The sequence below is a fragment of the Lissotriton helveticus genome, chromosome 1_1 (genome assembly GCF_964261635.1).
Source record: "Lissotriton helveticus chromosome 1_1, aLisHel1.1, whole genome shotgun sequence".
Classification (NCBI taxonomy): Eukaryota; Metazoa; Chordata; class Amphibia; order Caudata; family Salamandridae; genus Lissotriton; species Lissotriton helveticus.
In genome coordinates this window covers 521,833,124-522,121,481 of record NC_136057.1, presented here as the reverse complement: position 1 = coordinate 522,121,481, position 288,358 = coordinate 521,833,124, and positions in this window count along the sequence as shown.

The following is a 288,358-nucleotide window of genomic DNA, read 5'->3' as shown; positions in this document are numbered from 1 at the left end:
GGGACGACTCCTGGTGGCCTTCCGCGCTGGGCGCAGCACCCACACCCACAGACCATGCACGTAACCTTGGCTTCATCCTAGACTCCTCTCTCTCGATGTCCAGACAAGTCAACGCCGTCTCATCCTTCTGCTTCAACGTACTTCGCATTCTCAAAAAGATCTTCCGCTGGATCCCCCTCGAGACAAGAAAGACTGTCACCCACGCACTGGTCACGAGTCGACTTGATTATGGTAACACACTTTACGCCGGAATCACAGCAAAATTACAGAAAAAACTTCAGCGCATCCAAAACGCATCAGCGAGACTCATTCTAGACATCCCGCGCCAAGATCACATCACCGGACATCTAACAGACCTCCACTGGCTTGCCGTTAACAAAAGAATTACTTTCCGCCTTCTCACCCACGCACACAAAGCCCTCTACAATCTAGGACCCGAATGCCTCAACACTCGACTGTCCTTCTACAAACCCACCCGCCAACTTAGATCGTCCAATCACGCCCTCGCCGCAGTCCCGCGCATTCGGAAATCCACCATGGGTGGCAGATCCTTCTCATTCCTGGCTGCCAAGACATGGAACTCACTCCCCACCCGCCTCCGTCTTACTCAGAACCACATCTCCTCCAGAAAAGAACTCAAAACCTGGCTTTTTGACAAATAATGCACTCCTTCCCCTAGCGCCTTGAGACCCTCTGGGTGAGTAGTGCGCTCTACAAATGCTTGAACTTGAACTTAACCAGGGCCTGGCTGTGGCTGACCCTGCCAGGCTGAATTAATAACCTTCCTCCTCAAGCTGTAGCATCAGAGGCACAGAACTGCACAACAAGCATTCCAAAGACGGAGGCCTCCACTCCAAGAAGAGAAGATGGGTGGAGCTACAGGTTCATCCATCAGCAGCTGATACCTGGTGCCGGGCACCAAGCTGCTCTGGAGAGAAGGCAGCACGGGAAGAAGGGCCTCTCTGAGACCATGTGGCATGAGACCCCTGAACAACGCCATTTTCAACAAACCCAGAGGCCTGGGCAGAAAGGAGGGCACACAGGCAGAGAGGTGATGTTTCGCTCTGTGACAGGGCAAACAGAGACTTCCTGCCAGCCCCCAACCCATTATTTAAAAAGAGTCTGCACAGGAAGAGGAGCTCTCGGTGTGTGGTCTGCTGAGGAGGACTGGTGCTGCAGTGCTGGAGCCTGGCACCATGGGCAGCTGAAAGGAAGAACCTCCTGACTGGCCCAGGACCCTGACTTGTGCCAAATGAGGAGACCAGGACAAGTGCCCAGAAGGCTGGGCCTCTGCGCAAGGAGAAGAGAGGCCCAGGCAGAGAGCCAGGTGAAAGGCTGGCGCAGGGAGCCGTAAAGACAGCTCCCTGCTAAATCCAGCTTCTGTGAGACCAGGAGGGTGAAGGACATTGCTCCCAGTGGCTGAGGCTGGCCACCAGGAGCGAAAAGGGGTGAAGATTGGGAAAATCGGCAGCCTGGGGGCCGAGCAATGCCCCCTAAAAGGGAGGCAACCTTTGACCTCTCATGGGAACAATGACGAAGTGCATGGGACTTCGCCGCCGGTCCCAACTATGCCACCAGGATGGGTCAGAAGGCCAGACGGGGCACCCGGGTGGGACCAGGGCCCCCATGGAGGAAAGAGGTGCCAGTGGCCCGGGTGGGACCGGGCCCCCAAAAATTGGCATGAGCAGCCGGGGGTGGGCTTCCCGGCTGCCTAACTCACCCGGGGGTCCGGGTGGGACTGGACCCTCCAACGCAGAAAGACGCGGCTGGAGGCCCACATCGCGGCTCTCCCTGAAGCAATGGGAGAGCCGCTGCTATATTATGCCCGGGCCTGGCAAAACATGCCCCATGATGCCCTGCAGGGCCCAGGAAGGCCTGCAATAGTAACCGGCTTGTTGGTGGAGTGTGGTGGCCCCAGGAGGATGGGGTCATGGCCAAACTCATGAAAAGGTGCAGGGGGAGCTGCAGGAGTAACACAGTCTCCCCCAGCACGAAGATAGCAGTCCCCCCCTAAGTCTCATGGGGACTTAAAAGAAACAACCCCTAAAGGGCTCAGCCAGCAATCAACTTTACCCTGGGCTGGAACCTTTGTTCCACAGCTGGGAAGCTGTGCGGTGCCGTAAGGATTGCCTCAAGGTGTGGAAGGCTATGCTGGGGATGTCTGTAGAAGGGCATCCCCTGGAGGTTACTAGGTGTAACTGCACCAGAAATGCATTTAGTGTTATTTCTTTTAGAGGAACTGAAAGTCACATGTGTCATGTGAAGAGCCTGTGTCAGGTGGAGTCATTAAGCAAAGTGGGGTTATGTTGCCACACATTACTGCTAGGGTGTCTGGCTGTAAATGCTTAATCCTGTGATTTTACCTGTGATGCCTTTTAGAGGCTGTGATTGCAATGCATTACAACGGTTTCAGCTATGAAAAGTACCTCATTTAAAGTGATGCCCAAACATGTATTCTTGCTACTGTGCTAGGGAAGGAACAACCCAGACTGTTAGCTACTAAGATGTAGAGGTGCATGTTGTATGGTCAGTATAAAATGCTCAGTCAGGGTTATGTGTCCTGAGGACAGGATTTCCTATTTTTAATGCTTGTTGAGATGATGGGGTTGGTTGCCAATGGGATGGTGCCAGTTGTCAAGGCCCTCGCTCCAGGTTGTGTCAATCCACGGCATTAGGGGGCAAGATGATGTGCATACATGGGAGTGGTGGTACTAGACCCCACCCCCCGTGGGAGGGGTGGAGAAGTTATGCAATGTCACAAAGTAATTCCAACAGCTTATGTATATTTGGAAATTGGGTTTCATAGTAGTGCGTTTGTTAATAAATTTACTCTTAATTTTATAAAGCAAAGTACAGACTGGACAATTAAACTGGACAATTAATTATTGAGTGTTATTTCTGCACACCTGTAATGGTGATTACTAGCCTACATCACCACCCTTGAGTAAGCCTTAGACTGCTCTGCAACACTACCCTCTAAGAGTCAGGCGCTACACTAGGGTGTTTGGTTCCCAGTGAAGGACAAATGTGACATGTTATTTGTGCAGGCCTCACAGATACTGCCTCATTTTCCAACAATAACAAATTGGTACTTGAAAGGAAAGCCCTTAAAATCCCTCTTCCAAATAGTATTTCTATATTGTTTCCTAAAACCATTTTAAGATTCAGAAAATCTTTTCCAAATCATTAAATGGGCTTAGTATATTTGAAAGAGAGTTTTAACTTTAGCATATCCTCTGATTTACCGAATCAGAGGATTTGCAAATGTTAAACTAGTTTCTACATCTGGTCCTAACTTCTTACCAAACCATTTGCCTCTTTGTGTCCTCAACAAAGTGAAGCGTTTGCAGTTTTTTGATAACAGCAGTGATCTTTTTCCCAATAAAGTGATATAAGCTTTATGCTTTGAAAATAGAGGAACACCCATTCGTTTGAGGCTAATGGAATACACCATAACAAACGTGGTGGATATTCATTACTTGTAAAAGTAATACAGAAGACTTGTTATCCACCACGTTTTGAAAGAGTATTCCATCTGCCAAACTCTAAATAAGACTCCTTATTTTCCCTGTCAATAGTTTACAGAGAAGTAAGCTTAATTTGCCAATACAACTTTCTTCTTTGGATAGTGTTATCAAAACATATGTTGGGTAAATGTACCCACAGTATGGCAGCTTTACTTTCTAGATGTATTAAAGTATTTTAACAACTTCAGGGCAACCCAGAGGCAAATTTTATAGAGGCTCTCTTTCAACTGATATTATCCACCAATGCCCATGCCCTGTTCAGATTTGGAAATAGTTTACGCATGCCCCTGTAGCTAAGTCAGCTTTAAACAGGCTTTTGCAATGCAATAGGATCGCATTTGTGAGAGTTTAAGCTATCAGTATTGTAAATGTCAATGCCTTTTATTTATGTTTTAGAACCCAAAACATAAATAAAAGACCTTATCATTTACAATGCCAGTAGGTCGAACTTGCATAAATGCGAGACCTAATGCATTGCAAATGCATGTTTTCCACGTGTAGAAGTTGTGACAATTGGCACTTAACCATCCTAGTAAGCAGGGCACAAGTCCTAAAAAAAGAAGTGGGGGGACGCTCTAAGTTCGGTATTGTCCCCAGAACTTACGTCACAACAGGAAGTGACGTCATGAAAGTTGCTGGTCTCCGTCTGAAATGCGTGAATACATATAAGATACAAGTAGAGATATAATACTAAAATAAGTGGCAGTCACTCAAAACACAAGAAAACACTATACACAGGACCCATTCCTCGGATTACACAGTTATTACGGACTCGAGCCGTAGGCACTACGGGCATCTAATGGGGTCCCTGAAAGTGACATGCTAGGCATGTAGACAGCACAGCTCCTTGAAGCCTTGGTGCCTCGGCTGTGCTCTGAGAAAGGTTGGCAATGGGAGGGGGCGAGGTGGAAGGGGAGATTTAGTCTGAGCCTCGGATGCATTTGAAAGGCTATCATTCACACACAGGTGCAGACTCGAGTACCGGCACCATTTATTTATTTATTTTTATTTTAGAAGTTTTTTATAGCGCTGGCCAGACCCGCGGGTATTGGAGCGCTTTACAGTGGGGGAGGGTACAACAGGGGTAACACCATATTTTGGGCAGGGGGGACAGCATCCACCCGGTAAAAAACCTGGAAAAATAATTACGGGGACCCCAGCCACCAACGTGATACCCTGACTCGATCCCTGCTACTAAGTTAACAAGGTCTGGCGTTCCACACTAGAGAGCTATTGGCTTTTCCAATCCTTAAATGAATGCAGCCATCTTCCAATGCATTTTTCCATTGTTTATTATTAATTTTATGTGTCCTGTGACAAAGAATCGCTCTTGCAGTGCATGCATACCTGGTGGTTCTCCCGAAACCAGTAATGGTACAGAGAGCATATTGGTGCACAAGATAATTGATTCCAAAAATGCCATGGCCATGCAGATTAGGCTGTTGCAAAAGATCCTCTGTACATGGTTTAAAATTTAACTTAGACAGGAAAAAAACTACTTTGAGCACAGTACTGGATTAAAAACATACAATCAACAGACCAATATTATAGAGTATGTCATTTAAATATAGGGAAAAAGTCAAACACAAACAGTTTCTTTGAATATTAAATACATTTTTGAAAACATGATGGTAAACAAAGTAGATGATTTGCTGCTAGAATAGGCAGTACATCCTCGAACCTTCAAGGAATCCAGCAAAACTATCGACAGTTATTGTACCAGACATATAATTATATCATACGTATATATTATGTACGAATTCTTAATGCAAGAGAAAAAGAGAAAATACCTCAAACTGAAAGCACTCATAACTGTGATAGTTAGAAGTCGTTCATTGTGTGGTCGATACTTTTCAATAACATTTTTAAAAATAGGAATAATCAAGATTGCTGCCTTTTCTCTGAAATAATGTACTTTATTTTGGACTAGGGCCTTTTTGGCAGGTTCACCCCTAAACTTTTTGCCTTTAGCCTCTGGCATAGTGGTAGTGATTTTAGGCCTCTGCGCCTTTTAGCACTGTGGCCCAGTGTGAAGTGTGTGCGCACTCTGAGTGCGTGTGGTGAGAGTGGCCTGCCCCCCTATAGGAATGCATGGGGGATATGTGTGTTCATGGTAATTCCTGATATGTGGGGAGTGCAGGGGCAAGTTTGGTATGTGCGAACTTGTGAGAATAAATGCTGCGCGATGGTGTGCACAGATTTATTGTGTCTAGCGGAGAAATGCAACTTTTAGAAGTTGGCATTTCTGTGTGTTGTGAGATGTGAATTGCCTGTCGGGCTTGTGAGTGACAGGGTCTGACTGGTGTGCTTGGTTCCAAGAGCCAGGGTGAGTCTGCCCGGTGGTGACTAGGGAGATCTGCATGTAGATGGGAGGGTGAAGATGCACCTGGGACCTGAATAGGGCTGTGCCTTCCCTCCACAATGCTGGCTCCACCTCCTGTGGTGCTTCTGATGTCCCTGGTCAGTACTGTGAATATAGAGGGGAGCTGAGCAGAACAAAGTGCTCCAGAACCAGTTGTATCTGGTTCTCCCCTTGCCTGCATCTTTGAGGCAAAGGATTTAGCTGTATATAAGGAGGGGCTGTGACCCCATGAAAATGTTCTTGTTCTTGCTTGACTTGAATCTACCAGGGGCGTGCTGCTGCTGGGGCTCATGGGAAGGTTTGCCTTCCTGGGCTCTGCCCTGTCCCTGGATGCCTGGATGACATTTCTGTTGGGACCCCTTTCTGCTCCAGTTACTCCTTATTCCTGGAGCCCTTTTTCCTTTCTTCCCAGCTTCCAAGGCCTTTGCAACATGGAGCCCATGCGCTCCATGGCACATGATTTGTAGAGCCTAGGTGGCTCCAAAGTTTGGCACATTTGTTCCTGAGGGCCAGCGAGAGCCCATACCGCACTTTTACTTCACAGCTGCCCAGCAAGTAGTGGGCAGCTGCACTGTTTAAGTCTTTTTCATTTTTATGGGACAGGTTGTTGAATCCAGGAGTGAGACGCACTCCTTTGCCCCATCTCTGCCTGCACAGCTGCGCAGCACTTAGTGCCAGCTGCTACGTCTAGGCCCTTTAGTTACGACTCCCAGCTGCCCAGCAAGTAGTGAGCAGCTGCAACGTTAAGGTTTGCGCCAAGTGCCAACCCTTGACTGTCGCTGCATTAGCCAGCGCGCCTTGACTTTGGACAGAGGGCATTTGAGCCCCTTAGAGATGGCCAGTTGGCCCTGGGGACTATTAGATTGATAGGGCGCATGGCCCTAGTGTACTTTTTATAGGTGCTAGGAAATGTCATGTTTGTAATATGTTTTGTGCACCTTGATTTATGCTCATAGATATGCTTTTATACTTATTAGGTTTTACCTACTGTCTTATGTTTTATTTCTCTAATGTGGTCTAGGTTTGATTTATTCCCTACTGCAGGTTATGTTATTAAGTTTCTTTCCTAATGCAAGTTATGTTTAGGAGATTATGATCTACTATATTTAGGCTTATGAGGTTGGCGCAGAATAGAGTTCTCGCCTTATGTGATACTGTGCCTGTTATGATTTATGTTACAGGTTGACACTGAGTATAGTGTCTGCCAGTGATTATTGGCTGTTTTCTAAGTTCCTGATTTATTCTTGCTTTTACTATTCTTTACCAAGTGCTAATTCTGACAGTGGCCCACGTGGCCCTGTCATATGTAAATAATCCCCTGCAAATATTGCCCGTGCCAGTTGGCACACTGTATATTGTGTGATTACTATCTGAAGTATTTTATTATAACACAGAGGCTATTTTTATATATAACATTGTGTGGAGGTCCTTTGTGGTGTGCCTAGTCTGTTGTTACAGTGTGTGTTAATAAGCCTAACAGCTTGTGCCAAGCTACCAAGGGGGTGAGCAGGGGTTATCTTTGGCATGTAACTCCCTTACCCTGACTAGAGTGGTGGTCTCTGCCTGGCTTTGGCTCAAGCCTTAGCCAACCAGAGATCCCCATTTCTAACACTTTACCATATAAGATGTGCAGTAGATCCAAATAAAGAACCTATGTTAGAAGCCGCTTTTGTTGTTTTGTGACTGTATCATCCAGTCTGCACTGGGGCAGTGAGGAGGAGGGGCACTCACACAATTGTGCCTGAAGCAGAAGCGTTATAAAACACATTTTAACACATTGTTGCGTGGTACACCCTTCTTCTTGTTTTCAAGGACTTCAACATCCAGCGTGCAGTGGGGCAGAGAGGAGGAGCGTTCGCACATCGTTACCTGCAGCACTAAATTTATAAAAGGCACTTTGGCACACTGCTACACGGGTTGTGCCAGGGCAAAATATGAGGCAAAAATGGGCCAGCCAGTGCCTGTGACAGCTAGGGACACATCTCTTTCATCCGTGCAAAGTCATAGGACGTACTATGGGTAAGTGTAAATTGACCCCCACTACCTGCACTTCCACTACAAATAAAACCTACAAGAGCTGGTCTATTATTTTGCTGGAGACTTCAGTAGTAGAGGCCTTGACTATGGAAATACCATCTGTAGCAGAGGAACTTGGTATTAGTGCCACCCCCCGAAAGAAAGACATTTGTTTTCAAAAAGAGAATGTAGAAAAAGCAAGTTAGATACAGCACCTCCCGGAGCCACAGACACAAGCATCTTAAATGTAGAGGCAGAGGTGTCCTAAAGAAACCCCGAATTATCACCTGAAACTAAGCCACCGGTGAGCCAAGCGAACTAGAGAGCCAGTGGACGGACGAAAAGTGGTGCTCATCAGTGATATCGGAGGGGGCGTTTCAAGAACCCAACGTGAAAGAAAGGTGATGGAGTACGGTGCTTGCATTTTACTTTCGTTGATACCATCCCATGTGCTCTGGTGTGATGGTTAGCGAAGGATCCGCAAGACCAAGGCAGCTGTGGCATCAGGAATAGGCAGAGGTCAGCGCGTGAAGACATCACCCACAAGACCTTTGAAAGCTCCTAAGATTCGTGGTGTGGCCAATTACAGCACATGCCCGCCTTTCACTGCTATTTCGGGAGCAGGAGTGGGTCAGTACATCCTGTCGGCCATTAAGGGGGAGCTTTTGCTGCTGAGCCTCTCCTGTAACATGGCTAATAACTAGATAGGGGAATGACAACGTCTCTGTACCTTTGACTTAGACGCTACAGCAAAGAATGAAGCAGGTCTGTCTCCTCTCTGGCGTCAAGCAGTCCCCTGCCCGTGCATGCAATTTCAATCAATACAAGAGAACGCTGCAAGTTTGGACCCTGGGATAAAATAAAGTACTTACATTTAATTAGGCAGCTGGAAAAAAGTGGTATCCTACCCGAGACTGGCTGTCTTAGATGTAGCCTTTGTTGACTTTATTACAGGTATAGAATGAAACTTGAGGAACGGAAAGTGAAAGCGCACCATGCGTGCATTCTGCTAATACGCGTGAACCGGATGTGGGCACATCTCCTGTACATACGCGTGCACACCGTATGTGTGCAAATCTCCTGTCCCCCTTCCGCCAAAAAATCGACTACAATAGATCCCGCCAAGGCGGTCAGCGCATGTGCTGCGTCGCTAGGCGAGACCTAAAAAGGAGGTAAAGATCATCTCTCACCATTACTGTTAGGCCTTTCAAATTCTCTGGATGATTATAATTACTGCTCGGCTTTTCACAGCTGTCTGACTTCTGCATCTTTTGATAAATCCACTTATGCTGTGGTGTTTAAGTTTTTTCCTGAATAGTGAGTATCTGATTCCACACAACTAGACGTTTTATGTTTCCACACGATGCTTGGCCTGAGACTGAGAATTCAAATATTGTAAAGATGCTTGCAGAGTCAGTGAACGTTTGCATTGGCTCACCTTCAGTTCAGTTAAACAAATATTGTTTATTTAAAACACGTCATTAAGCAATACATATAATCAGGTCGTAAAATATATTTCAATACATACTTAGGCAACATTTTAAATCATTTAAAATCATTACAAATCTGTCAAGTGCACAAGTAACATCCATATATCAAATGAAAATAAACATTTCACAGATTGAATCTACAGCTTACGTTATAATATTATTTTTTTTTCAAAATTAGAGATGCGAAGCTAAAGAGTAAATACTAATACAATAGGCACTTTGGAGCATTACTCTTGCATACCGCAGCCAAACAACTCAGGGGCATATTATCAAGAGATTTGTCTCCGCTTTTTTGGCTTTAAAAGCCAAGAACGCGGAGATAAAATTATCTCCCTATCAGCAACAGGGTGCTAACACGCAAATTTGCATGTTAGCACCCTTTTTCTCAACGCTTCCCCTTGCATCTCTAATGAGATGCAAGAGGGGTCGTTCCAGAGAAGAATAATAGGAGAAATGTTGTTAAGCGACATTTCTCCTATTATCAAGGATTTCGCTAACCCTGTTAGTGATAAAAAAAGCAGCGCTAACCGCAGTTAGCGCTGCTTTTTTTACACCTGGTATTTTCCTGACTTAGCCATGATATCCTATGGAAGGTGGATATCATGGCTAAGTTTGTGAGCCCCTATCATCAAGCTAACGCCAAACTTTGAGAGATTATCATTGGTTTTCCAGCGATAATCTCTCATTTGCAGTTAGCGCAAGGATTTTTATCACTTCTGAGATAAACTTTGCTAATAGCAAGTTATCTCTGCGATAATTTCCGGCGATGCTTAGCGTTCCCAAATTAGTTGCTAAGCGTCGTTAGCGATAAATATCGCTAACCGTTGGTAATATGCCCCTCAGTTTTTAAGCGAGTGTATACCCAGAGTTGTGTTCATAAATGTGATGTAGCTTTAGTCTAAATTTATAAAAGAATATACATATAAAAATGAAGACTTGTTTTCCCGCGATTCCCATACATCTGAGGATGAGGTATTTATATGTACTAATACAACTATTTTTTCCCGAGACCACCATACCTCAATATACCAATTCTTTCTTCGAAAGAGTTATAGAGAGGACAGTATAAAATGTATTTAGCGATATCCTCTAGTTGATTTCTTAGCTTCTTTTCCTAGCAGAGTTCAATTTTAATGATTTCATCCTTAAATATAATGGTAACTTTAGCTTGTTGTGAAATGTATTCCAAAATTTAACAGTGTGTTACTTGAGTGGTGGAGGAGCAAGATATCAAATCGGTTTTCATTCTTATAGCCGGGGCCATGGCACATTTTAGTATCTGTACCCCATATAAAAATTGAGGAGGTACCATATTCGGTCAAATATACTGCATACTATCTAAAAGTATGCCTACTTATCTGCGGATGATGTCAACTTGAGTTTACTGGACGATAAGTATTTACAATTGTATTGCCTTTTCGTTGTACATGGTATATTCTTAGTGCCATGGCACTTGTTCACGCCCCACTTATGGTTTCTCCCATTATCCATCCTCTGTTCAATAACAACAAACGTGTGTTCCCTGCATGTAAAACGCCACCTCGAGCATGTATCTTGCCCTCCCTTTCGCTCTCATCATTAATTGGTGTTATTGGTGCTTCCTTACTTAGTCATATCAATAAGCCTGTGGTGCTGCATCACTCTTCTTCCTGCCTCACCCATTAGAATAGGCTCCCTCTTCACCATTTTAGAATTCTCTCCTGAGTAACCCCTGTGACCACAGACAAGATATTAAAGGGCTAGTTGTAAGAGCAATGAACGTCTGTTTCAAATATCTACAGCATAGATTGTATTTAACAAACTAACACTGTCGAGCCAAATAGCACACAGCACGCATAGGATTTCAGCTCTTTTGTGGGGGCTGACTCGAATTTCAAGGAGAAATGTCCTGCCTCGGTTAATCTCCTGTCATGAGGCATTGGCACCCGTTCCAGAGGGAATCACACCATGAAGATTAAGAGATAATGTATACTGAACTTCTAGAAGGTATTAAATGGATCTGCTGGCAGCGATCCTAGAATAATAGTAAAAGGGAAGTTCTTTCAAGTGTGTAAGTGTTCTTCATGGAGTACAGAAAAATGCAGCTTACACATTCTGCGTTGCTGAATGTTAATTGAACTCGAGTCAAGGACACTTAAAAAGAACGCTTTATGGCGAAGCGTCTGTACGTATTTCTCCACACCGGTTATCAGTGATGGTCCATGTGCTTGCATATAAAATTACATAGAGATCCTTCCTACTTTAGTCAGAAATAAATTCTGGCAACACGCAGAGAGCAAAAAATGTATTTTCATCATCAAAACAAATCTAATGCTCATGCTTAATTTCACACTGATCCCAAGATTATATGCACCAAACATAATTAACACTTTAAAATATAGTTGAAATGTAGAGGGCAATTTCAGCAGTGTAAAAACATTAAAAGTTGCGGGATAAAGATTTCTCCAGAGGCATGCCCCTCGGCGTTATAAAAACAAACACAGAAAGTCACAGTTAAATTCACATACAACACGAGCAAACAATATTTTTGCATTCCAATTTATTCAGTCAATACCATAAAATAATTTGTATCTTGGGACTAACATAGTTGATTTTATTACCCATTTTAATGACCCACATTTTATTAACATCATGAGAATAAATAGTTGAGTTGGGAACGGTTTGTGATTAGTCTTGGTTCATTAGAACATTCTAATGTGCGAGGCCGGATGTATATATATCCTCTGTATATATTCTCTCTGTCTAGACGGTGGTTGCAGTTGATCCCTGCATAGTCCCTGCTTGGTCCCTGATAATCCGCTCTCTATTTATTAAATACTTTCTTCATCAGTGTTTGCCGCCATTCATTTGGCGACGAGGACCCATTGATTCCAGATTGTGGAACACTTTATGTTTGATGCCCACTTTGAAAGCTGTGCTAATCCATTTAGTTTCAAGCATAAATTAGTGTTCCATACCATGTCCATGTTGAGTGTGATCATCAGTGGATGGTTAAAAGCAGAGCAGTTTCACTCAGTGCTGTTGGCACTGATTCCTAATGGTGTACCGTGCTAAGGAGAGTCTCTGAGCATGTGCAGGTTTGATCATTGTAGGAAAATGCGTTCTCACCCATTTAATCTACTGCATTTGTTTTGTTAGGACTGCTCGGTTTTGAACTTTTTCTGCTAGTGAGTCTCATTAACTCTGTCTCACCCACTATAACCTCTCTTCAAATGGATTGAGAGTGATCGCCATCCGTGTCCACCTTGGAAACAAGGTCTGCTGCTGCGCCACTGGAGTACGAGGCTCTTTTGTTCCTCTTTACACCCTCTAAGGGATAGCAGAGAGATGAACCTGCTGTGGTATCCTAGAACGAGATTGGTTCCCCTGTGATATCTGAAAAAAGGAAGGGCCTCTGGAAGTGTACTATTAGGCCAAACTTTTGGGCTCTCTTTATACATTTTACCGGACTTATGTTTGGTGACTCTGTGCACTTTTTCACTGCTAACTAGAGCTAAAGTGCTTGTTCTCACTCCCCGAAAGCATGGTTATATTGGCTAATACCCAATTAGCTAATTTCATTTACTTATAAATCCCTTGTAGAGTGGTATACCATATACACAGGGCTTGTAGATTAAACTCTACCAGTGGGCCTGCAGCACCTATTGTGATACCCACTTAAGTAGAATCTTAAAACATGTCCCAGGCCAGCCACTACAGCCTGAATGCAGTTTTTAACTGCCATGTAGATTTGGCAATAAAAACCCATTGCCAAGCCATAAATCTCCCTTTTATGCCATGAAAGTCACCCATAAGGTAGGCCCTAGGTAGCCCATCGGGCAGGGTGCCTTGCAATTAAAAGGGTGGGCATGTAGATTTTAGTGTGATATGTCCTTGTAGTGAAAGACTCCTACATTTGCTTTTCACTACTGTGAGGCCAAACCCTCTGTTGGAACTGGCACTTTCTGGTTGGCTGGGGTAGTACCCCAGCCAAGAAGAACCTACCTCTCCCATTGGGGGCGGGTTAATACACACACATTATAACCTGAACGCACCCTTGGATAGCTTGGCACTGAGACGTCTTACCAAAGAGGCAATGTGTAACGCATTAGCACAGCACTCAATCACGGTAAATACCTTGCACGTCACAGAAGAGACATCACACGTGTTGAATGTAAATAATGTTTGTATTCAATACACGTAATCAAGCAAACATGAACATCATGTATTTCTGGGCTTAAAACATATTTGGTGCAGTTTGACAAATCTTTACCAATGTTTTAAAACTACCGTGCCAGTCAAAATTTCTTTTTTAAATGCCTCCATGAATTTGTAGAGTATCCGTGCATACACAGTCTCTTGGCTTCCCCCCGGTGGGTGAGGTCCCGGGGGGGGGGGTAATTTATGATAATAATATGGGGGACAGAGCTGCATGCGGTCCCTGTCCCGCTTTCAGCCCTGGAGACACCATCTCTAGGGCGTGGCTGATAAATAGAAAGGGGAGAGGGCCATGCAGCCCCTTCTCCAGGCCGAATTTGGCCTCAGGGATCCCATCACTTGGAGCCTGACCTTACTAAAAGGGGGAGGGGGCACATGGCCCCTCGATCAATTTCAGCTCTAGAGACACCATCCCCCAGGGTCCAGCCAAAGGTAATCAGGGGTAGGGAGCATGCAGCCCCGATTTTTACCCCAGAGACTTAATCCCCAGGGTCAGGCTGTAATAAGATAAGGGCGGGGGCCATAGGTCCATTAATGGCACTGGCGAACCCATCCCTCAGGGCCTGCTCCTGCTTTGTCCAGGGGTGGCATGGGCAAGAAATCTGTGCTTGCTCTTGCTTGGCAGGAGCAATTTCAAAGCACCCGCCAAACGAAGGCGAACAAGAAGTCCGCTCTCAGCTGGCAGACACTTTAGAAATGCTCCTAACATCTGGGAGTGGACTTTATTGTGATGAGGCAGAGACTCAGATCTAAATATTGCTTCTGCTCGCAGGGAGCAGAATATTTAGCCGCTACTTGAGGGCGGGAGCAAGGACAGCTTTTGCTTGAGGAGGGGAGCAAGCTGGGCCCACAGGGGCCTTAGGACTCCCCCAGTGGCCCCCAACATGGATATAGTGGGTGCCCTGGCTGGGTACCAGGGCAACCACACTTTGTTAGTTGGGGCCCGAGGAATGGCGTCCCCGGGCCAAAATCAGCCCAGGGAATGGGGCCTGGTGGCCCCTCTCCCCGTTTAGAAATTGGTCAGACCTCGGGGAAGGGGTAACAGGGCAAATAGAGGCCTGGGGAGGGGGGCCACAGACCCCACTCTCCCTTTGGAGGGGGGCCATGTACCCCCTCCCACATTTTATTAAGCTGGGTACTGAGGATGGATTCCCGGGGCCAAAATCTAGCCTGGGAGGAAGGCTGCATGCCCCCATCTCTCATAAATATAACAGGAGGCACCGGGGGATGGGGTCCCTGGGCCCAAAAATGGCTGGGAGAGGCCCAAGGTGTCCCTGAAGTCGAAATTGGCCTGGTGAGGGGGGCTATGTTCCCCCTCTTGTTTTTAAATATGTCCAGACCCTGGGAGAAGGGGTTCCCGGGACTGAAATTGACCCAGCGAGAGGGCTGTGTGCCCCCTCCCCGATAAATATAATGGTGGGTCCAAGCGAATGGGGTCGCTGGGCCAAAATCTTGTCTGGACAGTGGCCCCATGCCCCCCTCCCCCTGAAAAATGCACTGGGAATGGGGTCCATAGGGCCACAAGTAGCCATGGGAGTGGTCCAACGGGTTGGTTGCCTTCAGGGGGTTGGCCACAGGGATTGGCCACCGTGCATGCCCGAAGGCCATGCACAAAGGCAGTTAGATAAACGTATGATAATTGAATATTCCTTTACCTTAAAAAAACTAGAAATTCAAGTGAAGCAACCAAAGATTATAGGAATGTTATAGTTGAGAAATAACTTTAAAAAAGTGGAAATTCACTGGAAAAAACAAAGGTTACAATAACTATGGGCCAGATGTAGGTGGCCCAATACCGGTCGTTAACGGCCGAAATTCGGTAATTTTGGCCATTACCGACCGGTATTGGGCATTCGGGATGTAGGGGACCAAAAAGTAGCTGAATCGGTAAAGTCTCTGAATCAGTAAATTTACCGAATCGGTAAATTTACAGAATCGGTAAAGTTACCGAATCGGAAACTTTACCGATTCTGTATATGTACCGAATCGGTAAAGTTTCCGAATCGGAAAATTTACCGATTCTGTATATTTACCGAATCGGTAAAGTTTCCGAATCGGAAAATTTACCGATTTGGAAAATTTACCGAATCGGTAAATAAGAAATTGTAAAAATGAATTTCGAGATGTAGGTCCCCTTTTAAATACCGAATTTGCATGAAATTCGGTATTTAAGAGTCGGTATTTACCATGGATTGAAAGCAGGTGGTAACCAGGTTCAGGCTATAAAAAAGGACCCAAAATGCACCACTTACACCAGAATGGCGGCATTCTATGTCATTGCGAGGCGGCTACGGCTCCAGGCAGAAGGAGAGAGGGTCTGGAGGAGGGAGGAGCAGGTGTATAGGCAGAGGATCACAATATTCCAGCTCACTGAGCCTGAGATCCTACAGAGGTACAGGCTGGCCCCACAAACAATCCTGGACCTCATCAGGGACCTACACCCACTTTTGAACCATCCTACCCCAAGGGCGCACGCCATCCCACCCCATGTGCAGGTGTTGTGCAGCCTACACCTGCTTGCATCTGGAAGCTACCAGAGTGTGGTTGCTGCGGTAGGTGGGGTGCCTTCTAGCATTCAGAACTGCTAAGGACAAAGACAGACTTCTATCAGATGGCGCAGTTCCCTAACATCATTGGCTGCATTGATGGTACCCACATACCAATATGCCCACCTGCTGCCACAGAGTACATTTATCGGAACCGTAAATCCACCCACACCATAAATGTACAGGTGATCTGTGATGCGAAATACGTGATCACTGACATAGTAGCCAAATTCCCAGGGAGTACCCACGACTCCTACATCTTCCAAAAGAGTGGGATCTACGCACGCATGACTGCGGGGGAATTCGGCGAAGGATACTTGCTAGGTGAGACACTGTGTGGAAATCACTTGAATCGTATTACAGGTGGATGTGTGTGAGCATGTTATTATTGTCAATTCCTTTTTACTAATGGGGGACAGTGCATATGCCCTCTGGTCCTTCATCCTCACACCCTACCTCAAACCAAAAACACCAAGTCAGAGGAGATACAACAGGGCACACAAAACAACTAGAAACATTGTGGAGCGCACCTTTGGCATGTGGAAGTGCAGGTTTCGCTGCCTCCATAAAAGTGGAGGGGCCCGCCAGTACACACCAATCACCTGCTGCAAAATGATTGCAGCCTGTGCAATGCTGCACAACCTGGCGTCAAGAAGGGCACAGATGTGGAAATGTCAGATTATGAGGACCATGACGACGAGGAAGCAGTCCCTGAACCACACACATCTGGAGGAGCAACATCAACTGATGGCAGACACAGACGGGATGAGGTCACACGCAACAATTTTTAAGTAACTAAGGAGACAATGACAGGCGTAGTATGCTACAACACTAGTTTAATTTTGTAATGACGTTGGTTATTTAAAGCACAAAAGTGCAACACAAAGCATTTAACTGCAATGCTCTCAGTTCTGGTTATCTTCACCATGAACTGTGAAAGTTATTTCCTAGCTCGCTTCCCAGTAACAATAGTAGGTTGTTCAACCTGCTCACTGTCTTGCTGGCCTGTGGCCTCAGTATGGCGCCTGCTCCTCCTAGTTTCAGTTACAGGGCTGCTTCCAATGCTGCTCCTGCTCGAGCTCTCCTCACTTATAGGCACATCCAGAGCAGCTGTGTGTGCAGTTTGTGCATTCAACAGCGCCTCAAGAGCACTGGTCATCCTGCCCATTCCCCTAGTGACCTCATTTGTGTTTTGTGTCATGGCCTCCTGCATGTTGGAGCTTCTCCTGCATAACAGGGATGTGGCAGTGGCCAGGCGGTTGATGGCTGTACTTTGGACATGTGCACGACGCCTATCCCTGTGCCTTGCAGCAAAATCATTGTCTAGTTTGGTGCATAGTAGCTGCACCGAGTTGTTGATTCCCCGCATCCCTGCTGCCATCTCCTTGTTGACCTGTACCATCTCCTTGTTGACCTGTACCATCTCACTGATGCCCTTTCCTATCTCCCCAATGTTACTATTTAGGGACCTCAGCTGTCGTTGGCATGTCTGGATGGCTCTTCCCTGCATCCTTTGTATCCGCACCATGCTCCCCTCAAGACCAAGGAACACACTTCGACCCTCAACTGGTGCATCTGCTGGCCTTTCTTGCACTCTGCGGCGTCTTGCAGTACTATGGCCCATCCCTGCACTGGAGTGTGTTGTGCCAGGGCTCACTACTACAGGAAAGTTCTGTTGTCCGTCACCCTCCATGTCAGCTGCTACGGACTCCAAATGGGGGAGTGGAGCCACAACATGCCTCCTGCCTGGTTGTGATGGGGGTATCACATCATGCTGTGATGCTGGCATATCTGGTGATGACAGCAGGAGGGGGGACTGAGATCTGCTAGGGGACGCCAGCAACTCTTGGGCCATTTCTGTGTCTTGGGCAGGTGGATGGCTACTTGATGCAGCTTTCTCCTGTGGTACGTTGGGGGTACTTTGTCCTGCATCCTGGCTCTCCTCCCTCTCAGGTGATGTCCCTTCAGCCTCCTGCGAGCGCCTGCGAGACGTTTCATCTGTGGACATATGAGCGTACATTAGCTAAGCGCTACTGTCTCACAGTCACTACAATTAAATAATTATCACATTGGCCATGTTCTGTATGCAGTCATTACATGAACTAGTTGGTTGGTGTGCTGCATGACATGTCCTTACATTTCCTGTCTACATATCGCATCATGCATTGGCCCTGTATATTGCTAGCAGTGCTGGACTTGGGTTCACTTGCCCACTAAGGGTACAGGTAAGGGTGTTGCTATTGGGGGGAATGCAGTGCATTTGTCTTACCTTTTTTGCTTGCAGCTCTGGCCGAGCTGTCTACTTCTCACAGTCCGCAGACGCTGTCTGGTTCTAGGGTTGAGGCCACCATCTCCTCCAGGTCAGTCAGGGGGGGTGCTGGGTTCTTGCCTCCGCCTGTTATTGATGCCTGCTTGTGTTGTTCTGCCATTTTCTTTTTTGTTTGGCTCCTCAGGTCATAAAAACATTTTTTAAGGTCCTCTATGTCCCTGGTGGTCACCCCCACGGCATTTACTTTCTCCATAATGTCCAGCCAGATTTTTCTTTTGGCTGATTCAGCCACAGTGAGGGACTGCCTGCCAAACATTTTGTGGTGCACCTTGACCACCTCCCCCACAAGGACCTGCAGCTCCATGCTGCTGAATTTCAGTTTCTTCCTCCTCTCAGGCTGCTCTTTTTCTTGGCTGCTTGTCATTTTTCACTTTTAAAAGTTCTCCAAACCCATTCTGATGCTCCTGCACTCTGCTCAGCTCCATCTGCCTTTACAGAAGCTTCTAATTAGTTGCAGCTGCCTGTGTAGCCACTTCCTGGTAGGGAGGGGGAGGGTGGTGGCACCTGATTGGCTGCCTACTTAAGTTTCACTTTTGTTAGATGTTTTAGAATCGGAAAATGGGATTTAGGTAAAAAATCGGAAAAAAATACCGATTCGGTAAAATTCGGTATCGGACAATCGGAATTTACCGAATCGGTATTTACCGAATCGGTATTCCCCATTCATTCCTAAGGCCCATAGGAATGAATGGGGAATACCGATTCGGTATTTACCGAATCGGTAAATACCGATTCGGTGAATACCGAATCGGTATGGGGAATGGGGAATACCGATTCGGTAAATACCGATTCGGTAAATTCCAATTGTCCGATACCGAATTTTACCGAATCTGTATTTTTTTCCGATTTTTTACCTAAATCCCATTTTCCGATTCTAAAATACCGATTCGGTAAAAATCGGTATTTTAGAATCGGTAAAATCGATTTACCTACATCTGGCCCTATATCTTGTGCACCTAAGGTAACTCGCACCTTCGCCATGCACTGTTAATTACCCTACATATTTCATCACAAATGACATCCTGTATGACATCATTGATAATATCAGTGCAACATTTGCTATAACATTAATAATGAGAAAACTGTGCATGGCGGGGGCTCGAGTTACAGTTACCTTAAGGCACATGATTTTCTGTGTGCAAAATCTGAACCTCACTATAAAGTCCCTGTAACCTTTGGATTTTAGTGAATTTGTACATTTTTTAAAAATCTATTTCCTAACTATACTGTCCCTAGAGCCTTTGGTTTTTTCATTGATATACACTCAATGTGCATATGTGTGTATATATATATAAATATTTGTATATGATACACGGATCCTGCTCTTTCCCTCCACAATAAACTCTGCAAATTCAAAAGGGCAAACACAGGAAGATGGCACCGGACAGCAAGGAAATAATCTGAGGTTAGGGACTTTTTATTTTATTTATTTTTCTTCATCGATCATTCAATCCACAGACTGTTGAAGTTGAGGAGGAAGACACACCATCTCACAGAAAAGAAAGTGATGCGTCAAAATATTTTTCTCTCTACCTCATGAGAAAAAAGAAGGTAACAGCAAAATATGTGCAGTGCAATATTTGCGGTAAGCTGTTATCCATAGACACTGCAAAGAAGTATTCACATGGTACAAGTAAAATGTGGAAGCACCTGAAAACAATTCATGAATAGTTCTACAACTGGATAATGCATGAGAAATAACCCTGGGCAAAGCACTACGCTACAATCGGGTAGTTTGCGAAGTTTGCGCAACTTCGCACTACGCGAGCTGCACGTAGCACAGTGCGAACATGCATAGTGCAGCGTAGCGTAGTGCAGCGGTCATTTTTTGCTCAACGTCATGTTCGCGACCGCGAGCAAGCAAGATGACATCCCGGCGAGATTCTCAATGCGGGGAGGTCAGGTTTCTCATTGCGAGTGGTTGCGCATGCTCGCGACCGCTCGCGATGAGAAACTACCAGTTCGCGTTGAGAAAGCTGCCGCTCGAGTAAAAATCTACTCGAGCAGCAGAAAACTACAGCTCGCACTATGCAAGATGCCGTTTTCAATGATTACACAGTGCCGGATGCTTGTCCGCACTGTGCAATCATTGAAAACTCATCTTGCACAGTATGAACATGCTACTACGCAGCTCGCGTAGTGCTACGTGAAGTTTGCGTAGTGCAAAGTGTACTTCGCGTAGCGCTACTTCGCGAACTATGCCCACCCTTAATGAGAAAGCAGGTGGAGAAGGACAGTCATCTTCTACAGCAGCATTGGAAAAACAATCATCAGTGGTCATCATTTCAATGCTAGCTGCCTGCGAAGAACTGAGTGACATGGTTATATCTGCATGAAATGCCACATGCTTGTCGCTGTGAAAATGTCTCCTGTGGGAGTATTCTAGGATACAGTGAAGAAGCATTGCTGTTAGTTTTTTTTTTTTGCTTTCAGTGACCACATAATGTTTTTTGAAGACTGAGGCCAGTTGCATCTTTGCATTTACCCATCCTTACCCTGTTTACCACCATGTTCATATTTTGTGCAAAATATAAAAAAGAAAAACAATAAAAAACTTCAAAAAATACTTTCGAGAAAAAAACTGCCGCTTAGTAGAACCACAGTCTGGTCAAACAAAGAGTTGACTCTGTGTTTTTCATGTGTCAGGTGACTGTATCAGTGTAAGAGTGTGGTTGTTAGTGTATTCCTGGATGTGTTATTGGATGCATTAGAGTTAGGCTGGGTGTGTCAGTTTCTGCTTTGGTGTCTGCCTGGATGTGTCACTGTCTGCACTGGTATATTACTGGGTGTTAGTGCATGCATCAGTATGTACCTGGGTGTGTTATAGCATGTATTAGTTTATGGCTAGGTGTGTCAGTTTCTGATTTATTGTAAGCCTGGGTTTGTCAATGTTTGCATTGGTGTGAGAGTGGGTGTGTCAGTGTGTGTATCAGTATATCCCTGGGTGTTTTATTGGATGCATTAGCATTAGGCTGGGTGTACCAGTGTCTGCTTTGGTGTTTGCCTGGGTATGTCACTGTCTGCCTTGGTATGTCCCTGGGTGTGTCAGTGTGTGTCTGGGTGTACTATTGCATGCAGTAGTTTATGGCTAGGTGTGTCAGGTTCTGTGTTGCTGTATGCCTGAGTTTGTCAGTGTCTGCCTCAGTGTATGCATCGATGTGTCAGTTTATTCAACACTGTGTACCTACGTTTATTATTGCATGCATTAGTGTTTGACTGGGTGTGTCAGAGTCCACATTGCTGTATGCCTTGGTGTGTCAGTTTGTGCATCAGTGTGTGCCTGGCTGTGTTATCAGATGCATAAGTGTTTCCAACATCTGTATTGTTGTATGCATGGGTTTGTCTGTGACTGCAATCGTGTGTTCCTGGGTGTGTCAGTGTATGTGTTAGTGAGTTACTGAATATGTCGATATATGCATTAGTGTGTGCCCGGGTGTGTTAGTACATGCATTAGTGGGTGCCTGGCTGTGTCAGTATATGCTTCAGTGTCTGCCTGGGTGTGTTAACATATGCATTAGTGTGTGACTGAATGTGATAGTGTATGGACGAGTGTGTGCCTTAGTGTATTATTGGATGCATTAATGTTTGGCTAGGTGTGTCAGTGTCTGCGTTGGTGTATGCCGGGTGTGTCAGTGCGTGCATCAGTGTGTGCCTGAGTGTATTATTGGATGCATTAGTGTTTGGCTTGCTGTGTTAGTGTCTGAATTAGAGTATAGCTGGATGTGTACCTGACTGTATCAGTGTGTATGTGGGTGTTTGAGGTGTTGCCACATGCTTCTCACCGTATTTATTTATTTATTTATTTATATAGCGCTGCTAATACCCAGGGGCGTCTAAGCGCTTGTCAACCAACATCAGGCCATCAATGAGATTAATTTAAAGGCTTGAGCTTGTCAATTCCAAAATTAAGCAGTAAATAATCAGGTCTTCAGGCTCTTCCTAAAGGGCAAGTCCGATGAGTTTTTAAGTTTGTAAGGCAGACGATTCCAAAGTCTGGTTGTGATGTTTAGGAAGCTTTTACCACCCCAGCTTAATAAACAAGGTTTGGGAACCTCCAATAACATATGTGAGGAGGATCTTAAATTTCTTCTTTGGTGTATACAAGCAGAAATGGTCAATCAGGTAAGCGGGTCCCTGATTATGCAGTGCCTTAAAGGCGATGCAGAGGGCCTTAAAATGAATCCGCTTTTTCAGTAGAAACCAATGTAGAGCTTTAAGGGCCATCTTGACTGAGGAATATTTTGGAATGCCAAAGAGCAAACGGGCAGCAGAATTCTGTAAAAACTGCAATTTCACAAGAAGTGCTTTATTTATACCGATCAGAAGGCCGTCAAGCCTTGACAAGACTAATACAGAAAACATCGTTTTCTGAAGGTATGTCGGTATGTATGGAAAAACGTACTCAGAATCTTCAATGTATAGCAGGTGGATGAATGGGAGAAGGACAGGGTGGTGTCAAAAATGACTCCCAGATTCTTTACCTTAGTGACAGGAGTAGGAAGGGGGCCCAATCCAAGTACCAAATGGAAAGCGTTATGCCTAAAAGGAGAACCTCAGTCTTATTGGAGTTCAACTTAAGGCAGTTCTCCAACAGCCAGCTGCTCACCTGTCACATGCAGGCGTGAAAGTTCTGACCAGTGTCCCCAGTTTTGTTTGAGATGGAAACTATGATCTGGGTGTCATTTGCATATGACACCATAGCTAAGCCATGGGATTTGATCAGTCTAGACAGGGGAACCACATATACATTAAAGAGTGTTGGGCTCAGGGATGAGACCTGGGGGACCTCACATGGAAGTTTAAAACTCTGGGACCTAAGACCATCCACTGCCACGAATTGTTCCTGGTCCATAAGGAAGGATTTTAAAAGAGATAGAGCAGGCCCTGCTATACCTATTACTTGGAGGCGATTTAGTAGAAAGTTATGGTCTACCGTATCAAACGCTGTCGAAAGATCCAGTAATATCAAGGATGCCATACCCCCGTTATCCACAGAGCGGCTGATTTCTTCTGATGCAGTGACCAGAGCAAGCTCAGTGCTATGACCACTCCAGAAACCATGTTGTGAAGGGTACAGAATGTGATTATGAGTGAGGAAAGATGGCAATGTCTTCTCTGTGTGCATTTTCCATGTTTTACTATTCTCAGGTTTCATACTCATACACCAAAAGAGATGTACTGTTGAAAGAATCAGCAATGAACAGTGGGGGAAAAACAGTCCCAAAGATTTACAACAGCTTGTTTTGTAACTCTGAGCTGTGCAGAATATCCTTATGATGACCTACATGACATGATGACAGAAACAAATTGTAACAATAAAGGCATTACATTCAAGACACCAGGAGTACTTTGCTGTTTGGATCCGGCAAATGTTTGCAGGTACTTTAAGCACAAATTTGAAATTATGCTGTCCTTCATATGCAACAAAACATTTCTACTTCTTTGCAAAAAAGAGTACCAAGCAAGAGGTACTCATCATACCCATATGCTGCTGTGGGTAAAAGATGCCCAGATGAGTCTGTATTTGATTTTATAGAACAGTGTATTACATGTACCATTCCAAAAGACACTTAAGAAAAAAAGCAGAAAGTAGTGCGTTTCCAGAAGAAATATTTAATCACTTTATTAGCTTGCCGTTGAACCTTAATGTTTTTACAGTCTGAAGCTAGTTTCTTCTTCCCAGTTCTATTTGAAAAAAATATAAAACTGTTTGATAAAGCTTCTTAAAAAAACAACAGTACTTTTAACAAACATTTCAAAAGTACACAACAAAATCCTCAGAGGAATGGTGACACACTTTCTGAATGCCTCTGTATTACTACCTTTACTCCATTTGTGTGAATTCATACTTACTGACAAGGACATCCTTCATAAAGGGATACCTCAAACTCTTCCTCTTCTCTAGGGCCACGAGGAAATACTTTCCATCATCAGGAATGTGACTCTAAAGACAGGGACCCAAATCCTCCACAGAGATCCTCTGTAGCTTTAGAGCTACGTCATATGCCTGAAACAACCTGTCTATAGCACCCCACTCTTTATTGTCAGGCATCACATCTCTGGGTATAACAGCTCTTTGTTTTGCACTGAACACAGCAGTTATGCTTCCACCATTATTGCTTGACTCTAACAGCTATTTGGCCTTCAAGTTCACCTCTTTGATAGTCACTTCATGAGGTTACAAGACCCTTTTCTCCTCCAAGGCAATCTCAGTCTCCCTATTTCTCTCCTCTGCAGCCACCTGGGCCAGCTGCAGCCTCAGGTCCCTCTCAGCCTGTCTGTCCTTGAGCTCCTCAAGGGACTGAGTTTAGGAGGAGGCACTACTTCCTGCATCAAATGCAGTAGGGAACTCTCTCTCCGTAGCGAATCCCCTCTTTCCTCTGGAACACTTGCCCAGTCATTTTTATTTTCATTTCCCTCCTTCTCAGAGCCAGTACCCTTAGGGGTTCTGATTCTAAGGTAAACTGCAATCAGGGTTTTCCCTTCTCGAGAGTGCTGAAATAGTCTTCTTGCATTTTGCAGATTTCCTCTCAGACTATAAGGGCAAACTAGTACTCTAGTACTCTAACTTGGATGTACAGGTGAGTAAATGGGAGTGAAACTGGGTCTATAAATGCCTGCATGATTGTATGAACCTATGCAAATTGCATAATATTAAATTACATACTATAAGAAAGCACCCACATCTAATTTCAAACACATTCATTTATACTGGCATAATAAAATGAATATTCATTCAGTATACCAACTCCTTTTTCTCCTTTCATGCTCACTCTGCTTTTAGTCAATGTTCTCATCTAAGGACCCCTCTAGATTCCCTTCTAGCCTAATTAACATAAGTGTAAAAGCTCTTTGTTGCTCTCTCAGTTTTATTTTTGTATGTTTTGATTTGAAATCTCCAGTCAGAACTCCTGTAAACCCCCTCCTCACTCAGTAGAAAAAGCTACCCCTCACCATGTGTGCTTACCTATGCTCTTCACTGAGACCAGGGTCAGTCAACCCCACATCTACCCCAGACATTGCCACAGCAAATCCCCATGGATATAAAATCACTCACCAGGACTGTACCAACAAGCCGAGAGGAGGAACAGCCATCCTCCAAAAATAGACCACAGAGTGTACCACCACCTCCACCAGCCCCATGGAACATCTCAACTTCAAGCTCCACACGGATGACAAGACATCCATCAGACGCACCCTCACATGCCAACCCCCACAGGCCTACACTCCAGCTTGTGCAATACTATCGCAGATTTTATTGCGCCCCTAGCCTTAGACTCCTAGAACTACCCCTTCACTGACTACCGCAATTTCTACATTGATGACCCAATGACAAAATCACTGTATACCTCCTTGACAGTATTAGCAGCCTCAGATTGATCCAGATCATTCATGACCCTACACACACCGCAGGACACATGCTGGATCCAATTTTCATCTTCAGGTATCGTGTTAAATACAGCCTTGTCATAGAACTCACATGAATCGATCACTCCATCATTCACTTCAGCATCTCCAAGATGACCAATGTTCGCACTCAGATGTGGAACAAAATCTCAGAGACCAGCTTGGCGAACACCCTCAACACCTCCAACCCTGCTACCTCCACCAACCACCAACAGGGAGTTACATACTTCAAAGACTGGATCACCAATTGTGCAGACAGCATCATCCCCATCAAGAGCAACACCTAGGGAAAATCCTCCAAAAAGTCCATCTGGTACAATAAATAAAGAACAGAAACACGAGACAACAAACAGTTGGAGAGGAGATGGCACACTTGCAAGGACACCTCCAAAATGGAAGCCTTCAACACCTCCCTCAAGCCCTACCACTGCCTTCTGAGGGCAACAAAGAAGACAGTACTTCCTGCATGCATTGAAAACAGTACCGACAACACCAAGGAATGTTTCAACATTGTTAAGGAATTCTCCAAACTGGTTTGCCAGTGAAAATAACATCACACTCTCACAGGGAACTGTGCGACAACCTCGCCTACTTCGTCCATGACAAGGTCGCAACCATATACAGAAACTTTGAACCCCAACCCACACTGATGGACATCTTCAACAGATACGCCACTACCGTAACCAATATGAACCACACACTGACCACCTGGTACTGCCTCTTCACCCAGGACACCACCTCCAACATAAAATCCATTTTCTCTGGAGCTCTCTCAGACTCATGCCCGCACCCCATCTTCAACCTCAGAAATCTAAGGTTCAGCAAATAACTCACCACCCTACTAAGCACCTCTATCACCACAGCAACATTTCCTGATGCCTGGAAACACGCTAAATTCAGAAAACTATTCAAAAACCCTCAGTCGATCCCAGAAAACTTAAAAACTACAGACTAATCTCCCTGCTCCCATTTCCAAGAAATGTACTGGAAAACAAACATCGCCGGCTGGATGAAGAACAACTGCCTGCATCTGAACAGGGACAAGACGCAAGTACTGATCTTTGTCAAAAGCACCAACCCATGGAATGACTGCCAGTGGCAGTCAGAAACAGAATCCACTCCAACTCCCTCCAACCACACCAGAATCCTGAGAATCATCATTGGAAACAATCTCATGATGAAACCACAGATCAACGGCATCTCCTCTGCCTGCTTCCTCACTCTGTGCATGCTAGTTAAGATTTTATGTGGCTACCTATAGACATGAGATGCACCATGACACAAGACCTCATCACCAGCGGACTGAACTATTGCAATGCCCTCTACGTAGGAATCGCTGCACATCTTCAACAGAGACTTCAGAACCTACAGAATGCACAGCAAGACTCAAATCAAATCATCTTTATTCAGTTTCCATAATTCATAGAAAAACCATAAAAGTACAATTAAAACAATGTTTTCGAGAAGTTATAGTACAAAAACCATAGAGATGTATTTCTGAAGTTGCAATCACCAAAAGTCATACAACAATCCATTCATAAAAGTGTTAATTAATTCAGCATTTTCTTTTAAAAATATTTTTTGAGATCATGATTCAAAATATAAATACATAAGTATCAACGCTTAACCAAGATTGGGGCGGTGATTAACACAAAATTTCAGAAAACAGGCTATCGATTTAGCACATAGTTCATTTTCCAAAAATTGGAGTGCTAGAAAGGCTGAGCGACAGGCTTGAAGCCCCATAAATCTTAGTATGGGGACAATCCAGCGTCTACGTGGGATTTCGTAGAATCTCCAGAACAACAATATATGGATTAAGGATTGTGCAGAGATGGTATCGCACAGGCATAATGATAAGTTCCTTGACCAATCATTCTGTTGAGGAAAGGAAATTAGACGATGGAAAATGTCCAATTTAAAACGAGTCAACAACATTTTTTCGCACCTATTTAGATTAAATATTAGATACGGTTGCATGGAAAAGGTAGTTTGAACAGCTAATGAGTGTTGAACTGAGCTTTTCTCCATCTCATGTGTAAGTCGTAACTGGCCTAGATGCAAAAGACACAGTTTTTTTAGCTCCTTCCTTGGCATCTCGGAGATAGTCAATGGATGATTAAAATATCTCTGGAGGCCTAGGTCATCAAAAATGTACTTCAAATGGGCTAACCATCTAATCTTATGCATATTGTCAAGCGTCATGCATTCCTGAACAAGTCGTCTTCTTAGTTTGCACTGGTCAGTAGTCCAGATGCGACACCATAGCATGATAGGTTGGATCTTTAAAATGTCCGATATGTAGTCCAACCCTAATTCTAAGTGGCATCTGTATGTCGAGGTGCTTTGGGGGACTGCTAATAGGTAACGCAGGAAGTCTATTTTATATTTAAAAAAGTCCACTGGAACCCCATCAGGCCCAGGTGCTTTTCCTGATTTCGATGTTTTTAGGGTGTTTATTACCTCTTTATGGGTGAAACTTAGCTGTATGGGGTAACATGATCAAATTAAATAGGGCTCCCTCTCTGTATCCTCAACTTGGTCTAGGGTTGTATCTTCAGTCTGAGTAAAAATGTTTGAAAAGAGTTGGACCCAAGTATTCGCGTCTACCGCTACGTCTAGCTTTGGGGAGTCACTTGCTTCAGAAAGGAAGGGAGATTTAACTATTCTCCAAAAAGTGGCGCTATCCTTCACGGAGCAACTCCCGTGGAGTTGCTTCCATAGACCATTTTTAATCTGAGATTTACGATTTTTTTAGCGCCATGTTATAAGCCTTTCTCAGTCTAATAATTTCTTCCTTATCCCTATTACTTTTGCTCAGTGCGACTGTTAGTGTTGAGTACGTTTTTGTGCACTCTGAGTTAAACCATCCCTTCCTGACAGTCCCTTTTCCTTTTTTTTTTTACAAAATAACTCTTCTTCAATAATTTTGGTAATGGTGGTGTAGCTAAGCAATATTTGTTCAGGTGTGGAATTAAGATCAAGACAGATTACAAAAGAAAGCAGGGCTCGCTTAACTACTTTGGCCGTTACCAGCTCTTGATCTACTTTACCCCATTTTAGGGAGAAGCCATTGAGTCTATCTAAATTCAGGGATTGTTGGTCCAAGAGACTCCAATAATCTATCTCCGCCAAATTGGTAGGAACACACATTGACACACTATTGGGAAAGTGATCGCTTATTGCATTAGTGATTGTATCAAACTTTTGCATGGTTGGTGCAGTGCAATGAGAAGCAAGTATAAAATCAATTGTGCTAGTAAGCCCTCTCTCATTAAAAGTAGAGGAAAAAGGGACGGGGGACTGACCAGTTCATTTGCAAACCCTAAGTCCATAGTAACCATTATCTCGTTCATACGATTACCCACGTTCGTATGCGTAAAATGCGTTGAATTGTTCCCACCCTTCTCCTGAATGCCACAGTTGTTAGTGCTATTCTTTTTACATAGTGACAAATTAAAATTATCCCCCCAAATCAGTGCAAACGATTTAATTATATACTTCGAACGCAAATCTTGCAATAAAAAGGAAACCTTATTTAAAACATCAATCAAAGAATCTAATCTGCTGTCCTTTCGGAAGAGGTTGAAGACTGTTCTTTTCCAGAAGGCCTGGGGAGGGCTATAAATTTCTGGGAAGTATCTTTCTTTTGGCTTCCTGTGGTGCTTACTGGACAAGCGCTTAGAGACCCCTGGGTTATATAGCGCTATACAAATCGAAATAAATAAATAAATAAAATTAAATCAATTTGATTCAGATTGTTATGAAAATTTACCACAAAATAGATGGACGCCTTATTTAAAAATATCAAAAGTACCTGATAGTTACTTTCTAGACTCAAAGCTTCTATTTTATTAACTGGTAGGACATTTGATATATACAGTATTAGGCCCCCTTTCGCCCTCCCCGAGGAAGATTGAATTGCATCAGAGAAATACGTTTTATATCCCACCAAGTGGACAGGGATATCATTTGTAATTTTGGAGAGTAGGCCGGCAGCGTTCAAAAAGACAATGTCCAACTTTAGACCTTTCATTTTGGGATGGGAACTCATTTCCTGGGATGAACGCTCTCTGTTTAGCATTGGGGCTGACGAGCCTCTTACCAATCCCCCCTTTTTGGGAGAAAGGACCACATATTCACACGATCTGGTCTGATCCCCACTATTTATACAATGAGTAAGGAGAATAGCTGGCTCTAATCCAGCGTGTGAGAGCTCAAGAGTTGGTATTTCCCGATGACTTAAGGGAACCATGGGACTTGCTGCCGTTGATTCTGCAACTACCACGTCCAGTCACTCATTGTCATTTAGGCCTGACAGGGCAGTAAATCTATTATAAGTTGGAATGGGTTGTAATGGACATTGAACCATATGAGGCTTTCGCAAGTTTACAGGGTGATAGTTGATTCTTTTTGGAGGAAAAAAAAAGCCCAATGGCAATATATTAGTCACAACATCATCGACAGTATTGCTTGTCCCTAGGCTCAGAATTTCATTTACCAACCGGGGAGAGCCGAATGTCATGACTATGCAGTCCCCCAGCAAAACCTTTTCCCACGCTCCCACTCATTGGACACGTCTAACCATCTTAAAGTCTCAAAATAATTGACTATGCAGCCCTAACCTATTACTCAACCAATGTAACGATTTATTCTTAAGGGATATCCATGTTTCCTCATTGGAAGCTTGGTTAGATGGTACATTACCCAAGATGATAACATAAGGGTGGCTTCTGGTGGAGGGTCCAAATGGGCATCAGTGGCCGATTGATCAGCGGGAAAAAAGGTGGAAGGATGGTTTTGTTTACATTGCTGGCGGAAAGGGGCGTTTGTACTTGAGGTAGTATTACCTGTGAAATCATGTTAGTGTTTGAGTCAATCTGCCTTTTGGTCGTGTGCTGCGTCCTTTTTTCTACTGCCTTTTTGTGTGTCTGCTCAATCGGAGCCGTGGGAATTGCTAGTGAAACTATCCTCTTCGTTGTACCCCCCTCCCTTGTTGGGGAATATGAGTTCCCTACTTGAGTATTTAAATTCATGTTTGGACCCAGATCAGTTATTGGGGTTACAATTTTTTATTTAAATTTGCTATGTAAAAGATTTTCCATATTAGTCATTCTAGTTGACATCTGATCTAACCTAACCCTTATGTACGAGTCCAGTCTCACCGCTAAGGCAATTAAATTCTGTGTCTCAGAATGAGACTCAGTCTGGACTGTTATGCTACCAGATGAACTAGCTTTTTGTTTTGGTTGAACTTTGGACTGGTCTGCTTGTTTATTCTTCGGGGGAGCACTTTTCTGTTGTTTTGGAGAGTGAGAAGAGGAGTGGACAACAGCTAGACCCAAGTCTTTGTGGGAATTTTGGCCACCACTAGCTCTTGGTCTTGTTTTTTTTAACTTTTTTTGGGGGGGTTGTGTAGGGGACTCACTGGCAATGGACTGTATATCGTGAGTACTGGGTTGAATACAGCCGTTTACTATACTAGAGGCTTTTTTCCCCTAAGCTTGGTTGGGTAGAATTTTCATTGTAGGGAAGCTCCTGGCTTAACCCAGAAGATGACCCCACAATGGACTCCTCCACTGATAGGATCTGTTTATCCAACACATCAACCGCTCCGGTTAAATAATTCAATAAGGTTTGTTGGGTATCAGAGCTCGGCCTGCTTCCCCTTGGGCTCAATAATTTCCTTTTGCCCATGATTCAGTATAAAATTGCCCAACTATCTAGTGGGATTCAAATAGAACTGTTAATACCAATAATTAATATAACTGCCCCAACAATGTAACCAAAGAACCAAGAGACCGGGCCCAGCCCAGCCTCTTCTGGCCGATGACGGCCAAGGACGGGCCCGCCCATGGCACGGGCTTTGCCCGTACAAGCCCGCGCGTGTCCCGTGCCGCGATCATCGGTGCCTGATTTTGTATGCCCGGGGGCGGGGGCAGAGTCACTGGCCTCTCGCGAGACCGCGCTGCCCGCTGGGATGGGAAGTCCTGGGCACCGCGCGGTCCACGGGGCAAGGAAGACAAGCCACAGAGCCACGAACAGCAATCCCCGGTCTCAGGCCCCCAGCGCTCGCCAACAGAGTTCCTGGCAGAAAGGGTATGGCAACAATGTAGTTCCTTCGAAACTGCGTACAGCCAGACTCATCCTCTGCCTTCCCTGACAAACCCAAATCACACCCCACCTCAGGAAACTCCACTGACTCCCCATACAGAAGAGACGCCAATTGAAGCTTCTGAACCATGCACATAAGGCTCTACACAGTCAAAGGACCTGTCTACATTGACCCCTGCCTGAACTTCCACCAACCATAGAGAAGAATGCGCTCTGCCTCTCTTTCACTTTTCCATGCCCTCCGCATCTACCGAAACAGAAGTGGAGGGTGCTCCTTCTCCCACATCGCAGCAAAGACTTGGAACAGCTTGCCCACACGTCTCTGGACCATAATCTCACTTCCAGAATTCAGAATTGCCCTTAAGACCTGGCTGTTTGAATAAGCCTCTGGGGCCTGTAAGTGCCTGGATACCATTTCGGGTGATGAGCCACGCTTTATAAATCCTGAGTGAGCAAATCACAGGCTTCCATTCATCTGTATTTTTAGTTATACCACTTCTAAATGGTCAGTATTTCCTAGACCCTTTTAATGTTTCCTGTGAAGAAGCCCAATTTGGTAGTTTTTTTCCATGAATCCCCAAATCCTCAGGAATGTTCAGCATGGCCCCCCAGTGAAATTTTGAAGTGGATTCGCGAATCTATGCGGTAGTCTGTTAAACCATTTAATTATACAATTATTAACTTTGCACCTACATTTAACTTTATAAAATAGAACTGATTAGAAAATAACTCCTCCATAATAAGAAATGTTTCTAAACCACTCTACTTTTATGTTTAAAAGTACAATCTCTTCAGAGCCCCATTCCCCCATGCTGCTTTAGCTCATTTTCCATAGCAACTACCTTTGAAACACTCTCTTGTACCAGTAGGTCAAACACTTTTTTTGAGCATCATACTAGCTTCACATTCAACTAAAGCAGGAGTGGTTGATGTTTGGAAATATAAGCATATCCCAAAGAGTATGACATTTTTGTAATTTTTCTGGAGTCAATCCCAAATCTGGTTACTTTTTTCTCAAGATTACTATTTAATTTAGCTACCTGCATATTTACACCATTAGGTCAAATCCTTTTTCTATTAAATTAGGTGCTGTCCTCCATTTTAACTGCCTTTCATTCATATTTTGTGCTAATAAACTAATACCCAGATTAAGTAAAGCTTTGGACTGATGCAAAGTACCACAGGAATATTTATTACCTAGCTCACAAGTGGTTTTGTACTCAAAAGGTGTGCTTTTCTCAATACAAAAAACGCCCTGGTGCTGCTTTGAATTTCTATGTGCCAATTTGCCTGAAGGGGTGCTACTGAGTGAGATCAATTTAAATACCCAGAGGTCCTGACAGTTTCCCAATCAACCAAATTAGCCATACTGTGCTTTGTGTAAAAAATGAATGCCACCTTGAAGCAGGGATTAACAAGAGGAAACTTTCTTATTTCTCTAAAAACATGCATTGCATGTGTGCCGCAGTGCAGAGGTTACATTCCATGAGTGGGATTCTTCCAAGTTTATCTATTTATAGAAATTTGCGTAGGACACGAGCACTTGAAATGAAGGCTATACATCTAGTGGCTGAATTGAGCAATGTCAAACCAGAAAATATGGGATTAATCCCGGCTAGCTCTGCTTTATCATATTTAGGCCTGGGTGGAAAAATTCCCTGTGCTCCCATACTTTGCTGAATTTGGGAGCTCTTTGCTATGTGTGTAACATGGAGTTCTTGCAAAGAAAATATTCTGTTGGTGCACAGGGGCTTATTTTGGCAAGCCCTAGAAAATGTGATGAAACTTGCCGGCTGCTCGCGAGCACGCACTTAATTTTCCACCTGCTATCTTAGCTTCCAACCCAAATGGTACGTTCCATCTCCTTTTTCGTGAGATTGACAAGCGCGAGTGCCCACAGCTGCACCTTGAGCAGGTCCGCTACTCGAGAAGCAGCTAAACCTACTCAAAAAATGTTTTCAAGTTAGTTTTCTTCTCGACCAGACTTGGACCGTTGATTTTTGATGCAAGAAGCCTTTTTTTATTTTACTTTTTTTTTTCAACAAGAAGGAAGTGCCCCAGAGAGTCCAACTTCCTGTTCTTCTCCAGCAGGCTCCTCTTGGTGATTTGTCCATCTGCTGGTCAGTTTTCATTTGTATTTTGAGCTGGAAGGAAAACTCTCTTTGCCTGCTGCATATATACTATTGGATTTAAGGACTTTGTTTTTGTGATATCAAACTCTTATAAAAGGGTGTTGTTTTTTTGATAGAGCGCATGCACCAGAATTTATTTGTACTCTTATTTGATTTTTCATCTTTATTGTGGTATATAACCTGCAGTTTCAGTAGGGGCCACATAATGTTTTTTGTAATTGATTTTTCACCTTTTGTGAAGGAAAAATGTTGCACATTTTCTTTGTGTTTGTTGATAGTTTGCAATATTAATTTATTTTACTATGTGTCCTAGTCTGCCAATTGGTCATCATATCCATCTGTTAAGGAAGGGATGGCATTGGATTAATATAAAACATTTGCTTTTTTTGGTCTCTCACTTTTTTGCTGCAAAAAGTGAATAGGTGGGGTAATAATTGATGCCTCGGGGAGATGTGTGATGTTGTAATATTTGTATAGCTCAGTTAATTTTAGTTTTTTGCATTGCTGAATTATTGGTAGTGTCTTCTTCAATGTTACTATGCCTGTTTTGCCTGACCAGTGTGAATGTAAGTGTGTTTTCCAAAGATCACCATTTGTCTCTTTACTCCATGCCATGCAGACAGGGACCATTTGGTGTGGTCAGTGTGTTTCCATGCCTCCTTGATTGTTGTTTGACCATGTGGCCAGTGACCGTTTTGTGTAGTCTAACCAGCCAGTGTGCTTTTGCCATAGGCCTGCATGTGTTCTTTGTTGTGATCATGCTTCTCTGCTTGCTGTGGTTGGTTGACCATTTGGACAGTGGCCATTTTGGGTAGCCAGCCAGTGTGCTTTTGCCATAGGCCTGAATGTGTTCTTTGTTATGGCCGTGCCTCGTTGCTTGCTGTTGTGGGTTGACCATGTGGCCAGTGGCCGGTTTGTGTAGCTTGGCCAGCCAGTGTGCTTTTACCAGCGGCCTGCATGTGTTGTTTGTTGTGGCCATGCCTCCTTGCTTGCTGGTGTTGGTTGACCATGTGGCCGGTGGCCATTTTGTTTAGCCTCGCCAGCCAGTGTGCTTTTAGTACTGGTATGCATGTGTTCTTTGTTGTGGCCATGAAACTTTGCTTGTTGTTGTTTGATCATTTGGCTGGTGACAATTTTTGGTAGACAGCCAGTATGCTTTTGCCATAGGCCTGCATGAGTTCTTTGTTGTGGTCACGTCTCTTTCCTTACTATTGTTGATTGACCATATGCTGGCTGCAATTTTGTGCAGCCACCCTTTTTTCCAGTTTTCAAAGCCATTTTCTAGGGAGATTGTTAGGTGAGGGCTATGCCTTTTTCTTTTGTTCATTTTGTTACTTTTCCCTGATATCAGTTTAATAATATGCTTGTGGATCATTGTAGTATATACATTTTATGATTATGATGAACAGGGTTTTATATTGTATGCATATTTTTGCATTTTTTACCTGCACTTCCTTGCATCCTAATGGGTTTCTCATAGTCCAAAGAACACCAGCAATAAATAAATAAAGTATTTATTTTTTGTATATAATTCTTTTGTTAATGTTAATATTTTTTGTATTTCGTTATTAATTTACATTTTCCATCATCTATCTATCCACCACCTGCCTGCCAAAGGTACACAACCACAAAACAGCATTTATGTTTGAAGTATTATTCAATTTCCCCCAAATCCTCTGCCTGTCATAGGTGCACACACAAGCATTTATGTTTTAAGTATTATTCTATTTGCCCCCATGCCCCACTTGCCCGCCATAGATACACACCAGCATTCATTTTTTTAAGTATTATTTAATGTTTCTCTGCACCTCCTTGGCAGCCACATGTGTCTCCCTTAGAAGTACACAAAGCAAACAGTTACATCTGTATGTTCTTGTGTGTACTAATTCGGACTACAACACTGCTACATTTCATTAAATGTTTTTCTTGCTTATTTGCTTTTATGTGCACAAGAGGGATCACCCACAGTACTGTCAGACAGAAGGCTTGTACTAAGTGACGTGGCCTCAAAACATGTGACGTTCTGTAATCTCTCCCTCATGTGCAACTAACTGCCACTGCAGATTGACAGCTTTAAGATGGCCCTAAAGAAAGGTGTTGTCAAGAAAGTGGCCAATGAGAAGAAGCAGCTTTCCGCCCACTGATGTGCTGACGACAACCTTTTTATGGCAACTTATGCCACCTGAACAGGCACAGAGAAAGCTGGGAGCCGCACTTCCAGATCAATGGCACCACCCTAGCCTAAGCCATAGCCCACGTCTGTCAGCAAGGCAGCAACTTCAATCACGGCGATGCCGATGAGCAGTGACATTGCATTGGATGTCTCTTTCACAAAGTAGTACCAATTGTTGCAGGAAACTGAGCAAAGTGGACAAAAGCCACAGCCAGCATTGGTAGATCTTTCTGAAGTAGGAGCGGAAGAGGAGGTTGAGCATTCTGCTGAGCAAGTGCCTCCAAGTTGAAAACCGTAGGCTTCCAGAGCAACATCAAGAAAAAGGAAGTGTACTCCACCATCTTCTCCAAGCCCCCCTTTTGATGATCTGGACATGAATTGGACTCCGGCTGAGTCCAAGATATGCCCAGAGAGGCAAAAGAAGAGGAAAGTTCCTGAAAGCCATACAATCTTGGAAGGCGGTGAGGATGATGAGCAGTCATTGTCATGGATACTGGCCCAGAGGAGACCAACATTACCTCTCCTTTTCAACCTGCTCTAAGGGATGTGGCACTGATACCACTAGCAGTGCCCACTCTTTTATTTGTAATGCCCCTACTGAGACCTACATCCCCTACTGCCTCAGTAGAAGTACTCACTGCAGAGAGACAATCACTGACACATCGCCCTACCTCCAGTTCTTCAGGCATTGAAAGTGGTGCCAGTGGCCCACTAAAAAAGTTCACCACCCCAGTTCAGGAATTCTTTAAGATTAGGAGGAAGGAGGATAACATGGGTTGATACTAGAAGCATAGAACACTTTCCTGAGGCGGAAGCCGGGAAAGACAGCTAGATTGTTTAATTTTTAATAACTTTTTAACTGTTATTTGCACTATCTCATACTTGCTTATTTGCACTCTGTTCCCATCGCCTACTCACCGGGCTCGAACCCAGGTCCCCTGCAGACGATTAGGTGCTGCCGTGGGACGCTTTAGGGGTAAGCTGCCATATTGGAAGGATTTTTGGGTGCGGACTAGTTGTTCTTCAAACCCCGCCCTCGCTGCTACATAATCCGCGCTTCCCTACCCACACTGGTTGATACTAGAAGCATAGACTGGTTGTTCCCTAAACCCCGCCTTTATTGGGTATAAATGACGACAATCACTCAACCGTGCAGCGGACGAGCGCAGCGGGCGCGCCGGCGGCACCCCGAAGGCGCGCCAAAGGCAAGCCCGTCTGCGCCCGTGCGCGCCGGACCGCTGCCAGGTGCCAGTCATTATGCCAAATTACCCAGAGGTAAGGCTTTTACCTCAGCGGTCTCTGGGAAGACCACTTATTCCAGGCAGGAGTTATTAAATCTATGTAACCACCTAGACAGTCAGGACTGCTCTGCTTCCTTAACCCATTGATGTAAACATCAGTTCCCCCCTTGCCTGGAAGGCCCCATTTCTTGCCGTAATTGTAGGTTTCACAGCCTCCCTTTAAATGATAATACTCTCCATCAAAGCAATCAAGTCGTGGAGGAAATCCTAGCTAATCACATCAGTTCCCCGCTTGCCTGGAAGGCCCCATTTCTTGCCGTAATTGTAGGTTTCACAGCCTCCATTTAAATAATAATACTCTCCATCAGAGCAATCAAGTCGTGGAGGAAATCCTAGCTAATCACAACTGGAATGCGTTTCTAGCTAATGTACGTTCTCTCCCCATGCACGCGACTCACATATGGGACTTCCTCTCCACTTCAAACCCTGATCTCGGGTTTCTTACAGAAACATGGCTTAAGACCACCTCCGCCCCTGCTATTGCAACAGCTTTGCCTGATGGATATTGGACCTCAAAATTAGATAGACCCAGGAAAGCAGAGGGAGGGACTGCCATTGTTTATAAGGACCCCATAAAAGCCATTGTGTTGGATCAGCACCTGAGCAGCAATTTAGAAGTGATTATATTTAGAATTGATCTCCATTCGCAACTAATCTGGAAAGGTGCACTTGTATATCGCCCTCCTGGCCCCATTACTGATTCGATCTCACTTCTTTTAGAGATGATTGCTCCCCACGTCATCTCCACTAATAGATTCATCCTGTTGGGCGATTTCAATATTCATAGTGAAAACCTCCTAGACCCTGAGACTCTGTATTTATTTCCTTAGTGAAATATCCCCTCTAGGCCTGATTAAGAAAAATAACAAACCCTCAGACAGTGCAGGCCACACTTTAGACCAAGTGCTCTTGAACTCCCAGGATTTAATCTATAAACAAATGCTCCCTCTAACCTGGTCGGATCATTATATGATCACATTTGATCTAGTGGGACCTAGTGCGAACGTACCCAACAAAAAGCCAGGTACACGGAATTTTAGACAATGGCACAAACTTTCGCCTTTGTCCTTTTCAGAAGCTTTTCATGCCCTCCCACAGTCTTCTGACAGCACAGTTGAGGAGTACCTTAACTCTTTTCACGACACCATTAATTTCACTCTAGATGCTACAATACCAATAAAAAAGGCCACCACCTTGGCACGTCGCCCCCAGGTTCCCTGGAACTCACAAGAACTGAAGACAGAGATAAGTAGATGTAAGGTATTGGAACGTATTTGTCGCCTCTCCAAAGCTCAACCAGATAGGGACAATTTCAAAGAGATGCTGGGAAAATACCATAAGAATCTTAGAAACACCCGTAAAAAGCACATAGCACTGAAACTGGAGCAATGCGACAATATATAGCTATCCCACGCATTAGTCCCTACTCCTATACCCAGCCTTCCCTAAATGTTTTTCCCCTTCTCACCACAGAAGAAACTGAAATTCTTCCCGAATCGGCCAAGTCAGGATCCCCTAAAGACCTCATTCCGGCGAAAATTGTAAAAACTCTTGCGACGGAACTGGCAGGACCCCTTGGAGCTGTCCTTAACAGTTCGATCGCTGAGGGAAAACTTCCGAAAGAATGGAAAGATGCACAAGTTATACCAATCAGGAAAAATCCCAAACTTCCACCTGATGTCATCACGACTTATCGGCCCATCTCCCTGCTCCCGCTATATAGCAAGTTGTTGGAAAAACATATTAATAAACATCTCTCCTCTTTTGTTGAGATATCTAACTTCTTAGATCATTCCCAGTCGGGCTTTCGCCCCCGTCATAGTACGGAATCTGCCTTGGTCAATGTCCTGGATGATATTAGAATGGAGGCGGATGAGGGTCGAGCAGTTATTCTTATACTGCTCGACCTATCCGCCGCCTTTGATACCATATCACATCAGATCCTCCTAGACAGATTACACACCATAGGTATACAAGACATGGCCTTGGAATGGCTGACAGACTTCCTTAAGGACCGTACCCACCGGTTAATTTGGGCCCTTTCAAGGCTAAGACTACCTCTGTCAACAAAGGAGTCCCACAGGGCTCATGCCTCAGCCCACCCTTTTTAATATTTACATTGCCCCTTTGGCCGCTCTGCTTAGGAAGATTGGTTTTATCCCTGTCTCCTATGCAGACGACACACAGTTGCTCTTGGCCTACGATACTGATGCACCCAACATTCAAGAAATTTTTTCTGAGGGTATGTTAAAGATCACTGAGTGGATGAGTCAGAATTTCCTTCAGCTTAACAGTAGTAAGACGGAAATTATGCTATTCACGGAGGCAGTTACTAGCTGGTCCCCGAGCTGGTGGCCGGAAGAACTAGGGTAGGCTCCCACCCCGAAACCTGTGGTAAAAAACCTAGGGGTACTGGTAGACAATAAGCTAAACATGGATGAGCATATAGCATACACCAAACGATCTTGCTTCCATGCCCTTAGTCTTCTGTGGAAAGTTTTCCATTTTCTCCCCCTTTCTACCCGCACGACTCTTATACATGCTTTAGTACTGAGTCGTTTGGACTTTAGTAATGCCCTCCTCATCTCCGCCAAAGATTCTGCCCTACAGACCCTGCAGGTAGTCCAGAATACAGCAGCCCACTTGGTCACCAATGCCCCTCATCGTACCCCCTCCCTTCCCCTCCTACACAAACTTCACTGGCTCCCCATTCGTAGACGTATTCACTTTAAAATCTGCTGCATAGTTTTCAAGGGCCTACATCAGCTTGGCCCAACATACCTATCCAAGAAACTTGCCACATATAATCCCCGCAAGCCCCGTTCGGAAGGCAAAGGCCTCCTGGTCGTTCCCCACTTTAAGAAAACCAAGTGGGGAGGAAAAGCTTTCTATCACCTGGTGCCCAAAATGTGGAATCAGCTGCCGGTGGCACTCCGCCTGACTCACAACTATCTCAGGTTTAGGAAGAATCTGAAGACATTCCTGTTCTAAATGCTATGGTCTCATGCTTCTGTTGTTTCCTCAGCGCGGAGATACCCCATGTGGGGTGATTCAGGCACTTTATAAGATATCTAAATAAATAGATAAATAAAATAAATAAAATAAACATTGCAACAAGCTCCTTTTGCCTTTTAAGTATTCGGCCAGGTAAGCCTGGTTCACACTATGGTACTGGAGGTCAAATGACCCAAATGAAAAAACATCATTCAATCCGTTGGGAGGCACACCTTAAAAAAGTTGAAGGTGATGCCAGAGGGGATTCAGCTCCAATCATCGTGGGAGGTGAAGGTGCTGAGGATAAAGAGGGTGATATCTTTATGAAAAGCAGCCCTGTCCCAATCAGTGCGCTAATATCAGCTGCCTCAGCAACCTCGCAATGGCACAAGAATCAGATGGAGACACCACAGCAGCATACATTGAATGTCTCAACAAAATGCACATTGAGTCTACCACCTGCTGGTAAATCTTCTCTCCGAAAATTGCCTGCGTCAGTGGCACAAGAAAAGAAAAAAATCCAGGCTACTATTACTGGCATGTTTAGGAAGGAGGGGCCGTGAAAAACGCAACCAACCAACAGCACATTTGTACAACAGGAAGCTGGCTAAAATGTTAGCTCTGGACATCTTCCCCTTTTCTTTTGTCGAAGGTGTGATATTTTAGAATTTGTGGTGACCCTCCATTGAAAAGGGAAGGATCCCAGTAGTACCTCTTTTGAATAGTTGCTGTTCTAGCACTCCATCACGATGTGCTGCAATTGATTCAGCAAGCTTTGCAACAGAGTGCTAGTCACACTGTCCCCTTATGATAGACATGTGGACCAGTTGTCAAGTTGTTGATTACATGTGTATCACTAAACACTGGATCTCTTTTGTAGGGGTTAGGCAACAGCTATGACTGGTCTCAGAGCTGAATATATTTTTTAAGGGCATTCGGCGGCAACCAACAGTAGCCATGTTCGCCATGGAGAAATCCCATACAGGTGTTTGAATGGATGTGACCCAGAGGTCTCTGAATTCAGTTTTTTGTCACAGTCAATGGCACTAATATAGCTAAGGTCATGGAAGATTGTGGCTATTTCAGGGTCCTATGTTTAGTGCATCACTGTGCATGATTTTCTCAAAACTTACTGACCATCCGCAGAAGGATCTGCACTCATTTCAGCCATTATTTTAAAGCCCAGAAGTAGCTGAGTATTATTCAGTGCGCCAGTAGAGTACCAGTTTTAGGCCTCTTAGTGGAGGTGCCAACATGTTTCAATGTCTGTTTAATCAGTACACACTGATCAATGAGTATGTCATTCAAAGAGGAGAGGATGCAACTGGGAAAGGAATGACTAGTGGGATGGACAAATGGGGCACCGTCAGTTGTCTAACAGAGTTGCTACTTCTTTTTTAAATTTTCACATGGGAAGTCAGCAAGGAGGACAAAATGATGGGCCAAGTTATCTTGTTGCACCTGCAGAGGCTGAACCGAGGGACGGACCAAGCAGGTTGCGCCTCACTTAGCAAGTGCAATTTGGTATTGAAGTTTGTGCACAATTCATCCGGCACATGTCACCCTTTAGTGTCACTATAAACAGATTTCCAAATATGATCAAAGCAAGGATTGAAAGTTTGCGCTAATTCAATGAACAACCAGCCAACGCGTTTCGTACTCAAGAATCATTCATGGAACTTCATCAGGGTTGATCAACATGAAACGATGATGAGAAGTATTAGCAAGGTGTCAATCTTTCTGCCTGGACCTTTCCCTTTATTATTATTTCACAACAGATTCATGACGGGGCATTAGCGTTTTTCATTATAGAGCCCTGACAAAGTTCCATGAATGTTTCTTGGGAACAAAACGCATTGGCTGGTTGTTCGTTTGATTTGCACTAACCTTTGAATAAAGAATTTTTTCTTCAACAATGGACTGAATCTGCAATTTTTGTACCCCTCCTTGCTTTGACCTTGTTGTTGCATCTGCTACAGGACAGTTAAAAAGGGTGTCTGAAAGGTTTGCAGGGGTGAACAGAAATGAAGATGCACATGATTTGGTTCAAAACGTAATCCTTTGCTTGGCTGATAATACAAGGCTGCAAAGAGACATTGTGTTGTCCAAAAAGTACATCTGTGCCACAATTCTTGATCCACAGTACCAAAAAATACAGGCCACATCCATTCCTTTTTCAGAAGGGGATGTTTCACAATACAAGACGTGGATTGTTGATTATGCCAGAGAAGAATAATAATAGAGGGAAAGCTCCTGTTTCTCTCCATTTGCCTCTCCCAAGGTCTGGAAAAGGATGGCATGGATTGATTGGAGGAATCCCATCAAGAGTTTTTGGCAGTATGAGGACAAAAAAAATATATATAAAAAAAAAGAGAATACTGGCTGGAAATGAAATCCGGGGTGTCACCAATAACTTCCAGAGAGGGCGGTGCTGTTGTCTCAGATCAGCCAACACCAGCAACAAGAACACCAGCAAATACAACAACTACATGATCCGAAGAATCAGCCCCAACCTCTGCATTGGCTTGGTTTCAAGTGACAAGGCCGAAGTCCAGTGCAGAGGTGAAGGCAAAAGAAATCGAGCAAGTGGCAGCACCACTTACCACTCAGAGGATGTTCCAGGACTATCTGGATGACCCAAGAGAGGTCTATGTAGATCAAAACCCATTTGGTGTATTGGTATGGGAAGATGCATCAATGGCCGGAGCTCAGCAGGCTGGCAACAATGTATCTGCCTTGTTCGGTAGCCAGTGGGTCTGCAGAGCGTTTGTTCAGTGCAGCTGGTGCAGTTGTCACAATGAGAAGGACCAGTCTCTCACCTCAAAATGTGGATATATTGACCATAGTAAAAAAAACAACACTTCATGCCACACAATTACACTGTTCCTGAAATATCACAGGAGGAGGATAAGGGTGATTGGCCAGCCTCAAGTGTATTATCTGATCAACTTCTGGGCAAACCACCAGTTTAAGGATGAACTTTCCTTCTTTGACTGAGTAGGCCACCATAGTACTTTTAATTATGTATTGTAAAACTGCTTTGCCAAAGGAATAAAAAGGATATAGCAAATGGAACATTATGTGTGTGTTTGACTTCTGCAGCCCCACCATTTTTAGGCACATGTATTGCAGGATTGGATTTGGACCAATGTGCAGTGAAGAAGCCTACCTATTCCCTTAAGGACATTGCATGTCTGCCTCCTTCCCATGCCTATCCTTCTTTTTTCATCCCATAGTAATACTACCCCAGAAAAGATTATTTGATTTACCAGACTGCCAAATTCCAATGTGTTTATTGCATGAGAGATGAGATGCAATTGTGGCCCACACCACCTACCTTCCACTGTGCTTGGATTGGAACAGGTAACAAACTATTTCACCAACGAGTAAAATATTATTGAGTGATTGTGAGTGATGAGTGATGATTCATGTGGTGGTAGACAGCAAGGGATTGTGTTTAACTAATTTGTAAACTTGATTTCGATGATAATGTTTGGGGCCTAATGGGTGATCATTTTTCCTGAAGGTGATTGTCACTTTCACACTAATCAAGATTTACTTGCAGGGTCCACTCTTTATTTCTGATACTTCAGAGACCAGACTAGTCACTTTAGTAAACAAACGCAAATCTACACAAAATACTCAAATTCTGTTTCTCTTCTTGTTCATGAACAGCAGTGCACTACAAGCCTATCTCGCTCAGGCCTGGAGTTTGGGACTGAGTTGGACTGATTTGATACTTGGAGTCAGGAGGAAGGTGAAATGACTTAGGGCGGGACTACGTCAACATCCAGAGTAATGAAGGTATCAAGTCTGTTGACTTGAAAGGGAAACCAATATGATTATCATGCTTTTGAGGCCCCCTCAGCTCGGAGGACTGGAGAGAAGTGGATTGATTTGAGAGATTCTGGTGAGTGTTTGTGCTGGCTCAAATATGAAACTCCTCTTATGTGGTTGTGTTTGGGGGGCTGTTTCTTGTGAGACAGACTTGTGTTGTGATACCACATCATCATTACATGATGCATGCACTCGGCTACATTTTATACTGACATTTGTTAAAGTGATCAGCCCGATACATACAGCTACTTGTCTGTGATTGGTTGCTAATTGATCTCACTTCTCAGTTATTCAATATGCCATGAGTGATAACATGAATGATTGCAGGAGCCTATGCACTTGCTCTGCTTACCTTTTGTCCTTCTTCTTAAATCTACATTATCATTTCTGTTTTACAATCTACAGGCCTCTTCTTCTCCTGCATGAAATGTGAAGGCTCCATATCACTCCTGATGACCTTACCATACGAGTTTAGCCTCGCACCGAAGATAGACATTCCAAGAAGAATGCAGATGCACTGCCCAATTTGACATTATGAATACAGTATACTTTTTATTTTAACAATCATAATTTGTAAAACTGTGTGGGATTCACTAATTACAGAGGGAGCCAGTCTGCACAAAACCTGGTCAGGGTTGTACAGTGAATTTTAGCAGGGACTATTTGACCCCCTCACACTGGGACAAGTATCGCCATACCCCGATGCCTCTGAAACTTTGACCTCTCAGTACCCCCATCTCATTGCCCCTCAAATGTTCCCTCCGGTTACCTCAACTTTGGAAATGCACCAACCCATTTTCAAGATTTTGAGTGACCACAAACAAACACCATTCCTATTTGCCCACCATTTGCATTCTCCCAGTAACCCAGGTGCTTCTGTCACTGTTCAGTTTGAGGTAGCCAGGTGGATACATATTGTTCGGGTATCCTATCCATGCCAGACACTTACCACTTTATACAGCCCCTTTCAGCACAGCAGAATCCACTTCTTGTCACTCCTCCATGATTTGTATTTTTCAAAACCAGATGACAGAACATTTTTTGATGTATAATAACCTGGGTCTCTGGTGTTTGCAAAGTATTTAACTGAACTGTGTCATTCTTATTCCTTCATTTCCGTCTGCAACAGACTATTATCATGATGATGTGCTACTCATCACCCTGATGAATATTGTTGTTGTGTAGTGTTTGTCTTTTTAGCATTTATCCCCAAATCCCATTTCCAACCCATTCATCAAACCCTTCCCCCAGGCTCTGTGATTTATTGAGGTGTGACTTAAGTAACACCATAAATGGATCACACACTTGGTGGGGCGGATGTGGTCAAACCAAAACCAACTCACTGTGGGATCTATTATTACCTGAGCAATAGCCAACACCAGACCCAATTACCCACTCACACATAAAAGGTATCCATATTTTAGATATAGAACATCATTCGTCAACATCATCATTCAAGCCTTGTGTTATGTAAACGCTCACGCTTGCCAACTTCTCCTGACTCGAGGATTTCGTAACTTTAGTTTTAATTAAATAATAGCTCCCCATCGCTCAGAAGAAGTTACTATTTTTAGCTTTTGTTATATTATTAGGTATTTTTTTCTTTGTCGTGTCATGGTGTTAGTAGTCTGGTCCGAATCTTTGTAAAGCTTAGTAAAGCTTAGTAAAGCTAAAGTTTATAAATATATAACCCACTAACTCTGTGATTTTCTGTCAAGTTAGTTGTCTGTTATGGATAATCCTTTTGATTCATCCTTGAGTTAGAATTCACCTCTGTGGGAGTGGAACCTTGCTTGTTGTGGATGTGATGCCTTCCCTGTTAGCGCACTAGCCTGCTACACCACCATAAGGAAGACACTTTGGAAAATCCTGGAGTAAGTTTTGGAAGATTGAGTTTGATAGCAGCCATTACATCGTCTATTCAGGTAAGAGAACTATGGAGTGAAGTGAACTGATTTAGTTAGTAAGTAATTAATATTGTTGTAGGCAATGTAGACAATAGCAGCATCCCCTACCCCAGAATGGTCAATAATTTAGTTACAGAGGGTATAGGACATGGGTATAACTAACTGGTATACATACACTTTGATAAGCGGATTTAAAAAACAGGCTATGTGAAAAGGCAGTAGAGCAAAGTGAAAGTAAAACACATAAATAAGGACTTCAGGCATAAAGTATCAGAGGAATATTTTTCCCTGTACTTTCAACAATATAAATAAAAGTTTTAAAAACCATCCTCTCCATCCATGACAGGTCCACCCCTTCCCTAAGCAAATCACCCTGTCCCCAAAGAATGTCTGAAAAATGTTTAAGAAAAAACTAGTACAGCAAAGTCTAAACTTCGGGTCCCTTCCCAATTCCCACCCTCTCCACCCACAACAAAAGTCCCTCCCACCAAAACAAAATATAAAAAAAGGGCTTATAAGTGGGTGTTCTCTACATGGGTCCATAGCTCGTCCTGGTTTTCCTCTAGTCATGCCATCAGATGGCTCAGCTGCGCCTGCTGGTGCGGAACACAATGTTGAAGTTGAAGGTCTGAGTGGGAGGGGGGCAGCAGTGGTGGTTGTATGGGTGGCTGTCGGTATCGCTGGTGATGTGGTTTCAGGGAAGCTGGAAGCACTGGCAGCTTGGTGGAGGGTCCTAGGGTCCAGGGCAGTGGCAGCTGCCTCAGCTACCGCCTCCTCCCTAGTCCCCAGTCATTGGCACTCAGCCTGGATGGCCTTCAACCTCTGCCGCAGGGCTGATTTCTTTGGCTGTGTAGGTGGTGGACCAGTAGGAGCAGCTGTATCAAGAAAGAAAAAAGCAATTTATAAACAATGCCATGTCCAAACGCTTGTTTAAAATAATATAGTGGCAGAGTAGCAGTACCTTCCTGTCCCCTAGGGCTATTGGAACCTGATGTGATTACAAGTCACAGGGTCACTTTTTTACCTACACATGCCTCACATAAAAATGCTTACTGGCTGAAAGGAGTTGAGGCAGAATAACAGCACACCATATTAAAAAAAAAAATATTTTTGCTATTAAAGAACATCCTAGTTAAAAACTAAACAGACACTTTGTATGGGAAAATACAAATAAATTAACCCTCACTAATCAGTAGCACATTATGCACTATGGAGTACAAGTATTCTTGTTGTGCTAAGTTAATGGAGGCATGCTAACTAGTTCATTAGGTAATTTGCTACTCTCTGCTATCTGCATCCGAGGCAGCTAGAATGGACAATTATTTTATTTTAATTCCAATGGCCCTGCTCTTCTCCAAAAGCTTTTGAATTCACCCTGACTCCAAAGTAGCAGATGAATAAAAATGATACTACATGACACATGTCAAGTATAAAATGCAGATATCCTGTGTGCTGTGAGTAGACAGTAGGAAAAATGATGCACTGCAGTACAGGGAAATATTGATTGTATTTGGCACATTCGCCACAGAGTATCTCATCCAGAAAACTCAAAATCAGGCACTGATTATGATCTCGGCAGATGGGTTACTCCATCACAATCAGTAGGGACAAATATCTTGTCCCCTGAAATATAAATTCCATAAATCCTATGGGATTTAGATCTCGGTGGACAGGGTATCTGTTACCATTGTTATGGAGTAACCCATCTGCTGGGATCGTGATCAGGCTCTTAGTCCCACTTTACTCCATGGTCTCACTCCCCACCACAAATTATTTCTAACAAATACATTAGCTTGGCAGTAAGGAAAGGAAACTTAACTTACTCTACTGAAGGATAAGTTAGAGGGATTAGGCTATCTAGGTAGCGGATTTGCTAAAGAATAGTTGGGCATCACTGATCATTTTCATGTGCCTAAGTTTTGACCTAGTTATTCACTGTAGTTGACAAATGTCGAAACTGAAAAATTTGAACAGGTGTAAATCCATTATGGAAGCCATTAAATATATGAATCACTTGGCCAGGTAAATGTGGCACATGCCAAGATTGGATTTTTCTATTTTTGAGGTAGGCTGGGACAGAACTTAGGAAAGAATAAAGGAGTGAAGTGTTATGAGGTGCCTGAGTAGGCACTGAGAGGAAACACACCTTATTTTTGGTTTGCATTGCAGCGCTGAATTAAACCATGCTGCAGTTAGGTCATGGTTGGTAAAATGCCATGGGCAGGGAGATGATGAGTGATGATGGGTGGGATACATATCTTTCTCGCTTAACAAATACAGTGAGCCAAGGGAGTTGACAGAACATTTTAATACCCCCACTTTGAACCAAAGCTTTGAAAAATACAAGCAAGCAAAGTAAGTCCATCCATCAATTCATGCACCTATTGACACTTTTAACCATAATTTCACCCGTCCATTACCCACACACGCATTCTTTCATCCATCCACCCTTTCACCCATCGTTCAATCCACCCAAGCATCCTTTCACCCACCCCCCTTCACCCACCCATGCATCCTATCATCCACCTACGCATCCTTTCACTCACCCATGTCACCCATTCTTCTTTTTAACCTTTGATCTTTCTTTCCCTTTTCCATCAACTCATGATTTTTAGCATTCATAATGAGCTTTTGTCTGCTGAGTTGAAAATAGAAAAGGACATTAGAAACTCAACTCCTGCTGTATCTACTAAAGCTCATGATGCCCTTGGAACAGATGTACTAGTAAAAGTCAATAAACAAGCAAAGTGACTTACCACCGCCCTTCCCTGCCACTGCTGGGAATACCCATCCAACCGCCACCGCATCTGCTGCACTGGCACTGCCACTGGGCATGTCATTGGTGGTCTGTGCAGCTTGAAAAAGCAATTACACATTTTAGATGCCAGATACGCCTCCCCATATTATTATTTTTTGTCTATTTTTTAGCAAAATGCTACCGCAATAAGGGACATATGTATCATGCCTTTTCCCATTCGCAAACGGGACGATTCTCAGAATCAGCCCATTTGCTTTCTACATCGCATTTAAGGAATCGCAAATTGCGATTTCTTAAATGCGATGTAGAAAGCACCTAAGTTGTGTTAATTTGGCATAAGAATTTGCAAATTACCACCAACTGGCTGGGAATTCTTTGAAAAAATCACTTTTTTGCTTTTTTCAAAGTGCGATGTGCCACACACAAATGCCCTTTGGGCATGTATGTGTGCCACATGTGCACACATACATATTTCAGGGGTGCAACAGGGTGTCGTTTTGACATCCTGGCACCCTTGAAATTGCATTCTCAATTTGCGATTCTCTAATTGCGAATCGCACATTGAGAATGTCTTCCCATTCATTCCTGTGGGCCTCCTAGCCCATAGGAATGAATGGGAAGGTATTCCTTAATTGTGATTCGCAATTTGCTAATCGCAATTAAGGAATATTAGGGAATCACAATTATTATTTTGATTCCTACATACATAGAATTTTGCGATTCGCTAAAAATCGCTATTAAGGAATCGCAAAAGGGCTTGTTCATACATATGCCCCTATATCACTGCAGTTTGGTTAGCAGTATGTTCTTTCAAAAATTTATCTTTGGGCATTTTTATTGTTGCCAATGTTAGAAAAGCCAGGTAGCCAAGTCAACCAAAACCTTTCCTAATGGAGGGGCAAAGCTATAATGATTCTGAGTCATTGAAGCACAATGATGGGGTGGAATAATTGGTTAAGGAAGGACATATGGTCTTGGTTGGAAAATAAAATGGGTCTATCCTCATACTACTTTCCAGCAGTGGCGGTCGGCACAGGTAAGCGTGGTGAGCGGGGCAGGGCGCGGCAGGGGGAGGAAGCCGACAGATAACGGAATAGTTATTATTTATTTATTTAATTATATCCACTGCATTGTCTGTCGACTTCCACCTTCCCACCCTGCCCGACCGCCCTACACTTGGGGGTCAACCATGACTATTGGAACTCTCTTGTTTTACTGTTTCAGCATGAGCAACAAACAGAAAGCCTTCTCAACAAACATGTGCAGAATCACTTACTTGGGCACGCAATATTCACAGTAGAGCACCTGTCATGAAATCTGTTCTCTCAGTCTTACAGGCCAGTCCACAAAATATATAAGGGGAGAGTGAAAGCTGACTAACCAAGCAATTAATTTCAAAGATCTTTATTTGGTTACCATGAAAGTAACCATAAAAGCAAAGTACAAATGACAGATGATAAAAACTGCTCATGTTGAATACTTAGATAAAATCACATAATAATAGATTTGCGATAATTAAAAACATTTTTTTAAAAGGCAGTGACTGCAGGAATGACATATACTTCATCCAAAAGTTGCAAGGCCAGTATTGCTGGGCGACATTGTCTCAGTCCAAGTTTCTGTAGTATCGGGCTAATCCATCTCCTTCTTGGTCTAAAATAGTATTTACAGAGGAACAATATGTGTATAGTTGCCTATATGGAGACATCGTCACACAGGCATTTACATACGTTTTTAGACCAATCATTTGTTTCTGAAAAACGTAAAGATCTAAATAAGATATTCAGTCTGAAGCGTGTCAGCAAAAATCGGTCATAATCGCCCATACTCAAAGAAATATATGGCTGCATACTAAGGGTAAACAAAGTGAGTTGATGGGCTTGAACCGTTGTTTTTTTCATTTCAATTGTGGCTCTAGTTTCACTTGTATAACAGATACAGCTAGCTTTAATATCTTTCCCAGACACATTGCACATGCTGTATGACTCATTAAAATATTCTCTGTGTCCAAGTTTAATTAAAAACATTTTAACATATTCTAACCATCTTATGTGTTTGACCCCATCCAATCCTAGAGCATAAGTTAAAATATGACGGTTAAAAGCAGTTTCACCTGTGCTCCAAATTGTGTGCCACGGCAAAACAGGCGGAATCTTAATCATGTCCTCCAAATAAGGCATGCCCCGTTCCGAATGGCAAATGAAATTTGAAGTACTGTCCAGGACTGCCTCAAGAAACTTAAAAAACAAATTTCCTGCAATCTGCAGAGCATTTACCTCAGCATAGCCCCAAATGCAAGCTCCATACGTGGCTATTGCCACACACTTTGCCTTATAAATGCGCAGCAATTCCACAGAGGGTCATCTACCTAATTTCCGACTAAAATTAGAAAGTGCCATCAGTGATTTAGTAAACAACAGCCATCTAGTTTTTAATGCCTGGGTCCAGGTTCATGACCTATCAAATAGGATCCCCAGATAGGAAAATGTTTTAGTACACTAGATGGGCCTTGAGTCTATAAAAACAGTATTAATCTTCTTATTAGAATCCACCCCACAGTTCATTGTGAACGTTTTGGAGCAATTATTCCTAAGCCCCAGATTTGACATAAAATTAGAGAAGGAGGTGACAACCCTTTGCAGACCAAGAGGCGTGCGGGCCATTAAAACCACGTCATCCGTATATAGGGGTGCAGGGATAGAGCACTTAGCAAGGCAGAAGGAAGTTACAGATTAGTACAGACAGGAGGAAGTCAGCTACAGCAAAATTAAATACAAAAAAGAACCTGGATAATGCCAGGATAACAAGAATTTAACAAACATTAGATAGAACGAAGAGGAGTTGAAAAAAAGGAGACAGGCATGGTAAAGGATTTGGAAACATTATTCTAAATGGGGGAAAGGTACACTTTAGGGAAATAATAATAATGATAACAGGAGGACTTACTGGGTCCTGCAGATCCGTCAGCTGCAGCCATGGCACTAGTGGTGGTGGTGGTACTTTCACCCACCACGGCACTGGTGGTGGCACCCCCGGCTCCCTGGCCAACCTCTGAAGCCCTCTTCTTGCCCTAGGGTACTGATGTATGAAATAAATAAAATAACACATTTGCTTAGAAGTATGTTAATCTCCTAAAAAGCATTAGTGTCAGGGCAGTGGGAAGAATGACTATTTCCAAATTCATGTTTAAAAAACATCATTTTTAAAATCAATACCTCTCAATGAGCTGGTAAATCAATTGTACTAAGGTGAAAAGATTCTGCTTATTGATTAAATACACTTTTTTCACTTTTGCTGCAATGTGTCTTTAAGGTGTTTCTAAAGATAAGGGCAGGACTCCCTCCTTACTTTCTTTCTTTAACACCAATTAACCTTGAAATACATGCTTGCCTATCTATTTAACAACTTCTTATTGTTGTTAGTGCTTGTTAGATCTGGGGGTCTCTAGTTGGCAGAGGTAGGTACCACTGTCCAAATAGGGACCCTTGCTTCTAGTCAGGGCAAGGAGATAACCCTCTGAGATAACCCCTGCTCACCCTCTAGGTAGCTTGGCACGAGCAGTCTAGGCTAACCAGAGGCAATGCGTAAAGTATTTGTACCAACACTCACAGTAACACAGTGAAAACACCACAAACTGACTCCACAACAGTTTAGAAAAATAAAGGTATTTTAATCTAAACTACACAAGACCAAAACAACAAAAACCCAACATACACAGTTCAAGAATATGGTTTCAAAAAGAGTTCTTAAGGTTGCGTTAAAATTCTTAGGTTGCGATAGAATTCTCTACTGATGCGTGAAAAGTTCACAGTTGCGTCACGTTTACTCACAGTACCTTTTAGTTGCAACAAAGTGGCAGGCCTGAGACACCATTTTAGAGCTACTCCTGTGGGTGGCACAATCAGTGCTGCAGGCCCACTAGTAGCATTTGTCATCACCAGCCCCGGCACACCCAGTGCACTTTACTAGGGACTTCATGGTGATACAAACATGCCAAACATGTATATCCAATTAGAATAACACTTTACATAGAGAGCATATGCACTTTAGCACTGATCAGCAGTGGTAAAGTGCGCAGAGTCCTATTGCCAACAGCCACGGGTCAGGAAAAATAAGGGAGGAAGAAGCAAAAAAGTTTGAGGATGACCCTGCAAGAAGGGCCAGTTCCAACAGTGCTGAGTTGAGTAGACTGCAGCTCAGTTCTCCTGTTGACCTTGGGGCTGCATCTAAAGGTCAAGTGGGTCACATGCGGCCCAGGACGATACTTTGGGTATCAGTGCAGTGGAAGAGTAATGAGCATCTGCTTGTACGTCAGTGAATGGGGAGTACACCGGCAACAGTTCTATCTTAGTGGATATGGCTCTGTGCTGTGTTTCGACCCTGGGCAACAAAGAAAAAATTTGATTTCTGGCCAGAGTTGCATGAACAATTAGACAATCTGGCCTTAGGCATGTTATACCGGGCTTCTTTAACCCGCTGACCGCGGCGGTAATTCCGCTGCGGCGCTAGGGAGGAGGGGTGCCGCGCGGCACCACCATGCTCGTGACAGAACCACTCCGTCATGAGCCGCGGTGACACTGTGCTTGTGACGGAATGGTTCCATCACGGCCCCGCCCGCTTAATGGAACGTCCAGCGCAGGCGCAGAATCAGCGCCACACAGGCGCGGGGGCCGGGCCGTGACGGAACCATTCCGTCACCAGCACAGCCTCACCGTGGCTCATGACGGAATGATTCCGTCACGAGCACGCAGGGGGTTAAGCAGTGCTACTAAAAATTGTGGGCCTCATTTATGAGGTTTTGCCGTAGGGAAGCGCAGCAGGCCTTCCTGCTGCGCTTCCCTACGGCAAAAGAAAAGGGCAGGATTGCACCGTATTAATAAGATACGGCGCATTCCTTTCCTTTTCCCCTGCGCCAGCGCACAATGGGCTGCCTTCGCAACGCAGGCACCTTTGCACAATGGAGCAAGGGTGCCTACATTGCGGGGATGATTATTTTTTTACAGAAAGGGAAACCTTCCTGTACAAAAATGATCACAAGAGGCTTTTCCCCTTTCTATGTGTGCTGCAGAATGCAGCACACGTAGAAAAAGAAAAAACGAGGCAAAATAAAGATATTTCTCCCCGTTGCGCTACCCTTAAGCTCAACTGGGGAGGCGTAAGCTTTCGGCACTGCCTCAGATTTAAAATTTCTCGTTAATCTGAGGCAGTGTCAAAAGGCCATGGATGTTGCAGGAACGCCCCAGCAACACCCATCGCAAACCTCTTTAACAGAGAACACTACGTTAAAGGGACTGATATTTATTGGGCAACATGAGGCCAAAAAAAGTGGCTTAGTGCTGCCTGATAAATATGACACAGGATTCTGCGCCATGGAACGTCACAAAAAGCGACGTTCCGGTGGCTCAAGTGGCCTCATAAATGAGGCCCTGTATGTTTATGTAATAATTAACAGACAAATTGTATGTTTTCTCTGCAGGGCTCTAATATTGCTGCTCGCTCAGTTTGTTTTTATTGTACCAACCGATTGGCTCAATTTGTTTTTGACAAAGAAGTGCATATGCTATTGTGAAAGCTGTCAGTTTTGTCTGCAAACGTTTAGTTGCTGCTGCATTCGCAGCTGTTATTTAACAATAGTGGGAAGCTCTAAACCGCTGGAAGACTGGAAGGCGTCCAGTTACCTTTCAACAGTCGAAAATTGCCTCTGTCTACAGTTGCTAACATCATTCAATACACTTCTTTTGTTATACTCAGTATAAGGCATAAATAGGAGAGGGGACATAAGTACGTGTAGATATCTTGCAAGTTCAGTCAGCTGCAATTTGTGTTTCAGTTTGCAACATCAATAGGTGTCTGCTGTTTGCCCCATTCCAGTTGTCTATGCATTGTATAACTATTTATAAACATGGGACCCGATTATTTAAGAGCTTCAACTGTGCAGGGGTTTTGAAAGCAGCATGGTGGCTGGAGAGAATGTGTTTAATTCAGGAACATTTCGATTTGACTTACTCTTTTCGGGCATATTATCAAGGGCGGCGTTAAAAATGATTGCCACTTTAGCAGCAGAAAACTGCCACTAAAGCGGCGATAATGGGCTTGATAATATGCCCTTGAGAAGTCCATGTTCTGGTGTGAACATGGGCTTCTATTGGAATTCTCCAGGGTATATTATCAAGCCCATTATCACCGCTTTAGCGGACGTTTTCTGGCGCTAAAGAGGCGATAATTTTATCTCCATTCTTGATAATATGCCCCTTAGTACTCCTAGCTTACTCCTCAACTCAACAAAACGTAATTCCTGTCTTTCTCCTGGAATCCAGAAATAAACTAGAAGTACTACAAGAGTAAATTACACATACACATTGCAAAATCTGTATGAATCCCATCTATTACACGTTTCGGGAGACTTCAGACACCTTTAAGTAATACATCTACTTTCAAATGAAGGCTATGCATAAAAAGCATGCTTTACTGAAAGAGTGAAAGGGCTATGCATAACAGAACAGAAAGACTTTACAGGAAGAACCTGGACACGGATGATTGAGTTGATAGCTGAGGCGGAAGAGGGGAACTCCTGAAAACAGGTCGCCTTGGAGTTAGCTCACCTCTAGACTCATTATTACCCATATGATAAAAAGCCTGTTAGACTTCATTTGCAACCAAAAGAGGCCACGATAAATGTTGATTAGGCTGGAGTAATCTGAGCAATTTCAGTAAATACGCATTACTCTTGGGATACGAAATTCCAAAATTACCTGATTACGCCAGCTTGAGTAATTACTAAGAGTAATTTGAAAAAGAAATCTTACTGCAGGAGCACATAAACAATGAGATCAGCTGCTGGGTACTGCTGTACATGTCCTTTATCATTTAGTGCTTTTTTCATAGTGTACAATGCACCCTCAGATCCTCCATGGATGCTAGAAAATAGTGCTAAATGCAGGAATATGCTTTTCACACAGTTAAGCAAAATTACGAGTAATTTTGCAGTAATTACCAGTAATTACGCACGAAAGAATTACACTAGTTATGCCCATCCAACCATGCATAAAGTAGTAGCCCTTGCAACACTGGATTGAGAGACTTTGTCCAGTGAAGGAGGCAGGTGTTCTGAATTGTGCACTTGGGAATTTGCCCATTGTTTTCAGTAAGTGCCCACCAGTTACTACAAAATGTGCTTTTATCATTAGACACTGACAAACGGGTTAGAACAAGGTTCACAAAATAAGGTGTAATTACGTTTAAGAATAGTGCTGTGCATGGTGTATGACACAGGTGTATTTGACACTTCTTTTCAGTGTTTACTTCAGAGATTTGCAGAAAGGAATTTGAGAATAGGATGCTGTTTCCACCAAAGCTGAGTTGGTCATACATCACTCTCTGTTCTATACTTTCATCGAGACAATCCTTCTAAAACCAACATCATGCTTTTAGTAAAACATCTGCAAAAAGAACAGATAATGGATGGAATGCTGAAACATTTATTTGCTCGCCATGCCATTCAAGTTTTGACCCAGGCATATTCAAATCAGTCTGCACCCTGCACCCCATGGGAATAGTCCAACCCGAACTGCCAGGCCAGGTCCTCCCTGTACCAGAAACAAGCATCCTGGGACTCGTTTCGGTGTATCACCCCTCATCAGCCAGGCTAGCTTGAATCCGCTGGCATGTCAAGCATGGGACCCCATCTGGGCAAACCCTTCCTACTTAGGGCGACAGATGCAAGGAGAACATATAATAAACGGATTGTTGAACAAATCCAACATTCACCCCCAGTCACAGATCTGGGTTAAGTCCATTGTTTCTTTGCTCTTCATGCCATTCAAGTTTGAACCCAGCCACATGCACATCAGTTTTGACCTTGCTCCCCATGGGAAAAGTACAGCCCCAACTTCCAGGCCTGGTCCTCCCTGGAACAGAAACAAGCATCCTGGGACCAGCTGGGATGGTGTGGTGAGCAAAAAAACGATGGATGAATACCAGATCCTTGCCGGCCAGCATGCCCATCCTGCTTCTTATGAATATGTCCAGAAAAAAGGTTAAAGTTCTGTGGAACATCCTAGACTCTGAATAATCTATACAAAGCTGTTTTCTGGAAAGTCTATTTATGGTAGGAATGAAGTCTGCACATTCTTCATTCCTAAAATGTATTAGTATTTCATTTAGGATATGTTGTATACCTAGTCATTAGTGCCTTTACTACAGGCTACAATGTTGAGAAACAGTCACCTCGTTATTTAGTTTGTTTCATGACTTCAGGCCCAATGTACATGTTGGTGGTAAACATACTCTGTTGCAATGGCGATGGAGTATGCTTACTGCCAAGATAATGGTAGACCCACCCAATTTCGATGCAGGTATATCAGATGTTTAATCACGGTGGAGACTACTCTGTCTCAGCTATGATTAAACCCTTTGGACATCACTATGGAGTGAGGGCCATTAGAGGCAGACCTATAAGTCCACCTACCTGATTAGAGGTCAGTTTAAATTGCCCGTCACTGTGAGGGAAACCCTGGCAATAAGGGGCGGTGAAAACTGCAAAATGCTCCAGTCGCAATGGGAGATGCCTCCAATGGCGAGGGGAAAATTACCTTTTTTATTTTCAAAAAGACATTTCCATTTTGGTATTTTGTTTTATAAAATAAAAAAAGAAAATTGTTTGGTGCAGGAATCCTTCATGTTGACGGAGCCCTGCACCAAATAGCGAAATAAATTGACAGGAATTGCCGTGACAGCAGTTCCTGGCAATGCTTTTTACATGACTTCCAGCTTGGCAGTCATAAAAGTAGCATCTGGCAGGGAGCTGGGGTGGCAGGGTGGGGGAATATAAAATAAAACACTTATCTCCTACAGCTGCCATGACCGTCTCTCCACTGTTGTTGCAATTTGCAATGCAGTGATGTGATTGGTCTAAGCACCGCGGTTTGGCGCTCACACAGGGACAGGGAGCCTGTGCATGTTCCCCACCAGGCTCTGCATTACAACCTGGTGGGGAACATGGAAAGGGCAGATGACTGTTTGGAAGGCCCAAGACGACCGGCCAAAACGTAATGTGCACTTGGAGTGTGCAAACTACTCCTCCTTCTGTGCCATTAGCCCCTCCCCTCCCGCCCTAACCCAGTCCCGAATATTACAAACTTTATCAGTTTATGTTTCCTGCTTTAACGAGGAGCCGCCCCTGGCAATCATTTATAAAACTGGCGACCGGGTCCCTCCACCAGGGCGAGGGAGTAATTTCCTCAATCCCCATGGTGGAACAAGGGGCCATCCATCAGATAATCGGGCCCTTAGGATGGTGGAAGCAAGTATATTTTAATATTCTGAATTATAATCTGTCCTGCCAATGTGAGGAATGACTTGCCCAGGGGCATAACACAGAACCCTCCAGCACCTGCGGCACTGGGGGATTGTCAACCTTTCAAGGGGCCCCCTAACCCTTAAGAGACTCCCCATTCAGCCCATGAGCCAAAGGATGTCTGTAAGATATGGGCTATTGCACAACTCATTTTCAGGGTGTTCCAATGATTTTGCATTACTCCACTGGACTTACCTGCCAGTCATGCGATGGGCTTAGTAAAGAAATCGAAAAGATTACTTAAAAAAAAGCAATAATCTTCTGATATTGAATGCTCACAGCCCTAGAGAGCCATTAGGGTGCAGTATGTGATATACCAGTGCTCAAACTTTAACAAACTGTGATTTGGAAGGGCTGTTAAAATCTGCCATTTTTGGATAAATGGATAAATACTGAATGAATTCAAGAATGGATGTATATTTATATATTATCCAGCAGGATCCATACACGGCATCTAAGATGGTACAACCAGAAAGTTCAAATTGTAATGTCAATGCCCTGGATGATTCATGTGCATTCTGACGTAAACCGATTTGTCACTCTAAACTGAAAATGTCTACATAACTGACAAAAATTGAAATGTAATCCCATGGTTGTTCCCTCTTCCAGTCTGTCTCACAATTGCAGTCCCTTACACCCCACCCAGGTGTTCCATAGCTCGTTCTTCTGCACAGAGATCTATTGCTTCTCCACCCTGGTTTCACACATGAAAAATACTCCACATTCAGAGATAGTGCCTGGCTGTAATAAATAGTAGACCTACTCAAAGCTGCAGTTAGGCAAATACCAGATCATGGCTTGTTAAAGTAAGCACAACATATATTTATGCATTGCCTGCCCGCAAACAAACACATAATCTCTGGTTAAACAATCACATAATGTTTTCCTAAGTGTAAATATTCACCAATGAGTATTCTAATCTTTTCGAGAAACACAGCTACAAGCCTCTCGCCAAACAACAAGGGGGCTTGGAATGTGCTTATAATGTGTCCTGCTGACTCTGATTTAAATAGGTGTTGTTTTTTATTTACTTTTTAGCTACCACTGTGAACTGTCAGGGCTCCCTACATACATAGGTGAGGCTAGAAAGGGGGAAAGCAAAAAAAACATTAAGTGCAGCAATTCAAAGAGGTAGAGGCATTGTTATATCAATACTTACTTGTAATCAGCCGCGGTCGGTAGGGGAGTACCTGCCGGGGCGGTGACGTGGGGAGGGCGAGGGGCAGGGTGGGGGTTAGTAATGTATGGATAATGGAGGTTTGCAGGTAAGCAAACAAATAAATAAATCAAACGAATTTCGTTGGGTGCACTGCATCACCAAATGCTATGCAGTGCGCGCAGCGAAATTAGTTTGATTCATTTAAATTTTTACTTACCTGCAAACCTCCATTATCCATACATTACTAACCCCCACCCTGCCCCTCCCCCTCCCCATGTCACCGCCCCGGCAGGTACTCCCCTACCTACCGCTGCTGCTTGTAATAAGTTACCAAAAGTTAGTGGGGCATTATGTTCTTGTTACAGACAGGTTAATAAGAAAGTAAAGTATATCACTGTTTGACTTGGCCTTTCTTTAGGCTCATTCCCTAACTTTTTGTCATCCTCCTATTTTTGCTCAGTTTGTTTTTGTTGGCCTTAGGACTCTGTGCACTTTGCCACTGATAACCATTGCTAAAATGCCGGTACTTTCTACTTAAAACATGGTGGAATTGGTTTATACCCAATTGGCATATTTTATTTTAATTGTAAGTCCTTAGTACAGTAGCACTATCCATGCCCAGGGCCTATAAATTAAATACTTCTAGTGCGCTTGCAGAAATGGTTGTGCCACCAACGTAAGTAGCACTTTAAACATGTCTGCGGCCTGCCATTGCATAGCCTGTGTGTGCAGTTTATAAACTGCCATTTCGACCTGGCAAAATAAACGGTTTGCCAGGCCCAAATCTTCCTTTTTGATACATATAAGTCACCACTAGGGTACGCCCTGGTAAGCCTTAAGGCTAGATGCAATTTATGTAAAATTAATACATGTACTTTTAAGTTTTACAAGTTCTAGTAGTGAAAAACTCTCACATTCGTTTTTCACTATTGCAAGGCTTATCTCTCCTATAGAATAACATTGGAGTTGTATTATTACATTTATACGTGTAATTTTCAAATGGGAAGATATGACAAGTTCATATTTGGTGACTCTGGAATTCTAACTTACGGTGAAGTCTAATTTTAAATTGCAATTCTGAAAATGCCACTTTTAGAAATATTGGCGTTACCTTGCCTTAGCCATTTGGTGCCTGTAGCTTGCCTCTGGGTCACATGACTGGGTGTGGGTGACAGTTGGGCTTTGTCTATTCCTCCTAGGCAGTCACACACAATGGGGAGCTTAGGTGTGATGGGCCACCACTGGCAATGATGGGATGGAGGAGCTGGGCAAAGCCCTACTAACACTTGAATAGGCTGTGTCCTGCCTCCACACAAGCGCGGCATACCCTATGTAGTTAGTCTGGAGCTAGGGCAGGAAAAGCATGGCCTCTGTACCCTTCAAAGGCATGCCTCTAAAAGCTTCTCCACACTTCAAAGGAAAAACTGTGTATAAAAGAAGGACGTCCGTGCTGATTGAACGATCTTTCCATGCTTCTTTTCATGTTAGAAAACAAAACGTTTTCTTAATAAAAACCTCACCCACCATTATTTACCTTGGTGGTATGTTTTATCATAGGGTATTCCCATTCTGCATTGGAACGGGGCGTGCTGAGACCTATTGAAATGTGGGAGCACTGTTTGTCAAATACAGTGAAGAGTTGGGTGGTATAAGAGTGGAAGGGTCTTATCTAGAGTTAAAAACACCTGGCTAAGCAGGAACAAATATGTTATTCAGACTTCTTGCTGGTATGGTTAAAAAAGGGGAAGATAGAATGGCATATGTGTATGTGTCTGTATCTCAAGGTCTCCATATTTCAAGCCATTTCCCCAAGGCTTTTCATCAAGACCATGAAATGATCCCTCCTACTAGTGAGCGACTCAAAATAGGTCTCATTAATAAATGTCAAGGAACAATATACATACAAACAATACACCACCCAATCAGTAGTGTTTTCTTTTTAGATCTGGAAAGATATGGGAGAACGGTTAATCTCCAAATTGTGGGGCTGCGTTTAAGCCCCACTCCAGTGGCGACAGCCTCTTTATTCAGTTGCATTTGCATCCATTTCTTTAACTATAATTTCTTTCTTTCTCTTTTGAACCCGTCCATTTTACTCAGTTTTACTCCTTCGTCTCATTTAAATAATCCTTCTTAGTTCATTCAAGCAAGGGGTTGCTATTTTACAAAGTTTCACATGCTTTGGTGGGCCAAAAGAACCTCTCTCCCCAAAACACGTACTGGAGCATGGTTCACTTAATATGGCAGTTTATTTCGTGTCCAATGCATTTCGGACCTTTACATAGGTCCTTCGTCAGGGAAAACTGTCAACAAATAACAAAACAAACAATTTACTTTCATTTACATCTTATTATCTTTTTATACAAAATTTGTGTTTTTGAAAAATACATACGATCTACTTGCTAGAAAAAATGCTACTCCTCTCTCAAAATTAACTGTCAACTCTCCAGTTCTTCTCAATTAGATTACAACACCCCGTTGTTTAACAACTAATTTACCCCCCCCGGCAGGTCAAACCACCCTTCTGTCTCCTCTTCCTCCACTCTTACCCCTCGTCCTATCCTCCTACCACCTACTGCTTCCTAATACTTTCCACCCCGATCTCAACTTTCCTCACTATATTCCATTTCTAAAACCCTCGTATCCTTCTTTGTTTCCCTCGTCCTCCTGGTCATTCGCTTTACGCGTACCTGCCAAACATGATGTCTGCCTTCGTTCTCGTGATACCGGAAACGTTACCTACTGTTCTTCTCACCGTTATTTAAAGGGAACGTTCCCTAACTTGTTTACTATGACCCGCCCCCTCTTTTGCCAGTCAAACAACCACTAACTGTGGAGGTAGCCTACAACTCCCATAACCTTCCAAAAATGCCGTGAAAGTTCATACCACGGCTGTCGCTAACTAAACAAGTATGTGCTTCATGCAAAATAAAACTATATTGAAAAAAACACGAACACATTTTTGATCATATATTCATCAATGCATTTTCAAAGAACGTTTTCACTCGACTCTTTCATGAAATAAACTAAGTCGTTGAACTGGATGTTTCCACCTTGCTTGAAGAGTCCGGTGCGTTCTCAGTCATATAATGCTCTTTTATTAAGTGAACCATGCTCCAGTACGTGTTTTGGGGAGAGAGGTTCTTTTGGCCCACCAAAGCATGAGAAACTTTGTAAAATAGCAACCCCTTGCTTGAATGTACTAAGAAGGATTATTTAAATGAGACGAAGGAGTAAAACTGAGTAAAATGGACGGGTTCAAAAGAGAAAGAAAGAAATTATAGTTAAAGAAATGGATGCAAATGCAACTGAATAAAGAGGCTGTCGCCACTGGAGTGGGGCTTAAACGCAGCCCCACAATTTGGATGTTCTTGTTCGTCACATGTGGAGTGGGCTTGGCATGTCTAACAGTGAGCACGCCGAAAAAAGAAACTGTGGTCTAAAAGAGTTAAAACATTTGGTGGAAGAGGGTGTGCAACCCGTAACTAAGTTAATACGTCTATTCTCAGCCCCATGAGGTTAGTACCCAACACAAGCAAAGCAATGAAAGAGCATTATATGATTGAGAACGCACCGGACTCTTCAAGCAAGGTGGAAACATCCAGTTCAACGACTTAGTTTATTTCATGAAAGAGTCGAGTGAAAACGTTCTTTGAAAATGCAATGATGAATATATGATCAAAAATGTGTTTGTGTTTTTTTCAATAATGTTTTATTTTGCATGAAGCACATACTTGTTTAGTTAGCGACAGCCGTGGTATGAACTTTCACGGCATTTTTGGAAGGTTATGGGAGTTGTAGGCTACCTCCACAGTTAGTGGTTGTTTGACTGGCAAAAGAGGGGGCGGGTCATAGTAAACAAGTTAGGGAACGTTCCCTTTAAATAACGGTGAGAAGAACAGTAGATTATTTAAATGAGACGAAGGAGTAAAACTGAGTAAAATGGACAGGTTCAAAAGAGAAAGAAAGAAATTATAGTTAAAGAAATGGATGCAAATGCAACTGAATAAAGAGGCTGTCGCCACTGGAGTGGGGCTTAAACGCAGCCCCACAATTTGGATGTTCTTGTTCATCACATGTGGAGTGGGCTTGGCATGTCTAACAGTGAGCACGCCGAAAAAAAGAAAAAAGAAACTGTGGTCTAAAAGGGTTAAAACATTTGGTGGAAGAGGGTGTGCAACCCGTAACTAAGTTAATAAGAAAGGTTAATCTGTCATAAAAAGTTTTTTAAAGCACATCACCAATTGTGGAAATTCATGATATTTCTTTTTCTTACTACTGTGCATTTCATCCTTAGCAGTATCGTATTTGAAGAGTCTTTGTTTGTGCTATCCAAGATCAGGGGAGTGAATTTTGACAAACAGAACAATACGCAACATTAAACATGGAACACACTTAGTCGCATCCAGTTTCATTATGCCTGCAGCGAAGTGCTATGGTACAGATTAGTGTTTTCCTTGCCTTCAGTTGTGATGAGCTTGAAATAAAACACTCATCCACACACGGACAAAGTTTTGCTCGATGTTGGATTTTGCATTCATGGTGGTATTAAATAACAATTGTACAATTGTCAGCCATCAATCCAAATTGTTTGGTGAAATCAGGGCAGTGCAGTGAAGAAAAAAAAAATGAACATACATGTGTTAAGCCATAGAGGGCCTCATGAGCTCAGACGGGGGATGGGAGGCTTGTATTCAGCCACTTGAAGGTAAAAGAGAACAGACATCAGCGGTAAAAAAGGTTAATGCCTGGATCAAACTCGAGAGGGTATCAGCTGTGCCATATTCGCGTCCTCAAAGCGACTCCCTTGTCAGTGGAAAATAGCCTGCCTGCGGCTCCGACGATGTCGGCGAGTATGCAGGGAAAACCTGTACTTGACAGAGAGGTGGATCATGGCATGGGTGTCCTTGTGCTGGAAAAAAGCTAGAGCGCTCATTTGCCAAAATGGCCACCTGAAACAGAACTATTTTCCTACAGTTAGTCTGGAGATAGGGCAGGGAAGGCAGGGCATCTGTGCACTTCGAAGGCATGCCTCTAAAAGCTTCTCCCCACTTCAAAAGCACAACTGTGTATAAAAGAAGGACTGGGAGAAGAGGGTATGTAGTTCCTCGGGTAAGACAAAGAGAGAACAGAGCCGGCTTGTCACAAGATTAGTCAGACTAACAAAAGAAGAGGAAGGGAACTCCTCTTATCGGAACTAGGGTCCTCACACACCCAGCCAGCTAGGTGTCATGCTTCATCATATGGACCTGCTCCTCATCGAGTCGGCGCTGCAATCGCTGACGGGCACCCATAAAGGGGCCCTTCAGTGGAGATCTTTTGCTCCTGGCCGTATGGTGCAGTGCGTGTGAGGGCCCCTAGTGGTGAACATGTAGGATAGTAAAGGTGGTTAAAACAGATTGAATAGTCCAAAAAAGGCTTTTATTCAGGCTGGTTATCCATCTGATTAAAGACAGAATAAGAGTGGCATCTTGCTGATGTAAGGGTTCAGTTCAGCTATGCACAACTCTGACGGTCAACATGTTTCATGCCTCTTGGTCATTGTGATCCTTGGCAAGTCTTCAGGACCAAGTGCAACAACTATCTACACAATGTGGTGGGTGCAGGTGCTATTTACCACGTCTAGTACTATGGAAAACATTCTCACCACGAACGCTGGGTGACCTAACTCAGTACTAAAACATACTCCAATCCGTGTCCGATGCTGTACCGGGACACCAAGAGTCTGGTGTCAATTATGGTCGCCGGAGTGGGCTGGATGACCTACCCCTCGCCGCCTGGCCTCTCACTGCCTGGACTGCGCTGCTCGCACTGAAATCCATCATGAGCAACAGTCAGCCCATTTCATTACACAGCACCATTGACAGCCAGCGTGGGACTTCTAATGCGAAGCTCCAGCCCATCCGTCCGTGACACCCAAACTGCTCCATACCAACTACCACCAAAGATGCTCTCCTTGCTCCTGGTGACCCTTTCCAACATGAACAGATTTCTTGGCATAACAGTTGAGAAGGTCAAACTTTTGCAGGACTTATCTAGGACTGTATCTTACACGTGCTCCCTTAGGGTCAGCCTGAAATGTTTACTTTGTCTCAGTTCAGCACAGCCAGATAGTTGCGGTTGGCACTTTCTACTTGTAGGTTCTATTTTACAGTGCTTAATTTGTACAAAAATGAAGGGCCAGGGCTCTCATCTGTAAGCCACTGCAGCTTACACCACCCATTGCCCCTGCTAGCACCACCAATAACAGTACCACACCAGCTACTAACCATCATACTCGTACAAGTATGTGAATTCAGACTATTCCAGGCCCCCAAAGCTGTAAGAATAGTTTGGGTGGCAGGTATTAGTCATTTTTAACATTTATTTAATTAATAAACTATTGTTGTTGTTCTCACTCCACATCAGACAATCATCCCACCATGTGGCAGACTGTAATAAGCGTCGGTGCTGCCTACTAAGTGCCAGTGTCAAGCGCTGGAACCCACCGGCTAAAATTAAGCACTGCTATTTTATAGTGTGCTCTTTAAAAATTCATAACTCCGATTCTACTGATTGGGATCTTTTTGTGTTGTGTTTTCCCAGTTTTACTATTTAAAATGTTGCACAACTATTTAAACATTGCCTCTAAGTAAAACCTGACTGCTCTGAGGCAAGCCACAAGGGGATTGAGCACAGGTTAATTTGGGGTTTGCTTGTGCCTTACCCTGTCATGGATTGTGATTATTGCTTGACCAGGGCTCACACCCCAATCAAGTAGTAACCCAAATGCTCACAATCACCACATATTGGGATAACAGTCTCAAACCTCATATAATTGCTTAGTCACAACCTAATCAGATTGTGTATCACTATTCATAGCTTTGTAGATAGCAATTGTGGAAATGGCATCTCAGGTCTGACCTATTTAGAAATCGTCTTCAAATGCTGTGTGTGCCAGGTTATTTTTTGCCAAGTACAGGGCCTGAAAATTAACAATGTCCTCTTGGTGCTGTTATAATACTAGCATATAATGAACATTTAAATTAATTTTCCATCACAGATCACTTCTATGGAAACACAGCCCCAGGTAAATCTGTACATTATCTGCAGAAATAGGTCTTACATTGAGATTATGCTGCTTTGCTTCTCACGATCCAGCACCCCTGAAACTAGCTAGTTTACCTTGCAATTGCAGGGTAGATGCGCTTTGCATACAGGTACTCATTTGTAGCATAGACTAACAACCAGTCCCAAAATATGTGCTTTTTGTTTAGAAAAGTCCCTCTGACTTTGAATCCCTATTGACCTTTTAAGTGGCAGATTCCAGGATTGTTCTTTCTATGGTTCCCTGTAGGACTCCTAACTAAAGTTATATTAACTTTCCAAAGCCACGTGGCATGCCTCACAGAAATAAAATAACAAGTGGCATCACATTGGCAATATCTCTCCATTTGATACTGTCACACTGAGGATCTAAATAAAAACATATGCCTTCTCCACAAAGCTTTGTTCAGCCACTTTCCTGATCCCTATACAGTTGATGGTCCATAGTACCAACACCTAACCTCATCTTTCCAAACTCAAAGCTTGCACTGCATGGAAAGAATTCAATGGTTTGATAAGAGGTCCATGCATTCACACGGTTCCACCCATTGATGATCCTCCTCTGTGCTTCTTCACCTCGAAGGATGTAAGTGTACAACTAGGGCAGATGGTCCTTCCTCCTCTAGCTTCTCGTCTTCTTTCAACATAATTACTTTATTTGCCATCCTTATTTATCTGTTTAAAGGATTTATAAAGCGCACAGAGTCAGCAAAAAAATCACACTAACACAGAAAAAGTGACATTCTGCCAATTAGCAGCCAGAAAATAGATGCTAGCTGTCCTGGTGTCGCTTTTGTGCACATATTGGGAAACCCCTAACCCCTAAATGCTGGTATACTTACCTGAAAGCAGCAATGGAGCAGCCAGGACTGGGCACAGGCCAAGACAATAACCCCAGCAACCCCAATACCAGCCGCGATGTCCAGTAAGAGTGCCAGGGAAAGAGGAACTGCAAGTTCAGTGAGTTGGAGAATCAGAACTTGATCATGGATGTGACGGAGCACCAACACCAGCTTTTTGTTAGCACCAAAATGCCATTAGAAAGGAAGAATACCACATGGCAGACTACAGTAGACAAGGTGAACAGCGTTGTGATGTTAAGAGGACAGTGACTAACTAGAAGAAGCGCTAGCATGATTGTAAGTGCAAGACCAAGGAGAAATTGGCAACCAATCTCAAGGCAGCATTGCAGACCAGAGGCTGTGGTGCAGAGCCCCAGGAGGAGCTGGATCTCTTGGAAGAGCAGGTGTCCACTATCATCAATGAGAAGTCGGTGGTTGGAATTGCGCAACAGGACAGTGCTGGCTATGATGAACTGCAACACCATATAAGTAAGTTGCAACAAAGGGCAATGTGGGGAACTACGTAATGTCATGCAATCCAGGCAGTTATGTCCAAGCGATCTGCAGCCCTGTCAGGCCAATGGTTGGCTGCTGTCTCATCTATGGGTAAACATGACATCAATGGAAGGCTCATGGGCATTTTGATAATATGGTGGCATAGGTCAGGCTGCAAGCCTTCTAGCTGTGCTATTCAACTTTAAAAGAGAGGAAAGGAAAGGTAGATTGTGCCTTATCTACAAGATATGGCACATTCCTGTCTTTTCTGCCAGCGCCGGTGCACAAGCAGCAGATGTCTGCCAAAGCAGGCACCTTACACCATGCTTCAAGGGTACCTGCGTTGGTGCCAGGTCACTGCATGTGCACTAGCATAGAGGAAAGCACATGAATGCATTGCATCTTTGTCACCACAGTGCAACCCTGCACTTTTATGATCACACAACTTGGCACAGCAAGGTGGTTTGTGGCGCTGCGCTGCAACACATGTCTATGAAATATGCCCCTCTGTCTAACCTGGGCGTATGCACATTAATCTAGCCTGCAAATCCGTAGCCTACAATGGGTATCTCAGAGAAGAAACAACACAACTGAGGGGTGGAGGATATGTGGGCCATGTGTAGTACCTACACGTAGTGTCATTTCAAGAGCCACGCCCATAGTTCCCTAGATTAAACTAAATTGAACATAGCTGTCCTGGCATGCAGGCTTAGAGCACACAAGCTGTGCCTGCCATGGTAGGGACCACATGAACTCCTCTACTACTAAGTATGACTGGGTGTCAGAGGATCATGGACCATATTTACAGTGAAATGCCACACCATATAGATGCAAACAAATCAGCTGCGCTGAGCTGCGTTGTTACAGAAATGCATGGATCATCTGTATTTACAGAGATATGTGCCACTCGTGTGCACATCTCTGTGTTGGTGCAAAACGGGCAGCCATGTGCCAATGCAGGCAAGGGTGTCAGTGTTAGCTGTTTTTTACAATGCCAGTGGAAGGGGAAATATATGGGGTACAGCATATTCTTGTGAATACAGTGTATACCTGTGTTTTTGAATTGACGCCGGGAGATGCTGATAAATTTCTTTCACTGCTGTGTATTGCCATTTCTATGTGAATATGCCCCTTTGTAGATACATGTCACCATTCACAGCACTACTACGGGGGGTGCTGTCTGACACAAATCACTCTATATCAGCCTACCATGCCAGTCCATTTGATATGATCACGCATGGTATAGGTGTCGTAGGCACATGAGAGTCAATGTATGATCAGAGTGCCATCACTCTGTGGCAGTGGGCTGGCTGCCAGGACCAAAAGCGCAACTGCCAGAGGAGGCACTTACAAATGCAAGTGTATGGAACTGATTAAAACGATGTATGACACCTGCAGATAACCAACTCGGGTCCTGATGAAATGAGTTGAATGTCAGTGATCATATTTTGACTACTATGACAGAGTCCATCCACTCAGAGTAGGGAAAGACTGGTAGTGAGAACAATGCTGAGATCCAGTGTAGTGAAGTAGGATGGCTGCTTGAACACATTGCTATGTTGGCATAACCGCATTAGAGGTTTAAACTTCATTTTGCAACTTTTGCCGCTTTTGCGCACAACAATACATATATCTGTTATTGTATGTTAACTTGCTTGCTTTGCTTCAGGTGAGAACGGTCTGCTTTACATAATCCCTAGAATTACACGGCAGCTACTGTCTGTGCAGCTTGTGCTCACAGCGTCAAGGTCAAATAACAATGTATGCTGTTGATTCAATGTGATCGGTCGATGCTCCAGACATAATATGCATCAAGCTGCAGAAAGTTGGAATTCGAGTGCCTTTAATATTACACTGCATGCAGTTTGCAGGCACTTGAAAGAAAAACCTTTCCTTCTACTAGAGAGCTGGCTAAACCTTTGATGTGATGAATCTAAGCTGATCTTTGAGGTATGGGGTTCCCCGTTGAAACTTAGAAATCTTCTATTATTATAAAACTTAGCTTAGAGCAAGGGGAGGATGGTACACAAGGAGTAATAAGACCTGTTTCCACTATCAGTATAATATAATTTCTCCCTTTGTGTTTTATGAAACTGTAACACTGCTGATTGTATTATTTCTAATCATATGCCTGCTTATGTTATCCAAGATACTGCATCTTAGAGCATGTCATTGAAATAAATATTTTAAACTTTACCATGTCTCTGATGTTGTGGACATCTATGAGAAATACAAACAAAAGAGTGTTCTTGTTTCCCACCATTCCTGAAAGTATTCTAAGTTGCTTGTTCTGGTTTGTCTAATCATTGGTGGCTTCGCTGAGGAGGAGAACGAATGAGACACTGATGCTAGTCAGATAGGGGTTCTGGGTACTGAGGTGAGTTTCTGGTACACCACAAGTCACTTAGGTCCTGGTTTCCTATGCACAGTTCTGTGCACACACAGAATACCCGTAACAGGGCGCCCACAGTTTGGTCTTATATACGAGACTCTTTAGTGTTTGGTGCTTCTCTTAGTCCACGAAACCCTCACTTCTGTTTCCTGGTAGACGGTTGTGATGATTTAACCTCCCTATATGTATTAAATATAGGTTCATTCAAGCTGTGAAATTTAAATAGGTTCACGTTTATTGAGTTACTACCCTTTTTGTGCTACGGTTCATATAGATTGTTTTCTTGTCTGTGTCCTTATGGGTGATATTGACATAGCCCAACATAGTCGCGTTCCACTCAGGCGCCATCTCACACTGTTTGGAGTACCTGCAGAGGGTATGGCAGTTGTCTTTGTCATGAGTGCTGATTCGGCGTACCCTTTTGAGCTTTTTTACTCTTGGGTAACATTTCCTGCGGTGAATGCGGATGACGATACTTGCCATACCTACACTCCCACCACTGTGCCAGTGAATTATGTTCCGTATAGGACACTAGAGAGTCCGATTTCTGCATGGCAGCATCGTATTTGGTTTAATGGCGCCCTTCTCCACACTGTGACACCGGCTCTGTTGGGTCCCTTGTCGATTCCTGGGGCCAGTTTTGGGCGGTTTCACACCTCATCCTCGATATCTGAATGTCCCTATAGCCGATTTATGGCAACATTTTACCTCTGTGGTCGAAGTACATAGGCCTCTGGTTCAGTATGTCACACGCAACCTCCAAGTGGGGGCACCTGGCGTTGCGGCGCATCTAGTTGGACTGGCCGGGATGAAGATTAGTCCCGTCATGCTTAATTTGGTTATGGGCAAGCGCCCCCTTGATAAGGACATTTGCCTATTGTTTTGCCAAGAAGTTTGACCAGCTGAAGGCAGTATTTCTGAATACAACTCCTGTGGCGAGACACAGGATTCTTACCACTAGTTTGCAGAAATACTTGGTGCCTGAGGTGACTGATTGTGATAAATGGGGTAAAATATTTGCAGCGGTGTATTCGAAGTGCTTCGGCACACCGTCTATGACTGTTCTGCCCTCTGTGATCAAGCGTGTTCAGGATCAACACGGACAAGAGTCAGCTGTTGAGTTGGGTATGAGGCTTGTTGAAGTGTTTCTGATTTAATCCTTGCCTATTGCAGAGGCTTATAAAACCGTTGGCCGCAATAGTTTGGGTGCCAAGCCTTTTCCTAAGTCAGCAGCACAACCGCAAACTCAGACAGCTAAGTCTACTGAAGACGACCGTCCTAACTTTCCAAAGCAAAGTTGGAAGGGTAAAAAACAGGGTAAGCAGCAACCGAAACAGGCATTGCGTCCTGCCTCATCAGTTGCAGCGACTGTTGAACGCACATATGATTTGCGCGACCGCACACAAATTGGGTCTCCTAATAGTGCTTCACAGGAAACATCAGGCTCACCGGCCTGTGGATGAGAATGTGGCAGAGGTTGGGGCACCCCACAAGGACGTGAGAAGCCCCGCCCTTTTGAGAGTAAAGGCAAGCAGGACGACTTTCCATGTCCCAGACCTCCGTTTCAGAAAAAGAAGGTTGCGGCATTAACAGCGAGGTATGCCACAGATAGTGAGAAGACAGTTTCAGAACCTGACATGGGCACTCATGCTGCTGGACAGCGCAGTGGAGGTTACAATAGTGCGGCAAGCACTGCGTCCATATCTGAAGGCCACAGCAACTAACACTTTTGTTACAGTGGAAATAGCTGACACTAAGAGTGGCTCCCCCTGACAGACTACATGACATAGTTCTTTTAATTGAAGGTGACATACAACGTGTGATAAAAGGTATTTTTTTTACAAAATCTGACTTCTACTTATGACATTTTGTTAGCAGAGACAGACTGGCCCGCCTTTCATTTTGGCCGCTCCGAGAGGGAAGGAGGTGATCCTCCCTAGTTTTGCACACACTCTGCCCAAGGAGTGGAGGCAGAACTTTGCAGAATAGTGGGCTCAGGTCCTTGCACGGGCGTTGTACCATGCTCAGTTGGGGTGGGATAAAATGTCGCCCCATCATGAGATTCCATTGCGGTCTATGCTACAGCCACAACCCCAATATCCCATGCGGCGGGAAGCGAAAGCTCCCGTGTCTGAAATCCTTGAACAATTAGAGTATCAAGGTGTGTTTGAAACATGTGTGTCTCTGATAAATAATCCTCTTTTCACTGTGACCAAGCCTGATGGGTCGTACCGCCTAGTATTGATTTTCGGCATTTGAACTCTCATTGTCGTACATAAGCAGATCAGAATACCCACAGTTCAGCTCTGGTCTATAGTCTCGTGAGAAAACGGTTTAAAACCACACTTGACATTTCCAATGGCTTTTTCGGTCATAACCTGTCCCCTCTTAGTAGTCAGTGGACAGCTTTTACTTCTGGCGATGAACAAAAACAGTTCAAAAGATTAGCCATGGGCTACAAGTATAGTCCAGGTGTCTTTGCCGCCCGTGTCGTCTCTTTATTGGACGGCATTGACCCGGATGCATACTCGTATGTGGATGACATTTATCCCACAGACGACTAATTATGGCCGCATCTGTGTCGCGTTGACAGGATCATTGTCATGTTTGCGCACTTCAGTTGCAAATTTAACTTTGCAAAATCACACATTGCAGAGTACACAGTGTTGTTTCTGGGCTACGAGCTCAACAACGAAGGTAAAGGTTTCGCACCTCACTTCTTGGAAAAGTGTGCACAATTGCGCGCTCCGACAACTCTGAAGAAATTGCAGTCTTTACTGGGCTTTTTAAACTTTGGGCTTACTTACATTCCTGATTATGCCCAGCACATCAAGCACCATTATGCCTTGATACAACCTACTTTTACCAAATCATGCTGGCTTCCTGAACATTCAGCTATCCTGCACTCTTTCAGTCTGATCTTCTAGAATCTAAATACTTACTGGCACGTGATAATGACAACCACACAAACCTGGTAATAAGAATTGTGCTGAGTGCGGTGGGTTTCACATACTTGACGTTTATTAGGGGGACATGGTCCCCATTGCTTACAAGTCACACTTGTACAATTCAGCTGAAATGCGATTTTCTACTGTCGAAAAAGTTTTAACAGTGGTTCAAATGGCAATTCTGAAAGAGCGAGCGCTGTCACAGGGAAATCGCATGTTGATTGTTACACCATATCCTGCCCTTGTGGCAGTGACAAGAACCAATGTACTTAATTCAAAAGCTTTACATCCGCGTTGGATACAATGGGCCACATCACTGACTTCTCCGGATGTCACGTTTATCTTTGACCCCACATTGCAGACTCAGGAGTATTTACAGTATGAGTTTGTTCATCCTGCTCCTTTGTCCTTGCGGCCACTTGACGATTACCATTGTATCATTTACACTGACGGTTCAGCGCAACTGGCGACTGTTTCTAAGCACACCTATTCCGCAGCCTGTGCAATAGTGGTGGGTATCATTGTGAAAGGAGAATTCAATTCCGATGTCGTGCATACGCAGTCATTAGGGGACTGTACCGCCCAGTTAGCAGAACTACGGGCTCTGGTGCTTGCACTAGAGTTTGCTGACCCTCGTGTGGATACTTTAATTGTAAGTGACTCTTACAACTGTGTTCAGTCTTACAACAACAATTTATTCTTTTGGACTAATAACAACTATCGTGATTCAAAAGGTGGCACAATCAAACACAAAATGCTTTGGGTTCGAGTGGTGGAACTAAATGAACATCTGCCTCTTGTGAATATAATTCATACTCTCGGTCATCAGTGAGTAGATGTACACGCTGTTGGCAACAGTCTTGCTGACAAAGCAACAAAGACAGCAGTGGCAACTTATGTAGTAGCAGGAGTTACCCGTTCCAAAAGTAAGATTAATGATGACATCTTAGCAGCCATAGCTGCTACAGAGAAGGGAAGTGATTACCCTAGAGGTTTCCCTTCTAAATACTCTGGTCATTTAAGTCCTGATAAAGTTCCCTATGTGAGAATTAACGACGTTGGTGACAGATTGATTCCCAACGCGGACCGCAAACAAGCATTGATAACAGCCGCTCATGAAGGCATGGCTTCGGCGCATGCCGGCATTTCAGCGACTGTCACCACCTTGCAACAACGTTACTGATGGCACGGACTGCACAAACAGACGTGTGATTATGTCCTTACGTGTGACATATGCCAGCAAATTAGGCCTTCTAATGCTTCGCGCCCACCTCAAACTCAGTTGCACATATCTAATACATCACTTGGGTGTGTTTATTTAGATCACTGCGGTCCTTTCTCCTCAGATACTGTGTATAAGTTTATCTTAGTTGCAGTGGATTTGTGCACTCGCTTTCTATGGGTCTGGCCAAAACATAGCGCTGATGCTTGAACTGTCATCATGGATTTGCGTGTCTTTGTGGGAATTTTTGCATGTGGTAACATACATTCTGACCAGGGTCCGACAATTGCCTCTAAGGCGTACAAAGAAGCCCTGGGATCTTTGGGGGTCCAAGTCAAATTTTCATCCCCATACCGTGACTTAAAGCAATTCTTGACAGGTAGGGTTTTAGGCACTGGCAGCAACTAGCTGGCCCATTTGTATGGCGTCCAACATGCACTTAATAATTCGAAGGTCTCTGGGTGGGCGGACCCCATACAAAATGCTATTTGGCATAAAGATGTTTCTCCCGGATGTTGATGGTCTAGACATGGCGGCGTTGACCGCACCCTTTGACATAGATAATCATTCTGCTGTGTTACAGAACCTACAAGAGACTCGAGACAGTCTCGCAAAGGAACATTTGCCCTCTTCATCTGATGCAGCACTGCAGATTGCAGTAGCCGGCTGGGTACCTCGAGTTGGAGACCTGGTCCGTGAGAAGGTGGAAAACAAGAAAGAATTTGGCTCCTCTTATCGAGCTTCAGTTCCAGTGCTTGACGTGCAGAGCACAAGAACACTCATTTTACCTCCACTTCCTGGTCTCAAGGATAACAGGTACATCTCCATTGACAATGTCAAATTACAGCTAATGGCCGATTCTCCTTAGTATAACTCCTGCGGTCTCTTGTCCAGCGTTGCTGAGAAATTCTGTTTTGGCCCCTGCGAATACGAACATGCCTGACATTGCCATTGAGATTCAAACAGTTACAAATCCCTTAATGAATCCACCTACTGTTGATCCAAATGAAGATACTGAGTATACCTTCCCCTCTGATGTGTCATTGCCTGGTGAGTAAACAAGTCAAGCTGAGCAGTTACGCTTTTCATTTGACTCTAGCTCTACAAGTTCAGGAGCACACTCAAAAATGTAAATGTTTTCTGTTTGGTTTAAACAAAACCTTTTGATACACCCTTGGACTTACATCAGGTTGGGGCTTTTCTCTTTTTTTTTATTCATGTCGATTGGATTTGTGGTTTTCTTTTTTTTGTTTTATTAAAGGACATTATCTAACCGAAAGATCTACAATCACTTTCATAAATGGAACTTTGGCATCACACTATTCATGGCACAGGATGGAAAGGGAACTGACTTTTGTTAATATAACTGCTTGGCCGGTTTTAGATGGGATTGTGTGGGATGCTGTCCAATTTCAGATTCATGGCCCTACAGAAGTGATAAATGTCCCCAATGTACTTCGTGTCTCTATGGGGGATATTGTTAAACCAAACATACTCTCTGATGATTGGGATGTCCAAGCCGTAGAGGCTCTTTTTTCAGATTTGAAATATTATGCTGCAGATTTGTACTTAGATTCTGCTATTATGCAGACCTATTCTGCTATCAGCACTATGGCAACCATTTCCTGCATAAAGCAAAGACATTTAGGAATATAGTTAATTATACGCAATGGGAACATTGCCCAACTCCCATGGAAGGCAGTTCAAATACTCTGTTGAAGAAATTTACATATTTCACTGATTTTAGTCAAACCAATCCAGAAGCCTTTTATTTTAGAACTGCTACCAAATCGTCTTCTAAAGTTAGACTAACACAATCGAAATTATTGTACTCTAAAACATTTATTGATCAGTTTACTATAGGTGGTTATGAGCTGTGGAAAGATACCATTGATCTTAAATCTGTTCGGGGTACTAAAGCCTGGCAGGTACAGGGTACTGAGGCCTTGCATTGTGCTTGTCTTATTCCAGCACATATGTTGTTTCTAAATTCGACTATTTTTCAAACCACATGTTTCGGATTGGCTACTTCTAAAAAACTGAATGCCCCTTCTATTCCTGATCTGGGTATTTACCCTACCTGGGACAATCACACGGATATGTCGATTGATAAAATACAGTCCCTGGTTACTAATTCCTCCTTTAATATTTCCGGCTTAGATCCCCAAGGCTGGTTGCTTTGGCAAAGAGGTTCTGATTCATGCCACCATCATTTTCTGCATCTGGCCCCAGGCTACACATAGGTTAAAGTGGACCCCCATTTTGATAATTCCCATTCTGTTACTTCTTATTTGGTGGGTAAATTAGGTAAAAATTGGCTGAAACATTCCACCTTAGCATCAGTTAAACAACACTTATCACAATTGACTGACGATGTTGATTTGAATGACTTTGTAAAAGGCCCTGTGGGAGGCAGGTCCACAAGATGGATTTAAGCTATTTACAACGAAGTCTGGAAATTAACACAAATTGAAGCTGCTTCTAGGTTAAGAGTTATTGATCAAGCTAACTTAGAAAAAGTACTTGCTGTGGTTGACAATAGTATTAATACTCTTTCTTCCAGAATTTACACTTTAGATAATATTGTTTCATCTGTTGTGGATATTGTGCAAGATGATGTTTCTGTTTTGTTCCATGGTCAAAATCAATTGCGATTGATAATGCAATTTGCTTGGACTTTGCAAACGTTAAAATCTGCAAAAGTTCCATGGGACTACATGAATACCTCATCTTTATTTTTGCCTTTAAATTTAACTGAAAAACAAAAATTCATGCCCATGAAGGATGCAACATATTCACTGTTACATATTGAAAAGTTGGAACCTTTACCGTTTTCTGACGCTGAAGCTAATTCTGCTGTATGGCTCATTCATGGGTTAATCACACTGCCATTCCCCCTATTTAAGATCCATTCATGCATGAAACATTATACGTTGGGTACTGCTTTTCTCCTTGAAGTTTGGTCTCTGCCATTCACAAATATATGCATGTGTGATGGTAGGGAAGTGTATTTGAAAGGTGAGAAGTGTGTTTCCACTCCAGATCACTCTCTGGTGAGCACTAACGTCCAATTGCATGGGGCGTGCAACATGGTGGCCCTCAATTTAGCCTGCATTTTACAAGGTGCACCTGTACCGGCTATAACACCAGCATTTACCTTATTGGCTAACGGTAGCTATCTACTTTTGAATAATGAGGCATGCTGTGGGATGCAACCCGGTATTCCGTACATTGTGACTGTTTCCCAGCATGTGGTTTGTTGCAAAAATTTGCTTTTCCTGCCCCCGCATGAGAGACTAGAAGTTTCAATCTGCCCTTCCATTCTGACCTTGAAAGCAGAGTTCAATAAGATGAGCAGAATAAGGGCCATTTTAAATACTGATCTCCCACTTCATTTCGGTGCCTTGATGCACACGATATTCAATGCATCTTCCACAAGTGGCTTGGCACGCTTTTTTAAATGTGTGAGCTTGTAACCTCTTTTCAAACTATATTTGGTGTGATACAGCATTTGTTCATTCTATTTTTTCAAGCTGCTCCACCTTCGCAACTGGATGCTTGAACTCTATGGAACGCTACCTCTGGCGACTTTGAGTGTGGCATATGGATTATCCGTCCTGTTTGCGTACTTTACCGGCGTCCAGCCTTTGTTTCATTGCCTGGATTGTTTATTTCAATGGTCTTTGGAATTTTGTCTGTCGAATACGGTGTCTCCTGCCCCAGATTTTGATCAACTGATGAGTCCCTTAGTGGCTCATCGACCCTCTGGGCCGGTCACCCCACGCACCGCGCACACTCCCCGTGAGTGAGCCCAGGCTGCCCCCAATCCAGCCGAGTGCCGCCGCTGCCCGCAGCTGTGCTCCTGGTCCTTAAGCGTTTGTATCTGTATCTGCCTCTGTTGCGTTTAATTTGTATTTGCCTCTGTTGCGTTTATTTGTATTTTGCCTCTTTTTTTCTCGTCGATTGCCTCTGTTTCCCAGCGTACTGTGTGTTTCTGACCCACTTGTTGTGCCCAGCCCCTGCCGCGTTTCCCGCCCTCTACCCGCTCCCCGCCGCTGCTCCCCTTCGGCCCCGCCCCTTTATTTTCTGTATCCCTTCCTATTCGCAGCCCCGCTCCCGCCTCCTAGCTGCTCCTCCCTCCCACTTTGCCATTTATGGTGGAGTGCACGCGTACGCGCAGCGGTCACGCGCAGCGGGTGTGCCAATTGTGCGCCGAAGGCGTGCCAAAGGCAAGCCCGTCTGCGCCCGTCCGCGCCCGTCCGCGCCTGGACCGCGCTCAGTGCCAGAACCCCTGGATGCCAGCCCACCCGCCGGACTTATGACGCCGCCACCCTCAACGCACTCAACACCGGCCAGATCCCCGGTTGCTACCGAGCCACCCCGAGACGCACCCAATGACCCTTCACCTGCCAAGCCTGCAAGTTCACCTGCCTCCGGACCTGCACTGCACCCGCTAAGCCGACCCCCATCAGCAACCACCTCAAGTGCATCCTGCTCAACACCCGTTCTGTCCACAGACACGCCGTGGAACTCTGGAACCTGCTCGACACCACATCTCCAGACGTCGCCTTCCTCACAGAAACCTGGATGAACGCCTCCTCAGCGCCCGACATCGCCATCGCCATCCCGGACGGATACACGATCACCCGGAGGGACCGCGCCAACCAGACTGGAGGAGGCATCGCCATCGTACACAAGAACACCTTCCGCATCACGACCAACTCCGACGACACCCTCACAACCGCCGAACACCTGCACTTCCAGATACACACCGACCCCAAGACCACACTCAGAGGCACCCTCATCTACAGACCCCCGGGACCTCGCACACAATTCAGCGAAGACATCGCAGACTTCATCAGCCTGCACGCCCTCCCCTCCACTGACTACATCCTCCTAGGGGACCTCAACTTCCACCTGGAGAACAACAATGACAACACCACCACCCTGCTGGACAACCTCGCCAACCTCGCCACCCCCACCCACTACGCCGGACACATGCTTGACCCTGTCTTCTCCTCCAGCAAGTACATCTCCTTCAGCCACTCCACCGGACTTCACTGGACAGACCACAGCTGCGTCCACTTCAGCTTCAGAAGGATCACGACACACCACCACCCACAACAGGTTCCCCGCAGGAGCTGGAACAAGATCACCACCGACCAGCTCACCACATCCCTGAGCCAGAACCCTCCCTCCAGCTCAACGGACCCCTGCCAAGCAGCCAACAACCTCACACAGTGGATCGCTAACTGCGCCAACAACCTCGCACCACTGAAGACCCCTCCCAGCAGACCCGGCAGCCAGAAAGCCTCTTGGTTCACCGACGAACTCAAGAACTCCAAGAAGAACTGCCGTACCCTCGAGAAAGCTTGGCGCAAGGACCCGACTACAGACAACATGACAGCCCTCAAGCACGCCACCCGCAAACACCACCAGCTGATCCACACCACCAAGAAGACAGCATTCAAGGAACAACTAGACAACAATGCCCACAACAGCAAGGAACTCTTCAGCATCGTCAAAGAGCTCTCCAACCCCAGCACCTGGAACAACCACATCACTCCCTCGCAAGACCTCTGCGACTCACTCGCCTCGTTCTTCCACAGCAAGATCGCAGACATACACAACAGCTTCGGCGCACAGACCACGCACCCTACCACCGAACCAACGCCCCCCACCACCACCCTCCGCGCCTGGACCCCGGTCAGCACCGAAGACACCATCCACATGATGAACACGATCCACTCCGGATCACCAACCGACCCATGCCCCCACCACGTCTTCAACAAGGCCGACTCCGTCATCGCACCCCAACTCCGGGACATCATCAACTTCTCCTTCAACACCGCCACCTTCACAGAGAGCTGGAAGCATGCCGAACTCAGCGCCCTCCTGAAGAAACCATCAGCGGACCCCACCGACCTCAAGAACTACCGCCCCATCTCGCTCCTCCCTTTTCTTGCCAAAGTCATCAAGAAGACCGTCAACAGACAGCTTGCCGCCTTCCTCGAGACAAACATATCCCTCCACCACTCGCAGTCCGGCTTCCGAGCCAACCACAGCACCGAGACCGCCCTCATCGCAGCCACTGACGACATCCTAGCCCTGCTGGACAACGGGGAAACAGCGGGCCTCATCCTCCTGGACCTTTCAGCAGCATTCGACACTGTCTGCCACCTCACCCTAGTGCAGCGCCTCAACAACATCGGAATCCAAGAGAAGGCACTCGAGTGGATCATCTCCTTCCTCGCCGGAAGAACCCAGAGAGTCCGCCTCCCCCCATTCAGATCCGAGGCCACCAAAGTCATCTGCGGAGTACCACAAGGATCATCTCTCAGCCTCACCCTCTTCAACGTCTACATGAGCCCCCTCGCGGCCATCGCACGCCAACAAAACCTCAACATCATCTCCTACACCGACGACACCCAGCTGATCCTCTCCATCACCAACGACCCCGCCACCGCCAGAGCCAACCTACATGAAGGGATGAAAGACGTAGCCGAGTGGATGATGAACAGCCGCCTGAAACTGAATTCAGACAAGACGGAAGTCCTCATCCTGGGATCATCACCCTCTGCCTGGGATGACTCCTGGTGGCCCCCTGCCCTGGGCAGCGCACCCATACCAACGGACCACGCACATAACCTGGGCTTCATCCTGGACTCCTCCCTCTTGATGACCAGACAAGTCAACGCCGTCTCATCATCATGTTTCAACATCCTACGCATGCTCCGAAAGATCTTCCGATGGATCCCCACAGAAACCAGGAAGACGGTCACCCAGGCACTCGTCACCAGCCAACTGGACTACGGAAACACCCTCTATGCCGGAACCACATCCAAACTACAGAAAAGACTCCAACGCATCCAGAACACCTCCGCTCGACTCATCCTGGACATCCCCCGACACAGCCACATCTCCGGACACCTGAGAGACCTGCACTGGCTCTTCGTCAGCAAGAGAATCACGTTCCGACTCCTCACCCACGTACAAAGTACAAAGTTATCTCGAAGAACATTTTGGTTGTCCTCTGATGGTGCTAGAAGCTCGAGAAGCTGAAGAACATGTATGTTCATTTACTTGCCTATACTTTGATGGACTAGGGCTGCCAACCAGCTAGGAGCACATACTCGATTCCGATTTATAAAAAAAAATGTATTCGTACTTCTGGGCTGAAGGCCCTCTTGCATCTTTTTTCTCCTCTTCTTTCTTTTTCTTTTTTCTTTTGTTTTTTCTTTCTCTTCATTCGTTCTTTTCCTTTCACATTCCTCTATTACCCTACTACTTCGTCATTCTGACTTCACTTTGTGCGGTTTGACAAAATTTGAACTTGGTTCTGTCTCCATCGAACTTGAACTCTGCGTTCCAAATTTTCCCTTATTTTCTTTGTTCGTGTTCCGATCAGGGGAGGGTGTAGTGAAGAAGGATGGCTGCTTGTACACATTGCTATGTTGGCATAACCGCATTAGAGGTTTAAACACCATTTTGCAACTTATGCCACTTTGCGCACAACACTACATATATCTGTTATTGTAAGTTAACTTGCTTGGTTTGCTTCACGTGAGAACTGTCTGCTTTATACAATCCCTAGACTTACACGGCACCTACTGTCTGTACAGCTTGTGCTCACAGCGTCAAGGTCAAATAACAATGTATGCTGTTGATTCAATGTGATCGGCCGATGCTCCAGACATAATATGCATCAAGCTGCAGAAAGTTGGAATTCGAGTGCCTTTAATATTACACTGCATGCAGTTTGCAGGCACTTGAAGAAAAACCTTTCCTTCTACAAGAGAGCTGGCTGAACCTTTGATGTGATAAACCTAAAGTGATCTTTGAGGTATGGGGTTCCCCGTTGAAACTTAGAAATCTTCTATTATTATAAAACTTAGCTTTGAGCAAGGGGAGGGTGGTACACAAGGAGTAATAAGACCTGTTTCCACTATCAGTATAATATAATTTCTCCCTTTGAGTTTTATGGAATTGTAACAATGCTGATTGTATTATTTCTAATCATATGCCTGCTTATGTTAGCCAAGATACTGCATCTTAGAGCATGTCATTGATATAAATATTTTAACCCCTTCGCTGCTAGGCATTTCCCCCCCTGTGCTAAGCCTTTTTTGGGCTATTTGGGGTAGTCCGTGCTTAGGCCCCTGTAACTTTTTGACCACATAAAGTATCCATGCCAAATTTGCCTCCTTGTCTTCCAACATCATGGGGATTCTAAAGGTACCTAGGATTTGTGGATTCCCCTGGAGGGGCCCTAGAAATGAGCCAAAATACAGAAAAATTTCTTTTTTTTTTAAATGGGAAAAACGGGCTGCAAATGAAAGCGTCTGGGTTTTTCCCTGCAAATGTTATCAAAAAGGGGTTGTGGGGCTGAAATCACCATTTTCCCAGAATTTAAGGAAATTCCAGACTTTTGTCAGAAAACCAACATTTTTTACACAGTTTTGGCATTTTTCTGGGACATAGCCTATTGTTGCTATTTTTTGTGCTTTCAACCTCCTTCCAGTTAATGGTAGAAATGGGTGTGAAAGCAATAATGGATCCTGGAAACCTATACAGTTTCGAAACGTAGATACATTTTTAAATTCGGCAAGGGGTCATTAGTGTAGATCCACCAGGGTTTCTTTATTAGAACTAACAGTTAAAAATAGGAAAAATGTAAAATTAGTTGGAAAAAAAAGCTTTTTGTGTCAATGTTTTCACCTGTAACTTCTTGTAATTATGACAACTCTTTGATAGCAATATACCGTTACATCCGATGGACCTTCCTGGTTGTGGGGATATATAAGACTTGTAGGTTCACCAAGAACCAGATGAACCCAGAGTCAAAAACTGAGCAGCAGTTTGAAATGGCGTTTTATTATGTACCAGGTATACAGCAATTATTGTGGGAAAATGTACACATGAAAAAATTAGTGAGGTATTTCTGAAATGGGAACAAATTATAGAGTTTAGAAACAGTACATATTTGCACATTTTCGAAACTGGGAATACTCATACTAGCATGAGAATTATCGGTCATATTTCAAAATACCTTCTTTTTTATGCAATGTCTTTCATTTGGAAGGCAGAAATGCATCAAAAATCCATAGGTAATAACAGTTGCCTTACAAATCTGAATTACCCTAAGTCTCCCGATAAAAATGGCACCTCACTTGTGTGGGTAGGCATAGTGTCCAAGACAGGAAATGGCTCAAAACCCAACGTGAACACACCACATTTTCAAAATGAAAAAAAAAGTGTATAGCTGTAGCACTAGCTCTACCGGCACCTAGGGAAACCTAGCAAACCTATAAATTTTTAAAAACTAGACACCCTCGGGAATCCAGGATGTGGTGACTTGGCTGCTTTCACCAGGTTCTGTTACCGAGAATCCCTTGCAAACCTAAAAAATTGTCCAAAAAAAACACATTTTCCCCACATTTCTGTGGTAGAAAGTTGTGGAATCTGCGTGGGTCCACAAATTTCCACCCAGCCCGCGTTCCCCAAAGCCTTACAAGAAAAATGGTACCTCAATTGTGTGGGTCGGCCTAGTGCCTGCGACAGGAAACGGCGCAAAACGCAACGTGGTCACACCTCAATTTTGCAGTGAAAAATTACCCTTTTTTGGCAAAATACCTAGCTGTAGTTTTTTAACCTTAGCTCTGCCGGCACCTAGGGAAACCTAACAAACCTATACATTTATGAAAACTAGACACCCAGTGGAATCCAGGATGGGGTGACATGACTGCCTCCCACCAGGTTCTGTTACCCAGAATCCCATACAAACCTAAAAAATTGTCAAACAAACCAGATTTTCCTCACATTTTTGTGGTGGAAAGTTCTGGAATCTGTGTGGATCCACAAATTTCTACACACACTGCGTTCCCCAAAGTCTTCTGAGAATTTTTTTTACCGCCCTTGTGTGGGTCGGCCTAGTGCCCATGACAGGAAACGGCACAAAACACAACGTGGTCATACCTCAATTTCGCAGTGAAAAATGACCCTTTTTTGGCAAAGTGCCTAACTGTAGTTTTTTAACCCTAGCTCTGCCGGCACCTACGGAAACCTAGCAAACCTATACATTTTTTGAAAACTAGATACCCAGGGAAAACCAGGATGGGGAAAATTGACTGCCTCCCACCATGTTCTGTTACCCAGAATCCCTTGCAAACCTAACAAATTGTCAAAAAACACATTTTCCCCACATTTCAGTGGTGGAAAGTTCTGAAATCTGCATGGATCCACCCACCCCGTGTTCCCCAAAGTCTTACAAGAAGAATGATACCTCACTTGTGTGGGTTAGCCTAGTGCCTGCAACAGGAAATGGCACAAAACGCAACATGGTCACATCTCAATTTCGCAGTGAAAAATGACCCTTTTTTGGCAAAGTGCCTAGCTTTAGTTTGTGGACCCTAGCTCTGCCGGCACCTAGGGAAACCTATCAAACACACACATTTCTGAAAAATAGATACCCGGGGGCTTCTAGGGAGGTATAGCTTGTGTGGACCCCCCAAAGTTTCCTTACCCAGAATCCCCTGCAAACCTCAATTTTAGCTGAAAATTATTGCTTTTTTCAGACATTTGTGTGGGAAAATGTGGCATCCCTGGGCTCACACAAATTTCATACCACACAGTGTTCCCCCAGGTCTCCGGATAAAAATGGTGCCTCACACTGTGGGAGGCCCAAGTACTTGCGACAAGCAAAGGCCCAAAACAAAGTGAGGCAACATCAAAATTGCCTATCTCAAAACCACCTGGTTTTGCAAAGGGGGTCACCTGGGTTTTTTTGCCCCGGGCTTGGCGGCCCGCTAGGGAAACCTACCAACCCTACACATTTCTGAAAACTAGACACCCGGGGGCTTCCAAGGAGGTATGGCTTGTGTGGATCCCCCAACGTTTCCTTACCCAGAATCACTTGCAAACCTAAATTTTAGCTGAAAAGTTTTTTCACACATTTTTGTGTGGGAATCTGTGACATCACCGGGCTCACACAAATTTCCTACCTCCCAGCGTACCCCCAGGTCTCCTGATAAAAATGGTGCATCACTTGTGTGGGAGGGCCAGGTACCCGCAAGGATACAAAACGTTTAGAGGCAACATCAACATTGCCTATCAAAAAATGTTTTGGGCCCTTGCCTGTCGCGGGTACTTGGGCCTCCCACACAAGTGAGGCACCATTTTTATTGGGAGACCTGGGGAAATGCTGGGTGGTAGAAAATTTGTGTGATCCCGGTGATGCCACACTTACACGCCAGTCCGAGCACCAGTCCACGCACACTGCCAGCCAAGCGCCAGTACACACAGACCGCCAGCCAAGCACCAGTCCACGCACACTGCCAGCCAAGCACCAGTCCACGCACACCACCAGCCAAGCACCAGTCAACGCACACCGCCAGTCAAGCGCCAGTCCACGCATATCGCCAGCCAAGCAACAATCCACGCACACCGCCAGCCAAGCGCCAGTCCACGCACACTGCCAACTAAGCGCCAGTCCACACACAACGCCAGCCAAGCGCCAGTACACGCACATCGCCAGCCAAGCGCCAGCCTACACACACCGCCATCACATTTAGGATTTTTTATACAAAAGAAACCCAAACAAATTGCAAATCGATACAAATCAACTAACAAAAAATCTGAAACTAACTACATTGCACTAATGCCAACCTTGAAACAGAATACACATTTTAAAACAATACAGACCAGGCAGTTCACTCTACCACTCATGGATGCTCCCAAAAATTATTTTGCATGTGGTACGCTTTAAAACAAGCAGGCACACACAGCCCAGTATTAGAAGACACCCGGGGCAGAAAAGACGAGTCTCCTTCCGCAAACCTCTTCGCCAACAGACTCTACATCTCCTAGTGGGAAAGTCTTTTGAAGATGTGGGAGGGATGTAATCTGGAAAGTGGTGATCTTTCAATCGAGCCACATCCTCAACCACTCCAAATTTAGGTACACTTCCCTGCTCCACTACAACAAGGCTAACTATCACAGTGTGCTGAAACTGAAGAAATGTCAACTTTGATGCAGGAGAACACTCCTTGAGCACAATAAAAGCATTGAAAGTTCCTAAGTTGAAAAAATGGATGGCTAACTTCTTATACCAAACGTAAGCCTTCCAAATAGCAGTGTAAGGTTTCAACCTCTGATCTACTCTGTCAACACCACCCATGTGCTTATTGTAGTCCAGAATGCACACAGGTTTGCGCACTTCAGCATCCTGACCCCAAACAGGCACAGGTGAAGTACTCTCATCATGGATGGTAGACAGCATGTACACATTCATCCTGTCCTTAAATTTCCAGCTAGTAGTTCATCACTACGCAAGGAACTGCACCGACCCCTTTTAAGTTTTTTGAAAACAAGCTCTTTCAGATAACCTTTGCGGTTAGAGCAGATTGGGCCACATGCAAAAGTGTCCACTTTAAACAATTCCTTAAATATTTGCACAGCAGTGTAGTAGTTATCAAGGTACAAATGGTGGCCTCTGTTAAACAGTCTTCTAGCAAGATCCCACACAATTTTCTATGAAACTCCAAAAGTGGACGGACAACCTAGGGGGTCAATAGTGGAATCTCTACCAGTGTACACACAAAATTAAAAACATATCCTGTCCTACTCTCAGACAACATATACAGCTTAATTCCATAGTGTGCCCTTTTGCTAGGGATGTACTGCCTAAAAACCAAACGACCCTTGAACAAAACCAAAGACTCATCAATAGATATTTAGTTCCCTGGAGTATAAATCTCTGAAAATGAATCTACAAAGTGATCAAGAACAGGCCAAATCTTAAAAAGACGGTCACAGTCAGGGTGAACACGTGGCAATGCCAAATAATTATCAACAAAATGCAGCATACGTAGCAAAAGTAAAAACCGATCATGAGTCATAACTGCAGTAAATATGGCTGTTGCCATCAAGGGGCTGGTAGACCAATTTGAAGCCAGGTTTGACTTCCTTATCAAACCCAAAAACTTCTTAATCTCTTCCAGATTTGTGGGAGTCCACCGGGTAGCTCTAGAGTGGGGCCTAAGTTTGTCACTGTTGTCCCTCAAAAACTGTTCAGTATACAAATTAGTCTGCTCAACAATCTCACCCAAAAATACATCATCCATAAACAACTGAAAAAACGTACAAAAAGTGTTCACAATTCACTCTACACCCTGCATCACCGCTAAAGGCAGGCAACAAAGGCTGCACCATGTTTGGATCAACCCAGATTCCATCACTTCCAGTAGGAAGCCTAGCAACCTCAGGTTGCAATCCGGATGCCTTTTGCACCATCGGCACAGCAGTATCCTCCTCTAAAACAGGCACTTCATCTGCACTGAGAGTATCTTTATCATCCGATGATTCCATGTGGAGAGAAAACTCACCTCCAGAATCTTCCCCTCCCTCCACTCCCTCAGACGCACTGTCAGTATCATAATCCGGCTCAGAGGAAGATTCAAGAAGCATACCAACCACCTGCTGAGTAGTCATTCTACAGCTAGCCATAATGATTACTAATAAAAGTAACTTGTCAAACCAGTCAACAACAAACACTTCGTAAAATAAGTAATAAACAAAATGCACCTTTATCAGAAATACATATACACTCCAAAACGATACCACTGACTTGCCAGAAGCAGCTAAATTCACCACCACCTACTCTGCACAGACACAGTATGGATCAACAAAATCCCACTAAAAAAATGAGAAAAGAAAATTACACATAAGACAATGCAAAACACATCGCAAAGATTTTCATGCTCAAAACACTAACTAAATATGCTGCCATTATGACACCACTTACAAAAAAAATCATTCATACATTACAATATTACTCATTTGGAGTAAATACAACAAAAATGTTTTTCTTACCAAAAAATGCAACAACGCAATACTGCAAAACAACCACTGTTGAAACCGCAAACAGGTATCAAAAGCTTTACACTAGATTAAAAAGGAGAAAAAAACATTACAATCACATATGCAAATAATGCACCAGTCCACCAGCCAAGCTAAGGGGTAGGTGGGCCTAAGAGTGTAAATTAAATATTCACCCCCGTAAAAGGGGAGCAACCCTTGACCTTGAGGCGACCCCCAAAACAACATTTTGAAAAACTCTGGTGTCTAGTGGCTTCTGCCCCAAACATACTGCTACTCTGCCACCCAAAGAGGGCAGAAATGGCCACAATCATCCTCCATAAAGGGGAGCGACCCATGTCCAAGGGGCCGCTCCCTAACATAAAAAAAACCCTAGTGGCCCTACAAAAAAAAAAGAAGAAATCTGCCGATCTGCCCCTTAGGGTGATTCCAAAGGGAATGATGGACGGAGCGCTTGATCAAATCTAACACTTAACCCCAGTCAACTGAACTGGGTTTAATCCATCAACATTCTTTAGCTCACTCCACCACCCCAGTTCAGACATTGCCATATGCAAATCAGTCTGACCCTGTGCGCTTTGACCGCCCTAAGTTGGCAGGGTATGCCCAGACATGCCACTGGACTCAAGCTAGCCAGGCTGATGACGGCTGATTAGCCAGAAACCGGTCCCAGGATGGTTGTTTCCGGACCAGGGAAGACATGGCTTGGCAGTTCGGGCTGGACTGTTCCCATGAGGCACTGGGTCAGACTGATCTGCATATGGCCATGTCTGAATTGGTGTAGTGGAGTGAGCTAAAGCATGATGATGGATTAAACCTAGATCAGTTGACTGGGGGTGAGTGTACATTTATTCCTTTGGCCCAGTGGGCCGATTTTATTTTAAACATTTAAATCTGCCCCCCAGGGGGCAGACAAAGCCAAAATCTATGCCCCCTAAAAAGAGAGCAACCCTTGCCTAAGGGGCTGCTCCCCCAAACAAAACTTACCTACATAGGCTTTCTAAAATGGCCTCCAAAGGGGAGTGACCCACGTGGCCACTCCCCAGTACATTATTACATTGGCCCAGGGGGCAGACAAAGCCAAAATGTATGCCCCCGAAAGAGGAGCGACCCTTGGCCAAGGGGCCACTCCCCTCTATATTTATTCTATTGGCCCAGTGGGCCGAATACATTTTCTAAATTTTAAATCTGCCCTCCCCAGGGGGGCAAACAAAGCAAAACTGTAGGCCCCCAAAAGGGGAGAGACCCTTGCCTAAGGGGCTGCTCCCCCAAGCAAAACCTGACACCATGGGCGTACTAAAATGGTCCCCAAAGGGGAGTGACCCTTGCCCAAGGGGCCACTCCCCAACACATTTATTTCATTGGCCCAGTGGGCCAATTAAAAAAAAATTATATTCTGCCCCCCCAGTGGGGCAGACAAAGCCAAAAGTGATGCCCCCAAAGAGGGAGCGACCTTTGCCCAAGGGGCCGCTCCCCCAACCAACAAAACACTAGCCAATACAAAAAAAACCTCCCTGGCGCTAGTGGACATTCCTGCTGCAAGATCGCACGATCGTGCAGCAGGAATGCACAAAAGAGTCATCGAGGGAAAGGAAAACCCTTTCCTTTCCCCGATGCCTCTTTCGTTTAATTCCTCCCTCCCCAGCCCCAAAACGTACCGGTTTGTTCCACGACACGCTGGAAACAAATGGCTTCCTGCGCATCGCGGAACAAAGGGAAACCTCCCTTGATGACGCAGAGTGGGGGTTGAGGGAGGCAGGGGAAGGTCTTCCCCTGCCTTCCACAGTACAAACACCCGAATCGACCGCCCGTGGGTGGGTGTCATGACGAGCTGGACTCGTCATGAGCACAAGGCGACTGTGTGCCATGACGAGTCCAGCTCGTCATGAGCACACATGGGGTTAAACTTTACCGTGTCTCTGATTACGCATGTTGTGGACTTCTATGAGAAATACAAATGAAAGAGTGTTCTTGTTTCTCACCATTCCTGAGAGTATTCTAAGTCGCTTGTTGTGGTTTGTCTAATCATTGGTCGCTTTGCTGAGGACGGAGAACAAATGAGGCACTGATGCTACTCGGATAGGGGTTCTGGGTACTGAGGTGAGTTTCTGGTACACCACAAGTCACCGAGGTCCTGGTTTCCTAAGCACAGTTCTGTGCCCGCAACACCAGTCATCTTAAAGGAAAATACAGTTTGATTTGCAATCCATACCCTTGTGTAACAGGTGTCCTACGCATCAACGAGGAATTGAGAGTCATATTTACAAGGGGATTGTGTCACCTGAATATCACTTTTCCCAACGTTCTAGTGGTACAGTACCATGCACCATATTTATAAAGTCGCATTAAGTCATTTGGTGTAGCTTAATGCCACTTTGCAAATATGGTGCCCTTTCATGCAGTTTTCTGCATCAAAGGGGCGTACACTGGGTGAGACTGTGGATGTTCTACCGCAACACCCTTTGCTTTTTGACACTGTCACAGGCTTACCAGGATGTGTAAATATGAGGCAGCGCCAAAAACTAATGCCATGCAAAAACAAGCATTAGCATAATGCAAGTAGGAGAAATATTTTAATTTCTCCTCAGTTTTGCAGTGCACAGTAAAGTAGAAAAATTTACATTATTAATTGTTTATGTGCAGGGAGGGACACCTTCCTGCACAAACACATTCAGTAATGACATTTTGCTCTTTCGATGTGTGCTGCAGAATGAACTTTCCAGTACATAAACAAACATAGCTGTAATACAGGCACTCTTGCACTATGGCGCAAGGGTGTCTGTGCAGGCGCCAGGCAGCTAATTTTAGCTCCAGTGCAAGGGAAAATGCGGGGGTGCACCATATTCTTGGAAGTAAGCTGTATCACTGTGTTTTTTAAATACAGCAGCAAAGTGCTGCAAAATGTGCCGCAGCACCATGCTGCGCCATGCTGTGCCATTTCCTTGTAAATATGACCCTGAAAGTGAAATGTATTGCACCTTGATTGTCAACTGAATTGCGCATGTCAACATTTAAGAGAGATCAGCAATAGCAATTCTCCATCTCATTGCAGAATATGATCCCTCATCTCCTGGCCAGCAGAAATTTCACATTATTAATTGTTTATGTGCAGGGGCGGGGGCACCTTCCTGCACAAAAACATTCAGTAATGACATTTTGCTCTTTCTATGTGTTCTGCAAAATGTCTTTTCTTGCACACAAACAACCATAGCTGTAATGCAGGCACCCTTACACTATGGCACAAGGGTGTCTGTGCTGGTGCTAGGCAGCTAATTTTTGCTCCAGGGCAAGGGAAAACGCAGAAGTGCACCATTTTCTTGTAAATACGCTGTATCATTGTGTTTTTTTAAATGCCACAGCACAGTGCTGCAAAATGTGCCGCAGCGCCATGCTGCACCATTTCCTCGTAAATATGACCCTGAAAGTGAAGCTTGTCCTGGACTTTAGCAATGAATGGGATGATGACAACATGCAAACCATCAACCCGGACACCCTCTAAGTACTGCTGGAATCCATTGGGGCACCATTTCCAGACATGGGGAGGGTCAACAGCGTTTTGGGGTCTCCACATCCCCTGCCTACCAACCAAAAAGCACCAACTGCCACCCCACCCAGACCCCTGACTCCGAGGACTCACAGTTTACTTTCCAATGTACTGCAGTAGGAGTCCAGCTGGAGTTGGTAGAGCAGATGCGGGTGAAAATGGAAACTGTGGCAGCTTCCCTAGAGGGAGTCTATGGGTGCCTCACTCCCAATAGAGACACCTACTCTCTACCCCGTGGCCTCCAGCAGTGCCTGGATGACATCGCTGGTGTCATGCGACATGACTAAATGTCCTGCCAAAGTGTCACCAGCAAGGTGGCCAACCAACTGAGAGCAATAAAAACTATCTTGGAGTCCATGGAGCAGACACATGACTCAAACTTTGCTGCCATGGCTTCCTGCCACCAAACCGTTGCTACTGTGTTGCAAAACCAGCACATCCTTCTTGCTGTTGTGCTGCCTCATGTGTTGGCACAGATGAATGCTCCTGCAGGCACAGGATCAACACTTTCTACCACTGATATGTGTATAACTCCCCTGGCTGCCACACCAACAACACCACCCTCATGCTAGACACCGCACACATCTGAGGAAGAAGATGTGGACTGCACCTCTTTCCAAAGAAAAAATGTCCTGTAGCAGTCATCTATGTCACATACCCAATTTCTTTTTTGCCTTGTGCTTATGAATATGCCAGGGATCATCTGCTGCCACTGTCCTTATTTTGATTTCACCCTGTTTATCTTGACCATTGTGGACTATCAATGTGGCCTTTCCTCCCTAATGACATTGTGGTCATCCTCCTCAGTAAAGCACTCCTCTCCTCCACATGTCCCATGACATGCTCCCTACATGGACTTTGTCTCGACATTCACTGACTCTAAACATCTTTTGTGGTTGTTGTCCAATGTACTTTACCTGTGAGCCACTTCAACATTTGCACATGTAAATTAATGCACCATCAACCATTCTATGAGGCAAATACACTAACTACTTGCCAAAGAGACAAGTTTTTTGTGGAGTCAGAGACAATGCTAGACACTGAAGTGTAACAGATTTGGTGAACACTAGTTGTGTGTTGACTGGCAAGTGCTCACTCAAGGTTGCAGGCATGAAGTTCAATGTTAATGGTGAATTAAGTCACCTCACAAGGGCTGGGTCCACCCATGGTTACTAGCACGCATAGAACATTGGGCAGACGAGTAAACACTGGAATTGTGAGTGGATATGGGGCAGCAATCAGTGTGTGAGTCCAAAAACCTACTAGTTTGAAATTGCTTTTGACCACAACATTCCTGCAAGGCATGTTGCATGATGTACCCAGACAGAGATGTTGCATATGAACACATGATTTGCTCTCTGCACAATTTCCATCATGATTGCCACGTCCACTGCTCAATAGTGTCTGGTAGTTAGATAATGAAAAGTCATGGCCAACCAGACAGATCCTCGTCCTTAGGTAAGACACCTACTCACACATGTTGCTAAACTCTACTAGCTTTTTTGCAGAATCTGCAGTATTGATGCAACGTCTCCTGGATAGGGGATGTCCCAAAAGTCTCCTCAAAAGGGCAAGGAAGAGGGAGTGGTTCTGTCATAGGGACTTCCTTTTAGAGCCCAGACAGGAGAAACCAGAGGAAAAGGAACGAATCACCTGTGTCACGACATTCAATACACGTAGCACTGAGATTAAGAACATAATCAATGAACATTGGCACCTAGTGGCCGATGAAATAGGAATAGTGGACCCGCCTATGCATGCCTTTCGGAAAGGTAGAAGTGTTAAGGATTTTGTGGTTCAATCCTTACTGCCTAAGAAAAACATAGAGAATCAGGCAACTCTATGGAACATGCCCCCAGTATTGGGTCATCATAAGTGTGGGGCATGTAAGGCCTGTGACATGACGATGGAATTGAAAACATTCACATATAATGACTATAAACATGTCCTCCAGCATCATTGCAATTGTAACTCCATGGGGGTTATTTATGCAATACTCTGCCCCTGTGGTTTTATGTATATCGGACAAACAGTACAGAGAGTCAAAGTACGTATCCTACAGCACTGTAGCAGAGTACGGTGTAAAGTACAGGGTGCTCCTTTGGTGGACCATTTTGTTAAATTTAACCATCCCCCGGAAAGTTTGAAATGGTGCGTGGTGGAGAAAGTCACTAGGAACCCACGGGGTGGAATCTTTACTAATACCCTGAGTATACGGGAATGCAAGTGGATACACTATTTTGATACAGTCAGCAGGGGCCTTAATGAATATGAAGAGGTGAATAAACAAATGGCTGCCCTCCAGAGCATGTAATACCATTCTACGCCCATGTTTGTAATTTTGTTGCGAGTCCTTTCTGTTTTGTGACATTGTGTTTCATAATGTTTGATTTTTGCGACACTGTGTTCCTTAAAACATTGTTGTAATCTACCACTGCTTTGGCGGATTGTCCTTAATTTGTCATTACCATTGTGACCTCCTATGCCTTATGTCTTCAGCTGAAAATCTAATGCCTTATTATATTCACCGTTTTGGGCTCCCTGTACTCAATAACACCATGTGATCAGTCTGGGACACGCTAACTTCATTCGGTCCAATTTTGAACTAGGGGACTCTTATTGTGAACCAGCAGGATGCTTCTATTTTGAACAACAGTAGAGCTCTTGTTGCCTTTCGTTATAACGCGGAAGTCGGCATTCTCTTGCGTTCGGTGTTGTATCCGGATGCTGCTGGACTTACACAGCGTTTACGAAGAATTTAACTGAGAAATACATTATATTAAGGTAGGCTCAATGGAGGCATGGATATTTGTACGAATGTTCGTACAGACATTATGATTTTGCCCGCGAACGCCATTTTAAACTAATGAGGCGTTTCATTATTATTTTTTCAGAGCCTAATGAGAGACAGCATAAAGAATATATATATCTTTGTTCTACTGGATATTACCATGTTTGTGTGAAGATCCTCTACAGGTATGCACAAACAATGACATGCTCCTTTGGGCAATAATGTACACCTTAAACCATATTAATAGGGTGCTATGTGTATAATTTTTTTATAGAATTGACGGGGAAATCTGGCTTTTCCTGATGCACAATCGTTTTGAGTGTCTCCAAATAATACACTCATGCGGTGAGTTTGGCACACCAAGGCCTATTTATATATTCATCACCTATGTGGGGTGTACATAAGACTGATAATTCACCCCTCTTATGTTGTAGCTTTTGGAAAGTGATTCCTATCTAACCTCGTCATTGACAGACTTGAGGTGATCTACTTTATAACTTGTCGCTGGTGGAGCACATCATTGACTGGTGAGTGCGTGTTCCCTTTCTTCTTTTTAATGAGTACCCCACAGAGCTGTGTAGTGCCAATATTTGATGCTTGGCATTTAGCCTACTGTTCTTGTCTATTCTTAGGTGGCCCATCGTTTTGAAGTGCTGCCTCTTACATCTTAGGTAATGTACTCTACTGATTGGCGGCTTCTTGAACTTTACATCCGTATGATATTATAGAACTGATGATTTATTCATCTTCACCCCAGGTCCCCTTGTCCGTCCCAGTCCTGATGAAGACCCGTAGCTGAGGTGCTAACCCACCCACCAATGCGCCAGGGTCGAAACGTTGACATCCCTTCTTTTGGAAACCTGAATCCTTTCCCCTCCTGCCCCCATTCGCGTCAAATGTCTTTGAATTAGGTTTTGTTGAGTCAGGTTTCTGTTATAAGGAATTGTACCTTATTTCTTTAATATGAATTATCTAACCTGTTTCATCAATCTTTTCTTTCACACGAGCACTTTTCCTTGCACTTTACAACTGCACCTGGCAGTGTTTTTTCTTGTTGTAAAAAAGTTTTTATGCAATTGTAAATATTTAAATAAATGTAGATGTTCAACATGAACATCTTTTGAAACATTTGATGGGTAGATTGTATATATATGCATAGACAAGAACATTTCGTTTTCATTTGCTCAGGATTAATTCCAATGTATTAATATCTGTCAAATAATTGATTTATTTTGAGTATCAATTATAGGTCTAGGACTATTTTCATGTTTATCATTTGATACCCAGGTCCTTTGACTATTTTGGGTGATACCCCATTTTCTTAATGGCCACTGCACGTACAGCAGAGCACTTAATGACAAATAAACCAATAGGTTACAATAGTGCACTGCTTGTTATATCCAAATTCTCTGAGAGTAAACCTAAAGGTCCTCTATCTCAACATAATGTTTTGCATGCTACACAGTATCTGGAGGCTGCCAGCCCTCCGTATTCAACTGAAAGTAAGTATACAAGTAACTGTTTACCTGATTAACTGTTTGCACAGCTGTGTATGTCAAAATGTTATCTAATACTTTTACATTTTCATAAATCACAAACAAATATTCATTATTCCATTTGTATTTCATTCTTTTTTTATTCTTTTCAAATTGCATTATATGTACATAAAGGATCTCATAAAATGTGTTCCAGTAACATACTTCTTAAAAGTGTACAGTCAAAAAATAACAAAACAAAATAATTGTACAAATAAAAGTTGTTTTAACGTGACTCCACCTTTATCCGTGTTGCCCTATGTATTTCAGGACACAATGGTCCCTTCCTCTGGGGCCGCTATAGAAATAAATAACAAAAGCCTTCATTATTAAAAAAAAACAACATAATTTACAGTGCTACCAATCTCTAACTACACCATCGTGGTTCATTGTGTCGCATTACTGCAATCTCAATCAAATTAGTTCTCAAAAAACGGACTCATACAAGTGCATTACATGCCATCAATTCCCAGCTCTCATGTGCAAGTGTTCCTGCTGAATCCCAAGGCATACATTCCCAGGCCTGTTGACCATTATGAGCCTCTAAAGGGCTGATAGGGTTAAAATTATAAGCCACTAGTGGTTTAAACATGCTCACTTTCAAGACAGAGTGTCAAGTTAACTGCTGTCAATCCAACAGCTTCAACGATCGAAGATCTCGAGTGACCTCATACAGCGTTTACTTCTATAAAAACGCCCCTTAGATCACAAATTTGCAAAGTGCATGAGCAAAATAAATACCCAAACACTCTAGCGATGCCCGTCACCTCACACCTGGTGTAATCCTATGTGATACTTTGTAAATCGTGGAGAGAACCCAGCGTCTGTATCTCTAAATGTGCCTGCAATCAAAACATAAGCCGAATAGTGAAATCGCGCGCCTTTAACGTGTTTCATCTATACTCTTCCATTTGCCTCCGCAATAATCGGTTTCCGAGTTCAATCCAAATGCACCCGACATCTGCAGCTCGCCCCTTTCTTTTCCCATGGAATGAGTAAAATGAAAACATGAAAAATATAGTCCTTTTACGATGAATACAACCCCGCCCCCGGTCTTCTAAAAACCTTGTAACAATTCCAACTCACTATGGCAGACATCATAGAGTTACCAGTTCAGGAAAAAACCCAAAAAATAAAAGTAAAGAAAAACCTTTTCTGTTTTTTCCTATGAAGAAATGACTCGACTGTTTGCGAAAACGGAATTCGTAAGCCTCATCCTACCAAGGTCAAATCTAAAAAAGTTAATAAATCTAAATATATAAAAACGAAAGTATGTCTGTCTGTCTGTTTGTCCTGATGCATTACTACACCATTCATCCGATCGCCATTAAACTTTGGGAAGTTGTTGAGTACACTCCTGCGAAGGTTTCTGGCATAATTGTTTTTTAAATATCGGCCCCCCAGGGCCCTCATAATCTTTCGAATACTGATGTACGCACCAGACGGAAAAACAACAAATCGTGTATCTACAAGCACACGAATAAATAAATACAATTAAAACACATTCATCCGATCGCCATGAAACTTTTGAGAAGTTGTTGAGTACACTCCCGCGAAGGTTTCTGGCATAAACATTTTTAAATATCACTCTCCCAGAGCCCTCATAATCTTTCGAATACTGATGCACACACAAGACGGAAAAAAAAAATCTTGTATCCACAAGCACTCAAATAAATACATTGAAATGAAACAGCATTCAGCCGATCGCCAGGAAACTTTGGAAAGCTGTTGAGTTCACTCCCGCGAAGGTTTCTGGCATCATTTTTTTTTAAATATCGGCCCCCCAGGGCCCTCATAATCTTTCGAATACGGATGTACACACATGACAGAAAAACAAAACATCTTGTATCCACAAGCACTCGAATAAATAAATAGAATTAAAACAGCATTCAGCCGATCGCCAGGAAACTTTAGAAAGTTGTTGAGTTCACTCCCGCGAAGGTTTCTGGCATAATTTGTTTTAAAATATCGGCCCCCCAGGGCCCTCATTAATCTTTCGAATACTGATGTACGCACCAGACGGAAAAACAAAAAATCGTGTATCCACAAGCACTCGAATAAATAAATAGAATTAAAATGACACTTTGAAATGTTTTCCATATTAAAATGAATACGTTTCAATAAAAATGACACAATGTAAATTGAATGTTATCATGACGAGTTTCCTTGAATTTCCTTTCTAAGGAGATCGCAGCAAAGCGCGACGGGTAAGCTAGTCATAAATAAATCCTACATGAAATCTCATGGCTTCATGACTAACTATCTCTGATGGTCATCTTAGATGGAATGTAGATATGATTAAATTCAACTGGTATGACGAAATTGTTGATTGTCACAAACAAACAAACACATTGTTATGCATATGTATACATCATACATTTTAATATGCTATTAATGCATCTTATCTAATGCTCATGGAATAGTAATTGTGAACATTACAAAAACAGCTCATATAAAACGTAATAGCAAACTGAAATGAAACAACTTAATTCATATTGGTAAGTGTTCACAATGCTTCTGCATAGCACACTCATGTCCTTCGTGTAATGTTTAAGGTATGAAGTACTAGTGAGTGTAATTGGCTGTATTCTAACGGTCAGTATACATTCAATTCCCTTACACATCTCCACCGGTGTCAGTAATAGCTGGTAAACCTGAACCATATTTACTCACAAGTAGCAACTCATGTCCAGTTTATCATTTAACCTTAAGGGCATCATGGTGTCAAGTTTTTTCAATCCATTGAATTTCTTTTTGTAGAAGTGTTTTGCACGGGTCTATGCCCTTCTTTGGTTTCAAGTCTTCTAAAATCAAAAAACAATTGTGTAATATTGTGGCACTGCTCCAACCAGGGCACCACTAAACCAGAGTTTTTGTTCCTATTCCTTAACATGCTCTTATGTTCTCCCGTCCATCCAGATTTTTACCTTCCTCGCAGTTTTCCCGATATATAGGAGTCCGCAGCCACCTACTATCTAAAACGACCTTGACTAAACCTAGCTTACTCTACACATTTAGCACAATATGACAAAATCAATCCCTCACCCCCTTTAAGACACGTCTTTGCACAAAGACAACTGAAACTACACTTAAACATTGGCTTCCTACACATACAATCCTAAGCAATCATATCTTTTTAGTATTTTTGTAAAATATTATATTTTGTTGTTTGTTTTTTATAAATATGAAACACATCAATCCCTACCCCAAAAACAACAAAAAGTAACCCTACCCACTGAAAATCTAACCCATCCCTAAAAAACCTCTAGAACCTCTACCCCTAAACTGTAACTATACTAGTCTAAACTAAGCTATAAAATATGATGACCCACATTGAAACTATTTACAGTGGTGTTGGAAAGTAGGCTATTAGTAGTGGTAAATAGGCATCTACCACCGACAATAAGACTACTAACACAATGTAGGGCTCAGAATAGGCCTTAGAAAATGATTCGCATGCTCAACACTTGGATAGCTTGGCTGCGAGCAGGCAGGTTTAACTTCAAAGACAGGTATGTAAAGCATTTAAAAACACAGCACATTATAAAAATCAACCACCAATTTATGAAAATAGAAAATATTTTTATCTTTAAAATGACACAAAAACCAAAAATCCAATGTAGGGAACCGGAAACATCATTTTAGCAAGATTTTGCACTATATAGTGCATAGAAACCTATACCGCCTATTGGGACATCTGGCTAGATCGCTAGAATGGGTCAAAGTTTCAGGCCGACCACGATGGAGCTCTGTGCATCTACCCCTTGTGGCATTTCTCCATCAAAGTTTTTACCTTCTGACTTAAAAAATGTACTGGGTCCCTCAAAGGTCTCAGACAGTCCGGATTCGGTGAGGGTTCGCTGGCTTGCTTTGCGACAATCTCCAAGTCAAACTCTGGAAGTCTGACCTTTGGAACTTTTCAGCTGGAAAAACCTGAATGGCTTTCCAGCTCGAAGTTAAGGGTCGCGGCTTGACTGGCCAGGTCGAGTCGGTCCATTTATGGAGCTTTTTTCTTACCCTGCTCCAAACTTCTTCTAACTTCTGGAACTTGGGTTCTAAAGTGTCCAAAATTTACTCCACAAGTCTGGAGGCTCCACGATTGTCCTTGAAAGTATGGGGCTTCAATTCCCACAATCCCCTTGGGCAAAGCCCTTACAAATCTACTGGTAGTACTCCAGGCTGGGGATTCTTGGTGGTGATGGTCCAGGTGAGCTCTGTTAACTTGTAGGGAGTCCACTCTTTAGTCCTTTCGAAGCAGGTTTGATCCACAGGGCTATAGTTCCAGATTGTGCAGCAGGCGCAGTAAATCAGAGTGCAGAGCCTGGTTTGTGCAAATCAAACTTCCAGCATGGACCCTTCTTCCTTAAGTTTCAAGAAGTAGATCTGAGAGGCACTGCCACTCTCAGATACTTATTTAGTGTTCTCTGGGGTCACACAGGAGGGCACTCCTGTCCAATGAGGTGCTGAATGACACCCCAGAGCATGACCATTTTCTCCAAAGTGTGCACTATTTGTCCAATTTTCAACATGGCTGATTTTTCAGCAGAGAGACAAGAGCTGGCTAAGCCATCCTTCCGGATGTTTTACCCCCATATGGTCCCTCCCCCTAGCATCTGCTCATTCCTTTCTTAATCCTGCCATCTGGCTGGGTTCAAGGGGTAGGGGTGTAAATGAAACTGACTTCTCCTGCCTGTCTCCTCTATTGAAGATTATTGTTAACAATTCCTCCCCCCTGCTCTGCCACCGATATAGCAAATCCTTGCCCTCCCAGAATGGCTCTCTAACCCCAGGGGCAACTTATCACTTCATTAAAGCAGCCTGGCTAATCCCCTTAACTCTGGCAATCAGGACAGACCACCGGTATGCTGAATTGTGGCTTACAAATAAGAAAGTCGTATAACTTGTTGTCTGTGCATTTTAGGGTAAAGTCAACAATAGCATATTGTTGGACTTATCAATTCCATTCTAGTAAGTCCTTGAATGATATTTTTATGACACCCTTGACATTAGTTATTATTTAATAACATCTTGCCATGTTAACAAATGGGGCTGGGGATCTGCAATGGGGAGAATGACGGGGCAATTTCTCCAACATCAGGGCTTATAAAACATCTTTTATGTGGCCCGGCCTATATCTACAGGATCCCACACCCCTGGGATACCTAGGGGACACCTTAGGGGTTCTGAATATGAAAATATATTGCAGATCCTGACTCCACAGTGCTCCTAGTGCAAAAGTAGAGTTTGGGAAGCACTTTACTACAATGTGGGGAGTGAAATGTGCAATTTCACTAAACACAAAGCATATGAAACTTATTTTATAATTGTCCTCCTTAGAAATGCCTGACCCCTACAACTGGGACACCTAGTGGAGACCCTTGGGGTACCAAATATGCCAAAACATTGTAGTTTTTAAGTGCCCCAAACTACAAAGTCAGGCTTGGGCACAATTTGCATTTTAAAAGCAGTCCTGCAACACAGGCCGCTTTTCAACTCACCTCAGACCTCAGCAGTGCACACCTGCAAGTGCAGAAAGGGCTGCTGGCCCCTAAACTTCCATGCCCTATTATATACTAGAGACTAAAGGTACTTTTAATCCCCCTGCCCTATTATGTATTAGGGCCTTATAGGGGAGGTCATGCCAATCATAGGGGACCCTAACCCATATTGCACCCTAGTGTATGTAGGTGTTGCCGCTGTTTTCTAAGTGTCTTTTCAGCATAGCACTAGCCCTGGGCCTGCTTAGGAAGAGCCCAGGGACAGTCAGAGTCAGTTACTACCAGTACCAGTCAGCAAAGATTGGTGGGGCCCAGAGCGCAAGGATGACTTTGCAACAAGGGGGAAGGGCAGAAAGGCTCCCAATAGCTAACGTGGCCTGGGTTTTCCCACTGCCTGCTTAAGTTCTTGGAGGAGTGTCAATGCCTGGTCCATTTTATTTTCCAGGACTGCCACCCACAATTTGAAGCCTGAAAGGTCCTTTTTCAGTTCCAGCTCAAATGAGCTAGGCTCTCCTGTGACCTGAGGTGTGGGGTCAGGTGGTAGGGATGGTCTACTGGTGAATGGCCTGGGCACAGCGGCTTTGGAGGAACCTTGCCCTGGTTGTCCATTCCTGCCTGAGGCCCTCTCCACCGGGGTTGAAGGTCCTGAGGAAAGCTTTTCCACTTCCCCTGAGCCTTCTCCTCCTTGTACTGTTTCTTCATGGCCCTGTGTGCCTTCGCAACTCGTCTGAGATGTGGTAGCGATTCCTTCAATTGCTATGCTGCCTCAGCTGCTCTGGGGTCATGTTGTATGTTGACCCGATAACGATAACTGTCAGTAAAAGGGTGACTAGGAACAGGCACAAATATGAAAGAATATTATTTACACAACATCTAAGGAAGCAACCCCACAGCCTAAATTCATCTTGCAGCATAGAGTGGCCATGCACATGCCTATTATGTAAATGTAAATGTAAATGCCTATTATGTATCAAATCAGATGTACTAAGCCCTAATTACAAAGGCAAGGCAATTGTTGCACAATGCTATTGCAATACCATGACATATCTAGGTATGATTATGTCAGTACTTAGCATGCTTGGGAAAAATGCTCTTTAGGACCCATGGAATGATACACAAGTCACCTTTACTGTGCATTAGTGAGCAGTCTGAATCCTACAATGATCTTCAACCCATAGGCATTTGCCAAATTAAGATGTGCAATGTCTGTAAAGTGCATGTATTGTTTCACAACATAGTGTAAATGATATGGCAAAGACACATTGCTAATTGTACTGAACACTTGGCAGGTATAACATGTAACAAGTACCGCACATCAGGCAGAGGCTTATGAAACCTCTGCTATCTGAATTGTTGTAAGTCCATGGTGGACCATGTCAACGCTCATTAAATGCTCCCAATATCATAGCATGTGGGACTGACATGCTCTCTAAATACTTAACAACCATGGGAATGTTCAGTTGTGGATCAACTCACACATATATTTGCTTTGTCTGCCACTGTGATCATGGCTCCCTTGGAAAGCCTTTATCATGTGGTCCATCCCAGATGGACAATGTGTCCTCCTGGATGGTAGTCAGAAGCTGATAGACATGCAACACTTAACATCCACTTTTCCTGACCTATTTATCTTCATACAAAAGTTTTTTTGTGCTAGGGATGCATATTGAATCTGGCAAATCACACAGCATCTGACATCACACTCAATCCTTGCACTACACAATTAGCATTGATGAAGGCACTAAACAGTGAAGTTGGGGTCCTTGAAGTTATCCCTCTCACCACGTGTGAATGATAGGGGTTCAGCTACAAGACATATCAATCAAAACGCAACAGTAAACTTAAAACACATACTTGATATGCAATAGAAGCACAGTGAATAAGCATAACTATTGACTATGTAACCCTTCAGTTTGTAACTAATAAAATGACACAATACACATGATTGAATGATACCATAAAGGCTGGCTGAAGTGTACATTCATATGAAGAGCCAACACATGCACCAGTTCGCCAACTTTGAGGAACAAGGTCATGAACCTCATCACTACCAAATTTCACATGGTAGCTGACTTTGATGATTCTCTGCACGTACATAAATCACTTACCATACTCAGCAAGGTATTGCATTATTCGAGCCCTCTTACATTCTGACACCAGGAAACGAGTAAGCTAAGTACACATTACATAAAGCATACTTGTTCTGTAAGTTAGATGAGTTCAGTTCCTGTCAGTACTGCTGAGTACAAGATATTGTTCACAGATGTTCCATGCATCCCTAAGTTTGTAATAGCATAATTTAACAATAGCACGCATGGGATAGTTTGAGATGTGGTATATTCAGACTAGCATGCTCTTGGATACAGTACCATGTGAGTGGGTTCTCATCTGACAAACATTGGGTTTCTCATGCTAAAGGCTTGTACTATGTGAGTCTCATATGTAAGGACAGATCCTTTGGCTCCTCTACGAGGCCATGCAAAGGCAGTATGTGGGTTTTGCTTTGCATTCAGAGGTAGTCAGGCAAGCCAGTGCAAAGCACAGTGTGGCTATAGTGGACATCAAGGAGCCATACATTTTACATAGGAAATTCTGTTCAAGGCCAGAGATATGTGTTTTGTCACATACAGAGTTTAGCTAAGTAGTGTAAGCCATGGCAGGCCTCATTAATGCTTGACGACCCAGGAGAGGTATGCCAAGGAGTATGTATGGCACATCAGTATGGGGCTTATTTACAAGGCCCTTGTGTGACCGGTGCATATCTTTTGACAATGTAAGAAGTGACATCCCAGCAGCGCAAGGGACTTGTAAATAAGCCTCTTTATGTGTAACCTATGTTCTGTAATGGCCCATCACAACTGTACCTGACAAATGGTTGTTTTGAAATAAGCAGCTCTGGAGCTGATCTGCCCTACCTGGTCTGTCATAACATGGCCTGGATGGGCTATGGGCATGCACTTCAGCTCACTGCATCCCTGGTACTCATCTGTGTCACATATAGGAACACGAATACTTGTGTGGACCGCTCAGGGTCACATATAGCACAGGTGCACAGATAGTGCCAGCATATAGCCATGGCATTTTCTGCTTTTGCGTGGGGACATAGCTATTTTGTGGCAAAAGTCATGTGAACCATACTTAAAAGTTGTTTTAAACAAGAGGAACCGGGAGCTATATTTAAACAGGTCTTGCACATGTGCTACAAGGCAGTAATAGGGAATAAAAGAGTATGCAATTCCTATGGGAAGGGAAGAAAGGTCCTTTCTAAAAAGTGCCCTCACATACCCCAAGGTATGTCATGCTTCATCATAGGGCCTTGCTCCTCATCGGGCCGGCGCTGCAATGCCCGACGGGCACCCATGAAGGTGCTCTTTGGCGGAGGTCTTTTGGATGAAGCCGTAGAGTCAGTGCATGGGTAGGACAGCCACTAGTCGCACTCCCTTCCTGCCTGCAGAGCAACGAGGTGCTCTGACATCCCGGTCGGCACAAGCCCCCATACCCAGGGATCTTTCACCTCGAGAGCACTCAACCAGGGGCACTTTATCTGGTTGCCAGCTTGGAATTCACAGAACCAGACTTGCTGTAGTGCAGAAAATACCCTATATATATTGCTTTGGGTCCTTATGAAGTGCCGCCAGACCCCTTAGGGGCTATCTGACATGAAACATGTTGGCTCCACGCACCACACTAGCCCTAGAGAAACATTATATCCAGTTGGGGCATATTACTTTTAATTAGGCCAGTGCCCCCTGAGTATAAATACATTTAGCTAGGATGGCTCTAGACTTTTTTAAACCCACCCACTCTGCACTACTATGTCCACACACCCGCACTCACCCTACGGCTTCATCCAAAAGATCTCCACCAAAGAGCCCCTTTGCGGGTACCCATTGGGCATTGCAGTGCCAGCCCAACAAAGAACAAGACCCTATGATGAAGCATGACATCCCTCGAGGTGTGGGAGGGCACTTTTTAGAAAAGGCCTTCCTTCCCTTCCCATAGGAACTGCATACCCTTGTATTCCCCATACTTAATGTTACCACAAATCATCAATGGGTACATGAGACACATAGGATAGCAGACAAATCATGTGTACTTTCTAACTGCTCCACCTACATCTATGCCAACCTATTAGCGAAGGTGGGTAGGAACGCCTTGCTTGCATGTAATAGCACCATTACTCCTATAGCATCTTGGTTGTAGTAGTTTAGTTTTTCACACAAAGTTCATATTATTTTTCAGCTAATGCAGTCTTTTGAAATTGTATCTCTAGATACCAGTGTTTTGGGATTCGTCCCTCATCAGTAGAGAATATTTGAAGGTTGCTGGACATGCTGCCAATTTTTGTAGGTATAATCCCACTCATAGGGTGCAGGCTTTCCAAAGCTCACATCATCAGCTTGGGGGCGGCTCAAGACAGCCATTTATCAGTGAAGTGGGTAGGAATGCATTGCTTGCATGTAACATCGCCATTACCCCATAGCGTCTTGATAGTTGTAGTTCAGTTTTTCACACAAAGTTCATAATATTTTTCAGCTAATGCAGTCTTTCGAAATCGTATCTCTAAACACCAGTGTTTCAGGATTCCTCCCTCATCAGCAGAGAATATTTGCGGGTTGCTGGACATGCTGCCAACTTTTTCAGGTATAGTCCAACTCATAGTGTGCAGGCGTTCCAAAGCTTGTCAGCTTGGGGGTGGCTCATGAGAGCCTTTAAACAGTGAAGGTGGGTAGGAACGCATTGCTTGCATGTAACAGCACCATTACCCCATACCGTCTTGGTAGTTGTAGTTCAGTTTTTCACTCAAAGTTCGCATTATTTTTTAGCTAATGCAGTCTTTTGAAATCACATCTCTAGACACCAGTGTTTCGGGATTCCTCCCTCATCAGTAGAAAATATTTGCAGGTTGATGGACATGTTGCCAATTTTCTCAGGTATTATCCCACTCATAGCGTGCAGGCATTCCAAAGCTTGTCAGTTTGGGGGCGGATCATGAGAGTCTTTTATCAGTGAAGACGGGTAGTAACGTATTGCTTGCATGTAACAGCACCATTACTCCATAGCGTCTTGGTAGTTGTTTCACAAGAATTTCATATTATTTTTCAACTGATGCAGTCTTTCGAAACCGTATCTCTAGATATCAGTATTTCGGGATTCCTCCCTCATCAGTAAAGAATATTTGCTTGTTCTTTGGACATGCTGCCAATTTTCTCAGGTATAATCCCACTCATAGCGTACAGAAGTTCCAAAGCTCGTCAGCTTTGGGGTGGCTCATGAGAGTCGTTTATCAGTGAAGGTGGGTAGAAACACATTGCTTGCATGTAACAGCATCATTACTCCTTAACATCTTGGTAGTTGTTTCACATATTATTTTTCAACTAATGCAGTCTTTCAAAATCGTATCTCTATGTCAATATAGTCCAGGAGGTCAGACTCCCAGCCAACCACATCAGCCAGTGATGTTTTTGCTGCTGGGTGTCGTGATCCACTCCAAACCTCCTCTGCATCTTTAGCCGTATACTCTCCTCCGTTGTTTGTGGACCTTCACGAGGTAGCCCTGGATGACATGCCCCCCCACTCGATACCATAGCAGGCAGGTAATGTGCGAACAGCCATAGGAAGTTCACAAACTCCTGCTCAGTCATGGGGAGAAACCGACTCTTCCCCGGCATGATCCAAACCAAATTATAACACCCAAACACAACTGAACCCCCCAAAATCCCACTACTACCCCTATTACAAATATAACCCAAATGATGAACACCCAAATTCACACAGGACAATACACAATAGGGCAAATGTGGTTTTTTGTTGTATTGGGATGTGCAATGCATATAATAATGTACAGGGATTGCAGTGTAGGGTATGAATAGTGGAGTCACCCTGCTTACAGTCTTTGCATGTGTTTACTATATGTGTTACAGTGAACAAATGTGTGAGTTAATGCTGTTCAGGGATCATACACTGTAGTAGCACTAGGTCACTCCCTACTAGAGGTGCCCTGTGTGCGAAATTAGTCTGAGCACCCATTGACATTGCATCAGCTTACCCCAGGGTTGCGACAAACTAGCACTGCCATGGGGTCAGTGCACCGAGATCTACAACAGTAAAAACTACTGCCAAACAGCACCACAGTGGAGGCGTCAGGAAATGGAGAACGATTGGCGGCACTCACCAGAAAGGGGATGCATGGCTGATGAACCATTTGATAATTTCTGTTTTTGCCATTCATGTCCAAGGGTCAAATGTGAATACTTAGGTTTTTACTGTGACTATGGAATTAAAATGCATACACAGTGGTGGTGCTTACATATAGATTAACAAAGTTAGATCTGTCATCATTGTGTGATATCATGTACATCACTCTTGCTTCTGTGATGAAATTGTTGATGATGTGGTCCCTCCGACATGTTGCGGCAACCAATTGCACAGTTTGAGGAAGCTCATCAGGTTTCTCCTCTTCATTGTCTGGCAGTTACTGCCCCTCATTGTCTGTCATCAGCCCATGGCACATTTGTCCTTACACATATGTTTTGCAGTATGCAGCACACCATATGTAGCGAGTATAGCAATCGGCTCCCAGATATGTAACGGCTCCTGAAGTGGGATTTTAGAACTCCAAATATCTGCTCAATGATGGACTTAGTGCTTCACAGGGCATGAATGTAGCTCCGCTGGTCTTCTGTTTGTGGGTTTTTCAGAGGAGTCATGACCCACAGAAGCAGATCGTATCCTTGGTCTACTGCAAAGACAGGAGGTGTACAATTAGTTTTTTTTTTTTTAAATCTGTTTATTAGTTTCTTCTTACAGTACAAAAGCAATAGAAAGTACAAAAGAAACATACCTTAAGACCAGTACAATCCAAAGCTGATATCAGTGAAACATGCCCAACCTCCAGAATTCCTGCGCTGACAGCGCCATAGGGTTAACATATACGATGCAGAGGATTAATACAGTACAATTCTTCCCGTGGCTCACAAACCCGCCCCACCTTCCAGTGAATTCATATATTCCATAAAATAAGACCCGTAGTCTTTTGGCTTGGACCTCGTTGGAAGTTCCTCCTCATACGTGAGAAGTTTATCTCTGCAGCTTGCCATATCTCGCAGCCATTGAAGGGTTGTGGGTATCTTTTTGCCATTCCAGCATTGTGCAATTTGTCTTTTTGTAAGTAGTAGTGATACAGCACTAAATTTGCGTTTAGTGGCCTTTATGTGTGGTGTGATACCTAGTACACAGGACCGTATCTCACAGTTCAGCTTAACTCCAATCATGACAGACAGTTTAGTCGCAACCTCCCTCCAAAAGTCGTGGATTTTCAGGCAGAACCAAGCCAGATGTGCAAAGTCTGCGCCCTCCCCACCACATCTTTTGCATCTGTCTTCATCTTGTAAACCATATTTATACATTTTGGCAGGTGCATAATATGCCTGATGGAGGAACTTGTAGTGGATGATACGCAGATTTCCGTTGGGTGTAAGTATCTGTACTAAGGCGCAAGACTGTTGCCATTCGCGCTCTATCAGCGGGTTGGATAGTGCCGCATCCCATCGTGTCTTAGCCTTGTCTGTAGTGTATGATATTTCTGCTTGTGCCGTGGTATACAGCTGTGACACTAAATGTGATAAATCTTGAGTTTTGATTATGAGTTGCAGCGTTTTGAGACAGTATGGTTCATTAGGGAATATAGGAAAGAGTTCCTTCAAGGCCCTCTTCAGTCTGTAGTGTGTGAAGCAAAATAGTTGTGTTTTGTTTTGTACATAGTCTAAATCATTAATGTCCCTAAATCTTCCTTCGGTGAATAGTCCCCCATCGTTTCTATGCCTACGCTGCGCAGTAGTGACATTCCTACGCTTTCGCTTGTGACAGATAGCGCCTGGTGGTGGTGTAGTGGCATTTCTGGTGCGTATAGCGGGACTTTATTCGCTAATTGCCCTAGTTTACGCCATGCTTTCACTGTGGTGTCGATCGTGTTTATGTCGCGTGCCTGTAGGGGTTGTCTCACATGCGTCAAGATGGCTGATAATGGGATCGGTGTCGCATCCCCTTCTTCTACGGCAGCGTGGGTGAGATACGGAATCTTATGGTACCAGTAGGCTGCGTAGTGCGCCTGAGCACATAAGTAGTACATTAGCAAGTCTGGCACCGCTTAACCTCCTCTGGCATATGGGAGAGTCATTGTACTGAGATCTATGCGAGCCTGTTTACCCGCCCATATGAGCTGCAAGACCAGTGATTTTATGCGCCGGAATACCTCTCCAGGAGGAGGAATAGGTATGTTAATAAATAGATAAAGGAATTTGGGTAAGATGTTCATTTTAACTATCGCTACGCGATCCGCCAACGATAATGGTAGTTGCGTCCATCTTTTCACTTTGTCCTCTAATTTGGAGATTGTGCACCCGTAATTAAAGCGGATTACTACCTCTGGATCCCTGTGATACCAGACTCCTAGATAGCGTATGGGATCTGTTTGCCATTCTAAGGGGAAGTCAGAGTCATGTGGGGTAGTCGTGTCGGTAAGTGGAATGATGGATGATTTGGACCAATTTATGGTTAAACCGGAGTGCCCTCCAAATGTAATAAATTCTCTCAACAATGGGTTCAGATGCTCCGTGGGGTCCCGAACATACAATACATATCATCTGCATATGAGGAGATATGGAGTGGTCTAGACAGGAACTACAGTGCGGATGACTTGTACTTCTGTCGGATCCGGCAAGCTAGCGGTTCCAGGGCAAGAGCGAATAGCAGGGGTGATAGTGGGCATCCCCGCCTGGTGCCACGTTCAATGCCGAAAGCGACCGAAACGTACCCATTGACTCTGACCCTGGCGCGCAGTTTTGTGTATATCAGGGATACCCATTGTACAAATCGTTTGGGAAAGCCCATTCTATGCAGTATAGTGATTAGGAAGCGACATTCAATAGAATCGAACGCCTTGGCGGCGGGTAGCATCACCGCTACGGCCTTTGTAGTAGGTGTGAGATAGTGGGAGAGGGCAAATAGTGTCCTAGTGTTATGCGATGTGGATCGTGTTGGGATGAAGCCTGCCTGATCGGGGAGTACCAGATTCGTCATTAATGGAATCAGCCTAACCGGCAGTATTTTTGCTAAAACTTTGGAGTCTACATTAATAAGCGAAAGCGGCCAGTAAGAGTCGCATGCCTCCGGGTCCTTGGTGGGTTTTAAGAGGGTTATTATTACTGATTCCCTAAGCGTTGGGGGTAGTTCTGCCTGCTCAAAGGCTGCACCATACATTGCAACTAAATAAGGGGCTAGAATGTCGACGTATTGTTTATAAAATTCGTTGGTGAACCCGTCAGGGCCAGGTGCTTTACCGTTTGGCAAGGACTTTATTAAATCAGTGATTTCCTCTACTGTTATAGGGGATGCTAGGTATTCCCTGACCATCCGACAACCATGCAATCGCTACGTCCTCTAGATAGGCTAAAGTTTCTTCCGCCGATGCCATCTTATGCGACCTGTATAGGGCGCTGTATTTGTCTTTAAAGCATTTTAAAATATCCGTCGCTTGCGTGTGTAATGTGCCATCAGCGGATTTGACGCGTAAGATTGCTATGTGGCTCTTACCCTCGCATATTTTAGCTGCAAGCACTCTACCAGGTCTGCCTCCCTCCCCAAAAGATCTGGCCATGTGTGTTTTGTTAAGGTATTTATCTCATCTTAGACAAATGTTTGATGTTCTGTATGTATTTGTCGTAATTCACCCAGTAAGGAGAGGTCGTGAGTGTTGACAAAGGTTGACTCTAGCTCCTTCATGCATTCTTCACGTTTTTTTATTTGCTGTCTTATGTCCCTCAAGACACCTATTGTGACTCCCATGCACACTCTCCGTATCGTGGCTTTGAACGCTTCCCACAGAGTGCACGGGTCATCCGTCACCGGCGCATTGATCTGAAAATATTCTTTGATCGCTTTAAGAAGGGTGTCAGCATAGACTGAGTCTGTCAGGGAACTCGAATTGAATCGCCAGTGGAAAGGGGGTGGTGTGTAATTCGGAATTGTGAGTTTCAAAAGAGCCGGGTTGTGGTCTGAGAGCGTCCTGGGAAGGGCAGTTATATCCGATAGCCATAGTGCAATGTTATTTGTGCCCAGCCAGTAATCAATACGTGACCAACTATTATGTAGGACGTTAACATGTGTTGCTCCCGGCATGTCTGGATAAGTGTGTCTCCACAGATCTGGTAGTGATAAATCATTCAGTATATGTGTAAGTTTTGTCCTAGCACGTTTGTGTGGTTCGGTGGAGTGATAGGATCGGTAAGTTTTATCCACCAATGTTACGTTCCAGTCACCACCCCATATGATCTGCGTGTCTAGTAGTGTGTGCATGTGTTCCCCCATCCCCTGAAAAAATTCTGGGGCATCCACATTTGGTCCGTAAACATTAGCCAGTGTCACTTTTTGGCCACGCAATATGCCTGTTACTATGACGTACCTTCCATTAGAATCCGTTATCACTTGTTGTGATGTAAAATTTGTGCCCTTTCGAATGAGCGTCATCATCCCTCTCGAGTAAGACGAGTAGTTGGCTGTGTATGTTGATTCTGCCCAGCGTTTGCCCGTAGCCTGGTGTGTTCCAGGAGCAATATGAGTTTCTTGTAAGAATGCTATGTCTATGTCCCACCTGTTCAGATAGGCAAACACTTGTCTGATTTTATTTGGCTGTGTGAAGCCTCTAACATTCCACGTGAGGAGGTTAACATGAGATCTACCGGTGTTGCATGTCTTATGCGTCATGGAAAAGGAAAATGTTCAGAAAGGTTAGTGCGGTGCATATCAGGAACAGAACCACAGGAATTACAGTAGCATGTCGTTACATGTTATATCAGTACATTCTTTGGCGTCAGGGGAGGTTGGATCACGTATTGCAATTGACTTGGTCTATAAACTCGAACATCCCTGTGCCCCCACCCATTCCCACCCACTTCAGCAACCCAATCTTGCTGAAGCTTATTACCCATCAAAACAACTCCCAGTAACATAACTAGGTTGGGGATCACCCTTGTGGAGGTCCGCTTGTGGCGCATCTCGCCATCCAACTTAATGGATGTGGGCAGCTCTAAATATCAGCATCATTGAACATACCTTGTAGGAATAATCGAAATGGCATATAATCTCGTAATATTCCTATTTAACCACCTCCGAGTCATGCCTCCCAAATGTCTCTCAGCATTAACAGTCACCGATAATAATATAAGCATTACACTCAAACAGGGTCTAACATGCCATGGAAGCAAACAGAGACTGTAAGGTAGGAGCTTATTCATCGCAGCTGAGGGCGCCCTGATGTGTCATGTCCTTAGAACACGGCGAACATGTACTATTCCAACAAATATAGTCTCAGTCATCACTGTATAGTTCATGTTGGGGACAGGTTGCGGTCAACAGCGCACGAGGCCTATCCTGCAGCAATAAAGCATGAGCATGTCAAATCCACACAAAGTTCGGGTGTGAGTTCCGCTGCTTCATAGCGCACCCATGTCCTTAACTGGCATGCGGGTGCATGACAAAAGATAAGGGACATCGTGTTTATATAAGAACGTTCCTTTGCCAGCATTACAGGGCGCGACCAGTCAGAGTGGCGCCAACGCAGGAGGTTACTATGCCTTAACACCTTGTCCAAGCAATAAAAATAAGAAGACCTTGCCGCTGTGTTAGGCAATACCCTGGCCAGGTCAGCATCATATGTTCATTCAGAGTCTTGTTGTTGCTCTCTGCGTGAAGTTTCTTTGTTCTGCTTCGCTATTCTTTTGGCAAACTCTTACACACTCTTCGGATTCGACAGTATAACCGCTTTTCCATCCCACATCACCCGCAGTCTAGCCGGGTACAACATGGAATAAGTTATGTGTAGATCACGAAGCTTCACCTTCACAGCCGAGAATTCCTTCCATGCTTGTTGGATGGCTACGGTGTGGTCAGGGTAGAACTCCAGGTTGTTCGCTTGATGAGTGATCGTGCCTTTTTCACGTGCTAGTCGTAGCAGAGTGTCCCGATCTCGATAATTCAATATTCTGGCGACTATGGGTCGTGGTGGGCCTCCTGTTGGTGGTTGGGGCGCAAGCGAGCGATGGGCTCTTTCCACGACGAATATGGACGACAGTGCCTCTGCTCCAATTATTTCTTTACACAATTGTTCCACGTACAGTTCCATACGGCCGGTGTTCGTCGTTTGCCGGCAAACCTGCAATGCGCACGTTGTTGCGCCTGGAGCGCGCTTCCAACTCCTCCGCTTTCGGTTTAATGACATCTAGTATGCGCTCCATGCCAGCACACCGCGACGTAGTAGTATGGGACTCATCCTCGACTGCAGAGATGCGCGCCTTGGCTGTTTCCAATCGTTCGCCATGTTTCTCCAACTTGGCCGCCATGTTGTCCACGCGGCATGTCAGGTGGTCTAGTTTGCCATTTATGTCCTGTAAATTCGATTGTATTGCTAGCAGTATCTTTTCCATGTTGTTGGTTGGTGTTTGTTCTGCCCCTGTGGCCGTGTCCACCATTTCTTCGGTGTTTTTTGGTGCCTTTTTGTTTTCGAAATTTAATTTCGGTTGCTGTCTGTCCGGGCGCACCATTGCTGCCAAAAGTTCCGACACTGGACCGGTGATTATGATCGTGATCTTGGTCTTGTGTGTGTGCGTCGCAATCTGTACAATGGTATTATGTCTGAAAATGACCACTTAGTGATCAGGCATATGTCAATGAGGCACCGCGCCCCTCACAGCCGCAGCGTAGTAAAGGTTCTGAGTGCCAACTTTAAGCAGTCCTGTTCAATCGCACTGGCGGTATGCTGTCGTAGCTCACTCAATGGGTATTCCTGAAGCGAGGTCTGTGCGTAGCCGCAGTGTATACATCGGGTGCACTTTAAGTTGATTCGAGGCGATGATCTGCTCAGAGTTTAGCCAAAATAGGTTTACGTGGATTGAGAGCCGTGAGGACACCCTCCGGTAGCAATCCGACCCACCGTGCGGTGGGGAAGGGCGGCAGTACAGTGGTCCTCTTCCCGCCTAGCGTGCGCCAGTGAATGCTGTAGGTGTTATTCGCGACTTAGCGCCAGTGCAACACGATTAACTGTTGGTGCCACAAGGATTCGTTCAGATACGTGGTGGAAATCCCGCATCAAGCTTAGTGATATGAGCGCTAAAGAATGATGTTACATGTTAAATTCCGGAGTTGGAACTGGTGTCGGTGACTCTTGGCGATTCCTGCATTTCTGACAATTTGGGCGCCGCCATTTTGCGGGAGTATATCGGAGTAAGTCTAGGTGCCTCTCTGCGCTTCGTCTTGTGTTGAGGTTCTGTACTGGCGAGTGATGCAGTGCCGGGATTTCAGCTATGGGCGCGTGTTGAGTCGTTCAGCACATAACGATTACGCTAGCGCACCCACCGTTTGTTTCCCGGTATAGTAGGTGTCAGTGCCCCGGCCGGGCGGCACCATCTTGAATGCCTGCAGGCTCCGGTAGAGGCTCTCTGCTGCAATCTTGCGAAAACGGCTGTCCCGTCATCTGAAAAGTGTTGCATCGGTTCCGTGAAGCATTCCGATTCGATTTGTTATGCTCCGATGCTCATCTGGAGGGCATTCAATAGGCGGTATCCCTTATTGCTTATGGCTGCCCGGCGGAGCTGCGAAGCTAACCAGCCATTCCGCTGTGCGCCCCCTAGCGCCTCCAGGTGTACAATTAGTTAAGAGTCATGACAAGGGATGTTCCGACATTTATGTCCATTCTGTTATTTGTCCTGATTGACTCATACACCTTGCTTACTGTAAAACACATGCTATGACATAATGTGGCATATACGTAAGTAGGGATTGGAAATGACTGACACTGTGCTATACATATAGGTGTGCCTTCCTCTGTAATGCACTTACTATTTGTCATGCTGGTTAGTGTCAATGTCATCAGGTGATGAATTGTCACCAGTAAGAAGAGTCAATTTGCCTTTGAGTAGACACATGTTTCACATTCATCTATTGTGTCTATTATTGGCTACTATTGCCATTCCTTACCTGATATCTGTTTAATTTGACAACATGTAAGTGAAGCAGGTGGTGTGTCACACTTCAGTTACACATATTTGGCATTGAGAGTTGGAGTACATATTGCTTAGTGTGCCTGCCACAGGGTGCATGGACGTTTAGGAGGCACTAAAGGTGCCCCACAGGCCCCAGAGGAAAGGGCCAGGGTAGTAGGGGGCCCTGCTAGGACCCACCAAAGACACTTCCCGACAGCCTTTCCATGTTGGAAAGGCGGACATGAAAATGCTGTCGGAAAGTGCCATCATAATTCCGATGGCCGAGCCGAGCCTGGCTCCACAATTATTGGGGGATTATGGTGGCATCAGACGCTCCGATGGACTCCTTGAGCCCATCAGAAGCACATGGGAATCCCCCCACAGGTTTCACTCCAACCACCATCATCCTAATACGGTGGTTAGACTGAAACCTGTGATATCAAGTGGAAAGCATCCGACAGCTGGTTGAAGGCTTTCCGCCTGACATCGTAATCGGGCCAATAGTGGTTTGTGCACAACAAAATGGTGTGCACATAGGATGTGATGTGTGTATATGATGAGTGATTATAATGTAGCATGGTAGACATGATCTTTTGAGGTTCATATATGAAAATATTTCTCAGTTTCACAGGTCCGGAATGTATATCATGCCTCATGACCACAAGATTTATATATGGACACACAGACTAGAGACAGGGATTGCCTGTCTTCAACAGGGTGTTAGGACGCATCATTTTACAAGGTGTTGCATTTGTGAGGGTCTTTGACACTATTGAATACACACACATGGCCTCCTTTAGCAGTTTTTGCCACTGGGCAGCAATGGATGTAATATGGCTGCGCTGACCTGCATCCAAAGTGAAGATGTGACATGTGCTTATTTCCTAACATATAGCACATTTCCTAACATATGCAATATCACATGTAGTGACTAATGCCAACACCCCGTCCTTGGACTAAGTTGTACGTGTGTCAGCTTAGTGTCCTCACATGACGTCATGCTTTAAGGGACACATTCCAGCACCCAAAACACACAATGTATGCAATTCCCTCCTTCTATGTGTCCTGGGTAATGCAAGACACACATTAATTGGATATGACAAAGAGACATGTAATTATGTATCCTCATTTCACCTCTCCTTGGGAGGCACACTATTTGCACCCAGTCCCAGGATGTGGGACAATGTTTGAGATCTTCATTGGTGTTGAATGGGAAAGGCCTTTGAAAGGACCATAGTACACATCCTTAATTTAGAGTGAATGATTGCAGCACATTGCTGTTGCTTTCCTTACTGTACACCTATGAGGCCATGCAATGTCGTGCAGACAGAATTTGCATTGCAACATTTATAAGAGTTAGGGAATTGCTCCACCAGAGCCTCATGAAAAGTGATACTCCATCAGCACAGTTCCTTTGTACATGTAACCCACAGTGGCCTAGACATGTGTGATTTGTAGAATTGTGTTGCGCATTTGCCATACATGGCGCAAGCACGTAGACTATCACCAACTAAGTATGCACTGTCTCATTTAATCCAAGTCTGATATGTCAGTGTATTCCTACATAGTTTATTGCCATGTTGTCTGTCATGTGCTTGAGAAGTAATTACCAACCTGGGGCTGTCTTACAGACGACTGCACCAGTGCTTATTGTCACTGTGCGCCCCAGTATGCACCTGACGGCATTACAAAGAATCGGTCTGTAATGCGCTGTGATCTTGGCACAGACTTTGAATTCTATGTTTATGTGCGTTTGAGTCTGTGTGCATATTTATTAGCGCACAGATGCATACCCACATAAACACAGACATACTCGGGTGCACAGTGATAATTAGAGCTGGTGCAGTCATCTGTATTAGAGCCCCAGTAGGCCATTCCCATAGGTCCCATTCTGTTAGCGCTCATTGATGATGGAATACCAAAAGAGAAATTCAGCTGACATCTCTCCGCTAAAATGTGGAGTGCCTCAGGGCTCAGTTTTGAGCCCCACTCTTTTTAATATTTATATGGCACCTCTGGTTGCTGCAGTGGAGAATTTTGGGGCCAAGGTTCTGACCTACGCGGACGATACACAATTGTTGTTTACTTACGAAAAAGAGGTGCCGTTTAATGAAGGCCAGATATATTTGTGTCTGAGGACTGTGTTTGACTGGTTTCGGCAGAATCAATTATCTTGCAACTCCGCCAAGACCGAAATTATGTTTTTCGGACATAGCCTGGATGATGAATGGCGGAAGTGGTGGCCTCAGGACCAACCGGCCCCTTCCAGCCCTGTCACTACTGTTAAAAATATTGGAGTTATGCTGGATTCTGATCTTTCTATGAAGTCACAGGTGCAGGCTGTGGCTGCTACATGCTTCAGGCTGTTAAAAATGATGAGAAATTTCCTCCCATTACTGCCACTGGCCCATAGAAAGACGGTGGTCCAAGCCTTGATAATGTCGAGGCTGGACTATGGGAATGTGCTTTATTTAGGAATCCCAAAGAACTTATTGAACCGACTTCAGGTTGTCCAGAATTCGGCCGCCAGAGCAATTTCTATGGTCGGTCCTAGAACAAACATGACGAGCCACTTGAGATCACTTCACTGGCTATCAGTAAAACACAGAGTTGAGTTCAAATCTCGGGTGTTAGCTTTTAAGGTGTTGCACAACAGTGGGGCACAGTACATCAGAAAAAGAATTATTCCTTACATTCCAGCTAGGATCTTGAGGTCATCTTCCCAACATTTGTTGTTAATACCTAAATTCTGTAGGGTAAGGAAGGGGGGGCGCTCCTTCCAGGTGGTAGTGAGAAGCCTATGGAACTCACTACCTTTACCCTTGAGATAAGAAACTGAGCTCTTGAGCTTCAGACACCAACTTAAGACCTGGCTGTTTCAGCAATAATGGGATCTAGGTAGGAGTGGTGAATTATCGGTGGTGCTCTTTCCAGGGTCTCTTTTCTTTTTTCCTTAGCGCCGGGACACTCCTTGGAGTAGCCGCGCGCTTGTACAAATGCCCCATAACATTAACATTAACAAAGCAGTCTTATGCACTGCCAGTGTACTTGGAAAGTTCCAGACGCCAGCATGTGCAGGACAGCCAGTATCTTGGACTGCAGAGGTATGTTGGTGCAGTGATGTGATGTTGTCTGCAGCCTTGGTACAACCTGGTAGAGGAGGCGGACAATGGACTCCGTCCTGAGCCTGTAATGGGCAATTAACTACTCCTCCCTGAGGTTGACGAGGGTTATTCTCTGGTGGTATGGCCGCTCCCTTCTCCTATGCTGCCTGTGGTGTGATGGTGGTGGTGGTCGTCTCCTTCATGCACCGAGCTCCAACAGTAGTTGATCCATGGTGTGGTTGAGGTGCCAAATTGATTTGGGTATGTTCTGCTTTTATACCAGTGTGCATGTGTCATTTATACACCTGCTTTTCTGTAGCTGTAAAAACTGCGGCCAATGGGGCTCAGCGCATGTTTTTCAAAAGTAGTGCTCTTTCTGAAAATCCTTGTAAATACGTCTCAGTCAGTTTTGCTGTGCATTTGTCCCGGGGGAAAGCCTACCTTGCATGTCTTTACCGAAGACTAGTGGATCTGGCGCTAAAAAAAAGAGGCGCCAGCAGTGAAAAAGTGATGCTAAAGGGCTCTAGTGTCACTTTTGGTGCCAAGAAAAAGCCATCAAAAAAATGATGCTCCTGTGGCGTTATCTGCTTGTAAATATGCGCGCATGTCTCTCCATTTTCTATTGCACTCTGCATGACAACACTCATGACAACACTCTTAGCAACTTCATAATGAAGTTACTAAGAGATAAGAGCGTTCTTACGTTATTGTTATGATTTATTAAAACAGGACCATCTTGCTCCAGACGTTTAATAATTCATGCGTTTTAATGTTGAGCGTGATTGAGAACTCAGGAACTCTTTTATTTAAGGTGTCAAGGTCACATAACAATGACCATTCCATTGGGTTATCATACTACAGTTAACCTTTCGCTTGAAGCATTTAAATTGAATTGTTGGCATTGCTCTAAAAATATGTGCACAGAAGAGCATTTTACAAAAAATTTGATTCTGAGTTTAAAAAAACATTTGATGAAGGAAGGAGTGCTTACAAGCTTATAGAAATGTTCACTTTCTATTCAGTATTTCAGTAAGCCCCATTTTACATTGTTTTCAAAAAGTGATATATTTAGCAAGGTTTCCACCAATTTACATATGTCAGTTTTATCTAACATATATGTTGTGTTTAAAGATTAATGTCTTCAGCAATGTCTTTGGACTATCATTGGAAAAGCAAGAAAAGCAGGAAAAGCAGGAAAGCACAGATATCCCTTCCCCACCCTGACCGATGAAATAGCTTACGTAATGTAGCTGAACACTGTAGGAAAGACGTGTTGCAGATTTCTGGTTTTCTGGCACTTGTCGTCTAACACTATTTCTAAATTACAAAAATGAGTCCCATGTCCATGTTTGATCTAGTGCCACTTTCCAGGTTAATAGCATTTTCTTTATTTTTGGAGTGCTTGTGGTATTTTTTCTTATGCAACATCATGTGGGATCGCTTTATCCTGTTTGGGAAAATAGGATATTTGTTCTTGGTTTGGACACTTGTAGTTTTACACTAGAGCTGACTATTTTTCTTAATGTGTGCCAGATCATGTAAATGTTTGCAGATGGGTTCTAACTCTTAAATCGAAATTGACATTAAATCACTTTCGTTTAACATGAACATGTATGTAACCAAACGTTTTGAAAATGACATAACATATCCACAAATTGTGCACTTTGAAAGAATAAGATCCTTGGTTAATTTGAGTAATAATTACATAAACGTTGACTTAAAAAGAAAGCCTAGGGTGCCTCAAATTGTGTTACTTGAAAATAAAAATGTGTTCCCCTGTTCTGAGGGAAACATCTGTCAGGTAATAAATACTTCACAGGTCATCTGCTCAGTTTAGTGACAGTCTACAGAAACCTTGAGCTCATATACTTTCGTTTACAGAAACTTTCAGCTATTCAAGTTGTGTTGTGACTTGGTGAAGGCAGGCATACTTATCAAGGAGTATAGGAGTGTGAGTTACTATTTTAAAAATACCATGTGTGATGCAAGGAACACACTTTAATCACCCAATTTTGTACCTCTTTAGGGTCCACATACAAGAAAGTCACTCCACCATTGTAACATAGGGGTGATTATGATGGCGGGGGACTTGGTCCGCCCGTCATCACAGTGGTGTTTGGGACCGCCGACCAGACATGCATCGGTCCCACCAGTGCAATGAGGATGCACCCGCCATACTGGTGGGCGCATCCTGGGCTTTTGACATTGCAGGTGGTGCTGCTGGCTGCAGTACCGCACACAATGGCAAAAGTGCGTGCACAGAATTTCCCTGCAATATGTGGCAGGCACCACGCTGTGCCTGCCACTTGGTGCATGGAAATGAGGGGGGGTAACATGGGTTCCCCCCCAGTGCTGCAGCACCCCACCAAGGGGGGCCTGCAACGGGCCCTCAAAACCAATCCCCGCCAGCCTTTCCACGGTGAAGATAGGCCTTTTTGGACCCACATCCTAATGTGGTGGATGGTGCCTGCTAGGCACCGCCACCATATTACTGGCCCTGCTCCGTCCGCCAGGCAATCGGTGCGACTGCCTTTGGCGGTGAAGAGGGGGACGGACTTTGAGTCTGCCACGGTACCCACCGTCATTCTAATTTGGTGGTGGGTAAATCGATATGTGATGGCAGAAGGACCGCCACCACTGGCCCGGCGGTGGCGGTCCTTCTGCCATCATAATGACACCCTATGTTAGAAAGGCACTATAGAAAACAGGGGAGGGCAAAATTACCAGATCCTATTTCTTGGATCTGTGAATGACTTTGTTAGGGATTGATGAAATTGTTAAAAGTGTTCCTTTCATGTTGTGTTGCAATAATTACATGTTACATTAAATAAATTTCGAAGGTCATCTTTGGGAAAACTGGATGTGAGGGCATGTCTCATACACCAAAGTCACCTGAGTCACATGTTCTAAAGTTATCTACTAATATAGGGTTGCAAGTATTCTAAGATATTATTAAGGAAGTACCACATAAGTATCACTACAGATAAAAGTGTTAAATTCCATATAAAGTGTGTGGCAAATTCACCTTTTCTGCACGATCACCCCAGATTTTTCACCTTTTTCTGGACCCTATTTTGCTGGTATTAGGATTCTGTGCACTGTGACACTGCTAATCAGTGCCACAGGGCCTGTGCTCTGGAGTCCACTGGCAGTAACATATGGCAAAGAAAGGTCAAGCCTGGCTGCATTTAGAAGGACTGCAGTAACACATGGCAAGGAAAAGTGCCTTTACCAACTATGATAATCTATTTGATATAACAAAATTAGCCCAAGGTGTATCGTGTAAGCCCATAAATCAGGAGGCCTAATATTTAAAGGTGGCACATTATGGGCCTGATTCACCATGGTAAACATACACTGTTGTGTAAGTTTATGATTGTTCGCTATCCACAAAGTTATTTTACAAGTAGTATCTTTATGACTGCGGAGTGTTCGAACATAAAAAGATAGAACTTTCCTATCTTTTTATGTACGGTGACTCTGCACTCATAAAATATACTACATTTTTCACAATTCAGGCTTAGGTGAGATTAAAATATTTACTTCTACATCCATTTCTGGGAAAATGTGGCAAAAGTAGTTCTAAGTTATTTCCCATTTCCCAATGGACAGCATTTTCACTACCTGCTCTGACTTCGAGGTGCCAGGGAAGGCTTCTCCTATTCATTACTAGGAACCTCCTAGACAGCCACTCAACAATCATCATCAGAGAGAGAACCAGTTTGGACTCTGTCAAGTGACAGAAGAGCTTATCAAAAGAGAGCATTGACTAAATATGAATAGACAAACCTTCATGGCTGTAGAAGGATTATGCTACCTTGAAAAAGGTGTGTTTTGGTAATTTTCTGTAGATCAATGAGAAAGTGCTCAAAAGAAGGCAGGTAATTGCAATAAATTAGTTAAGATTGGTTGGAAGTCTCTTCCTAATCACTGCCTAGTGCAGAGGATGTATTTGGCACCTCAACCACCAATTACTCAGAGCATTCCTGGAGCTATGAAGACTACATCTGAAGCAGAACTCCCTGGTGAAAGAAACAGGAATTTTGGAAGAGGTTGACTCACTCTAGCACTCAAAATCTCTTGATTCCTGCTAGCATCCCCGTACAGGATCTAATATCCAAAGGCCAAGTGGTTGGCTCCCTGTTTACCTACTTTAACAATAGAAAAAGTAGAAATGTCCCTGAATAAAAGAGTTCCCAGCTGACGACAAAGGACTGGACCCCCCAAGAGACGTGGCCAGAGAGTTACAGAGTTTGGTGGAAAGGACACAATTTCACAAATATGATGGATGTCTCATCTGACTTTTATACTTTAGGACACTTGTAATACAGTGGATGTTATATCTATCACATTTTGATCAATATTGCATCCACCAAACTCTAAATAAGGCCCTTAGTCTGCAGGTAAAACTTGGACTAAGGAGATGCTCATATCTATCTAACCATTGAAGTGCCATTAGAGGCCTATCCACAAACTGATTTTTGTAGTACCTAAACTAGTAACACACTACTACTACGCACATACTACAAAATGATATTTATAGACCTACAGGGGAAAACCTCAGCCTCAACTTTTCCTATCTTTTTGATAATATGCATATAGTTATAGTTACCATAAATTATAACTCCCTTGGCCTCCCCCTCAGGACAAATGTTGGCAATCCAGGATTTTCATGGTATCAAGTTTAATTACTTACACATTTATCCTGAAGAGGAGGAACACACACACACACACACACATACACACAAGACAGACAGTCAGACAGACAGACATACACATGCACACCTCAAAACAGTACAATTTTATGCTTATCAAAAATCAAAGCAGGAAACTATGGGTAGTTCCCAAATTTAGGTGAAGAGCAGCTCCTTCATGTGGTGCACCCTACAACACCATCCACATTTTGAATTTACTCTACTAAAATGTCCATTACTCTAGCAGAATATGTAAGCATTGGATTGGCACAGGGCAATCTATGCCAAGCTAGAAAGTGATAAAGTCTTTTGACATTTTTACAGTAATGTTTTTAAGCATAGAAGGCCGGATTCACAGAAGTAATCTGAGACAAAATCCTAACGTTACGACTCCTAAAAAGTTAGGATTCCTAACTTTACTACTCCTAAATGCCCTTTGTGAATACCAACACTTGTAAAGTTAGGATTCTGGCTCATTTAAACTTAAGTTTTGGTCTTAAGTTGAATCCTAACTTTTTAGCAGTCATAAAGTTAGGATTCCTAACTTTACTAATCCTAAATACCCTTTGTGAATAGCCATTCACACAGAGCTGAAAAATAACCTAAGCCTTTTACCACTCAAGGCACAGTATTACAACTTTGGATTGGTACAATAGGGGAAACAGCCTTTACCAAAATTCCAAGGAGGGGCAGAGGGCTACATAAAGGTCCAGCACACACAGCCCCAAAGAGAACTGAAAATCAAGTAAGTGTGCTGTTCATATTGGAAGATAGGTCAGTGAGTTCCTCAATGGTCAGGTCCGAGGGATTTGATCCTTCAGGAGCAAGAGCCCTCGCACACCCCAGGGGGTGTCATGCTTCATCATCGGGCAGCTCCTTGTTGGGCTGGTGCTGCAATGACCAACGGGTCCTGTGAGGGGGCTCTTTGCAGAAGTTCTTTTGTTCTGCCGTTTGTGAGTGCGTGTATTGTGGTGAGGTAGTAGAGTGTGAGTAGAGTGCTAAGGATTAAAAATAACTCTTAGGGTACTGAAGATTAAGTTTAATGTGTTAAACCCTAGGTTATGTTTAAAACAGGTATAGGCCAAGGTGGGTATAATGGTCCACTTTAGCTCAAGGTGTAGGTAGTGGTCAACATGTTTCTTACCATTTAAGTTATGAAAGATCAAGGCAATTTGTCAGGACCTGAAAAAACAAAAACTAAACTACTCTTACTGAAACAGTCTGAGGCACATGTTTTGTCTAGTGCTGTGCTGTTCCACACACAAAATGATATAGAGTATGCCTTATTTTGCAATCAATAAATGTACCAACCTAGATGGGGTAGAAGAGGGGATGAGAGGAGAAGTAATGAGAGGCACAACAACAGTACATACATTTATGTAGTGACAGTAACTGTGCCTGATGGTGTGCGCATGTTAAGTGCTAAGGGCTCAGTGATTTCATGCTTGAATTTAGTGCCTCAATGGTCTGACAGTGCTTCAGGATCACATTCAAAAGTTAACCGGTCAAAATGAATGATCGCGGTAGATGAGTCTAAGGGCTGAATAACTGGGGGTTTTGATCCTATGTGTGACCCACTTACAATGCAAGCCCCATAAGGCACATGGATATCAAAAAGGTGTGTGCCGCCATGGGCGAAATTTGCGAATTCACGCAAAATCGAGATCCGCATAATCCGAGCAAATTTTTGTTTCGTGTTTGGGTTTTTTTTGCGTATTCGCGGACCGCTTGCATCGCACCGACCGCAAAGTTGCCCATGCGGTCGTACATGAGCGCGGCCATCTTGTGCGTGTTGCGTATTTCCGTTTCCGGGCGCTATTGGCAATCTCGCGTTGTGTGCGGCGCGCTATTACGTGTTTGCGCGTGTTTTTGCGTGCTTGCGGGTAAAATATCGCGCAAACTTACCCACGCGGTCCTCTATGGGCGCGGCCATCTTGTTTTTCATTCATTGCTATGGTTCTGGGCCTGGCTTTTCTATCCTCTTTTAATCTTTGCAATCCTTTGTTTCTTTGAACTTTTTTTTGCTCATTATCTATCTCTTTATTTGTCTAGATCTATATTTTGTGTTTTTTCCAACTTTTTGTTTCTTTAATAACTACTTTTTTTGTTAAGCTCTCTATTTTTTTTTTTCCCCCTATTCTTTTCTTCTTTCGGCCAGGACCATGGCAAAGGGGAAGGGTCCCGCACCCCGTAGCCGGCTCCCTTGCGGGCGATTGAGGGGAGTGGATGTAGTGGCCAGGGAGGTTTCTACCGCGGTGGAGGTGGCCATCCTGATATTTTTTGTTCAGCGCCACCTCCCTAAGACCGTGGCAGCAGGGGGCAGGCCTGGTCAAGGGTATGGCCTCCGGGAGCATCAGCAGCGGTGGGATAAGGTGTGCCGGGCCATGCAGAGGGAGTCGGGGGTCCGGCGCACCAACGACCAAGCGACACACCGGTGGGCCGACGTCCTCAACCGGGAGCAGGACCTGCTAGGTGTGGAGATCCCTGGCGTTGGTGAGTAGCTATTTAATAAATACTTTGTATTCTTCTGCTCTGTGTTATATTGCTAATGTATGTTTTTCCCGAAGAACAAGAATGCTGCCTATTCGATTACATTGCAGGTAAAATAGTGTTTAAATAGCTTCTGTGATTGCAGGTGCTCGCCTCCTCAGTGGCGTTGCTACTATGCTTACTTGTTTGCAACTTTGTGCTCATTTGGCCTGAGAATATGTATGAGTGTAGTACTTTACAGAACTGCGTAATGCTAGAGAGACTAGCGACTCAAGTCTAGTCCTTCCTTTGTACTCCTGCTGCCACTAAGAAGAAGAGATAGTGATGAATTGATAGGTTGAGTATATTATGACTTGTTATTAGTAGTAGGACATTTTTTTAGTGCTCTGCAATCATGATGACGGACTGTGTCTGTCACTTCGCGTGCTGCTGAGTGCTGACAGTCGTAGTAGAACCTTTTTGTTGTTGGTTTAGTTAGTGATTTACATAACTTTCCAAGTAGACGGTCTGCGAATCCAGCAACACCTTACTAGTATCCTCCTAGTTGAGTCGATCAGATAGGTCAATACATGTAGTGTAATTGTTGCTTATTTGTTTCCCCGAGATAACTTTAGATTGTGGTCAAAGAAATCAAATATTTCCAAAAAACAATCATCCATGTTTGTGTTTATTTCATGATCATCACCACCTCCCAGGGGCAAGAAGACAGCAACACCCCAGACTCCGGTGGAACAGAGTGGGCAGGAACGGTACTCTGCAGGCTCTTCTGCTGGCCCCAGTAGGTTCTTCTGTTGTTAATATTAATAATTATACATCCCTAACTTTTACAGGTCCTATTCATTCAAAATTGTTTCCTAATTCTATTTTTTACAAAATAGTCTTTGATCTTCTTGTAGACTGTTTCTACATTCTTATCCTGCCTCTACCATCACTCTCTGTGCTGCCACTATTATTTACTATTATTATGAGTCGGTCTGTGTAGGTAGCTAAGCTTGCCCAGTCGGCAAACGGTGTTAAACAAAACTCTGATCCAGGCACTGAGTGCAGTCCTCTGGGTTGCCCTTCCAGTCTTCTTAATGTAAGTGCTTTGACAATTTCCAACAACAAAATGTCAATGTGTCCAACAAGAATAAGCTAGTAGTTGGCTTTTTTGATTTGATAGGAGCACATACCATACCGCTAGTGTTTCAGGGACTATTCTGCACATACAGAACTATGGACAAGAGAAATAGGACAATGTTGATGATATGTGCGGTTCGCCTTTCCACATACCTCAATCCGAACAGAAGTTGAACCCCCAATCCCCTGACCGACTATCTAGTATGTCTGACCAATGATTACGTTACGACCCAGAAGAACAGAAGAAGACTACCGCCGAGTCCCGACCTATCAGAGTCACGGAAACATGCCTGCACAGTGCAGCAGTTCAAAGTTCAAACCCTTCCGCTCTCTCAGTCGTGAACAAAAACCACACAGTGTTTGTTAGTTTTAAAGTTTTATTTTCAAATGAGAAATAAAAAAAATATTTCTACATTTTTAATAGCGCAGTATTGCGAGCGAGCACTAGTGATGAGATAGATGATGTTAAAGTTTAAACAACATTCCCTTGAATCAATATAACTTAACACATCAAATTATTAGAATAACTGTGCGTGAGCCCCCACCTTGTTTAAAGTACTTAAAGTACTGCTGGTGATGAGGAGTAGGTGGTGAATTGTCCTGTTGGCAGAAGGGCAATGGAATCTTCTGTCTGTAATTATAAAAATGGTACACGTTAAAAAGCAAGCATTCATCAGTTGTTCCAAAAAGTGTAGCATTTAATGGCTAACCATATAAAAGGTTATCACCGTCCCCAAAACCTTCACTTTTTTTCATTCCCAATAATTAAAAATTGGTTATGTATTAACATTTTCTTTCATTACGAGACGACATAGGGGGTGGTGTAGGGCATCTGAAAATATGACATGTTTTTTCTAGACGTCACAACATCGCATGCGGCACCTAACACCAGTGCCGGGGCCAGCTGTGCGAAAGGGGTCCACTCCAGCTGATGCGGTGGCGCCACAACAAGTCCCACCAGGAGGAGTTGGGGGGAAGGCTCAGCGGTGGCGGACGGTGGTAAGTTATTAAACTCCTTACTTATTGACATTTTTGAGTAGGCTCGCAAAGGAGTGTATATGATGTACTGTACAGTAGACAGTACACCAGTACAAGTACACTGTACTGTTAAGAACAGTTACTAATTTAGAAGTACATTTTTGCCAATCACGTAGAAGACAGTCAACCTTGACTAAGCCATAGCATTAGCGGCGGTAGTTCTCGGGTAAGCAATGGCCCCCTCTATGACTTCAACTCAGCTGGGAAACTTTTATCGTGAAGCCAAGTCATATCAGATGAACTTGAGGGATGTGAAGAACGAAAAGGAAAAGAAGGGCGAAAGGAAGGACGAGCAAGTCATAAGATTTATGACTGTAAAGAACGATACGTGTTTTTGAATGCAGGCAGAGGTGGCTGATAGGATGGAATCACATGCGTGGCTGCTTGAAGGAAGGATGGTTGTAGGCAGCCGCGGCCGTAGTGGGAGTACCGGCAGGGCGTTGAGCTGGGGAGGGGAGGGGCAGGGTGGGGGGTAGTACTGTATGGATTCCGGACCTTAACAGGTAAGTAAACATATAAATAAATAAAACTAATTTCGTTGGGTGCACTGCATCACCAAATGCGTTGCAGTGCACGCAACGAAATTCGTTTTATTTATTTAAATGTTTACTTACCTGTTAAGGTCCGTAATCCATACATTACTACCCCCCACCCTGCCCCTCCCCCTCCCCACATCACCGCTCGGCCGGTACTCCCACTACCGGCCGCGGCTGGTTGTAGGAGAAAGAAAAGATGACTGCATGTGTGGGTGAATCAGAGAAAATGCATGTGTGGTGTGCATTGCAATATATCATTTGGGTCAAACTCAATTGCAAGTCAAGACGGTGGTTTACCAAATAAAATGAAAAGGCTGTTAGTTGGTTGTTGAGAAAAAGTAAACTTGGTACAGTTGAGACATTAAGAAGAATGATAGATGTTTACTTTGGGAGCCTGGATGGTATCTTCTTCTTCCTCATAGATAGCAGAGGTGTATGTAGTAGAGCAGACGCTCAGTGGATGAAGAGGGTTACTTTGAACAACATGTCCGTGCCAGAGTAGCAAAGCTGAGGAAATCCAAATACTAGAAGTTGTGATTGTTCAGAAATATTCCCTTGACTAACAGTACAGTAGTTTACTTTGCAAGCATAGCATATGTTATCAATGTATTGTATAGTTGACATTATATCAAGTAAACTCCCTATGTTAATAATTTTCTTTCAGCTGTGTCAGGGTGGACTATCGCTGTTGTTCACTCAATCTATCAAAACAAAGCACCTAAAGCCATCCATCATATAAGCAAAGATCATGTGATCGGCAGGATATAGCAAACAATTCAAATATTCGGGATGCACACCGTGTTTTTTATGTCTTTCCAAAACTTGTCCAATCATTTTAAAGAATGCGTGCAACTTGGCAAAGTGCCTTGCCCTATTAGCACTTATTCGGCAGGATATAGCATCAGAAATGAATAATCTTAATTTTCCTTTTGTAGTAGTCAAGGCCCGGGGGGCAGTGCGAAATATAAAATACATTGAGCAGTAGCCCTTGATGTAACCGAGTATGGCCATTGCCACCCCTATAGAGAAGTAAGAGCTTCCCTATCACCACCTGCATGTACTGCTTAAAGTAATGCGAATCTGCGTCATCATGGCTTGTGTCTGTTTTTCTTGGGTGCAAGCTGAGTGAGCTGGCATTATGCCGGCTACCACAAGTTCATGTGCAAGTAATTTCTTTTGCAAAACAAGAGAAAAAGAAGACTTGTGTAGTCTCTGACTCTCTGACTATGTAGTAGTGAGTCCATAGTGCTGCTAGTAGAATTCCTGAAACTCCCACCAATGTCACAGGGCTATAAAGATGGCGGAAAGATACATGCCAAAATGTTATACTGTGCTTGCAAGATGCTAGTGTTACTGTCTGTGAGACATCTTTCTGATGAATTATTTTGAGTTAATGTTAAAGACTATTGGCTACAGTATTTTTCTTTCTTTCTTCATATAGATGCTCCGCAACAAAAGTTCACCCAGAAGGAGATGGCTGTCCGGGCCAGGGCCCGTAAGCTGGAGACCATTTGCGCTGAATATCGGCGGCTGTGGGCTCGGGAGCAGGACGAGGAGACGGCAACTACTGCATCCTCCTCCAGTGCCCCCGGGTCCACCAGCCAGCAGCCTCCAGCTAAATGGCGCCGTGGCCCGACAGCATCCCCCCGCCACCGCACAGCAGCAAAAACAACTGCTGCCCAGCCCAGAGCCTGGATGACACATGTGCGCCATCTCAGAAAAAGAGTGGACTTCATGTAGCGCTTGGCTGAGAATCAACAGCGCCAGATGCGGTACCTCCGCAAAGAGCTGTGAGACCACCTGTCTACAGGACACTGCCGGAGGAAGTGACTGTCCCTTGCCCCTTTTTTAAAGACTGTGGGGGGGGGTGGGGATTTGGGATTTTTCAGAGGACTAGTTGCTATTTGAAATGGACAATTGTTTGGGTTAGGGAGGGATGGGACTAGTTTATTTTTGTTAGGGTTAATACAATTATTTATTTTACATACTTCAACATAGTGTACGCGTTGATGTTATTTTGTGGGGTGGTGGGCGGGGGTTACGGCACGTTTGGTTTCCTCAAACTTACCAGCATGAATTATCTAAAACGTCCAAAAATGTTCAAAAGTGCCACTAACAGAGTTAGTGAATTCAATTGGCCTACTGGTACTTTACTAGTACTACTGTCAGTCTCTCGTCCGAGTCCTAGCCCATTATTCTACCTCCCCGAAATGCGTATCTTACCTGTGATTCGTCTTTGAGAATAGAGCTAGGCACAGCGCTGGCTGCATGGCAAATGGTGATTACGCCATCCCGGACCGAAATTCCGTTGTTGTGGTGTTAGTAGGAGTGGAACCACACTAGCAGTAGCAGCATATGAAAAACAAAGTAAAAAAATGAGACATTGAGTGGCCTGAGACTAGTATAAGAAGGAACATTAGAAGGAACAGTAGCCTAAGCAATGCCGAAGATAATTATGGGGAAAAAAGAATTGCATGGATGATTATGGCTACAACAAGAACAGTGACACAGCAGCATAACAACAAGTCTTCTTGACATTTCGGAGGATGATGTTGACGATGGATCCAAACGATGGTGGGCATGAAATTCAGAATTTATTTTAAAATACTCATTGTTGTTTTTTTCACCAGAATTACAATATCCTAGGATTCATCTAGCTGCCTTAAAAATGATTTGAGGATGTTGCTTGCACCTTATCCTCCCCAGCAAGTGTGTGGAATTATTGTTGTAATTTACTCACATCTCAATGAAAACCACACAGCCCGGGGGAAGAGGGTTAGGGTTTAAAACTTGGATGGGAAAGGGGTTTGTGGGGAAAGTTTTGTGGAGAGAGGAAAAAAAAACACAGCATGGACAAACAACAAATGAAGATAAACAGATCTTTGGATACGAAGCTATCCACAAATCTTTTAAGGGACATAAAGGAAGTGCGTGCACTACGGCATGCATGAAGTTGTTTGCTAAATGGATAGGTTACTGAAAAGTAAGTAGTATTTTCTACAATGTACTAACTATGAAGAAACAATGTGACAGACAGTACAGGGCTGCAGTAATTACGCAATTTGACTTGCCTATCTGCCCTCAGAGAGTAGAACCACTTAGTACATTAAATTAGTTTAAAAAATAACAAAGACAAAAGTATCCAATGGTTGGAGGGATGAATTGAAGCAGAGAGCAAACAAATGCAGAGAGTCACACTTATAGAAGTTCAGAGCAATAACATTACTTAAAAGATAAGTAGAAATGAAGATGGATACTGTAACTGTATGTTGTTGTAGTTGTCCCGTTGAATTTGGGAAGTTGCATGCATCCAGCCATTCCTCTTTTCGCGGTACTCCTCCATTCCATCTGGCGCTCCGTTGATCGATGTTGGGGACCAGAAGACACCTTGTCCACTGCCTGCCTGGCGGATGCTGAATTGCGGGTCGTTAATTGTAAGCCTGAGTTCATCCTTTTTGCAGTTGCACAGGGTAAAAGCCGGCCTGTAATTGTTGATGGAAAAACAGGAAGTGATATTAAAACACCACGGAGAAAAAAATATAAGGTATGCTGTGTAGTGCAAAAATAACACTTTCAGTTCTAGATTCAACAGTAATACAAATTTACAGTACATACAAGCATCATTTCGAAAGTGCATACTCTGAGTTTCCATTTCAAGGATAAATAAGTGTGGGCGAAATTTGCGGATCTTTCCCCTCAAGCTAGGTGTAAAGTGCAAACTGCGATTTTAGAACAAAATTAGACCTTCCCAGCAGTGCTCCCAGACCCCTCAACCCACCCCCAAACATCTATAACCCCCCCAAGCAGCCCCCCAAAAACATGAGATACTACTAGGCCTAAATTTCAACCGTGCCAAAACGCTCTCTGCAACTAGGGCTAGGCCCAAACCCCCTTTTCCACCATGAATTTTCTCCAAACCACTTGCATCCGATATTAGATCTTCCCAGCATTGCCCCCAGACCCCTCAACCCACCCGCAAAAAAGTAGAACACCCCCAAACAGCCCAAAAGCAAAAATGGAAAATGTGACACTTCGAAAATTTGCGGCCTACCTTTTAAATGACTCCAAAACCGCTCTGCAGCGAGGCCCTAACTCCCCTTTCCCACCATGGATTTTCTGCAAACCACTTGCAATCAAAATTAGACTATCCCAGCAGTGCTTCCAGACCACCAAACCCACCCCCAAAAACCTAGTACCCCCCCAAACAGCCCCCTAAAAACAAGCAAGTGAGCAAAAACTGAAACACTTTTTCACCATGGTTTTTCTCCAACCCACTTGCATCTGATATTAGACCTTCCCAGCATTGCCCCCAGAACCCTCAACCCGCCCGCAAAAAAGTACAACACCCCCAAACAGCCCAAAAGCAAACATGGAAAATGTGACACAGAAAATTTTCGGCCTACCTGTTAAATCACTCCAAAAGCGCTCTGCAGCTAGGCCCTAACTCCCCTTTCCCACCATGGATTTTCTTCAAACCACTTGCAATCAAAATTATACTATCCCAGCAGTGCTCCCAGATCCCCAATCCCACTCACAAAAACCTAGAATCCCCCAAACAGCCCCCCAAAAACAAGCAAGTGAGCAAAAACTGAAAAACTTTTTCACCATGGATTTTCTCCAACCCACTTGCATCCAATATTAGACATTCCCAGCATTGCCCCCAGAACCCTCAACCCACCCGCAAAAAAGTAGAACACCCCCAAACAGCCCAAAAGAAAAAATGGAAAATGTGACGGCCTATCTGTTAAATCACTCCAAAAGCGCTCTGCAGCTAGGTCCTAACTCCCCTTTCCCACCATGGATTTTCTTCAAACCACTTGCAATCAATCAAAATTAGACTATCCCAGCAGTACTCCCAGACCCACAAACCCACCCCAAAAAACCTAGAACCCCCCCAAACAGCCCCCCAAAAACATGCAATACTGCTAGGCCTCAGTTTAAATTGTGCCAAAACGCTGTCTGCAACCAGGCCCAAACCCCCCTTTTCCACCATGGATTTTCTTGAAACCACTTGCAATCAAACTTAGACCTTCCCAGCAGTGCTCCAAGACCCCCCGACCCACCCCCACAAATTTAGAACACCCCAAACAGCTCCCCAAAAACATGCAATACTGGTATATTCAAAACACGGCGAATTGCACTGTTCACAAAAGATTGCTGTTTTCAGCACTTCCACTACTTCGATCCTCTTGAACCTTACCTGGACACTTGTTCCAGTGATTCCCAAGAATCTCAGCAAGGCAGAACAAAATCGAACCACTGCACTCTTTGAAGAAGCAGAAAAAGAAGAAGAAGAAGGTCTACGTCTAGTTTTCACTTTTCACCCAAACACACGCGCCCGCAAAATACCAAAAAAGGCCACAATTCTGCCAATTCTAGACCAAAGAATGCCAAACCCCCCTAAAACCTTGCCAACATCATTATGAACAAGCCTGCATCGGACCCTGAGCCCTAGACTCAGCGGGAACCCTATCAACTTAAACCCAAAAACCCTAGTAAATCGCACTGAACCCTAAACCCTAGATATGCTTTGTCTGTCTGTGTCAAAGAGCCTAGGTATGCTACATCAGGATGCTTCACTCAGTGGTGCCTCCCTTGACCGGCTGCATGGCCCTGCCGCAAGCATGGGCCAAAAATCTGTTCCGCTCAAGAATTTGCGATTTTTCGGTAATTTCGCGAGATTCGCGAAAAACCAGAAAACAGCAAATTTTGCCAAAGCTTGAGGCAGTGCCATGCAGACGGTCAAGGCAGGCACCACTGAGTGAAGCAACCTGATGTAGCATACCTAGGCTCTTTGTCAGACAGACAAAGCATATCTAATTGTATGCAGCAAGCCACACAGCCCCAGTTTTACATGAACTGCTGGAGTGGACACTGCCTGGCATAACAACAACCGTACACTTCCTCGCCCTCAGCCACTACATACCAAGAATAGACCGACATGTAGTTCTGCTGTAGTAGTTGTTGTAGACTGGTTTACCTGTTTGCCACTCACGAATTGGCCATAGTTCTTCCATAAACCGACGCTGATGATCCATCCATCCATCCCAGTGAGTGACTGGAAAGAAAAAAGATATATTATTTAATCAATCATCATGGTATATTGGCAAGTGAGTCCACTCCAAGGACATTTTGCATATTGTAAAATGAAACGTAGTGGCCCCTGAATTTGAAGTACAATTTGAATTAAACAAGTTAAAAAAAAAACAGAGTAGTAGACATGAGTTACAATTACTGTGTAAAAGATTAAATAATAACTAAGACAAGACATATCATTCATTTCATGCACAAAAAACAAACAGCTATTGTTTTCATCAGAGCCAGACAGCCATTGCTGTCCACTGCATGCCATCTTCTCAATTATTCATTATCTGTTCTACTTTTTGTCCGCATCTTCTTCGGAAAGTGAGGGCCCACAGGGCAGCCTCTCCTGTCAATTTCAGAAGTAACTCTGTCAGCAATCAGCAAGCATGTAGTCAGTCAGTAATTTCAGTCCCACTTGAGGGGACTCGTCTATGAAAACAAAGTTTCTTTATTCTTCGTAATCCATCCATCTGCCTTGAGGGAAATTGATAGGTGGAGTCTGGAGGAGGAGGATAGAGGAGCATGATTGAGTTGTGAACTTGTAAACCTCAGGAATGCAGACTGCGGCACCTTCAAATCAATAAGGAAAAAGGGATGAAGACAGTGCTGCTGATGGACTTGTGAGAGTTTTGTTGTGGTAAAAGTTGCAAAACAAAGAAAGACACACAGGAATAAAAGTGAATAAGGACGAAAAAAAAGGAAGTCATTTTCAGGCCTCGGTGTCAGGGAAGTAGAGCTCGTCCTCAAACTCTATGAATTGAGACCGGAGTAGGTCAGCTAACAGAGAAGAACTTCCGTCACCTAAGTCGGTGTCCTCTTCTTCCTCCGTGCATTCACGTATTTTGTAATCTGGTGGTATGAAGTGCTGATTCATCTTGATCAGTGTTAACCTCTCCAGATTTTTGGGTGAGAGGCGGGTCCTTTTTGAAGTTACAATGGCACCAGCAGCACAGAAAACACGTTCAGAAGACACGCTTGCGAGTGGGCAAGACAAATCATTTAGAGCCAGGTTGGTGATCAGTGGCCATAGAGGCCTTTTCCTATACCAATACAGCAATGGGTTCTGATTAACAAAGACCTCTGTTGGGTCATCCTGATAGGCCTGCACCATCGACTCAAGGTTCTCCACGGTTGCTCCACTTTGCGTACCATCTGTGGCCTTTGCAGCACTGGAACGAGCAAACCCTTGATGAGTTAGCCAATCCGCTTCAGACAATATTATTGCTGGGCCTGGTGCAGGTGAGGATGATGATACGGTTGCTGCTGGTGTCGTTAAAAGCTGTGAGGGAAAGTGACTCCCTTCGGCCACAGATTCAGAAGTGGAACTTGACGCCGGATGGCCTGCTGATTCAGTTGTACTTCTGCCGGCTCCTTGAATTTTCTGCCACTCTTTTTTATAACCGAGTGGCTGACACAGCTAGCCAATGTTTGTACTTTGAAACGTCTGCTTCATCAAAAGGAATGAATGCTTTGCTGGCCACTGCCTTGTTGTACCATGGATCCAGAATATTGGCACAAATGTAATGTTGTTCTGTATGTATGTTTTTAAGCGTTTCATTGTCAACTAGGCGGCTTAATAACCTCTCCGCCAACTGATATGCGTCTTGCTTTTCAGCATCATCTCGGAACGTTGAAGACATCGCCTTCAGTTGGTGCTGTAGCATGACCAACAATGGGATAGCTTTGCCCAAAGAACAGTCCTCCCTGCTGACTTCACGCGGGAAGACCACAAAAGGACAAAGCATGTCTGTCAGGCTTGCAACTAGCTTCCATTCCTCCATTCTAGCCTCATGTCTTTCATAGTAGAACCCAGTTTATAGAAATAATCATTTATTACCCCCCACTTCTCAGACAGACGCTCAAGCATGTAAAAGGTTGAGTTCCAACGTGTTGCCACCTCCTGGATGAGTCCTTTGACTGGCAGTCTACGTTCATGTTGAATGCTCCTCAGCTCCTTCCGGGCCCTAAAAGAATGGCTGAAATGTGTGCAGATACTTCGGCAGGTGGTCAGGAACTTGCTGACTGTGTTTTCTTTTTTCAAGCAATCTTGCACCACGATGTTAATACTGTGCGCCAAACACGGCACTCTGAAACAGCCACATTGCTGCATGGCCCTAACTATATTACTGCCATTATCCGTGGAACCATAACCAACTATGCGATTTCTTGAATGCAGCCATTCAGAGACCTTCCTATCAAACTCGTACAAAAGGTTAGGTGCAGTATGAGTTTTCTCCATGGCAAACATGGCTAATGTTGCATGTTTCCGAGTAGCTTGAAAAACTATGTCCGGGTCAACACCTGCATTTATCTTGTCTCTAACCCCTGCAAAAGAGACCCAGTGTGCAGTGATGCACATGTAATCAAGGGCATGGCAACTGGTCCACATGTCTGTTGTCAAGTGGATAGTGTGAACAGCACTCTTCTGCAAAGCTGCCCCAATCACCTCCAGCACATCTTGATGTAGTGCTGGAACCGCACCTCTGGCAAAATAGGACCGGTTAGGAACCTTCCATTTAGGGCAGACTGTTGCCACAAATTCTAGAAAACCCACCCCTTCCATGAAAGAAAAAGGGAGAAGATCCAGCGCTAGCATTTTAGCCAGCTTTACGTTATACAGACGTGCCGTTGGGTGGTTGCGTACAAATGGCGCATCCGACCAAAACATGCTTCTAATGGTGCGCTGGACCATTTTACGTGATGATGATGCAGACTTTTTCAAACCAGTTAGGCTCATTTTAAGTGCTTTTTCGCATTGGTGTCTCTCCCAGACTCTTAGTGTGCCTCATACATGTTGCAGGGGTAGAGGGTGTGGGCGCTACCACTGCAGTGCTGCTGCCAGGGGCACTGGGTGTACCAGAAAAAATGTTGGTCGGTTCTTGACTTCCCCCCTGCACAATCAGCCCCTCGTCAGCATCAGATGCAATGTGAATGGATACATTTGGATCAGTTCTACTTTGGGCTTCCCGGATTTTCCTTAGGTGCGCATCCCACTGGATAGTGTGGTGTTTTTTGAGATGACCTCTCTGGCCTCCTGTACCATAGTTGGTACCAAGCTTACCCCGACTAACTAATACTTTACAAATCGAACAAACGACCATGTTTTCCGCCTTTTCGCTAACAGTAAAGAAGTCCCAAACTGGGGACTGGAGATGTCTACTGGTGGTGGAGCAGCTACATTGACTTTCAATGCCAGATGAAGTGGAGGATGGGCGTGGCTGAATTAGTTTCTGTTGTTCACTTACAGCACCACTATTTGAGGTAATGGAGGTCGAGCTGGATGGATATCCCTGCAGGCCCTTCTGACTAAAAAATATGGAAGCTGTAGGTCGTGTTGGTGTTGTAGTTAACTGCATTGGTGGTGGTGCCAGTGCCACGCCGCCCCCATCCCGCTCAGCAGCCACTCGGGATAGGGTGAAAATGTCTGTCTGCTGCAAGCCCGCTGGGGCTGGAGTGACGACTGTGATGACTGGGTCATCGTCAGACTGTTCATCAGTAGCAGAAGACACCACTTCTTGTTCGTCGTCATCACCCATAAGTCAAAGCCTTGCGGGAACCTTCCTTTTAGGCTTAGCTACCTTTGTCGGCTCATGGCGTGCCTCTCTCTCAGACTGCATTTGTGGGTTCCAATCAAGATCAAGGTCATCAGAATGAAGGGGGCTTGAAGAAGAACTTGCAGTAGTAGTAGTAGCCCTCCTTGACCTTTTTCTTGCTGGGGATCTGGAAGACAATGGATCATCATCAGGAGGAGTGGCTTCCTCGGATGATACCTCCGCTTGAATATCAATTTCCTGATGTGCCCCTACTTCTGGAGGAACAAGCGTTGTAGGCAGTTGTGCCGCTCCATGGACCTCTAGTTGCACCTCTCCATGCGCCTCTCCTTGCGCCTCTCCTTGCGCCTCTCCTTGCCCATGTACTTGCACTTGTACTAGTTGCACCTGTGGTTGTCGTTGCGGCTGTGCAGCTGAGTTACACTTGGCATTGATTGGATGGTACTTTCTTGTGATGAGCCAACATCACTGGTCGATGGTGATTGAGAAAGTAAAGTGACTGCCTCAGCAGCACTCATGGTCTTGGACCTAACTTGGCGTGGTGGCACTGAGCCCAATGAAGCGGAGGTGCTGCCTCCAGCTTGGTCCCCGGCGGACACCGCTGATGCTGCAGGCATAGTTTTTTTTTCCAAAAAAGGTGTCGGTGGGCACACCAGTCTCCTTGGTAGGTGGTGCCACTTGCTTCTTCTGCTCCTTCTTACTGGCAGTGGCACTGGCAACTTTTTTCGCTGAGGCGCTACGGCCACCTTTCTTTGGGCCCATCTTCTTCAAATGTCAGGACAGCAGGCCGCAGTTGCACGAGTTGCAGAGTTGTCTTGTCTGTGGCCACACGTGACGTCACGTGATGTTGTGCTGCACACACCGCTGCAGGACTTCTTCCTGGCACTGGTGGCTCTCTTGTGCACCTAAAAGCAATGGAAGCCAGAGGAACATCAGTTAAACACCCCAAAAAGTAAAAAAAAACACACAAAAATCACCACAATCCAATGCCATTCATCCCCTCAATGATGTTTAAATTCAAGACACCCCACAGAAAGACTTGTTCCATGCACCACTCACCACCCCTGGGCCTAATGGAAGAAAGCAAGGCAAACTGGGTGCAGGACTGAGCACACTGCCTGGCTTCGAAATGGACCCTTGACCCCCAGCCACATGGCCAGGCCCTGCCTGGACCAGCCCTCAAAATGGCCCCCACCCACATGACAAGGCCCCAACAACACCCCAAAAAGTCGAAAAACACATAACAATCACCGCAATCCAATGCCATACATGCCCTCAATGATGTTTAAATTCAAGACACCCCACAGAAATACTTGGTCCATGCACCACTCACTACCCCTGAGCCTAATGTAAGAAAGCAAGGCAAACTGGGTCCAGGCCTGAGCACACTGCCTGGCTTCAAAATGGGCCCTTGGCCCCCAGCCACATGGCCAGCCCCTGCCTGGACCAGGCCTCAAACTGGTCCCCACCCATATGGTCAGGCCCTAACAACAACCCAAAAAGTCGAAAAACACACAAAAATCACCACAATCCAATGCCATCCATGCCCTCAATGATGTTTAAATTCAAGACACCCCACAGAAAGACTTGGTCAATGCACCACTCACTACCCCTGGGCCTAATGGAAGAATACAAGGCAAACTGGGTGCAGGCCTGAGCACACTGCCTGGCTTTAAAATGGGCCCTTGACCCCCAGCCACATGGCCAGGCCCTGCCTGGACCAGGCCTCAAAATGGCCCCCACCCACATGGCCAGGCCCCAACAACACCCCAAAATGTCACAAAACACACAGAAATCACCACAATCCAATGCCATCCATGCCCACAATGATGTTTAAATGCAAGACACCCCACAGAAAGACTTGGTCCATGCACCACTCACTAGCCCTGGGCCTAATGGAAGGAAGCAAGGCAAACTGGGTGCAGGCCTGAGCACCGTGCCTGGCTTCAAAATGGGCCCTTGACCCCCAGCCACATGGCCAGGCCCTGCCTGGACCAGGCCTCAAAATGGCCCCCACCCACATGGCCAGGCCCCAACACCCCAAAAAGTCAGAAAAAACACAAAAATCACCACAATCCAATGCCATCAATGCCCTCAATGATGTTTAAATTCAAGACACCCCACAGAAAGACTTGTTCCATGCACCACTCACTACTGCTGGGCATAATGGAAGAAAGCAAGGCAAACTGGGTGCAGGCCTGAGCACACTGCCTAGCTTCAAAATGGGCCCTTGACCCCCAGCCACATGCCCAGGCCCTGCCTGGACCAGGCCTCAAAATGCCCCCCACCCACATGGCCAGGCCCCAACAACACCCCAAAAAGTCGAAAAACACACAAAAATCACCACAATATAATGCCATCCATGCCCTCAATGATGTTTAAATTCAAGACACCCCACAGAAAGACTTGGTCCATGCACCGCTCACTACCCCTGGGCCTAATGGAAGAAAGCAAGGCAAACTGGGTGCAGGCCTGAGCACACTGCCTGGCTTCAAAATGGGCCCTTGACCCCCAGCCACATGGCCAGGCCCTGCCTGGACCAGGCCTCAAAATGCCCCCCATCCACATGGTCAGGCCCCAACAACACCCCAAAAAGTTGAAAAACACATAAAAATCACCACAATCCAATGCCATCCATGCCCTCAATGATGTTTAAATTCAAGACACCCCACAGAAAGACTTGGTCCATGCACCACTCACTACCCCTGGGCCTACTGGCTAGTGAGGCTTTACAGGCACCCCAAAATTAAAAAAAAAATCAACATATAACAGTGAGCTAAAATCCCATGACATAAATGAGAATTAAATTAAAATAAATCACAGAAACAGTTGTATCATGCACCCATGACTAACCCTGGGCCTACTGGATACTGTGGCTACCCACAATATATATATTTTTAAAGTTGTGAAAAAAGTTTTAAAACTGTAGTTGCAGCAACTGCATTGCCCCAAACAAACAACACCAACTTACTTGTAAAATCTCAAGTCCAAAAGTGATCCAAACTCCAAAGTCCAAAAAGTCATCAAATACAAATATTCAGCAGCAGCCACAAAAAGTAATCCTTCCAGCTCCAGATCCAAATCAAAAGTAACCAGGACATGGACAAAGCACTGGGAGGAGCCTGCTGGACAGGAACAGGAAGTTGGAGACTCTGGGGTACTTCCTTCCTCCCACCCCCCAAAATGGACTCCTTGCACCAAAAAGTGCAGCCAAATGTCAATATGAGGAGTTATTGTGATCAAAATCATCATTTTCAGAAGGTTTATGCTGCCTGCGGTGGATTTCTTGTGCAGAATTGCAATTTTTGGCAATTTCGGGAAAGCGAGCTGTTCAAATCTCCCACCGGAAGTCAACTGCGTGCCGCATCTACGTGTTCGGCATTGTTTACTCCCCCAATGCATGATCGCGGGCCCTTATGACGTACTCACGTTGTCAAACCCTCGCTGTGCAAGATGGCGAGCCACGATGACGTAATTGCGTTGGAAAAACTCTCGCGCGATCACGCAGCAAAATCCAAAATGGCACAGCACACGCAAACCGGGAGAAAAACAACTCGGCGGACTCAGAATCACGGTAAGTCAACGCCGTGCGCGCAATATTGTATTTTTCAAGCACGGCCAAGCAAAAAAATCTGCAGCCTGCGAATTTGCAGATTTTGGGGCAAATTCGCGCGATTTGCGGACCGCGAATTTGCCAAAAATCTGCAAATTCCGCAAACGAAATAGATTTTATGCCCACACCGCCACATTGAGGTTGGCTACTATGACAGGGATTTAGTGAAAGGCATAGCATCAAGCATACATACACACCAAAGTGATCAGTGTTTGAAAATGGCAAGTAGCTTAAACTCTCATGCACTTTGAAAGATGATTTTAGGACGAAAGGTAATCCATTGTGTCATACCGCTAGATACAAGGGGCAATGCTCCAATGAGTAGTGGCAGTTCAGTAGCGACTAGACTCAAACTTGGATACTGCGTACAGAGCAAATTAGGAGCCATCTTGTGACTGATGGTGTTTCGAAAGTGGAGTAGGTGCCTCAATGAGATTAAAGAAAGGTGGGTGCCATCTTCAGATGGTGAAACAGTCTGTGCTGCGGTAAAAACCCCAAGGTAGTAACAAAGATACATACAGGCATACATACCTCACAGGGTGCAGGAGAGGCTGCTCCTTCTCATATGTACGTTCAAAAGACCTGTCTATTATGGCCATGTCGTCATGATAAGTGGTGTGCAGATAGTGTCAATCAGTATGGTATGTGCCATAGTTCACATAGGGTTATTGGAATGGAGATGGTATTTGTCAGTGTGGTTGGTATTAAACTCCATACAGGTTCTGTGTAAGCTGATTATGCCCCAGATGAATATTTTGGGGGTGGAACAGAGCAAATCAGATATCAGTTGTGGATATCACCCCAGGGGATGTTGTCTTTTAGTCCAGTTATTTGGGTGGATGGACGGAAAATCCATTGTTGTTCTTTCTAGAACAGGTAGTGTTTGTTTGCATGTGAATGCATTTCTAGAACTGTCCAGGAGAGTTGATCTAAGTGTGTGCTTTCTCAATAAAATGTGTACTTAATTTGGTTGACAACATCCTTTGGCTTCGTATGTTACTGCGATATTTCATTATTCTTGTTTTTAACATGTGTGTAGTCATACCAATGTAACGCATGTTGCATGGGCATGTGAACATGTAAATGCAGTGGGCAAAATTGCAGTTAAAGTGTGATCTTTGTGTCCATATCTGTTGTTCACTCAGTTGTATGGTTTTAGAGGGTTTGGTCATAGCACAGACCCCACATGACCCACACGGGAAATGTCCTGTCACAGGTGGCAGACCGCACAGAGATAGTTGTGTTTGTTTTTGTACAGTTTTGCGTCTAGTATGGACTTTGGTGTCCTTTAGATTGCAGCTACGTTTGAATGAAAACCTAGAAAGAGCATACTTCTCCCCGTCTGTAGGATACCCCAATGTTTTTTGATTACTCTTACTATCTGATTGGATTGGGGTGTGATTGATGTTACATATGTAAGTATGGAAGGACAATTAAGACCGCTGCACTCTGTGTTAATCCTTTCAAGAAAAAGTTGAAAAATGTTACTCGTGGTAAGGGTGCTCGAGGTGTTCACCTCCTAGTCCATGAGGTGCAGGTTTAGGATATCTGAAAGACCTTACCCAGTGTAAGGTAAACCTTGTGCCTTCCTGAGGGATCAAAGGCCCTGAAGATACTTGATAAATAAAGTTAACAAAAACCTTCTCAAGGTAGAAGTCAAATTTTTATTAGATTGATAGTAGATATCATATTACATCATATGATCAAATGTACATGGTAGATCAAATTCAATTATGATAGCATATAAAATAATTGTATTCCATTGGTCATCGTAGTCATGTAGGTTACGTAAGTAGACTGTATCCCCTATAGTAGACCGTGGGTAGTGAAAAAAGAGTCTAGGGTTGTTGAACAACTAGATACATTTTTTGCTTCTGTCTCCCCTATGGCTGAGGTAATTGTGGGTGGGGACTTCAACTGTAAATTTAAACCAGTGTCAGGATTAAGAAATATCTTCGAAGATGAAGATGCAGCAAATAATATTCCCCTGCTATACAGTAGTCTGGTAGTATCTTGTACTAGGGCCGTGGCGCAGTTGATTAAATTGATTTCAGGGCATGGCCTTCGATCTTGTAAGGGTAGATTGCCCTCTGATAGCCCGAACGCCCCCACATTTAAAAGAGGAAATTCCAAGAGCTATGTAGATTATATTTTGGTATCTACGCACTATGGTCTATTCTCTATGATTTTAAAATCGATGATAGATCTGAGAGTGACCACCTCCCGTTGTGTTTAACACTCAAGGCCGACCTTTTTAATCTAACTAGCTTGAAGGCTGATGATGATGCTGATGATGATCTGATAGAACCACTACTAACTAATAATCGTAGAGCGCTAAAATGGCCTTCAATAGGGGGAAATGAGATGGCTATGAAGCAGATCTATGATAGCTTTGTAGATATTATCTCACCACACTAATGTTTACCGGTTACAGAGATGCCAGCCATGAACATACAAGGTTTGGTAGAGTCCCTTGCACCAATTTTAAGTAAGATACCAAAGAAACAGGAACAACAGGGGTGAGCGACTCATGTAACCCGTGGTATAATAAAGAATGCCGCGAAGTAAAAAAAGAGCTTATTCTGGCAGCTAAAGGAAAAAACGCCATGGTTTTAAGGGACAAAAGGGATACATATAAGAAGAAATTGGGATGATAATATATGGACAGAGCTAATCAGTGCAGCAAAAGCGAAAGACCAACAAAGTTTTTGGTGCTTAATATCGAAAGGTAGTAAAAAGGAAGCATGCCCTAAAGATTTATATTTGGACGCAAATACATGGGTAAACCATTTTACGACCCTCTACTCTGCAGCTGAATTTGATATAGAGCCCAGTCCAATAGCACATGTCAATTCCACAGTCTTAGCCCCATTACATTTTAGCTTGGAAGAAACCCTAGTAGCAGCAATAGATGCAATTAAAGCTGGGAAGGCTCCAGGCCCAGATAAGATACCAGGTGATTTATGGAAACATGATAAGGAGGTCTGGGGCCCTTATATTAATTTTATATGTAACCCAGTGGCTGCAGGTGCAGCGATACCTGAGTCATGGAAAGGGGCTGAGATTACAACTATTTTTAAAAAAGGTGACCAATATGATCCCTCAAACTATCGACCGATTAGCTTAATAGATGTTTTACAGAAAATATATGCTCGCCAAATTTTAAGTAAATTGAACAAATGGATTGAGGAGAACAGTATTTTATCAAGGTGCCAGGCAGGCTTTAGAGCTAAAATGAGTACGATCGACCAGGTTTCTAGATTCCTTTGTATTAACTGGAAATATAAAATATTTAAAAAGGTACATTTGTACATTGCCTTTATCGATTTAAAGGTCGCCTTTGACCTCATCCCCAGAAATCTCCTGTGGAATTCTTTAAATAAACAAGGGGTACCGGGAGAATTACTCACACAGATAATAGGACTGCATGAGGAGAACTTTGCAAGGGTTAGATTGGGACCGGGGGATGAACTTACAGATCCCATTAAGATCAGCAGGGGCATAAGGCAGGGATGTGTACTGACACCCACCTTATGCTCACTGTATGTTGATGATATTCCAGAATTTTTGTTGGGCTGCGAACACGATTCTCCCAAACTGTGTGGTGTGCCAGTACCGGCTCTTTTATTTGCTGACAACACCATTTTAATTTCACAAACTCCCAAAGGTGAAACCTTTGGGATTTATTGTGATTCTAAAGGCCTGGAGATCATTTCGAACAAAACTAAATATATTGCAATAAATCCGCACAAAACTTTTAAAAAGAATTTAACTGTTAAGAATCAGACATTGAAATATGTTCATAATTTTAGCTACTTAGGCGTCACCCTGGATACTAAAATGAATTGGAAAACACAGCTGGAGAAGAGTAGGGCAATTTTACACCAAAATGCTATACCAATTGCTGAGAAGCATCAGAGCTCTATATCCAAAGCAGTCTTCCCGGCCCATGAGGTGTACAAGTACAGGGCACAATCGGCATACCTATATGGAGCAGAATTATGGGGCCCTTTGAACAATGATGTCCTTAGGGTCGAGGAGAATATGTTTTTTAGAAAGCTACTGAGCCTTCCAATGCGTACACTGGTAATTACCATAGCAGTAGATCTAAACATACGCAGTATAGACCACCAGGCGATCTTTTGTCCCTTATTGTTTTGGGTTCGCCTGTTGTCCACATTTGAACTTGCCCACTACAGAGAAGGTCTAACGGAAACTTTTAAGTTTAAAAACACCAAAGTATTAGTGTGGCTGAAGCACTATCAATATCAAAAAAGTCTTTATTATCGATACACATATCATGAAAGACAATACATTAAAAAACAATAGTCACTTCTTTCTCATAATAATATCAAAACCACACAGTAAGAAAGTGAATCCGCAAGTCACTTCATCCATATACACAATCATTTTTTAAGTGAAAATACAAAGATAAGAACTATTAAAAAGGCTAAAAAAAAACAAACCCGTGAAACCAGTTGTACCACTGAATTAATATGACTAGGTTTATGATTACGTTAAAAAAGCCTTTATATCAACATAGCTTAGGTGCACGGATTGCCCACATCCAGTGTAAAAAGTTGGCAACAGCAATAGCTATCGGTTCTGTAGAATCAGTTTTCAAAATCCTTACGCCTCTTTGCCTGTTTTGATACCCTTCAATAGGCAGATGGGCTTCAGCCATGTGACTCGGGATTTTATACACTGGACAAATAAATAAAATGTGTCCTATAGTCTCCGGCTTTGATGGACAAAATGGACAACTCGTGCTAGCCATGGCACGTCATTTCCTTGTAAATGAATTTACTGGGAGCATACCCACCCTAAATTGGTGGTACAGTTTCCTATCACCAGGACTCGTAATAAAATCCCAGTATACTTCATAAACATTATCATGTTTTATCTCCAGGAAATCTCTTGATAGTGATGGACTGGTTAAGATCCTAAAACGTTTCATGGAGACCATGTTTCAGTATAACTCCTTGAAGATCTTCCTCGGCGGAAAGACATTGGCTGCGGGATTTTACCAGAGGGAAATTAGACCCATTGCATTAAAGGTAGCCTTAACCTCTTTAAGCCATGGAATTTTACACGCAGTATCGGCATCTCTAACCTCAAGAAAGGCCTGGGCATACTGGGAGAGCTCGGGGGTAACCCACAGTCTCCTCCAGTAAGCCACAGGTCTAAACCGTGCCACATCCTCAATACGTTGGCATCCCAAATCATAGTAGAGGGGCAATAATGGCGTAGATTGAGGGAGGCCAATTAATCCCCTCATAAACTTGTTTTGGGAACTCGTCAGTGCCTCTAAATTACTAAACCCCCAAAGTTCGGACCCATACAGGACCGAAGCACTAATTTTTGTGTTGTAGATTTTAAGCACGGGGGCAATTGGTTTTGTGAGTGAGTGGCGCTGTTCCTTTAGTAAGGCACCAGCTAGTTGTGCAGGCTTGAGGGACAGGTAGTCTGTGTGAGGTTTTCAGTCTATTTTGGAACTAAGGTCATGCCGAGGTAGGAAAAACTTGGATCTGCTCTAACGTGGTTTCATTCATAACCACCCTCCCTCTTACAGACTTATGTTTATGTAACACCATGAACTTTGTCCTGTTCACATTGACAATAAGACCATGGTCCTTGCAGAACACCTCAAATCTCACGATCGCCCTCTGGTGACCTTGTTGCATTTTAGAGATTAACAGGGTGTCATCTGCAAACATTAGCAGAGGGATCTTCCTACCATCAAGTGTGGGGACGTCAGTCGGGTGAGTCACAAAATACTGCATCACCCTGTTAATGTACAAAGAGAAGAGTGTTGGTGTGAGTACAAACCCTTGACGTACCCCTCTGGCTATTGGTAATCTATCATTTACTCTCCCTTGCTGACCCCAGCGCACTTGTGCAAAGTTCGCCTCATAAAATTTAATTAAACAGGCCAATAGGTCAAGTGGCATGCTCTGTTCCGCAAAAACACCCCACATCTTGGCACGCGGCACTAAGTCAAATGCCTACTTAAGATCTACAAAAGCGGCATACAATGTCCCACCTCTGAGGATTACCACACGGCGGTAAATTAAAACAAATCTAAAAACCTGATCAATAGTGCTCGTGTGAGAGCAGAACCCGGCCTGTAAGGGAGACAAAATATCGAACTCGTCGATCCAGCCTTGGATTCTGCTCAACACGAGTCTAGCAGTCACCTTCTGGATACAATCAATTAAACTTATGGGCCTGTAGTTACCGGGATCTGAGCGATCCCCCTTTTTAAAAATTGGGATAATCTCGGCACCCTTCCATGAATTGGGTAAAGGGGAACCTTTTGCGATGGCATTCGCCAGGGACTAGATAAAAGTCACCAATACTTCCTTATCGTATAAGAACAGGTTGGCTGGTACACAGTCTAACCAGGGAACGATACCCCGCGGGACTCTGTTTAGTGCAATTTCAACCTCCTGCTTAGTGAAGTGTAAGGGTGAAATGTCTACAGGAATATTAGGACAGCTCAAAATCTCGAGCGGGGGAGTCAAATTGAGTCGAAAAATATGACACCCACGACTCGGGTACTACATGATTGGAGGGTGGTTCATTTGGCGTCCCCTTACCCCATTTAACCAAATTCCAGACTCCAACCATATTCCTGTCTTTACTGGCATGGTAGAACTCAGTCCAATACTGCTCATCCCATGCCCTTTTTGCCTTGTGTTGCACCTTCTTGTATTTCCCCCTCGCCTCGTTAATCCTATCCCTATTTTTAGTTCTTATCGCCCTAGCTAGTTCTTTGTATGCTTCCCTACAGGATTTCACATACCATGTTTCCACCCCTGGTTTGACCTTGTTCTTAGAATTATGTACATTAGTTGTAGAATAGCCATTGAGCTTATTAAAAAGTTTAGTATGGATAGGAGTGGCTTTAGACACCATTTCCTGCTGCGTGAAACAATTTAGAAGATCAACTGTTGCCTTGGAGACAAGCTTTGCTTATGGCAACTAGTTGGGCCTCCTTATTAAGGCAGTTCGACCATTTTGCTCTCCTGGTATCCTTGGTAAACTGTATTTTGGTACCCACTGAACAAACTTCTGAGGCATAACTTCCTAACAGATGAAGAGACGATGCCAGAGGATTATGGTCACTTTCCACCCTTTCCATGACAACCATGTCCTTGAGAAAGGACCAGTGTTCCTTATTTAAAAGTATATAGTCTATACAACTACTACATATTCCATTGTCAAAAGTGGGAGCACCCTGCTTATCAGATTTCGTCCTCCCTTTCACAGCCCTGAATCCATGTTTTAGGCATGGTACTTTGAGCTGCAAAGCAGCTTCAGTCCACTTTTTAATAGGAGGTAGGGATAATTGGGGAATATCCCAAGAAAGATCTTCCTCTAGAGCAAGTTCTACGTCATTGCTATCTAGAAGTTCAAAGCAGCAACTAAAATCTCCCGCTACTAATATATTCCCTAGTCCACTGTAATGAGCGAGGTAAGAATCAAGCTGGGTGACAATGTCTGATGCTTTGCCCCAGGCTTCCCTCTTGCATAGATGTTAAATATAAAGACGTCCTTGATTCCCGGGATTTGCATTTTGAGTATTGTAATATCACTGCTCTCAGAATCCATCTATCAGCCTGTCTCACCCAGATGGCTAAGCCCCCCACTGGTCTACCCCGCTTGCCAGGAGTGACAGGCTTTGAGAAGTTTGGATAGCCTTGCCTAAACACCGGGTCTTGATTCCTGAAAGAATAAAACATCATTTTTATCAATAAAGGATAGCCAATCAAGTGATGACAATTTACTTTTTAGTCCAGCGATGTTCCATGAGACCAAAGACAATTGTAGGGGACCTGGGCTATAATTGCTACTCTGATGAAGCCGGTAATCCCCGGGTATTACACTGGAAACAGTTTTAACCGGCATTACACACATAGCATTAGTTGCGGCCTCACTTAAACTGTCATTCCCCCCTATTCGATCTTCCCAGTTGTTTGAGCCCTCTCGTACCTCAGTTGTTATTATAAGCGGGACCTCTTGGCTCTGGTTCTCTATTGTGGTTCTGTGGTCTCCTGCGCACTTAGTTACAAGTTCCCCATGGATGGTAAAACCAGTTTTTGGGTACAGTCAATCATTTTCCTCCAGTGTGCTAAGTGCCTCAAATCTGTTAGAGGTCAAAACAACATGGTTACTAACCCCATGCACATTCGAGGTGGGCCTCTGCATTGCTACCCTGAAGTTTGTACCGGGATGGTAAAAATAACCCAACGGGAGAACACTATTGGCCTCTGGGCTAACTCTAAGAGGGGCTGCCCAATCTAATATACACTGGACCATGTTAGGAGATCTGAAGCTTAAGACTACGCAGTCACCATCCAAACCTTTGTCACAGTGACCTACCCATGCCACCCTTCTCACCATCTTGAATTCTGCAAAAAGATGATTCCCCAGCCCTGTCTTGGTGTTCAGAAAATGCTGGGCCTTGTTTTTTAATTAGGACCAATGTTCCTCTTCTCAAGGTTGGAGTTTCAGGACATTTCTTAGTACTATGGTGTGTGGTGTTGCCTCAGGTGGAAGGTGTAAAGAAACCCCCGCCGGCAAGACCCTTCCCAAGCCCTGTAATGTCCCTACTGGTCCCTTTGGCCCTTCCCTGGCAAGCAGTGCGTGCGGTGTAGGTCGGTTTCAGGGAGTTACATTAGAAGTGGATGGGCGGGACATGTCATGACTTAAAGATCTAGATGTGTTCCTCACCTGACCAATAATTGTATCCTCAGTTTGTCTGCTCCCAGGACAGGCAGATTGATCCTAAAATATATGCTGCTCGATCTTAATCAACCTCTGGTCGATAGCTTCAAGTTTGGACATAATGGGCGTGATTAGTGCTAAAAGCTTTCCTTCCAGTCATTTTAGGAGATCATCATCATCAGCCTTCAGGGGATCAGGGTGACCGATTACCAATGTGGGTCGTACAGAACTAGCGGCACCCCCCTTAGTGTGATCAGTTTCAGTCAATGGAACTTTGGACCCTCTCGTACCAGATGTTACAGTTTTACTACTCTTTGCCTGCTTTGAAACTTGATGGCTAGCTTTAGGGGCGCTTCGAGCTTTCCTTTTCTTGGTTTGGTCACTTCCTTTGGGGGCTTGTGACGACTTTTGCTGCCTAGTGCGCATATTAGAAGAGGAAGGTGAGGTCAAGCAAGACGTATCGACCACTGGGGAAGGGTGGAGCGTACCCACCTGTGGGCTAGCTGCTAACCCTGTAGTAAGCTGGGGACTCAAGGGTGAAACACATTCAAGACTGGTTTTAAAAATTAGGACTTAAACACTTTTGGGAATGTCCGGCAGATCTGACTATGGTCTCCAAAAAAGTGTTGAAACAGGCATTTTGGGCGTTCGTTCAAGATGACCAATCACATAGTTCAGCGATAGGCACCTTGACAATGCAGTTTCTTTTAATTAATCCATCTTGGAGTTTTGAGCAATTTCTAGACGAAGTTCAGCCACAGTTGGCAAAATCTCTATATCTTACATTTCGATATGGTGTGTTACAGTTAAATGCCAATACATTAAAATGGGCTCAAAAAAATGGAAAGGCAAGTTCTGATTGTTGTGATCTGTGTACTATGAGAGTAAAAGAAAACAAACTACATTTATTATTCCTCTGCCCAGCTTACCAAAAATGTAGAAGGAAATGAATCAGACTCATCTGCCGATTATTGGGCACACAATCCTGTATTGTGGCAGAGAGAATATTGAGATCAGATACATCTCAACCTGTAGTTTTTAGTATGAGTAGGTATCTGTTCGGTGTGAATTTAATAAGGAAGAAGGAAGGCATGACATTTTAATGGAAAATGTATTAATCACCTCTAGCCTTGCCCTGCACTTTAATATGTCCATATGGAATTTATTGTTACTACCGTATAGACTGATTTTTGTTTTCTTCTCATAGAAAAATGAATTAATTGTATATTTGACTTTGGATATATCACTACTAGCTCTCCTTTCCAATTCAAATGCGTATCCCATTTACTGTAACTCCTCTACATTTTAAACCATTTTAACATACTTATTTATCATTTTTAATCACCAAGGTCTTCCTTGGTAATGTATTACCATTGGCAAAGTTTGTGGACAATCGGCACCTTTTGAAATGTTTTTATTAATGTGTCTATTATAATGTGTGTATGTATCTTTTATGGTTTTTTAAACCGAAATAAAGATTACTGAACGGAACTAGCTAAGTTATTACTTGAGCCCGGATCTCCCAGACACTATCCATGTGGAGATTGTCCATTGAGAAATGTAAGAACATAGGAAACGAAAAATTATTTGGTGTAATTGGCTGGGTGAATACCAGCTTGCATTTTGCCTTACAGGCCTGATGTAGTAAGCTGATTAAAAAGATACTCCACCACTTGTGGTTCCATGATTTTGGCCCCAAAAAGGAGCAAGGATATGCTAGAACATTTTTCAGAATCCACAGTATCTGCCCTTGGCATCTTTAACCCCTTGCGCGCTTGAGACGGAACCATTCCGTCACGAGCCACGGTGGGGCTGTGCTGCTTACGGAATGGTACCATCAGGGCCCGGCCGCCGCGCCTGCGCTGTGCTGTTTTCGTGCCTGCGCTGCGCGTTCTATTGAGCGGGCGGGGCCGTGACGGAACCATTCCGTCACAAGCACAGCGCCACCGCGGCTCGTGACGGAGTGGTTCCATCACGAGCATGGTGGCGCCGCGCTGCCCCCCCCCTAGCGCCGCGGCGGAATTACCGCCGTGGCCAAGGGGTTAAAAGAGGAGTTTCTGTAGCATCTGCAAAAGCTCTAGGTAGCAAACCTTGTTCGAGAGACAGATAAAGCCAAGCTAACAGTAAATTGGCTATATTATCAGCAAGCTGCATGAAATTTTTAGGATGACAAGTGTCCCGTAAAACGTCAGAGTTTACGTGGTCCAGCTATTTTCCTCCCTATGCATCAGGAAAGGAGGAAACTGCATTTTAATTTGAGATTTTCTCTGTGCAAAAATCACTAAGATTATTGTGAAGCTGCTGCACTGAAGTCAAACTAGAGCTAACCTGAGAAAAATAATAGAATTATTTATCAATCAAGAATATCTCTTCCATTTCTTAGAGGCATGGCGAGGCCAGCCTCTAAATAAGGTTGCCAGGCTGAGTTTATTAGCTTTGTATAATCATCCAGTGTTTTTTAACTTAAGGATGCTAAGTCCATGCTTTTAACCATGCCCGTTCAAGCCTCCTACATTTTATATGAGCCTGGGAGGACTCCAGAGAAAACCAGGCTTCTGGTTTTGACATTATGATTGATGATTAGTCATTGTGGACAAACCACGTATGCTATAAATATATTGTTAAATCAACAAGGTTGACTGTACTCCAAATCTGGTAATGTGCAAAAGATTTGCAAGATTTCCGTGTGGGTGAACTTGGTGTATGTGCAAGAAAAAATGTGATTAAATTGTAAGAAAATGCCTCTTTTTGCATGATCACCGCTATTTGTTTTGGACTAATGCTGTTGGGTTTTCGACTCTGTACACTGAGGCTCCACTAAACAGGCCCCATTGCATGAGCTCTGAACACTAAAAATGTGTTGAATTGGTTAAAAATACTAACTGGAACATTTAACCTTCCTATAAGTCCATAGTAAATGGTACCCGTTGAATCTAAAGTAAAGTAAAAGTCCACATTTGTAAAGCGCACAATCACCCGTAAGGGTCTCTAGGCGCTGGGGGCCGTCGGGAAGATTAAGCGAGCTATTGCCCAGAGTCACATGGTGCTGGGCTAACCTGCCGCCGGAGCCGGGGCTCGAACCGTGGTCCCCAGATTCCAGCGTCAGTCGCCCTGGCCGCGGCGCCACACCTCTTCCCTAGGGCCTATAGGTTAAATGCCACTCGTGAACTGCTGCACCTCTTGTGCCATTAGAATAGTGCTTATAGGCCTGCCTCTGCATTTGCAAATTAACCTATTTGCCAGTCCTAAATGTTTTTTTAATACCTATGAAGCACTCCTAATGTAGGCCCTAAACACCCATAGGGCAGGGTACATGATATTAAAAAAGCCAGATATCCATTGACTTACTGACACAGCGCAGGGGCATCGGCTCCTGTTACTGCAACGAGCGCCGTGAGGGGAACGGATTGCTACTTTGGAAACTCCCTGGGCAGACCGGGAGCGCCGGGAGACTCCCGGACCACATTTCCCAGCAGCCCCGGGGGGGCGTCGCGCCTTCCACACGCCACCAGAGCGCCCGGAGGCGCTTCAAAGGGGAGAGCGTCCTCTCGTCCCACGAGTCGCGCGCGGGAGAAGCCCGGGACAAGGGCGGGGCCGCCTGTGGCGGTCCGGGGCAGGAGGAGGCTGGGCTGGGCCACCCCCCTAAGTCTGCAAAATGGGCAAAAGGAAAAGTATGCCGCACACTGATCAGGGAGGTAAGAAAGCGAAAATTACTAATCACTCCGAATCCATATTATCGTACCTCTCTTCAGCGGTGGGGGTCCTCTCTAAAGAAATTGCGCATGCCGAATCCGAACTGGGCCTGCCATCTACCCCACTATCGCCACAGACATTTTCACCAGCCACGGCGCCACCGGTCCCTCTGGACCCAGAGGTGCTGATTGTAAGGCCCACCACAGTTGCAACATCAGTGGGGCCCACCTTACCCACCAGTACTCAGGTCCCTTCTGCACCAGAGCCCTCCCGGCCACAAGCAAAAGGCCAAAATCACATTGCGAAAAACAGGAAGAAAACGGGGGGCAAACTTTCTACACCTTCATTGTCTGAAAGCCCACTTGGTGATCAACTAGAAACTCTGTTTACCTCACGCATCGAACCATTAGTTCTGGGTATCGCTAAGGACATTGTGGAGACTCTTAACACCTGCCTTTCTGGCCTTTTGGCTAAATGTTCCCTAGTCGATAAGTTGGTCAAAGACCTTGCTGCTATATCCTCACAGTTAACTGGGGGAACTGGTTTAAGGGACTTGGGATCATCTGACGCTATGGACACGGCGAACCCCTTACCATCTAGCAGCGGGAGCACCAAAGACTCGAATGGGGCTTGCCGACAAACAGTCAATAGAACTCTCTTAATCTCAGCCAACCCTAAGCAAGCACCTCAGTCAAACGAAAGCAAAACCAAAGTGACAGATGTTCATCGGGAGCAAAAGACTGGTTACCCAACTACTGAACTACCCCCAGAAGCAGCCCCGCTAGTAGCGGTTTTTGTGGGTGTTCCTCCGCTGATAGAAGGGGCGGTTGAATCTTCATCTGCCCTTGTGAATAAGGCAAAATCATGGTGTGATGGGGCATGCAGTGGTGGGTCTGACATAGCTAACAATGTGATTTTTGCTCGCAGGGTAAGATGGATTGGGAAAAGGCATAAACATATCAAGGGCGATTGTGTCATTGTAAACTTTAACATCCCCAATGTGGCCCATAGATTGTTCTGGGACGGTTCCAATATTACCAGCAAGGATTATCTGAGACCTATCCCCTTAGGGTACTTCTACCCGCCCTCACCACCGGTTCTGGGACCGAGGTATTTCCGCCCTGCCAACCGCAGGGAGAATAGTCGCCCTATGGTAGGCGGGCTTAGGCCCATGACACAGTCACACCTCATCCCTGGGAGCATCCCGTCCCCTACTACCACGCCGTTTGAGGCGCTACAGCCCATGGGGAAGGAGGCATCACCAGTGACCCAGACCAACCGTTTTGCCCCCTCTCGAATATAGAGGAAATTGACTGACAACCAGCCCACATACAAAATACATGCCCTATGCCCAACACATTTATAGAAGCAGAGGCCTGCAAACTTATTAGTTGGAACATCGCAGGCTCAAGAGCTAAGGGGACAGATATATCCTGGATGGAGTTTATTAAGGCATACGATATTATTGCAAGCCAGGAAACGTGGGATAGCTCCCCTGAATTCTGGGTTGATGGATTCATTACCTTTACCACACCTGCAGTCCCAAGTCGGTCAGGTAGAGCTAAGGGGGGTTTAATGTTCCTGTTTTCCCTTAAACTGAAGGGTAGTTTTAGGCAGATTCATTGCGATTCGCCAAACCTTTTAGTTGTAGAATGGTCAGTTTCACCAGTTTGTTCTATCCTTGTTATAAATTTTTAAAACGCTTGGGAGAGAATTAACGAAAGAGAATATCTGGTTGGGCTGGATAATTTCCTCTCACTGTTTAGTCTGAATAAATACACCAATTTCGAGTTGGTTTTATTAGGTGATTTTAATGTACATCCTTGTAATGAATTGTGTATAAGAGATGATATGGAAGATTTGCAGATCAATCAGGTGCCACATTTTGAACATTCTAAAGGGGGGGGGGCTCTCGAGGAGTTATTGGCATCTTATAATTTGTTTGAAGCCAATGTTACGGAGAGGGGCGACAGGACAGTTACCTTTAAGGGTACATCCCCTGGTTCCATAGTAGATTACATTTTTGTGTCGTCGGGCATATTAGCCAGAGTTAAGATATATAATGCACTCTTTGCAGTCTATAGTGATCATAACCCTGTTCTGCTTGTGGTACAGGGGGAGGATTGGCTGTATACAAAGCAACGGGGGAACGTCCCGGGTCCAGCAGTACGCCCCACAGATCAAGGATGCAGACTAAAATGGGCGAACGTGGTACCCGAGAACTTTATGCAGGAAATTTTACCAAAGATTGGGCCCCAAATAGCGACCTGCCAGGAGTTAGGCACACCTGTACAATCCATCATGAGAAGCTTTGAATTAATTTGCTCAGAGGTTTCAACTGCCCTAACTGTTAAATACACCTAAGGTTCCCCTAAACTCCATAGGTGGTTCGACGATAGGTGCTCAAAAGCACACAGGTTATTAATGAGGGCACTTGAAAAGCAGCCTGAGAGATAGGGGTAAAATCTTGGAAGCCAGAAGGGTGTACAAGGCAACCATTATGGGGAGAAAGAAAGCGCTCAAAGAAGCAGCTTGGGATAATTTAACTTCCTCAGCAGTAGTACGGGATAGCTCACAGTTCTGGGCCACTGTGAATCAACCTTTTCTTTCAGAATCAGATAACTGCATCATGGACTGCGTGATACCTGTTGACAAGTGGTTAATCCACTTTGGCACAATTTACGGTCTCTGCGAGATGGCCAACCAAATCGAACCCTGGGAACCTTTAGTGTGTGCACTATTGGTCTTTACTGCAGACGAGGTGGAAAGGGCTATCCTAGAAACATCTAAAAGGAAAGCCCCTGGCCCGGACGGGGTGCCTGGCGATTTTTATTTGTTCGCACCAAAACTTTGGGCTGGGGTCTTAAGTCAGGTCTTCACAGCGGCCAATAGCAATATTTTCCCTAGAAATTGGGCAACCGCGGTCATCGTGCCAATTTTTAAAAAGGGCCAGCGCGATGACCCAGGCTGCTACAGGCCCATTTCCCTTCTGGACTCTGCCATCAAGATCTTAGGCAGAGTCCTACTGTCCCAACTGAGAGAAAACATCAAGAAGGGGGAGGGGCTGTCAATCTTACAGTACGGGTTCAGGGACAAGAGGGGAACTGTGGACCAATGTCTCAACCTGCAACTGCTAATCTCCAAGTATACAGTCGCCAAGGAGGGGTCCCTGTTTCTTGCATTCAGGAGAAGTGTGGCTCACTGGTTAGAGGCGGCAGACCCGTAAGCAGAGAACGGCCCGGGACCAGGGTTCGATTCCCGACGCGGCAGGGTCGTGGACCAGGGTCAGCGGACTCGATAATTCTCGCCTCGGTGCCTACTCTAGTCAGAAACCACACTCGGCAACTCTGGGCATCAGCTTGCCTCATCTTCACAACGGCCCCCCCAGACCGCCGGGGATGCTTGGTCGCACCTTAGAGATACCCATCAGGGACCATCTCTCAGGGTGAGCCAGGACGGGTTCCCCAGCGGTCGAAGCGTGGAGATACTCCTCCGGGAGTCGATTCCTAGCGCTATATAAACCCGCAATTAATTAATTAATTAATTAATTCATGGACCTCTCCTCGGCCTTTGACATGGTTAACAGGGCCAAATTGTGGCCAGCCATGCTGGAGATGGGGGTGGATGGCTCTCTGGTGAATTTCATAGCCTCATTACACCAGGATCTGTTTGCCAAAGTGAGAGTGACAAAAGAGGGCAGGTGTACTAGTTGTTTCAGATCGGAGAGAGGGGTGCGGCAGGGCTGCATCTTGGCCCCCCTCCTTTTTACGATCTATATAAATGGGCTTGAAAAACACCTGGTGGCCGTGTAGGGGGATGTTCCGCTTGTAGGAGAGAGAAAAATACCAGCTCTCCTATACGCGGACGATGCTGTCCTGATAGCTCGCACTGGGGTGGGCCTTCAACGCCTGTTAGACTCATTTGGCACCTTCATGGACCAGTTAGATCTTAAAATCAACACCAAGAAGTCCCAGACCATGGTGGTGGCCCGAAAGAAGTATAAAACTATTTCATTGTACTGTAAAGGAGAGGTTGTGTCCCGAGTAACATCGTTCCCTTACTTGGGCGTTACTTTCGATGAGAAGGGCACCTGGGGTCCACAAATCAAGCTAAAAAAGCTGGCCATGACTAGAGCCGCTTCAGCTCTTGTGGGGTTCGCGAACAGGCCGGGATCAAGACCCATGGAGGCTCTTCTAAAAATATATAACGCAAAATGCGTTGCAATAGCTACATATGGCGCACCTTTATGGGGGTACTTGTCCCACGATCTTCTACAAAGGGCAGAAAACAAATTTCTTCGACAACTTCTCTCTGTCCCTCAATCCACCCCTACTTTTTTGATGCACGCAGAGTTGGGTCTAGATTACATCACAGACAAGTTGAGACTGGCTCCCCTAACGTGTTGGTTGAAGTTATGGCTTAACGAGGAACTCTCTCTTAATCATGTCATCCTGGAGGACGTCATGTCTCTTGATCACAGGAAGAAAATCCCCTGGTTAGAATACGTACGACTAACTTTTGAAAAACTAGGTCGCCCAGTATTATTTAATTCGCCATCTTCTATCAGGGTTGAGGATATCAAATGGGTCAAAAAACATTTCATGGAGAATGTAAGGCTGGTTCGGGAGGAACTCGAGCTGACAAAAACATATGTAAGATCACACTACATGCTGTTATCCTCCCCATCTTTAGAGCCCTACCTCACCTTTGTAACTAAACCCTTACACAGACACCTCCTAATTAAATTTAGATGTAATCAAATTCCTTATGTGTTGGGCTGCTTCCAGCAACGGAGCACGCCTGAATCAGGAGATCCATGTAAATGTGACGATTTTTCTACTCAGGACACGTTGCACTTTATGATGTTTTGCAGTGCATTTAGGGAGCCAAGAATTAAATATTTATTCCCCTTTTTAAAAGAAGCTGGATTTATACAAGTCAGGCCTGCCCTGTTATACTTACAGTCTTTAGGCAATATTTTTACTACATATTCTGTGGCTAGCTTTTTAGTTGCAGCATTTAGAACAAAATCAAGGCTCAATAAGGGTAATGCTGTAACATGATTGTTGATATATATGTCCTGTTATTTATGACTGTTTAATGCGTCGCTAAAACTGAAGATCTGTATGTATTCTTTTTAACCTGTATATATTATCGTGTTTTTATTGGCTTTTATGATTTTAATCAAATCGAATAAAGTGTATTTTGACTTGACTTTGATATTAAAAAAGTAGGACATGTGTTCTTAAGCTTTACATGTCTTGAAAATGAAAAATTGCCAAAGTCATTTTTCACTGTGGCAAGCATGGCTGTCCCACAGAAAAGCACTGGGTTACATTATATTTTTTTTGTTGCAGAGTTTTATATAGCGCAAACTTGACCCGAATCGGGTATCAGAGCGCTTTACAGAGCACCAGTTATGTTACATGGGGACACACATTTTTTTTTTTGTTAGGCACAGGGAGATTAAGTGATTTGCCCAGAATCACAGGATGTTTGGCGTCGTTACCGAGACTCAAACCCAGATCCCCAGGTCTGAGGTCGAGCACCCTAGCCGTTAGGCCAACTCCTCTCCCCTTATTATGCATTACTTTGGTTTGGGAGTAGCTAGAACCATGATTCAATGGCTAAAAATTAATATTAATTTAAAACACAATCTAATGAGCAAGTCAGAATTTACAACACCATCTTTAAAATGGCAAAAGCTTGCATCTTTCTGCCTAAAGACATTTGAAAGTTAACCCTGAACTATCACATGGCAGCCTGTTGAGAGAAGTGAATTGCTCCAAGGAAAACAAACAAAAGGGCCTTGGCTAGACAGGGTGGCCACAGGGATGTGCCCAACAAATGCACAAGCTTCAAAAGTGCATTCACTGTCACAGACAGATCAAATTCACACCTAGGCCTGCCCTAGTCATTGTCCAAGAAGCCACAGTGGCACCAAACTGGGCAGGAGGAAAGCCGGTTTCAGAACTTGTTTGCAGGGGGCTTTCTTATTTTCCTAGGACACACCTCAAAGGTGTGAGCACAGTTCTGCACAAGGGAAGAAAGATTCTGCTAAATTGGTTTCAGATAAAGAGAGGCACTATGGGATAGTTTACAGTAAAATAGAAGTGCTGCAAAGGTGAGTAAGGGCACCCCTGGGAACATTTCCCCCATCGGTTAGGGAGTGGCCGGAGGTTCCTCCACCCTAGGTTGGCACTGGGCATAAAAGTGGCACCTTCAGTAACCTTCAAAGAAAACCTCTGGACTTGTGGAACAGAGAAAAGGGTTGCACCTGCAGTTCAACCTGAAGAAGCAAACCCCAAGGGCTGGACCTGCTGCCAACCTGCAAACAGAACTAAAGAGTGAACTTCAATGGCTAGTTGGCTAGCCTCCTGTTAAGCTCCAGGAACATAAAATTGCTGGATGCTCAAGGCTCTGCTGAGTTCAGCTGACCAGTTCCAATGAGATTTGCTTGTGGCTTCTGGGAGAATGAGTCCAAGTGGTGTTCAAAAGGTACTGAACCCTTAGTTCATGTTATAATGCATTCCGTTTCCCTCCAACAATGCAAGACTGGACACTTAGAAATGTTTACTGAACTTTCCACAAAAAAAACCAGAAGCTATGACCAGACTACAGCCGAGCCGAACCTGCAGCCAACAAACTGCTAGTTGAATTCAACTTGCTAGTTCATCGCACTAACAGGATCCCAACTTCCAGAAAAATTTCTAAATCCTAACTTAGAGGACTTCACTTGGACCAATGCCAAGCAGCCCTCCACTCACCACTGATGATACCTTCCTGTGGCTGATCTTTGGAGTTCACCTGCTCTGAGATTTTCAGCCTTTGACATTTAGAGACTCAAACTTCCTGCCAATGTCTAGACTCCCACTGAAGTCATGCACTGCAGCCAGCCGTTGTTGCAGAGTTCCTCTTTGAATCCAGCAGGTACACCAACCCTCTGAGAACCTCGTTGATGAGGATCTTCTCCAGAAAAAAGACTAAGGAAGAAGGTAAACTTTCTACCAGGATGAACCTGGTTCCTCTGTCCAACCATGTTTTATTGTTTTCAGCCATACCTTAATTTGAATATGGTTGCATCCAAACTGAAGTGGCATTGTCGTAAACATATTATTGATTGGGATGTAGTGCTGAGCAATAGCCAATGGCTGAGATCAATTTATGCATTCCATCCATCATCTTGTTTTTGTTGCAGTTAAAGTGCTAAGTGCTCAATAAAACAAAAGGAGGAGTATCCCCAACAGAGAGTTTGAAAAAATTCTCTGGAGGGTGAACTTTCTGGCAGAAAAGGAAAAATTCAACCTTTTGTTTAAAACCCCTCACTCACCAGCCTGGTGGTGACATGCTTCATCATCGGGGTCCACCCTGGTGACCTAGCGTCACCAGGATGTGCTTCAACACCTGTACTACAGTGGAGCGGGTTGTGACTGTAGGTGCAAAAAAATGTTAAAAATTGTCCTGGTTTAACTCAAGCATAAGTTAAAGGGGTACAGGGGGATGGGGATGTGCGAGGCAGCCCCCCACTCAAAAAGTCTTCAAACAATTAGTGCCTCGCCCATGTAAACATCCTTATTCTGCGTAGACCGGGTAGGGATATAAATTATCACTCTTACCTTGGATATGTCCAATAACATAAACAGAAAGGTCTGGATGTATTCTTTACACTTATAAAAATAAATCACACAGGACCAGATCATTCACCAACAGAAAAGTTGTGAGAAATAGAGAGAGTACCTCACGGTAGAACAACCCGAGGGGGTTCCCGGTCAATAATTCCCGGTATACCCACTTCTCATCATCGGCGACTCTCTCTATTTGTGAAAAGAAAAACATGCACTTAACAGGAAAGTAGTGCGGACGTGACAATAGTGAGAAAATGAAGAAAAAGCACAAATAGTGATCAACATAAAAAAGTGTACAGATACACGTAACGAAAGCAAAGCACTACCAATTAAAATTGGTTACTTATATACCAACACAGATATAATCTGTGTTGGTATATAAGTAACCAATTTTAATTGGTAGTGCTTTGCTGCATCAGAATAAAACGGTATCAGTAAGCAAAGCACCACTACCCATTTTTTTCGTTTTTGGTGTGGTTTGTTTGGGGTTTCGTTACGTGTATCTGTACACTTTTTTATGTTGATCACTATTTGTTCTACCGTGAGGTACTCTCTCTATTTCTCACAACTTTTCTGTTGGTGAATGATCTGGTCCTGTGTGATTTATTTTTATAAGTGTAAAGAATACATCCAGACCTTTCTGTTTATGTTATTGGACATATCCAAGGTAGGACTGGTTTAACTCAAAACATAATTTTTATTTTAGAGCAACTGAACAATGTTTAAAAAATATTACTGGCGAGACCCTGGTAGGTGAGTTACGACCAGAGAGTCTCTATATGTGTTGGTGTGAGTTGGTCAACATGTTTCTACCAAATGGGCGATTGCCCGGTATTCTTCAGGACCAAAAACAAGTGTACGGAAGGTGTGGGCCCCCTAAAAGGCGCACCCTATCCAGTACCCCTGTGTACCCAGTGGCAAAATGGCCAGTGGTATATATGCTCAATCAATTCGATGAGCTGGAAAATGAAAAAGAGACCTGTAGGGAAAGAAATGTAAACATAATTCAGTTATGATCATGCTTACTCTCCTGTAACGTCGTGACGTGTCTCCATGCTGTGATATTTCATGCCAAAGAGGTACAAGCCCTCCGTGTGATAAAATAACTGGGTGATTGAGTGTCCGTGGGGGGTTTTGTGGACACTTACACTTATCAATAGGTGCGTGCATTACTTCATGCATTATAGTTTATAGCTCTCGTATATATTTCTTGAAAGCGCTCTTATCACTCAGTGCATGCATTCCATCATGCATTGTTGTTTGTTGCATTCGTATATATTATGAGGGCGCGCAGAAATTATCGTCGTGATCCGCAATCATTGCAGGAGTCGGCGCTGCATATTGTGCACATCGTCATTGAATAACGTGAATTGGCGTATATTACCGAACAAGACTAACACACATGTAAACATATAGGAGTACATACAAGTTTCATGGTATGAGTGGGGGAGTACTTAGTTATTGGCTCTAAAGTGCTTCAACGGGCAGGGTGTAGGCTCTTCACGCCAAGGAAACATATTCTGTAATGACGGAATACGAAATGGTAAGTGGCGTATCTGACAGTCGAGCAAATTGAAGTTTACCCGGCTTCGTAGAGCGATCTGCGCCATAATACCCAATAGAGTGTTGGGTTCTCTGTGGGGAAAGAAGTAGTCTACTTACAGTTGATGGGCGAAGGGATTGGCCATTAACCTACTGCTACCGTCCTCTGCTCGGCTAGTGTAGCCGTGCGGAGCGGGGACGGTAAAGAGGAGTCTCCCGCTTCCGGGGGGGTGTGGCTGCACTGCAGAAGTGGGAGGGGCTACTGACGTCACGTGATGACGCGGCATGTAGGGAAGGACTCTGACCTTTAACAGGGAGCGTGGCAAAACGAAATGAGCAGATAATAAACGGATCTAGGTAGGGACCATACGTTGCCAGAGGTATCTTGTAATCTGACATCTGACACAATGATACGGGACGCTGTGTCCTAGGCTGGTGATGGGGCATTTGTGCCCGAAATCATGCCGGTTTGAGGGGGATGAAAGAACACACATACTACATGGGTGTTCTATATCAGGAGTGTAGGCAATTTCTGGCGAATGGCAGTAGGTAACAGGATCACCCTCTTAGTTTATTGTCTATAGAGACATGGAGCACAGGTGGCTAAGGGGGGTTGATATTTACTTTTCAGGGGCTGAGGGTTTATTTGAGTACAGTGGCCCATGGGATATTATCATTAAGTCCTGTCTTATGGGTGGAAAGTCTATAAATCCACTGTTGTTCCTTTTCGAACAGACGTGTCTGTACATTAGGACCCGGTTGGATTTGCTCGATCACGGTCCACCTCACGTCATTGGGGGTGTGATGCATTGTGAGAAAGTGATCTGTAAGTCTCGTATTGTTCTTTCTGCATCTAATTGTGCTGCGGTTTTCTTATATACGTTGCTTTACTTTGCGTGTGGTCATTCCTACATAGGATTTTCCGCAGGGGCATTTGGTCAAGTATACAACGTTATGACTGTTGCAGTTGGTATGTGCGCTCTGTTCCCAGACTTTTCCTTTTTCAATGTTCAGGGTCTTGGTGTTAGTAGTGAGGTGGCAGACACTGCAGTCCCCACATCTTGAGTGTCCAGTTACTGGAGGGAGTCCCCATATTGCTGTGATGGTTGGATTGACGTTGGTCGCTGCTGTCTTTGGTCTGGTGTTAACCAGGGTGTCTTTTAGACTGCGTGCTTTTTTGTAAGAGAACACAGGTTTGTCCCATTTGTAGTTGCCAGTGTGAAGTATCGACCAATGTTTTTTGATGCATTTGCTCACCTGGTTGGACACCGCATTATATGTCGTAACACATGTGAGTGGGATGTCTTCATTACTTTTAGGTGTGTCTTCGAGTAGGGCTTGTCGGGGTTGATTCCTTGCTCTTTTCTGACATTTTCTGGTGATTTTTTGAGGGTAGCCTCGATTGGTTAGTTTCCTCGTAAGGTCTTCTGCCTGGTTTTTGTAGTCAGACAATTTGGTACAATTTTATCTACATCGAAGGTACTGACCATAGGGTAGGTTTTCCCTGAGGGGGTGCGGATGAAAACATTCATACCTCAACAAGTTGTTTTTCGCTGTTGGCTTGAAGTGTGTCTTGGTTATCAAGCTGTTATTTTCTCTCTGAATTTCAATGTCCAAGAAGACCATCTTGTTAAAGTCTGAGGAGTGTGTGAAACGTAAATTGGGGTCACAGTTGTTGAGCCAGGTTATAAATGACATCAATGTCTCTTGTGGCCCTTGCCAGATGGCAAAGACGTCGTCTATGTATCGTCGCCAAAACTTGATATGATTACCATAGGGATTGTCAGTGGCCAAAATGTATTTTTGTTCAAAATCATATACGTAGAGACCCGCTACCCTCGGGGCAAAAACACTGCCCATAGATGTACCCCCTACCTGGAGGTACAGAGAACCCTCATATTAAAAAAAAATTCTTTTGAGAGCGAGGGTCGCACATTCTATGATGAATTCCTTTGGTGTGTGATAATCCCATGTGGAATTGTCTAGTGTTTTCTTCAGTACATTTATGGTAGCATCCTGCGGTATGTTGGTATAAAAGCTTTCTATGTCGAAGCTTAGGAGAATGGAGTTTTCTTCCATATTGATGTTTTCCAGAAGTGTTAGTAGGCTCTTTGTATCTCTCAGATAGGTCGATGTGCCTTGGACGATGGTTTTCAGGAAAAAGTCACAAAATCTTGACAGAGGTTCTAGAAGTGAGCCTATGCCTGATACGATCGGTCTACCAGGGGGGGGAAGCTTTCCTTTGTGCATCTTAGGGACCACATAGAAGTACGGAATCTTTCCTTCTGTTTTGCTCAGGTAGTCTGCTTCCTGTTTAGAGATGTGACCTGTGGCTTCTGCTGTTTCCACCATGTTTGTGATTTCAATGCGTAGGTCTTCAGTTGGGTCCGTTAGTAGTGCTCGGTAATTCTTGGTATCCCCTAACAGACGTCTGCATTCTGCATCATAGTCGGTTTTATTCATTACAACCAGACCGCCGCCTTTGTCCGCTGGTTTGATTATTATCGTTTCGTCGGTTTTCAGGTCGGACATTGCTTTGTTCTCAGCTCTGCTGTTATTGTGATACTGTGTGGTGACTGTCAAGGCTTCTATATCATTGAATACTGCTTGTTCAAAGGTATTAATTTCTACCGGAACAGAGTGCGGTGGGGGTATGAAGGTTGACCGCAGCTTGAGACCTGTTTCGTTGGGGGTCTCAATAGAGGTATCAGTGGTGTTTTTTTCAAAGAATGCTTTCAGCTTGAGCTTGTGGAAGAAAGATGCTAATTCGCAATGTAATTTGAATTTATCAAGTGCCGCAGTGGGCACGAAGCCTAGTCCTTTGTTAAGTACCTTGGATTCTGTGGTCGTAAGTGTTCGTGAAGATAAGTTCGTGACTAACTCCTCGCATTGCTGGGGCCGGCTTTGCTCGCTCCCGATTTGCTCCTGGTGATGCTGCCCATTGTGTCTTCCTCTTCCCAATGGACGTTGTTCCCTCGTCTGTTGCGTCCTCTTCCGCGCCTGCCTCTGTTGTGAAAAGGAGGACGGAATTGGTTTTGTGGAAAGGGAAATTGTTGGAAGGGTGGCTGCCATCCGTATATTGGGAATTGCGGTGGTTGTTGGAATGGGTTTAGCGGTGGTTGTTGAAATGGGTTTTGGTGGGGGTAATTGTGTTGTGGCCACTGGTAATTGCCTCTGTATGCACCTTGCTGTCTTTGTCTTGGGGTCCCATTATTGGATCCTCCACTTTCATTCGAGCTGTTGGAGGTATTGCTAGAGACATCAGAATCCTGATCTGGTGCTCCAGTTGCTTTATAGTCCGGGTCAGAATAAGGGTACACCTTCACGAATGAGAATTTCTTCAGATCTTTTTGGAACTTTTGGGCTTTTTGTTGTGTGAGGTTGTCTTTATATTCATTTATTTCTTTATTTAAGTCATCCAGCTTTTTCTTGTAGCCGGTGATGCTAGTTTTTATTTGAGATTCTGTGACTTGGATCTCTATCTGGATCTTTTCTGATAGACGCACAGCTGTCTTTAGGATCAATATAATCCAATCATGCGTGCAGTGCCACGCAATGAGGGCCCAATCCTTTCTGAATTCTGGGTCATCCAGAAAGATGTGTGGAGTGTTTGTAACTAACAATCCCTTCGGGGCTATGTTGTTGGTGACATATTCCTTTAGTATTGTTCCATGCAATATGGTCCTGATTCGATTTCGCTTCATTTCTGTCAGTTTTTCCCACTCAGATGTTTATGAGATGGTGTTGCTGATATTGGCATCAGCAAAGATGTTTAGGTCACTCATAATAGAGTCCATTTCTTCCGTGAAAAAAGTTAGGCCAGGGTTCTCAGCCATGTTGGCTATGTATGTACTCTGTGGTATTTACAGTGTAGAATGAACTCTCGCAGCTGTGCGCTGCCAGGAATTTGAAAACAAGAGAGAGAGCAAGGGCATGTACTAAAGGAATATGTCACCAACAACATAGCCAAAAAAGATCTGAAGAAATTCTCATTCGTGAAGGTGTACCCTTATTCTGACCCGGACTATAAAGCAACTGGAGTACCAGATCAAGATTCTGATGTCTCTAGCAATACCTCCAACAGCTCAAATGAAAGTGGAGGATCCAATAATGGGACCCCAAGACAAAGACAGCAAGGTGCATACAGAGGCAATTACCAGGGGCCACAACACAATTACCCCCACCAAAACCCATTCCAACAACCACCGCTAAACCCATTCCAACAACCACCGCAATTCCCAATATACGGATGGCAGCCACCCTTCCAACAATTTCCCTTTCCACAAAACCAATTCCGTCCTCCTTTTCACAACAGAGGCAGGCGCGGAAGAGGACGCAACAGATGAGGGAACAACGTCCATTGGGAAGAGGAAGACACAATGGGCAGCATCACCAGGAGCAAATCGGGAGCAAGCAAAGCCGGCCCCAGCAATGCGAGGAGTTAGTCACGAACTTATCTTCACGAACACTTACGACCACAGAATCCAAGGTACTCAACAAAGGACTAGGCTTGGTGCCCACTGCGGCACTTGATAAATTCAAATTACATTGCGAATTAGCATTTTTCTTCCGCAAGCTCAAGCTGAAAGCATTCTTTGAAAAAAACACCACTGATACCTCTATTGAGACCCCCAACGAAACAGGTCTCAAGCTGCGGTCAACCTTCATACCCCCACCGCACTCTGTTCCGGTAGAAATTAATACCTTTGAACAAGCAGTGTTCAATGATATAGAAGCCTTGACAGTCACCACACAGTATCACAATAACAGCAGAGCTGAGAACAAAGCAATGTCCGACCTGAAAACCGACGAAACGATAATAATCAAACCAGCGGACAAAGGCGGCGGTCTGGTTGTAATGAATAAAACCGACTCTGATGCAGAATGCAGACGTCTGTTAGGGGATACCAAGAATTAACGAGCACTACTAACGGACCCAACTGAAGACCTACGCATTGAAATCACAAGCATGGTGGAAACAGCAGAAGCCACAGGTCACATCTCTAAACAGGAAGCAGACTACCTGAGCAAAACAGAAGGAAAGATTCCGTACTTCTATGTGGTCCCTAAGATGCACAAAGGAAAGCTTCCCCCCCCTGGTAGACCGATAGTATCAGGCATAGGCTCACTTCTAGAACCTCTGTCAAGATTTTGTGACCTTTTTCTTGAAAACCATCGTCCAAGCCACATCGACCTATCAGAGAGATACAAAGAGCCTACTAACACTTCTGGAAAACATCAATATGGAAGAAAACTCCATTCTCCTAAGCTTCGACATAGAAAGCCTTTATACCAACATACCGCAGGATGCTACCATAAATGTACTGAAGAAAACACTAGACAATTCCACATGGGATTATCACACACCAAAGGAATTCATCATAGAATGTGCGACCCTCGCTCTCAAAAGAATTTTTTTTGAATATGAGGGTTCTCTGTACCTCCAGGTAGGGGGTACATCTATGGGCAGTGTTTTTGCCCCGAGCGTAGCGGGTCTCTACGTATATGATTTTGAACAAAAATACATTTTGGCCACTGACAATCCCTATGGTAATCATATCAAGTTTTGGCGACGATACATAGACGACGTCTTTGCCATCTGGCAAGGGCCACAAGAGACATTGATGTCATTTATAACCTGGCTCAACAACTGTGACCCCAATTTACGTTTCACACACTCCTCAGACTTGAACAAGATGGTCTTCTTGGACATTGAAATTCAGAGAGAAAATAACAGCTTGATAACCAAGACACACTTCAAGCCAACAGCGAAAAACAACTTGCTGAGGTATGACAGTTTTCATCCGCGCCCCCTCAGGGAAAACCTACCCTATGGTCAGTACCTTCGATTGAGAAGAAATTGTAGCAAATTGTCTGACTACAAAAACCAGGCAGAAGACCTTACGAGGAAACTAACCAATCGAGGCTACCCTAAAAAAATCACCAGAAAATGTCAGAAAAGAGCAAGGAATCAACCCCGACAAGCCCTACTCGAAGACACACCTAAAAGTAATGAAGACATCCCACTCACATGTGTTACGACATATAATGCGGTGTCCAACCAGGTGAGCAAATGCATCAAAAAACATTGGTCGATACTTCACACTGGCAACTACAAATGGGACAAACCTTTGTTCTCTTACAAAAAAGCACGCAGTCTAAAAGACACCCTGGTTAACACCAGACCAAAGACAGCAGCGACCAATGTCAATCCAACCATCACAGCAATATGGGGACTCCCTCCAGTAACTGAACACTCAAGATGTGGGGACTGCAGTGTCTGCCACCTCACTACTAACACCAAGACCCTGAACATTGATGAAGGAAAAGTCTGGGAACAGAGAGCACATACCAACTGCAACAGTCATAACGTTGTATACTTGACCAAATGCCCCTGCGGAAAATCCTATGTAGGAATGACCACACGCAAAGTGAAGCAACGTATATCAGAACACCGCAGCACAATTAAATGCAGAAAGAACAATACGAAACTTACAGATCACTTTCTCACAATGCATCACACCCCCAATGACGTGAGGTGGACCGTGATCGAGCAAATCCAACCGGGTCCTAATGTACAGACACGTCTGTTCGAAAAGGAACAACGGTGGATTTATAGACTTTCCACCCATAAGACAGGACTTAATGATAATATCCCATGGGCCACTGTACTCAAATAAACCCTCAGCCCCTGAAAAGTAAATATCAACCTCCCTTAGCCACTTGTGCTCCATGTCTCTATAGACAATAAACTAAGAGGGTGATCCTGTTACCTACTGTCATTCGCCAGAAATTGCTTACACTCCTGATACAGAACACCCATTGAGTATGTGTGTTCTTTCATCCCCCTCAAACCGGCATGATTTTGGGCACAAATGCCCCATCACCAGCCTAGGACACAGCGTCCCATATCATTGTGTCAGATGTCAGATTACAAGATACCTCTGGCAACGTATGGTCCCTACCTAGATCCGTTTATTATCTGCTCATTTCGTTTTGCCACGCTCCCTGTTAAAGGTCAGAGTCCTTCCCTACATGCCGCGTCATCACGTGACGTCAGTAGCCCCTCCCACTTCCGCAGTGCAGCCACACCCACCCCGGAAGCGGGAGACTCCTCTTTACCGTCCCCGCTCCGCATGGCTACACTAGCCGAGCAGAGGACGGTAGCAGTAGGTTAATGGCCATTCCCTTCGCCCATCAACTGTAAGTAGACAACTTCTTTCCCCACAGAGAACCCGACACTCTATCGGGTATTATGGCGCAGATCGCTCTACGAAGCCGGGTAAACTTCTATTTGCTCGACTGTCAGATACGCCACTTACCATTTCGTATTCCGTCATTACAGAATATGTTTCCTTGGCGTGAAGAGCCTACCCCCTGCCCGTTGAAGCACTTTAGAGCCAATAACTAAGTAAGCCCCCACTCATACCATGAAACTTGTATGTACTCCTATATATTTACATGTGTGTTAGTCTTGTACGTTAATATACGCCAATTCACGTTATTCAATGACGATGTGCACAATATGCAGCGCCGACTCCTGGTAATCACCAAGCAATGATTGCGGATCACGACGATAATTTCTGCGCGCCCTCATAATATATACGAATGCAACAAACAACAATGCATGATGGAATGCATGCACTGAGTGATAAGTGCGCTTTCAAGAAATATATACAAGAGCTATAAACTATAATGCATGAAGTAATGCACTCACCTATTGATAAGTGTAAATGTCCACAAAACCCCCCACAGACACTCAATCACTCCGTTATTTTTTTCACACTGAGGGCTTGTACCTCTTTGGCATGAAATATCACAGCATGGAGACACGTCACGACGTTACAGGAGAGTAAGCATGATCATAACTGAATTATGTTTACATTTCTTTCCCTACAGGTCTATTTTTCATTTTCCAGCTCATCCAATTGATTGAGCATATATACCACTGGCCATTTTGCCACTAGGTACACAGGGGTACTGGATAGGGTGCGCCTTTTAGGGGGCCCACACCTTCCGTACACTTGTTTTTGGTCCTGAAGAATACCGGGCAATCGCCCATTTGGTAGAAACCTGTTGACCAACTCACACCAACATATATAGAGACTCTCTGGTCGTAACTCACCTACCAGGGTCTCGCCAGTAATATTTTTTAAACATTGTTCAGTTGCTCTAAAATAAAAATTATGTTTTGAGTTAAACCAGGACAATTTTTAACATTTTTTTGCACCTACAGTCACAACCCGCTCCACTGTAGTACAGGTGTTGAAGCACATCCTGGTGACGCTAGGTCACCAGGGTGGACCCTGATGATGAAGCATGTCACCACCAGGCTGGTGAGTGAGGGGTTTTAAACAAAAGGTTGAATTTTTCCTTTTCTGCCAGAAAGTTCACCCTCCAGAGAATTTTTTCAAACTCTCCGTTGGGGATACTCCTCCTTTTGTTTTATTGAGTTACTTCCAGGGGAAAAGGAGTAATCTCGCTTTCACTCTCAGTGAAAAAATATCCCTTGCTCTCTCTCTTGTTTTCAAAGTGCTAAGTGCCACAGGTATACCCAAACATGGGTTCTGTGATCACTGTACCACTGGAATCAGTTATACCTGCCTGAAGATCCCATAATAGGAGTGAAACTGGTCCGACAATGCTTATATTCCAGTTCAGAGATGACCAGACATGTCAGTAAAGGCTGAACTGTTCCCATTGAAGCAGGGTAATGACTGATTTGCATATGTCTGGGTTCAAACTAAGGTGGCATGATGGGGAAAAAACAATGGATTGGAAAGTGCCCAGGGCGATTGCCAGTGTCTCAGATTAATTCAAGCATTCAATTTATCATCTTATTGTTGTTGCAGTTGAGGCTCTAAGTGAGATGGGTATGCCTAATTGTGGGTCCCGGCATACAGTGTCGCTGGAATCAAGCCATACCTGGCTAAAGAACCCATAATAAGGGAAAAACCGGTTCTAGGTTGCTTGTGTTCTGGTTCAGGAAGGACCTGCCTTGAAAGTTCGAGCTGCACTGTCAAGAATGATTTTCATATAGCTGATTTGCAAACCGAGGTGGCATGGTGTGCAAAATAACGATGGATTGGGATGTAGCCTGAGTAATTACCAGTGGCTGAGATTAATTCCAACATTCCATCCATCACTTTTTTGTATACTAGTCCATTATGAGTCACTGAATATTTTGCACTTTCACAAGAATTGATAACAGTAGGTGACCTGGCATGTTCATTCTGAGTAACCGTTTCTTTTAAACCAGCTAGGTAGCTATACAAACTAAAGAAGATTGTTGCACGAATCCCTACACGTATTTGCGAATAAGCTGCTTTCCTTAAAAAGAAATGGAAATTGTTATGGAGAGCACTTTGTGAAAAAAATAGATGTGGACTACAGTTTTCATCTGGGAGGTCAGAAGCTGAGTTTTCCACCAGGTAAATACACTTGCTGAAAGGTCATGGTCCTGGCATTCTAAGGAGCAGGTCCACTCTTCTTGAAAGGGACAAATTAATAACTGCTTTTGTTTATGCAAGCCTATATTTTTGTATATTAGGAACATTACAAGTGCAAAGCGCGCAATTATTCCAAACTTGGAGTGCACTTCCCAAATGACACAAGGCAATTGTACACCTACATTGCTGTCATACATAGGGCCTGATTTCGAATTTGGCGGTAGCCATACTCCATCAACATGTTTCAAATATCTCTACTGCTGCATTACAAGTGCCATAGGCGGACAAGATATCTGCCATGTTTGTGATGGAGGAAAACCTGGCATTACACTTGAAATAAGGCTCTGAGGGCCTGATCTAGAGTTTGTCGGATGGAGTACAGTCTGTCAGAGTGACACTGGACATTATGTTCACTACCTTGAAGGACTACTATCCGCCAAATTTAGAGATCATCGCCAGCCCAGCTGTGATATCCGTACCCTGAAGTACAAAAAGGTTGGTTGACAGCTCCCAACAGTTTCACAAGGTCCACTCTAAATCGTGTGGGAGACCTAAAGCCCTTCTTCCGATCATGGCTATTCGTTAGGCCTGTTGGAGGTAGCTCTGCATCCATGGAGTCAGCTGTGGCTACGTTGACGGAAAGCTGACGGTATTTCCAATGTTAAATAGAGCAGGAGGACCATTGGCTTGGCGGACATGCAATTCTGTCACATTTGTGATTGAGTAACCTGGCCGCCAATCCCTAAATATTTTGTCAGACTGAAAGCCACTAGCCACCAAAGTTCTTCCCTCATAATGTCAAGGTTGTAGTGACAGGTTTTATTATTGAATAATTGGCAAGCAAAAGTAACTTTTAACCTCAAAGTGATACCCGAAGAACTGAACTGCAAATAGGGTTCAGTAGATTTACAGAGTCCTAGAGACACAATTATAACAAGTAATGGAGAAGTAAAGTCACTTGTTCTTGATATCAACACGAAACAGCATATGAATCAGGAGACAGCAGTCAGTTTTTGTGATGTCTCTATACAAGCTTATATGATGTCAACATGGGCTACAGGCAAAACCTTGGGTGATGAGAATGAAACTGGCTCCCTCAACCTATGACTTTATAGAGGCGTTGTTCCAAGTTCAGTGCCTAATTTGTACAATTATAAGTGCCAGGGCCCAAACTTTTCTTCAAAAGCTGCTGCCAGCACTGCAGAAGGTCATGGTGTCAGTATAGTCTTGATTCCACCTCAATCATGTTTAATCCATCACGTGATACTTCCTGCCTCTCTGTCCGTCTCTCTCTCGCACGTTCTTTTTCGACCCTGTTTTCTTCTTTTGGGACTGTTTTCCCATCTTTCTTCTCCCCCCTAATTTGCCAGTTTATAATTATATCTCTCTTGTTCTGAGTTGAAGTCTGAAGAGGGACACAAAGTGCTGGTACCCTAAAATAAGTGCAGGTGGCCCTGCGTGCAAACCCCGCAGGCACCACTGCAAACGCCAGCTAACATTTAGCACTGCACCTACTAAAGACAACGAATTACCTCTATATTATTAATTCACACACTAAGATCTCACTTCACCAGGAGGTTATTCATAACCCTAACAGAATTGTAAAGTTGACATAGTTATTTAAGTTAGCAGTGGGATTTCTCAAGAAGAGAAAGTCGCCTAAATGTGATTGCTTGTTGGCTAATTTTATTAACTTTTGTTGGTGTGCTCAAACCTCTGCTCCTACAAATGTACCGGGAGCATAAATGAGATAGATAAATATGAGATGCAAGCTTCATTTTATAATGCAATGGTTGTAATATTGCTTTAATACCCTAAAATTCCGAAGAATTATATTCTGGTTTATTAAATAATCTAGATGGCTAAATCCTCTCATGACAGACTGATCCTTGCCCTCCCACGAGTACAAAAAGTTGAAACCGATTGTACCTGATAATTAAGATCATTATTTTATGTCACTAGTAAATAAGTGAACTCCCTTTCTTCCATGGAAATTATGTCTTTATTAGATTTCTACTGCACAGTAATCACCTCAAAGTAGCTAGTGTCTTAAATATTACCTCTTAATTATTATAACTATGGAACCCCTATTCCGTATCCATCATTTTGGAAATGACAAGAACTATCCATAGACCCCTTCACATACTGATCACAGCAAAGGGTCTAACATTACAGGAGTATTTACCTCCACGATAGACCAGTGTCCTTGTAAACCAGTATTTATTCGCTATTAAATGTTGGTCAACAGCGAATTATAAAAGTGACCAATAAATAGCTCGGCTGATTGGTTAACCATATTTGTTGCAGAGAAATTAATAACATGACGGTAATAATTTCTATCTCTACTTGATTAAAAATTATTTGTAAATTATTTTCATATCACATATGCACCTTAGATGTATATCTTGAAGTCTCACTGTGTCATAGTTGGGTTATTGTCAATTTATGTTGTGTCTGACATTTTTAATTTGGTTGTTCAATACTTTTTCATTATATTTGTACACATAGAGCCGATAATGGGAGGTCTGTGAAGTTGTTTTTTAGATCTTTATCTAGGCTAAATATTGTTTCTAGAGATTTAACGATTATGGCCAGTGTTATCAGTGGTGGATGATGGATTGCATATTATAAAAACGTGTTCTGAGGTTCTCCTGTTCCTGCAATACTGGTTTTCATTGCAAACTGTTGACACATGATCATCTACTGTGCAAGTCGAACTACCTTTTCAGTAAATTGATGTAAATGTGTGGCATATAGCTTGTCTTACATATCACACGCAAAGGTATTGGTGGGCTAGCTCACTTCCTGAATGAGTATGAAAAATCTGCTTGCGGTAACTTAGAAGCAATTTTCACAAAGTGGATAATTTTTGGGAAGTGAGTACCTTTACGAGCTTAATGAACACCTTCTGGTTAGGTCACAAAACAGTTCTAATTCATTATCTTCTTAACATCTGTCTGCTGAGGCACAAGAAAAAGGTGATTCTCCAGAGAAATATACACCAAGTTCAAGCAGTACCAAACAACAATGCCGTTAAGAACAGAACATCCTGAAATTCCCACACACCAAATGAATCAAAAATTGATCAGTACAACTGGAGATATTGGGCCAGATGTATCAAGGGTGTTACCGTTTGAGAACTGTAAAAAGCCTTTTGGGATGTATTAACCCAAAAGACATTCCCAAAATAGGTTATCACAATTTTAGCGATTACCTATTTTGTGAATGCAGTTAGGGAATCGCAATTTGCGATTCCCTAAATGCAATGCAAGGTGCATTCCGAGAATGCGACTTTGTATTAAGGAACAGCAAATTACCACCAATTTCAAGCTGGTGGTAATTTGCAATTCCTTCGAAAAATTCACAAAATTGCATTTTTCTAAGTGCCATGTGGTGCATACACATATCCTTAGGGCATGTGTGTGTGCCACATGTGCACACTTGCCTTTTTTGGAGTGCATCATGGGGACCTATGTCCCCCTGGCACCCTTGCAATTGCATTAGCAATTTGCGATTACCTATTTGGTAATCCCAAATTGTGAATGACTGCCCTTTCATTCCTATGGGCAATTTGAGATTCCGTAATAGGGAACGTTAAGGATTCCTAAAAAAATTGCAAATTCTACATACATTGCATTTTGTGATTCTGAAATAGCGAATCGGTAAAATTTGCTATTTAAGAATCTCAAAAGCAATTCTTGATACAACTGGCTCATAGATTTCTGAGGTTTTACAGCGAAATCCACCATGAAATCACAAAGCGGCAATTCAAATTCACGTTTTGTGATTTACAGGGACCTCTGAATGATTTTAGGTAGGAGCAAATGTGAGGTAAACCTAGCTGGTCAAAAACCTCTACATTTTTATCTCTGGACTATCATATTTGTTCGTGGTTCTGAATAGCCTGCAGCAAAGCAAGGCAAGATGTTGATCTAGAGAGGGTATGCCAATTTAGATGTTAAATTGATGAGCTCTCGCTGAAGACTTTCATTATGGCACTAAAAGCTCTGAGAGGGAAAAAGCTGGATTCCACAGTCACTGAGGCTTCTTTGGGATAGATTGTCCACTTCACCCTAGTTCTTTTTGGTTCTTCAAATCTTCCAGTGGTGCAACGCTTTATGTTGTATCCAGGCAGGGCTCCAGGAGACCAGAATTCTTCACTACAAGATGCTTCTAAAGCATGTTTTTTCACAGAAACAAAACAAGCCTACCTGTCTTTCCCCTTCAAATATGGACACTCACTGCAGAATCCTCATATTGTCCTACCAAGTACCTGCTTTGGAAAAAAGTGCATTGTGGTCCCTCCTATACCTCACAACCAGGGCTCTCCAAAGCCAGGAATTTTTCAGGATCAAATCCCAAGTGGTCGGTTGTATGTTTCAACAACGATTTCCCAAACCACGACTTCCCTATCAACGAGGTCGCAACCACGACCTTGTCTAAACCATGTTTTTTTTACCATGCATTCCTTTGCCAGGATTTTTCGTGGTAATGTAATGCGTTGTAGAAAAAATGCTTTTCAACTAGTACCCCGATCTTCCACTCCTTAACCCCTTCGACGCTCATGACGAGCTGGGCTCGTCATGCAGTAGCCTCCTGCTACGCTCATGACGAGCCCAGCTCGTCATGTAAAGTGCATCTGCTGCTTTTCCAGCACAGGGGAAAAATCCCCATAGCGTTCAAGGTGTTAAAATCGAATCCCCCGTATCTAAAATACGATCTACACTCCCTTACATCTAATTCCCCTCTCTCTTTTAATATTCACGGAACCCCCACCTCCTGAATTCGATCTCAACACTCATAAATCTAATTTCCCTTTTCCTTTTTAATAATCACGAACGCCCCCCACCTCCTAAATACGTTCTCTACCTCTACAAAACAAACTCTCCTCTTCCTGTAAATAATTACGTAAAACCCTCCACTACCATAAATAAATACTATGCTAATCCCAAACCCCTTTAAACTAACCCCTAAACCCTTCCCCATAAAATGTAACCCCTTTTACCTACTTCTCCATGACTGCGACGCTCCTCCTAACTCCGCCCTGTTCGAACACTAGACTGATTCTGTCTTAACCACGCACATGCGTGGTTAAGACAGAGTCGTTGTTCGGGCAAGTCGTTGTTCCGCTTTCGTGACTCCGGAACTCGTTGTTGTCAGGATGTTTCCCCTTTTCCCCAGTACTCAGACAAAGTCTTCTTTCTTTTTAATGTTATTTTCAGGCTCTGGATTTTTTAAGGAGTTTGGGCCGAGGCACCAGCCCTATCCGGTGACCTAGCCAGTAATTGGAAAATTCCTTACACCGAATACTAGCAAATTTCCAGTAGAAAACACACATTCTTTTTCAGGATTTCCGTTCTCAATGTATTGCAAACCTTTTCAGAATCATTCAAGATGGCCGTAGCCATCCTTTACCTGCAGGAGACTTGTTATCCTGCCATATTGTGGACAGTCACAGGACTGGAGCTGGTTGTCCTTCCTGCTGGGAGTTTCTGAGACCTCCATTTAAGATTTTAACTTTAAAACAAATAGCTGTAAAATCTGTAATTTGCCATTAGTTCCCGCTCAGACGTATTCCCATTAAGTTACCTTCCCCCATGGTTGCATTCATGCAACCAGGCAAGTTCCATAGCCCTTTAAGAGACTAATCATTACAGACCAGTCTGGAATGTGTGTTTCTGTCTCTTTTGCATGGCTATTGGCAAACTAGTTCTAAATTAGTTAGTCTCAGCAGCGCAAAGTGCAGTTTTCAAAAGCTGATTTTCTACCTAACATGTCCGAAAACAACTTTCCGTATTTAGTTGTTTTTCAATACTATGAAGTGGAAAATAATTTTGAATGAGTTTAGCTTTACCTACAAAGTGACAAACAGGTATTTGCAACTGTTCACTGTGGGGAAATAATGTACCTTAATGTTAGCATACCCATCATTTTTATATTAAGAATCCACTTTTGTAGGCTTGCATAGCAGGCCCAGATGTATACCTAGCTTATATATAGAAGTTGATTTCGACATGTTAAATCACTTATGCTTGACACTGTTGGGCTTATTTACTTGGTAGGTGGCGAGGCGTGTTGTTAAGCCTAGAAGGCTAACGATATGCTCCGTCACTTTAGAAACGCAGGGCTGCACCATTGTCACAAGAATATGGTGCAGTCCTGCGTTTCCCCCTGCGCTGGTGCTAACTTTAGCTGCCCAGCACCAACGCAGGCACCCTTGTACCATAGTACAAGGGTGCCTGTGGGGAGCGGACTGATTGTTTTGCTGCACATTTCTCCTCATTGCGCTGGGGGAGGCCAGGTTTTCCCTAAACTTAATTATGACGCTGCCTCCTATTTACGCCACGCTTGTAAATAGGGAGAGGGAGCAGCATCAAAATCAATGGGTGTTGCGGTGGAAAGCCCACCACAACACCCATTGCCCTCCCCTTTCGCGCTAAGTATAGCTTGAAAGGGTGCCTTATTTACAATGCAGCGGCCCGGGCGGCACCACCGGTTGGGGTCCAGAATTCTGTCATCTCCTTCTTTCCAGACTACACTGCAGCGGTTACGGCATGGCGCAGGAGCTTCTTGAAGGTAAAGAAAGTGCTGAGGGCCCGTGAACTGCCGTACTCAATGCTATTTCCGGCTAAATTGCGTGTCGTGGCAGACGGCAAGACATGGTTCTTCGAATCACTAGATGAGGCCCATGACTGGTTAGAAGGGTGGAGAGTGGCTGGAAAGGAAGGCAAAGCACCAAAAGGTAGACGACCTCGTGGACGACATGAAGACCTGGAGAAGGATGAGCACATTCAAGACGACAACAACGAGTCACAGGCGAGGCTGGATGACGCTGTGAGCTGAAAAGGACTCGGGCACTTCTTGGCGATATACCGGCAATGGAACTATAGCTGAAGCAGACTCTGGAGCGTGGGGAGCTTTTATCCTCCTGGACTTCCCGCTCCCAAACGTGCAAGTACTGTTTACAGGGTTGGGTATCAAGCACTCTGCTCAGTTGGGGTGGCGGGCAGTTTTGAGTCCGCAAGGCAGGGAGGCAGGGAGGGGTTCGGGGAGGGTGGGATTGTTATATGTTTGTTCTAAAACGAGTTCTCTTAGGAATCAGCACATGGTCAGTAATGCAGTAACACAACACATGGAGCGCGACTCTCACTTTATCCTACCTGATAGCGTTAGTCACGGTGGATGTGGCGGGAATGTCATCGGAAGGTACGGTGAGGACTGAACCCCTGGGTCCCTGATGCCATGCGGCCTACTCTCTCCCTGCTAACATGGAATGTGAGGGGTCTAGGTGACAAAATAAAGCGAGGAATAGTTTTACAGAGCATGAAGAGAACGGGTTCGGCGTTGGTACTACGACCCCTTAATGTTGTATCAGTCTATGTTCCCCCGGTACTGCATACTGTGGCTTTGCCGGACCTCAGTGAATTCCTACTTGACCTTCCAGAGGGAGAACTCCTTATTGGTGGGGATTTTAATGCAACTGTACATGACACCCTGGACAGACTCCCGGTGAGAGTGGGTACATCTGGAGGGTCATGCCTGCAGAGTTTTCTGGAGGCTATGGGCCTTATAGATCTTTGGAGGAGAAACCATCCTACAGATTGCCAATTTATGTATCATTCGGGGGTACATAAAGCCTGACCAGGATTGCTTACTTCCTAGGCTCATTGGGTAGTCTTCAAAATATTGACACTATAGAAATCAGACCCCGGGGCATTTCCGATCATTCTCCACTCTTACTTCAGTACACATATCACCAACGGACACGACGTAGGGTATATCCAATTCGCCCTGGATATTTGCATATACCACAAATCAGGAGGGAGCTTAAAAAAGGGATTGAACACTACTTTAACGAGAACGTGGGCTCAGTGGCCTCCCCTACCACCCTTTGGGAGGCCTTTAAAACGATGATCAGGGGTCGGGCCATCTCTTCCATAGCGACACATAAAAAGGAGGGACAGGCAGAATTACAAAACTTAGAATCTGAACTATATGCAGCAGAAGCCTCCCATGCCAGAAGTCCCACACCTGATACGGCTGCTGACCTCCGCCGCCAGCAGCTCAGACATAAGGAACTTCTCACCACATTGACTAAGCAACAGATACAGAATGCGCCACAAAATATATGAGGTTTTTCAGAATTCCGTTGGAGCCAGGACCTCCTGCCAGTCTACCCCTTGTTATTTGTTTCCTTATCTGTGGTGCTACGGGGCTGTTGAGCTCCTCTATTGTACTAAGTGAGCAGCTTTGGCCTAATCTCGGTTCCGTCTCCCGTTGCTGTTGGAATGTCACTGGGTACCCACTTTCCTCTGTAGGGGCAGGGTTTTGACATGTTGCTTCCTTTGTGGGCCTGCTGGTACTTTCAATTCCCAAGTAAGCGGGGGAAGCTTCTTTTTGCTCTGCATTGTTAAAGTGGTTACAAAGAAAATAAACCCAGGCAGCTTCGGTAATATTGCAGTTCATGCCCGGATGGTTAGGCCGCTGTAATCTATTAACAGATTGCCAAAACTTGGGGCGATTATACTGATTTGCGTCGTGGATACGTTTAGCCCATAATTCATTGTTCTTGGTTCTTTTGTTGTCCAATTTCCTTTGCTTTAAAAATGCCTTCAAATCGCGGAGGGAGTGCTGCAAACTCTGGTTTTGTGGTGATTTGCAGAGTTGCCTTAGTGTATGATTTATGGTTTGCTTCAGTTTTTCAGAGACTGGGCTCCTTGCCATCGGTATTGGGATGACTGCTCTGTTCCTCTGTTTCGGATCTGTCTTAGTTGTAAAATTATCTCTGAGGGACTTAACAAATTTATCCCAACTTTCCAGTGGCTGGATTAAGTTGTCCTTTACGTGATTAAATAAATCTTTTGCAGTAATTGATACTACTTCCATGTTTGCTGAATTACATCTTATTCGTTTGAGGTTTATTGTTTCAGCAGAAATGATGGTTTTGTTGGCCTCTGGTGACAAGATTGGATTTGCTTTAAATTTCAGTTCTTATGGCATATGGTCACTAAATTTGTTATTACCTATTTCAAAAAAGTCTATTTTATTAAACAGAATTAAAGTTGTAAAAGTAAAGTCTAAGAGCCCCATTACGATGGCGGGCGGACTTTGTCTACCTGCCACCGTCACGGAAAATAGAACCAACCGCCAAAGCTGCGGCAGTCCCATTGGCGCAATCAGGATGCGACCGCCACCCTGGCGGTCGCACCCCGCATCTTTTGCATTGCGGCAGGCAGTGCTACAAGTAGCTCCCACGCAATGTAAAAGTGGCATGTTGTGCATTGACATGTAGGGGGTACCGTGGATACCCCTTAAGTGCAGCCCCCCAACACACCTGGGGCCCGCAACCGGCCCCAATGCAAAAGACTGCATGCCCGATGCCACCATGGTAAGGCCCTAATCCGCCCACATCATAATACGGCGGGCGGTGTCTGCTAGGCACCGCCACCATATTATGGGCCAGGACCACATGGCAGGCATTTGCAATGATTGCGGGTGGGTTGTGTCCCTTGAAACAACCATTGACTGCTCTCAAGTTTAGGAGCCCTAGTTCTATGAGGAGGTACTTCGAGCATCTCACTAGTTTGACTTTTTTTGAGGGACCTTGTGCCGGAATTCCCCAAGCACCTGTAAGATCTTGTGTAGAGTCATCGTCCTGGTCATGCCCTAGGAGGTGCATATTAAAATCACCAGCCAAGATGATGTGGTCTGTGTCCTCTTCTTCCATTACTCTTTTTAGTTCCATAATCAGCTCCTTAGCTACTTTTAATTTTTGTTTCGGGTGTACATAGATATTTATTATTATTACCTTTTGAGCAGTCTGATTAAGGTTGAGCTTTACTATTGAGGCCTGGATGCACCTTGGAAGTGCAATGTGAATCTTTAGAGGAACAATTTCGCCAATTTGTATTATTGAACTAGGTGTAGCCTTGTAATTCAAAGGTTTGTCTTTCCAAGTCTCCTGAAGCAGGATCATGTCAAAAGATTTTAAATAGTTTAAGACCTCTTTATCACTGGATTTGGAGACAAAGCCGTTAGTATTCCAAATACATATGTTGATTTAATTGTGAGCCGGTAGGGGATCCGGTGAATTGGGCATCCGTTGTCAATTTGGTTGCACTGATGTTATTGTACGCTGTATGCACGCCAGTTATTCGTTAATGGAGAATGCGTCAAGTGGGATTGGCCTTGCGTTGGAGTGTAGCCCCTTGCTCCCCTTAGCACTGAGATGGACTTTCTATTTTGACTGTTAATTTCTGTGCTTAAAACAGGTGCTGATATGGGGGTTTTGGCACTGGTTTCAAAATAATCCCCCAGCTTTGGAATCTATTTTTTTTCTTGTATGATTCTGCTTGCTGCCTCAGGCATTTTCTATCTAAATTTGGACACTTCGGAGCTTGGCAGACTGTTATTTGACAAGAATTCTATAGAAAGTAGATCAGAGGTATTAATATTAGCTAGGTTTGGGATGGATTGCAGGAGCTGTAGCAGGTTCCCTCTGTTTAAAATATCTACTTGACCTCGTGATTTGTAGTGAGGGAAAAAAATGATTGTGTCTGTCTGCTCTTCCTTTGAAGTTTCCTGATTCGAAGGCTGAAAGCAATCACTATTGATGGCTATGTGTGCAAAAGACCTGCAGTTGTTATAGTTATTTGATCTACAATCCTGTCAATCCCTGAAGTGAAGTCTGCTAAGGTTTGAAGCACTGTCGGCTGAAGATCCAATTTGTGGGATTGATATTGTAACGCCGCAGTTGAATATTGCATCATATATAATATTGTTGCCCAGATCGAGTCTTTAATCGTATTTCTTTTGTCACTGCACTCTGAGAACGCACTGTTAGAAGTTTTTTTAGGGTCATGACTATACGAGGCAACTAGTTCCTCCCAATCATGGGATGCTGAAAAAGACATATTGCCATCAGAAGTATGATGATCTTCTTGGGGATCACCTGACTATGCCTTGACGATGTGTTTTCTGGGGATTTGCCGGGCCGTCAAGGCTGGTGAGTCTTTCAGTTGGGTGGTTGGTGAATGTTGAGGGGAATAGTTTGTAGATTGTGATTTTTGATCCTTTGGTTTTTGTTCTGCCAGCTGAACTGTTTTATTAAGGGTAACTTGGTGGAGCCTGGAGTCAAGCACTGTAGTTGAACCCAATTGTTGTGGTGAAATTTGAGTATCAATGACAGGATGAGTCTTCGCTGCCTGAGACAAAAACTGATAAGGCTTAGGGTCTGATCCAGTTTTTAGCACCCCTTGCTGGTGTGATTTTGGAGTGATTGGCTCTAATTTTCTCTCAGCAACAGCCTTGGGGGATTGAGAAGATTGTTGGGAGTTCTATGTGGTGATCGAGCTGACCACTGGGCCATCCTGTAGTTCCTGTATTTGCTCATTTTCAGTGACCCTTAATTGGACTTCGTGACAGACACTGCCATGCTCCACATTTGTGTTTGAGCCTCTAATTGCTTCAACATTTATCATTACTTCATGGTTTTGATGAGTAGTATTCAGGTTCCTGCTAAAATTTGCCTTCGTTTTGTGGTGAGAAAGTTCATTTGAATGAATTAATACAACGGTTTGGCTTGTTTGAGGTGTTGTTAAGAGCTGTAAGGTTAGATTGAAACTTCTTGGTTGCAGAGGTTTCCAGCCCTTTAATTTTGAGGGTTTGGAGAATATTGCTGTGCCAGGATCTTTCAGAAAGGAAACTTTTGTATATATTATGGACTGGAAGGAGCAGGGGTTTCTCCGTTGGTGTGACCCCTCCATACTTATTAGATCATGAGAATTCAGGCCTAGCCTCGAGTAAACTGTAGGCTCTGTTTCAGATTCTTTTGGTGATATCCTATCCTGGTTAAAAGAGCTTTTGTGAGTTGAGATGCTAATGGGGAGACTATTAGGGAGGTTGAAGATCTTGCTAATCGTTGGTATGTTGTTTGTTCCTTTGAGCTTTTCACATTTTATTTTTTGAGTGTCTAGGTCAAAGCCAAGAGGGCCATTGTCCTTGCTCCGGCTCTCACTCTTGTTTTTTCTTTTTGTTGTTTTTGTAGTTTTTGACTGTGGTCTTGAAATTATTATTTCTCACTCTGCCGGACGTCATGGTTTTTTGTAGCTGTACGGTTGTGCTTGTGGTTGTGGTAGTGGTTGTGGATGTGGTTATGTCATTATGGGTAAACAGTCTAAGTATCAACTTTTTTATTTTCGACCTACAAAAAATATCGGAGGAAAGAATATCGAAATCAAGAATATCGACCTGAAGGTAAGAAATCTAGTTTATGTTAATATCAAAGTTTTATTAGAAGTCAGTAAATTATGTGTTAGTACAGTAGCGGGTTGTGGGTTTATAGGGGAATAGGGTGGGAAGCAATTTAAATACAGTAAATTAATTAAATATGTTTTAGGAATGATTAGATATTTGTAAATACATTTTGCGTTTTAGTACTGTAGTGTAATGTGGTGTTATAGGGAATAGAGTGGGAAGTAATTTAATTGTAATTAAGTCATTATTTAATTTTTATTTTTTGGTATTGATAAATATTTGTATGTTAAATAATTATTTATTGGTAATTATTTCTATTTGGTAATTATTTTTTATTAATTGATTAATTGGTAATTATATTAAGTGTATTAATTTATTATTGAAGTGTGTTGTGAGGTTATAGGGTAACAGGGTGGGAAGTAATTTAATTGTCATTAAGTCATTATTTATTTTAGTGCTGAGTATTGATAATTAAATTATTGTTAATTAATTATTACTTGGTAATACCTTATTTACAAATTAATATATTTTTATAAATTAATTTATAGTTCATTAATTATTAATTGGTAACTAAGTTTGATTATTTATAATTTATTTGTATTCATCAATAATTCATTGTTAATTAATTGTTTTTTGCTAAATGTTTTTTTAATAATTATTGTTTTTTGGTATTGAAAATTAAAAAAATGTTATTTTCATTTGGTAATACATTCTTAATAATTATTATTTAATTGTCTTTAATTTAATTGCTAATTAGTTATTAATTGCCAATTATTTTTAAATACATATTTATTGGTATTGTTAATTCATGTGTTGTTATTTAATAATTAATTTTTTTTTTTTTAGAAAAACATTATTTTGATCATTAGTAAGTTATTTTGACCCCTACGCTATCCAACACTCTCCCTACTGTTGCACCCGCTGGAGTTGGAATAGTAATTTTAACCCCACGCTATCTAACACTTTCCCTACTGTTGCAACCTCTGGAGTTGGAATGGTAACTTTAATCCCTAAGCTATCCAACACTTTCCCTGCTGTTGCACTCTCTGGAGTGGGAATAGCAATTTTAACCCCTACGCTACCCAACATTTTCCCTACTGTTGCACTCTCTGAAGTTGGAATGATAATTTTAACCCCTACGCTATCCAACACTTTCCCTACTGTTGCACCCTCTGGAGCTGTAATAGTAATTTTAATCCCTACGCTATCCAACACTTTCCCACCTGTTGCAAGCTCTGGAGTTGGAAGAGTAATTTTAACCCCTACGCTATCCAATATTAACTGTTTTAGTTAATGTAGTGTATAATTTATTTACAATTGTTTTGTATAATTTGTTATTTATAGTTTTGATATTTTTTATTTATATGATGTTGTATGTTTCTGTAGGTATTTATAATTTATAAAATGTTTTTAATAATTTATAAGCTATTAGAGTAATTAATTGGAGATATTATTATGTAAGTATAATTATTATATTTTTTATGTATATGTTTAATTATATTTACATTAAGGGGTCGATTCCGATCCTGGAAAAAAAATGTCCGTACGATTCGTATCCGAAGCCCTCTCCGTACGAATCGTAAACATGCCGTATGACCCGACGAGTATGATCTGGACCGGGGTATGAGGACGCGATTCGTACGGTCCACGTCAGGTAAGGGTGATTTGTACAGAAAAGCAGACAATCACATCCACACCGTACGGTCCGTACACCCCATGATCGCAGAGGTACGGTGCGTACCCCTACAATCATGGGGTGTACGCACCGCACCCCGCGATAGCAGGGTGTAGGCACCGTACACCCAACGAACATGGGGTATGGTGCATACATCACATGATCGCAGGGTATGGTGTGTACACCCCATGATCGCAGGGGTACGCACCGTATCCCTGCGATCATGGGGTGTATGCACCGTACCGGGGGGGGGGGATTGCATACCTGTTTCAAGGCGAAATCTGCTTCTCCGGATGTTTTCGGCTTCTGTAGAAAATGTGTCGTACGGTGCGTACCCGACACAAATCGTAGTTGCTGGATCGGAAAAACCAGCCGCGAACCAAAGGGATGTCGCGTACAGCGGGTTCTGAGGTCGCTTCGTACGGGGATTTGATTTGTACGGTCTCTGTATGATTCGTACGGAGCTAGCTCACTTCCTGAATGAGTATGAAAAATCTGCTTGCGGTAACTTAGAAGCAATTTTCACAAAGTGGATAATTTTTGGGAAGTGAGTACCTTTACGAGCTTAATGAACACCTTCTGGTTAGGTCACAAAACAGTTCTAATTCATTATCTTCTTAACATCTGTCTGCTGAGGCACAAGAAAAAGGTGATTCTCCAGAGAAATATACACCAAGTTCAAGCAGTACCAAACAACAATTCCGTTAAGAACAGAACATCCTGAAATTCCCACACACCAAATGAATCAAAAATTGATTAGTACAACTGGAGATATTGGGCCAGATGTATCAAGGGTGTTACCGTTTGAGAACTGTAAAAAGCCTTTTGGGATGTATTAACCCAAAAGACATTCCCAAAATAGGTTATCACAATTTTAGCGATTACCTATTTTGTGAATGCAGTTAGGGAATCGCAATTTGCGATTCCCTAAATGCAATGCAAGGTGCATTCCGAGAATGCGACTTTGTATTAAGGAACAGCAAATTACCACCAATTTCAAGCTGGTGGTAATTTGCAATTCCTTCGAAAAATTCACAAAATTGCATTTTTCTAAGTGCCATGTGGTGCATACACATATCCTTAGGGCATGTGTGTGTGCCACATGTGCACACTTGCCTTTTTTGGAGGGCATCATGGGGGCCTATGTCCCCCTGGCACCCTTGCAATTGCATTAGCAATTTGCGATTACCTATTTGGTAATCCCAAATTGTGAATGACTGCCCTTTCATTCCTATGGGCAATTTGAGATTCCGTAATAGGGAACGTTAAGGATTCCTAAAAAAATTGCAAATTCTACATACATTGCATTTTGTGATTCTGAAATAGCGAATCGGTAAAATTTGCTATTTAAGAATCTCAAAAGCAATTCTTGATACAACTGGCTCATAGATTTCTGAGGTTTTACAGCGAAATCCACCATGAAATCACAAAGCGGCAATTCAAATTCACGTTTTGTGATTTACAGGGACCTCTGAATGATTTTAGGTAGGAGCAAATGTGAGGTAAACCTAGCTGGTCAAAAACCTCTACATTTTTATCTCTGGACTATCATATTTTTTCGTGGTTCTGAATAGCCTGCAGCAAAGCAAGGCAAGATGTTGATCTAGAGAGGGTATGCCAATTTAGATGTTAAATTGATGAGCTCTCGCTGAAGACTTTCATTATGGCACTAAAAGCTCTTAGAGGGAAAAAGCTGGATTCCACAGTCACTGAGGCTTCTTTGGGATAGATTGTCCACTTCACCCTCGTTCTTTTTGGTTCTTCAAATCTTCCAGTGGTGCAACTCTTTATGTTGTATCCAGGCAGGGCTCCAGGAGACCAGAATTCTTCACTACAAGATGCTTCTAAAGCATGTTTTTTCACAGAAACAAAACAAGCCTACCTGTCTTTCCCCTTCAAATATGGACACTCACTGCAGAATCCTCATATTGTCCTACCAAGTACCTGCTTTGGAAAAAAGTGCATTGTGGTCCCTCCTATACCTCACAACCAGGGCTCTCCAAAGCCAGGAATTTTTCAGGATCAAATCCCAAGTGGTCGGTTGTATGTTTCAACAACGATTTCCCAAACCACGACTTCCCTATCAACGAGGTCGCAACCACGACCTTGTCTAAACCATGTTTTTTTTACCATGCATTCCTTTACCACGATTTTTCGTGGTAATGTAATGCGTTGTAGAAAAAATGCTTTTCAACTAGTACCCCGATCTTCCACTCCTTAAAATCGAATCCCCCATATCTAAAATACGATCTCCACTCCCTTACATCTAATTCCCCTCTCCCTTTTAATATTCACGGAACCCCCACCTCCTGAATTCGATCTCAACACTCATAAATCTAATTTCCCTTTTCCTTTTTAATAATCACGAACGCCCCCCACCTCCTAAATACGTTCTCTACCTCTACAAAACAAACTCTCCTCTTCCTGTAAATAATTACGTAAAACCCTCCACTACCATAAATAAATACTATGCTAATCCCAAACCCCTTTAAACTAACCCCTAAACCCTTCCCCATAAAATGTAACCCCTCTTACCTTTTTCTCCATGACTGCGACGCTCCTCCTAACTCCGCCCTGTTCGAACACTAGACTGATTCTGTCTTAACCACGCACATGCGGAACTCGTTGTTGTCAGGATGTTTCCCCTTTTCCCCAGTACTCAGACAAAGTCTTCTTTCTTTTTAATGTTATTTTCAGGCTCTGGATTTTTTAAGGAGTTTGGGCTGAGGCACCAGCCCTATCCGGTGACCTAGCCAGTAATTGGAAAATTCCTTACACCGAATCCTAGCAAATTTCCAGTAGAAAACACACATTCTTTTTCAGGATTTCCGTTCTCAATGTATTGCAAACCTTTTCAGAATCATTCAAGATGGCCATAGCCATCCTTTACCTGCAGGAGACTTGTTATCCTGCCATATTGTGGACAGTCACAGGACTGGAGCTGGTTGTCCTTCCTGCTGGGAGTTTCTGAGACCTCCATTTAAGATTTTAACTTTAAAACAAATAGCTGTAAAATCTGTAATTTGCCATTAGTTCCCGCTCAGACGTATTCCCATTAAGTTACCTTCCCCCATGGTTGCATTCATGCAACCAGGCAAGTTCCATAGCCCTTTAAGAGAATAATCATTACAGACCAGTCTGGAATGTGTGTTTCTGTCTCTTTTGCATGGCTATTGGCAAACTAGTTCTAAATTAGTTAGTCTCAGCAGCGCAAAGTGCAGTTTTCAAAAGCTGATTTTCTACCTAACATGTCCGAAAACAACTTTCCGTATTTAGTTGTTTTTCAATACTATGAAGTGGAAAATAATTTTGAATGAGTTTAGCTTTACCTACAAAGTGACAAACAGGTATTTGCAACTGTTCACTGTGGGGAAATAATGTACCTTAATGTTAGCATACCCATCATTTTTATATTAAGAATCCACTTTTGTAGGCTTGCATAGCAGGCCCAGATGTATACCTAGCTTATATATAGAAGTTGATTTCGACATGTTAAATCACTTATGCTTGACACTGTTGGGCTTATTTACTTGGTAGGTGGCGAGGCGTGTTGTTAAGCCTAGAAGGCTAACGATATGCTCCGTCACTTTAGAAACGCAGGGCTGCACCATTGTCACAAGAATATGGTGCAGTCCTGCATTTCCCCCTGCGCTGGTGCTAACTTTAGCTGCCCAGCACCAACGCAGGCACCCTTGTACCATAGTACAAGGGTGCCTGTGGGGAGCGAACTGATTGTTTTGCTGCACATTTCTCCTCATTGCGCCTGGGTGAGGCCAGGTTTTCCCTAAACTTAATTATGACGCTGCCTCCTATTTACGCCACGCTTGTAAATAGGGAGAAGGAGCAGCATCAAAATCATTGGGTGTTGCGGTGGAAAGCCCACCACAACACCCATTGCCCTCCCTTTCGCGCTAAGTATAGCTTGAAAGGGTGCCTTATTTACAATGCAGCGGCCCGGGCGGCACCACCGGTTGGGGTCCAGAATTCTGTCATCTCCTTCTTTCCAGACTACACTGCAGCAGTTACGGCATGGCGCAGGAGCTTCTTGAAGGTAAAGAAAGCGCTGAGGGCCCGTGAACTGCCGTACTCAATGCTATTTCCGGCTAAATTGCGTGTCGTGGCAGACGGTAAGACATGGTTCTTCGAATCACTAGAGGAGGCCCATGACTGGTTAGAAGGGTGGAGAGTGGCTGGAAAGGAAGGCAAAGCACCAAAAGGTAGACGACCTCGTGGACGACATGAAGACCTGGAGAAGGATGAGCACATTCAAGACGACAACAACGAGTCACAGGCGAGGCTGGATGACGCTGTGAGCTGAAAAGGACTCGGGCACTTCTTGGCGATATACCGGCAATGGAACTATAGCTGAAGCAGACTCTGGAGCGTGGGGAGCTTTTATCCTCCTGGACTTCCCGCTCCCAAACGTGCAAGTACTGTTTACAGGGTTGGGTATCAAGCACTCTGCTCAGTTGGGGTGGCGGGCAGTTTTGAGTCCGCAAGGCAGGGAGGCAGGGAGGGGTTCGGGGAGGGTGGGATTGTTATATGTTTGTTCTAAAACGAGTTCTCTTAGGAATCAGCACATGGTCAGTAATGCAGTAACACAACACATGGAGCGCGACTCTCACTTTATCCTACCTGATAGCGTTAGTCACGGTGGATGTGGCGGGAATGTCATCGGAAGGTACGGTGAGGACTGAACCCCTGGGTGTCCCTGATGCCATGCGGCCTACTCTCTCCCTGCTAACATGGAATGTGAGGGGTCTAGGTGACAAAATAAAGCGAGGAATAGTTTTACAGAGCATGAAAAGAACGGGTTCGGCGTTGGTACTACGACCCCTTAATGTTGTATCAGTCTATGTTCCCCCGGTACTGCATACTGTGGCTTTGCCGGACCTCAGTGAATTCCTACTTGACCTTCCAGAGGGAGAACTCCTTATTGGTGGGGATTTTAATGCAACTATACATGACACCCTGGACAGACTCCCGGTGAGAGTGGGTACATCTGGAGGGTCATGCCTGCAGAGTTTTCTGGAGGCTATGGGCCTTATAGATCTTTGGAGGAGAAACCATCCTACAGATTGCCAATTTATGTATCATTCGGGGGTACATAAAGCCTGACCAGGATTGCTTACTTCCTAGGATCATTGGGTAGTCTTCAAAATATTGACACTATAGAAATCAGACCCCGGGGCATTTCCGATCATTCTCCACTCTTACGTCAGTACACATATCACCAACAGACACGACGTAGGGTATATCCAATTCGCCCTGGATATTTGCATATACCACAAATCAGGAGGGAGCTTAAAAAAGGGATTGAACACTACTTTAACGAGAACGTGGGCTCAGTGGCCTCCCCTACCACCCTTTGGGAGGCCTTTAAAACGATGATCAGGGGTCGGGCCATCTCTTCCATAGCGACACATAAAAAGGAGGGACAGGCAGAATTACAAAACTTAGAATCTGAACTATATGCAGTAGAAGCCTCCCATGCCAGAAGTCCCACACCTGATACGGCTGCTGACCTCCGCCGCCAGCAGCTCAGACATAAGGAACTTCTCACCACATTGACTAAGCAACAGATACAGAATGCGCCACAAAATATATGAGGTTTTTCAGAATTCCGTTGGAGCCAGGACCTCCTGCCAGTCTACCCCTTGTTATTTGTTTCCTTATCTGTGGTGCTACGGGGCTGTTGAGCTCCTCTATTGTACTAAGTGAGCAGCTTTGGCCTAATCTCGGTTCCGTCTCCCGTTGCTGTTGGAATGTCACTAGGTACCCACTTTCCTCTGTAGGGGCAGGGTTTTGACATGTTGCTTCCTTTGTGGGCCTGCTGGTACTTTCAATTCCCAAGTAAGCGGGGGAAGCTTCTTTTTTGCTCTGCATTGTTAACGTGGTTACAAAGAAAATCAACCCAGGCAGCTTCGGTAATATTGCAGTTCATGCCCGGATGGTTAGGCCGCTGTAATCTATTAACAGATTGCCAAAACTTGGGGCGATTATACTGATTTGCGTCGTGGATACGTTTAGCCCATAATTCATTGTTCTTGGTTCTTTTGTTGTCCAATTTCCTTTGCTTTAAAAATGCCTTCAAATCGCGGAGGGAGTGCTGCAAACTCTGGTTTTGTGGTGATTTGCAGAGTTGCCTTAGTGTATGATTTATGGTTTGCTTCAGTTTTTCAGAGACTGGGCTCCTTGCCATCGGTATTGGGATGACTGCTCTGTTCCTCTGTTTCGGATCTGTCTTAGTTGTAAAATTATCTCTGAGGGACTTAACAAATTTATCCCAACTTTCCAGTGGCTGGATTAAGTTGTCCTTTACGTGATTAAATAAATCTTTTGCAGTAATTGATACTACTTCCATGTTTGCTGAATTACATCTTATTCGTTTGAGGTTTATTGTTTCAGCAGAAATTATGGTTTTGTTGGTCTCTGGTGACAAGATTGGATTTGCTTTAAATTTCAGTTCTTATGGCATATGGTCACTAAATTTGTTATTACCTATTTCAAAAAAGTCTATTTTATTAAACAGAATTAAAGTTGTAAAAGTAAAGTCTAAGAGCCCCATTACGATGGCGGGCGGACTTTGTCTACCTGCCACCGTCACGGAAAATAGAACCAACCGCCAAAGCTGCGGCAGTCCCATTGGCGCAACCCCGCATCTTTTGCATTGCGGCAGGCAGTGCTACAAGTAGCTCCCACGCAATGTAAAAGTGGCATGTTGTGCATTGACATGTAGGGGGTACCGTGGATACCCCTTAAGTGCAGCCCCCCAACACACCTGGGGCCCGCAACCGGCCCCAATGCAAAAGACTGCATGCCTGATGCCACCATGGTAAGGCCCTAATCCGCCCACATCATAATACGGCGGGCGGTGTCTGCTAGGCACCGCCACCATATTATGGGCCAGGACCACATGGCAGGCATTTGCAATGATTGCGGGTGGGTTGTGTCCCTTGAAACAACCATTGACTGCTCTCAAGTTTAGGAGCTCTAGTTCTATGAGGAGGTACTTCGAGCATCTCACTAGTTTGACTTTTTTTGAGGGACCTTGTGCCGGAATTCCCCAAGCACCTGTAAGATCTTGTGTAGAGTCATCGTCCTGGTCATGCCCTAGGAGGTGCATATTAAAATCACCGGCCAAGATGATGTGGTCTGTGTCCTCTTCTTCCATTACTCTTTTTAGTTCCATAATCAGCTCCTTAGCTGCTTTTAATTTTTGTTTCGGGTGTACATAGATATTTATTATTATTACCTTTTGAGCAGTCTGATTAAGGTTGAGCTTTACTATTGAGGCCTGGATGCAACTTGGAAGTGCAATGTGGATCTTTAGAGGAACAATTTCGCCAATTTGTATTATTGAACTAGGTGTAGCCTTGTATTTCAAAGGTTTGTCTTTCCAGGTCTCCTGAAGCAGGATCATGTCAAAAGATTTTAAATAGTTTAAGACCTCTTTATCGCTGGATTTGGAGACAAAGCCGTTAGTATTCCAAATACATATGTTGATTTAATTGTGAGCCGGTAGGGGATCCGGTGAATTGGGCATCCGTTGTCAATTTGGTTGCACTGATGTTATTGTACGCTGTATGCACGCCAGTTATTCGTTAATGGAGAATGCGTCAAGTGGGATTGGCCTTGCGTTGGAGTGTAGCCCCTTGCTCCCCTTAGCACTGAGATGGACTTTCTATTTTGACTGTTAATTTCTGTGCTTAAAACAGGTGCTGATATGGGGGTTTTGGCACTGGTTTCAAAATAATCCCCCAGCTTTGGAATCTATTTTTTTTCTTGTATGATTCTGCTTGCTGCCTCAGGCATTTTCTATCTAAATTTGGACACTTCGGAGCTTGGCAGACTGTTATTTGACAAGAATTCTATAGAAAGTAGATCAGAGGTATTATTATTAGCTAGGTTTGGGATGGATTGCAGGAGCTGTAGCAGGTTCCCTCTGTTTAAAATATCTACTTGACCTCGTGATTTGTAGTGAGGGAAAAAAATGATTGTGTCTGTCTGCTCTTCCTTTGAAGTTTCCTGATTCGAAGGCTGAAAGCAATCACTATTGATGGCTATGTGTGCAAAAGACCTGGAGTTGTTAGAGTTATTTGATCTACAATCCTGTCAATCCCTGAAGTGAAGTCTGCTAAGGTTTGAAGCACTGTCGGCTGAAGATCCAATTTGTGGGATTGATATTGTAACGCCGCAGTTGAATATTGCATCATACATAATATTGTTGCCCAGATCGAGTCTTTAATCGTATTTCTTTTGTCACTGCACTCTGAGAACGCACTGTTAGAAGTTTTTTTAGGGTCATGACTATACGAGGCAACTAGTTCCTCCCAATCATGGGATGCTGAAAAAGACATATTGCCATCAGAAGTATGATGATCTTCTTGGGGATCACCTGACTATGCCTTGACGATGTGTTTTCTGGGGATTTGCCGGGCCGTCAAGGCTGGTGAGTCTTTCAGTTGGGTGGTTGGTGAATGTTGAGGGGAAGAGTTTGTAGATTGTGATTTTTGATCCTTTGGTTTTTGTTCTGCCAGCTGAACTGTTTTATTAGGGTAACTTGGTGGAGCCTGGAGTCAAGCACTGTAGTTGAACCCAATTGTTGTGGTGAAATTTGAGTATCAATGACAGGATGAGTCTTCGCTGCCTGAGACAAAAACTGATAAGGCTTAGGGTCTGATCCAGTTTTTAGCACCCCTTGCTGGTGTGATTTTGGAGTGATTGGCTCTAATTTTCTCTCAGCAACAGCCTTGGGGGATTGAGAAGATTGTTGGGAGTTGTATGTGGTGATCGAGCTGACCACTGGGCCATCCTGTAGTTCCTGTATTTGTTCATTTTCAGTGACCCTTAATTGGACTTCGTGACAGACACTGCCATGCTCCACATTTGTGTTTGAGCCTCTAATTGCTTCAACATTTATCATTACTTCATGGTTTTGATGAGTAGTATTCAGGTTCCTGCTAAAATTTGCCTTCGTTTTGTGGTGAGAAAGTTCATTTGAATGAATTAATACAACGGTTTGGCTTGTTTGAGGTGTTGTTAAGAGCTGTAAGGTTAGATTGAAACTTCTTGGTTGCAGAGGTTTCCAGCCCTTTAATTTTGAGGGTTTGGAGAATATTGCTGTGCCAGGATCTTTCAGAAAGGAAACTTTTGTATATATTATGGACTGGAAGGAGCAGGGGTTTCTCCGTTGGTGTGACCCCTCCATACTTATTAGATCATGAGAATTCAGGCCTAGCCTCGAGTAAACTGTAGGCTCTGTTTCAGATTCTTTTGGTGATATCCTATCCTGGTTAAAAGAGCTTTTGTGAGTTGAGATGCTAATGGGGAGACTATTAGGGAGGTTGAAGATCTTGCTAATCGTTGGTATGTTGTTTGTTCCTTTGAGCTTTTCACATTTTATTTTTTGAGTGTCTAGGTCAAAGCCAAGAGGGCCATTGTCCTTGCTCCGGCTCTCACTCTTGTTTTTTCTTTTTGTTGTTTTTGTAGTTTTTGACTGTGGTCTTGAAATTATTATTTCTCACTCTGCCGGACGTCATGGTTTTTTGTAGCTGTACGGTTGTGCTTGTGGTTGTGGTAGTGGTTGTGGATGTGGTTATGTCATTATGGGTAAACAGTCTAAGTATCAACTTTTTTATTTTCGACCTACAAAAAATATCGGAGGAAAGAATATCGAAATCAAGAATATCGACCTGAAGGTAAGAAATCTAGTTTATGTTAATATCAAAGTTTTATTAGAAGTCAGTAAATTATGTGTTAGTACAGTAGCGGGTTGTGGGTTTATAGGGGAATAGGGTGGGAAGCAATTTAAATACAGTAAATTAATTAAATATGTTTTAGGAATGATTAGATATTTGTAAATACATTTTGCGTTTTAGTACTGTAGTGTAATGTGGTGTTATAGGGAATAGAGTGGGAAGTAATTTAATTGTAATTAAGTCATTATTTAATTTTTATTTTTTGGTATTGATAAATATTTGTATGTTAAATAATTATTTATTGGTAATTATTTCTATTAATTGGTAATTATTTTTTATTAATTGATTAATTGGTAATTATATTAAGTGTATTAATTTATTATTGAAGTGTGTTGTGAGGTTATAGGGTAACAGGATGGGAAGTAATTTAATTGTCATTAAGTCATTATTTATTTTAGTGCTGAGTATTGATAATTAAATTATTGTTAATTAATTATTACTTGGTAATACCTTATTTACAAATTAATATATTTTTATAAATTAATTTATAGTTCATTAATTAATAATTGGTAACTAAGTTTGATTATTTATAATTTATTTGTATTCATCAATAATTCATTGTTAATTAATTGTTTTTTTGCTAAATGTTTTTTAATAAGTATTGTTTTTTGGTATTGAAAATTAAAAAAAATGTTATTTTCATTTGGTAATACATTCTTAATAATTATTATTTAATTGTCTTTAATTTAATTGCTTATTAGTTATTAATTGGCAATTATTTTTAAATACATATTTATTGGTATTGTTAATTCATTTGTTGTTATTTAATAATTAAATTATTATTTTTTAGAAAAACATTATTTTGATCATTAGTAAGTTATTTTGACCCCTACGCTATCCAACACTTTCCCTACTGTTGCACCCGCTGGAGTTGGAATAGTAATTTTAACCCCACGCTATCTAACACTTTCCCTACAGTTGCAACCTCTGGAGTTGGAATGGTAACTTTAACCCCTAAGCTATCCAACACTTTCCCTGCTGTTGCACTCTCTGGAGTGGGAATAGCAATTTTAACCCCTACGCTACCCAACATTTTCCCTACTGTTGCACACTCTGAAGTTGGAATGATAATTTTAACCCCTACGCTATCCAACACTTTCCCTACTGTTGCACCCTCTGGAGCTGTAATAGTAATTTTAACCCCTACGCTATCCAATATTTACTGTTTTAGTTAATGTAGTGTATAATTTATTTACAATTGTTTTGTATAATTTGTTATTTATAGTTTTGATATTTTTTATTTATATGATGTTGTATGTTTCTGTAGGTATTTATAATTTATAAAATGTTTTTAATAATGTATAAGCTATTAGAGTAATTAATTGGAGATATTATTATGTAAGTATAATTATTATATTTTTTATGTATATGTTTAATTATATTTACATTAAGGGGTCGATTCCGATCCTGGAAAAAAAACGTCCGTACGATTCGTATCCGAAGCCCTCTCCGTACGAATCGTAAACATGCCGTATGACCCGACGAGTACGATATGGACCGGGGTATGAGGACGCGATTCGTACAGTCCACGTCAGGTAAGGGCGATTCGTACAGAAAAGCAGACAATCACATACACACCGTACGGTCCGTACACCCCATGATCGCAGAGGTACGGTGCATACCCCTACAATCATGGGGTGTACGCACCGCACCCCGCGATCGCAGGGTGTAGGCACCGTACACCCAACGAACATGGGGTACGGTGCATACACCACATGAACGCAGGGTATGGTGTGTACACCCCATGATCGAAGGGGTACGCACCGTATCCCTGCGATCATGGGGTGTATGCACCGTACCGGGGGGGGGGATTGCATACCTGTTTCAAGGCGAAATCTGCTTCTCCGGATGTTTTCGGCTTCTGTAGAAAATGTGTCGTACGGTGCGTACCCGACACAAATCGTAGTTGCTGGATCGGAAAAACCAGCCGCGAACCAAAGGGATGTCGCGTACAGCGGGTTCTGAGGTCGCTTCGTACGGGGATTTGATTTGTACGGTCTCTGTATGATTCGTACGGAGTCCAGCTCCTGGTACGAATCGTACGTCGTCGTACGTACGGGGGACGTTGTAGGGTACGATTCATACAGGAAAAACGCTCCATACGGCTATTCGGAGCGGTAGTTCCCAAATCGGAATCGACCCCTATATATATTACTTATAATTTTAAACATATTTTTAACTAAGTTTATTGTGATTATATGTATTAATTATTTGATTTTATAATATTTTTAAACATTAAAAAAATGATATTTTTACAACAATATTTTTGGGGGGATATTTTTGTACTTACTTTAATGTAGATAGGACTTCGATATTTTTAACGTCGATAATCCGCCTCCGATATATTTGACGTCTAACTTTTCGACGTCGATAATATGTCGGACATTCGTCATTATGTCAGCCCCAGTTTCCAACCACTTTGCAACCGATGATTAACTTATGAAAAGCTGCACTGCCTCGGTGTGGACCTCAAGGTGCTCTTAGCAGGATTTTGCTGACTAGGGCTATCCAGTTATGATGCTGGCAGAGTGATTGCAGAGTGATTGCCAAGTGAAGCTTGTAGGTGCTTAGCCTATAGCAAGCAATAGCAGAAAAAGGCTATGAACGAGTTGCGGAGATGAGGGATGTGAAAGGTTTTATGAATTAAGGGTTGAGGGTCAGGCAAGCAGGGCGAAAAGGGGAGCAGGACTGTCAAGCAACCAGCAACCCACTCCCGGCCCTAGCCGGGCCGCCTCTGCGTAGTCGCCGAGCTCTTATTTGGAAGTCTCCCTAATGGAGATCTGAACTCATACTTTCTCCCACAACCGCAAGCTCACCTGTCACTCTCTGTGTTGCTGGATATGCTGATATGTTGCTGGATAGGAGAAAACAGTTCTTCTGGCTGTATCAGCGCCTCTGCTCCTGAAAGTCCTGAGGGTCCAGTGGTCCGGACCGGTGGTCCAGTGGAGAAACAGCAGACTGTTACAGAATCCACACGGTCGCACTCTGCCTACTTGCTTGCTTGCTGCTGGCTGGAGAGGGATCAGAGCCAACCCAAAACCAGGAAGGACCCGGCAGGGCTATGCAAGTTTTGCAGGTTTTGCTGGCTTGCAAGGAGCAGGAAGATGGGGATAAGAACAGGGGCCAACCCAGTCCGCAACTCAGCAGTTTTTCTCGGCTGCTGTGGCATTCTCAGCCTGTTCTCAATCCGCTTGGCCCGTTCCTCCCTGCTCCTCATTGCACTCGGACTCGGAATCAGCAAATTGGGAAACGTGGGATGGATCGTGCGAAATGTTTGCGATGCAGTATCCCATTCACAGATATTTAAATCAAATACTTTTCCTTTTTTAAATCATACTTTTCAGCTAGCCTATGGATAAACATATTAGTACACATTTTAATTTGAAAGCATGTTAATCATTTGCTGATTTACAAGTGCATTTTATCCTATGTAATACAGAGGTCAGTATTGATTCATGTTTGTGACACAGTATTGTATCCATCAAGGGTCATAAGCTTAATCAATGTTTTAAAAAGGTCAATAAACCTTGCTGCTCCATGGCCTTCAACTCCAAATCTAAGTCAGGAAAAACTACTGCAAGAATGTGGCATATCATAGGTTGTGTGACAGTAGCACATTCTTTTCCTGCTGGAAAGACCTACCTAGCTGGTTTAAGATGAAGAGGTGTGTCAAACGCCATATGTTCTCCAATTATTTTCTATGGTGGATGCTGCCACGCCGAAAGATCCCTTGATGGTACTTTCCCCTTGCAAAACCCACAAGATCTTTTTGTTATGGGAGCTCATGTACACAGAGGGAGATAAGACAACAAATAAAATGCTATTGATCATCACATAATGGCAAACATCACAAAGTGCAAAAAACATTATTGAGATTTTATGTGAATATTACTTAAATTACATTGGTCCCATTTCAATTTATTGGCCAATGATTATTACCTTATTATGAAGGACTCTACTCAATTGTATGTGACGGCATTTACTACCATACCCTCAATGTTTTATTGTATTTAAACAGTAGTAACATTTCTCTGTTTCCTAAAGTACACCTATGTGACTACGGTACTTCTTAATATGTTTTTGGAAGTGATATTCCATCATAATTGTAGCAGATATTCTGCGTGCTGTATTACAAGTGCCACAAGATATCATGCACTTTTAATACAGTGAACAGGTTATCCTTTCTGCTAAATTCTAAATGACCCCCTATATGTTTCTGAACACACATTTGTCTGATGAGGAGTCCCTGCTAAAGCATTGTTATATATGGGCTGATTTTAGGCCTGATTTGCAATTTGACTGATGGAATACAAGTGCCATAGGATATGACAGGATATAACAGACGTGTAATATGGCAGACAAGTATCTATTTGCAGCAGAGTATCCCATCCCTGTACTCTAAATCAGACCCTTTGTTTTTTATAGAGGGATTACTACACCACAAACTTGATTGATCACACTGGCCAACACAATGATAGTATGCATCTTCTCCTTAGAGTCAGATGGACTGATATTTCCAACACCAGCACCCTCACTGGCTTGGTTGTGGGAAAAGTCCTTCTTTGGCTAAGATATTGAGGGTTCTATTAGGATGGCGGTCGGAAAATCACCCCTACCGCCATGGAAGCGTAAAACAGCTGCCCGCTGGTACAGCGGGAAAACTGGCTGTACAATTACGATCAATCACCCAAAAAATCAGACCGCATCGGAACGGGGCCAAGAAAAAATGCCCGTAGCGGGCAGAGATGGCCAAAACCCGTCCATGGCGGTCGGAATAGTGGCGTAAAAACACCAACCCGCCGTGAGTATAGTGGAGACACCGCAAGGGAAATTAGGATATCCCCGGCGGTCCCGTGGTACGTTCCGCTGAAACCGACCGCTGCGGTCGCTTACAGCGACGAATGGGCGTGTCGACAGAAGAGCTGCAGCATAGCCACTGCTGCGGACGCTCCGTGACAAATATTACGGCAGAATGAAAAAAGCCACAATAAGCCATAGAGTGCACACAGCAAACTAGATATGCCCCCCTAAAACACAAAACACACCACAATGATACAACCACATGGTAAAAAGAGAAATATAAATCCGAGGATAACCCACACAACACACCTAACAGCATACTCCCATTTGGACACACCCACATAGCTGAGTATAAAACCAGCCCCTTCCCTGACCACAATCCCTTGCAACACTCCCGCCCTGAAGGAACAAAACCCTGCAGCACCAAGGAGAGGCAAACAACAAACCATCACTACCCACACCACACACAGCACCACCACCACTTCCACACCTGCACACCTAACCCCACTGCACATTACACACCATACACATCACTACCACACCTACCACAACATCCATGCACCCACAGCCACTTTGCACACAACACACCATGGCATCACATAAAATGCCCAAATTCACAGAGAGTGAGTTGACAGTCATGGTAGATGAGATAGTCAGAGTGAAACCACAACTGTTTGAAAGCCTGGTCCAACAGACACCATTAGCCACAGGAACACAAATGTGGGCAAGGATAGTCGAGAAGGTCAAAGCAGTAAGGACCCGCCGTGATCCAAAAAGGAAATCATGAAGCGGTGGCATGACCTCAAGAGGGTTGTCAAAGAGAAGAGGAGCAAGAACCATGAGCTGGCTGACAGGACTGGCGGTGGCCCTCCCATTCCACCCAGAACATTCACTGCATGGGAGGAGAAGGTGCTTGCCATACTGCATCCAGAGAGTCTCACAGGAGTACCCGCGGGAGTGGAGGCTGGTAAGTACCAACAAATGACTACCACCACAATGCAATGTACTGTCTTGCACAATTACAAAGCTACACCTCCTAGGAAAATCCCATTCATCTGTACCACACACTCTCAAAAACATGTCTCACAGATCCAACATTCACTCCCTCCTATTCACCCCAAACATAGTTAGCAACATTACCATGGGGGCATGTGCACAGGCAGCCAGCACTACTACTCCCAACATGCCCCTTGTCCCATACCCCAGCAAGATGAAGCAATCCCCCACCCCACCCAGAAGCATGTGTCAGCCATTACATTACTCACAGCAAACTAACAGGTAGGTAACAATCTTCCCTGGGAGGGCTGTTTGGTGGAGGGAGGCCTGTACCACTACTCCCACCATGCCCCCTGTCCCACATCCCAGCAGAATGGAGCCCACCCACACCCCACCCAGAAGCATGTGTCAGCCGTTACACTACCCACATCAAACTAACAGGTATGTAGCCATCTTCCCTGAGAGGGCTGTTTTGGAGCAGGAGGCCTGCACTACTACTCCCACCATGCCCCCTTGTTCCCCAGCTCATTAAGATGGAGCAATACCCTCCCACCCAGATGCATGCGTCAGCCATTGCATTGTACATTTACAAACTTACAGGTAGGTAGCCATCATCACAGGGAGGGGGCTTTGGGGGTGGGAAGATTGCACTACTACTCCCACCATATACCCTGTCCCACACCTGAGCAGGATGGAGAACTCCACACCCACCCAGAAGCAGTTGGAAGCCATTGTATCACTGCAAATAAACTTACAGGTAGGTAGCCATTTTCCCTGGGAGGGCTGTTTGGGGGAGGGAGGCCTGTACCACAACTCCCACCATGCCCCCTGTCCCACACCCCAGCAGGATGGAGCCCTCCCCCACCCCACCCAGATGCATGTTTCAGCTATTACACTACCCACATCAAACTAACAGGTAGGTGGCCATCTTCCCTTGGGGGGCTGTTTGGGGGTGGGAGGCCTGTACAACTACTCCCACCATGTCCCCTGTCCCACACCCCAGCAGGATGGAGCCCTCCCCCCACCCAGAAGCATGTGTCAGCCATTAAATCACCCACAGCAAACTAACATGTAGATAGCCATCTTCCCTGTGAGGGCTGTTTGGGGGGAGGCCTGTACCACTACTCCCACCATGCCCCCTGTCCCACACCCTACAGGATGGAGCCCTCCCCCCACCCAGAAGCATGTGTCAGCCATTACATCACCCACAGCAAACTAACATGTAGGTAGCCATCTTCCCTGGGAGGGGTGTTTGGGGGAGGGAGGTCTGTACCACTACTCCCACCATGCACCCTTGTCCCCCAGCAACGCAAGACGGAGCTCTTGAAACCACCCAGATGCATGTGGCATCCAATGGATCACTACAAACAAACTAACAGGTAGGTAGACATATTATTCTGTCTTGTGCCACTACTGAGCAGGATGTAAGTCTCCAACACGCACAAACAGATGTGTCACATTACAAAGCCAAATGTGAAAACACAGCAGGTAAGTAGCCAGTACGTGCACCTAGCCATTCGTATAACAAAATGGGGTCATATGACAACACCAGCCTTCTCATTGCACACATATGCACACCAATCCTATTGCCATGCACAGTGTGCACACAGCTGGGCATAGGAAACTGTCACAGCAACCAAAGTGTGGCACACCAATGCACATGTAGAAGAAAGTCTGTGCACAAACACACACAGCACCGATTTACATGTGCAGTGCCATGGGGCACAGCAACAAGGAACGTTAGAAAAATAAGAAAGCATAGTTGGAGGTACAAACCCAGATATGCACATCACAAGGCAAAGGTATGCAGGAGATGAAAATGGCCAGTTCATGCCCATACGTGATGTCTGCCAGGTCAGACAAATCAAAAAATAGTCCTCACTGAAATAATATGTTGCGCTAGTCCCTAGATGTCAACATGTCCCTGTAATCACTAATTACGCATGTGGCGCATGGTTTGTATTGACAACTCACACCTTGGTCAAGTAATGCATGTACAACAGCATCATGTCAGGAGACACAGTAGTGCACATACAATCCAATGTGATCATCAGTCAACTGTGTAGTGTACAAACATTGAATGACACACAGCTAACACAAAGCTTGCGGGGTGCACCACAATAACCATTTCCCATCTGACCCACAGGTGACCAACAACCGACTGCAGAGGATAACACCAGCAACCTGCAGAGCCTGTCTCCCTCCCCCCTCCCCTGGAACTTTGACTTTCGGATGGTGACTCCCCGGATGCCTTGGAAGAGGAGCCCGAAGCCGGCCCAGGGTGCAACAGGTCCCAGGACCTCATCGTCACCCCCACCACATCTGCAGCAATAACAATGTCTCTGCATACCCCTGCTGTTACGGCTGGTGCCTCCTCCACCACCACCATTACTACCGGAGCTGCCTGCAACACTCTCCCTGTGCCACAGGATGACCGCCCCACCCCACCAACTGAGGAGGGCAGGGAGAGGATGTGTGTGCCGACAGTGGAGAGGCATGAGGTCCGTGGCAGCAGGGCAGGTGGGAGGGGCAGGGTCACACACACATGAGCAGAGCCTGGTAACGAATCCCTGGAGCACATAAACAGAGTCCTTGGGGCATATGAACAGGTACAGGGATGAACGGGCCGGTCAGAAGAAGATTCCCGCGAGCTCCTCCTGCTGATGAGGTCCATTGACACCCGCATGGGACAAATCGTGGATCTCTTGGGCCAGCTAGTGGCCGTTCTGAGGGACAGACATGCCCCCAAGCAACACCTCTCCCTCCCACTGGTGGTCTACAGGATGACAGCTCACCATCCTCCCCTGCGGCCACAGAGAAGGGTGCAATCAAGCCACTCACCTGACCTCCTTATTCTTCTTTACGATGAACGAACCTCAATCCCTCTAAAAAGTTCCCAAAAGACAGAGAGAAATTAACACTCTGAGCTCTAGGCAGTCTCCGGGAGGAAAGGGGAATGGGAACAGAAAGGACAAGAGAGATAATGTCTTCTGTATCTCTTCTTCTACGTTGTTTGATGGGTGGACACTGAAACCGTCTCTGGGCTTGATAGAGTCTTGCGTTATATCTAAATAAACACATCGTAAATGTAGTCAAATACTAGGTTGCAACTGTACTGAAGTTTCATCAAGTCAAACTATCCTGCATCAGTAATGACTTTTATCTAAAAACAACATCTGTTCTTCACCAATACTCCTATCGACTTTGATATAAACTCTTGTCCTGTAACGAGAACACCAATATTGCTTATTGATACCTTAATGTCCAAATAGCTCTTTTGCCTTTTGATTAATATTCCCACTTCTTTTAAAATGTTACCTTACTCGTTGTAATCACGTCTTACCACAAAATCAACAATTAGAATGTTCATAAAGTCTTAATAATGTCTCTGTATATTATTTCTAGAATGATAATTAGCAATGTCTTTCTCTTTTTCTCCAAATTATTGTTTAAAGCTCTCCCTTAATATCTTTTCATCCTTTGAAATCTTGAAACTGTCCAGGGTTTTTATTCACCAAATCCTGAAGACTTTTACATCAAAGTAATGTACCATTTTTAAATAATAAAGAAACTCACAGAGTGTTTTGTTATATTAATAATTGGACGTCTTGCCAGCAAGCGTTACTTATCTCTCTTTGTTTATCCTTTTTCAGGGTCGAGGAACTGGAAGAAGTTTGATGGTACACTGATGTCACCGGAATGGAGAGGACTGTATCGGACGTCTCGTCGACGTCACCGGAATGAAGGGGACCACATCAGAGTCAAGGAGGGAGAGGGCAGCCGCCGCAATCACAAGGAAGGGAGTACAACGCAGGGAAATGCCAACAAGAGACAGAGATGCAGGATGGAGTTCTTCCACAACAAGACCAAGCAGTGAAGGTGAGGTACGAGCAGCTTAAATAAATGTTGCCGCTCGCGAGTGCCGTATACACTTCAGCGCATTGTAGTGGCATCTGAATGCAAATGTTCTTCCTGGCAGAATGCTTCACGTGTTCACCGAAGCGTTCTGTCTTTAGTGTTGAAGCATGTGAAAGTAATCTTGACATTGTCATTTATTCAAAAGTATACTTCCTGAATAATTTGAATGGTTAAATGACATGTGTCTAAACACATTTAGTTCCTTACATAATCATTTTGGTGAATATGATTGTGATACTGCATTAAGGTAATCATAACTGTCAAACTATTAAATGTTGCACCCAATGAATCATTGTAGCAAGCGATACATGCACAGAAATCACATCCCAATGTTATATAGCAATAAATACATGACATTAAAGAATCATGGTATCCAAGCATGGTTGAGAGTCTGAACATTCATGACAAGGGGTGAGTCCTCAGACACCACAAGCCCCCCAGCCGAGGCCCCACCTGCCAAGCGGCGAAGGGGTCGTCCAAGGAAAACCCTGGGAGTATCTGTTGGCAAAGCACCTGCCAAACACCAGTCACATAGCCAGCCATGATGGCAACCCTCTTCCCCACTGCATTGACTTTTTGGACTGTCTTTGCCCACACTTCCTTGCAAATGGCATCTGTCTGTTGGACTTGGGCACCACATCCATGTGGTTACAACTCGATTATCTCATGTACCACAACTGTCAACTCGTTGCCTCACCAACCATCTCATTGTAAATATTCATCCCCTGTCACATGTCCCCTTTGGAAATAAACACACCTTCCATACACAAGTTGTTGTGTCAGCTCTGTGTTTATTCCAGGATGTACAGTCTCCACCATGATTACAATGTACCAGGAGCTTGGAGTGCATGTAGGGAAGGACAGGTTAAAGGCATCTAGGAAAACACAACAGAACAACATTCACTAGTCTGGGTGTGGCACCACAGACACCACACAATACTTCACAACAAGAGAATAACACATGCGCACACCACAATGGGCAACAAGTGTCAACATACACAACCTGTAGATGCTCCTAAATGAGCTGTCCCAGAAACATTGTCACCGACCACTGAGTCCACAAATGGCTGCTGTCACAAATCCTACATACACCTTCACCACAACAGCAACACCAGCAGACAATGGATATGTTGTATATTGTCACGCACTTTCAAGTGAAGTAGCGGGTGATGAGCTGTTGACGCAGGTCAACACCTTCCTCCACTGTCCTCATCACTGGACATGGGTTGATTTGCAGGTGGGGGCCTTGGGTCCTCATCATCATCCAGGATCAGGGGAATCTCCTTGAGAATGGCTAGGTTGTGGAGCATGCAGCATGCCACTACAATCTGACACCATCCTGGGCAAGTACATCAGTGCACCCGGCAGCGGAAACGTGAATACAGCAGACCAAAAGTACGCTCCACCACACAACGTGCCCTCACATGGGCATTATTGTAGTGGACATCAGCTGGTGTCCTGGGATTCCGCAGTGGGCTCAGCAACCAAGGACGGTTGGGATATGCAGAGTCACCTAGGCGTGACAAACACAAATAAACATTGCTATGTTGCAGAGGCACAGGACAGCAGGTCACACACCCAGCACGCCATATGACTGGTCATACTCACCTACAAACCATGCATGCTCAGGAAGCAGATTAGCCATCAGCTGGGGTACAATGCTGTTACGCAGGATGTAGGAATCATGGGCCAAGCCTGGGAATTTGGCACACATGTGTGAGATGATCATATCTGCCTGGCACACCACTTGCACATTTATGGAGTGGTAATGTTTATGATTTCTGTAGATGTGCTCACGTGCCTGTGGTGGCACAAGCTCAACATGGGTGCGATCAATGGCACCAACTACATGGGGGATGTATCCGAGGGGATAGAAATCGCCCTTCACAGCTGCCATTTCAGGCCTCCTGGGGAAATGGATATTTCTGTCCTTGTAGATCATCATGGCTGACAGTACATCACGCAGCACCATGCTAAACATATGTTGTGACATCCCACCTGCGCTGGACACTGTGTGCTGGAAAGATCCAGTGGCAAAGAAATGCAGGGCTGCCATCACCTTATATGTTGGGGTGAAAGCTGTTAGATATGTCCTGCAAGGCTGCAGGTGGGGCTCCAACATATCACTAAGTGTTTTTAGTGTGGCAGTATTCAGATAGCATTTCCACATGATTGCCCGATCCTCCATGTCTTCCAGCACTGTCAAGTGATGAAGCAGATTTGGTCTCATCCTAGCTGAGATGAAAGTGGACACATGTCGATGCAACACATAATGAGATGGGCACAGCGTCTCACGTTCTGGATGACACAACGCCAACAATGACTAACATAAAAATTGAGTTACAGACCAGCTTACATGTAGGGACACCTTTAGCTACACAAATGGCACACTTGACAACTTACACTAAGCAAGTACCTTAAACACCACCTCGGTCAATGTGATTGCACATAGGGAGATGGCCACATTTACCATGGGCACGCCTGGGAGTATAGCATCCAGCGTATGTGTAACAAATCCACCACTGTCTCATACCTAGCTGCTGTACCTGACACACATCAACAACACAATGACCACAGTCTGAGCAGACATGACGATTGTGTGCATGAGCAGACCTAAGAGGACATGCAAATAATAACATAATTCTTTGAGACAGACATTGCTGTGATTAACACTGCACCTCAACACATTGACATGGGTACACATTGTATAGTCCACAACAACACTGTCCTCTGGACCGGACCATCAATATCACAAGTGACATGTGAGGGAGTACATGCCAATCTACAAAATCATATATCACATACATGGCATGTGTAGTCACCATTAGAGTAAATGGAACATTGGCATTGTGTGCACAGTGATGTGCCATTGACCAAGTGGCCACTGTGCACTGTTTATGTCTACTACTTTTTTTATCATAGGACACTATTCCTCTCCTGGTCCAACAGAACTGATAGACATGCTACAGAATTACCTTCTATTGGTATTTTTCCTGCATTGAGGTAACTTTCCCTTTGGAGGTTTAGCTTCATTCATATACAATTTCAATCGTTTTGATTATGGTCTGAAACTCAACATGTTCTTCATTTTATGTTCTATGGCTGCTAATTCTTCAGTAGCAATTCGAACTAGCACGGCATCCCTCTGCAGCCCCTGTACCAATCTTATACCATCTACTTACCGTTTTGAAAAGAATGCTATGCTCTATTAAGGTACACCTATACATATTCTTTTGAGATTTCTGAACTCTATGATTGTGGGACACAAATTTCATCGTGGACCGCATATTATAAACTCATTTAGTATATATATGAGTTATAATCCTATGATATTCCTGTTTGTACTAAATATGGCAATTAAATTATTACTCTTGAGGCAGTAGCCATTTGTATGTAGTGCAGCTCCAATTAAGTTATTTTGCCTATGTCAGGTATACTACCCTCGGGCATTGTATGCTTCAATGCCCAATGACTATAAGGTGTCTCAAATCATTGTAGGTGTATGATATCTGATTGTATATATATTTTTCTCTTATTCTATACCTCTTCATTTGTAGGAATTATTTCGTCCCCTGCCAACACATTAGAATATTTTCTACTGATCAGCTACATATTTTATCAGGTAAATCTAATTCTCGTATTCACTATAGAGTATGTACCATCATCTGTCTGTTCAGACTGATTAGCTACATATGGTATCAGGTAAATTTAACTTTTAACTTTGATATTGACTACAGAGTTTGCATAATCATTTGATTGTTCAGAATTGTCTATCCAAACATAGAGGCCGATTATGATAGCGGTTTTCCCGCATCCTCCGGGCCGGCGGAAGCCACCGCCGGTCCGGAGGATGCGCGAAAACCGCTGCGGAGCCTCAAAAGACCCACCGCCATATTAGGATGGCGGTGGGTCTTGAATTCCGCAGCTTTTCCGCCGCGGTCACCTTCGGACCGCGGCGGAAAAGCTCTAACATGGCTGGCGGTGTCTATCAGACACCGCCAGCCATATTAGGATGGAGGAAATCATATGCTTTTCCATGGCGGCTTTTCTGCCATGGAAAAGCATACGGACATTCACTTCGGGGGCCCGTTGCGGGCCCCCTTGGTGAAGGGAGAGTGAGGGGTGCACATGGGTGGTACCTATGGTACCCCCTTGCATTTGCGTGCACAAAGCAGCAGGCACCGCGCGGTGCCTGCGGCTTTGTGCACGCCAATGCGATGCATGCATTTTTAACATTGCGGCGGGTGCAGCTTGAAGCTGCACCCGCCGCAATGTTAAAGGTAGAGGATGTGACCGCCACCCTGGCGGTCACATCCTAATCTGCACGGAGGGAACGCCGCAGCCCATGCGGACGTTCCCTCCTCCTCTGGGTTTGCGGACGGACTCAAGTCCGTCCGCGATCCTAATCGACCCCATAGTGCCCAGTATCCGAGGATTTTTTGGTCTATTTGTTAATATACTATTTTGGACCATTTCTCTATTTTCACTCTCTTTTTTTGTTTTTAGACCTGCCTACTTGAATTTAGTGCTCAATATCCTAATACTTATGGTCTGCTCTTTAATAAACTATTTAGGACCAATCTTTTAGTCCCTCCTTTTTTCTTTCTTTCTCTCTCTCTGTTTTATTTAATAGTATCTTATTTAGCTATTATACGTACCTATTTGGGAGATATATGAAACAAAATGAATACATAAGATACTGCTATTATGTTGTACTATCACAAACCTGTTCTCCTTATAAGTATTTTTTGGAAAAACTGCAACATTGGGTCTATATTACAAACAAAATTGTGTGTAACTGGAGGTAACACTATTATGTTTTTTGTCATAAGTAAGAGAATGTGGTCATTATAATTGTTTTTGATTTAGTACTATTAAGTTGTTCTTGGATCTTAGAAATGTAAAATTTCATAAACGTCTCCACCCGTGTATAATAATAGATATTTTGTATGTTTCGTTTAGTTTTATTGCAAAAGACGGTGACCTGATGAAGGCCATAACGCCGAAACGCACGTAGTCTTATCTACCGCTTCGCCTCCATCATCTCTTGTCCTTGTTTGTTTGTTTATGCTTTAGTTTTTATGAAAAATATCCTTTTGTATATATGAATATTTATGAATGACAATTTTTGATATCAAATCTTTATTATAAAATATATTTTGTGTCTGAAACATAGATAAAAAACAAAAAACAGACATTGAAATTTTGATACTTAAATAAAATGAAATGTAACTTGAACACTCTTGTGTGACAATTTTGGTCTATAAGAATATAGTTTTCATACACTATGTGGAGTGTTAAATACTATTGATAGACCTAGAACTGCTTATGTTAATAATTGACTGACTTAGCTATAGACCTTTACTTACAGTATGTCTGCTAGAAGGCCATTGTGATTGTATGGCACCCAAATTGCAGTAGCTACCACCTGGCCCCAGCGGTGTGTCACCAGCAATCCCCAATACACCAGTGAAATTGAAATTGAAATTGAAATTAAAAACATTTATAGAGCGCACTAACACCTGGCGGTTTCATGGCGCTATGTTCAGACTTGACACAAAAGTAAAAGAGTAGGAAGAGACGAGGCCAGATTATTACGAAGGGAAAGCTAAAAGACAAAGATGAGTTTTGAGGGCTTTCCGGAACTCCAGATAGTTAGTCAGGGTCCTGACAGTGAGGGGAAGGGTGTTCCAAAAAATGGGAGCAAGGGTAGAGAACCGGAGGCCGCCATGTTTTTTCCTTTTAAAACGAGGGACAACCAAACGAACTTGAGTGGAAGAGCGGAGGTTTCTTGTGGGGAGATAGGGCTGAATTTTAGAGTTAAGAAATTCGGGGGCAGTGCCTGCAAGGGCCATAAAAGTAAGACAACCCAGTTTGAAAAGGGAACGCTGAGAGATGGGAAGCCAGTGAAGGGATTTGAGGAGGGGAGTGACGCGATGATACTTAGGAAGTTGGTATATCAGGTGGGCCGCCTGATTTTGAATAAGCTGGAGGCGCCGGAGCTCGTATGCCGGAATCCCTACAAGAAGCCCATTGCCATAGTCCAGGCGTCAGACAATCATGGCCATGACAATGAGCTTAAGAGCCTCAGCAGAAAAGAAACGGGAGATTTTACAAATGATGCGTAAGGATAGAAAGCAAGATGAAACGACGGCGCTAATCTGAGGATGCATAGTCAGATCTTGACTGACTAAGATACCCAGAGTTTTAGCTTTAACAGAAGGAGAGGGAGGGGGACCAAGGGCAGGGGGCCAAAAAGCAGAGGACCAGGGACTGGGGAGGCTACCGGTAAGTACGAGCTCCGTTTTGTCCGGATTTAATTTCAATTGATTGAAATTCATCCAGTTAAATATGAAGGTGAGAACAGAACTAAAATTGGACTTGGAGTTGTCAGAGGGAGAAAGGTTAAAGATGAGCTGGAGGTCATCAGCGTAATTATACACTGAGACCTCCATATTTTGAAGGGCCAAAATAAGAGGGTGGATATAAAGGTTAAAAAGAAGGGGAGAGAGGGCAGAACCCTGAGGAACACCACAGGTAACCGGACGGGGGGGAGCTGAAAAACCGTTCAGATGGACGGCCTGTGTCCGTTCTTCTTGGAAAGAGGTAAGCCAGGCCAGGGCGGACCCCCGAATACCGGCGCCTTCGACACGGTCGAGAAGGATAGAGTGGTCGTCCGTGTCGAAGGCGGCGGACAGATCAAGGAGAACCAAGGCCTGAGAAGAATTGGAGTCCGCACAGTGCCTAAGCTCATCCAAGACCGAGAGGACCACAGATTACGTCGAGTGAACTGGGCGGAAACCGGCCTGATGGGATGCTAAGAGATGGTTGTCCTCAATAAAATTCGAGAGGCAGGAGGTAATATGACTCTCAAGGATCTTTCCTAGGAACGGGAGGAGGGAAATAGGATGGAAGTTTGGGAGGGAGGAAGGGTCAATCCCAGGTTCTTTTAAAATGGGAGTGATGGTGGCTGGTTTAAAGACTACCGGAACAATACCCTGCTGAATAGATGTATTAGGAAGGGTAAGCGGAGGTCCGGAGCAGTAGGAAAAGGCCTCCTTAAGTATACGGGCGGGACAACAGTCCAATGGGGACCCGAATTTGACTTTCCTTAGAAGGCCAAGGAAGGTCTCTTCAGAAATAGGAGAAAAAGTGTCAACAAAGACAGATGGAACAATGGGAGAGGGGCAAATGAAAGAACTGGAGGGCTGGGGGATATTATGTCTAATGATGGCCATCTTCTCAATGAAATAGGAATTGAGTGAGTCACAGAGGGATTGGGAGGGGACTGGTTTGGGTTGTACTCTGTCTGAAGCTGCCAGGTTGTGAACAATAGAGAAGATCTCCTTAGATTTTTTACTGGCTGAAAGTATTTTGGCAGAAAAGTGCTTGGTTTTAGCCATCAGAATAGCCGATTTATAGCTACGAAGAAGTGCGGAATATCGGGACTTCAGGGTAGGACAGTATGTACGTCGCCAATGGCGCTCGGCTTGTCTTAAAGAAAGTTTAAGAATTTTAAGATCTTCCGTGAACCATCTATTGGCCTCGTGGGAGCGACAGGATCTAACTAATTTAGGAGGGGCAATTGAGTCGCAGGCGGCTGAGAGCCAATTATTAAGAATGTTAGCCTGGAGATCCGGGAGAAAATCAACTAGGCAGGGGGATGAGGCCGCTAGAGATGCGCACAGGGCGGGCATGTCCGCACGGTTCCAGTTACGGAGCCACATGTTTTTTGGAGGGGAAAATTTATCAGCAGCCCTTAAATCAAAAGAAAAAGATATAAGTGAGTGGTCAGACCAAATGCAAGGCGAGATAGACGGGACTGAGGTGGCGATATTAGCAACCCAGATTTGATCAAGAATATGACCACCAGAGTGTGTAGGGAAGTGAATCAGAGGGGTAAAATTGAGGCAGCCAAGGGATTCAGTGAAGTCTTTGGATGTAAGGTCTTCCCGGGGATCATGGGGCCAGAAGTTAAAATCTCCCAGAATAAGTACAGAGGAGTTGTTGATTAGCAAGGTGGCCAGCAAGTCCTGTATGGCTGTGATGAAATGAGGCATATTCTGAGGGGGGTGATATAGGAGGAGGCAGGTTAAAGGGACCGAAAGGTTAAGTGAACGAGCGACCAAAAAGTCAACTGAAGGAATAGAGGGATAGGACAGAAGTTGAAACTGAAACTTGGAGTGGATGATCATGGCCACACCACCACCTGCTTTCCCATCCGGCCGGTCAGCGCGGAGGGCGTAGTAGGAATCAGGGAGGGTGGCCAGGACATCTGGTAAAGAGTCGGAGGAGTACCAGGTTTCGGTTAAAAATAGGAAATCTGGTTTAGCGGAAGTAAGAAGATTAAGCAACTCAAATTGATGCTTTACCGCAGAGCGGGTATTTAATAGCATGGCTTTAGCTTGAGGAGGTGAAGGAGTGGCTGGAAGCTGTGGGGGACACCCTACAGAAGTGAGGGAATCCACTGGGGCCAGGGTCCGAGAGGAGATTCCGAGGCGACTGATGCAGGTCTGGGTGGAAGGGCTAACGTGCCAGTCGCCCTGGAAGGTCCGAAGTTGGACTGAGGAGTAGGACCTAATTTGAGCATTATGGTTGGCCCCGGGTCCCGGCCTGTCGCGGACGGGCGCAGACGGGCTTGCCTTTGGCGTGCCTTTGGCGCGCCTCCGTCGCGCCCGCTTCGGGTGTCCGCTGCGCGGCCGGGATACGAGAGGCATTTTATGCTATAGGGAGGTGGGAGGGTCTGTCGGCTGCACCGTCAACCCACGACTCCCTCCCTCCAAGATGGCGGCTGAAATCGCAACGCCTGGTCCCCTGCTGCAGCCCCAAGATCGGCTGTGCAGGGACTAGAGTGGAGAGGAGGGGAGGAGGAGGAGAGTAAGTAAGGCAAGTGAGACTTTCAAATACAATTTGACAATTTTTAAATTAAAAACAACTACTCCCGGCTTCCGCCTCAGGAGTGCAAAGTGCAGAGTGCAGGTCTGAACAACGCGCGAGGGATAGAGGCGCGATTTAAATACCAGTGGGAGGCGGGAGGGTCTGTCGGCTGCACCGTCAACCCACGACTCCCTCCCTCCAAGTTGGCGGCTGAAATCGCAACGCCTGGTCCCCTGCTGCAGTCCCAAGATCGGCTGTGCAGGGACTAGAGTGGAGAGGAGGGGAGGAGGAGGAGAGTAAGTAAGGCAAGTGAGACTTTAAAATACAATTTGACAATTTTTAAATTAAAAACAACTACTCCCGGCTTCCACCTCAGGAGTGCCAAGTGCAGAGTGCAGGTCTGAACAACGCGCAAGGGATAGAGGCGCGATTTAAATACCAGCTGGAGGCGGGAGGGTCTGTCGGCTGCACCGTCAACCCACGACTCCCTCCCTCCAAGATGATGGCTGAAATCGCAACGCCTGGTCCCCTGCTGCAGCCCCAAGATCGGCTATGCAGGGACTAGAGTGGAGAGGAGGGGAGGAGGAGGAGAATAAGTAAGGCAAGTGAGACTTTCAAATACAATTTGACAATTTTTAAATTAAAAACAACTACTCCCGGCTTCCGCCTCAGGAGTGCAAAGTGCAGAGTGCAGGTCTGAACAAAGCGCGAGGGATAGAGGCGCGATTTAAATACCAGTGGGAGGCGGGAGGGTCTGTTGGCTGCACCGTCAACCCACGACTCCCTCCCTCCAAGTGGGCGGCTGAAATCGCAACGCCTGGTCCCCTGCTGCAGCCCCAAGATCGGCTGTGCAGGGACTAGAGTGGAGAGGAGGGGAGGAGGAGGAGAGTAAGTAAGGCAAGTGAGACTTTAAAATACAATTTGACAATTTTTAAATTAAAAACAACTACTCCCGGCTTCCACCTCAGGAGTGCCAAGTGCAGAGTGCAGGTCTGAACAACGCGCAAGGGATAGAGGCGCGATTTAAATACCAGCGGGAGGCGGGAGGGTCTGTCGGCTGCACCGTCAACCCACGACTCCCTCCCTCCAAGATGATGGCTGAAATCGCAACGCCTGGTCCCCTGCTGCAGCCCCAAGATCGGCTGTGCAGGGACTAGAGTGGCGAGGAGGGGAGGAGGAGGAGAATAAGTAAGGCAAGTGAGACTTTAAAATAAAATTTGACAATTTTTAATTAAAAACAACTACTCCCGGCTTCCGCCTCAGGAGTGCAAAGTGCAGAGTGCCAGTGTGGTAGTGATAGCCATATACACATGCCCAAATGGCGGTTGGCATGCTCTGCCACCCAAATCGCGGTGCATCATGTGATTGTATGGCACCCAAATCGCTGAAAATACAGCCTGACCGCAGGGGTTTGTCACCAGCAAGCCCCAATACACCAGTGCAATAGTGACAGCCATATACACATGCCCAAATGGCTGTTGGCATTCTTCGACACCCAAATTGCGGTGCCTAATGTGATTGTATGGCACCCAAATCGCGGTAGCTACTGCCTGGCCCTCAGTGGTGAGTCACCGCTTATGGAGCATGCCCTTACAGCCAATGGGAACGTGATTCACGGTAGCATGATGCAATTTTGAAAATCGCGGTAGGCGTGTTTTGCAACCGCGGAGCTGGTCATTGCATGCAATTGAAAGATGCACCATTGCGGTAGCGCCTGCCTGGCCCCTGCGGTGTGTCACAGCCATGGAGCATACCCTTACAGCCAATGGGAACGTGATTTGCGGTAGCAAGATACAATTTTGAAAATCACAGTAGGCGTGCTCCGCCACCGCGGAGCCGGTCATTGGATGCATTTGAAAAAGGCTGACCCGGAACACCAATTGCTGCAGCTTGGCACCTTTGAATCGACCCAGGGGGCTATATGTGTGTGGGAGGGAGCCTCACATTTCCACTGCTCCCAGAGCCTGCTGCCAGAGATCCCTCACCTGCTGCTGCCTCCAGGGACTGCTGCCAGAGAACCCTCATCTGCTGCTGCCTCCAGGGACTGCTGCCAGAGACCCCTCATCTGCTGCTGCCTACAGGGACTGCTGCCCGGGACCCCTCATCTGCTTCTGCCTCCAGGGACTACTGCCAGAGACCCCTCATCTGCTGCTGCCTCCAGGGACTGCTGCCAGAGACCCCTCATCTTCTGCTGCCTACAGGGACTGCTTCCAAGGACCCCTCAACACTCAATTCCTCTGCTGCTGTCTCATGTCAACAGTGATGGCAAGGACAGAGAAGATCCGTGCCGGTCCGTTCACAAGCGAGGAGCTGGAGGTCTTGGTGGACGAGGTGCTCACACAGTACCCAAGGCTATATGGTGCCCCAAATGTTGTGGTACGTCATCAATAGTTGGGGGAGTGCAGAGGGGGAACACATGTAGTTTGACTGATGCAGTATGTGCCCGAGAGTGTGAGGTGGTGTCATGCACTGTCTAACATGCTGTCTCCAGGGGGAAGGTGTGTGTACCCTATGCCACACGTTTCCCTGCCTGCACATGTATATGTGAGTGACCTGTGTTGCCTTGTCAGCCATACAGTGAGGCAGCACGTTGTTCATGTAGGAGTCAGTTCAGTGATTGCTTGGCTGAATGGCTGTGTGTGCCCCTGTGTTCCATCTCAGTGTGAGCCCACCTGGCCTGCAGAGTCCCTGCCCAAAAAGACAAGGACACATCACTTCACTTACAGAGTATTACATCTGTCTTTACTCATTGCACTCCAGCTATGAGCCATCTCAGCCCTGTAGATTGCACACGACCGGCCTAGTGAGAATGATTTTGTAGATGTTAGATCATGTCCCTCAATGTGACATCCGTGACACAGTCATCTATTCACAGGGCAGGGACATTGAGTGCTGCGCAGTCTTGGACACAGTGAGTCTAACCCCAGACACATGTTGAGATGTGATGTATGTCTTGCTCAACCTTAAAATGGGCAGGAGATGTGGGCAGCCTACACAGGGGTTTCAGTGCTGGCATCCTGCATGTGTGTGAGATGTGCAGGGACTGTGTTCCCCCTCACACCAGCATGCATTTATATCAGCTTTTCCCATGCAGATGTACCATGTGAGATGTATCCTGGTCTCTGTTAGACATTTCTGTAGATTTGGGATGAGTTTGTATCATGCTACTGTACTGGGAGATGTAGGTACATAACACTGTGTCGCTGATTATTTCCTTCTTGTCTCCCATGCCTGCAGCTCAAGGTACACCAGCGTAAGGCTGTGTGGAGGGCCATTGTGGCCAAGGTGCAGGCTCTGGGTGTCTCAAACCGATGGCATACCCACTGCCACAAGAGGTGGGTCGACATCAGCCGGCTGGCAAAGAACGTGGGGAAGATGACCTTTGGGCTGCTTCCTCGGACTGGGCTGTTGGCACGGGACAGCATGACACCACTCATGGTCTGCATCTTGGCCCTGACACAGCCTGAGCTTGATGCACGTTTGAAGGAGCATCAGCAGCAAGCCAGTGGTGAGTATGCTGGGAAGGGTGACTTTGGCTGGAAGTGGCTGCATATGTACAGAGCCTGTTGCAGCGCTGGCCAATGTGATGTTTGTAGTGTGATGCAGTGGCTTGTAAGTGGCTTCTGGGCTGGGTGCAGGTGTAATGCATTTTACCTACCTATACTTACTAAGGTAATTTGAGTAATGTGCATTCCCACTGCATTGTGAGTCGTGATCTTCAGGTATCGTCTGCATTGGGGTAGTCTGGGGAATCCCATGGGAGGGAACAGCAGTGTGCCCAACCTGAGTGTGCCTTAATCAATGCATCCATTGCGTGAACTCAGGTTTGGGAGGCTTAGACTTCTGACCCCAATGTGCACCAGTCGTTGGGCCCTGAAGTACAACATGGTGGATGACATGGGCTCATGGCCATTGTGGAATGTCATGTTGTAGTCTGTGTCTGTGTCTGTGTTGTCCCCTCCTGCTCCATCCAGATCTGTCAGTGGCAACAAGTTGTGTGCCCCCATCATGGTCCTATGTGTGCTCTGAGCTATTTGTGTGACTGGTTGTACGGAGCCACTAGCAGGGTGTTGTGCTATGTGTACATCACAGGGCTCACTTATGCCAGATTGTCCAATTTCAACACAATGTTTTAGTCAATATAGTTAGTTCGCACAATGTGATTGCACAGGGTGGTGTGCAACATGTTGATTTAGTCATCTTCAGTGATACTTCGCTTGCATATGTTTGTTATGCTGTTGACCCTACATCTCTCTCTCTCATGCAGCATCTCCTGTGGTCATGGAGGGACAGGAGACGGACACCAGTGGGGGTGAAACAAGCACAACAGCTGCACAGGAGCCCAGTGACACAGATGTGACCAGCGCCTCAAAGGGGGAGAGGAGTCTGATGAAGAATCCCAGCCTGAGATGCAAAGTACCACATCATCTGATGCCAGCGGTGATGCATCCATAATGACGGGCACTGGGAACAGGGACTCTGCATCATCGTCCACCACACAGCGGCGAGTGCCCACCCTCCCAGCCACTTCCTCTGGTGCTGCCTGTGTCCACACCAGTAAGAGGGGAAGAGTGTCCTTCACCCCGGGCACCGCTGCCCCTGCCCCTGTCCCCCCTGCTGCCATCAGTGCTGAGTCTGTGGACCTTTTGCACCAGCTGTGTGTAGGCCAGACAACACTCCTCAACGCCTTCATTGACCATGACAAAAAATTGGCACAGGTGGTTGCTTTCATGGAGGGCATACAGTCCGACGTGGGTGGGCTGCACTGGACTGTCCAGTCTTTGTCCTCCACAGTGACGGCAGCCCTTCAACTGGCACATACTCAGAGTCCAGCTCCGATCCCACTGTCCACGTCAGACGATAGTGACCACGCTCCACAGACCTCAAAGTCACAATACAACACATGAAGCACACAGCAGCAGCAGCCCAAGCAGTCCAGGGCGCAAACACCATCCCCACAGAAGACCAAAGCCACCCCAGAGCGCAAAGACAAAAGCCTGTCAGGCGACACCAGGGGCCAAAAGGCTAAGAAGCAGACCTCAGGCTCACATGCCTCTGAGGTATCCCCAGCCAAGGACTCTCCTGTCCCTAAGGCGTCTCGCAAATAAAAGTATATATTTCTGTGACCACTGAGAAGGTGATGCATGGCAAGGGTACACCTAAGAAGGGCTCCAATGCAGATTCACCCACCACTTAGATTCCCATTCCAAGCCCAGGGAAGCAGGGGAAAGAGGGCACTGTAGGGGTAGCACCTGGTAAACAGGGGATGGAGGGGCAAAGGCGAGGCCAGGTGAAGCGTTCCGCTGGATCCAGCATGTCCCCAGAGGGAGTTCCAGCCTCTGCACCTGATGCAGCTTTGGTGGTGAGTGTGCCTGTTGTGTCCATACCACCTCTTATTGATCCCAAGTCAGGGAAGCCATTTAGAATCCCCAAGAAGTGGAAAGGCACACCTCCGCAATCTCCCAGCCACAGTGCGTCTCACGTCAGCATGATTCCACCTCAACATGCCACTACAATACCTGGTCCAAGCAGCCCTCCAGCTTGCCAAGCCACTGAAAGCTCTACATCAGCTGGGCCACTCTCTCCCCGGTCAAGTGCTCTAACTGTCCCTGACACACAGCCAGCTTCCAGTCCACTGGACAGCCAGGTCTGAGTGGTAGTCACCCTTACACACCTGTCTCTCACACAAGGGGGCCTGTACTGCACATTGTTAACCCCTGACTGTGTTGCTGACCATGGAAAGGTACAGTCACACAAATTCCCTTTGCATATTCTCATGTACTCACTCTGCAATTTGCTCTGCCCACTGGCCTTGTCCTTCACTGCTGTTTTGCCCTTGCCTGTGCAGCTTCTCATGGGCATACTCTGTACTTTGCCCTCCCCACTGGCCTTGTCCTTCACTGCTGTTTTGCCCTTGCCTGTGCAGCTTCTCATGGACATTCTCTGTACTTTGCCCTGCCCACTGGCCTTGTCCTTCACTGCTGTTTTGCCCTTGCCTGTGCAGCTTCTCATGGACATACTCTGCACCCTGGACTGGCCATTGGCTTTGCTGTTTTGCCCTTTCCTGTGCCGCTTCTCATGGACATACTCTGCACTTTGCCCTGACCACTGGCCTTGTACTTCACTGCTGTTGTGCTCTTGCCTGTGCAGCTTCTCATAGACATTCTATGCCCTTTACCCTACCCACTGGAATTGTCATTCACTGCTGTTTTGACCTTGCCTGTGTAGCGTCTCATGGACATACTCTGCACCCTGGACTGGCCATTGTCCTTGCTGATTTGCCCTTGCCTGTGCAGCTTCTCATGGACATACTCTGCACTTTGCCCAGCACACTGTCCTTGTCCTTCACTGCTGGTTTGCCCTTGCCCGTGCAGCTTCTCATGGACATTCTCTGCACTCTGCCCTGCCCACTGGCCGTGTCCTTCACTGCTGTTTTGCCCTTGCCTGTGCAGCTTCTCATGAACATACTCCGCACCATGGACTGGCCACTGGCCTTGCTGTTTTGCCCTTGCCTGTGCAGCTTCTCGTTGACATACTATGCACTTTGCCTTGCCCACTGGCCTTGTCCTTCACTGCTGTTTTGAACTTGCCTGTACAGCTTCTCATGGACATACTCTGCACCCTGGAAAGGCCACTGGCCTTGCTGTTTTGCCCTTGCCTGTGCAGCTTCTCATGTACTCACTCTGCACCCTGGACTGGCCACTGGCCTTGCTGTTTTGCATTTTGTGCCTCGCTCTTCTCTACTCTTGGTGCCTATCTGTGCAATATGTGAATAAAGACAGCTGCTCATGTTGTCTTTTTTGCCAGTGTCCTTACTGAATGAAGTTCTTTAGGTGTATGTATATGGTTTACTGTGCCCCATGCCCTGTGTGCCACTACAACATTGCCAATGTCTTGTCCCACTTACTCTTTCTTTACCAGGGGTGACAGGGACTTCTGTTCTTCACGAGCCTGATACTAGTGGGACTATGGTGTCGATTTTACATGGTATGCTGTTGTCATTTTCATAATTTGTTCATCTGGGCTACATTGTACATGTCAGGTTGGGGAGACTGCAGCACAGAGTGGGATTCTATCCACAGGTTTGCAGGCAGGCTGGCCAGGGTCATCATATATGTGTGTCATTCCTTTATGTGAGCCCAGCAGTGTATGTGTGTGGACATCTTGTAATGGCCAGTCATCCTAGTCCCATGGATTACTTCAGATGTGTGATATTGGGTGGTCATGAAGTGTGCAGTGTAAAGGGTGTGACTTTGTAGGGAGTGTTGATGTGTTTGTGCCCCTGCATTGTCAACTACACACATGTGTCACCCAGGATATTTGTGCCTGTTGTTTGGATTGTTCAGCCCTGTGGATGTGGTTGTATGCACATGTGTGAGTTGTATGTTGTGCATTGTGCAGTGTGTTGGTGTGTCATGCAGTTCTGTCTGACTCCTACTTATTGTTTTTCTTACTTGTGAGTATGCAGAGTGTGTGCCTGGCAAGTCAGTGTTGTGTTTTGCTGATCATCCATGTGTCTTGATACTGTTTGTGGAGACTCTGCAGACCTGCTGCTCCACACTGCCATTGTGGTTGCGTTTTCTCATGCATTGCTGTCACATGGTGCCTCCAGTATGGCTGTGTGGTGTCATGCCCCCTCACTGCATATAAAAAGGGCACCTCTGTGCCTCCAAAGCACCACTACTTTGGTGGGTCCGGGTCTTCATTTCGGCAGCCATCTTTGTTTGGGCTTGGGATTCGGCGGCGGCCGCCATCTTTGAGCGGACTCGCGCGCCAAGGGCTTGCAGGTGAGCCTATTTAAGGCGGTCCTTCGTGTGGTTGGGTCTCCTACCACCTACCACACTGCTGGAAGCGCGCTGGGATAGCGCTGTGTAATTTTTTAACTCTCCCTCGTTTTTGCATTTGGGTTTTGTTCTGTTTACTTACCCCTGCTTTTAAAATTCGCTGTCTTCAGCTTTGCCCCGCTCCCCTCACTGCATATAAAAAGGGCACCTCTGTGCCTCCAAAGCACCACTACTTTGGTGGGTCCGGGTCTTCATTTCGGCAGCCATCTTTGTTTGGGCTTGGGATTCGGCGGTGGCCGCCATCTTTGAGCGGACTCGCGCGCCAAGGGCTTGCAGGTGAGCCTATTTAAGGCGGTCCTTCGTGTGGTTGGGTCTCCTACCACCTACCACACTGCTGGAAGCGCGCTGGGATAGCGCTGTGTAATTTTTTAACTCTCCCTCGTTTTTGCATTTGGGTTTTGTTCTGTTTACTTACCCCTGCTTTTAAAATTCGCTGTCTTCAGCTTTGCCCTGCTCCCCTCACTGCATATAAAAAGGGCACCTCTGTGCCTCCAAAGCACCACTACTTTGGTGGGTCCGGGTCTTCATTTCGGCAGCCATCTTTGTTTGGGCTTGGGATTCGGCGGCGGCCGCCATCTTTGAGCGGACTCGCGCGCCAAGGGCTTGCAGGTGAGCCTATTTAAGGCGGTCCTTCGTGTGGTTGGGTCTCCTACCACCTACCACACTGCTGGAAGCGCGCTGGGATAGCGCTGTGTAATTTTTTAACTCTCCCTCGTTTTTGCATTTGGGTTTTGTTCTGTTTACTTACCCCTGCTTTTAAAATTCGCTGTCTTCAGCTTTGCCCCGCTCCCCTCACTGCATATAAAAAGGGCACCTCTGTGCCTCCAAAGCACCACTACTTTGGTGGGTCCGGGTCTTCATTTCGGCAGCCATCTTTGTTTGGGCTTGGGATTCGGCGGCGGCCGCCATCTTTGAGCGGACTCGCGCGCCAAGGGCTTGCAGGTGAGCCTATTTAAAGTCGCTCCCCTACGCGCAGCGGTACGCGCAGGTGGACGCCCTCGCTTAGCCTGAGTCGTGCCGGAGTCCTGCCCGTCTGCGCCCGTCAGCGTCCCAGAGGCGGCGGGGCGGCGGGGCGGCGGAGGACTCTGGTCAGGTGAGGGTAAGGATGATCCACTATTCCTCGGCGACTCTTCACGCTATGCGCACTTCATCTAGCTTGTGTCGCTCTGTATTCCCTGGTCGTCACAGGGGGAAACGTTTCTGCCCGGCTTGTGGCTGGTCGCCCACGGGGGCACAGTGTAGTGTCCTTAGGACACCCGAGGCTCATGCGAAACATCGCTGTTTGCTGCTTAACACTAGATCGGTAGCAAGGCATGCCCTGCATATCCACGATCTTCTTGTCAGGGAGAATCCGTTATGCCTGCTCCTGACCGAAACCTGGTTGGGAGAGGCGTCGAACCCAGATATTTTTACTGCGATCCCTTCAACCTATAATATTTTCCGCCAAGACAGAGCTAAGGGTAGGGGGGGAGGAGTCGCTGTGGTGGTGAGGAAAAACATTTCCTGCTCAGTTCTTCCTGTGAACTCCATCGAGGGCTCTGAATCCCTGAGCTTCATGCTTAGACTGTCTCCTGGTCAAGCGCTTAAGGGATTGCTGGTTTATAGGCCTCCCGGCCCGGTGGGCTCTTTTTGGGATGACCTACAGACAGCCATCTCGGAGCTGGCTCTCTCTGCGCAGCATTGTCTGCTTGCAGGCGATTTTAACTTTCATCTTGATGTGTCGGAGGATCCGGATGGGATTCAACTCCTAGATATTACATCTACGCTTGGCCTAGCACCATTTGTGCTAGGGCCTACTCACGAGAAAGGGCATACCCTCGACCAGGTGTTCTCCTCTGTTCCTATTGTTGACATCGCTGCACGGCCGGTGCTCTGGTCGGATCATTGGCTGATTGAGTTTTCCGTGTTGGAGAACGGGCGATCTGGTATCTGCGCCCCCGCGGTGCCCAGAGCTGCCTCGAGAGCGTTACACAGAGTGACGCCTGCTATGTTGGAGCAGGCGCTCACGGAACATCCGTGCTCTCTCTCGGGTGACCCGGAAAGAGACACCGAGGCCCTGCAGCGATGGTTGACTGAGAGGTTAGATACTCTCGCCCCAAAGGTAACCCCCAGGTCCACCGCGATACGACAATCTGCGCCATGGTTCACCGAGGCGCTGCGCGTGGCTCGCAGCCAGTGTAAGGTTGCTGAGCGGGCCTGGCGCCTTCAATATGATGGGGAGGCCAAACTCGCCTACAGGTCTGTGGTGAAGGACTATCACCGGGCTATTTTTGGCGCCAGGCGGGATTACCTTGCCAGGAGGATTGAGGCGTCGGTGAACTCCTGCAAGGAGATCTTCACGATAGTGAAGGAGTTCACGTCCCCGACCTCTTACTCACCCCCGCCTGTGTCACCTGAGGCGTGGGCGTGTGATCTGGCCACTTTCTTCACCAACAAGATTAAGGCAATTCAGGCCTCCTTCTCGGAGAGCTCAATGGAGGATGGCTGCGGCCATGGGGCAGGACCCGGAACATTGCCCATGTCCTCGGCAGTACTGGCTGACTTTCCACCTGTCTCCAGTGACATGTCTCGGGCGCTGCTGGCCAGCCTTAAATCTGGCTCACCACTGGACCCCTGCCCCTCCAAGTTCTTGGCGGGTTTGGCGGCAGTGTTGGATCCTTTGGTCAACCCGATCCTCAATGCCTCCTTGCGGGAGGGGATTGTTCCACGCTCCTGGAAAAGGGCGATGGTGATCCCCCTCCTGAAAAAGCCTGGTCTTGATGCCGAGGTGTTGGCCAATTACAGGCCAATTTCACTTCTCCCGGCTCTGGCTAAGATCACGGAGAAACATGTCCATGGCGTCTTGTCGAGCTTTCTTGAATCCAACAATTTGCTCCATCCATCCCAATCCGGTTTCCGTCCGAATTTCAGTACGGAAACAGCGTTGGTGGAGGTCTCGGAGATCATCAGGGAGACCTTGGATGTGGGTGGCAAGGCCATGTTAGTCATGTTGGACCTGTCGGCGGCCTTCGACACCGTCCCCCATGAGGCGCTTCTCGCCAGGCTTTATGACATCGGCCTAAGGGGGACGGTGCTCAGATGGTTTACATCTTTTCTGGAAGGCCGCCGCCAGACGGTCTGGGTGTCCCAGAGCTCCGCCGAGATGCCGCCTTTGGGAGTTGGGGTTCCACAGGGATCTGTGTTGAGCCCGACATTATTCAACATCTTTATGTCCCCCCCTGGCGGCTGCGGTGGAGGCTTACGGAGCCCAGATCGTGTCCTACGCCGACGACACGCAACTCCTCTTCACATGTGGCAAAGATCAGCCATTTGAGGGGGAGAGAATTCGGGACTGTCTGGATATGGTCTTCGGCTGGTTCCAGCGTAATAGCCTGAAGGCCAACTCCAGCAAGTCGGAGGTTTTATTCTTCGGCTGTGCCATCGATCCCGAATGGCGGCAGTGGTGGCCGGCCGCTATGTGCCCTCCGGTGCAGTCCTCCCAGGTTGCCAAGAACCTCGGTGTTAGGCTTGACAACAAGCTCTCTTTAAGAGCGCATGTTCTCGGCCTGGCCGGCGCCTGCTTCGGTATTCTGAAAATGCTCCGCAAGTTTCTCCCTTTACTATCTGCGGAGCACAGACGGATTACAGTGCAGGCGCTAATCGGGTCGAGGCTCGATTATGCCAATGCTCTCTTTCTAGGTTTACCGGACTATCTGGTCCAGCGCCTGCAGGTGGCACAGAACTCTGCAGCCCGTGCGATCTTTGGTTTGCATAGACGAACACGGGCTTCTGGGCTGCTGCAGTCGTTGCATTGGCTGCCGATCCGTAAACGGATTATGTTTAAAGCCCTGACGCTGGTGCACAAAGCTCTGTTTGGCTCAGGTGTGGGATATCTACAGAAGAGACTGGTGTTTTATCGTCCCGCCCGCTCTCTTCGCTCTGAATCCCTCTTTACTGTTGTGGTCCCACGGGTGAGGAAGGCTCGTATGGGGGGGCGTTCTTTTAGCCTCAAGGCCTCCCAGTTGTGGAACTCACTCCCACTGGCACTTCGCAGCACTCCCAATTTGCTTCAATTTAGAAGGAACCTGAAAACTTGGCTTTTTAATCTTTCTGTTTAGGTGGATTTTCTTTTTCCTGCTTTTGGGATCTGTTCTCTGTGTTATGTTTTACACTGTAGCTGTTGTGGAAAGCGCCGGGACACTCTTTTAGTGTAGCCGTGCGCTATATAAACTCATTTTAACATAACATAACATAACATAACATGCCATCCCCTATATGCGCTTCAGATGCATACCCAATGTGAGTCTGCACTCCCTCAGTTTGTGTATGGTACACTCATGCCATGTCCACTACTGACGTGCAGTACAATTCACTTAGATGTCAGCTGTCCCCTTGGTTTGCTTGTGTATGTGCCTCCTCATCACTTCATCTATGACACTGTGCTTTGTGATGCAGTTCTTTGGCCAGGAGCAATGTGACACTCAGGACATTTCCCAAATTGGTTCTTTGTGATGTTCTTGTGCTGTTGGGCAGTCATGGTTTCTCATATGCAGTCCATCCGTGTGTGCTGCCCAGTCCTCTGGTCAAGTTGTTTCCACATTTCCGACCCAGACTTGTGCATCCGTTGGTGTTGTGTTGAATGCATGTGTGTTTGCTGTGGTACTGCTTCCCTTCCTGGGTGTGATGTTGTCTTTGTGCTGTGCTGATTAGTGTTATATGGGTTCATGTTGTGTCACTCATGTCTGTGTGGGACTGTTATGCTTGATGTGCACACACTGCTTGCTGTGCATTCAGTGCTGTGGGTGTATGTTGCCTTGCCATTGCCTGGTGTGCATCCACTGATGTCCTGCTGTGTTTGGTATGTGTTTTTATACCTATGCATCTGTTGTTGGTTTGATGTGGCTGTGTTTATCTGTGATGGTACACTTTTTGTCTGCATTGTGGTATGTTGTATGCACATTGATCCTGACTGATGAGGTTGTACATTCCTGTTGTGTATGTGCTCTCATTACCTTTCCCCAGTTTTGCTACACAGGGCAGGTCTGTTCTTGTTGTGGTTCTGTGTTTGTTTCTGTTGGGTTATGTGTTTGTCTGTTGTTTTTGTTGAGACATTTGTTCTGGCATCCCTGTGTGTGTGTGTTGTTGGTGCCTATCCCCAGGGTATGTGATTGATGGTCTGTGTAGTGACTGGGAAATGTTGCCACCCTTCAGTGTGTTTGTCACTGGTGTTGTGTGCTGCTGGTGTGAAGGTGGGTATGTGTGTAGATTCCTACTAGTGTTTGACAGTCATGGAGTGTGTAAACTGACCCTGTGTGTTGTGCTGCTGGTGTACTCATGTGTAGTGGTTGTTTACATATGTGTGGCTGTTCACAGTTTGACTTCAGGGCTTTCCTTTCATTCTTGTGCCTCTACATGGGTTAGCTTGCTGTCTTCCTGGGCTGTTGCACTGTGCTGTCTCTGTTTTGACTTCACTCACTGTGCCAGCCATGTGTGCTTTGATGAACTGAGAGTGTTGTTCTATTTTCCTTGTCTGCATGTGATATACACATGCTTGGTGGTTGTCTCCATGGCCTTCCATTTGGGTGCACCTTAGGCCTGGGCGTAGTTTGCGTAGCAGCACTACACATAGCTTCACGTAGTATACTTTGAATTTCACGTAGTACACTTAATCTGTGTAGCGTAGCTGATGGCACTGTGCACTATGCTGCACTTTGAGAAAATTGCTAAGTAATTGCAAATGGCATTCTGCACAGTACCAGGTATGATAAAATAAGTATCTCTTTCTTTATATGCTACAGTGCATACAGTACTTTCACAAAAGCAAAACTGATAAATTAGCAAGCAGTGAGAGAGGTGATGATTTTGGGATCCTCCCTAACCTAGGGGGAGTACCAAACAGATGCCTTGAAAACAAAAAAGCACATCTTATTGAACAATTTGGTGGTGGTCCCATCCTCTTAGGACCACCCCAAGCACAGTTATTGGCAAAAAAAAACATTCCCAACCAAAGGCCCTGCAAAGCATTATGGGATGAGATTAGCAGTGAGCAGTGAATATTATATAGTATCCAATATCAAAATAATTCTACAAAAAGCTGCAGTTCAACTGGTGGTTACTAGATGTCCCTCACAAGTCAAATTCAAATTCTTTATGAAAGGGTTTCAATGGTTTTTCATTTGACTCATGAGGGACATCTAGTAACGACTAGTGGAACGGCAGTTTTATGTAAGAATAATTTCAATGCTTTGCATTTGACTCGTGAGAGACATCTAGTAATGACTAGGTGAACTACATCTCTTTGTAGAACTATTTTGATATTGGATACTACAATATTCACTGCCCACTGCTAATCTCGTCCATGGGGGTGGAGGTGTGGCCCTGTGGTTTTTGTGCCCTGCCAATGCCTGGCGCTGGCCCTGCCTTCTGCATTGTGCACATGTATTCCCTTGCCTTCACCGCTGCGATGATGTGGCCGGGATATTGGTGCAAGATCGCGGTGGATGTGTATCCGGGATGTGGAGGGGTGACTTGGTGGCAGGTAGGTCATGTGTGGGTACGCTGGTGGATGTGTTCCTGTCCCCACCAGGGTTTCTGATGTGGATAGGGACCCTGTATCTGTCCATGGGTTGTGTGTTAGGGTTGTGTAATTGCGTACCTGCGGTGGCGTCCGAGGCGGTCCATGAGTTGCTGATGACGTATCAGATACAGCACCGGGAAAACGTGTAGAGCTGAGTCCATTGCGGTCGTGACCGGGTGGTGTTGACCGGGACCCTGGGTTAGCGTTCCTCTGTCGAGCTTCCGCCGGCTCTAATTGGGCGGGTTCTCTGCTGCGGTGTGAATGGTTGTTTGGGGCATCCTAATTTGTGGAGCGGGGCGGACGTCATTCCACACAGCGGTGAATCTCCATTGGCTCACACCGCTGCAGTAGCGGGGGCACTTTGATGGCGGTTTGTGTTGCACCGCAGCGGATGTGGAATGGGCTATGTTTGGCCATTCTAATATGGCGGTCGTGAGGTCCGCTACTCGCAGGCGGAAAAATGCATTTTTCCTCACTGCCAGCACCGCCTTCCTAATAGACCCCTGACTTCCTTAAATCTCTTATGCCACCACTCCCCCATTCCATGAAAAAACATGAAATACTTTATGACGACATGGATGACCCTCAATGAGTCACTCTGAAATGTTGGTGCCTTGGGCAGCCACCCAACTTGCCAATTCCAAAAGCAGGCCCTGTCCAGAGTCCGACGAGGTAATATTTGTGGGGTATTCTCTGGTAGGACTTCTACTATTTTGTGTTTTGTTCAGGGCCTACCTTTGGCATGTGGAAGTTGGTCGGAAACTCAGGGCGCAGTCATTGGTAATTTCAAAGCTCCCTCAACTTAAAGGAAAGTGGCTGAACTATTCATTTTGCATGCAATATACTGCAGTACATTTATGGGGCAGTACCCTTTATGCAAAACTCAAATATGGACCAAAGGCTCTTTTTTGTGCATTTAAACCCTACCTGCCGCCACTGCGAGGATTCTTCTTTCCTGTCCGACTAAGGGGTGCATCTTGAGCCAGAGGGAGACCGCTGTGACGAGCGTGGCCCTGGCAGGGCTCCAGGGACTACAACTCCCAGTCTTCCTGCGGGCGCAGGTTCATTGCATCGTTGGGAGCGCCGTGAGGTGCTCAAAAGCACCGGAGCCCTCACGCGGCGCGGGACGGTCTTTTGTGTGCATTTAAACACTACCTGCCGCCACTGTGAGGATTCTTCTTCCCTGCCCGACTAAGGGGTGCATCTTGAGCCAGAGGGAGACCGCTGTGACGAGCATGGCCCCGGCAGGGCTCGAGGGACTACTACTCCCAGTCTTCCTGCGGGCGCAGGTTCATTGCGTCATTGGGAGAGCCGTGAGGTGCTCAAAGCACCGTAGCCATCACGTGGCGCGGGACGCGCCCGGGCACAGCCCGGGCCAAGGGCGGGCCCGTCCGCGGCCGTCAAAGCCCGGATAAGGCTGGGATGGGCCACAGCTCCTGAAATCCGTTCCCTGGACCCCAAGTAAGAGATCAGAACATTTGTGACTTTAAACTTGGGGGATATAACATCTATAACAGGACAAACCTGCCAAAGCAAGGGGGGTGAGGCGGGTATTGAAGGACAGACCGTGATAGTATTTACCGTTCAATTTAGTGGTTTGTCTGCTGGATACCAACTTGATATTCCCTTCACTGTTAATTCTGACTATGAGCAAGCCTAATCGCAAGGGGTGAAATGGGGTAGGGGTTGTGGGCACACTGGATACCTTTATTGTTAGGGCTGAGAGCATGTTAATGCATGAAATCCAGTTAACAGAGTGGAGGCTCTCCCTAGAGCCAAGGCTATTGCTGCCACCGCTATCAACACCGTCCCCAATAGGGGTTACCACGATACCGGGCATGAGTCCTAGACAATTAAATTATATGGTACCTACACCTGAGATGGGAATACCCGGAGCAACGAATATAGCCAACTCCCCTAGTTTGGTTGTAGTTCCCTCTCCCCTACATACTCGTTCTGGGCAAACGAAATCCATACATGGTACTACTAGGAAAGCTCATTCCAGAAAAAGTAAGGCGTGTAGCGCCCCAAAAACTAGCACACAGACTTCAAAACAGCCCAAAAATAGGAATCATGCATTCAAACCCAGAAGCCCCGTGGCGACAATAAGTACAATTGAGGGGCCTAAGGGGGGCACAAAGAATCCTAATACATCTGTGGTTGCCCTGGACATAAATTCCCCACATACGCCACTGGATAAAGTAAAAACGCTAGAAGAAAGACTGCTATTACTGATCAGTCCCGTCATGGAGAAACTCGACGCTATCTCCCAGAGATTAAATCTGATTGAGAAACACCTATCTGAAAACACATTTGCTCATCAGGAAAACACCAAGGGAGCTTGTAAAACCACCATGCCCAAAGACAGTGCTTTTTTAGGTCCACCCAGTTCCCAGGGGGAAAGACCGGTAGCTTCCCTTACAGCCCCTGTCCGAACCCCAGTAAGTCAAATGAATCATGATGCTGAGCAGGCATACAGGGGAAGCTTAGGACCCCAGGGCCCCAGAGGCAAATTTAGGAGGGATGGGAAGGAGTTGTCTGCCCATCAGAAGCCACTCCGCACACAATTATTCTTGCAAACGTCCTGAAATGTGTCAATTACGATGAGGAGCACTGGTCCACCATAAAGCACAAATCCCTCCATTATTTAAACCAGAAAACAGGGCTAGGAAAACACCTTTTTGAACAATGTATGATGGTTAGAAGGGTCCCATGGGCCTTAGTTTTAGGTCACCAGCTCTGGTTAGGGATATATTGGATAGGGGTGCACAGAGAAGATTTATTCAGGAGGGCATTACCATCTTACCGCTTGTTTTTTATTTTATAGTAATGACATGCATAAAAGACAAATCCGTTACAGGCAGTTGGGCGACAGGCCTAACGGCACAGCAAATGGAATTATAATGTCTATTCGTTATGATGCACTGAGTACCTTAGACGCCAACGACTGACTGGGAACCCCCTTGGCTTATAAAAGCATGGGAATAGCCATTAATCAATGTGAGGGAGATTCTGAAACCACAAGGGAGGAAGTTAGCTGTACACCAATGGCCCCAGGTTTGTCAGAATATTACAGCGATGTAAATCGCAACAGGAAACCAACCCCAGAACTAAGCTCTACCGCGACCATTCAGAGTCCAGTAGCTGACGCCCTAACACTGGACCAGTTGATACCTGCCAATGCTCCCATAGGCAGCCAGTGCCAGCCCAATGAGTGTATTAGTAATCCACCTATAGCACAGTCCTTGGTATCCTGGAATATTGCAGGACTAAAGAATAAATTAATGTCCCAAGACTGGCTAACATTTATAGATAAAAATACAGTCATCCTATTTCAGGAAACCTGGCAGATGGGACCCCAGTTTAGGCAGGGATACTTGAACTTTTTCAGCCCAGCTACCCCAAGCAAGAGAGGAAGGCCTATGGGGGGCCTGACAACCTGGGTTAAACAGGATAATAGGTATATAGTCACTCAGTTGGATTCAAGTAGCAGCAACATCTTAATTATTAGAATACATAGCCCCAAATGCAGAGACCTGTACATTTTTAACATGTATGCAAGGGGCAAACCTGGGGGTAAACCCTCAGAGACAGTCTCCCTGTTGGACTCCCATCTCAGTTACTACAATGGTAAAGGGAATTTGCTGATAGCTGGAGACTTCAACTGCTGCTTTGAACCCTTGGATAATAATGATTTCGAATTAGCATTGGAGGAAGATCTCACATGGGATATTCCGCAATTGACTATTCCTCCTATTAAGAGGTGATCACAAGCTGCATTGCAGCTCAAAGCCTTATGCCTGGAGCAGGGGCTAAGGGCGGCAAATGGTAGAACCAAATCTGACAAAGCGGGGGATTCCACATTTGATAATGGGGTACGTAGTAGTCGTATAGATTACATTCTTTTTAACCTAGAGTTTTGGCCATCAATTAAAGATATGGTCATTGTTAAAGGGGGGGAAAGTAACCACAATCCCCTATGCTTAACTCTGGAGTTGTATAAAGGAAAGCAGGCTGACTCTAGATCCCCCACTGTTGGTGTATATCCCACAAATGATACTAGGAGGGTTAAATGGGCCTAATTTGGTAAAATGGGGTAAGGGGCACCCCAGGGTTCACCCGCAAAACCACGTCCCTCCAGAACTGTGGGTGTCGCATTTTAAGATGCAGTTTGCATGCCCGACCCATGATATGGGGCTGAGCTTCAACATCTCTATTACTGATATAGATACTATGCCATTAAATTTTAGTTTAAAAGATGTTGAACGCGTCCTTAACTCCGTCCCGAAGGGCAGAGCGCCCGGGCTGGACAGTATTCCCGCGGATCTTTTTATACATGGGAAAGGATTATGGGCACCCTACATTCAGTCCCTTGTAAATGCTATCGCCAAAGGTCCCCCTATACCTGACACCTGGAAGGGAGCCAAGATAATCCCCATCTTTAAGAAGGGGGATTGTTCCGACCCTGCAAACTAAAGGCCGATTAGCCTGATAGACTCTATCCAGAAGGTGGTAGCCAGGCTCGTGTTGTCCAGGATCCTGAACTGGATAGATGAGGCAGACGTTTTGTCCCCCCTCCTGGCTGGGTTTCGTGTACACACGAGCACAGTCGATCAGGTTTTTAGATTTGTTATGATTTATTGGAGGTGGGTAGTTCTTGGAGGTGGCACACTATACACCGCATTTGTCGACCTTAAGTCGGCTTTTGACTTGGTACCGCGCCTTAAGATGTGGAGTGTCTTCCAGGAACAAGGCATGCCACTTGAAATACTCGCCTTTTTAATTAAACTCCATGATAATAACTTCGCTCAGGTCCAGTGGGGAGAACAAGGCCAGGCCACAGATAGGTTCCCGACCCTGAGAGGAGTAAGGCAAGGATGCGTCCTGGTGCCAACACTGTTTTCAGTGTACATTAACTGGGTTATCGACTATTATAAGGACGATCCTACGGATGCCCCCAAGCTAATTGGAAAGTCGATACCCCTGCTAATGTTTGCAGATGATACTCTTTTAATCTCCAAGACGCAACAAGGGCTTCAGAAGGCAATTGGGCGCTTTGAAAATTCTGCAAAGATTATGGCCTTACCATTAATGTGTCAAAGACCAAATTTATGGTCATGCACAAACATAAGTTTCTGAAAGGGAGGGCGACCATGAATGGTGAATTGCTTGAAGAGACCCAATCCTTTACTTACCTTGGAATTACAATGGGTTCAAGGCTTGAGTGGAAACCTCATATCAACCATCTAGTTGCCAGACACGCACAACTGGTGGGAGTACTTTTAAGGGAACTGCGCTGCTCGGCCACTAAACCCACCGCCCCAGCACTTAAAATTTATGATACCAAAATACGTGCTTCTATATTGTATGGGGCTGAACTATGGGGGCCTAGCAACACTTCACCTCTAGTTATTTCCCAAAACAAGTTTGTGAGGGGATTAGTAGGTCTTCCACCATCCACGCCACTCTTGCCTCTCTACTTAGACTTGGGTTGTCAGCGAATTGAGGATGTGGCGACGTACAGACCCGTTGCATACTGGAGGAGGCTCTGGGTAACACCAGAACTCTCCCAGGCCCTCCTCAGAGTCCGGGACATGGACTCAGCAAGTAGAATCCCATGGTTTAGAGAGGTTAAAGCGGTTTATATCGCTATGGGTCTGGGCAGACTGTGGGAGCAACCTGCATATAACCTCTTTCCACCTTGCAACGTTCTAAAGGAGCTCTATTAGTCAATGGTGACTATGCGAGACTTTCAATTATGCATTGGCCCATCACTAACACGAGACTTTCTAGAGCTCAAGCATGAACCAACCTATGACTGTTATTGGGATATTATTACAACTACAGAGGATAGGAAACGGTTTCACCAGTACAGGGTAGGTACCCTTCCCGTTAATTCTTTTACTTGCAAATGGTCGACCGGAAACAGTGTATTATGCCCATTCTGTAATACCCAACCGGAGAGCATAGCCCACATCTTTTTCATCTGCCCAGAGTACAAACACCCTCACCTTAAGTGGCTAAAGTCTATATGTTTGCTGAAGGGCATTACTAACGGGACAGAGGCATTAAGGATTTTTAAAACGGACTGTTCCGAAAGTATAATAATTGCTGTTTCTAAATTTCTGCATTGGATGTGGGCTATACAAAGGAGAAAGTTACGTTTAAACAAATAAAGTATATCCTTCTTAATTTTTTTTTTTTTTTTAAGTACTATTATCACTGTGCTGCCAATGGTTTAATGACCTCAAACCTTTTAAATTTAAATTATTGATTAGATTTCAAATTTTGTATATTTTTTATTTTTAATACAATGACGTCAAATGATTGTAATTAATTAATTGTAATGGAACAACCAGAAGACATGTCCATTTGGTAGGAATAATGTGTTTTTGAAACCATAGTGCAACACAGCTCGTCCCTGGCTTTTAACAAATGTATCTTTTTTTAAATTGTCTAGTCTTTTATGACATGTGTCGAAATAAAGACTTATTTGTCTTTGACTTCGACCAAAGGCTCAGTGGCAAATTTTTACAGGGAACACTACGTCTGCCATATTACAGTCATAGTGTCATGTCCCACAAAATATAAATTAGTATAATAATATGTTAAAGTTTAGAATGATTACTTTTTTGCTATCTACCTGATTCTCTGCTAGGCCATAAACCTAACTGTAGTTGAAAAATACATAAATATTTGTTAAATACCCACATTTAAAGTATTAACTGTATTGCTTTTTACCCAAAGTTTAATTAAAGACTTAAACAAAAATACATTTTAAAAAGTGTTTGATTGTATATGTAGCTTAATTAATAGATACTTGATTAAAAAAATCATTTCTGAGTCTGCTACAAATTTTTTTAGGTAGGTCACATTCCCAACAGTACTCACATTATAGTTATATATGTGTGCATTATTATATATTTTCTTATTCAACATATGCAATAATCTAACATGTTTGTAGCTGCATCATTAGGACATCACACTTATATTTTGCAGAGATGACCATCAGTCACCCCAGACAAAATGACAAGGAATTATCAACATAATCCTCTTGCCAACAGACCATGTCTGGATCAACAGACGATAAAGGAAAGACACAAGTGCTGGCTTGACTGCAGTACTACTGAGCCATTGAACAACAATACTTTTGCTGGAAATCCAAATTCAGACTTCTATACTACCTGTTGTAAATATCATGGCAGTTGGTGACTCAAATGGGATGTGTCAGCTAATTTTTTCAGCTCTCCACAAACAGATAATGAGTGTTACACTCAGACACATGCATGCATATGCAAAATCTCCTATGGGTAATGCTACAATGAAAAATATCATGGTAGAGCTCTATGGAGTAAGAATCCATAGATTTAACCCACATCGCATTGGCACCACCTCATAATGTGAACTAGTCTACCGAAAAGGAAGCATTTCCACTCCATCAATGTGCAGGTGGTTTGAATTGTTAGCATCTACAATACCAATGTACAATATTACCAGGTTCCACCCATCTCTCACTGGTGCTATGCACAATAGTTGGCACACTTTGCACTGAGGAGTGTCTGACTTGTAAGTCTCAGCCATTATGTTTCTGCCATTTTATCTATTATAATATGGCCAACCAGACATCAATTCACTAATGTTTGCTTTTGTGATTATGTTTTTCAGGGGAATCGGTGTGCTCAAGCCATACCTGTCTTAGGACCTCTCTGAGGATACCAACAAAGCAAAAGGAAAACTGTTTTAATGAGGCCCATGTTTGAACAAGGGGTACTGTGGAGAAGATTATAGGGTTTTTAAAGGCACCTGGACAAGACTAAAGATGCCCTCGTCTACTCTCCTGACAAGGTCTGCAAGTATTTGGTGCTCTGTTTATTGCTTCACAACAGTTCTCTGTGAAGGAATATATAATTAATTCCTGATGAGCCTTATATGGGTGATGTTGGTTTCATGAGTCACCAAGATAAGTGGCATTATGAACCTCCCACCTTAGCAGCTAAAGTGTGGGGTTATCACTGGGCCCCACAGCCTGGAGGAACATCCCTCTAAAATGTTTATTGGTGTCATATTTGTGTTCTGCAGACAAACGTTCCTAATAACGCAATTTATTACCAGGTCAGGACTACGACAAGAATTGAATAATTGAATTGAATAAAAACTTATATTGCGCGACTTTGCCGAAAGGCATCAAGGCGCCTATAGACAGATCGTAAAAGACAATCCAATAACTAAGGATAAGCTTTGACAAAAAGCCAGGTCTTCAGGGACCTTCTGAAAGACTGCATGGATGGCAAAGTCCTAATGTCACAAGGTACAGAATTCCACAATCTAGGGGCAAGGCTAGAAAAGGCTCTGCCTCTCCACTTGGCTCTTCGCACTCGGGGAACCAGAAGAAGAGACTTCTTTGAGGAACAAAGTTTTCTGGAAGGAGCATAGGGAATCAACAGATCTTTTATTCCTCCTGACTCTTTTCTGGTCAGGGCCCCATATACCATACAGAGGACCTTGAAAGAAATCCTGGTTTCAATTGGAAGCCAGTGCAATGATTTCCTGGCAGCAGTGGCTGACGACCTCCTAGGCAAGTCTAAAACAAACTTAGCCACAGCATTTTGCACAATTTGTAATCGCTGTAGCAAGCACTTGTTTATTCCCGCATATAGGGCATTGCAATAATCAAGCCGGGAGGCTATCAATGCAACCACAATTTGCTTACGGGCTTGTGCGGACAGATAGTGCTTAATCTTCCGCAAGATCTTAAGGGTGTCCCAACAAGTGGAGATTGTCCTATTAACTTGATGACCCAAGTTTCGTGCTAGGAGGGTAGGCACAGGGCAAGTCCCCAGGGATAAAGGCCACCATTCCGTTGACCAGATGTCATCTTTCCCACCGAACACAAGGATCTCCGTCTTCTCGCCGTTTAGCCTCAATTAATTGTCAATCATCCATTGAGCAACTGCCTCCATACAGTGTCTAAAATTGGAGGCAGAAGAGCTGACAGACTGGGCGAGAGACAGCAAGATCTGGGTGTCATCGGCATAGGAAACTACCTCCATCCCGAATGATCTAACAAGCCTGGCCAGAGGGGTCACATAGATGTTAAACAGGGTCGGACTTAACGCCGACCCCTGTGGGACCCCATACTTAACCGGCAGGGATGGAGATAGGAAATCCCCCAGCTTCACTCTCTGTTCCCTCTGGCCCAGGAAGGAGACCAAGAGACTTAGAGCAGGCCCCTCCACCCCTATCTCCCTCAGTCGAGATGTTAACACGAGGGGAGATAGGGTATCAAAAGCAGCCGTAAGATCTAGCAGGATCAGCAGAGTACTTGTGCCCTTATCAACTGTGGTGCGGATGTTATCAAGCACCACAGTGAGGGCCGACTCAGTGCTGTGTCCCTTCCGGAATCCGTGCTGCGAATGATCCAAGTGACCAGAGGTTTCCAAAAAGGATGCAAGATGCTGGTTCAGGTGGGATTCCAGCATCTTTCCTGGGGCGGGGAGCAACGAAATGGGGCGAAAGCTTTTAAAAACCTCCGGGTCTAGGGTAGGCTTTTTCAAGAGGGGTTTGACCACCGCTCTCTTCCATTGAGAAGGAAAAATGCAATCCCGCATTGCCCTGTTCATAATCTCCAATAAGGAGGGCAAGAGGGTATCCTTGACCACTGACCCTCTGGGCCGGTCACCCCACGCACCGAGCTCGCTCCTCCTAGTGTGAGTAGAGTGTGCCCCCGCTGCCGCCAAGTGCCGCCACTGCCCGTTGCTGTGCCCTGGTTCCAGGCGTGTGCGGCCGCTGCCCGCAGCGGTGCCCCTGGTCCCCTGCCGCTGCTCCTGGTTGTGCCCCGCCTGCGCTGCCTGCTCCTTCCGCCCCCTGCTTCTGTGCTCTGCCGTGTCTCCGTGTGTCTCTGCCTTCTCTACCTGTGTTGCCTGTGCCTGAGTTGGCCCGTCGCTGCCAGCTTTTCCCGCCTCTGCCCACCGTTGTCCCCTGGCCCCCTTGCTGAGGCCAGCCCCTGCCGCGTTTTCCCGCCACCTCCCCGCCGCTGCCCCCCTGCGGCCCCGCCCACTCCCCTGGGTCGCCCACCCATTCGCCGCCCCGCTCCCGCCTCCCAGCTGCTCCTCCCACGCTCCGCCCCCCCACTCTCCACTTATGGCAGAGTGGCCAACGCGCAGCGTTGACGCGCAGCGGGCGCGCCGAATGAGCGCCGAAGGCGCGCCAAAGGTAAGCCCGTCTGCGCCCGTCCGCGCCTGGACCGTGCCCAGTGCCAGGACCCCTGGCCCCCACCGACGAAAGCCGACCCGACGTGCCTACGACGCCTCCGAACTCAACGCACTCAACACCGGCCGAACCCCGGGTTGCTACCGAGCCACACCGAGACGCACCCACGGACCCTTCAGCTGCCACTCCTGCAAGTTCACCTGCAACCGGACCCACGCCACACCAGCACCCACCAAGCCAAACTCCAGCAGCACCCACCTGAAGTGCATCCTGCTCAACACCCGCTCCGTCCACAGACACGCCGTCGAGCTCTGGAACCTGCTCGACACCACAGCCCCAGACGTCGCCTTCCTCACGGAAACCTGGATGAACGCCTCCTCAGCACCCGACATCGCCATCACCATCCCGGACGGCTACAAGATCATCCGGAGGGACCGCGTCAACCAGACAGGAGGAGGCATCGCCATCATCCACAGGAACTCCATCCGCATCACGACCGACACCGACGATACCCTCGCACCCGCCGAACACTTGCACTTCCAGATCCACGTCAACCCCAAGACCACCCTCAGAGGCACCCTCATCTACAGACCCCCGGGACCACGCACACAATTCAGCGAAGACATCGCCGACTTCATCAGCCCACACGCCCTCCCCCTCGCCGACTACATCCTCCTCGGGGACCTCAACTTCCACCTGGAGAACAACAACGACCGCAATACCACCACCCTGCATGGACAACCTCGCCAACCTTGGACTCAAGCAACTGGTGACCACCCCCACCCACTACGCCGGACACACACTCGACACGGTCTTCTCTTCCAGCAAGGACATCGCCTTCAGCCACGCCACGGGACTCCACTGGACGGACCACAGCTGCGTCCACTTCAGCTTCAGAAGGACCACGTTCCACCATCACCAGCAACAGGTTCCCCGCAGAAGCTGGAACAAGATCACTGCAGACCAGCTCGCTACTTCCCTGAGCAAGAACCCTCCCACCAGCTCAGCAAACCCCAGCCAAGCGGCCACCAACCTCACGAAATGGATCAGCGACTGCGCAGACGACCTCGCCCCTCTGAAGACCCCGCCAAGCAGACCCGGCAGCAAGAAAGCCCCATGGTTTAACAACGAACTCAAGAGCTCCAAGAAGAACTGCAGAGCACTCGAGAAAACCTGGCGCAGAGACCCAACACCGGACAACATGACTGCCCTCAAGCTCGCCACCCGAAAACACCACCAACTCATCCACGTCGCCAAGAAAACCGCATTCAAGGAACGACTGGACAACAACGCACACAACAGCAAGGAACTCTTCAACATCGTGAAAGAGCTCTCCAACCCCAACGCCGGAAACAACGACATCACCCCTTCGCAAGACCTCTGCAACTCGCCTCCTACTTCCACAACAAGATCGCGGACATACACAACAGCTTCAGCACTCAACCGACGTACGCCACGACCGAACCACCGCCCCCCACAACCACCCTCCGCGCCTGGACCCCGATCAGCACCGAAGACACCGTCCGCACGATGAACTCCATCCACTCCGGATCTCCTACCGACCCCTGCCCTCACCACGTCTTCAACAAGGCCGACGCTGTCATCGCACCCCACCTGCGGGACATCATCAACACCTCCTTCAACACCGCCACCTTCCCGGAGAGCTGGAAGCACGCCGAACTCAGCGCTCTACTAAAGAAACCATCAGCCGACCCCACCGACCTCAAGAACTACCGCCCCATCTCGCTGCTCCCGTTTCCGGCAAAAGTCATCGAGAAGACCGTCAACAAGCAACTGGCCGCCTTCCTCGAGACGAACGGTTACCTCGACCTCTCGCAGTCGGGCTTCCGGGCCAACCACAGCACCGAGACCGCCCTGATCGCAGCTACCGATGACATCCGAGCGCTGCTCGACAACGGAGAAACAGCGGCCCTCATCCTCCTGGACCTCTCCGCGGCCTTCGACACTGTCTGCCACCGTACCCTAGTACAGCGCCTCAGCAACGTCGGAATCCAGGAGAAGGCACTGGAGTGGATCATCTCCTTCCTCGCCGGAAGGACACAGAGAGTCCACCTCCCCCCGTTCAGATCGGAGGCCACCAAAGTCATCTGCGGCGTTCCTCAAGGCTCCTCGCTCAGCCCAACACTCTTCAACGTCTACATGAGCCCCCTCGCCGACATCGCACGCCAGCACAACCTCAACATCATCTCCTACGCTGACGACACCCAGCTGATCCTCTCCCTCACCAACGACCCCGCCACCGACAGAGCCAACCTGCACGAAGGGATGACAGACGTAGCCAAATGGATGTCGAACAGCCGTCTGAAACTGAACTCGGACAAGACGGAAGTCCTCATCCTGGGATCATCACCCTCCGCCTGGGACGACTCCTGGTGGCCCCCCGCCCTGGGCAGTGCACCCAAACCCACAGACCACGCACGCAACCTGGGCTTCATCCTGGACTCCTCCCTCTCCATGACCAGACAAGTCAACGCCGTCTCCTCGTCGTGCTTCAACATCCTGCGCATGCTACTTAAGATCTTCCGATGGATCCCCATCGAGACCAGGAAGACGGTCACCCAGGCCCTCGTCACCAGCCGTCTGGACTACGGCAACTCCCTCTACGCCGGAACCACCGCCAAACTCCAGAAGAGACTCCAGCGGATCCAGAACACCTCAGCACGACTCATCCTGGACATCCCCCACCGCAGCCACATCTCCGGACACCTGAGAGACCTGCCCTGGCTCCCGGTCAACAAGAGAATCACCTTCCGGCTCCTCACCCACGCTCACAAAGCCCTACACAACCAAGGCCCAAGATACCTCAACAGCCGCCTCAACTTCTACGCTCCCAAACGCCAGCTTCGATCGACCAGCCACGCCCTCGCCGCCGTCCCCCGCATCCGAAGAGCCACCACAGGAGGAAGGTCCTTCTCCTACCTGGCCGCCAAGACTTGGAACTCCCTTCCGACCCACCTCCGCCTGACCCAAGACCACCTCGCCTTCAGGAAGCAGCTCAAGACCTGGCTGTTCGAGCAGTAGCGGTCCCCCCCCCCCAGCGCCTTGAGACCCTCCGGGTGAGTAGTGCGCTATATAAATGCTTTGATTGATTGATTGATCGATCCTTACACTGCTTAAGGAATTTAAGGGGGCAAGGGTCGAGAGGAGAACCCGACCTAGTCTTGGCCAGGAGGGCGTCGAATTCCTGCAGAGAAAGGGGGGGAAAGTTAGACAGACCTACCGTGGTAACGGGTCTACCAGAAACTTCGGAGGCAATAGCCTGAGATGTGGTAGCCTGAGAGGTGGAAGAGGATATCGAGGCAAGAGTGTCAAGAGCCTGTCAGTGATCCACGTTTATTTAAGGAGACAAAAGAATTTATGGCAAATGGAGGCAGCTGCAAATGGAGTGAAAGAACACAGAGAGGTGAGAGAGCAAAAATATGATGAGAAAGCAAGGTAGATTGGAAGTGAAACCAAAAAGTATTCAAGGGAAAAGGAAGAGAGACAGTGTGAAAGTAAGAAAATGAAAAAAGAAGAAATTAAACATGGAAAGAAATAAAGGTGAACAGATAGGGTCAAAGATGGTCAGACAAATTAAAAAAACAAACACAGACAATGAGGTCTAGGAGCCCAGAAGTTTAAACAACCACTACAATGACACCAATGCACCTGGAAGCGATACAAGCTCTTTTCTCACCTCATAGCAAAGCTTGCTCACTTCAATCTCTACTACTCAGTGTAATAAATGCTTGCTTTAGGAGAGGCCTCAAGCTTATGGCTTCTACCATTCCTTATGCAACAGCTGCTCCTGTCCTTGGTCTGGCATAGGACTGCACTGAGCTAGCGCCGCCCAGTCTGCATCAATAGACTGCGCCAAGGCTGACATTCCTTGGGAATCACTGCCATGGTGGGGCCCTCCTAGTATTTGCTGAGCTTATAGAACATTATGATATTCCAGTTGGTAACTTCCTCACAATCAGTTGTGGGAGCTGAAGCTCAATATTAATTTAAACCCTAATAATTAATTGATCACCCCAAAAATTACCAATAGTTTTTGAACTCCTGATTTCTTGTTTGACCTAGTGATTATAGACTGCACTCCTCATTAGGGAAACAACAATTTAGCAAAATTAAACAGTATAAAGTATAGAGCGCATAAAGGACTGAGTTAAAGATCAAAAATAGGCAAAAAGATTTTGTTATAGAGTTAGAAGGCAGTTCACAGGAGTATAGGCAAAAATCATCTTAAATGATCAGAGCAGAGTACAGGAAATAATATAATATCATAAACTAGGGTAGGCATATTCTAAATGAAAAATCCTAAATGTCAAACTCATAAAGAGTACTGACAGCATAGTACGGCATCAGAAAATGGCCAAGTATCCCAAAAGGAGCTCGCAAACAGTGCATAGGCCACAAAATGGGCAGCAGCATCAACTGCCTCAATTACCGGTGCACAGAAGATTTTATAGAAAAAAGCACAATTCTATTGATAGTTTCTGCATGATCATGGTGAGGGTTGCATTTGGCAATTCAGAAACAAGAATGTAAAAATATGACTTATAAAGTCAATTAAACACTAACATATTTCTTAAGGTGAGAGAAATCATCCATTGCTTCTCCAACAACTGCTCTCCGGAGATTGCACAACAAAAATGAAATATTTCTTGAAAAGTGCCTCATAAAACTCACATGTCACTTCCAGGACTTCCAGCAGAAGTCCTTGAAAATGATACTTTGGGTACACCATGGAATCCTCACTCACAATGCTATCAGATACAATATTGTTTGAGTCATATCCTCAGTCCTGCCTGGAAAAGCATGAGAGCTGGTTTTGCAGCAGGATACTGATCGGAAGGGGAGATAAGCAGGATCAAATTTTACAGAAGACACAAACTACATCCCTTTTAAAATTAATGGTGTACAACACATCGATGTGGCTCAACTCACACATAGCATAATCCTAGGTGTCTCTATGACCTAAACATTTAATTTCATGAGAAATCATATCCATTCATCAGTTGCGACTCCATGCACAATTAAAACTATAACATTTCAAAATAAAATGTACATGCCATTTGCACAGTTAGAAAAGTTAGAAAAATGCTATGACACAATGCTCTAACACGGGTACTTAGATAGGTATAGGGAATCACAGCAGAAGAAACACCACAACACATGGTCCTTCAGTATCTCCATGTCCTGGGTCAGGGCAGACATGTAACAAGGTGGATTGCCAGACGTCTCAGTGAGCACACCAGGATGCCCTCATGGAACTGAAAAAAATCGGTGGGTGGCAGATTCCAGCAGGGAGCTCTCAGACAAAGAATGGCAACATATCTTGGCATGCCCTGCTAAAGTAACTAGAAATGTTTGATTCAAACGTATCCAATTCCTTCTCAACCACAGGGCCTACCTTAACCATGCAAAATTAAATGACTTCTTTCCTGAAGCACAGGCTTGCTGTTCTCACTGCCAAATACACATAGCCGACATTCTCGACATGATGAGATCTTGTCCCTCCCTAGCCCCTTATTGGCATGCAGTCACATCCCTCTTTAGCTGCCTCACAGGTGCAGCTACACTGCATAACTGGAAGGCCTGCACATTGGTGGTCTTCCTCCGATCCCAGAAACACATCCTCCAGACCAGATTTTTATACCATTTCTATATACTTGCTATTAGACTTGTGACAAAACACTGGAAGGCTTTGGTGCCACCCCTTATAACCACCTGGCATCAATTGATTAGTAGGTGTGTGGGACAGAGCTGATTATGCCGCACGGCTGTGGAAGGAGACCAGAGGTCTAAGAAAATGCCCCTTCCAACAGGGGTGAGACATGCTGGTTACATCCTTTCAGCAAATCATCGAGGATGATACACACTCATCCTTGATACATGCCCCCCCCGCATATAGAGCTCTACTGTTGCCTGGCAACCCTAGCTGCCAAATGATACCTTGCCAAAAGCCCCTCCCACAGCCTACCCCTCATCCCGAATGACAAATGGCTACATACACACGCAACATCTCACAATGGATTGTGCACTGCCTCAGTTGATCTCTGAGTGCCCCTTGCTGAACCTCTTGCCCCCTATATACTGTCTTTGTTACTAGTAGCCAGTGTCATAAACAGAGGACTATAGTCACTACTGCTAACACCAAACGCCTGCAGCCCCCACTAACCCACTGGAAGGGAACTGTTTCCTCTCCATCATAGACTCATGTGTTTATTGTGTGTTCTTTGATTCTGTTCATAAATTTTGATGTGCCTTATACAATAGTATTGCATTGTATGTTAAACCTCTGATCTGTATGTTTGAAAATCTCAATAAAAATACTTAAAAAAAGAACAACAGGAAGGGGATAAGGGATGGATACATGTATGGAAGAATGGCAGGAAGGACAAATGAATCAAAATATGAAAAGATGGATGGATTAATAGATGGATGGACACGAAGACCATTGGATGGATGGAATCATGGAAATATGGATAAATGGGTAAAAGGATGGATAGTTTGAATGGTGAAAAGATGGAAGAAGTGTGCGTGGATGGAAAGGTGAAAGAGCATTGAAGAACTGAAGTGAAGGAAAGGATAGGGATAAATGTATAGATAGGTGTAGATAAGGGTAAATGGAACTATTCTATGGAGAGTCGGATGTATTTTTATTGCTCTGTCTCTGTACCTGGAGGTTTAGTTCTAAGTGGGGGAATTTTATTTTTCGGACTAGTCCCTTGATGTTGAGGATGAAGGCACTAACCTCAGGCATTAATTAATTGAAATCATCTTTGACTAAAGGTGAGTGACTGTAACAAATGGGTCATTTGGTGGAAAGGGATTTTGGCATATTCTCTTTAATGATGGTCATACGAACATTTGTTTTCTATCAGAATTAATGGTAGTTATGTATTTTAAATGTACTATTGAGATGATTAAAGTGAATGAATTTAGATACATGGGGACCTGTTCACAAATTGCAGTTTGTAGTACATGTAGCAGTACTACTGTATTACTACTAAAGTATTACAAATGCTATTTACAAATCTATGAGTTTCAATTTTCACCACCACCTCTCCTACCTTTTTCATATTGCACGTAACTTTACTACATAGGGGCCGATTACGATGCTGTCCGGAAAGGCTCTGAACGGGATTCGGATTCAGCTAATCGGATTTGGAAATTATGTTTCCGACCGATTCGGACACATTTCAGAACGACCGATTGCAATGAAACGAAACCATTCGAGCTGTCCAATTCGGTTCCGAATGGGATTCAGAGCCGAATCGTACATCTCTATGGACTCGGTTTCCGAACAAGCGATTACGATGACCGATTCGTACAGCCATTCCAAATCGGTTTGTCCGACACAAAACGGGTGTTGGAATCTGACTTGGGGGCCCGTAACAGCCCCCCCTTCACCCACAGGTCTCAGGTTGGGGCCTGTGGGGCTACCCATGGGACCCCTCTTTGCCACCATGCACAGAGTGGCAGGCACCATAGGGTGCCCGTCACAGGGTGCACGGTTTTTCTCAACAACCCCTTTTTTCAATGGGAGTCTGTGTTCTCGTTCGGACACAGGTTCCCACTGAAGTCAATGGGAGTCCTATCACACAATGTACTGAAGCATTGTAATCGCTCGGTCGGAGTGATGTGGTCTGGAGAATTTCCAAACGACATTGTAATTGGCCCCTTAGTAGTAAATGTGGATGGGACTTGGGGAGTAGCTTGAAAAAAGGGTATACTCACTACAAAATGGGAGGAGTATAGCGAGAGGTAGCGACATGCTTAGGGAAGGATGTGCACTCACCCACAAAAGAGTAAGCCCACTGCTATTCACAAACTGCACTTCTAAAGTTGCTACAGCCAAAATGGGACAAAAGCAGAAGTGAATTACTTCATCCAAGAGCTGGAGTAAGTCCAATGCCACACAAGGCCAACTAATGGTACTTCAACACCCTCCCATAGAAAATAATGGAGATATGTTAATAAAATGGACCCCCATTGAAAATAACACTAATTTCAATTATATATTTAAAATAGTTCCAAATAATAATCAATTGAATTTGATGTTAAAGATAAAAAACATCTGATAATAACACTTATTTATTAGCTAATTGTAAGCTATTTAGATAACGTTTTTAAAATACAAATCTATGAAACATCATTTTTTATTTAAGTTCTCCTCGCCTTGGTCTTGGTGAAGAGCCATAAAGTGATAAGATGGCTTAGCCCAGTACTCCCTACACATCTGGCAAGTTTCAAAGGTAAGATGATTCTGAGTGGGCGATTGCCAAGAGGTATGCATGCAACACATACGTAAAGGTGACTAGTTTTAGGATGACCTAAAATCATGGTTGGCCATGCTATCCGATTTGAGGGAGCCACAGGGTTCGGACACATCTGAAGATGTGCCCACATGATGTACTACATACACTCTAACAATGTTGAAATGAGTAATAGAAACGCCCTTGATGTTACAGGGGTGCACCACATACACCCACATACCACTTATTATGCATTATTTTGTATGAGTGTCAGGGACTATGCAAAGAGCAACGGAGGGGAGGGAAGGAGTTTAGTGTTAGTTTTGACTTGTCTGTGGACACCTTCCAGACTCATATCACCCATGATGCTCAGTCGTAACTATTATTGATATCATCCTAGGATCATGTTTACCTGTTGGTGTCAGGACAGATCCTGTAACACATGTTTCTTGTTCAACTATTTCCATTTTGCCTAATTCTGATGCAAATAACATGTGATTCACCTGTACTACTTCAGAAATACCTGTCAATAGCTGTTATTTACAGAAACTGAGCAGTTGAAATCGACACTATGTGCTAAATGGAGACTCCTACATCACACTAATTATGTAACATTGCACAAAAATCACTAAATGTATTTAGAAAAAAAAATATTTTTATTAAAATATAACTAAGTTACTTTTAATGAATTTCATGCACAACTTTTAATAATTGTTAATGCTTAACAAAACTTGAATTTCTTTACTTTAGTTGGAAATTTACGTTTAATAAAACCTTTAGCAAAATCATTTTTATACATTTAAATAATTTTAGATTTAATTCAAAATTAAGTTACTAGTGCTGTATAATTAGTTTTTCATTCTACATTAACAAAATATAAAATTAATTAATTTGATTATTTAACATACACACATTTGCCACACTTCAACGTAGGTGGGGTGATTAAAAACAAAAAGCTGAGTTGTCCTTGCATTCTTCAATCCCTAACTTACTCACTGTTATGTGGATCCAGTGTACCACAGTATAGTGTGGTTTAATTATGTCCAGGAAAGAGGATACAGGAATGTGGCCACTAGCCCCATTAGGCTGAGGAGCTGCATTCCAGTAGTTGTGCTGGCTATCAGGACATGGGTCTAGTAAAGGTGTTGCTTGCAGCTCTGCTATCTCTACTGGCACACTTCATGGCACAACCCCCCATACCCAAGGCTCTACAGCTCTATCCTCTCTCTGACCTACTGGGTCATATATTAGTTTAGCATCAGTGTCATTCCAGTCTGGGGCTACTACGTTCTCCTATTAACAAGCTTTAAAAGACAAAAAGGAAGACTACTCCAATGGTTGTCAATAATTTAATCCCAGTGCCTATGTTTTAAGGGAAATGCTGCTATATAAATGGAAACTTGTCTTCATAGTCAACAAAACAGGAGGAGTGCTGATATTGTTCCAATAATCTCTCAGGTTCAAATATTGATTGCTAAAGTTCTTTATTCTAGAAGATTTCCAACAAAATTAGCAACGAAAGTTCCATTTAAATGCAGTCAATGATTCAACATCAATCTGATCAATACAGCCGACGCGTTTCATCCAGAATGGACCTCATCAGTAACAGAATATATATTCCATATTAACAAGAATATTCATACAATTTGCACACCTGCCTATTGAACATACTATTTTGACCTTTATATACTACTGTGAGCAAGTAATGATATCAAGACATAGAGGCCTACCTCTTAAATCAACTGTATATGAGTCACATGAGTAGCTGAAAATTACATTTGTCTTCAACGGCTCCAAATTGACGGACTATGGTCTCCCCCTTCCAAAAGAATTTAAAATGTGTATGTATCTGAGTCATAAAATAAAAAACAACAAGAAAAATCATAATAAATCTATATCTGTTAAAGTGACATTCAAGATCTCCGGTTTTCCAAATTATAATTAAAATTTTACATTTTACAATTAAAATATGCCATGTTTCTGCACCAACCCCGGTATAGCGCTCACAACTGTATATATTGTAAAGCAAAACAACATCAATGCGCCTACCTTCAAACAACAAATGAATAGAACAGTACAAGGGAGGCCCGCAGTATGTTCCACAGTTTAGAATGTTCTAAAAAGAAGGGGGTCACATAATACCATAATGAGAATAAGATACTCAATCTGATTCAGACATTCATGTTATCTAATGTTGTGTCTAGATTCCCCCAAAATTATTGCTCAACCAAGTTTTTAAAGGTTATTATCAGTAGTCTAACAAATTGTCATAATTCTCTATTAGTCGCTCCTATTGCTTGAACTCCTATAGGCCCCTGTAAATATTACACCTAATACCCAACTAATACAAATGCATCTCACCTACAGGTTGTTTTGTGTGAATCAGAACACTATCTGGATTAATGAGCTAATTCTTTCATCATATTGTAGATTCTGTATTAATGCAAACAGCTTCAAAAGTAAAGGAAAACGTCATATAGCATGTTTAAGAAACATCACCAAACTATCTATACCTCTAAATCGAGTAACTTACCTATCCAAACACGAATAAAGTCCAGTCCCACTGGGGATCTTCAAGTGCAATCCTGCATAGTCCCCTGTAATTATAAATGTTTTGACCATCATTACAACCCCAACTACATAATACATGAAGCCTGTGCTTTTCAATGCCCCACAATCTCTTTTACCTTATCAGCCGCTATATGACCGTTTCTTGTAGTGCCTATAAATAAATAAACAAGAATATCAAATCAGTCACCTAAGTATATCTTAATGAAAAGGCTGAGTACTCCTCTTTAAATCCCTATATTTTACCTTAAAATAGGGCAAAAGTTCCTCTCATGCAGCATCCAGACCGGCGTCACTGGGAATGTCCAAATCCAATGCCCGCCGGTCTGTGCTGCTGAAGTGCCTTTTAAATGGAGAATTCTCCAATCAACGTAAGCCTCGTTTCCCTCTTACTTTCGGTGAGCATGGTTTCCAATCTGGTACGCATCGGCTGGTACCCAATCACCGCTAAGCGCAGCTTATCCAATTCGCTGCGGGTTGGTGTATTTCCGGTTTGGAATCCACCAATCACGTTGTTAGTCTAGCGGAGCCCGGTAGAGAACCAAAATAAACGCGGTGCTGATGAATGTGCGTTGGTATGTGTACGCCAATCGGTGAGCTTAATTTGCCAAGCCTCACCGTTCCCTCCCATGTCCTACACACTACAGTTATTTCCGATCAAACAGCGGGACAAAAATATGTTGCAGCAATGTATACGTTAGTAGTCCTGGCGCTGTATCAATAAAAACGACATGGTGGGGGAGGGTGGAGACTATCAAGATGATGGGCACCCCAATGGTTAACTACATGCTCAACATGTTACATTTGACCAACACAGCAGACTTCCATAAAAAGCTGGACAAGCTGCTTAACACATTCCCATGGAGGGGGAAGAAACCCAGAATTAGCCTTCAAAAACTCAGACTCCCCAAGACGTTAGGAGGTCTTAACATAACGAATTTCAAAATATTTCAAACAGCTTGCATAGCAAAACAAGGCTTGTACTGGCTCACTCCGAAGAACGACTACACCCCGGCCTGGCTTTCATTAGAAAGGAGACTGTTAGGCGGCATGGAACCCATAGCCCTGCTCACGGCGACCAAACACCCTGCAATCAAACACAACCCAATCCTAAGGAACACAAGAGTGGCCCTACTAAGAATAGATAATCTACTAGACACTAGTATTAGGAACACCCAACTGGAATCCCTATGGCACAACCCTAGAATAAAATACAGGAACAGCACACTAGACATGCACACATGGTACCGACATGACATCACCACAGTAAGCCAGCTGCAGCACAAAGGAACACAGACAACCTTTTATTCACTCAAAGAACAACATAAGCTAGACAGCTCAGAGCTGTACAACTTCTTAAAGATCAGAGTGGCAATCACCAAAGCAGACATAAACAAACTCACACCCTCAATACTACAATATGCCACTAGCCTGAACATAATAGGACACCAAGTGGCGCACCTGTACAAAGCCCTGTGCCCCAAGGCATCTAAACTAAATAACAAGATCACAAACCACTGGGGTACAGCGGCGGGTAGAGAGCTAAGCGAGGAAGAGAGGGCCGACCTCTGGGCCTCCACATCAAGAAGGAAGGTGACAACAACCCTAGACCAGACAAAATTCTGGCTGTTACACAAGGCCTACTGGACCCCAGACCGCTTAGCCTCCATGGGTATCCAAGAAAACGATTCCTGCTGAAACTGCAATAAGCAAAAAGGGGATCTTGCACACCTCCTCTTCCACTGCGCCAAGGTCAGAAATATCTGGGACTCAATAAACACACTAATCAATGACGTAACAGAAGCCACACTAACACTTGACTTCCACTATCTGGCCCTGGGCTACACCGATCCATCCATAACATCAGAAGAAGACAGGGACCTGATTGACCTCCTGCTCACAGCGGCGGTCAAGACGGTATTGAATAACTGGAAAGACACAGCGAAAGCCACCTTTAAAGCCTGGTTCAATTGGGTCATATTCCTGCGGGGAACTGACACCATAACGACCAACAGTCTACCGAACTCACGAAAGAAAAGTGAAATATGGCTCTCACTGGACAACTACCTGTCCTCACACAAGCCACCCTGAACGTTATGGGGGCGACTGGGGAAGATACCCCAGAGACTAGACACCGCAGCCCTACACAGAGCGCCTATCCTGAAACTCCCTGTGCTTCTCTACTCTCTTTACTCTCTATATCTCTATACCTCACTCTCTCTACGCCACCAGGGGTGCGAAAAGATAATCAAACAGTCCAAAGGGAGGAACGGGGGAACGCCGAAAGGAACCACAAGAAGAAGAAACAAGAGTGAATGATGGACAAACAGCCCGCGAGCCAACGCTTGACCATAGGAGGAGACTACACTACCTCAACCACGATCATGAATCAAATAAAATGGTGTAACTCGTTATCAGTATTCAACCCTAAGTGCACCGTTCTACACCTGCTGATCCAGATTGCTTCCTGTTGTCTCAGGTGCAACTCCCAATCCCCACCTCTTTTTCTGGGCTTCACTTTCTACAAACCATGGAATTTAATCTTAGTTTGTGAATGGTGTTGATCCTTAATGTGTTGATACAATGTTGACCACTCATCTTGATTTATGATTGATCTATTGTGTTCTTGAATTCTAAGTTTCAGCATGCGTTTAGTTCTGCCTATGTAGACTTTGTTACATTCGCAGGTCACCACATACACCACTCCTGTACTGTTGCAGTTAATGAATTCTCTGATGGCATCTCTTCGACTTGTATTGAAACTAAAATCTTTGGTTCTGTTGACTCCTAAACTGCAAATGCTACAAGAGCCACAGACAAAAAAGCCATATGGAGGTTTGGTCAACCAATCAGTTGCTGGAGCACTTATGGGTTCCAGATAATTACTGGTAATCATTTGCTTGATGGTTGGACTTCTCATGAATACAACTTCAGGTTTTTCACCAATCAATGGTGTCAGAGAGGGAACACTCTTTAAAATGTTCCAATTTTTACCTAAGGCTTTGTAGATATCATCTTTTTGGGCTCAATACTTAGTCACAAAAGCTAGGCATTCTCTAGATTTGTGTTTAGGTTTCTGCACTAGAGTGGACTGTCTGTTGACATTCATGATCCTGGATCTAGATTTGGCAAGATCATGTGTCTTATATCCTCTCTGGATCAGTCTCTGATGTAAAGCATCAAATTCCAAATGAAAGTCTATGTCTTTGCTACAATTTCGCCTGGTCCTAACCATTTCTCCAAAGGGAATACCCTGGATAACTGAGGTGGGGTGATGATTATCTGCTCTTAATATGGAGTTCGTTGCTGTCGGTTTCCTATACAGTTTTCTCAAAATTGTATCTCCTTCAACAAACAATTCCACATCTAAGAACACAATGTTAGTTGGACTCTGACTCAGAGTTAGGGCCTTGTTAAAGTCATTACAATTTAGATATTTAAAATATGCGAGTAATTCATCATACGACCCACGCCAAATCATGAGAATATCGTCAATGAACCGTGTCCAAAACAGGATATGAACCGTCCATGGGTTAGCACTATGACCCCAGGCATGCTCCCTCTCATATCACGCCATGAAAAGGTTGACGTAAGAGGGAGCAAACTTGGAGCTCATAGCAGTGCCCCTAATTTGATGAAACCAAGTGTCTTCAACCAGAAAATCAAACCAGCCATTTCCACCAACATATTAGAGGGATCCCTAAGGCTCGCATTTCTGCTGCCTAGAAAGTAACTCAATGCTTGAATGCCCTTATCTTGGTGAATACAAGTATAAAGTACTACCACGTCCATGGTCACTAGGATATAACCCACTTCCCAAGTAACATCTTCCAGTTTGTTAAGGACATCCATAGTGTCCCTGATGTAAGAGGGTAGATTGATCACTAGGGTTTTCAAAAATGAGTTTACAAACTCAGACATATGTTCCATCTACTTCCAATCGCGGAGACGATCGGTCTCCCAGGGGGGTGTAATCACAATTATTCATTGGGCAAAAAGACAAACCTCTTTGTAACACATTCAATTCAATATAATTGAGTGCCCTATCTGAAAGGTTGATCACCTATAATTCCCCGGTGACCGCCCTGGGCAGCACCTCACCTATTTTCTTAAGCTGTCCTGACTCCTGGTTGCCATTCTTGTACCTTCTATGTTTCCTTCCCCGCCTGACATTACTGGGCCCTTTCTTCTTCCCTTTTTGATCCTGGTTATCTCGTCTAAAAAAGAGGAGTTTTTTGGTGGTGCTCCCCCTCCGCTCCGCCAGGCAACTCCTCAGTAGAGGAAATACTTGAGCTACTGCAGTTCACAGAGCTCAGATCACTCTGACCCCCTGTACCTGTGGGAACCTTCTGTTTCATAGGTTCATCATAACCCCTAGCGAAGGTAAATATTCTACCCTGTGTGTAGTCTCTCTCATCTAATTATGATCACTTTCTTTTCTTTAATTTGCAACTGATGCTTGTTAATAATATCCTTAAGAATGGCATAATTCTTTTCTGTAAGGTCAGGTAAGTTCATATCTTTAATTTCCTTTTCTAATTCCGCAATCTGTTGTTTAAATTTGTCTACTTTTCTATTTGCATTTTTGATCAAAATATCAATCATATTAAAAGAAGAGGCATCTAAATTCTCCTTCCAATCCTTAAGCAAATCTTCGTCGAGATCATCAAATGTGGGGAAAATAAGAATTTGGAGCCCTCTAGGAATCCTTTTAAGTTATAGGTAATTCTGTAGAGTGACCCCATCTCACCATTTGGAGAGTTCAGATTTTTTAGGTTTTTCTAATTTGAGAAACTTATCTCTTAAGCTGTTGGCAGGTGTGTCCTTTTTTCCTCCCAAGTTTCCAGGTGTTTTGCTCATTTAAAAACATTTCTGTTCTGGTGATTGGGTACCAGCCGGTGCGGACCACATTGGAAACTATGCTCACCGAAAGTAAGCGGGAAACAAGGCTTATGTTGATTGGATATTTCTCCATTTAAAAGGCACTCGAGCAGCACAGACCGGCACGCATTGGATTTGGACATTCCCAGTCTGGATGCTGCATGAGAGGAACTTTTGCCCGATTTTAAGGTAAAATGTAGGGATTTAGAGAGGAGTACTCAGCCTATTCATTAAGATATACTTAGCTGACTGATTTGATATTCTTGTTTATTTATTTATAGGCACTACAAGAAACGGTCATATAGCAGCTGCTAAGGTAAAAGAGATTGTGGGGCATTGAAAAGCATAGGCTTCATGTATTATGTAGTTGGGGTTGTAATGATGGTCAAAACATTTATAATTACAGGAGACTGTGCAGGACTGTACTTGAAGATCCCCACTGGGACTGGACTTTATTCGTGTTTGGATAGGTAAGCTACTCGATTTAAAGGTATAGATAGTTTGGTGATGTTTCTTAAACTTGATATATGACGTTTTCCATCACTTTTGAAGCTGTTTGCATTAATACAGATTCTACAATATGATGAAAGAATTAGCTCATTAATCTAGATCGTGTTCTGACTCACACAAGACAATCTATAGGTGAGATGCGTTTGATTCTTTGGGTATTAGGTGTAATATTTACAGGGGCCCATAGGAGTTCAAGCAATAGGAGCGACTAATAGAGAATTATTACAATTTGTTAGACTACTGATAATAACCTTTAAAAACTTGGTTGAGCAATAATTTTGGGGGGATCTAGACACAACATTAGATAACATGAATGTCTGAATCAGATTGAGTATCTTATTCTCATTATGGTATTATGTGACCCCCTTCTTTTTAGAACATTCTAAACTCTGGAACACACTGCGGGCCTCCCTTGTACTGTTCTATTCATTTGTTGTTTGAAGGTAGGCACATTGATGTTGTTTTGCTTTACAATATATACAGTTGTGAGCACTATACCGGGGTTGGTGCAGAAACATGGCAATTTTAGTCACTTTAACAGATATAGATTTATTATGATTTTTCTTGTTGGTTTTTTTTTTATGACTCAGATACATACACATTTTTAATTCTTTTGGAAGGGGGAGACCATAGTCTGTCAATTTGGAGCCGTTGAAGACAAATGTAATTTTCAGCTACTCATGTGACTCATATACAGTTGATTGAAGAGGTAGGCCTCTATGTCTTGATATCATTACTTGCTCGCAGTAGTATATAAAGGTCAAAATAGTATGTTCAATAGGCAGGTGTGCAAATTGTATGAATATTCTTGTTATTATGGAATATATATTGTGTTACTCTGCAGGTATTTTTGTTATTGATGGTCCACTGACAGTGTTCTCTTTGAATATTCTTTCTTGCAGCCCTCATGAGGTCCATTCTGGATGAAACACGTCAGCTGTATTGATCAGATTGATGTTGAATCATTGATTGCATTTAAATGGAACTTTCGTTGCTAATTTTGTTGGAAATCTTGTAGAATAAAGAACTTTGGCAATCAATATTTGAACCTGAGACAATATTTGGAACAATATCGGCACTCCTTCTGTTTTGTTGACTATTTGGATCGTTTGGAGCTGTGACGGTAGACTCCCGGAAGTCGAGTGCCAGGATCCTTAATTATTTGTGGACATTTATATTTGGATAGCTCTCTCTGTGATTTTCTTTTCACCCTTGCCATCCTGTCTGGTTGTGTATTATTGGAAACTTGTCTTCATTAAGGAGTTGTAGCATGATGGTATTTTTGATATTGTTTGTGCACATTTCTTATATTTATATTTAGTATTCAACTTCAATTGTGTTATTGTCATGCCTGCAGACCATGAATGTGCTGTCGCTACAAGGGGTATTGTTTACAAAAACGGCCTTGGAGCCTGCCCATTTCTTACCATTCAGTGACTTTATTGTAACTCTTCTTTCCTGCCTCCAAATATGTGAGTGCATGCCAGGCGTCGCTTGCTTTTCTATCTGTGGATTATGGACCAAGCACAGATTGATTTCTCTTGATTAGCATCCGTCTGCTGCTCGCAATGTGATTGAAGTACTATTTGTTCTTCCCCTCCCAATACCTGACATCGGTGGTGCTTCTTTCTCCTCCCACCCATCTCTTCTCTGTGTCGCTTATCCCACTCTGACCCACCCCTTCTCCATTCTGCTTCTTTCCTCTCCCAGCCACCCCTTCACTTCTACTAAAATTGAACCCATGGTCACCAATGGGTTCCAGCTGCATTAATTTTTGGGAACCAGCACTTATTTTTCCTCATCAGATTTTGACCACAAGAAAGAGAGGATTTTAGAAAATGGGTTACTGGCTGACTGGGGTGTGATCACTGTTGAAGCAGGAATCACAATCCTAATCAGGGTAAGGCATAAGCAAACCCCAAATTAACCTGTGCTCAACACCCGGTTGCTTGGTACAGAGCTGGTAGGCTTAACTTAGAAGCAATGTGTAAAGTATTTGTACAACACTTCAAATAGTAAAAGGGTCAAAACACCACACAAAAAAGTCTCACACTCAGTTATAAACATGGAGCAAGGTTGTATAACTAAAACAGTACCAAAATGACAAAAACCAGATCAGTAGCACTGGAGTTATGAATTTTTAAAGAATAAACCATAAATAGTGCCTAAAAGCGTAAAGCACCAACTGGGGATATCTGGTTGTGCTGGACCACGTCAAAGTCAAAAGCTCAGGCCAACCATGATTTAACATGAAACCCAGATTAGTCTGCCTTAAGATTTACCTTCTTAAGTTTTGTACCAAGAGTCATGTTCGCATCAGTTAATGTCACAGGTGGTGGTGAGCATCCTGCGAAGAGCCAGCCAGGCATCGTGGATGGGCAGGATGGATCTTTTTGGTGCCCGCCCTCCATGGGCTGTCGATGCTGCTGTGAGAGAGACTGGCTGGTAGCAGCTGACACTGATTTTTGGTATGAATGGCGTTGTTCCGATGTGAACGGGCCCGCTTGTTATCAGGAAGAGCCCAAAAGATTGAGTTCAAGAGCTCAAGAGCCACACTAAGGGTCCAGGACCTGAGAGTCACGACTTGGGGGTCAGGAATTCAATGAAGACGGGTCTAGGAGCTGTTTCAGATCTGTTGTGGAGCCATTTATGTTCCAAAGGCTCAGATTAGGAGATCAGCAGACTTGCCCTTTGAGTCACTCTTGGGTCCTGGGTTCAAGATGTCCAGTTATTCTTCCAGGGCAAGAGGGGAGCAGGCAGCATGTCAACACAGCAGGGCATCAGTTCCTTTAGAGCAGCAGTCCACCAGAGTGACAGTCCTTGCAGCGACACAGCATTACTTCTTCCTGGCAGAGTATCCACAGGTCCAGAAGTGTACTGAAGATTTGGTGTCTTCTTTAGTACACAGTGGTGCCTTTGAATTGGGAAGAGGCTTTTAGAAACATGCTTTTGAAGTGCACAGATGCCATGTTTTCCCATGCCTGGCCCCAGACTAACTACCAGGGTGTACACAGCCCTTTGTGTGGAGGCAGGACACAGCCTATTCAATGTAACTAGTGCTGTGCCCAGCTTCTCCCTTTCATCCGGGCAGTGATGGCCCGTTCCAGTCACACCTAATTTCACAAAGTCCATCTGGCAACTACACTCAGTCATGGGAAAAAAGCATCTCATGGGTAATTCAAGAAAATACCAACTTTCTAAAAGTGACATTTTCACAATTGTAACTAAAAATACGACTTCATCATAAATTAGTGCTTTAAATTAGGATTCCAGGTACACCAAACATGAACCAGTCATCTCTTCCCATTTAGAAATTACACTTATAAAAGGTAATAAGGCAACTCCAATGTTATCCTGTGAGAGAGATAGGCCTTTCAGTAGTGAAAAACGAATTTAAAGTTTTTTCACTACCAGGTCATGTAAAACTTAAATTACACATGTCCTACCTTTTAAATACATTACTCCCTTCCCTCTGGGCTATTCAGAGCCTACCCTAGGGGGTGACTTATAAGTATGAAAAAGGAAGGTTTGGGCCTGGCAAAAGCTTTGTTTTGCCTGGTGGACAAGGCTTAAGACGACGGATTCAACTCAATTCTGATAGTGACTGGGGGTGAGTGTCTGAAAAGTTTCAGCGCTCAGTCCATTATCTTCTTGTATATGCTTTGGTCGCTCTAAGTTGGTAGGGTATACCCATACATGGGTCCCTTGCTCACTGGATTCAAGCTAGCTTGGCTGATGAGTGATGTTGCTCCGAAACCGGTCCCGGGATGTTTTCTTCCGGTCCAGGGAAGACCTGGTTTGGCAGTTCGGGTTGGATTTTTCCCATTAGACTGATTTGAATATTGCTGGGTCTGTACATGGGTGGTGAAGTGAGCCAAAGAACGATTACAAATTCAACCCAGATCTAATAATAAATGGGGTGAGTGTCTGAAAAACGTCAGCGCTCAGCACATTAACTCCCTGTGTTTGCTCTGTTCACCCTAAGTAGGCAGGGTATGCCCAGATGCGGGTCCCGCTCACTTTGCCACTGGATTTCAGCTAGCCTGGCAGATGAGGGGTGTAACCCCGAAACCGGTCCCAATGGCAGGCCTGAGACATGTTTAAAGGGTGACTTAAGTGGGTGGCACAATCAGTGCTGCAGATCCACTTGTAGCATTTAATTTACAGAGCCTTGATACATGTAGTTTCACTTTGCTAAGGACTTGCAAGTAAATTAAATATGCCAATTGAATATAAGACAATGCTACCTTGTTTTATAGAGAGATAAGCACTTTAGTACTGGTTAGCTGTGATAAAGTGCAAAGAGCCCTAAACCAACAAAACAAATTTAGCAAAAAGTTGGAGGAGAAAGGCAAAAAGGTTGGGAGTGACCCTGCAAAAAATGGCCAGGACCAACTCACTCGGTATTCGATGCACCAATGTTTAACAGCACCAGCCGTGGGCATCAGTACAAAGTAGGCACTGTTTGAATGTGAATGGCGCTATTTGCCAAGCAATGCCTGAAGTGAGCTGACTCAAAGCAATCAGTTTTAATGGGGCTGACCGAAGTCTCTCGAAAACTATTCTTTTAATTCAGGCATCAGTCCAGACTGACAGCTAAAGCCATTGGCGGCTCGCAGTGGGATTGCTGCGGGGCACTGGGGCGGGGTCACGTTGGCGATGCAGCGAGAGCAAAGGTAAATAGTTTCTTTATTTACTTTCTTTACTCGTGAACGGTGTATGTTCGACTCCACTAACCCCCACCATGTCCTTCCCCCGCCCCGCCCACTGCCACACAAAACTCCCACTGCGGGCCGCCACTGGCTAAAGCTGTGCCTTGCTTACTGTCAAAACAAGTTACTTAAGGAGCAGCACACACTGGAGCATATGGGTTAATTAAATACATAGAAGCAACTTTTTCGTTGCTTCTAATGTTATATTTGGATAACCGGTATTAAGTAAGATGATGCTGCGAACGACGTGTTATTATTGAGTGACTTAGCAAACTAATGCGTACACTGCAGGGGACCTGTGTTTGACCTCATGGTCACAGGTTCAAATCCTAATGAGTCCATCCTCATCTTTCTGAAATCGATAAATTGGTTACCATTTGGTAACAATAAACATTTGTTATTCAGCGCCAAGATACCCTTTTGGGATGAATGTGCGATTTATAATTATGTTATGTTATATAAAAAGCTAATAAGACATGTAAATATTTTATGGCTTTTAAATAAAGATATACCATCTGTTATTATTGTATTGCATACCTGGATCCATGTATTTTTAATAATTCTCTACGTTTCTATTGGTTTGTACCTGAAATAAAACATCCATTAAAGAATTGAGTAACTTTACTGTGTAATGCTCTTATGTTTTTCTTATGATATTCAATGAGAATGATGCTTTGCTAGATTAAGCTATTTATTCCTTTGTGGACAGAAGGATATTGTTATTTGATTAGGTGTTTGAGCACAGACAGAGTTGTTGATTTAGTCTCACAGTGAGTCACACCAGGGTGGAGGCGAATAGGAAATGGTTGACATGCATCATTGGAGGGAACAAATATTCACATCTGTACATCTAACAGGCCAAGGCAGGTAGTGGACCTACTCCCCTTTGAAAACACCTCACAGCACTATGCAAAAACCCAAAGACAATTTCGTAGCTTGTCTTTTGATCATAGAGTGGGATTAATGTTACATTAAATTCCAGATGATCCCTTTCGATGCTTTTGAAACCAGCCTTTCAAAGTTATCCTGTGTTATCTGATAACCTTTTAGTTTCCTCTTATCTTCTTTATTTTAGTTTGTTAGGCACCGTGACCTATTGTTTTTGCGAGTTGACTTTTACCTTTTTTTTCTTTTCATGCATTCATGTAATTGTATTTAATCTCGCCCATATTGTGTCAGGGGATTATTATGTGCTGTTAATGTTTGCAAATCAAATGTTATTGCACTTCATTATGTTCGTTATTATGTTTATTACTGGTTTTTAATGCAGGATCAGCTTGGGGATCACAGGAAAAATGCGTGATAGGTGCACAGGAAAATGACTTAGTCATACAAAGAAGAGATTGAAAGTTGTAAAATGTATGCATTAGATTTGCTCCTACAATATACATGGATTTCTGACCTTCTAAAGTTATCAAAAACAGTCATAGCTAAGCGTGGCATTCTTTGCAAAGCGTAAACTTCCTTCATTGTTTAGGGCTGACAGTGATTCATTTGTAGAATAAGTCCTGGGCCCCAACCTTTGCTCAGAAGTCTGCGGCTGGCACTATTCAATGTCAGGGGTGCAAAATTCCAAGACAAAATAGTTGCACTTTATGACTCTTTACCCCACTGTCCGATTATCTCACTCTTCCACTTCTTGTTCATACCTGTTTTCTTTCTTTGGTAATGGGTTTCCCTCTTTCTTCCTCCTTTTTCTTTCTTACTCTGGGTCAATGACGAGCAGAAATATGTGGCGATCTGGAAAAATGAGTGCCAGGCTACCACACCTGCAACCACTGGCTAAAATTAAGCACGGATGGCCTACAATTTTTGTGAACAAGTCTGGCAGAAAAAAAACAGGCGTTGGCACATTCTAGCTTGTTTCTAAATATTCCCTTCTCTGTTTTCCTCTTTAGATACCTCTTGGCCTAAGCTTTGTAGCAAAAAGCGTACCTCTGTAAAATGTTTCCTGTACACTTAATGCAACTTATTTTGGGAATAAATTATTGAGTGGAAATGTGGTGGAAAAACAATGGACCCGTTTATGAATACCTATGATGGTACAGTTTTATGTGGGTGCTCATTGCCTTCTCCATGCTCCCTTCTCCTCTGGGAAAACCTGATATCCCGGACCCGCCCATATCAATAAACACAGTGCCACAGAAAACCTGTTATGGAGGTGAATTTCATTTTCTGGATGTGAACTCTATTTGAAGATGTAAATCAGAATGCTAACTCACACCGTGCCAGACTGTATCACCTAATATTGTTTCTCTCAACAAGGCCACCCATCGAAGAGCCGATGTCACAAGTTTAAAGCCACTGTAAGCTAGAAACTTTTCAAACTCATCTGTTAAGTGTCTGCACAATTGATGAATTTTATAGGTTTTCAATCTCCCTGGGACATATATGCTACAACCTCAGAAGCATTTCTTTGTGTATTTTTGGGCGAAGGTAACATTTCATGGTGCAATAGTTTGACAAGCATTTTCGACGGCTCAAACCAAAAATATAAACTAAGCATTCAATAAAATTCCTAGGACACCGTGATGAGGAAGAGAAACCAGAGTTGTTTTAAACAACATTAAAATGACATCATCTAGAGAAGGGAATTACTTATAAACAAACAATGCCTTAAGGCCTTATGCAAAGACAAAATATTACCTTTGCATAATTGTGCCTCTTTTTAAGCCATGCTTTTCAACCAATAGCATAGCTCCCTTGCGAACAAACACCACCAACATCTACTTCCACAAATCAGAATACCTCACTCCTGAACAATTCTATTTTTCAGATGGAATCGAAAGTTTTTTTCTCAAATAAATATATCCCTTTCAGTGACATAGCCTAAAGATGTCCAATTTATATACACATATATTTTTTTCACAGAAAAAGAACCCAACGGTTACAGAGACGTTATAGTTAGTCTCAGGTTTCACTCATACAAAACCAGAGAAATTCAGGAAGTTAGACGTCACTGATAATATCATCCATTGACTGTGACTGTTTTAAAAAAGTTTATGAGTGTTAACTTTATTTACACCAAGGTGTATTGGTGAATCAGTGGGTGTATGAGTGCCTGTATGGATGATTTAGTGGGTACATGACTGACTGCATAAGTGAGAGATTAGGTGTCTCAGTGAATGTATGGGCGAGTGACTAGATTGTGTGAATGTCTGTATCTCTCTGTCAGTTGGTGTCTAAGTGGCTGTATGGGTTGATGAGTGGGTTCGTGAATGGCTGTATGACTGATTGGTTGTCTGAGTATCTGTAGGGGTATATGAGTGTCTGTTTGGGTAGGTGAGGGATGTGTGACTGCCTGCATGGAATGAGTGAGTGGTGAGTCAGTGGCTGTATGGGTTAGTGAGAGGGGCTGTATGGGTGACTGAGCATGTGTATGGCCGTGTCGGTGTGTGAATGGATGTGTCAGTGGTATATGGGTGAGTAACTGCATATGTGAAAGACAATGTTGGTGAGTGTTGGAGTATATAAGTGACTGTGTGAGTGAGTGATTGCAAGAGTGATTGTATGGATGAGTGTGTCCTTGTGTCAGTGACTGAATAGATGAGTGGGTATGTGTTAGTCTCTGTATGAATAGGTGAGTGAGTGGGTGTATAACTGTATAGATGATTAAGTGGCTGTGTGATTGGTTCTATTGGTAAGTGAGTGGTGTGTGAGTACCTCTATGGGTGACTGACAGTCCGTGGCTGTATTAGTGAGAGAGTTGGTGTATGAGTGGCTGTATGGGTGACTGAGTGGATGTGTGTGTGTAGACCGATGAACCAGTGAGTGGGTGTGTAAGTACTGGTATGGGTGTGCCAATGGTTTAGAGAATAGCAGTGTGGAAGTTGGAGTGGGTGTGCAAAAGGTTATATTGGGGTGTGAGTTGGTGCATCAGAGATTCTGTGAATGATGTCATTAGTGATGTCATCAGTGATTTCATTTGAGATATCATCAGTGATGTCACTGACCATGCCATGAGTGATGTAATATGTGAGGTCATAAGAAGTGCATTGCGGGGACATGAGTTATAATTAGCTCAGCTAACTATAACTGCTGAATTTCTCTGTTTTTGTATGAGTGAAACCTCAGCCTAACTATAAGATCTCTTTAACCTTTGTTTTTTTCATTGAATTTATAAGGTTTTTTAAATGCTAATTCCTAGTTATAATATCCCTTTTTTCAGGAAATTGCTATTGTTTTTTTAAATTAGTAGTCATGTTTGCAGAGTGTTGGAGAATGGGGCATTGGCCTCCAACTAGCTCTAAGGAATATTGTTGTATAGGACTTCCAGGAAGTACCAGGAGGGCTTCTTGGCCCCCAAGGTCTCTCAGGAGCAAAGTGGACTTCATTCCCCAACCAGTAGTGCCCCACAAGCTGTGTTTGTAGATTGGTGGAGAAAGGGGGTGTGGCCTCTGAAGACCTCTCTACAATTGGGCTAAGTGGAGCTTATAGGCGATAACAGGAGGGGTAGTTGACCCCCAAGCATGTCTCTGGGGGCCAAATACTTCTCCTGTTACCTCCAGTAAGTCCCACACAGCAGGATTGCTGATATCTGGTAGGAGGCCACACTTCCTCTCTCCACCACGCTGCAAACACGCCTCCTGGTGCACTAACAGCAGGGGGATGAAGTCACTTTTGGCTCTTGAGTGTCTTTGAGGGCCAACTACCCCTCCTGTTACCTTCAGCAAGTCCCACGCAGTGGGTTTGCTGAGAGGTTTTTGGGGCATTATCAATGTTGCGGATCGTGGGGGGAACCTGAAGGCTCCCTTGGTCCCTGCTAGCTCCCCGTCTCCACTGCATCCCTATATATACAACCAGGAATTTCTTTAAATTTCTCAGCAACTACTGAATAGATTTACACCAAATCACAAAAAGGCAGTTCCATGAACAAACATCCACCTTCATGCCAAATTTGGTGTCATTCCATTCGGCAGTTCGGGCTGTACGTGTGTTGGAAGTTTCTATGAGAATTAACATAGGAAAACATACTTTTAAGCACCCCATATTTCTCCGCCCCTGCTTCAGGGATCACCCTGAAAATGTCAAGATAGCAGCTGAAGAAAGTGTCATATTAGTTGTGAAAAATTCAAAATTTGTGAAGATTCGTCAAACGGCACCAAAGTTATTGGCAAAAACAAAAAATGCTTGTCCTATGGAAACAAGGTTGTAACTATAACTACCTACTGTTGAATGGCAGTAAGTAAGATATATATATATGTATATATTAGTTTTTTTTACCGGAAAGAATATTGGCACTAGTAGATCTAGACGGTTCGCCAGTATCTTAGCGTATATTTTTGTGTCAACGTACAGGAGCGACAGCGGACAATATGACGCGCATTCAGTTGGCTGATTATCTGGCTTCAAGATCACAATGATCAGAGCTTTCCTCATCGAGGGTGGTATCTGTCCCCTTTCACTGTTCTCCTCGAACAACGTGCTCAAGTGCATCATGAGCATGTCTTTAAATTCTTTATAGAAAGAGACCGTTAGGCCGTCGACGCCTGGGGCACTGCCGGACCTCATCCCTGTCAGAGCTGCAGTTATTTCCTCTTCCACTAGAGGATGCATGAGATATTAACAGTGCGCATTTGTCAACCAGGGGTGCTTAATATGAGCCAAATAATCTAGTATTTCAGCATCTATTTCCTTAGTTTTGGATGAATATAATGCCATGTAATACTGCTTGAATCTGTCAGCTATTGCTGTCGGGTCAGTCAGAGGTTCCCCTTCCTCATTCTCCCCCTGCGATTCTTTAGTAAAGAGGCCAGAACCGAGCCTGACTGGTCTCCCTCTCCGTAAGTGCTGGCCGTCACATATTTACCTAGGTGCATAAGTTCTGAGTCAGCTGTCGCATGGTACTCTTTCAACAGTTCTTGAAATTCCTCTGTTGCAGTGCCAGAAAGGAACCTTTGTTTTAGAGACTAAGCTGGTCTTCAAGTCAGAAAGCTGTTTTCGTAGCGCCCTAAGAACTCCGTAGTGCTTGGCCATGGCAATCCCCCTAATGTAACATGCAAGAAAGAGTTACCCCTTGATCAAAAATGTTTGTGGTCTGGGAGAAAAGGAGAAAAATATATGAGCCTCCCACTCAACCACTCACTAATTCACTTAGGCCAGAACTAGCTCTATTGGGCTCTCCCTGAGTGATATAAGATACAAAGAATTGGTCTACAAAAGATAAATGATACAATAAATATTAGCGAAAGGGCCAAACAAATGCACAAATCTCCCCTTACCAAAATCACATTTGTACCAACCTCACATACACTCAGAACATACCAACCAAACTCATTCACACATCTCAATACAATCAACAATGTCCAGCTACAAAATGGCTTGCAAATCAAAACACATGGTGAGTAAATGTTCTTAAATTTCCATGGTTGTACTGCCTGCTGGAAACAACCAGGCCAACACACGTTTCGGTGGTGAACTGATTTGAACCACCTTCTTCAGGAACGCTTACTCTTATGTATTTTAATGCAGCAGAGGTAAGGTAGGGGATCCCTTGGTTTTTGTCCTGCTTGTTGTTTGGCCGTTTTGCTAATATTTATTGTATCATTTATCTTAGATCTGTTAATTGAATATAGGTATCGCAATGCCCTTTTGAATTTTTGCTTGTACAGATTGTAAAAGAAAAAAATGACTGTCTTGCTATTTATGAAAAGTGACTTAAAAAATAAATGAAAAAAAGAGATAAAAGACAATCCTGCTGCCAGGCTTCTCCTGAACATACCAAGAGGCCAATCAACCTCCGCCGGAATAAGAGCTCTTCATTGGCTTCCCGTACAGCAACAAGTGGAATTTAAGGCGCTGTGTCTGGTCCACAAAGCTATTTATGGGGGAGGCGCTAAAGACATTCAACAAATGTTTAGGTCTTACCTCCCAGCCCGTTCCTAAAGATCCAATAAGTTAGGCATCCTTCAGATTGGCAGAATTAGAAGAGCAAGATGGGGGGACGGACCTACTCGCACTGTGCTGCAAAGCTATGGAACGAAATGCCTACATCCATTAGGTTTCAATCTAATAGACGGCTTTTTAGGAAGGAATTAAAGACTTGGCTGTTTGGTTCAATATAATCAGATAACGTAATTCACACCATTCCCACTTACACCAGCGCCAAGACACCACGGCATTCGAGCGCTATGTAAGCTCATATCCTATCCTATCTTATCCTATAAAATAAAAATACTTTGATTGAGAAGAAAGCAAAGTACATTCCTTTTGTAGACCAATTCTTTGTATCCTATATCACTGAGGGATGGCCCAATAGGCCAGTTCTGGCCTAAGTGAATTAGTGAGAGGTTGAGTGGGAGGCTCATATATTTGCAATCCCCCTAATGTAAACTTTGAAGGTTTCCCATACCACTGAGAATGTGTCAACTGACCCTATATTGCATCCCAAGAAAAAGTCTATAGCTTTCGACAGCTCTGATTTAAATACTGGGTCCAGCTGAGAGTATGGAGGAAAGCAGCAGGTGAAAAGGGGAATATATTTATGCTGGCTATCCAAAACCATCAACACCGGTGAATGATCTGAAAAGGTGCGAGGGAGTACCATGCAGTCTCGGACCTCAGTGAACACGTCTTTAGAAGTTAACCAGTAATCAATCCTAGTATGTAAGTTGTGGTAAGTGGAGTAGTGGGTGTACCCTCCTCTACCAGGCGATCGCATTAGCCAGACGTTGCATAGTTCCATTTTTGTCATCGCATCCATGATAGTCCGAGCAGCAGCAGTGAGACTCTGGTACGGACCTCCTGACTTGTTAATGAATATTTTCATAAAACTTTATTTAATTAAACTGTCTTGAGGTAATTGGTATTGTAATCATATGCAGATTAAAAAGACATAGAATTGCATATCAGTGACTCATACAGGTGATGTTTCTTTGTTCCCTAGTGGACTACAGGAGGTAACATCTGTTTTTAAATATAGTGGCCTTACACTTAGAGGTTTTAAAAAAGTTGGTTCTAATGTCAGGTACTCGGAACATATTACACTCCTTTTTCGTCTTCCTACATGTTATACCAAAAATCATGCAATTTATGTTATAAATGATGGAGGGGTTATCTTCACTGATCACATATGACCAATGATTCAGGATTACCTTTAGTTCTGGCTTGACCCCTCAGCTGTTGCATGACCATATATGATCAATTTAAAAAATACCTTTTTCAAAAGTATTACAGTGAGAGGAGCTTTGCCTCCGCTTGCATGTTTGAGTATGTGCGCACACAATTTGAATGGACACAGCTGACTGCTCCCATCTAAAGAGTGCTTGTTTTAGTGCTTTGGTCAGGTCTTCAGTATGAGTCCTGACATTAAGATATCCAACTTATAAATTTGTATTATGACAGCGCAATAGTGGGGCCATCTTATGGTCGGGACAAGTATTGGAGTTCTGATGACTATTTTACAACAAAAAGTATACTAATTCTCAATGCTGCAGGGGACAGATTGGCAGACTGAAGAATGACTGCTCTCTTATGTTATGTTATGTTAAGATAGTTTATAAAGCGCACAGCTGCCCCAGCAACGGGGCGTCCCGGTGCTGAGAAACAATAACACAACTACGGCAGGAAAATCCCAGCACAGTTAAAAAGACGAGGGACATAAGAAAGGAGAGCTTATTGTGAGAACAAATAGGTTTTTATCAGATTCAGATTCAAGAAGTCTTTATTCGATAATTAAATCATAAAAGACATGTAACACAATTTACAATAGCTAAAATACATGTACAATTCCTAAATTAGAATGAAGTAATATTAAAAACAGTAAAAAAAACATATTAAATCATTTATACAAAACTTCATTGAAAATCCATTAAAAGTTACAATAGATCCTTAATCAAATAACCTTAGTAGTCCAGGCACAATAAGCGGGAACACATTTACACATAGTCAATTGCAGATCAATGGAATACGCTGGAACCTAGGCCGAGTTGATAAATCTTGCTCTTAGGATCCAGGCCCAACCTAAAAATTTCGCTACTCCAGTTACAGTAAAGGGTGACAGGTCGGACTTTAATAACCTACTAGCATTCGCAGCTGAGCGTGTTCCCAAGTTTCTACAAACTGGGCTAAGCCACTTTGCTCGAGGGGCAGTGTACAACGGGCAGGCAAAAAGAAAATGGTTCACACTTTCATCCTGTCCTGAGCACCTAGGACAGTGCCCCGGGCCTCCCTTACCCCACTGTTTGGTATACTCCCTTAAAGGCAAAGAACCGCACCTAAACTGATGATATACTTTGCGGTCCAGGGGCTTAGTTATAACATCCCAATAATTTTCAAAACTGGGGACATCTTTCATAACGACAAATGTACCAGTAAGGTTAGTATCTGTCAGTCCAGAGTGTCTATTGTTCACCACCCAGTCCCAATATTGCTGCTTTAGATCTTTCTTAGAGGGAAAAGTTGCTGTGTCAGGGTTTAACCAGAGTTCTTCGTGGCCCATGGCACACAGGGTGGTTCTTAAGGCTTTGAACCAACTAATATTAGGGGAGCCGGAAAAATCCCTAACCTCTAAGCATGCTCTTGCATAAAGCTGAAGTTCGGGCGTGGTCCAAAGTCGTCGCCAAAAAGATAGTGGACGAAATCTAGCCAGGTCCTCCACAGGCTGACACCCAAGATCGTACAAAAGTGGGATCCGTGGGGATGACTGTGGAAGGCCAATGGCCGTCCTTAAAAATTTATTTTGGACAACTTTCAAGGGGTCAAGGTTACTATAGCCCCAAAGCTCCGCTCCATACAAGACAGATGGTAGAACTTTCATACCATAAATTTTTATTAAAGGAGACATGGGCCTGGAGAAGGAGCTCCTATATTCTTTGAGCAGGGCTCCTCCTATCTGCGTATGCTTTAATGCCAATAGGTTAACCTGTTGAGACCAACTAAGTGTCTCACTAAACGTAACTCCGAGATAGGTAAACAGTTTTGTCTGTTCCAGAGGTGTACCACCCATAGTGACCCTAGCTGTAATCGGGGAGTGTCCTCTTAGTACCATACATTTTGTTTTTGACACATTTACCTCAAGCTCATGCTCGCAGCAGAACAGTTCAAACCTTGACAGAACCTGTTGGAGGCCCTGTCTGGTCTTGGATATTAAAAGGGTGACGTCTGCGAACATGAGCAATGGGATTTTCATTCCAGCCAGGGATGGAGCATCAGTAGGATGGTTTGCAAAGTATTGAATAACCCCGTTTATATATAAAGAAAACAGGGTGGGTGCTAAAACTCACCGTTGCCTGACACCTTTAGCGACTGGAAATTTATCTGTTACCTCCCCTGGTTTGCCCCAATGTACTTGGGCATATGTATGAGCATGTAGGTTGACCAGGAGGCTTATAAGAGGAGCCGGCATACCCAGCTTCGCTAAACGGTCCCACAGTTTGGCCCTTGGTACAAGGTCAAAGGCAGACCTTAAGTCCACAAAGGCTGCGTAAAGGTTACCTTTGCCTAGGGTGACGGTTTTCCAATAAAGGAGAATAAACTGAAGAGCCTGGTCTAGGGTGCTCATATGTAACCGAAAACCAGCCTGGAGAGGAGTAAGTATGTTAAACTCATCAATCCAGTCTTGAATCCTACCAAGAACAAGGCGGGCTATGATTTTTTATACCGCATCTATTAGGCTGATCGGCCGGTAGTTGGAAGGAACCGACCGATCGCCTTTCTTGTAGATTGGCAGGATTTCTGCCCCAAACCAAGACTCGGGGACCTGAGCACCAGAGGCTAAAGCATTTGCCAATTGAACTATATAGGTGACCCAGAGGTCCTGATCCTCTTGAAATAAGTCAGCTGGGATGCAATCCGGGCCGGGTGCCTTGCCCCTTGGGATAGATTGCAGGATATGTTTAACTTCACTACTCGTAAATTTAAGAGGAGCAGTCGGAATAATACATAATATGTCATCCTGAGTATTACTACCATTCCTAAATTGATCCTCAAAGTAGCAAACCCACTGAAGTTGGCCAACCGAGGCAGGGCTTGGGCGATCTTCCTGTGATTTGCCCCATTTTAATAAATGCCAGAACTGACACATGTTCCGGGAGCTACATGCTTCTGTTAACTGGGCCCACCGTTCCTCGTCCCAATTGGACTTAGCTTTGTGCCTTGCATTATTATAAGCCTTCCTACAAAACCTTATTTGGCTGTGGGTTTTTTGTTTTATTGCATTAAACAGATCCCCTTGGGTTCGACTGCAATCCTCATCAAACCAGGATATAGTTTTCTGTTTCCCCCTCCTACCCTGCTTGGAAATGGTCTTTACAAATAACTTTTTCAGCTTTACAAACAGACTAGTGTGGATATTAGTGATTATTACATTAATATCCTCCTGTGACCCACAACTAGAAATTACTTCCAGAGAGTTTGATACCAGTGTTCTAATCTCCTTACGTGCCTTAACATTAACGGAGACTTTAGGCCACCGTACCCTTCTCATGTCGTTACTAAGTACAACCTCATCCTGAACGACATTTAGGTTACAGCTCTCTAACCCCAGAAAGCTGTGATCCCTTAGTTCCATCACCAACGGATCATGATCACTTTCCGGACGACTCGAGACCACCATATCCTCAACTGTGGCCCACATCTTTACATCAACCAAAATGTAATCTATACGGCTACTGTGTCTACCGTTACTAAAGGTATGTCTACCTGTCCTATCCGAACGCACTCTACCGTTTAGTGCTCGCAAGCCCTTGTCCAGGCACAACCCTTTAATGAATGTAGCAGATTGCGTCCATTTCCTAATCGGGGCTAACTCAAGCTGGGGAATCCCCCAAGTCATATCCTCAGCCTCAGTGAGTGAGCCGTCTCCTACACTCAGGGGTTCAAAACAGGAGTTAAGATCACCCATCACAACCGTGAACCCATTAACATGTGCACCTGACAAAAAGTCATCCAAAATGTGGAGGGTTGTAGCCACCCTTCCCCCCCGGGTACCCCTGACATAGATATTGATCAACAGAATATCAAGGCCTTTAAGAGTTCTTATTCTAACCATCAATATGTCGGGACTATCAATTAGTACCTCCTCTACTCTTACTCCCTCATATTGACGAACCCAAATAGTCAGGCCTCCCATAGCGCGCCCTCTATGGCCTTTGATTGCTGGTTTGCTAAAATTTAAGTAACCAACAAGGAACACTGGCGAGAGTGCCCAGGTTTCCTGGAATGACCAAACATCACCTAGTTTTATGAAATCCACCCATTCCGTATTACACATTCGAGACTCAAGTCCAGCTATGTTCCAAGTACCAAACTTGGTACCGCTTGAAACCCCCCCGGCAGTAATACTAACCTTTACTATACCATCATCCATAGTGCCCCTAAAACTTCTATCCTTTTGGGTAACATTGTCACTCCTATTACTAGTTTCGACCACCCCATAAACATCTGACTCAGAATTCCGTCCCCCATTTCGCAGCCCCCCGTTATGGCCTTTCACCTTATCATCAACCTCTACAGTCACTACATCCTGAACCACCATATCTATTTCCTGATTCCTACCCCAAGCCCCTTCGGAGAGAACATGCTTCTCATTACCACAATGTATTAACTTCTCAATTGATGATATCCCATGATGGGGGACCATTTCTTGGGTAGAAGAGGTACCGGTACAATCTAAGTTATCCTTAGGGACTACGAGTGAAAAAAAAGTAAATCATTATAGTCCAACCCCGACAATGGATCATACAAATTTTGCAGTGGAATATTCCAATGCTCATTGTACCGGATGGAATTAGTGCGGTTACTTATTGAGGGAAAGTGACTAGAAGGATAACGACGCGGGAGAAGGGGGTAAGGAGTGTTGGTGTTATTAATTGGATGGGAGAAGAAGGATGTATAATTTGGCACGTTCAGGATGGGTAAAAACAGCTCAAATTGCGAGTGGAAACACTGCCTTCCTTATTTCCAGGGTACCAATCACTAATATGTGAGACCACTCTGTGATCTTTAAAATTAACAATGACTATGTCGCCCTCTATATCTTATGGACGGAGGCCAACCCAGTGACACCTTCTTACCGAAATGATATCGCCGTTTAAGTGAGCTGGGAGGGGTCTATTTGTTCTTAGCCAAAAGATAACCTTATTTTTCAAGTTTACATTTTGTTCAGGGTTTCCATTTGTGATCGGGGGAACACCAGTTAAAAGGATCACAAAGTTTGAAGATTCCGGGGGTAGATCCACTATATTCTTACGAATTGAGGATGTTCTATGGGTTTTAGTTTTTGTTTTATCAACCCCTGGGGGCATAATTTGCTTATTTATAGTAGGAGTCGGTTTATTCAAAGCCAACACGTGCTTTTCTTTAGCTGGCTTGGGTGCTAATGTCGATTTTGTTAATGATGGGGTGGCGATAGTATTTGTGACGGGTGGATTGCCATTTATTTTGGGTGGTATACTTGGGATCAGGGTTGTGGTGGTGGGTTTGCCTTCCATTTGAAGCTGATCCTTAGAATTCATTATGTGGGGGATTTTATTCGGATCAGCAATTGCTAGAAGGCTATCCATTTTTCCCCCAAGACCCTAACTCTCTCCAGAAGTGGGAGCATATAGGATTTTAAAATTTGCTCAAAGAGTTCTATGGAGTCTTTTTTCGACAAGGGTGATGAATCTTCAGTGGTGGGTAAAATGGAATGGATATGGGAACCTGGGGAGGCCACCCTCACGGACGGGACAGTTATTTTAACTTTGGGTGTTACTACCGGGGGTGGAGGGCTCAGATTGTTAAGACATTTTCTTTTAACCCCACCCTTTCTCCTCTTCTTCCTAGGCGGGGAACGAAAAACCCTACGTAGGTTCATAGGCTTAATTCCAGTGCCATTAATACTATGTATCGGAATTAACTTGGTAGGAACTGCACTATCAGATGAGTGATTAGACAAAGTAGAGTGAAGTTGTAGGGCTGTAGTTGGGGCTGCTGGGGTGTTAAGGTCTATAAAACTATTAGAAACAGTAGGTGGACTAATACAGTTAATATCACTATTGGTTCCAAAGTTAATAACAGATGTATTAAGATCACGAAAAATGCTGGGGAAATGATCAGTACAAAACAGATCGGCATCTCTGTCCTGCCTACCAGTACTTCCCGTGTCTTGAGTAGAAGTTCGATCAAGCGGGAGGGACAGGGGTTTTTGTTTCAAATGTTCGATGGATCGACGTCGGTCAGCACGTGTCTCTGCTAAAAGCAGTTCTTTGTCTATTTCCTTGTTAGCCTTCTCAAAATATTTATCCAAAGGCCCAAGGATCGAGACCCCAACACAGGACGGAAGTGAGCTGGACATAACTGTGCAAAAAAAAAGACAATCTTAGGGTATTGGGTGCTCCAAAGACCAACTAACCTGTGAACGACAGAGGCAAAGTGAAGATATTAGGGACCGGGCCCAGCCCGGCCTCCTTCGGCCCCTGACGGCCACAGACGGCCCCGCCCTTGTCCCGGGCTTCTCCTGGTCGCTCCCGCGCAGCGGGACTAAAGGATTACAGATATACGGACCTCGTAGGTGGGGAGGAGCAGGCAGGGAGAGCGGCCCAGGTGGTGTCGATCGGGCTGGCGGGTGCTCCTGGGAATTGCAGTCCCGGACCCGCAACTCGCTCGCAGCCCTGCTCGCTCCACTAACAACCACAGACAGTATCCTCCATTCCTTGAAGCAAAAGTCTGCCGGGATGTAGAAAACACCCCCCACGAAGCGGCTCCCGCGGAGCGGGTTCCGCGAGAAGTAGCAGGGGTGACCAAGGCAAACCAAATACACTGTAACCCAGCGATATCAGGAGAGTTGCTGCAGAGCGTCCCAATTTGCAACCCGAGGCTGGGGCTTATGAGTGCGTAGGTGGGGAGGAGCAGGCAGGGAGAGCGGCCCAGGTGGTGTCGATCGGGCTGGCGGGTGCTCCTGGAATTGTAGTCCCGGACCCGCAACTCGCTCGCAGCCCTGCTCGCTCCACTAACACCCACAGATAGTATCCTCCGTTCCTTGAAGCAAAGGTCCGCCGGGACGTAGAAAACACCCCCCACGAAGCGGGACCCGCGGAGCGGGTTCCGCGAGAAGTAGCAGGGGTGACCAAAGCAAAACAAATACACTGTAACCCAGCGATATCAGGAGAGTTGCTGCAGAGCGTCCCAATTTGCAACCCGAGGCTGGGGCTTATGAGCGCGTAGGTGGGGAGGAGCAGGCAGGGAGAGCGGCCCAGGTGGTGTCGATCGGGCTGGCGGGTGCTCCTGGGAATTGCAGTCCCGGACCCGCAACTCGCTCGCAGCCCTGCTCGCTCCACTAACACCCACAGACAGTATCCTCCGTTCCTTGAAGCAAAAGCCTGCCGGGATGTAGAAAACACCCCCCATGAAGCGGGACCCGCGGAGCGGGTTCCGCGAGAAGTAGCAGGGGTGACCAAGGCAAACCAAATAGACTGTAACCCAGCGATATCAGGAGAGTTGCTGCAGAGCGTCCCAATTTGCAACCCAAGGCTGGGGCTTATGAGCGCGTAGGTGGGGAGGAGCAGGCAGGGAGAGCGGCCCAGGTGGTGTTGATCGGGCTGGCGGGTGCTCCAGGGAATTGCAGTCCTGGACCCGCTACTCGCTCGCAGCCCTGCTCGCTCCACTAACACCCACGGACAGTATCCTCCGTTCCTTGAAGCAAAAGTCCGCCGGGATGTAGAAAACACCCCCCACGAAGCGGGACCCGCGGAGCGGGTTTCCGCGAGAAGTAGCAGGGGTGACCAAGGCAAACCAAATACACTGTAACCCAGCGATATCAGGAGAGTTGCTGCAGAGCGTCTCAATTTGCAACCCGAGGCTGGGGCTTATGAGCGCGTAGGTGGGGAGGAGCAGGCAGGGAGAGCGGCCCAGGTGGTGTCGATCGGGCTGGCGAGTGCTCCTGGAATTGCAGTCCCGGACCCGCAACTCGCTCGCAGCCCTGCTCGCTCCACTAACACCCACAGATAGTATCCTCCGTTCCTTGAAGCAAAGGTCCGCCGGGATGTAGAAAACACCCCCCACGAAGCGGGACCCGCGGAGCGGGTTCCGCGAGAAGTAGCAGGGGTGACCAAAGCAAAACAAATACACTGTAACCCAGCGATATCAGGAGAGTTGCTGCAGAGCGTCCCAATTTGCAACCCGAGGCTGGGGCTTATGAGCGCGTAGGTGAGGAGGAGCAGGCAGGGAGAGCGGCCCAGGTGGTGTCGATCGGGCTGGCGGGTGCTCCTGGGAATTGCAGTCCCGGACCCGCAACTCGCTCGCAGCCCTGCTCGCTCCACTAACACCCACAGACAGTATCCTCCGTTCCTTGAAGCAAAAGCCTGCCGGGATGTAGAAAACACCCCCCATGAAGCGGGACCCGCGGAGCGGGTTCCGCGAGAAGTAGCAGGGGTGACCAAGGCAAACCAAATAGACTGTAACCCAGCGATATCAGGAGAGTTGCTGCAGAGCGTCCCAATTTGCAACCCAAGGCTGGGGCTTATGAGCGCGTAGGTGGGGAGGAGCAGGCAGGGAGAGCGGCCCAGGTGGTGTTGATCGGGCTGGCGGGTGCTCCAGGGAATTGCAGTCCCGGACCCGCTACTCGCTCGCAGCCCTGCTCGCTCCACTAACACCCACAGACAGTATCCTCCGTTCCTTGAAGCAAAAGTCCGCCGGGATGTAGAAAACACCCCCCACGAAGCGGGACCCGCGGAGCGGGTTTTCGCGAGAAGTAGCAGGGGTGACCAAGGCAAACCAAATACACTGTAACCCAGCGATATCAGGAGAGTTGCTGCAGAGCGTCCCAATTTGCAACCCGAGGCTGGGGCTTATGAGCGCGTAGGTGGGGAGGAGCAGGCAGGGAGAGCGGCCCAGGTGGTGTCGATCGGGCTGACGGGTGCTCCTGGGAATTGCAGTCCCGGACCCGCAACTCGCTCGCAGCCCTGCTCGCTCCACTAACACCCACAGACAGTATCCTCCGTTCCTTGAAGCAAAAGTCCGCCGGGATGTAGAAAACACCCCCCACGAAGCGGGATCCGCGGAGCGGGTTCCGCGAGAAGTAGCAGGGGTGACCAAGGCAAACCAAATACACTGTAACCCAGCGATATCAGGAGAGTTGCTGCAGAACGTCCCAATTTGCAACCCGAGGCTGGGGCTTATGAGCGCGTAGGTGGGGAGGAGCAGGCAGGGAGAGCGGCCCAGGTGGTGTCGATCGGGCTGGCGGGTGCTCCTGGGAATTGCAGTCCCGGACCCGCAACTCGCTCGCAGCCCTGCTCGCTCCACTAACACCCACAGACAGTATCCTCCGTTCCATGAAGCAAAAGTCCGCCGGGATGTAGAAAACACCCCCCACGAAGCGGGACCCGCGGAGCGGGTTCCGCGCGAAGTAGCAGGGTTGACCAAGGCAAACCAAATATACTGTAACACAGCGTTATCAGGAGAGTTGCTGCAGAGGTTTTTATCGCTTTCCGAAAGATCAGATAATTATCCATGATCCGGATATGAGAAGGAAGGCCATTCCACAGCTTGGAATCCAGTACACGAAATGAGCGACCACCAGCACGAGCTCTCTGCACGCGTGGCATAGAAGCCAGGTTTTTACCAGCAGAGCGCAGAGGACGCCGCAGAATGAAATGCGAAAGCAGACCCGCCACTATGCCAGAGGAGGGAGATTTCAAGATCTTAAACGCAAAACAAGGGGATTTAAACTCCACCCTTCTCTACACCGGTAGCCAATGTAGCCGCCGAATAGTACTAGAGGTGGAACAACGCCTGGGCATGGCAAGAAGAGTTCTTACGGCGACATTCTGGACCCTCTGAAGTCTTAAGATCTCGGTCTTATTGACCCCAAGGTGGAGCACATTGGCATAATCCAATCTAGAAAGGACGGATGCTTGCACAATGGTCTGCCGAATGGAGGGATCAAAAAAAACCAACATGGGTCTAAGGCAACGTAAAATACCAAGACAGGTTGCCGCTACCTTCTTAGTTTGGGTTTGAAAACTCAGTGCTGAGTCAACCCACACACCACTTTTTTTGCAATAGGAGGGGGTGCCAGGGAGGAGGGCCACCAATGTCCGCTCCATAGCTCATGATCCTTTCCCACCAGCAAGACATTGGTCTTGCTGGCATTAAGCTGTAGACAGTTAGTCATCAACCACTCTGCTACAGCCGCTAAGCCACTTTGAAACTTTGCCGCTTCGTCCTGGCAGCCATTGGAGAGGGCGACTACAAGCTGAGTGTCATCAGCATATGGCACAATTGTCAACCCTCTCCTTTTGGCTAGCAAGGCCAGCGGCAGGACGTACACGTTAAAAAGTGTAGGGCTTAGGGCAGAGCCCCCTATTTGATAGGATGCATCCTAGAAGAAAAAGGGGGAGCCGAGACTTGGAAAAATCTGTCTGAAAGAAAGGAAGACAGCCAGGTCAGAGCAGCGCCCGCAATGCCAGTCTCCCTCAGCCTTTGAACCAGAATTTGATGCAAAACCGTATCAAAAGCGGCACTAAGGTCCAATAGGATCAGTGCCGAGGACCGCCCTTCATCCAAAGCAGCTCTCAGATGTTCAGATACGGCTAGAAGAGCTGATTCAGTGCTGAGATTGCGACGAAAGCCACACTGAGAAGAATCCAAGATGTGATTTTCCTCCAAATAGTTGGAGAGAATCATGTTAACATGAGCCTCTGTGATTTTAGACATCCAGGGTAACAATAGCCTTCTTCCAAGCCCTGGGGACAATGGCCCTAGCCAGAGACAGGTTAATAACCTGACCCAGCGGTATTAGAAGTGCAGGCAATATTCTCCTCAGATGTTCCGGCTTCAAGGGATCGATAGGAGAGCCAGTTTTGATTTTCCTGCACAGTGTGACAAGTCCTTCCTTAGAAATAGGGGGAAAAGTGACTAATGCCTGAGCAGGAGGAGGTAGATCCTCACAGTCGTTAACTCGGACCACTGAGGGAAAGGTTTTATAGATGTTCTCCACTTTATTAATAAAAAAAAAGGGCTAGGTCCTCGCAGTGCTCACTAGACTTAACTATAGGTGCTTTGGGTGCACCTGCATTTTTGAAAGTGGTAATGATATAGAAGACCTTCTTAGCAGGGTTCTGACTATTTCTAATCTCCTCCGACTAATAGGAGGCCCGTACTTTCTGAACCACCCTATATTTCTTTATAGCTTTATGATAATTGCCTTTCAGAACAATATCAAAATCACGCCTCCATTCCCGTTCCAGTCGTTTGCATGCTTTACGCATAGCCGCAAGGGTACCATTGTACCGAGGATTAGACTTGGTACTTCGGCCCTTCGACCACTTAGCCAGAACCAACTCATCCAGTGGAAGTTTGAGCCAGTTGTTAAAGGCGTCACTGGCCAGATAAGGCTCGTCTGGCCAGCAAGGCAAACTGAATGAGAGGCACGTGCAAAGCTGATCAAAATTCAGTTTGTGCCAAGGACGGCAAAAAGTACAATACTGCTGGGGCCTACAAAGTGACACCCCTAAAAGCTCCATGGTGATTAAGTAATGATCAGTCCAATCTAAAGGAGTAGGGGTTGAGACAGAAAGACCCGGAACATTAGAAAAAACATGGTCCAACAAATGGCCTGCGGAATGAGTGGGACCAGGGACCAGTTGACGCTGTTGGCAGGCTGCAAGGTCCGTGATAAAGTTAGCCGCATCAGGATCGTCAGGATTGTCAAGGTGGAGATTTAAATCACCAACGACCAAAAAGTTGGCATATCTCACAGCCAGAGTACCTACTAAGTCTACCAGCGCAGTCCTTCCCTCCTTGGAGGGACCTGGAGGACGATAGACTATCAACCCAGATAGAGTGAATTTGGGGTTGAAAGTAATTCCAAAGCGACCACATTCAGAGCCAACCACATCTTCCTTGACAAATGAGCAGGGGAGATGCGCTTTATAGACAACTGCCACCCCCCCTCCCCTGGACTCTCGATTAATGGTGCAGATGCTGTAGCCAGAAGGAAGTGCCAAGCCTGGCTCAGCTAACGTATCGGCTGACAACCAGGTTTCTTTCAGGAAACGAGCATCTGGGGACTCATCTTGAAGTAGATCAAACACATATAAATAGTGTTTCACCAGTGATCTACAGTTAAGGCTAAGCATTTTAATGCTTTGTCCTGAGCCCTGCATTTGTGTAGGCAGGCTACTCATGACATCTTCCGAGATATAGCCACAGATCCTACAACAAAAAGAGCCCGTAGGGGTAATAGGAGAACAAGGATAAACTGTATCCATTGAATATTTTATCATCATGAGGTTATCACGGGAGTGAGAATAGACAGTTTCCCCAAAACCGGCAGAGTGGCTGGCAGCTGGCATCATTCTGGCGTGGACGGGCGCAGACGGGCTTGTCTTTGGTGCGCCTCCGATGTGCCATCGGGGCGTGGCCGCTGCGCGCGGCCGGTCCAGCATGAGCTTAAATAAGGCAGCAGTCAGCCACTAGACCGCGCACCACCGGAAGTGGTAGCATGTGAATAGAGCCTCAAAATTAAACTAAAGAGGCACTTCCCTCCGCGCAAACGGTACAAACCGTGACAGACCGGGAAAGCCTCACAAGAGCATAGAACAGTCAGCCCCCAAAAGGTAAGAACAGACTGTTGAGCAATAAAACGTAAAACAAAACACAATTTAAAAACCCTTTAACTGAAAAGATTAAGAATAGCTGCAGATGGTATGGCTGCAAGAAATCACACCACTGGCCCCGTGCAGCATGAGGAACAACCAGCATAAGTGTAAAGTTTGTGGCACGTCCGGTCCTAAGTTGCCTTCAATAAGGTAGCAGTCAGCCACTAGACCGCGCACCACCGGAAGTGGTAGCATGCAAATAGAGCCTCAAAATGAAACTAACGAGGCACTTCCCTCCGCGCAAACGGTACAAACCGTGACGGTTTGTAACTTTGTCTTAACCTCTCCAAATTAACCTTATGTTGGTAAGTTCTATGGAGCAGATTTACAAGCCCCTTGTGCCACTTTTGGATTACTTTACCCATGTTAAAAGTGGCACAAAAGTGGCACAAGGGGCTTGTAAATCTGCCCTTATATGTGTAGTTTTTCTCATTTGTTCATAATGACTTCAAAATTAAAATCCTACATTTATGTTGCTTCACTTTTTTTTGTTCGCCCGTCACCCTTTCATCTACAAATGGGGGTGGGGTCGCACACTACTCACACACCAGCGGGATCGCCCCTAAGGACTGTGGTAAGTGTAGTTCGTGTTCCGCGATGCATCTTCTTTCGATTCTCTGCTATCTTCGCCATGCCTGGACACGTGTTTCGGGGTATTTACCCCTCATCAGCAGGGATTAGGCCGTGTTCTGGGGTTGCCGGTGGCTGCCAAATATTGCCAGGTTTAGTACTACTCAGGCGCGCAGGTGCGGGGTCCCAGGCTCGTCAGCCAACTGCTCGAGGGAGCTTTAACATTACAAATGGGGGTGGGGTCGCACACTACTCACACACCAGCGGGATCGCCCCTAAGGACTGTGGTAAGTGTAGTTCGTGTTCCGCGATGCATCTTCTTTCGATTCTCTGCTATCTTCGCTATCTTCGCCATCCCTGGACACGTGTTTCGGGGTATTTACCCCTCATCAGCAGGGATTAGGCCGTGTTCTGGGGTTGCCGGTGGCTGCCAAATATTGCCAGGTTTAGTACCACTCAGGCGCGCAGGTGCGGGGTCCCAGGCTCGTCAGCCAACTGCTCGAGGGAGCTTTAACATTACAAATGGGGGTGGTGTCGCACACTACTCACACACCAGCGGGATCGCCCCTAAGGACTGTGGTAAGTGTAGTTCGTGTTCCGCGATGCATCTTCTTTCGATTCTCTGCTATCTTCGCTATCTTCGCCATCCCTGGACACGTGTTTCGGGGTATTTACCCCTCATCAGCAGGGATTAGGCCGTGTTCTGGGGTTTTTGGTGGCTGCCAAATATTGCCAGGTTTAGTACCACTCAGGCACGCAGGTGCGGGGTCCCAGGCTCGTCATCCAACTGCTCGAGGGAGCTTTAACATTACAAATGGGGGTGGGGTCGCACACTACTCACACACCAGCGGGATCGCCCCTAAGGACTGTGGTAAGTGTAGTTCGTGTTCCGCGGTGCATCTTCTTTCGATTCTCTGCTATCTTCGCTATCTTCGCCATCCCTGGACACGTGTTTCGGGGTATTTACCCCTCATCAGCAGGGATTAGGCCGTGTTCTGGGGTTGCCGGTGGCTGCCAAATATTGCCAGGTTTAGTACCACTCAGGCGCGCAGGTGCGGGGTCCCAGGCTTGTCAGCCAACTGCTTGAGGGAGCTTTAACATTACAAATGGGGGTGGGGTCGCACACTACTCACACACCAGTGGGATCGCCCCTAAGGACTGTGGTAAGTGTAGTTCGTGTTCCGCGATGCATCTTCTTTCGATTCTCTGCTATCTTCGCTATCTTCGCCATCCCTGGACACGTGTTTCGGGGTATTTACCCCTCATCAGCAGGGATTAGGCCGTGTTCTGGGGTTGCCGGTGGCTGCCAAATATTGCCAGGTTTAGTACCACTCAGGCGCACAGGTGCGGGGTCCCAGGCTCGTCAGCCAACTGCTCGAGGGAGCTTTAACATTACAAATAGGGGTGGGGTCGCACACTACTCACACACCAGCGGGATCGCCCCTAAGGACTGTGGTAAGTGTAGTTCGTGTTCCGCGATGCATCTTCTTTCGATTCTCTGCTATCTTCGCTATCTTCGCCATCCCTGGGCACGTGTTTCGGGGTATTTACCCCTCATCAGCAGGGATTAGGCTGTGTTCTGGGGTTGCCGGTGGCTGCCAAATATTGCAAGGTTTAGTACCACTCAGGCGCGCAGGTGCGGGGTCCCAGGCTCGTCAGCCAACTGCTCGAGGGAGCTTTAACATTACAAATGGGGCTGGGGTCGCACACTACTCACACACCAGCGGGATCGCCCCTAAGGACAGTGGTAAGTGTAGTTCGTGTTCCGCGATGCATCTTCTTTCGATTCTCTGCTATCTTCGCTATCTTCGCCATCCCTGGACACATGTTTCGGGGTATTTACCCCTCATCAGCAGGGATTAGGCTGTGTTCTGGGGTTGCCGGTGGCTGCCAAATATTGCCAGGTTTAGTACCACTCTGACGCGCAGGTGCGGGGTCCCAGGCTCGTCAGCCAACTGCTCGAGGGAGCTTTAACATTACAAATGGGGGTGGGGTCGCACACTACGCACACACCAGCGGGATCGCCCCTAAGGACTGTGGTAAGTGTAGTTCGTGTTCCGCGATGCATCTTCTTTCGATTCTCTGCTATCTTCGCTATCTTCGCCATCCCTGGACACGTGTTTCGGGGTATTTACCCCTCATCAGCAGGGATTAGGCCGTGTTCTGGGGTTGCCGGTGGCTGCCAAATATTGCCAGGTTTAGTACCACTCAGGCGCGCAGGAGCGGGGTCCCAGGCTCGTCAGCCAACTGCTCGAGGGAGCTTTAACATTACAAATGGGGGTGGGGTCGCACACCAGCGGGATCGCCCCTAAGGACTGTGGTAAGTGTAGTTCATGTTCCGCGATGCATCTTCTTTCGATTCTCTGCTATCTTCGCTATCTTCGCCATCCCTGGACACGTGTTTCGGGGTATTTACCCCTCATCAGCAGGGATTAGGCCGTGTTCTGGGGTTGCCGGTGGCTGGCAAATATTGCCAGGTTTAGTACCACTCAGGTGCGCAGGTGCGGGGTCCCAGGCTCGTCAGCCAACTGCTCGAGGGAGCTTTAACATTAGAAATGGGGGTGGGGTCGCACACTACTCACACACCAGCGGGATCGCCCCTAAGGACTGTGGTAAGTGTAGTTTGTGTTCCGCAATGCATCTTCTTTCGATTCTCTGCTATCTTCGCTATCTTCGCCATCCCTGGACAAGTGTTTCTGGGTATTTACCCCTCATCAGCAGGGATTAGGCCGTGTTCTGGGGTTGCCGGTGGCTGCCAAATATTGCCAGGTTTAGTACCACTCAGGCGCGAAGGTGCGGGGTCCCAGGCTCGTCAGCCAACTGCTCGAGGGAGCTTTAACATTACAAATGGGGGTGGGGTCGCACACTACTCCCACACCAGCGGGATCGCCCCTGAGGACTGTGGTAAGTGTAGTTCGTGTTCCGCGATGCATCTTCTTTCGATTCTCTGCTATCTTCGCTATCTTCGCCATCCCTGGACACGTGTTTCGGGGTATTTACCCCTCATCAGCAGGGATTAGATCGTGTTCTGGGGTTGCCGGTGGCTGCCAAATATTGCCAGGTTTAGTACCACTCAGGCGCGCAGGGGCCGGGTTCCCAGGCTCGTCAGCCAACTGCTCGAGGGAGCTTTAACATTACAAATGGGGGTGGGGTCGCACACTACTCACACACCAGCGGAATTGCCCCTAAGGACTGTGGTAAGTGTAGTTTGTGTTCCGCGATGCATCTTCTTTCGATTCTCTGCTATCTTCGCTATCTTCGCCATCCCTGGACACGTGTTTCGGGGTATTTACCCCTCATCAGCAGGGTTTAGATCGTGTTCTGGGGTTGCCGGTGGCTGCCAAATATTGCCAGGTTTAGTACCACTCAGGCGCGCAGGGGCCGGGTTCCCAGGCTCGTCAGCCAACTGCTCGAGGGAGCTTTAACGTTACAAATGGGGGTGGGGTCGCACACTACTCACACACCAGTGGGATCGCCCCTAAGGACTGTGGTAAGTGTAGTTCGTGTTCCGCGATGCATGTTCTTTCGATTCTCTGCTATCTTCGCTATCTTCGCCATCCCTGGACACGTGTTTCGGGGTATTTACCCCTCATCAGCAGGGATTAGGCCGTGTTCTGGGGTTGCCGGTGGCTGCCAAATATTGCCAGGTTTAGTACCACTCAGGCGCGCAGGTGCGGGTTCCCAGGATCGTCAGCCAACTGCTCGAGGGAGCTTTAACATTACAAATGGGGGTGGGGTCGCACACTACTCACACGCCAGTGGGATCGCCCCTAAGGACTGTGGTAAGTGTAGTTCGTGTTCCGCGATGCATCTTCTTTCGATTCTATGCTATCTTCGCTATCTTCGCCATCCCTGGACACGTGTTTCGGGGTATTTACCCCTCATCAGCAGGGATTAGGCCGTGTTCTGGGGTTGCCGGTGGCTGCCAAATATTGCCAGGTTTAGTACCACTCAGGCACGCAGGTGCGGGGTCCCAGGCTCGTCAGCCAACTGCTCGAGGGAGCTTTAACATTACAAATGGGGGTGGGGTCGCACACTACTCACACACCAGCGGGATCGCCCCTAAGGACAGTGGTAAGTGTAGTTCGTGTTCCGCGATGCATCTTCTTTCGATTCTCTGCTATCTTCGCTATCTTCGCCATCCCTGGACACGTGTTTCGGGGTATTTACCCCTCATCAGCAGGGATTAGGCCGTGTTCTGGGGTTGCCGGTGGCTGCCATATATTGCCAGGTTTAGTACCACTCAGGCGCGCAGATGCGGGGTCCCAGGCTCGTCAGCCAACTGCTCGAGGGAGCTTTAACATTACAAATGGGGGTGGGGTCGCACACCAGCGGGATCGCCCCTAAGGACTGTGGTAAGTGTAGTTCGTGTTCCGCGATGCATCTTCTTTCGATTCTCTGCTATCTTCGCCATCCCTGGACACGTGTTTCGGGGTATTTACCCCTCATCAGCAGGGATTAGGCCGTGTTCTGGGGTTGCCGGTGGCTGGCAAATATTGCCAGGTTTAGTACCACTCAGGCGCGCAGGTGCGGGGTCCCAGGCTCGTCAGCCAACTGCTCGAGGGAGCTTTAACATTAGAAATGGGGGTGGGGTCGCACACTACTCACACACCAGCGGGATCGCCCCTAAGGACTGTGGTAAGTGTAGTTCGTGTTCCGCAATGCATCTTCTTTCGATTCTCTGCTATCTTCGCTATCTTCGCCATCCCTGGACAAGTGTTTCTGGGTATTTACCCCTCATCAGCAGGGATTAGGCCGTGTTCTGGGGTTGCCGGTGGCTGCCAAATATTGCCAGGTTTAGTACCACTCAGGCGCGAAGGTGCGGGGTCCCAGGCTCGTCAGCCAACTGCTCGAGGGAGCTTTAACATTACAAATGGGGGTGGGGTCGCACACTACTCACACACCAGCGGGATCGCCCCTAAGGACTGTGGTAAGTGTAGTTCGTGTTCCGCGATGCATCTTCTTTCGATTCTCTGCTATCTTCGCTATCTTCGCCATCCCTGGACACGTGTTTCGGGGTATTTACCCCTCATCAGCAGGGATTAGGCCGTGTTCTGGGGTTGCCGGTGGCTGCCAAATATTGCCAGGTTTACTACCACTCAGGCGCGTAGTTGCGGGGTCCCAGGCTCGTCAGCCAACTGCTCGAGGGAGCTTTAACATTACAAATGGGGGTGGGGTCGCACACTACTCAAACACCAGCGGGATCGCCCCTAAGGACTGTGGTAAGTGTAGTTCGTGTTCCGCGATGCATCTTCTTTCGATTCTCTGCTATCTTCGCTATCTTCGCCATCCCAGGACACGTGTTTCGGGGTATTTACCCCTCATCAGCAGGGATTAGGCCGTGTTCTGGGGTTGCCGGTGGCTGCCAAATATTGCCAGGTTTAGTACCACTCAGGCGCGCACGTGCGTGGTCCCAGGCTCGTCAGCCAACTGCTTGAGGGAGCTTTAACATTACAAATGGGGGTGGGGTCGCACACTACTCACACACCAGTGGGCTCGCCGCTAAGGACTGTGGTAAGTGTAGTTCGTGTTCCGCGATGCATCTTCTTTCGATTCTCTGCTATCTTCGCTATCTTTGCCATCCCTGGACACATGTTTCGGGGTATTTACCCCTCATCAGCAGGGATTAGGCCGTGTTCTGGGGTTGCCGGTGGCTGCCAAATATTGCCAGGTTTAGTACCACTCAGGTGCGCAGGTGCGCGGTCCCAGGCTCGTCAGCCAACTGCTCGAGGGAGAATTAACATTACAAATGGGGGTGGGGTCGCACACTACTCACACACCAGTGGGATCGCCCCAAAGGACTGTGGTAAGTGTAGTTCGTGTTCCGCGATGCATCTTTCTTCGATTCTCTGCTATCTTCGCTATCTTCGCCATCCCTGGACACATGTTTCGGGGTATTTACCCCTCATCAGCAGGGATTAGGCCGTGTTCTGGGGTTGCCGGTGGCTGCCAAATATTGCGAGGTTTAGTACCACTCAGGCGCGCAGGTGCGGGGTCCCAGGCTCGTCAGCCAACTGCTCAAGGAGCTTTAACATTACAAATGGGGGTGGGGTCGCACACTACGCACACACCAGCGGGATCGCCCCTAAGGCCTGTGGTAAGTGTAGTTTGTGTTCGGCGATGCATCTTCTTTCGATTCTCTGCTATCTTCGCTATCTTCGCCATTCCTGGACACGTGTTTCGGGGTATTTACCCCTCATCAGCAGGGATTAGGCCGTGTTCTGGGGTTACCGGTGGCTGCCAAATA